This window comes from Oratosquilla oratoria, chromosome 12 (assembly GCF_046742065.1).
Source record: "Oratosquilla oratoria isolate Oo_2021 chromosome 12, ASM4674206v1, whole genome shotgun sequence".
Lineage (NCBI taxonomy): Eukaryota > Metazoa > Arthropoda > Malacostraca > Stomatopoda > Squillidae > Oratosquilla > Oratosquilla oratoria.
In genome coordinates this window covers 2,065,672-2,354,029 of record NC_134788.1, presented here as the reverse complement: position 1 = coordinate 2,354,029, position 288,358 = coordinate 2,065,672, and the positions used below count along the sequence as shown (strand labels likewise).

Below are 288,358 nucleotides of genomic sequence, written 5' to 3'. Positions count from 1 at the left end.
GTCCCCGTGGATAGGACCATAGATGTTTCTTTAATAAAGAAAGGAGCTCCCAAAAACCACCATCATTCTGCTCACAAAAGAAATTTAAAAAGAGAAACTCTAATAGAAAACACAGAAGTCCTGGCAACAAACCAAGACCATAGAAGACTACCTATCCTCGAGGCTCTCTTTATTAAAGAAACATCTCCCAATCTTAATATACAAACTAGGGATTTAGAGGCCCTCCCTAGCGTAAGGAGATCTCAGCTCCCTGAAAGAAGGCACAATACTGATGACGTCACACAACAGCCGACCAATCAGGAAGTAGAATAGTTCGGGAGTCCCAGTCCAGCCCACTAGCCAATCAGAAGCCTCAAAAATGAAATATCAGACCAACACTAATAGTATATAAACACAAAAATTCAATCAGATATTCACACTCTAGCCACTGATGAAGCACTAAGTAGTGTGAAAACGCGTTCTGGCCAGTTTTTCACTTTGGTAAAGCCATGCCCAAAGTAACTTACAAAACAATGTCATATGGTGACATTATAAGACAACTTCTCGTGGAAGGGAAAAAGATTCTCAGAGAAAGAGAAAAGGCAGATAAAAAACTCTGCAATAATAATCTTGCCATTAAATTTAACCATATATATATATTTATATATATGTATGTATATATATTGATGGGTCTTCTCTTCTTTCTCTTTGTAATTACTATATTATTTTCTAATTTACCAGTCTATTTTTTCCAGTTTCTACACTCCTTTTTTTTTTTTTTTGTATTTGTTCACTTCTATTTTGTTTTTATTTTTTCTTCCTTTAAGCTTCTTTGATACGAATTGTTTGTTAATATACTGCACTTTGGTTAATGCATCAATGCATTTGCATATTTTTTGATACTCCTACATGATTAGCAAACAATATATTTTACATAAGAATGTTCTAGAAATCCTTTATTATACACAGATATTCTATTTTTGTGTCTTTATCTCTCTGAGGTGTCTATTCACCTGGTTTTTTTTTTATCATTATTTTATGATTAATTTATATTGACCCCGTCTTTTTTCTGCAGAAATCCATTTTTACGTATTTGTTCAACTTTCCATTTCTTTTGAATATGATCTTTTACATGTGTTGTTTGTCCCCTCCCCCGCTTACTGCATTTTGGTTAATACGCCAATATATTATTTCAGATCGAGGTTGAATGTAAAAATGTCCTTGGAAAAGGTACTTGAAGATCTTGTATTGTCGACATATCTGGTGTAGCGTCTGCAGCACACCTATCTCATGAGTCATGTATCATGCGGTGACATACAATGGAGGGAATGAATATTTTCTTCTAATGTGACCTTTATGATGTAGCTTTTTCACATAATAATCATCTCAAACTACACTTGATGTCCCACACTGGAGAAAAGCCTTTCCAATGTGACCTTTGCTATGAAGTTTTCTCAGAAAAGGCTTATCTCAGCCAACACATAAGGACCCACACTAGAGAGAAGCCTTCCTAATGTGACAACCTGTGTGATGCAGCTTTCTTGAAAAAAGGTGGTCTCAAACGACACATGATGACCCACACAGGAGAGAAGCCATTTCAATGTGAAATGTGTGATGCAGCTTTCTCACAAAAATTCACTCTCAAACAACACATGATGACCCACACAGGAGAGAAGCCATTTCAATGTGAACTGTGTGATGCAGCTTTCTCACAAAAATGCACTCTCAAACAACACATGGTGACCCATACTGGAGAGAAGCCTTTCAAATGTGAACTGTGTGATAAAGCTTTCTCACAAAAGGGTCATCTCAAACAACACATGTTGACCCATACTGGAGAGGAGCCTTTCAAATGTGAACTGTGTGATAAAGCTTACTTAAAAAGGGCAAGTCTCAAACTACACATGGTGACCCATACCGGAGAGAAGCCTTTCAAATGTGAACTGTGTGATAAAACTTTGTCACAAAAGGGTCATCTCAAACAACACATAATGACCCACACTGGAGAGAAGCCTTTCAAATGTGAACTGTGTGATGGGGCTTTCTCACAAAGGGCAAGTCTCAAAGAACACATGGTCATCCATACTGGAGAGAAGCCTTTCAAATGTGAACTGTGTGACGAATTTTTCTCAAAGAAAGATCTCAAACGACACATGGTGACCCATACTGGAGAGGAGCCTTTCAAATGTGAACTGTGTGATAAAGCTTTCTCACAAAAAGGTACTCTCAAACAACACATGGTGACCCACACTGGAGAGAAGCCTTTCAAGTGTGAACGGTGTGATAAAACTTTCTCATAAAAGAGTAATCTCAAAAAACACAAAATGACCCACACTGGAGAAAAGCCTTTCAAGTGTGACCTGTGTGATGCGACTTTCTTACAAAAGAAAGGTCTCAAACGACACATGGTGACACACACTGGAGAAAAGCCTTTCACGTGTGACCTATGTGATGGAACCTTCTCACAAAAGAGCAGTCTCAAACAACACATGGTGACCCACACTGGAGAGAAGCCTTTCAGGTGTGGCATGTGTGATACAGCTTTCTCACAAAAGAAAGGTCTCACACAACACATAATGACCCACACTAGAGAGAAGCCTTTCAAATGTGAACTATGTGATAAAACTTTCTCACAAAATCATGATCTCAAGCAACACATGGTGACCCATACTGGAGAGAAGCCTTTCGAGTGTGGCCTGTGTGATAAAACTTTCTCACAAAAGGGTGATCTCAAACGACACATGATGACCCACACTGGAGAAAAGCCTTTCAAGTGTGACCTGTGTGATGCGACTTTCTCACAAAAGGGTCATCTCAAACGACACATTGTGAAACACACTGCTGGAGAGAAGCCTTTCAAGTGTGAACTGTGTGAGGCAGCTTTCTCACAAAAGGCAAATCTCAAACAACACATGGTGACCCACACTGGAGAGGAGCCCTTCAAATGTGAGCTGTGTGATTCTGCTTTCTCACTAAAGGGTACTCTCAAACAACACATGGTAAACCACTCTGGAGAGAAGCCTTTCAAGTGTGAACTGTGTGATGCAACTTTCTCACAAAAGAGCAGCCTCAAACTACACATGATGACCCATACAGGAGAGAAGCCATTTCAATGTGACTTGTGTGATGCAGGTTTCTCACAAAAAGGCACTCTCAAACAACACATGGTGACCCATACTGGAGAGAAGCCTTTCAAATGTGAACTGTGTGACAAAACTTTCTCACGAAAGAGTCATCTCAGTCGACATATATTGAACCACACTTGAGAGAGGCCTTTCAAATGTGACATGTGTGATGCAACTTTTTCACAAAAGAGTCATCTCAAACAAGACGTCATGGCAAACATTAGAGAGAAGCCTTTAAAGTGTGAAATGTGTGATACAGCTATCTCAGAAAAAAGTAAACTTAGACATCACGTGGTGACGGGAAAGGAGCCTTTTCCACTTTCTCACAAAGGATTTATTTCAAGTGTCACGTAGTGACTCCTACTTCTTCACGAAAGGTTAATGTCATACAGTGTGTGATGATTGACTCTGGTGAGAGGCCTCTTCAATGTGACCTGATTGATTTCATTTTTCTGTATGATGGTATTTTCAGCTAATAAGTATTGATCTAATGTTTGGTAAATGAGTCATCACACACGCATATTGTCAACTGTAAATATTCGTTTTTTAATCTCACTTGTGCAGTTGTGTGATATCTGGTCGACTGCATAATTGCAATTTTGTTTTTTCATAACCAAAGATTCCTGAGTGTTCCATTGAGTGCACAAATGTTTTTGTAATTGAAAAAGAAATCACAATCATTAAAGTGGTGGATATAGATAACTACATATCATGAAGGATGGAGTTCTGTTTACCTTAGTATTATGTAAATTTTCTGGGGTTATATGCCCATGTTACTTGTAATATGTGTTGATGTAAATACATCTACGATAATATACTCAGCAGTGTTCATTTTATCATTTGAGACACTACTACCACATTTCAGTGAAGTTTTTTCAAGAATGATATTAGATGTCATATGATGAATTTTTCATTGTTGACAGTGAATAAATCCAGTTTGTTGAACGGTTTTATTTTGTTATTTGTGCAAAGAAGAGCTTGTTCATGTCAAGCAGTATCTTTTGTATGTGCTTGTTCTTCCTTGTGTTGAATTTGTTGTTATCGTGAAGTTTACAAGATCGTTTTGTGAAGGATGATAGCTTATGATTAATTCACACATGTACATCTGGTGGAGAGTATTCATCGCTTCTACCTCATTACAAAGGATTACAAAGGAGTGGCATTAGAGCATCATGCTTAGGTGTATCTAAACCATTTTTAAAGCTTCGAAATAAACTAAATTGCACTGCCTCTGCAGGAAGTTTATCCCATTCATTAACTACACAGTTGGTGAAGTTTCTACCCACTTCCAAATTAAATCTATTTCCTGACAGTTTGAGACCGATTTTTATTCGGTGTTAAAAATTTTCACCTGATGTCAATCCTCCTTGGAATCTTAAAGATCTGTATCAAGTCACCGAGTCTATGCTTTTTTTTAGGGGAAACAGATGCAAATGTTTTAATAGATTTTTGTATGATTTATTTTTTATTTTTGGAATAGGTTTTGTGGCTCGTCCTTGTACTTTTTCGAATATGTCAATGTCTTTAATGAGATTGGGTGACCATACGGAAACAGAATACTCCAATTAAGGATTATATGGCTTGTTGATAAGATATGGACTTTTGAAGTCAAAAGATCTTGTAGTCCTTCAATCTTATTTGCTTTCTCAGAGGCTGAAATACACTGCTTAGATGATTTGAGATCGCTACTGATGATTATGCCAAGATCCTTTTCACTATTCACCGAGAAGGGCCCTTAGTGGCCGGAAATGGTCGTGCGGTGCTGGGCGGAGGAGGAGAAGGCAGTGCCGGAATAATAACAAATCCGTGGTCTCACACAAAAACACGATGACCCACATTGGATATGGGACTTTCCAATGTGACCTGTGCGATGCAGCTTTCTCTGAAAAAGGTGGTCTCAAACGACACATGATGACCATGGGTCAGGTCATGGCCAGGGATCGGTTCACGGAGGATGATATGCATACCTTGGGTCAGGTCACATGGGGGCAGGAGGTCAACAGCCAGGTCATCGATTTGGATGAAATGTATAGTAATCTAACTGATTTAATTATTAATGCACAAAATACATTTATCCCCCTGAAAACAATACGGAAGAATAGTAATACTCCCAAATGGATGACGGACAGACTGAAACGAGATCGGAATGAAAAAAAGACTTTACGTAAAAATAAAAAATGGGGAAGCACACCTGAGATCAAGATATAACGAAATGGCAAAGCTGGTTGAAAAGAATACACGTACAGCGAAACGTAACTATGGAATTAAGGTTGCCAGTCAAGCAAGATCCAACCCAAATGGTTTCTTTCATCTCTACAGAACAAAAAATAAAGAGAGAATAGGCCCAATTAAAAACGATGAAGATATCATGATAGAATCAGAGGAAAAAAAGAGTGAGGAGTTTAACAACTATTTTCTCTCGGTGTTTACTAATAAGCGGTTAGATAAGGTACCCGACTGCCATCCGATTTTCAGTGGGGATGAAGAAAGTAGATGATCTAATATCAGTATTAGTAAAGTAGAAGTAGTCAAGCAGATTGAAAGACTTAAAGCTACAAAATCGCCGGGTCCAGACGAAATTTTCCCGAGAGTGCTTAAGGAGTGTAAATTTGAAATCTGCCACCAGTTAACTGAAATATTTAATAAATCGGTAGACGCTGGTTTGTGCCTAACGCTTGAGGGGGGGGGGCAGGCAAACGTCGTAGTTTAAGAAGGAAGATAAATCGTCTATATGCAACTACAGGTCAATCAGTTTGACATCGGTTGTAGGAAAAATGATTGTATCAGTAACAGTAAATAGACTCAGAGAACGCATCGAGAGGCATAATTTAACCCGTGACACACAGCATGGTTTATCCAAGGGTAAGTCATGCGTGACTAATCTTCTATCCTTTTAGACTAAAGTATATAAGGCGTCAGATGACAATGATAATTTCGATGTTATGTACCTTGACTTTAGCAAAACGTTCGACAAGGTGCCACACTAAAGACTACTAAATAAAATCAAAGCCCATGGTATAGGAGGAAAAGTGTTAGAATGGATTAGAGCTTGGATCAGTAACAGAAAACAGTGGGTCACCATAAATGGAGTAAAATCCAGGTGGGGCAATGTTACTAGTGGGGTTCCCCATGGCTCGGTTTTGGGTCCCTTGTACATCATGTACATTAACGACTTAGACGATGGGATGAATAGTAATGTTAGTAAGTTTATGGACGACAATCAAATAGGATGCCTGATTAGGTCAGGAGACGACGCAGATATTCTGCAGGATGATCTTAATAAATTGTTGACATGGTCGGTGAAATGGCAAAATGGCAAATGAACTTCAATATCTCTAAGTGTAGAGTGTTAAACGTAGGGCTACACAACCCCGAAAATAGATACAGCTTAGATAACAAGCTTTTAGAGAAAACTGAGTGCGAGACAGACTTGGGAGTTCTAGTGAGTCCGGACCTTAAAACCAGGAAACAGTGCATTAGAGCCAGGAATAAAGCTAACAGAGCATTAGGTTTCATTGCTAGGACGGCAACGAATAGAAGTGCAGAGGTAATTATCAAACTCTAGCTATAGTTGGACCCATCCTTGACTACGCGGTACAATTTTGGTCTTCGTCCTATAGAATGGACATCAATTCACTAGAATCAGGAAAGAGGAGAATGACCAAATGATACAAGGACTCAGAAATTTGCCTTACGAAGAGAGGCTTGGGCACCTTAACTTACACTCTCTGGAAAGACGCAGAGTGCGGGGTGATCTGATAGAGGTGTTCAAGTGGATCAAATGTTTTAACAAGGTGATGCAAACAAGGTCATCATATCAAAACAACAGACCAGGACTCACAGTAATGGGTATAAACTGGACAAATTTAGATTTAAGAAGGAAATAGGCAAGAATTGGTTTACTGATAGGGTGGTCGACGAATAGAATAGAATTAGTAACCATGTAGTGGGCGCTGAAACTATCATTTGTTTTAAGAAACGGTTAGACAACTTTATGGATGGGGATGACAGGTGGTGATGGATATGGAGCTGCCTTAGGGTCTCTTTCAGTCTCCTTCATTCTTATGTTCTTATGTACCAATGTGACCTGTGCGATGCAACTTTCTCTGAAAAAACGTGGCCTCAAACGACACATGATGACCCACACTGGAGAAAAGCCTTTCCAGTGGGACCTGTGCGATAAAGTTTTCTTAAAAAGGGAGTAATCTCAAACTACATGTGGTGACCCACATTGGTTAGAAGCCTTTCCAATGTGACCTGTACGTGTGATGCAGCTTTCTCACGAAAGGGTCATCATCTGACACGACACGTCATGACCCACACCGGAGAGAAGCCTTTCCAATGTGACCTGTCTGTGTGATGCAGCTTTCCCAAACAGCACGTGGTCATGACCCACACTGGAGAGAAGCCTTTCAATGGTGACTTGTGCGATGCAGCATTCTCACGAAAGGCTGCTGCTCTCAAACAACCTGTGATGACCCATAACTTTCAAGTGTGACCACCTGTGTGGTGCGGCTTTTTCACGAAAGGATAATCTCAAACGACACATGATGACCCGCAGTGGAGGGAAGCCTTTCAAAGGTAATCTTTGTGATGCTGCTTTTTCAAGGAAGAACAACCCCACACGATGACCCACGATGGATGACCCACAATGGAGAGAAGATTTTCAGGTGTGACCTGTGAGGTGCCGTGCGGCTTCACCACGAACGAATGATCTCAAGCGACGTATGATGATACACAATGGAGAGGAGCAAACATGGACATTACGTGGTGACCCATACAGGAGGGAGGAGGAGGAGGTAGTTTCATCTTTCTCACGAAAGGTTTATTTCAAATGTCTTGTAGTGACTCGCACTTCCCCAAGAAAGGTTGATCTCATGTATTGCGTGATCATTCACGCTGCTGAGAGGCCTCTCCAGCGTGACCCGAGTGGTTACCATTTCTGTACGGTTGTATTTCCAGCTATGAAGTATTGGTCCACTGTTGTGGACCTGTTTGGTAGATGTGTCGTGACACACGCATATTGTCGGTTGTAAATATCAGTTGGTTTACTCTCAGTTGTGATTTTTTGTGACCTCGATTGGCCTATTACGCAATTTTATTTTTACTTGTTCATAGTTAATGTTTTTTAAGTGTTCTGTTAATTACACGATTTTTTATTACGAAAAAATGTCGAGAATATTAGACGTATAGATGTTCTGTTTACCTTAGCGTTGTGTAAAGCTATCTGGACTATAAGCCAGTGTTACTTGTAGTTTGTGTTACTGCAAATACATCTACGACGACAATATAATCAGCAGAGTTCTTTTATCCTTTGAGACGTTAATGTCAAATTTCAATGAAGTCTGTCCAGGAGTAATGATTTATTCGTTATTGACGAAGAATAAATCAAATTTGTCTTCTGAACGGTCGTTCTGCTTTGTTAACATTTGTGCCAAGAAGAGCTTGTTCGTGGTGTCAACCCGTATTCTTTGTATGTGCTTGTTCTTCTCTCGTAACTCCTGTGACAGAGCCTCCTTTTTGGGTTGAATTTGTTATTTACGTGAAGTTTACAAGATCATGTTGTGACAGATGGTAGCAGCTTCTAATTAACCTATATAAGGGCATTTGGTGGGGATCAACCGATTCTGCCTGATTACGTAAGTGCGTTATGAGAACTTTAATGTCATATCATTTCTGACATATATCATGACGCCTCCATGACATCCTGTAATAATTGTATTACAGGATGTGTATGAAGAAAAAAAAGGAGAATGAGTATAAGAAGAAGTTGAGAGAGGAGTGGGAGAGAGTAAAGGATAGAGTAGAACTAGGAGTGGAGGAGGAATGGGGATGGTTCAAGGAGGGAGTCGTTAGGTGTGCAAAGATGGTGTGTGGAACAAGGAGGGCGGGAGGAAATAGAAAGAAGGGTAGTGAGTGGTGGGATGAGGAAGCAAAGAAGGGTGTTGAAGAGAAGAAGCAGGCATTCATAGATTGGCTACAAATTAGGACGAGTGAATCGTATGAGAGGTACAAAGTAAAGAGAAAGGAAGTTAAGTATAAGATAAAGGAAGCAAAGAGGAGAGCAGATGTGAAATGGGGAAAGAGTATGACAGAAAATTTTAAAATTAATAAAAAGATGTTTTGGAAGGAAGTTAAAAGAGGAAGAGGAGGCGAATCAAGTAGAGAAGAAAAGGTAAAAGGTGCAGATGGAGAGATGATAATGGAAGAGAAGGTAGTGAGAGGAAGGTGGGCAGAGTATTTTAGGGAGTTGCTAAATGTGAAGGAGGATAGGGAGGGAAAGGTAGTTGCAGTGGGAAGCGCTAAGAAAATGAGAGTGATGAGTGAGGAAAATGGAGGAGAAATAAGGAAGGATGAAGTGAAAGCAGCTGTTACGATGATGAGAGCAGGTAAGGCACCTGGGTTGGATGGATGCCATGCAGAATGTCTGAAGAAAGGAGGTACAGTTATGGTGGACTGGCTGGTGAGGTAATTTAATGTTTGTTTAAGAGATGGTAGAGTGCCAGAAGACTGAAGGAGTGCCTGTATTGTTCTGTTTTACAAAGGAAAGGGGGACAAGTGTGAGTTTAGTAGTTACAGAGGGATCAGGTTGTTGAGTGCAGTTGGGAAGGCTTATGGGAGGGTCTTGATTGAGAGGATTAGGAGAGGAACAGAGGGAGTAATTGGTGAGGAACAGTGGTTTTAGGACAGGTAGTGGTCGTAAAGATCATTTTTTTTTTTTTTTTTGTGGTAAGACAGATATGTGAGAAAGCTATAGGAAAAGGTAAGGATGTTTTTTGGGCTTTTATGGATCTGGACAGGGTAGACAGGAAGGCACTGTGGGAGGTACTGCAGATAATTGGGATAGGAGGAAAGCTGTTATGAGCAGTCAAGAGTTTTTATGAGAGTAGTAGAGCTTGCGTTAGGATTAGAAATGGAGAGAGTGAATGGATTGAGGTAAAGGTGGGACTTCGTCAGGGGTGTGTTATGTCTCCCTGGCTGTTCAATCTTTACATGGATGGGGTGGTGCGAGAGGTAAATGCAAGGGTAGTGGGTCAGGGGCTGGAGATGATTAAAGAAAGTGGAGAAAAGTGGGAGGTGAGCCAGTTGTTTGCCGACGACACTGCGCTTGTAGCAGAATCAGAGGAGGGATTGAGGAAGTTAGTGACAGTGTTTGAGAAGGTGTATGAAAGAATAGATATGGGCAAAATTAAGATGATGTACAAGGAGAGAGAGTGACAGTAGGCTGGAAGTGAGCATTAAGGGTGAGAAACTGGAGGAAGTGGATAGTTTCAGATACTTGGGTGCGAATGTGACAGGAAAGGGAGGAGTTGGGGTGGAGGTAGAATGTAGACTGAGAGAAGCGAGTAAATGCCGTGGTGGATTGATAAGTGTGATGAAAAATAGATATCTGGGAATGGATGCTAAGAGGGGGTTATATGAAGGAGTGATTGTGCCAACAGCAATGTACGGGGCAGAAACATGGAACATGAGAGAAGAAGAGAGGAGCTTGAATGTGTTTGAGATGAAATGTCTGAGAAGTATGATAGGGGTTACTAGGCTAGATAACGTGAGAAATGAGGAGGAGAACAGGGGTGGAAAAGGAGCTAGGAGATAGGGTTGATGAAAGAGTATTAGGATGGTTTGGACACATGGAAGTAATGAGTGAAGAAATATTAGTAAAAGAAGTGTGGAAGGAGTGAATATGAGGGGGAGTCCTAGGATGAGATGGATGGATGGGGTGAAAGGGGCTTTACAAAAGAGAGGAAGGACGGGAGAGGGCAGAAGATAGAGGTGAATGGAGAAAGGTTGTGTATAGATGAGGCTGTGATGCATGAGGGGGAGTGGGTGGGGGATGGGGGTGAGGAATTACGTTTGAGAAAGAATTGACGCAGCCCGAAGGGATTTCTCCCCGTCTTCTCCTTTCCTGCATGAGGGGACAGAGAGGGAGGGTCGCCGAATTTACGAAGCGGCCTTGCTGTGGATGTGCTGTCTTGCGACACTGCTTGTGACCCAGGGCAGTGGACAGGATGTAGGAATGACCCGTCATCCAGAAGGTGCCAAAATAGTAAGGAGGGTGGAGGGGAGTGGAATATATGGGAAATGAAATGGGTGGGAGTGATTTCTATGCCTTTCTCTATTAGGCTACCCCCCTGTGTAAGTGGGAAAAAGTCTTTGGTATATGTATGAATGTATGTATATGTATCAAACGTGTTCAGTGTTTACATTCTCTCATGCCAGACATGCAATTACTATAGACATAAACCGTTACTCGATAAGATAATCTTAAAAGTTTGTTTTAGTACTGGTTGATTGGGGGGGGGCAGGGTTGAGTCTAACCTAACCCCCCCCCCTCCATGTAGGTGACAGTCCCACTACGAAGTAATTAATAGTTACTCCTTTGAGTAGGAGAGAAGTATGGAATTTCAACCCACAACTAGGCTAACAAAGCAAATACCGCTATAATGACCAGTTAACCATTTTGATAATCGGTTTTACTATGTGTTTTTAGGCAAATTATTCTTATAATAGAGGATGGCATGTATGAAATGGTTTATGTACAAAACACCAACAATCCTACTATTACATATCTCAAATAGTTAATCTACTTTTTCAGAAAGGTAACTATCAACAAAGAAAACCCGATGTGGCACCTATAGCTTCACAAGTCATCTTAAACATCAAGTGATGACCCACACAGAAGAGAATCCTTTCTAGTGTGACCTATATTGTGCAAAAAGATTGTCACATCTATCACATGATGACCCACATGGTAGAGAAGTCTTTCCAGTGTGATTCTGCTTTCTCACGAAAGGGTGATCTCAAAAGTCATATGATGACCCACCCAGGAGAGAAGCCACTCCAGTGTGACACGTGTGATTCTGCTTTCTCCCAAAAGGGTCACCTCAAACGTCACATGATGACCCACACAGGAGAGAAGCCATTCCAGTGTGACTTGTGTGATTCCGCTTTCTCACATAAGGGTCACCTCAAAAGTCACATGATGACCCACACAGGAGAGAAGCCATTCCGGTGTGACTTGTGTGATTCCGCTTTCTCACATAAGGGTGATCTCAAACGTCACATGATGACCCACACAGGAGAGAAGCCATTCCAGTGTGACACGTGTGATTCCGCTTTCTCGCATAAGGGTCACCTCAAAAGTCACATGATGACCCACACAGGAGAGAAGCCATTCCGGTGTGACTTGTGTGATTCCGCTTTCTCACAAAAGAGTTGTCTCAAACGGCACATGATGACCCACACAGGAGAGAAGCCATTCCAGTGTGACTTGTGTGATTCCGCTTTCTCACAGAAGGGTCACCTCAAAAGTCACATGATGACCCACACAGGAGAGAAGCCATTCCAGTGTGACTTGTGTGATTCCGCTTTCTCACAAAAGGGTGTTCTCAAAAGTCACATGATGACCCACACAGGAGAGAAGCCATTCCAGTGTGGCATGTGTGATTCTGCTTTCTCACGAAAGGGTGATCTCAAAAGTCACATGATGACCCAATTTTCTTTCCATTTGTTTGAATTAGTTCTACCCACAAGCTATCATGTGCACCATCTTTCACTTTCTCTAAAACGCAAGCATGGACATTGCGTTTAACGTACAACAAGACCCCCACCTTTCTTGTGGTTTCTAACTTGATGAAAGTGTTTAAATCCCGCAATATTAAATTCAGCTTCAAACTCTCCACCGTTTAAACATGTCTCGGTTATTCCTATCATATCAATATTTTCGCTTTTGACATATACGCCTGTATTTCATGTATGTACTACATAAAATGATTTGATATAATAATAAAATGTGATGGTTTGTATGTACGAGGCAAATACACGATTGAAAATATACACAATCTCTAATTGTGTATTTGTTCCGTTTGGTATATGTATGTACTATATAAAACAGTTTGATGTGATAGTTTGTATGATATAAAAAGAGACATATTAAAATATTTTAAAAATGTGAACTGTTGTGGTATTTTTCCATTAACCTCTTTGGTACGAGTCAAATTATCGCGGAAAGCATCAGCATCAGCTGCCTGATGCACGATGATGCTGCTGTATCACCGTAATACAGCAGTATTACTCGTTCTCTTCCACTATAACAGTTATAACAACCACAGAAAATATGGTCAGCCTGGTTCGCAGAATTTTGGAGTCGCTCGGCCACAACTACAAAATAAATATAACCATGATGCAGATGCTGGCATCCTCATGTAGGTATACGGACAGTTTCCCACATTTGCCGCCATTGTCACTTTATCACATGCAAGAGGACAGCTTCCAACATTCTGTTAATTTCATAATAATTATCAATGTGCGCTAAGGATAATGTGACATATGGATATCACAATTCAAAATCAGAAATCAATATATCAAAAGAAAATTATGAATGAAATTGAAATGCCCATCATTATTGAGTCCTATATCACTATATAAAAACATAAGTATTTCAGTGATTTATGATTATGTACAAAAATGGGGTTGCAGTCTGATAGCAGTTACTCAGTAGTGAAGGCGACTGTCATATCTTTTCACGCAGCTCCCGACCCCACCCGCGAAGAATATTAGAGTTAGACGAAAGCCTTTATTGGCTTCACTGTTGTAACTAGCATAGAACTTTGCAAATCACATGGTAGAGGGGTCAGTCCCCGTTCCCTCGCTTGCATCCTACGCAATCGTCAGATTCACAAGACTCGGGTTGGGTTACAAGTGCTGAGGGAAAGTAGTAGGACGGACGGCAGGAACGAGACTACGAGTACTGCGATATGACCAACCCCTCCCTCCTTCACTACCTCCTAGAGTGTAATAACACTATCGCCCTGAGAGGAGGAAAACCAATGGACGACACGGTCCCCCGAAGACCGGAGGAGAATGCAAGAGGCCATTACTATGAGTACTGCCCTGCTGTCTAAATGGTAATCTTGGCCCGTTTGAATACATATTAGATCACGTCACCCTCTTCGTTTTTCCAGTGTAAGTCAAGGTGCATACACATCTCTACGTCACAGGTTGTTTTCCAGTGCTTCAATCAGCAGTGTTAAATATATTGATATAGGCTAGGAACAATATCCAACAAATCCTACATTAGCAATCAAACCCCACATATCTTCACATCATAACCGACGTTCTTAGACAGTTTTAGTATGCCTGTGAGAAAGACTTCTATTTCACACATGCCCAATCCTGGATGAAAAAAACACCAGTACCGCTATCATCTCACCACTACTTCCTACATAGAATGGGACTTTTAAGTCCTTGATAGAGCTTATGATTACACATATACTTAGATGACTTCTGTCGGTGATCGACGCAGCTAGGCTGTGGTCCCACTATGACCAGGCAACTCCCTCACATTCAATGGTCCAATCGATCAGTCGGTTGGCGTTGGGGCTGGTGTATCCTGGTATTGGCGGCTTGTCTGGTATTTTGGCCAACCATATATCCAGATGTTTTTTGAAGGTGTCTGGAGACACCCTTGTTATGTTTCTCAGTGTGGGCGGGATGCAGTTAATCAATATTGGCCCACTGAACGAGAAGCTGTTGTGTATTCTGGACTTGATGCTCATTGTTGATCCAGGAGCAGTCCTCACATAGCACAACCTCCCTGTTCTTTGGTGGACTGTTTCTTGAATACAAGTGTTGAGCACCCTCTTTTCTAACACCTTCCAGATGTAGATGATAGTATAGCGTTCCCTGCGCCGTTGGAGATAAAACAGCAGCATCTCCATCAGCCTCTCCCAGTGATTCAGTTCCTGGAGCCCATGTATTTTGCTAGTGAAAGTCCTTTGGGGCCCTTCAATCTCAATAATTTCTGATATTTTCTAGGGACACCAAAGTCGGCATCAGTATTCTAGCTGTGGTAGAACTAATGATTTCCAAAGGGTTAGCATACACCTTGGACTTCTTGTCTGGAAGGTACGTAGGATCCACCCTGATAGATGCCTTGCTTTTAATGTTGCTTGATTGATGTGATGGTAGAAGGAGGCATCACTGCTCATACTCACTCCCAGATCTTTCACTATGTCCTTAGCAATGATTTCTTATTGGCCACACTAATACTTTGTCGAGTTCTTGAGATCTAGATGGTGGCCATAGCGTAAAAGCTCAAACTTGTCTCCGTTCGGTGCCATGTTGTTCTCCTCTGCCCACCTCAGGATTTCATTAAGGTCTTGCTGTAGGTCATCGGCATCTTGTAGTGTGCGGATCTTCATTTCGATTCGCGTGTCATCGGCGAAGGATGTAGCTGTAGAGCGTTGAAGGTCTCTGTCTATGTCCCCTATCATGATGAGGAACAGTAAGGGACCCAGTACAGTACCTTGGGGGACACTGCTAATAACACTGCTTGCCTGTGAAGGATTTCCTTGGACGTTGACTCGCTGTTTCCTATCAGATAAGAAGCTGTGTAGCCATTTACCTAGGACTCCACATGTTCCAAGCACTCGTATTTTGTGTAAGAGAATCCCATGATCCACCTTATCGAACGCTTTTGCAAAGTCGAGGTATATGACATCGTCGTTGTCCTTATCTTTGGTGTCGTCCAGTATTCTGTCATAGTGAGCGAGTAGTTCCGAGAGACATGAGCGTCCTTGTCTGAATCCATGTTGGCCATTGTTAAATGCCTCTATTATTTCCAGGTAGTTAACGATTGCTTTCCGCACTACCCTTTCCATTATTTTCATCAAATGGGATGTTAGTACCACTGGTCTGTAGTTTCTGGCAATGCCCTTGCTACCCCCTTTGTGTATTTGGATGATTGTGCCATATTTGAGGCCTTGTGGCACATGTCCTGCTTGTAGAGACATAGTCCATAGCAGTTTCAGGGGTAGAGCTAGCTGATGTTTACAGTTCTTTAGCAATTGGGCATGAAAGCCATCTGGTTCTGCTGCTGCATTTGGTGCGATCTTGTTGATGGCCGCTATTATTTCTTGTATAGAGATCTCTACTGAAGATAATTGGTGTGGCGTCTCCTGGGGTTTGTTGAAGAAGGTGTGTGGATCGATTACCTTCATATGGTCTTTCGGTTGGCTAAACACACTCTCGTATTGCTGTTTGAGCAACTCTGCTATTTTGAATGGGTCGCTCTCGAGTTCCCCAGCTGGATTTATATGTGGTCCTATGGTTGGTGTACTCTTTAGTTTCTTGTTAGCATATGAGTAAAAGAACTTGCTATTTATTGGAATATTAGAGATTGCTCGTAGTTCTTCTTGAGCCCTTTGGTCTTTGTGGGACTGAATGTGTTTTCCCTCGATTTCCTCGAGTTCTCTTTGAATATTAGTAGTGGTTGGTAGGTGGGTGGTCTTTTGGAGTTTGACTTTTAGCTTTGTTCTCTTCTTCATCAAGTTTTTCCTGTCTCTTGGAATAATTTTTCTTCGTTTTTTAGTATTTGTTGGTTTGGGAGGCATCTTCTCTGTAGGATGTCCAGGGCTCCATCAGTGTCTTTGTCTTGGAAAAGAGTTACCCAGTCGGTCCGGCCTAGTTCTTTTCTAATCTCGTCCCAATCTATATCTTTGCTGAAGAAATTCAGGTCTTGGAGAGAGGAACAAGGGAAGTGTGCCTCTTGTTGAGCTATTTGTTGTTTAGTAAAATGCGTTGTCATAACTTTGATAAGACCGTGGTCAGACATTGTTGTCTTGGTAACTTGATATGAATGTACTAGATCATAGTTGTTACTGAATAGTAGATCAAGTATGTTGTTGCCTCTTGTTGGAACTTCAATGAATTGCTTGAGATAGGCTATATCGGCTAGGCTGATCAATTCCATTGCTTGCCTCTGTTCATTTGTTGTTCCTCCTCGTATATTCCTAGAGGCCAGGTTATTATTGGTCAGTTAAAATCACCTGCAAGTATGACTTCAGTGTAGGGGGATGGCAGGTGATGAAGAAGTGGTTGTAATTTTTCTTAAACTTCTTTGAACATTTCCTCTGTGGTGTTAGGTGGTCGATACAAGGTTGCAATGATTAGGTCGAGCTTTTTTATATGTACAGCTAGCAACTCTGTTGTTGTTTGAGAAGACAGTAAGAACTTCGGTGTTTGCTGCTAAACCCTCCCTTAAGTATTATGCTACCCCCTCCATGACTTCTATCCACCCCATCAGCTCTGAATAGGGTGAAATTCTGAATATCAATTTCTGCATCTAAGATAGCTTCGTTAAGGTGAGTTTCTGTGAGGGCAATAAAGATAGTGCTCTCTTCTGCTGCCAACTCTTCAAGCACTGGTACTTTACACTGGTTGTTTTGTGGGTAAAGCCCTCTGATGCTACCCACAAAGAAACAGTTTAGTGGCAGCTCCACCTCACCATCAGCTTCCGTTCATGGTCGTCCGCTTGGACTAGTAGCCTCGTCATTATTATTTGTGACTGTTTTTCTAGTGCTAGCACTCGTTCCATGAGACGCTCTAAAAAAGCACTCTGGTCTGCTGTGGATGTTGCTGGGGCTAGGGCGATATTGGTCTTGCCATCTATTACTGCATCCTGGACCTGATTTATTTGCCAGCTTTTGTCGGCACCAGTGCTAGGTATACTTGGTTCAGTTGGTGGTTGTGATGTGGTAGGTTTGTGTGGACCTGGAGCTGTTTGTAGTTGGGAATGGGTTATAGGTTGTACCGTTTGGTCATTATTCGTTCCTTATGGTCTCTGGGTCTGGGTTCCCTTTATGTGAGGGAATCTGCAGTTCCTCTGGTGGTATGTTCCCTTGTGGAGAGAGCGTCTGCATACAAAGGGGTGGAAGTTAACACATTTCCATCCCAAAGTGCATCCGGCCTCTTGTCTAGCCCATGCCTCATAAACTTTTGGCAGATTTTTGGATGTGACTCTTTGCATCCAATGCCCACTACACCATATTTACATTCATTCCTTAAGTAGTATCTGCATGCTTTTGGCTTCATCTTTGGGGATTCACTGGCCCTGTGTTAGACGGTGCAGATTACTGGACAGATACAATCGAGGTACCAGTTGTGTCCCTCTTCTCCTTCGGGTTGGGGTTAGCCGTGGGCAGTTTAGGGGCATCCCTTATTGGTGTTAGGGTTAACTTAACTATATCAGTCTGGCTGGAATTCGGGTTTTCTGGTGTACTACCTAGATTATCCTTTATGTTCTCCTTTGTTTGAGATTCCTGGTTAGATGTAGGCGTACTACCTAGAATTTGGCGCATCTTTCCTTTTGGTTGAGTACTACCTAGAATTTGGCGCATCTTTCCCTTTGGTTAAGATTCTTTGTTTGGTATTGGACTGTTATCCGGTATGCTGTGTGTACTTGCACTACTTGGGCCTTCACTAATATTCTCCTTTGTTTGAGTTATTTGTTTTGGTGTGTCGCTTGTATGTGTTGGTCAAAGTGGGTTCTTCGATGCGTTCAGAGAGAGGCAATGATATCTCGTACCAGTTTGCTCGTTTTGGGGAGTTGTTTTTATCCTGCCAAATTAAAGCGTCTTCCGCCTCCTTTGTTTCGTTCATCGCTACGTCGTCGTCCCCGTATGTCTTATCAAAACATTTTACACGTGTATTTTCTGTTTGTTTTTATGAAGAACATGATTTGATATAGGGGAAGCCCCGTGGAAAGGTACTGGATCCAATTAGGGCATCCATTGCAGCCTATGGTGTGATCAATGTCTCCGTCCGCGCCACACGAAGCGCAGATACTATGTTGTGGTTGGGCGGAGTCAGCGGCCATGATGCGTTGTGCGTCGGATGCTTAGTCGCTTGGGTTTGTTTACGAAATTGGATTTGCGGTGTTTCGCTTATGTGATACACTTCACTTTCACTTTCTCTCGACTGGGTCTTTGATTTTGTGCGTGTGTGTACTGATTTATTGGATAAACTTTTCAGAACCAATATTTTTTGTAAGTAGGGGTAAACCATGTCAAAACATTTCTAAAAGTGCCTTTGTACATTTGAAAAATATTTGAAATAGTTTAGACATCTGTGTCACGACAGTTGTAACTGTAAGCAAAGAAAGAAACCACACAGGTAAAGAAAAGATTATTGTAGGCGTTTGCCAGACAGAGCCTACATTAGATTCATGCCTGGAAGTTGCAGGCCATTATGGCTGCAGCTGTCTAGGTGCTGGGTACTTTAGAATGCTGTAGGTTAGTAATGAGATCAAATTAGGTCTTGTTCTGTTGAAAGAAAGCCAGCGTTTCAAAAATTGTAGAGGGGGCTGTCAAATAACAATAGCCCCTTAAGAACTAGGAAGTAGTTAACAGTATATGCTGATGTTTTAGAACAATTCCAAGTACTGAATAAGAATTTTGAATTAGGTGTGGAATTAGGTATGTGTAAAGATGTTTGCTAGTCTTTTTTTTCTAATCACCGCTGATGTTACTGTTGATTTGTGGTACTATTCATATCTGGGGCTGAAAAACTCACAATGATAAAAGCTAGTCGTGATACAGGTAAGAATTGCAGACTTGAGATTTAACATAATGTAACCTAACCTAAATGTTGGTAACTATAAAGATGCTAGTCTTAGTGTTTTGAAAATCGTTGCTGATGTTACTATGAATTTACTGTATCTAAACATGGGCCGGCAGATGATATGGGGAAGGGTTGCAGACTGGCAAACATATTTGTGAATACTTAGAATTATGTAGAATCATAACTACATTATTGTAAAAGATATATATGTATGGAAGAGAATGAAAATGATCTTGTATTAACTTATCTCGTATTGAATACAAGAAACAAAATGAGCAAATACCATTGAAAAATCTTTTTGCCATGAGGGAGAGAGGAACTGGGTAGTTTAGATATGGTCAGAATAGGAGAATACTGTGCTTGATTTATTGTTTATTTGAACAATGTTTGTCATTTCTTTCATTAATCACTGGCTTTGCATGCTTCTCTAAATTGCAATACTTATTTCCCAATGCATTCCCCAGATGGGGGTGGGGGTGGGGGTTTAGTACAAACAAGTGATTTCCAATTGAAATGGAAGACCCAATTTGGTCAAATCAACAGGAAAACTGTTGGGAAAAAAATGTGTGGATCATGTCAAGAACAGTGACCCCAATAATCCTCATCTAAAGAATGGCTATCCCAACATAACCTAACACAACCTACAGTATTCCCTAATTCAGATAATGTCAAGATTAGCGAACCCAACATATCTATATCAAAAACAGCAAACCTGATTATCGTAATGTAAAGAATAACGAACCCAATAATCTTTTAAAGAATGGTGAACCCTGCTGTGATTGTGTTCTCTAATCTTAGGAATGGTCAAAATTGTTTTATTGTTTATTTGAACAATGTTGTCCTTGTTTCTCTCATTAATCACTGTCTTTGCACTCCTTTTTAATTCAAAATACTTATTTCCCAATGCAGTCCCCAGACATGACTGGTATGGGGGTTAGGGTTGGTACAAACAAGTGTTTTCTGATTGAAACAGAACACCCAATTTAATGTAGTCAATAGGAAAACTGTTGTAAAAAAAAAAATCAAATCTAATAGCCTGTTGGGTGTTTTGTGGATATTGGGATTTACATCCTTAAGTGTAGTGTGACTTTGGATAATGGAATACATTATTTTTTCACCTAATTAACCTCAAGCTCATTACCTGAAGCTCTTGTAAACCAGTAAGGTGATATTTTCTAAAGTCAGGTATTATGTACAAAATGCCACAAGACAAAGGTAATCCCTGTATAAAAACACAATTGCATATTTTGTACTTCTATTTTATTTCCTAACACAGAAATAGAAAACTGTACACATAATGTTAAAATAAATTAAGCTGATGACATGAAATTGTTGATGCTCCAAGTTGATTGGATGTTGAAACTGGTACCTGCAAAGAATTTCTCATTTGATCTTGGGAGGCTTTTTTGAAAGTTCTTTTACTCCCATCTCCGACGTTTCTATGTAGGTTGGCAGGTTGTATCCTGTGCAGTTATTGGCCACATTATTGTCTTCCCTTTTTATGGAATTAATTAAGGTGTCCATACAGAGGAGGTATTATTTTCCAACCAAAATAATAATAATAACAATGATAAGATAATGAAATGAAAAATAGAATAATAGTTGTTCCACTTTTCATAGTGTGCATGATGGCTTTATTACTTTAGTCATACTCTGATTTAAGACTTCATTTCTAATCAGACAATTCTAATGGTTTAAAAATATATATTTATTCTTAACATACTATATTCACTTAATTTTTGTATGGTTTTAATGTATATATGAAATAGAAGTGCAAAAATGTACTTTGTGTGCAATTTTGATAAACGAAATAGAAGTGCAAAATATAATGATGATTTTATCATCCTTGATGCATAATATGAATTATTTATTCTACATTTATAAAAAAAAAAAAATTATGATAAGCAAGAAAATGTAGGGCTATGGACATTGTCATGTGGCATTTTGTTGCATATCCTTTCCAACTTGTCAGTTTCTATATTAATGACCATTTCTCTCATGATTCTATAGATGGTCAGTAGGTCACCTATTTTTCTTCCTTGTTCCAGAGTTGGCATTTCCAACTTTAACAATCCCTTCATATGGCAGTTTTGAAAGTGTTGGGGCCATATTTGTAATTGCTGTTTAGATTCTCTCAATTTTCTTTATATTCTTTTAAGTACTGGCTGTCCGTAATGTTGCTGCATACTGTACTCCAGTTTTGGCTTTATCAGTGTGATTACTAGTTTCTTTACCATTCCTTTGTCCAAATAGTTAAAGGCCCCCTTTGTTGGTCATAGCAGTTTTTTCTGTCTGTTTATCAGGTGCCATGTCCTTTGTGATAATCACTCAAAGGTCTTTTTCAGAACTCACTACTTTACTTCCTTTGTACCGATTTTATATTGTCATGATATTCTGTGAGTAACCTGGTTTACAAATATCCTTTTTGTAGTGACAATTCTGTATTACAGATATTTTCTTAGCTAGTGGAACTTCACAAAATTATTTCAATGCTTCATGGAGCACAAAAAAATAAATAAAATGAAAATACATACACATACATGCATATATCAAGGCTTTTTCCCCCTTTCAAGGGAGGTAGCCAAAAAGAAAAGGGCATAAAATCACTCCCACCCATTCCATCCCTAAATACACTCCACTCCCCTCCACCCTCCCTCTTATCTTAGCACCTGGATGACGGGTCATCCCTGCACCCTGTCCACTGCCCTGGGTCAGAGGCAGCGTCGCAAGTCACAGCACATCCACAGCAAGGCCGCATCATTAAAATAAAAATAAAATAAAAGCATGGCACAAGTAGAGAATATTGTTAGGGATCTTACAATTTTTAAGGTTATCATTAAAGATTACTCTCTGTTAAGTTATCTAGAGAAGGGATGTAATTTAGTGGATCTATTACAGGTGTGTTAAGTTAAAAAATTGCATTATTTACTTGCATTGGGAAGGGCACCAGTTTGTACAGGTTGAATCTAAATTCAGAAGCAAAAGGAACCTCTGTTATTATTGAAGAAACACTTAAGTATGCAGTTTACAAGGGATAATAGAATGATAGCTTTACTTCACCAAAGAAAGGTTGGAAATTACAATCTTTCTTAGGTGAGTTAATTATTCATACAAGTTGGGGCATTGGGAGAAGGGAGGACACACAGGATTCCAATCTATTACTTTGAGGATAATTGACTTGAATATTAATTTTGTTTACCTTAAATAACTTACATAATTCTTCCAAGATTTTGTTGTTAAATTCAGCAGCATTGTCTGAAACTGAGATCTTAGGAGTTGTGAAATTACAGATTACTTGTTCATATATTACTGAAGCAATTGTTTTGGCTCTCTTATTTGGAATGGGTGTGTTGTTGTCAAATACAAAATCTTGACAGATAATCAATGGCAAGAAACACATATATCCCTTTTCAGACAACTCAAGTGTATCTAAGTGAAATTTTCCCGAGGTTTATGTGGTATAGGATATGATAGCACAGGAGCAGACTTGGGTGTATTTCCTTTTACCTCCGTACATCTCAAGCAATTGTCAATATGTAAGTAAATATCTCTCTTCATGCTTAGCCTAAAGTATTTAACTGTGATTTCACTAAGATCCCTTGCTCAGCCTGACATATTGTCATGCCCTCCTTTTTTCAATGTTGCAAATCCTATCAATAAATCTGGGAAGACAGATTCTTCTACAACTATCACCAGAATGAACAAGTGCTCATTTTTTTGTTTTTTTATACAAAATAACATAAAAGTCATTTTTTTCTAATATTTTAACTGACTCTCTATTAGTCCTTGCAATGAGTAATGGATTGGTTCCAAGATTTTCATTCCTAGTTTCAACCTTTTAAGCATTTTACTGGTTGTAACCTGGTTATAACCACCCTCTCCCCTTAGTACATGTGCTAAGGGGAGAGGATGGGGGAATATCAGATCATTTTTTGGTGGAAGGTAAGTTGAGAGTGGAGGATAGATGGAGAAAGAGGAGAGGGACAAAAGGTAGGGAGGTGCTTAGAGTGAACTCTTTAAATGAAAAGGAGAAGGAGTACAAGAAGAAGCTGAAGGAGTGGGAGGGAGTGAAGGATAGAGTAGAGCTAGGTGTGGAGGAGGAATGGGGATGGTTCAAGGAGGGAGTCACAAAGTGTGCAAGGATGGTGTGTGGACCAAGAAGGACAGGAGGAAATAGAAGGAAGGGTAGTGAATGGTGGGATGAGGAAACAAAGAAGGTTGTAGAAGAGAAGAAGCGAGCTTTCAGAGATTGGTTACAAAATAGGACAAGGGAGTCATATGAGAGGTACAAAGAAAAGAGAAGTAAAGCAAATGGTAAAGGAGGTAAAGAGGAGAGCAGATGTGAAGTGGGGTATGAGTATGACAGAAAATTTTGAAAGTAATAAAAAGATGTTTTGGAAAGAAATCAAGAGAGGAAGAGGAGGCGAATCAAGTAGAGAAGAAAAGGTAAAATCTGCAGATGGAGAGATGATAATGGAAGAGAAGGCAGTGAGAGGAAGGTGGGTGGGCAAGGTATTTTAGGGAGTTGCTAAATGTGATGCAGCTTTCCAACAAAAGAGTGCTCTAAAACACCACACAATGACCCACAGTGGGGAGAAACCTTTCCAATGTGACCTGTGTGATACAACTTTCTCACGAAAGGAGCACCTCAAACGTCACATGATGAACCACACTAGACAGAAGGCTTTCAATTGTGGCCTGTGTGACGCAGCTTACTCAGGAAAAATTACTCTCAAACATCACATAATGACCCACAATAGAGAGAAGCCTTTCAAATGTGACCCATTTGATGCAACATACTCGGAAAAGAATGCTATTCAATACCACATAATGACCCACACTGGAGAGAAGACTTTCCAGAATGACATGTGTGATGCAGCTTTCTCATGAAAGAGTGATCTCAAATATCATGTGATGACCCACAGTGGACACTAATAAAAACTTCACATTCTGTTTTTTTGTTTTGTCTTTTTTAACTCTTTTTGAGCTTAGATATAATAAGGCAGTTGAACCCTAGGTTAAGTAGTTCCTCATGGTCAGGGGTGAGAATCTTGGTTAGATTAATATAACCGTTGAAATTGCATGAATAATATGGCCGCCATTCAGATTAATACATTTCTTTGGATTAGCTCTAGTGATGGAATTTCTTTGTTGGTTTAATGTCTATAAAAAGGCTGTCAATATTTCCTTGCCGAGTTGTGGTCTCTTCTCTTGTTCTGTTGATTTTTTTTTTTTTTTTTTTTTTTGTGAAATTTACAAGATCATTTTGTGACGGATGATAGTTTATGATTAATTTAAATGCAGGCATTTGATGGAGTGCAATAATTTTCATCTGATGATCTGAATGAGTCGTGAGAACTTTTGTGTTAGATAATTTGAGTTATATGACTCCTCCATGAGCTCTAGTGTCACTGATAGTTCTGTATAAAAAGATTTTTGACTCTGTTTTTATGTAATATCTTTCCTCGAGTGAGTCTCGGGGCCATATACCTTCGGTATTGGTTTGTAATATTGCCAGCAGTTATAACTGGTACACGGATTGGACAGTGGCTCATGTTGGAGTTGATCTGGCAACTATGTGTTTGTTTACATTATAGCGAAAGAATAGAAAAGGGTAGTAGCCAGCACCATTACAATGAGCAGTTTTCCAATTTTGGGGAGTTTCTAATATATGAAATTCATATGGTTGTGTATTGATATGACTAACTACATAATCAGTGACCAATATTAACAGTAGTCAAGTGGTGGTTGTTGGCGAGTAGCACTGATATATGCATGTGCACCTCCTCAAGGCTAGGCGTGTTAAGCAGTATTTTGCTGTGGGATACAGGGCTGGGACACTGTCAACGGTGTGGGTATGATGTGCATACATGTTTATGAGGGTAACCATTTCTATTTACAAAGGATTCAAAAAGAAGAGTATGCCGATAGGAGACCTTTTGGTCCATAACTAGGTCGGGTGCGAGAAAACATAACTATAAATGAACAAATAGATAGAAATAATAGTAACATAAATAATGAATAGGTAAAGTTAAACAACAAACAAATGTGCGATTAAGTGCAAGTTCAATTCACCCGGGGAGCATCTTTGGTTATTAGGAATCAAAATCTCAGAAGGAACCAGCAACTTGGGTTCAAGTCGGTGACTTAGCGTCTGCTCATTGACAGCGTTTACATGTTGTGCAAAGTCTGATTTTCTTAGTAAGACAGATATGTGAGGAAGCTTTAGCAAAGGGTTAAGATGATTTTGGACCTTTTAGTATTTGGAAAAGGGTTTTGACAGGGTAGACGGAAAGGCACTGTGGGAGGTTTTACAGATATATGGGATAGGAGGAAAGCTGTTAACAGCAGTCAAGATTTTTTCTACAAGAATAGTACAGCCTGTGTTAAAGCCATAAGGATCAATGAGAGGATATCACAGTTGTTCAAGCAACTGGGATACCACTTTCTTGATACTTGGTTTCTCTTTTCTAGGCGTCGTGACCTTTATGCTTCTGATATAATCCACCGAACTCACAGAGGCAAAGATGTTCTTACAAAGTGGAGTTCCTTAGGGTTCTGTTCTTTGGCCACTTCTATTCATAGTATATATCAACGACCACGTACTGAAATCTATCGTGTCCAAATTTGCTGGTGATACAAAACTGTGGAATGGCAAATGATCACTTAAACTAATGGTCTGAAAAGTGGCTCATGGAATTTTACACAAATGCAAGGTTATGCACATAGGTAAAAATAATAGTAATTACGATTACAAGTTATAAATTCGTTAACAAAAGTGGATAGTGAAAAGGATCTCGGGTTGATTATCAGTAACGATCTCAAATCATCTAAACAGTATATTTCAGCCTCTGAGAAAGCAAACATGATTCCAGAACTGATTGCGTGATCCACAATTGGAATATGCCATTTTCTTATGGTCACCGACTTTCATTAAAGGCATTGACAGATTGGAAAAAGTACAGCGGCAAGCCACAAAACTGATTCCAAATATAAAATGAAGCATACGAAAATCAATTTAAACATATGAATCTATTTTCCCTAAAAAGCGTAGGCTCAGGTGACTTGATACAGGTCTAAGATTCTGAAGGGAATTGACAACATCAAAAGTGACATTTTTTCACACTGTTGGTTATTATCTCTCAATTTGTTTATTATTATTATTATTTATCTGTCCATTTATTATTATTTACTATTTACCTGATAGGTTATCATCTAACTTTACCTATTTATCTATTTATTTTATTTACTATTTTATTTCGCAACCGACCGGGTTATGGACCAAAAGGTCTCCTGTTGGCATGTTTGTCCTTTGTAATCCTTTTAAATTAAAATGGTTTGATGTAGGGGTGGGACATGGAAGCACCCACTCAGCAGGCGTGCGTAGTGTACCGCATTGGATGTTTGGATTGTGATACAGATTGCATAGGAGAAACGTATAAGAAACTCGCCACAAGAATTGAAGAACATAAACGGGCAGTTAAACGGAAAGATGCAGCCTCAGCACTTTATAAACACATGAACGAACTACAGCACAACGTTGACTGGGAAGGAGTGACTGCGTTACACAGAGACAGCTCGAAGAAAAGGGGATTATTCTTAGAAGTGTGGACGACAAAAGAAGTTAGCGTAAATAGGTCCATAGACTTAAATCCAATTACCTGGGCACTAGGAACACAAGGATACTCAACATTACGTGCGAGAGTACATGGTGAACAAAGGTCATAGTGTGTATGAACGTGATTTTATTTATTTCACTTATACAAGTTACATTTTATTGTATTTATTCTTTGTTAACATAGGAGTAAGCTTGGAGGGACGCTTTGTCTTCCTTTTTGTTTGCCGTTAGCCCAAAAAGTTATCTGCAAAACACTCCCTATGTGACGTATGCAAGACTTTGACAGCAAAGCAAGTAGTATGCCACTGCGTTAAAGGTTCCTTTAATTGGCCTAGTTCTTCATAAGTTCGGAACGCCGCTGCCAAATTGGTAGATATTAATAAGGTGACGTATCAAACGTGTTCAGTGTTTGCATCCTCTCATGCCAGATCAGATATGCAATTACTATAGACAACCGTTACTCAATATGATAATCTTAAAAGTTTTAGTACTGGTTGATTGAGGGGCAGGGTTGAATCCACCCTAACCCCCCCCCCTCCATGTAGGTGAGAGACCCGCTACAAAGTGCATCGTAGGCAATTAATATTTACTCCTTTGAGTAGGAGAGAAGTATGGAATTTCAACCCACAACTAGGCTAACAAAGCAAACACCGCTATAATGACAAGTTGGCCATTTTGATAGTCGATTTTAGTATGTGTTTTTAGGCAAATTATTCTTATAATAGAGGATGGCATGTATGAAATGGTTTGTGTGCAAAACACCAACAATCCTACTATTACCTATCTCTAAAAGTTAATCTCATTTTTTTTTCAGAAAGGTATCAACAAAGAAAACCCGATGTGGCATCTATAGCTCGGCTATCTCACAAATCTTAAACATCAAGTGATTGCCACATATATCACATGATGACCCATATAGTAGAGAAGCCTTTCCAGTGTGACTTGTGTGATTCCGCTTTCTCACAAAAGCGTTATCTCAAACGTCACATGATGACCCACACAGGAGAGAAGCCGTTCCAGTGTGACACGTGTGATTCTGCTTTCTCACAAAAGATTTACCTCAAACGTCACATGATGACCCACACAGGAGAGAAGCCATTCCAGTGTGACATGTGTGATTCCGCTTTCTCACGAAAGGGTGATCTCAAACATCACATGATGATCCACACAGGAGAGAAGCCATTCCAGTGTGACACGTGTGATTCCGCTTTCTCTAAAAAGAGTAATCTCAAAGATCATATGATGACCCACACAGGAGAGAAGCCGTTCCAGTGTGACACGTGTGATTCTGCTTTCTCACAAAAGCGTCGTCTCAAATATCACATGATGAACCACACAGGAGAGAAGCCATTCCAGTGTGACATGTGTGGCTCTGCTTTCTCGCAAAATGGTGATCTCAAACGTCACATGATGACCCACACAGGAGAGAAGCCATTCCAGTGTAACTTGTGTGATTCTGTTTTCTCACAAAAGGTTAGTCTCAAATATCACATGATGACCCACACAGGAGAGAAGCCTTTCCAGTGTAACTTGTGTGATTCTGCTTTCTCAAATAAGAGTAGTCTCAAATATCACATGGTGACCCACACAGGAGAGAAGCCATTCCAGTGTAACTTGTGTGATTCTGTTTTCTCACGTAAGGGTAGTCTCAAAGATCACATGATGACCCACACAGGAGAGAAACCTTTCCAGTGTGACTTGTGTGATTCTGCTTTCTCACGTAAGGGTAATCTCAAAGATCACATGATGACCCACACAGGAGAGGAGCCTTTCCGGTGTAACTTGTGTGATTCTGCTTTCTTACAAAAGAGTGGTCTCAAATATCACATGGTGACCCACACAGGAGAGAAGCCATTCCAGTGTAACTTGTGTGATTCTGTTTTCTCACAAAAGGGTAGTCTCAAATATCACATGATGACCCACACAGGAGAGAAGCCTTTCCAGTGTAACTTGTGTGATTCTGCTTTCTCACATAAGAGTAGTCTCAAATATCACATGGTGACCCACACAGGAGAGAAGCCATTCCAGTGTAACTTGTGTGATTCTGTTTTCTCACGTAAGGGTAATCTCAAACATCACATGATGACCCACACAGGAGAGAAGCCTTTCCGGTGTGACACGTGTGATTCCGCTTTCTCGAAAAAGGATGATCTCAAACGTCACATGATGACCCACACGGGAGAGAAGCCTTTCCAGTGTGACATGTGTGATTCCGCTTTCTCAAGAAAGCGTGATCTCAATCGTCACATGATGACCCACACATGAGCGAAGCCATTTCAGTGTGACCTGTGTGATTTTGTTTTCTCACGAACGAGTCATTTCAAACATCACATGATGACCCACACAGGAGAGAAGCATTTCTAAAATGACTTGTGTGATTCCACTTTTTCACAAAAGGGTCACCTCAAATGCCACATGAAGATTCACACAGGAGAGAAGCCTTTCCAGTGTGACTTGTGTGATTGTGCTTTCTCACAAAAGCGTGGTCTCAAACATCATATGATGACCTACACTGGAGAGAAGCCTTTCCAATGTGACACGTGTGATTCTGCTTTCTATCAAAAGAGCGATCATAAATGCCACATGATTATCCATGCTAAAGAAAAGCAGTTCCAGTGTTACCTGTACAGTAACGCTTTTCTACGTAAGGACGTTCTCAAACGTCACATGAATACCCACACAGGGGAGAACCCATTGCATTGTGACCAGTGCAATAAATATTTTTTCACGAAAACTGTTCTCAAATATCACAAGATGATCCATACATGATTGAGCCTTTTAAAGTGTGACCTGTGGGATGAAGCTTTCTGAAATAAGAATGATTTGAAATATCACGTGATGACCCACTCCGGGAAAAATGCCTTTCCAACAGCTTGAAGGAGCAGTATCTAACAGCATATGATAATGAGTGCAGGTGAAAAGACTTGTATGACTTGTGCGATGCAGCTTTCTCGCGAGATGCTTTCAAATGTGACATGATAACTCACACGAGGTAAGAACTTCAAGTTCATCGGGTAATACCGGCACTCATGATTCTATCATTTATGTTTATGGGTTTTAGGGAACATATCAGGAATCAAGGTAATAATAGATATAACCAGACGTAGGTGGCAAGGTATACTCCCCTCCCCTTGTCATTTCTACCTATTTGGTATGTGCCGTTCCCATACCAACGGAATCAGCATTTTTTAAGGGAGAAACTGGGAGAGTTTGAATAAGCCCATACCACCGGAAATATCGATAATTAGGAATGCCCGATGTGAGTAATTCAATTAGGATGGGTGACGACGTACAAGGGATGGACAAAGCCGTTGTCAAGGTTGAGTCATGGGATGGCGATCAGTTATAGCCTGGAGGAAGGGGTATCCAGACTGTGTTGGGAATTTCATCCATGCAGGTCGAGTAATATATATGAAAATATAGATGTCAGTGTTACCACTGTCGCCGCCCTTGTAATCCTCACTTATGGATATGGTGACTCACTTCTATTAGTTATAATCTTCTGTCCAGGAGAATGAACATGTAGGAATCCCCTGAGATGACATATACAAGATCCTACGTGAGTTTTGCAGTGACGTGGTGACTTCCTTGGTTCATTGGTTTAAGATCCTCACCAAAGGAGTTCTGTGATGGACATTTACCATTTTTTTTTCAATGTCCATCACAGAACTCCTAATAAAGACAACCCTGGAGTATAAAAAATACCATGTCTTGATTGTGATAAAATGTACTGGGGATAAACGGGGCGTGATCTACTTACTGGGATAAAATAACGTAAAAATTCAGGAAAATGCAGACAAGAAAACTCAGCTGTATTCCTCCATTCAAGTCTTTTAGATCACACAATAGATTGGAAAAATGCATCCTCACTCAGGGCACGTCACTTGAGGCTTACCTAGTTCCCGTTTGTAGTTTTCTCCTCTGTATATACGTTCTTGTCTATGTACCCAATAATTGTAACTGCAGAAGAGGACCACAGTCAGTGATCGAAATATACGGTTTACACTATCTCAGCTTATCTTTCTCCAAGGGTGGGTTTAAGTTTTATTTTACTCCTGTGTTGCGACATCAATGTTACTTGCTATATATATGTATATATATATATATATATATATATATATATGTGTGTGTGTGTGTGTGTGTATATATAATTGTGTGTATGTATACAGGTAGTCGCCGACTTACGACTTACGACTACGAGATAATGCAATAATATTTAACATTTAATAGAGTAATATAATTGCAAAGTTATGCCTGGCAGTGCAGTACAATTACTAAGCACGCCGCGAGACTTAAGTACGATAGTTTTGGCAGGCTGCCGGCAGCGTCAGCATTCCAGCCAGCTAAATATTCTTTCATTTTGTTTGAAGTAAAAATTTTCTTAATTTGCATTGCATTTTGTATTTTTATGTGTTTTGCAAGAAATGTAACTATTTTTTTTTTCTTTATGCCTAAGCTAGTTTGTTGTCGATAATATGTTCGGTACAGTACGTAAACGAAAATAATGTGATTTGAAATCATTTTGCCTTGTATTTTGTATTTTCATGTGTTTTGTGATTAATAAAATGTAACAGTAAAACTTTTTTATGCCTAGTCTGTTGTCGATAACAATATGTTCGGTACAGTATTTTGTATTTTTATGTTTATGATTAATAGAATGTAACAGTAAACTTTGTTTATGCCTAGTCTGTTGTCGATAACAAAATTTTCGGTACAGTGCGTAAACGAAAAAAAAAAGTGTTTTGAAATAAATTTTCCTGATTTTGCCTTGCAATGATTTTAATTTAAGCAACAAAAAAGTATTTATAGGTCAAAGATGCGTAGGCGTAGGCTTAGGCTACGTTTCCCAACGAAAAAAAAATATATATATGAAACAACGTAGCTCAAAGATAATAAGATTTTATTCAGTATGCATACATTTCCTAAAGCAAGTCTGATAGTAAAACAATAAAAAGGTTAAAAATGCAGTATTGAATATCATAGGTCAAAGATGATAGGATTTTATTCAGTATGCTTAGGCCTAGGCTAGGTTTCCCAAAGAAAATAAGATAAAATTATAAAAAGGTTAAAAATTACTATACAACATAGATTAAAGATGCTAAGATTATTTCAGTATAATAAATATAACATATATATATATACATATATATAAAGGACAACTATTACACAGGACGTGCGCACCCAGATCCCTGGGTCCGCTGGCGGAGGCCATTGCTTGTAACCTAACATTTTATATTGGACAAATATATCAAAACTAGAAACCTAACATTGCATATAGGACAAATATATCAACTATTGACTTATTCAATGCAGTATAAGTTAATATAAACTTTTATAGTGAAATAAGAAACTATTTTTAAGGCACTGTTATGCTTTGAAATGCCAATTTTAGCCGGACTTAACAAATATTATTGTGTGAGGTTAGTGGACATCAGTTTTTTGTTTTTGTTTTTTCTTTAAAAATATAAAAAATTGATTTTTTAAATCAGATTTATTTTACTAACATATATATGTATACACACACACACACACACACACACATATATATATATATATATATATATGTTGTAGATTTCAAATATTGTGGGATTGCTATCTGATATGCGATCTGATTGCTAAAGGACATTTTTAGCATATCAATATAAGGAGCAGTGTTATATAGACTTGCCACAAGTATACAAGGAACGGTATAAGCCGTATGTGAGGACAGTATGCTCAGGCTAACTCGATTCCTCCAAGAGTTTTCTCATCTTGGTGACATTTGCTGCATTGTCTGTCACAATACTTTCAATGTGACAACCAAAATCTTGTTCAGTCTTCTTGATCGAATTTTGTACAAGTTGTAGAAGATATTCAGCAGTGTGAGGTTTCCTTGGTGTGTCTATTGTGTCAACTAAATAAATCTGACCAGTGGATGTTGTTAGAGCGACACATATTATGGGCTCATTATGGATGTTAGACCACCCTTAAATTGAAAGACATACAGTTTCATTATTCAGGTCATCTGCACACTTTATATTCCTTCTCATACACAAGATCCAAGTACTTATCAGCAATATATTTTCTGGGTGGAGGAATATAACCTGGCCTCAGGCTCTGAACCATCATGAGAAACTGAGGATGTTGAACAAGACGAAATGGTGAATTTGTAGCAAATATAATTCTCGTAACTTCTTTATCGAGATTTTCCTTTTGAGAGGCTGATTTATATATATATATATATATAATATATATATATATATATATATATATATATATATATAAATCTGTCCAGAGATGTTGATGACTTTCTTTTAGATGAAAATTATTTAGCAGATGTAGCGCCTGTGGAGGAGTCTGATAGTGACCTTTTAAATGGAGTCAGGTTTGAAGATAATTCAAGTGGAGCCGATAATGAAGGGATTGAAGCTGTTGATACAGATCCTGAAATGGAAAGAGAAAATTTTAGTATATTGCATAATTTATAATTGAATAAATAAATGAATAGTGTGATTTAGTCTACTTTTGAGTACAATAGTTATATTTTTAGATAATGATCATATTCACACAAGCCACTAAATTATTTGGAAATAATTAACAGGATATGAAATAGGTGAGCTTGGAATTCAGCCCTCACAGGATTCAGTCCACTTTTAAATTCATGAAAATTGATGGGTTAGTTGGGTTAGGTTTGGCTAAATCCCTTTGGGCTGAATCCCATGTGGGCTGAATTCCAATGGATCCTATGAAACATATTACACAATGTTGAATGAAATGAATAACAATCATCTAGGCCCCAAAGTTGAGTGGATACAGTATATTATAGTGATATAGTCATTACCCAAATTTAGAAGTAATGAAGTTAAAGTATCATCTCTTTAGGCCTTCACATTTTTATTGCACATGCTCTCCATTGTTCACCAAATTTATATGGCTGCATATGAAAAGGGAGAAATGCACACAATACAAGTAAAATCATTTACCTGGATCATCAATTTCTTCTTCTGTATGCTGTGGCTGACCTTGGCATTTATCTCTGAGATTTTAATCTTGATACAATGCCCTGTAGTTCCTGGCTGGAATCTTTGCCAGAAGTTGTTGGTAGTTTTTCAAAATAATTCCAGAAAGGATCATTTTTTCTGCCTGAAGGAACCACTCTGCCAGGTCCAGAAGACATCTTTCCTGGTTGATTCCAAAACAGCAACTGACTCAGTGAGAAGCTGCTTACCTAGAACAAGTTTAAACAAGAATCTTGTTGAAACTTTGCGTGGGCTGCACAATGATATCTATACTACATGTAGGCTTATACCGTTGCTTGTATACTTGTGGCAATTCTATATAATACTGCTCCTTATATTGACATGCTAAAAAATGTCCTTTAGCAATCAGATCGCATATCGGATAGCAATCCCACAATATTTAAAATCTATTTGAAAATATATATTTAAATCAAATCTGATTTTGATCAACCCTGGTGTCCACTAACCTCACACAATAATACCTGTTAAGTCTGGCTAAAATTAGCATTTCAAAGCATAACAGTGCCTTAAAAATAGTTTCTTTTATCACTATAAAAGTTTATATTAACTTATACTACATTGAATAAGTCAATAGTTGATATATTTGTCCTGTATACAATGTTAGGTTTCTAGTTTTGATATATTTGTCCAATATAAAATGTTAGGCTACAAAAAAAGCAATGGCCTCCGCTAGCGGACCCAGGGATCTGGGTGCGCACGTCCTGTGTAATAGTCCTTAATATATATATATATATATATATATATATATATATATATATATATATATATATACACATATATACTGGCTGTTCAATCTTTACATTAATGGGGTGGTGCGAGAAGTGAATGCAAGGGTAGTGGTCAGGGGTTGGAGATGATTAAAGGAAATGAAGAAAAGTGGGTAGTGAGCCAGTTGTTGTTTGCTGACGACACTGTGCTTGTAGCAGGATCAGATGAGGGATTGAGGAAGTTAGTGACAGAGTTTGAGAAGGTGTGTGAAAGAAGGAAGCTGAAGATAAATGTGGGCAAAAGTAAGGTGATGAGATGTACAAGGGGAGAAAGTGATATCAGGCTGAAAGTGAGCATCAAGGGTGAAAGACTGGAGGAAGTGGATAGTTTTAGATACTTAGGTGCAAATGTGGCAGGAAAGGGAGGAGTGGGGGTGGAGGTAGAATATAGATTTAGAGAAGCGAGTAAATGCCTTGGTGGATTAAAAAGTGTAATGAGAAATAGACATCTGGGAATGAATGATAAGAGGAGGTTATATGAAGGAGCGATTGTGCCAACAGTACTGTACGGGGCAGAAACATGGAACATGCTAGAGGAAGAGAGAAGGAGTTTGAATGTGTTTAAGATGAAATGTCTGAGAAATATGATAGGGGTTACTAGGCTAGATAGAGTGAGAAATGAGGAGGTGAGAAGGAGAACAGGGGTGGAAAGGGAAGTGAATAGGTAAAGTTAAACAATAAGCAAATGTGCGATTAAGTACAAGTTCAATTCACTTGGGGAGCATCTTTGGATATCAGGAATCAAAATCTCAGAAGGAACCAGCAACTTGGGTTCAATTCGATGACTTAGCGTCTGCTCATTGAGAGCGTTTACATGTTGTGCAAAGTCTGATTTTCGTGATAAGACGGATATGTGAGAAAGCTTTAGCAAAGGGTTAAGATGATTTTGGACCTTTTAGTATTTGGAAAAGGGTTTTGACAGGGTAGAAGGAAAGGCATTGTGGGAGGTTTTACAGATATATGGGATAGGAGGAAAGCTGTTAACAACAGTCAAGATTTTTTTTTACAAGAATAGTATAGCCTGTGTTAAAGCCATAAGTATCAATGAGAGGATATCACAGTTGTTCAAGCAACTGGGATACCACTTTCTTGATACTTGGTTTCTCTTTTCTTATCGTCATAGTTTTTTTCGCATCCGACCGAGTTATGGACCAAAAGGTCTCCTGTCGGCATGCTTCTCCTTTGTAATCCTTTGAAGTTGAAATGGTTTGGTTTAGGGGTGGGACATGGAAGCACCCACTCAGCAGGCGGGCGTAGTGTACCGCATTGGATGTTTGGATTGTGATGCAGATTACATAGGAGAAAGACAGAAGAAACTCCTCACTAGAATTGAAGAACAAAAACGGGCAGTTAAACGGAAAGATGCAGCCTCAGCACTTTATAAACACATGAATGAACTAGTACAACACTGACTGGGAAGGAGCGACAGTGGTACACCGAGATAGCTCGAAGAAAAGGAGATTATTCTTAGAAGCGTGGGCGACAAGAGAAGTTAGCGTAAATAGGTGCATAGACTTAAATCCAATATACCTGGGCACTAAGAAAAACAATGACACTCTCAACATAACGTGAGAGCGTACATGGTGAACAAAGGTCACAGTGTGTATGAACGTGATCTTATTTGTTTCCTTTTTCGTTCAAGTGTGTATTTAACTTTTTTCACTTGTACAAGTTACATTTTATTGTATTCTTTTGTTAACACGGGAGAAAGCTTGGCTGGACGCTTTGTCTTCCTTTTTGTTTGCCGTTAGCCCAAAAATCATCTGCAAAACACTCACTATGTAACGTACGCAAGATTTTGACAGCAAAGCAAGTAGTGTGCCTCTACGTTAAAGGTTGCTTCACTTGGTCTGTGTGACATTCCCTCTACGAGGTGCATCGTAGGTAATTAATAGTTACTCCTTTGAGTAGGAGAGAAGTATGGAATTTCAACCCACAACTAGGCTAACAAAGCAAACACTGCTATAATGACCAGTGTGTTTTTAGGCAAATCATTCTTATAATAGAGGATGGCATGTATGAAATGGTTTGTGTACAAAACACCAACAATCCTACTATCACATATCCCTAAAAGTTAATCTCTTTTTTTTTTTCAAAAAGGTATCAACAAAGAAAACCCGATGTAGCATCTATAGCTCGGCTATCACAAAACTCATCTTAAACATCGATTTATGGCCCACACAGTAGAGAAGCCTTTCTAGTGTGACCTGTATTTTGCAAAAGAGTGTCATATATCACATGATGACCCACATAGTAGAGAAGCCTTTCCAGTGTGACTTGTGTGACCATGCTTCCTTACGCAAGGGTGATCTCAATCGTCACATGATGATCCACACAGGAGAGAAGCCATTCCAGTGTGACATGTGTGATTCTGCTTTCTCACATAAGGGTCATCTCAAACGTCACATGATTACTCACACAGGCGAGAAGCCATATCAGTGTGGCATGTGTGATTCTGCTTTCTCACAAAAGCATCACCTAAAGAATCATATGATGACCCACACAGGAGAGAAGCCATTCCAGTGTGACTTGTGTGATTCCGCTTTCTCACAAAAAGGTCTTCTCAAACGTCACATGATGACCCACACAGGAGAGAAACCATTCCAGTGGGACACGTGTGGTTCCGCTTTCTCGCGTAAGGGTGTTCTCAAAAGTCATATGATGCTCCACACAGGAGAGAAATCATTCCAGTGTGGCATGTGTGATTCCGCTTTCTCAAAAAAGGGTGATCTCATAAGACACATGATGACCCACACAGGAGGGAAACCATTCCAGTGTGACTTGTGTGATTCCGCTTTCTCACATAAAGGTGATCTCAAACGTCACATGATGACCCACACAGGAGAGAAGACATTTCAGTGTGGCATGTGTGTTTCTTCTTTCTCCCAAAAGAGTAATCTCAAGAGTCACATGATGACCCACACAGGAAATAAGCCATTCCAGTGTGACATGTGTGATTCCGCTTTCTCACAAAAGGGTAATCTCGAAATTCACATGATGACCCACACAGGAGAGAAGCCATTGCAGTGTGATACGTGTGATTCAGTTTTCTCACAAAAGGGCGATCTCAAACGTCACATGATGACCCAGACAGGAGAGAATCCATTGTAGTGTGACCTGTGTGATCCCGCTTTTTTACAAAAGGGTGTTCTCAAACATAACATGACTACCCACGCTGAAGAGAAGACATTCCGGTGTGGCCTGTGCAATAATGCAAAATAGATAGAGTGAGAAATGAGGAGGTGAGGAGGAGAACAGGGCTTTTCACGTAAGGATCTTCTCAAACGTCACGTCACATGATGACCCATACAGGAGAGAATCCCTTTCGTTGTGACCAGTGCAATAGATATTTTTCACGAAAAACTGTTCTCAAATGTCACAAGATGATCCATACATGGTTAAGGCTTTTACAGTGTGGCCTGTGGGATGAAGCTTTCTGATATAAGGATGATTTGAAATAGCACGTGATGACCCACTCCGAAAAAAGGCCTATCCAACAGCTTGAAGGAGCAGTATCAAACAGCAGGTGAGAAGACTTTATTGTATGACTTGTGCGATGCAGCTTTCTCTCGAGATGCTTTCAGATGCCACAGGTGATAATTCGTTCCCATACCAACGGAATCACCCTATTATTTCACCCATACCACATCCTCCAGGTTTTAGCGGGAAAGGATGGCGCGTCCCCAGCTAAAGTAGCATGCAGTTGATACTCTAGGGTCTCTGTGGGGCGCCCCTATGGATCAGAGTTACACATCATTTTGTCTGTTATGGAGGAGGACTCTTTTCACAGAGAAATGATGACACTTTTATTATACTGCGACTGTCCCTCCGTTATGCTCTCCCCTAACCCCACTCTTGTTACTGTCTGTCTGTCCTGTTCCACTTCTCTGAATGTTCATTTCCTTTTTTTTCGCCTACCCTGTGGTGGGGGACAGAATGCTGCCGCCAAGTATTCCCACTTGGATCGTAAGAGACGGAGATTGGGACAATTAGGATGTGTGACGACATACGAGGGACGGACGAAGCCGTTGTCAAGGTGGAGTAATGGGATGGCGATCAGTTATAGCTTGGAGGAAGCGGTATACAGCTGGAGTAGTATGCATGAAAATATAGATGTAAGTGCTACCACCGTCGCCGCCCTGGTAATTACAATTCAAAATCAGAAATCAATGTATTAAAAAATATATGAATGAAAATTAAATGCCCATTATTATTGAGTCTCATATCAATGAAATAAAAACATAAATATTTGAGTGAAGGCAACTGCCACATCTTTTCACGCAGCTGACCCCACCCACGAAGAATATTCGAGTTAGACGAAAGCCTTTATTGGCTTCACTGTTGTAACTAAAGGCGTTTTTACCAACGCATTAGAATATCAAACGCTTTCAAACGCTATCAAACATGTTTGAAGGTTTTATCAAACGACTGGGAGAGGCGTTTGAAGATACGGCAGCGAATATGCTCGGAATAGCTAACACGCACTCTGATTGGCTGGAAGGTATTGCCATTCCTATCACATTAAATAATTACAATTCTGAGGCCCTAAGGATTATGATAATTGTTTTATATGAAAAGAAGATCAATTTTGTATATTTTTGTAACATGTAAAGAAATGTAAAAAAAACAATATATTTTGGCTAATTATTGAAACCCTAAACAGTCATATTCCAGGTTGCTTTTACTTTTTCCTGTCACTCACTGTAGCATTGCCGCTATTGCCTGCCTTTTTAGCACACCAGCCTGGTCTCGTGGCAGGGCAGACAACAATGAAGAACTGAAATACTCAACAGCATCATCCACCAGCCCATCCCTCTCGAGGATGTTAATTTCATCAGGCTGAGTTATTGATATGTTGTGAAGAACACAGCATGCTTTTATTATTTTAGGTATCCGAAGAATATCAGCATCTACATGCTTCAATCGTCGAAACCTACCTTTTAAGAAACCAAAAGCATTTTCAATGGTAACTCTTGCTTTGGAGAGTTTAGTATTGCAGAGAATTTGTGCTTGCGATAAGTTTCCAGAGTTCTTAAATGGTACCATTACATGCTTTTGGACTCCAAAGGCAGTCTCCTACAATATGATATTGTGGTGATGGGAAATAATTTAGGTCACCGTTTTGGATTTTCTTATAAAGTGAAGTTGACTTTAGCACTCGGCTGTCATGTGCAGATCCCGGGAAGCCCACTTGAATGTAGGAAACACTTTTATTAGGCAAGCAAACTGCAAGTAAAATGACACTTGTGTTTTTGTGTTCTATCAACATAATCGGCCTGCGTGGGTGATGGAGCTTTGATGTTAATGTGGCATCCATCCAGAGCCCCTACCACACCGGGAATTCCTCCCATTTCTTGGAATTCATGTGCAATTTCAGAAATTTTAGGAGGAATTGGCCACAAAAAGACATCCTTTCCTGCATTGCACCCATATCTGGCTCTGGCTGCATCTCTGCCACGCTTGCAACTGCCAATAGAGGCATCATAGGTCCTGATAGAAGAGACTGGTTTTCGTCATCTTCCATATGAGTATCAGAGTCGGTGCTGTTGTCCATTGTCTCGTCCCTTGGCTCAATTCTCGTAGTCTGGCTTGATGTTCCCACCACGGATGCTGTCTCTGTTATGATCCGTACGACACTTTTTCCGAGACGGTGCGAGCGAGGGTCGTCTGGCAGCACAGTAAGTCGTGTTTACCAATGACTTCAAACATGTTTGATAGCGTTTGATATTCTGGATGCGTTGGTAAAAACGCCTTAAGATAGAACTTTGTAAATCACATGGTAGAGCGGTCAGTCCCCGTTCCCTCGCTTGCATCCTATGCAATTGTCAGATTCACAAGACTCGGGTTGGGATACAAGTGCTGAGGGAAAGTAGTGAGACGGACGGCAGAAAAGAGACTGCGAACACTTCGGTATGACCAACCTCTTCCTCCTTCACTACCTCCTAGAGTGTAATAACACTATCGCCCTGAGAGGAGGAAAACCAATCGACGACACGGCTCCCCGAAGACCGGAGGAGACTGCAAGAGGCCATTACTATGAGTACTGCCCTGCTGTCTAAATGATAATTAATCTTGACCCGTTTGAATATATATTAGATCACGTCACCCTCTTCGTTTTTCCAGTGCAAGTCAAGGTGCATATACATCTCTATGCAACAGATTGATCCAGTTCTTCAATCAGCAGTGTTAAGTATATTGATATAGGCTAGGAACAATATCCAACAAATCCTACATTAACAATCAAACCCCACATATCTTCACATCATAACCGATGTTCTTAGACAGCTTTAGTATGCCTGTGAGCAAGACTTCTATTTCATACATGCCTTTGATGGAAAAAAAAAACAGTTCTGCTAATATCTCACCACTACTTCCTACATTGAGCAGGACTTTTAAGTAAACTACAGCTTGTGAACAGTCAGATCGTAAGGAGTTGGATTTCTGAATTATGAAACCAAAGCAGATTAGTTACCCCTTGATAGAGCTTATGATTACAAATATTTTTGTTAAGTACGGGTAAACCATGTCAAAACATTTCTAAAAGTGCCTCTGTACATTTGCAAGGATATTTGAAATAGTTTAGACATTTGTGTCACGAAAATTGTAAGCAAAGAAGGAAACCACACAGGTAAGGAAAAGATGATTGTAGGCATTTGCCAGACAGAGCCTACATGATGATGATTAGTTTGATGCCTGGAAGTTGCAGGCCATTATTGCTGTAGCTGTCTAGGTGATGGATACTTTAGAATGCTGTAGGTTAGTAATGAGATCAAATTAGGTATTGTTTTGTTGAAAGAAAGCCAGCATTTCAAAAATTGTAGAGGGGGCTGTCAAATAACAATATCCCCTTAAGAACTAGGAAGTAGTTAACAGTATATGCTGATGTTTAAGAACAATTCCAAGTACTGAATAAGAATTTTGACTTAGGTGTAGAATTAGGTATATGTTAAGATGCATGCTAGTCTTTTCTAATCACCGCTGATGTTACTGTTGATTTGTGGTACTCATATCTGGGGTGGAAAATACTCAAAATGATAAAACTAGTTGTGATACAGGTAAGAATTGCAGCCTTGAGATTTAACATAATGTAACCTAACCTAATTGTTGGTGAGGGAGAGAGAGAGAGAGAGAGATGCTCGTCTTAGTGTTTTGAAAATCGTTGCTGATGTTACTATGAATTTATTGTATCCAAGCATGGGCTGGCACATGATATAGGGAAGGGTTGCAGACTAGCAAACATATTTGTGAATACTTAGAATTATGTAGAATCATAAGTATACATTATTGTAAAAGATATATATGTATGGAAGAGAATGAAAATTATCTTGTTTTAACTTATCTCATATTGAATACAAGAAACAAAATGAACAAATATTATTGAAAAATCTATTTGCCATGAGGGAGAGAGGGACTGGGTAGGTTATATATAGTCAGAATAGGAGAATACTGTGATTGATTTATCGTTTATTTGAACATTGTTGTCATTTCTCTCATTAATCACTGGCTTTGCATGCTCCTCTAAATCGCAATACTTATTTCCCAATGCAGTTCCCAGATGGGAGTGGGTGGAGGTTTAGTACAAACAAGTGATTTCCAATTGAAATGGAACACCCAATTTGGTCAAATTAACAGGAAAACTGTTGGGAAAAAAATATATGGATCATGTCAAGAGCAGTGACCCCAATGATCCTCATATAAAGAATGGCTATCCCAACATAACCTAACCCAACCCACAGTATTCCCTAATTCAGGTAATGTCAAGATTAGCAAACCCAACATATCTATATCAAGAACAGCAAACCTGATTATACTAATGTAAAGAATAACGAACCCAATAATCTTTTAAAGAATAGTGAACCCTCCTGTGATTGTGTTCTCTAATCTTAGGTATGGTCAGAATTGGAGAAAACTGCTTCTTTTATTGTGTTATTTGAACAATGTTGTCCTTGTTTCTCTCATTAATCACTGTCTTTGCACTCCTCTCTAATTCTAAATACTTATTTCCCAATGCAGTCCTCAGACATGACTGGTATAAGGGTTGGGATTGGTACAAACAAGTGTTTTCTGATTGAAACAGAACACCCGATTTAATGAAATCAACAGGAAAACTATTGTAAAAAAAAAAAAAAATCAAGTCTAATAGCCTGTTGAGTGTTTTGTGGATATTGCGATTTACATCCTTAAGTATAGTGTGACTTTGGATTATGGAATACATTATTTTTTCACCTAAATTACCTCAAGTTCTTGCGTGAAACTCTTGTAAACCAGTAAGGTAATATTTACTAAAGTCAGGATTATGTACAAAATGCCACAAGACAAAGGTAATCCCTGTATAAAAACACAAACAATTGCATATTTTGCACTTCTTATTCCATTTCCCAACACAGAAATAGAAAAGTGGACATATGAAATTAAAATCAATTAAGCTGATGACGTTGAATTGTTGATGTTCCAAATTGATCAGATGTTGAAACTGATATCTGAAAAGAATTCTTCATTTGATCTTGGGAGGCTTTTTTGAAAGTTCTTTTACTCCCATCTCTGACGTTTCTATGTAGGTAGGCAGGTTGCATCCTGTGCAATTATTGGCCACATTATTGTCTTCCCTTTTTAGGGAATTAAGGTGTCCATACAGAGGAGGTATTATTTTCCAACCAAAATAATAATAGTAATAATAATAAAATGATAATGATAAAATGAAAAATAGGATAATAGTTGTTCCACTTTTCATACTGTGCATGATGGCTTTATATTACTTTGGTCATACTCTGATTTAAGACTTTATTTCTGATTGGACAATTCTAATGGTTTAAATTCTTTTTATTTATTCTTGTTATCGTACTATATCCACTTAGTTTTTGTATGGTTTTAATGTATTTATGAAATAGAAGTGCAAAAATATATTTTTGTGCAGTTTTGATAAATGAAATAGAAGTGCAAAATATAATGATGATTTTATCCTTGATGCATATGAATTATTTACTCTACATCTATAGAAATTGTTTTATGATAATAAGCAAGAAAATGTAGGACTGTGGACATTGTCATGTGGCACTTTGTTGCATATCCTTTCCAGCTTGTCAGTTTCTGTATTAATGACCATTTCTCTCATGATTCTATAGATGGTCAGTAGGTCGCCTATTTTTCTTCTTTGTTCCAGAGTTGGCATTTCCAACTTTAACAATCTCTTCATATGGCAGTTTTGAAAGTGTTGGGGCCATATTTGTAATTGCTGTTTAGAATCTTTCAGTTTTCTTTATATTCTTTTCAGTACTGGGATGGTGTCCATAGTGTTGCTGCATACTGTACTCCAGTTTTGGCTTTATCAGTGTAATTACTAGTTTCTTTACCATTCCTTCGTCCAAGTAGGTAAAGGCCCTCTTTGTTGGTCATAGCAGTTTGTTCTATCTGTTTATCAGGTGCCATATCCTTTGTGATAATCACTCCAAGGTCTTTTTCAGAACTCACTACTTTATTTATTTCCTTTGTACCGATTTTATATTGTCATGATATTCTGTAAGTATCCTGGTTTACAAATATCCTTTTTGTAGTGACAATTCTGTATTACAGACATTTTCTTAGCTAGTGGAACTTCACAAAATTATTTCAATGCTTCATGGAGCAAAAAAATAAATAGATAAATGAATAAATAAATAAATAAATAAATAAATAAATAGAATGAAAATACACGCAAACATATACCAAGGCTTTTTCCCTCTTACAAGGGAGGTAGCCAAAAAGAAAAAGGCATAAAATCATTCCCACCCATTCCATCCCTGAATACACTCCACTCCCCTCCACCCTCCATCTTATCTTAGCACCTCCTGGATGACGGGTCATCCCTGCACCCTGTCCACTGCCCTGGGTCAGAGGCAGCATCGCAAGTCACAGCACATCCACAGCAAGGCTGCTTCATTAAAATAAAAATAAAATAAAAGCATGGCACAAATAGAGAATATTGTTAGGGATCTTACAATTTTTAAGGTTATCATTAAAGATTGTACCCTCTGTTAAGTTATCTAGAGAAAGGATGTAATTTAGTGGATCTATTACTGTTGTGTCAAGTTCAAAAATTGAATTATTTACTTTCATTGGGAAGGGCATCAGTTTGTACAGATTGAATCTAAATTCAGAAGCAAAAGGAACCTCTGTTATTATTGAAGAAACACTTAAGTATGCAGTTTACAAGAGATGATAGAATGATAGCTTAACTTCACCAAAGAAAGGTTGGACATTACAATCTTTCCTAGGTGAGTTAATTATCCTTACAAGTTGGGGCATTGGGACAAGGGAGGACATGACTTGACCAGAATTGCGACAACTAAATCTTGCACAAAGGATTCCAGGACACACAGGATTCCAATCCACTACTTTGAGGATAATTGACTTGTATATTAATTTTGCTTACCTTAAATCACTTACATAATTCTTCCAAGATTTTGTTGTTAAATTCAGATGCATTGTCTGAAACTGAGATCTTGGGAGTTGTGAAATTACAGATTACATGTTCATATATTACTGAAGCAATTGTTTTGGCTCTCTTATTTGGAATTGGTTTTGTCAAATGCAAAATCTTGACAGATAATCAATGGCAAGAAATACATGTACCCTTTTCAGACAACTCAAGTGTATCTAAGTGGATTTTTCCTGAGGGTTATGTGGTGTAGTATATGATAGCACAGGAGTAGACTTGGGTGTATTTCCTTTTACCTCCGTACATCTCAAGCAATAGTCAATATGTAAGTGAATATCTCTCTTCATGCCTAGCCAAAATTATTTAACTGTGATTTCACTAAGATCCCTAGCTCAGCATGACATATTGTTATGCCCTCTTTTTTCAATGTTGCAAATCCTATCAATAGATCTGGGAAGACAGATTCCTCTTCAGTTATCACCAGAATGTACAAGTGCTTTTTTTTTTTATACAAAATAACATAAAAGTCAGTTTTATCTAATGTTTTAACTGACTTTCTATTAGTCCTTGCAATGAGTAATGGATTGGTTCCAAGATTTTCATTCCTAGTTTCAACCTTAGCATTTTACTGGTTATAACCTGGTTATAACCACCCTCTCCCCTTAGTACATGTGCTAAGGGGAGAGGGTGGGGAATATCAGATCATTTTTTGGTGGAAGGTAAGTTGAGAGTGGAGGATAGATGGAGAAAGAGGAGTGGGACAGAAGGTAGGGAGTTGCTTAGAGTGAACTCTTTAAATGAAAAGGAGAAGGAGTACAAGAAGAAGCTGAAGGAGGAGTGGGAGGGAGTGAAGAATAGAGTAGAGTTAGGTGTGGAGGAGGAATGGGGATGGTTCAAGGAGGGAGTCACAAAGTGTGCAAGGATGGTGTGTGGACCAAGAAGGACAGGAGGAAATAGAAGGAAGGGTAGTGAATGGTGGGATGAGGAAACAACGAAGGTTGTAGAAGAGAAGAAGCAAGCTTTCACAGATTGGTTACAAAATAGGACGAGGGAGTCATATGAGAGGTAAAAAGAAAAGAGAAGTAAAGCAAAAGGTAAAGGAGGTAAAGAGGAGAGCAGATGTGAAGTGGGGTAAGAGTATGACAGAAAATTTTGTAAGTAATAAAAAGATGTTTTGGAAAGAAAGTGAGGGAGAGGAGGTGAATCAAGTAGAGAAGAATATGTAAAAGGTGCAGATAGAGAGATGATAATGGAAACGAAGGCAGTAAGGGGAGGATGGGCAGAATATTTTAGGGAGTTGCTAAATGTGAAGGAGGATAGGGAGGGAAAGATAGTTGCAGTAGGAAATGCTAAGAAAATGACCATGATGAGTGAGGAAAATGGAGGAGAAATAAGGAAGGATGAAGTGAAGGCAGTTAAGATAATGAAAGCAGGTAAGGCACCTGGTCTGGATGGATGCCATGCAGAATGTCCAAAAAAAGGAGGTACAGTGATGGTGGACTGGCTGGTGAGGTTATTTAATGTTTGCTGGAAAGAGGGTAGAGTACTGGAGGAGTGCCTGTATATTTCCACTTTACAAGGAAAAAGGGGACAAGTGTAAATGTAGTAGTTTCAGAGGGATTAGCTTGTTAAGTGTAGTTGGGAAGGCTTATGGGAAGATCTTGATTGAGAGGATTAGGAGAGGAAGAGAGGGAGTAATTGATGAGGAACAGTGTGGATTTAGGATGGGTAGAGGTTGCGTAGATCAGATCTTTGTGGTAAGACAGATATGTGAGAAAGCTATAGGAAAAGTTAAGGATTTTTTGGCTTTTATGGATCTGGAAAAGGCTTATGACAGGGTAGACAGAAAGGCACTGTGGGAGGTTGTGAAGATATATGGGATAGGGGGAAAGCTTCTAGGAGCTGTCAAGAGTTTTTATGAGAGTAATAGAGCTTGTGTCAGGATTAGATATGGAGAGAGTGAATGGTTCAAGGTAAAGGTGGGACTTTGTCAAGGATGGGTTTTGTCGCCCAGGCTGTTCAACTTATATATGGATGGGGTAGTGCGAGAGGTAAATGCAAGGGTAGTGGGTCAGGGATTGGAGATGGTTAAAGAAAATGGAGAAAAGTGGGAGGTGGGCCGGCTGTTGTTTGTGGACGACACTGCGCTTGTGGCAGAAACGGAGGAGGGATTGAGGAAGTTGGTGACAGAGTTTGGGAGAGTATGTGATAGAAGAAAGCTAAAGATAAATGTGGGTAAAAGTAACGTGATGAGATGAACAAGGGGTGAATGTGGCAGTAGACTGGAAGTGAGCATTAAGGGAGAGCAACTGGAGGAAGTGGATAGTTTTAGATACTTGGGTGCGTATGTGGCAGGAAAGGGAGGAGTGGGGGTGGAGGTAGAATGTAGATTGAGAGAAGCGAGTAAACGCCTTGGTTCATTAAAAAATGTAATGAGAAATAGACATCTGAGAATGAATGCTAAGAGGAGATTATATGAAGGAGCGATTGTGCCAACAGCACTGTATGGAGCAGAAACAAGGAACATGAGAGAGGAAGAGAGGAGTTTGAATGTGTTTGAGATGAAATGTCTGAGAAGTATGATAGGGGTTACTAGGATAGATAGAATGAGAAATGAGGAGGTGAGAAGGAGAACGGGGGTGGAAAGTTAGCTGGGAGATAGGGTTGATGAAAAAGTATTAGGATGGTTTGGACACATGGAAAGAATGAATGAAGAAAGATTAGTAAAGGTGTAAGGAATGAATATGAGGGGGATAGATAGTGATGATAGTAAGTTTGCGGACGACACTAAAATAGGACGCCTAATTAGGTCAGGAGACGATGCAGAGATTCTGCAGGATGAGCTTAACAAATTGTTCACATTGTTGGTGAAATGGCAAATGAACTTCAATATCTCTAAGTGTAGCATGTTAAACGTAGAGCTACACAACCCTGAAAATAAATACAGCTTAGGTAACGCGCTTTTAGAAAAAACTGAGTGTGAGAGGGACTTGGGAGTTCTAGTGAGTCCAGACCTTAAAACCAGGAAACAGTGCATTAGCGCCAAAATAAAGCTAACAAAGCATCAGGTTTCATTGCTAGGACGGTAACGAATTGAAGTGCAGAAGTAATTATTAAACTCTATCTAGTGATAGACCCATCCTTGACTATGCGGTACAGTTTTGGTCTCCGTCCCACAGAATGGACATCAATTCACTAGAATCAGTACAGGGAAGAATGACCAAAATGATACATGGACTCAGAAATTTGCCTTACGAAGAGAGGCTTAGGCACCTTAACTTGCACTTTCTTGAAAGAGGCAGAGTGCAGGGTGATATAATAGAGGTGTTCAAGTGGACCCAAGGCTTTAACAAAGGTGATGCAAACTAGCTCGTCCTCGTACCAGGATAGGGATTTGCGTGCACTACGTGGTCCCGTCTGTTGCTTGGAGTTCGTAAGTAGTTGCTTGCATTTTCTTTGTAGACAAATTATCTTGTTTGGTTCTTGAAAGACGCTGCGTACGATGAGTGCTTGGCTGCACCAATACATGTGCAAGCACGCATGTCGCACGAAATTCTTTAGGTGTAGTCTTTAGTTGCATGCTTTGAGTGCTTCTCTCTGAAGACGTTTTTGTTGCGTGCGTTAAATTACGTGCGTTCTCGTTGGGTGCGTTAAAGGTCCCTCTTCGGTGATGTTTTAGTAGGGTCCGTTGAGTGCTTCTCTTCGGAGATGTTTTATTTGCGTGCGTTCTTTCCCTCGATGCCGCTACTCGTTGCCGCTGTTGCCGTCCTTGGGGTACTCACTTATGGAAATGGCGACTCGCTTCTTTTAGTTGTAGTCTTTTTTCAAGGAAAAAGAAAATGTAGTAATCTTCTATATCTTATGGCAAATCGAATTGTACACAACGCTCTCTCCTCGAGGTTCTTCAAATGAATCCCCACAAAAACACGTATGCAAGATTCTACGTGAGCTTTGCAGTTACATAATGATTTCCTTAGTCCAATGACCACTTCATATTCAAGATCCTCCCCAAAGGGTATGGTTTTACATTCGTGAACCAATTGAATTTTCTCCATCCTTTCATCAAGCACATTTGCAAGATTGTACACGAGCTTTGCATTTACATAAGGATTTCCTTAGTCCAATGATGGGCGTGGTTTTACATTCGTGGACCAATTGAATTTTCCTTATCCTTTCACCAATCAGATTCTTTGTTTCAAGTCTATACGGCAGTATTGTTTACTGAGAATAATCTCGAGACTCTGCATAATTCTCACTTAGGCTTCAAAGGAATGTCGTGTCAGCAATATTGTAAATGTACACTCGAGCTCCCTGGCTGTTATTTACAACCAATATGGAAAGGCGTGACGCAGCTCGGTCGGGCTATTGTTTATAAATGACCTACCCGTCTTCTGCCCATCTTTTTTTTTTTTTTTCCTCCCAGCCTCTTACAATTTGGTCTAATATAGTATTATAGGCGGGATAAGACGAGCATTTTTTTTTTTTTTTTACGTCCTTATGTTGATTTACGAGTAAGATTGCTATGGGACGCAAATATTTGTAACGTATATGAAGTCGCTATTTGCACTGAATAGTTGTAAGTCAGCAAGGTACTCCCACCGTGCCCCTTGTTTTAGTAATTGATGGGAGGGAAGGGAGAATCTAAGCTAATGTAGGTGTAGGAAGGAACAGGTTAGGATATATTGACTTGAAGCCATTCACTTCTTAAGAATGTCAGAAATCAACATTTTGTAGTTTCATTTGTAGGCTTCTGGTGGTATTTGTGCGAAGTTTTACTGGTCAACCACCAACCCTGAGATTGGGAGGGGTGGGGTCACTGAAAAATGGAAAACGTGTGATTTCCTGTAGAAATCAATATCGGATCCTCATAAATCTCTCCAACGTGGTCCTCTGTGAAAATTTGTCAAAGATAATTGTTTCCAATTATGCCATTGTACCCTGCATTATACACAGACCCCCTTTTTCTTGCCTGCCCTCGATCTCTTTGCAGTGTTTATTCAGCCACTCCTTTGCTTTTTTTTTCCTGATTGATATTTACTGTCCCAGTCTCATTTTTAGTGTTTGCTCAGCCTTTCATTTCTCCCATTAAGCTTGTTTGATACGAGTTATTTGTTACCCGCCCCCATTTCGTTTTGGTTGATGCCAAACTGTATTTGTATAAACTCGTGTTACTCGTATTACATGCTCTTTAAAAGTTAGATGTCAAACATTATATATGTTTCAGGTCGAGGGTAAATATAAAAATTTCCTGGGAAAGGGTATACTAATATCGCGTATATTCATCGTCTAATAGAGTCTGGTGAGGCGTCTGACACAGTATCACGCGATGACACACACTGGAGAGAAGCCTTTTAAATGCGAACAGGGTGATGCAGTTTTGCCAGGAAGGAGTGCTCTCAAAGACCATGTGATGACCCACACAGGAGAGAAACCTTTCCAATGTGACCTGTGTGATGCATCTTTTTCAGGAAATGATCGTCTAAAATATCACATGATGACCCACACTGGAGAGAAGCCTTTGATGCGTGACCTGTGTGATACAACTTTGTCACGAAAGAGTGCTCTTAGATATCACGTGATGACACACACTGGAGAGGAACCTTTCCAGTGTGATCTGTGTGATGCATCTTTCTCACGAAAGGGTTTTCTTAAAGAACACATGATGACCCACACTGCACAGAAGCTTTTCTAATGCGACTTGTGTGAAGCAGTTTTTTTTTCAGGAAAGCGTGCTCTTAAATATCACACAGTGACCCACAGTGGAGAGAAGCCTTTCGAATGTGGCATGTGTGAAGCAGCTTTCTGACAAAAGAGTGTTCTAAAATACCACACAATGACCCACAGTGAGGGAAAACCTTTCCAATGTGACCTGAGTGATGCAACTTTCTCACGAAAGGAGCACCTCAAACGTCACATGATGAACCACACTAGAGAGAAGCCTTTGAAGTGTGACCTGTGTGATGCAGCTTACTCAGAAAAGAGAGCTCTCAAATATCACATAATGACCCACAATGGAGAGAAGACTTTCCAATGTGACATGTCTGATGCAGCTTTCGTGCGAAAGACTGCTCTCAAACGTCACATGATGACCCACCATGAACAGAAAAAAATTGAATGTAGCCTGTTTGATGCAGCTTCCTGACGAAAGGATAATCACAAACGCCACGTGATAAATCACACTAGAGAGAAGCTTACTCAGAAAGGAGTGCTCTCAAATATTACATAATGACCCATACTGGAGAGAAGTCTTTCAAATGTGACCTGTTTGATGCAACATACTCGGAAGAGAGTGCTCTCAGATACCACATAATGACCCACACTGGAGAGAAGACTTTCCAGTGTGACATGTGTGATACAGCTTTCTCACGAAAGAGTGATCTCAAACGTCACGTGATGACCCACAGTGGACAGAAAAAATTCTTAAAGTCATCAATAAAAAAATCACATTCTGTTCTTTTTTGGAACTTTTTTGAGCTTAGAGATAATAAGGCAGTTGAACCCTAAGTCAAGTAGTTCCTCTTGGTCAGGGGTGAGAATCTTGGTTGAATTAATGTAACCATTGAAATGGCATGGATGGTGGTATGGCCGCCATTCAGATTAATACCTTATTTTTGATCAGCTCTAGTGATGGAATTTCTTCGTTGGTTTAATTTCTATAAAAAGGCTGTCAGTATTTCCTTGCCGAGTTGTGATCTCTTCTCTTGTTCTGTTGAATTTGTTGTTTTCGTGAAATTTACAAGATCATTTTGTGACGAATTATAGTTTATAATTAATTTATATACGGGCATTTGATGGAGTGCAATAATTTCCACCTGATGATCTGAATGAGTCGTGAGAACTTTTGTGTTACATAATTTAAGTTATATGACTCCTCCATGAGCTGACAGTTCTGTATAAAATGATTTTTGATTGTTTTTATGTAATAGCTTTCCTCGAGTGAGTCTCAGGGCAATATACCTTCGGTATTGGTTTGTAATATTGCCAGCAGTTACAACTGGTGCACGGAGTAGATCTGGCAACTATGTGTTTGTTTACATTGTAGTGAAAGAATAGAAAAGGGTAGTAGCCAGCACCATTATAATGAGCAGTTATCCAATTTTGGAGAGTTTCCAATATATGAAATTCATATGGTTGTGTATTGATATGACCAACTAGGTAATCAGTGACCAACATTAACAGTAGTCAAGTGGTGGTTGTTGGCGAGTAGCATGGATACATGCATGTGCGCCTCCTCACGGTTAGGCAGTATTTTGCCATGGGATACAGGGCTGGGACGCTGTAAACGGTGTGGGTATGATGTGCATACATGTTTATGAGGGTAACCATTTCTATTTACAAAGGATTAAAAAAGAGGAGTATGCCGATAGGGGACCTTTTGGTCCATAACTAGGCCGGGTGGGAGAAAACATAACTATAAATGAACAAATAAATAGAAATAATAGTAACGTAAATAATGAATGGGTAAAGTTAAACAATAAACAAATGTGCGATCAAGTGCAAGTTCAATTCACCCGGGGAGCATCTTTGGTTATTAGAAATCAAAACCTCAGAAGGAACCAGCAACTTGGGTTCATGTCGATGACTTAGCGTCTGCTCATTGAGAGTGTTTACATGTTGTGCAAAGTCTGATTTTCGTGGTAAGACAGACGGGTCTACGACAGTTGGTCGACAGCGACAATTGGGCGACAGCGACAATTCGTCGAACGTGACATTTCGTCGACAGATATTAAAAATACATTTAAAGTACTAATCTAATAAATATATTCATATATTTTCATTTTGGAGGAATGCTAGAGTAGTTTAGATGACATTTCGTGAGAAAAAGTTACAATATCAAATGAATTAAAAGGAGCATTTAGGACTTGTTATGCCACCATTTGTTCATTGATTGGCGACACTGAGACATTGCAATAAGATAAAAGAATTACACATTATATGTGAAATACATCAATGTAAGTTTTTGGCGAGCATAATTTTACAGCATTTCCGTACACACTAGCATATCACAGTTGTTCAGGATTTTTTTCATGGCTGTGTTCCAATGTCTTTCGACCAAATGTCGTGCACTCTCCCAATGGTCGACACTGTATTGACCACAAACTACAAAAATCAGAACACTCTTTGATACACTTTGATAATGGCTGATTTTTGCAAAACATCTCGTGGTGGTGTACGTCTACTTTTTGAAGGCTACACCTACACCAAAGATCGTGAACGAGCCACGAAGATTTACTGGAATTGCCCTGATCGTACTTGTAAAGGTCGAGCTAGCACAGAAGATAACAATGTTCTGTCCACCAATAAATTGCAAATATCCAATCCAATTTTACACTCCATTGCTGATCCTTCCAAGAAAATCTGCTGATCTACTTGGAGAATAGGCTGGCTCTGGTGATGATCAAGATGGCTCAAATGGCGACAAAGTAAGGTGTCGTCGAAAAGTGCATTTGTCTAAAACTTCAAACATTTATAACTCTGAGCCTGGTAATCCAATTATGTTGAGTAATACATCAAATGATCGGAAATTTCACACAGAACACAAATGTTACCAAATATTCTAGAAATATAACACCAAAAGTACAATTTTTTACGTGTCGACGAAACGTCACGTTCGACGAAACGTCGTGTCGACGAATTGTCCCATTCGACCAATTGTCTTTCTACGAATTATCGTGCACGCAGACGGACATGCGAGGAAGCTTTAGCAAGGGGTTAAGATTAATTTGGGCCTTTTAGTATTTGGAAAAGGGTTTTAACATGGTAGACGGAAAGGCACTGTGGGAGGTTTTACAGATATATGGGATAGGAGGAAAGCTGTTAATAGCAATCAAGATGTTTTTTTACACAAGTAGTACAACATGTGTTAAAGCCACAAGGATCAATGAGAGGATATCACAGTTCAAGCAACTGAAATACTACTTTCTTGATACTTGGTTTCTCTTTTCTAGGCGTCATGACCTTTACATTTCTGATATAATCCACCGAACTCGCGGAGACAAAGATGTTCTTACAAAGTGGAGTTCCTCAGGGTTCCGTTCTTTGGCCACTTTTATTCATAGTATATATCAATGATATAGACCACGTACTGAAATCTATCGTGTCCAAATTTGCTGGTGATACAAAACTGTGTGGAATGGCAAATGATCACTTAAACTAATGGTCTGAAAAGTGACTAATGGAATTTTACACAAATGCAAGGTTATACACATAGGTAAAATAACAGTAAGTACGATTAGAATTTTTTTTTATGAATTCGTTAACAAAAGTGGATAGTGAAAAGGATCTCAGGTTAATTATCAGTAACTATCTCAAATCATCTAAACAATATAGCCTCTGAGAAAGCAAACAAGATTCCAGAACTGATTGCGTGATCTTATGACTTCAACCACAATTGGAATATGCCGTTTTCTTATGGTCACTGACTTTCATTAAAGACATTGACAGATTGGAAAAAAGTACAGCGGCGAGCCACAAAACTGATTCCAAATATCAAAAATTAAACATACGAAAATTGATTAAAACATATGAATCTATTTTCCCTAAAATGCGTAGACTCAGGTGACTTGATGCAGGTCTAAGATTCTGAAGGGAATTGACAACATTAAAAGTGACATTTTTTCACACTATTGGTTATTTCTCAATATGTTTATTATTATTTATCTGTCCATTTATTATTTACTATTTAACTGATATGTTATAATTTAACTTTACCTATTTATCTATTTATAGTTTTTTTCGCATCCTGTCGGCATGCTTCTCCTTTGTAGTCCTTTAAACTTGGTGGTTTGGTGTAGGGGTGGGACATGGAAGCACCCACTCAGCAGGCGGGCGTAGTGTACCGCATTGGATGTTTGGATTGTGATGCAGATCACTTAGGAGAAACGCATAAGAAACTCGCCACAAGAATTGAAGAATATAAACGGGCAGTTAAACGGAAAGATGCAGCCTCAGCATTTTATAAACACATGAACGAACTACAGCACAACGTTGACTGGGAAGGAGCGAGAGTGGTACACAGAGGCAACTCGAAGAAAAGGAAATTATTCATAGAAATGTGGACGACAAAAGAAATTAGCGTAAATAGGTGCATAGATTTAAATCCAATGTATCTAGGCACTAGGAACACAATGACAGAAAAAAGATAATGTGAGAGAGTACAGAGTGAACGAAGGTCACTGTGTATGAACGTGATTTAATTTATTTCCTTTTTTGTGCAAGTGTGTATTTCACTTGTTGTACAAGTTGCATTTTATTGTATTTATTCTTTTGTTAACATAGGAGAAAGCTCGGCGGGACGCTTTGTCTTCCTTTTTGTTTGCCCAAAAAGTCATCTGCAAAACACTCCCTATGTGACGTGCGCAAGATTTTGACAGCAAAGCAAGTAGTGTGCCTCTGCGTTAAAGGTTGCTTCAATTGGTGTAGTTGTTCATTGGTTCTGATCGCTGCTGCCCAATTGGTAGATATAGATAAGGTGACGTATCAAACGTGTTCAGTGTTTACATTCTCCCATGTCAGACATGCAATTACTATAGACATAAACCGTTAGTCGATAAGATAATCTAAAAAGTTTGTTTTAGTACTGGTTGATTGAGGGGCAGGGTTGAATCCACCCTAACCCCCACCTCCTCCATGTAGGTGAGAGTCCCACTACGAAGTGCATCGTAGGTAATTAATAATTACTCTTTTGAGTAGGGGAGAAGTATGGAATTTCAACCCACAACTAGGCTAACAAAGCAAACATCGCTATAATGACTAGTTGACCATTTTTTTTAGTCGATTTTACTATGTGTTTTTAGGCAAATTAATCTCATAATAGAGGATGGCATGTATGAAATGGTTTATGTACAAAACACCAACAGTCCTACTATTACATATCTCTAAAAGTTAATCTCATTTTTTTCAGAAAGGTAACAACAAAGAAAACCAGATGTATCATCGATAGCTCGGCTATCTCACAACTCATCTTAAACATCAAGTGATGGCCCACACAGGAGAGAAGCCTTTCTAGTGTGACCTATATTTTGCAAAAGATTGTCACGTATATCACATGATGACCCACATAGTAGAGAAGCCTTTACAGTGTGACTCGTGTGATTCTGCTTTCTCACAAAAGAGTTATCGCAAATATCATATGATGACCCACACAGGAGAGAAGCCATTTCAGTGTGCCATGTGTGATTCTGCTTTCTCACAAAAGCATCATCTCAAAGATCATATGATGACCCACACAGGAGAGAAACCATTCCAGTGTGACATGTGTGATTCCGCTTTCTCACACAAGTGTAGTCTCAAACGTCACATGATGAGCCACACAGGAGAGAAGCCTTTCCAGTGCGACATGTGTGATTCTGCTTTCTCACAAAAGCGTGATCTCAAACGTCACATGATGAACCACACAGGAGAGAAACCATTCCAGTGTGAGATGTGTGATTCCGCTTTCTCACGAAAGGGTAGTCTCAAACATCACATGATGACCCACACAGGAGAGAAGCCATTCCAGTGTGACATGTGTGATTCCGCTTTCTCACAAAAGGGTCACCTCAAAAGTCACATGATGACCCACACAGGAAAGAAGCCATTCCAGTGTGGCATGTGTGATTCCGCTTTCTCACTAAAGGGTAGTCTCAAACATCACATGATGACCCACACAGGAGAGAAGCCATTTCAGTGTGACATGTGTGATTCCGCTTTCTCACGAAAGGGTAATCTCAAACATCACATGATGACCCACACAGGAGAGAAGCCGTTCCAGTGTGACATGTGTGATTCCGTTTTCTCACAAAAGTGTAGTCTCAAACGTCATATGATGAGCCACACAGGAGAGAATCCTTTCCAGTGCGACATGTGTGATTCTGCTTTCTCACAAAAGCGTTACCTCAAAAGTCACATGATGACTCACACAGGAGAGAAGCCATTCCAGTGCGACATGTGTGATTCCGCTTTCTCACAAAAGGGTAATCTCAAACGTCACATGATGACCCACACAGGAGAGAAGCCATTCCAGTGTGACATGTGTGATTCCGCTTTCTCACAAAAGTGTAGTCTCAAACGTCACATGATGAGCCACACAGGAGAGAAGCCTTTCCAGTGCGACATGTGTGATTCTGCTTTCTCACTAAAGGGTTGCCTCAAAAGTCACATGATGACTCACACAGGAGAGAAGCCATTCCAGTGTGACATGTGCGATTCCGCTTTCTCACGAAAGTGGAATCTCGAAAGTCACACGATGACCCACACAGGAAAGAAGGCATTCCAGTGTGACATGTGTGATTCCGCTTTCTCACGAAAGGGTGATTTCGAAAGTCACATGATGACCCACCCAGGAGAGAAGCCATTCCAGTGTGATACGTGTGATTCAGTTTTCTCACAAAAGGGTTACCTCAAACGTCACATGATGAGCCACACAGGAGAGAATCCGCTGTAGTGTGACATGTGTGATTCCGCTTTCTCACAAAAGGGTAATCTCAAACATCACATGACTACCCACGCTGAAGAGAAGACATTCCAATGTGGCCTGTGCAATAAAGCTTTTTTTCACGTAAGGATCTTTTCAAACGTCACGTCACATGAGTACCCATTCAGGAGAGAACCCATTGCAGTGTGACCAGTGCAATAAATATTTTTTCACGAAAAAATGTTCTCTGTTAGCGCTATTTGCAATAGCTTCACAGACTTGTACATCGGTTATCGTGCTTTCGCTGCTAGTGATCAATAGATCGAGTAAGTTTCCATGTCTTGTGGGCTCTTTTACATGTTGAATTAAGTATTTGTCAGCGAGAAAATCCATCAAGCGACTACCTATATGGCCGTGTAGGGTCATCCAATCACATAAAGTCCCGGTTGGAGAAACTAGACAGATCTTGAAACAACAGCTTATCGTCTGCTGATGATAATGACTTTGGCCTATATATTGCACCTACATTCATTTTTGTCCATTTGTTTGGACCCTCAAACTATCATATGCATCCTGTTTCACTTTAGAACAGAAGCATGGACATTGCTCCTAACGTACAACAGAACACCCCCACCTCTCTTGTGACTTATATCTTGATGAAAGTGTTGCAATCCCACAATTTCAAATTCAGCTTCAAAGTCTCCACCATGTCTCGGTTATTCCTATTATATCGAGATTTGCACTTTTGACATATACGCCTGTATTTCTTGTATGTACTATATAAAATAAAAAATGTGATGGCTTGTACGGAGCTGCCTAGTGTAGGCCTTATGGTCTCTTGCAGTCTCCTTTATTCTTATGTTGTATGTGTGATATAAAAAGAGTTATATTAAAACATTTTAAAAATGTGAACTGTTGTGGTATTTTTCCATTAACCTCTTCGGTACGAGTCAAATGATCGCGGGAAGCATCAGCTGCCTGATGCACGATGATGCATCGCCATACTCGCGTTATACAGCAGTATTACTCGTTGCCAGAGAAGTGACATCGAACCCCAAGGGTTTCTAACAAAATATTAGAAAGGCGGAGCATGCCGGCATGAGACCTTTTGGTCCATAACTAGGTCGGATGTAAAAAAAAAAAATGTATAGTAATGATAAATACATATACCAAAGGCTTCCCCTTACACGGGGGGTAGCCAAAAAGAAAAAGGCACAGAAACCACTCCCACCCATTCCATTTCCCATATATTCCACTCCCCTCCTCCCTCCCTCTTATCTTGGTACCTTCTGGATGACGAGTCATCCCTGCATCCCGTCCACCGCCTTGGGTCAGAAGCAGTGTCGCAAGACACAGTACATCCACAGCAAGGCCGCTTCATAAATTCGGCAACCTCCCCTCTCCGTCCCCTCATGCAGAAAAGGAGAAGGCGGGGTTTCACCACCACTGTCGGTCTTCGACTATTACACTTATATTTGACTTGTAATACCACTCGTCTCGAGGCCCCTTGCCTTCGTTACGCAAGTTTCACTAAATGTTCAAGTTCCTCTTAAGCAGTAGGCCCAATGCCTTGTATTTCCTGTAGTCTCACTATTTTCTAATTTCCATAGGCCCCGTGCCTAGTTCTCTCGTCCTTTGGGTTAATAAAAGGGTGGTGAATTTTCTTCTTTCACTGTAATTTCACAGTCTTGTTACACTCAGGATCTCTTTCTCTCGTCTCTCTAGATCCCCGTATCCTACGCTAAGCTACCTTCGTCTGACGTCACTAATTTTTCTAATCCAATCTCCTATGACTTCTCAAATAAATGTCACTCCTTATGGGCGTGACTTTGAATTCATGCACCAATAGTTTTTTCCTCCTCCACCTTGCACCAATCCGGAAAGCCATTGCAATGCCACTAGCAATATCGTTTACCTCATCATTAGTCAAACGAAGCTAACATGCGCTTACAGAGTTTTGATTACATCATCGATTATAAAACAGTCACCACCGTCGGTGTGTTTACATAGACATAACGTCGCCTTGAACGACGCTTTCCAATCTTGTTTAATAACAACAATAGGCGTCGAGTCTGAATTATTGAGTCATCATTCTAATGCCCTACTGTTTCCCTAGCTCATTTCCATTCGTACAACTACCGGCCTCTTACACGGGGAGAAATCCCTTCGGGTTGTGTCAATTTTTTTCTCATACTTCCTCATCCCCCACCCACTTCCCCTCGTGCATTACGGCATCATCTATACACAGCCCTTCTCCATTCACCCCTATCTTCTGTCCTCTCCCGTCCTTCCTCCACAGACATTCCTCTCTTTTGTAATGCCCCTTTCACCCCATTCATCCATCTCATCCTAGGACGCCCCCCCATATTCATTCCTTCCACCTCCTCAATCCCTCCTCTGATCCCGCTACAACCGCAGTGTCGTCAGCAAACAACTGGCTTATTTCCCACTTTTCTCCATTTTCTTTAACCATCTCCAACCCCTGACCCACTACCCTTGCATTCACCTCTCGCACCACCCCATCCATGTAAAGATTGAACAGCCAGGGCGACATAACACATCCCTAACGAAGTCCCACCTTTACCTCAAACCATTCACTCTCTCCATTTCTAATCCTAACACAAGCTCTACTACTGTCGTAAAAACTCTTGACTGCTCTTAACAGCTTTCCTCTTATCCCATATATCTGCAGTACCTCCCACAGTGCCTTCCTGTCTACCCTGTCATAAGCCTTTTCCAGATCCATAAAAGCCCAAAAAACATCATTACATTTTTCCTATAGCTTTCTCACATATCTGTCTTACCACACATATCTGATCTACACAACCCCTACTCTGTTCCTCACCAATTACTCCCTCTGTTCCTCTCCTAATCCTCTCAATCAAGATCCTCCCATAAGCCTTCCCAACTACACTTAACAAGCTAATCCCTCTGAAACTACTAAATTCACACTTGCCCCCTTTCCCTTTGTAAAATGAAACTATACAGGCACTCCTCCAGTCCTCCAGCACTCCACCCTCTCTGCAGCAAACATTAAATAACCTCACCAGCCAGTCCACCATCACTGCACCTCCCTGTTTCAGACATTCTGCATGACATCCATCCAGACCAAGGTGCCTTACCTGCTTTCATCATCTTAACAACTGCCTTCACTTCATCCTTCCTTATTTCTCCTCCATTTTCCTCGTTCATCACGGTCATTTTCTTAGCACTTGCCACTGCAGCTATCTTTCCCTCCCTATCCTCCTTCGCATTTAGCAACTCCCTAAAATACTCTGCCCACCTTCCTCTCACTGCCTTCTCTTCCATTATCATCTCTCCATCTGCACCTTTTACCTTTTCTTCTCTACTTGATTCGCCTCCTCTTCCTCTCTTAATTTCTTTCCAAAACATATTCTTATTACTTCAAAAATGTTGTCATGATAATACACTAGCACATAAGGACACTAGTATTATATTAACACAAGTATACTAGCACGTAAGTACATTAGCACTAGTATACTAGTAAACACTAGTACACCAGCACGTAAGTAAACCACCAATGGTACAAGTACACTAGCACACAAGTGCACTAGTACACTAGTACACTAGCACACGAGTATACTAGCAGAATAGAACACCAGTACACAAGTAAACCAGAACATAAATACACTAACACTAGGACAGAAACACACCAGCAAACTAGCATAAAACACTAGCACACTACTATAGAAGTACACTAGCACATAAATACACTATAACACTAGGACAGAAATACACTAGCAAACTAGCATAATGCACTAGCACACTAGTAGAGAAGTACACAAGTTTACTAGCACATACAGTAGCGGCCAAGATATAAGAGTAAGTGAAAGCATATGTATTCAAATGCATATATAGAAATTAATACCCTACACAAGAACTTCATATTTTGTATACAATTAGATATACATTATATCTATATTACTTGAAAATTTGAAGCTCATACAAAGAAAGTTAGTAATTAATAAAGAAAAGAGTGTGTAACTTCTTGCGGTCAAAAGTTAAGGGTAGCTTAGAAAATAATGAAATTCAACTTATTTTAAAAGATAAATAGCAATAACATTAATATTTGGTGAACAATCCTTTATTATCAATCGCCTCCTGACACCTGTTGCTACATGAATTGATCAATTTCCTACAAAATGATGGAGTAACAGTGCTCCATTCAAATTCCAAGAACTTCCAGAGTTCTTTTTTTTTTTTTTTTTTTTTTTTTTTGCTGTGCCCGTTCACCAATTATTTTCCAAACATTTTCTATTGGATTTAAATCCGGGCTTTGAGCAGGCCAGTCCATCACAAAGTTCTTCAGTAAAGAATGATTTGACCTTCTTGTAAGTGTGGCAAGGAGCATTATCTTGCATGAATATGGGACATTGAACCCCTAAAGATCTCAAATATGGAAGGGCATGCTGTCGAAGAATCTATTTATACACCTCTCCGTTGATCTTCCCATGCAAGCGAACAAGAGGGCCAGTACCAGCAGCAGAGATGATCCCCCACACCATCACACTTCCTCCGCCGTGTTTCACAGTTTTCTTCACACGTTTAACGGACAATCTTTTGCCAGTCGTTCGTCGGACATAATTCCTGCCATCTGAACCAAGTAAATTAAACTTAGATTCATCACTGAAATAAACGCTTGACCACTGATCTTCCGTCCAGACAACATGTTCAATACAAAACTTCAGGCGGGCTTTTTGTTTCTTCTTGGATATCAATGGTTTGGATGCAGGGACTCGGGCATTCAAACCAGCGCTTACTAATCTCCGAGACACTGTTTTACGTGACACATCGCAGTCATCAGATGCATTTAACTCACGGGATATCTCTGCAGCGCTCTTGAATCTATCCTTCCGGGACAACCTTCCCATAAGACGGTCCTGCTTAACTGAGGTTTTGCGTGATCTACCAGTTTTAGGTGGTGAAATTATTGATCATGTTGATTTATATTGAGCTACAGTACGTTGCACCACACTCACAGACCTTCCTATCCTCTCTGCTACGACTCCATTTGAATGTCCATCTTTGTGAAGATCAACAATCCTCTGTTTATCTTGAGAAGACACCGGACGTCGTTTATCAGCAGCCATGATAATAAGTTTGAGGTTCCAATATTATAAACGCTAATTTTATGTTGCGGTTCTGATTTGACAGTCTTGTAAAGCATAGACAGTCCTTTTTTCTAAGATACCCTTAACTTTTGACCGCAAGAAATTACACACTCTTTTCTTTATTAATTACTAACTTTCTTTGTATCAGTTGCATAAGCTTCAAATTTCCAAGAAATATAGATATAATGTACGTATATCTAATTGTATACAAAATATGAAGTTCTTGTGTAGGGTATTAATTTCAATATATGCATTTGAATACATATGCTTTCACTTACCCTTATATTTTGGCCGCTACTGTATATACTAGCACACAAGTACACCAGTACACTAGTATACAAATACACTAGTACACTAGTGAACAAATACACTAGCACAGAAATATACTGCACACTAGTCGACAAGAACACAGACACTAGTATAGAAGCACACTTATGCACACACTCTCAGTACAATAGCACACTAGTACATAAGTACACTAGTAAACTAGTACACAATACGCTATCACAGTAGTACATAAATGCACTAGTACACAATACACTAGTCCACTAGCACAGTAGTACACAAGTACAAGTGTGTTAGCGTGTTCTAGTGTGCCAATGTACTTGTGTGGCAGTGTCAAAGTGTCCTAGTGTACTTGTGTACTAGTGTGTTAGTGCAGTTGCGTACTAGTGCTATTGTACTAGTGGTAGTTTCTTATGTGCTAGTGTACTTACGTTCTAGTGTAATAATGCGCTAGTTTACTTTTGTGTTAGTGTGCGAGAGTACTTATACGCTAATGTGCTAGTGTACTTACGTTCTGGTGTACTTATATAATAATAGTGCACTTGTGTGCTAGTATACTTATGTGCTGTAGTAGTGAGCTAGTACAACATTAGTGTAAGTACAATAGAACACTCAGACTAGTATACTAGTACAGGTACACCAGTACATTAATACTGTTATATTATTACACTAAAACACTAGTACTAGTACACTAGTATCAATCTAATACACTAGTAATAGTACAATAGTACACAATGATACTAGTACTAATACACATGTAATTTAGTACAAACCTGGTACTCACTAATAAAATAATACTACCCTAGTATACTAGTACTAATACACTTGTAATTTAGTACAAAACAGGTACTCATCACTAGTACTAGTGCACTAGTGATACTACTAGATCTAGTACATTAGTACACTAGAACTTGTACACTAGTGCAGGTACTCTAGTACACTAGTTCTGGTACACAAGTACACTAGAACTAGTACACAATTACTACTACACTTTGTACAATAGTGCACTAGTACAAGTACACTGATACACCAGTGCTAGTGCACTAGTATTAGTGTACTACTACATTAGTATATTTGTACAGTAGTACTAGTACACTAGTATATTAAAACTGGTACATCTGCTGATAGAGTAGTACTAGTACACTAGTATTAATTCACTAGTACTAGTATTTGTACACTAATAATAGTACACTACTAGTACATTAGTAGTACACTAGTGCTAGTACATTAATACACTAGTACTAATAAAAGAATTCACTAGTACTAGTATAATAGTACAGTAATGTTAGTACAACAGTATACTAGTATTAGTACAATGGTACACTGGTACTACTACAATATACTAGTACACTAGTACCAGTACACTATTGATACACTAGTACTAACCTAATGGTACTAATACACAAGAAATAGTACACTAGTACAGTAGTATTAGTATACTATTACATTAGTACTAGTACTCAAATAGTGTAAATCTTACACTAGTACATTAGTGATTATACACAAGTACAGAAATACTAGTACACTAATACACTACATTTAGTAAACTAGTACTAGTACACCTACAGTTGTACACTAATACTAGTACACTAATAATTGTCCACTATTACACTACTAGTCCATTAGTGCACTAGCACTAACAGCTAGCACATTATTACTAGTCCACTAGTACTGCACTAGTATAGAAGTAGTGTCACTGATACTACAGTATTATACAAGTCCTCTAGTACACTATTACTAGTCTTCCATTAGTACACTAGTACTAGTCCACTAGTAAAGTAATACTAGTCCACTAGTACTAATACACTACTAGGCCACTGTTACTATTCCACTAATACTATGCACAAATACACTAGTAATTGTATGATAGTACACTAGTACTACTGCACTAATACTAGTGTACCTGTAATAGTACTAGTATTCTAGTGTACTTATACTAATATACCAGTGTACTAATACTACTGTATAATTGCACTTTTACTAGTGTACCAATACTAGGGTACTAGAATACCAGTAACAGTATACTAGTGCACTAGTCTACTAATACTAGTGACTTCCTACTAGTAGTACATTAGTACTAGTATAGTAGTACACTAGGATTAGTTCACTAGTACACTTGTACATAAGTACTATTACTAATACACTCGGACACTAGCACTAGTAAACTCGTCACTAGTGTTAATCGACTAGTACTAGTACCCCACACCACTACTGTTACACTTCTACTTAAAGGTGTAGTAAACTAGTGCATTAATATAAATACACTAGAACTAGTACAAGTACACTACTAGTATTAATGCAGCACTAGTGCACCAGTACAAGTACATTAGTATTGATACACTAGTACTGGTATACTATTACCGGGACCCTTAAAATGCACCAGTACTAGTACACTAGTAAACTAGAACTAGGACACTTGTACCAGTACAGTAGTACTGGTACACTAGTAAAATAGCACACTAGTATGATAGTATTAGCACACTATTACATTAGTACTGGTACACTAGTACTAGGGCATTACTCTAGAACTAGTACAACCACCACTTACAACCACGACTTAAAACGACCTACAACCACATATTACAATCTTGACGTACCACTACGACTTACAACAACCACTTGCAACCAATGGGACCTTTCGCAGTGAGCAAATTGATACCAGACACCGCCAGATTTTGTCATTCTTGCCGGAAAATAAATACTTTTTTGGGCAAGTTTTATAAGCTTACAGAGGTGTATCGTTGTACATTATTGTGTCTGAAATTTAAGTAAATTAATTTCATGATTGCAAACGGCATATAGCATTGTTTGAGCCTCTATTTATAATTACAGATGATATTCGTAAAACAGCCTATAATTGTATCAAGCCAAGCAATTTGTCATTTTCTACCGACTTCAATGGACGTATACTGATATATACTTTCATTTGAATGCACCAAGCAATAGGCAAATCCATGTAATGTATCGAAAATATAATTTTGCATCGAAGACTTAATTTTTTTTGGTACGATAAACTTTGTCGTTCTCTTATTTTTTTTATTGAATCTGACGTGCAGTTTGCCACGGCACACGTAAAATTAGTCATATTTGTTTGAAAATAGCTCCCAGCAGATCTAAGAGGCTATTCTTTACAAAAATGTCGTTAACTTCGTACGTCCGCCACCACTGCTGTTATTTTTTATCTCACTGATTATCTTCATATACAGGACGTGACAGTGATACCCATTATTTTTCAACACTCAGATAAAATGCACAAACCGAAATCAACATCCTCTTATTTTTAATGCTTATAGTTACTTCAGTAAAAATAATCACCTGTTTTTAGTTTTACCTTATAATTAAATTAACAAAGCCTTATCACACACCAGTAAGTAAAAATGATAACATTAAGAGTCATGTTTTTAATTTTAAATACATTTATGCAGCAATTTATGGCGTATCTTTTTTTAGATATCGGTTTCCAAATTAGCTAAGTCACCCCTTTGCCTCGTGAAATCCGAGACAATTGAAAATTCTAGCGCTAATAGGAATCTACGAGCCTGACTGCGAAAGGTCCCATTACAAACAACTTACAACCACGACTTACAATCACCACTTACAACCACGACATACAACCACCACTACCACTTACAACTACAACCTACAACCACGACAGACAACCACCACGAACAACCACGACACACAACCACCACTAACAACCACCACCTACAGCCACGACTTACAACCACCACTTACAACCACCACTTACAACCACAACTTACAACCACCATTTTACAATAGCAATTTACAACTACGACTTACAAGCACGACCTACAACCACCACTTACGACCGCGCAACCACATACAACGACTTACAACCACTAACAACCACCACTTACAACCACAGCTTACAACCACGACTTAGGTTAATTTAGAATATAAGAATGAAGGAGACTGCAAGAGACCCTCAGGCCTACACGAGGTATATGTATGTATGTATGTATGAGTTTATCTATACACCTTTTAATTTTTTCTTTTGTTATATTTACCGTAGTGAGTAAGTTTACCTTAGACTTTTCACAGGTTTCAGTTTGGAATTCACTTTGAGGTGTTTCGTCTACGAATACCGAGCTAAAATAATTGTTTAAGATATTACCCATTCCTTCACTTGAATATTCAAGTTGACCGTCAGCAGAAAATAGTGGACCAATGTGATTCCTAACAACCTTTTTATCTCTAATGTAACTATAGAATTCTTTGGGATTCTCTTTGGATTTATCAGCGATGTTCATTTCGTATTGTCGTTTTGTCTTTTTTAAATCTCTCTGTATTGATGCATAATTTTCATAGTCATTAGATGCACCCGAGCACTTATATTTCTTATAAGCCTGTCTCTTTTTAGCAATACTTTTTTCAGTTTCTTTGTCGAGCCACTTTGGGCGAGCCTGATTTGGGGGACGTCTGTCCTTAAAAGGAATGTAAGTTTGAATCATCTTAGTGAGCGTATTTTGAAATATTTCCCACATCTGATCTACAGGTCTTTCGTTTAATTTTGCCTCCCAATCTGTAAGCTGAAGCTCCTGACGTAATCCTATGAACTGAGCTTTACTGAAATCGGGTATTTTAAAAACACAAGTATCTATTCTAAAAAAAACTAGGAGTTTGAATCTAATTAAGTTGTGATCGCTATTTGCAACAGATTCACTGACTTCTACATCAGTTACCATGCTTTCGCGGCTAGTGATCAATAGATCGAGTAAGTTTTCATATCTTGTGGGCTCTTTTATATGTTGAATTAAGTAATTGTCAACAAGAAAATCAATCAAGCGACAATCTATATGGCCATTGTTAGGTTTTTATTTAAGCTTGCTTACAATAGGGCTCTTGGCGGGTGACTGACTACCCGCGCTTGGGGTAGTCTCTACGAGCGTGACTCGCAGTTGCCAGCTTTCACAATAAAAACTCCTACATCTCCCCCTCAAGATTGTGAGGGAAAAACAAAACAAATACATTGACAATCTGATTACATTGAACAAGACAATATAAATGGCAATTCCAATGACATACAATATGAACAAAATTGAACAGCTAGATTATGTAGTTGTAAGAGGCCGGTAGTGTACGAATGGAAATGAGCTAGGGCAGTAGAATAATTCAGACTCGACGCCTGCTCGAGGGCAATGTTATGTCTAGGTGAGGGCGACGTTTTGTCTATGTAAACACACCGACGGTGGTGACTGTTTTTATAATCGCTTATGTAATCACAACATTGTAAGCGCAGGTTACCTTCGTTTGACTAATGCTGAGATAAACAATATCGCTAGTGGCATTGTGATAGCTTTCCGGATTGGTGCAAGGTGGAGAAGGAGGAAAAAAAACTATTGGTGCATGAATTCAAAGTCACGCCCATAAGGAGTGACAGTTACTTGAGAAGTCACCGAAGATTGGTTTAGAAAAATTAGTGACGTCAGACGAAGGTAGCTCAGCGTACGATACGGGATCTCGGGGGAGAAGAGATGGAGAAGATGTAGAGAGAAGATATAAGGAGAGAGGATCAGGAGACGATGTAGAGACGAGAGAAAAGAGATCCCGAGTGTAAGCTGAAGGTGAAATTACAGTGAAAGAAGAAAGAAAATTCACCACCCTTTTATTAACCCAAAGGACGAGAGGAATAGGCATGGGGCCTAGAAAATAGTGAGACTACAGGAAAAAGAAGGCATTGGGCCTACTACTTAAGAGGAACTTGAATATTAGTGAACCTCACGTAACGAGAGGCAAGGGGCCTCGAGACGAGTGATATTACAAGTCAAATTTAAGTGACAGTGGTGACAAGGGGGGGTGAAAGTGGTGCTCAGCGGTGCGACGAACGATCTGGGTGTTAAACACCTCCGAAGAGAAGTGGCGCCTGAAGTCTACGGGAACAAGACAACCAAAATCAAGAGTGTATTACGACTACGAGAGAAATCGACAACTTCATGTAACTGCTACGTTGGGAACAAGCATTCTTCAAGATTCTTCAAGGAGATCATCATCTACAAGGCGGTCTTCAAGGCAGAGTGTGTGATGGAGGAGGAACAACGTCGTTGAGGAATGACAAGACAGTAGAAGGACGTCAAACCAGACATTGACATCACGAAGCGACATCGCAAGCAGCCAGGCTAAAGCAAGGTATTAATAATAAGTATGAGTACCCCTCAGAATTCTAACGTGTTGAGACACGAAATTCACACATCAAATACAAATATTCCAAAATTCACAGGAGAGTCTAACACATATGGTGTAAACAAGTTCTTAAACCTCATTGACACTCTTATAGTTAGTAAAAACATAACAAATGAGAATCGTAAGATTGAGATTCTCAAGGAGAATATAGATCCAGAGCATGGAAGGGCGAGGTTTGTCATTAACTTCCAGCAAATGGAATCAATTAATCAATATGATGATTATAAGAAAGCGTTTCTCAAGCATTTCATGTCCAAATGTGATCAGGATCCTATTAGATCATTGGTAAAAATGATTAAGGAAGTTAGGACAAGTGAAACTGACACAGAGTACTTAGCTAGATTAGATAGATGGTCAAAAGACATGAATTCTATCTTGAAAGATTCAGACTGGATAGAAAGATCTAGTGAGAAGATGAAAATCTCACAGGTAATCAAATTGATTACATTTAGCTTATTGGCAAAGAATTCTGATGACTTAACAGCAGAAAGGCTGTACAAAGATTTAAAATCAAATATCTGTTTAGGAGAAGTAGATTATCTTCTTCAAGGATACAGTGAGACCAGAACAATAAACCCATATGTAATGCCTATAAATCAACATAGCCAATATAGGAACTCTAGAGAGTTTAAGAAAACAGAAGTAGGACATAGGCGGCATGCTAGAAGTCCATCTAGGGATAGGGATACCAGAATCCTTTGTTTTAATTGTAATGCATGGGGACACAAGGCACAAGAATGTTTTTATGGGATTATTTGCAGAAATTGCAAATACGAAGGTCACAATGAGTATCAATGTAGGAACCCTCCATTCTGTATTTACCATAATAAAATCGGACACAGAACTCATGAGTGCCGAAATTTTCGGGTACCCCCAGGGCTAAGAGGAAAACCCCCAGACACAGAATAAACCATTTCAGACCTCCCCATATATATACCGATAGGCGGTATTGTGTTAAATATGGGAATGCAAGGGAGATGAAAGAAACTGACAAACTGATGATTACTGTTGGTAAAACTTCTGTAGGACCTCTCATTGCGGGTCAAGTGTTCAATAAGACTATTCAAATTTTTATTGATACTGTGTATGTTGTTAATTTAATTATTAGTAAATTTTTTAACCAGTTGAACCCAGTTTTGAATATGTTGGAACCATTCCGTTACACATTGCAAGGTGTAACTGGAAATCATTTTAAAACATTAGGCAAGATTGAGCTAGAAGTTGCCTTATATACAAATGAACAATTGTATATCCCAGTGATAGTGGTAGAAGAGTCTGTTTTTCCAGGAGATTTATTGATAGGATTTGCAACTATGAGAAAAGAAAACATGGTAATTTGTCCTGCTGACTTAGGAATTTTAGTGAAGTCACAGTTAATCCCATTCTTAAATCAACCAGACTTAAGACCAGTGACAGGAATCAATGAATCCTTAGATAACATTTCGATCCTAGATAGCGAGGCCGAGCGGTCCAACCCTACAGAAAGTAAAACAATTTGTGAACCCAACTCAGAAGTTCAGGAAATCCCAGAGATTACTAAATTATTAACCACAGATGCCTTGAGAATTGCAGATTGCGGATTAACAAGGTCGACATTGTTACATCCCATGTCAATTAATAAGGTTGAAGTGTGTTTGAAAGGAATCAATGTAGACTCTGAAGTAATTACAGTCCCAGAATCAGTTAAACTTAAAGGATTGAAGTGGGACTCAGGGATTTATAAGACAAATAAGAACAGAGTAGAAGTATTAGTAATTAATACTATGAATAAAGAGATAGTTTTAAAGAAAGGTACACAAATAGGATGTATTCAGGTGTGTACTAAACCTATTAAGATTTTAAATGAGAATAGTGAGGAGATAGAATTACCAACTTCATCAATTTGTTCAGTACAAGAAGGCATAGACTTAAGAAATAGATATAAAGAATTATTACAATCAACTAATTGCCCTGAGTTGGATGAAGCTTTATTTGCTTTGCTTATGAAACATAAAAAAGCAATTGCTTTGCCGGGGACGCCTTAGGCAAAACAACTGTTTTAAAACATCACATTAAGTTAAAACCAGGAACACAACCTATCTACATACCAGCCTACAGAGTTCCTCACTCTAAATTAGCTGTAGTAGATAAACTCATCACTGAAATGTTATCACAGGATATTATTGAACATAGTAAAAGTGAGTGGAATTTTCCGTTGATCCTAGTACCAAAGTCTGATGGGACTATGCGACCAGTTATTGATTACAGGGAACTGAATAAACACACCATTCGTGACAGGTTACCATTACCCATTATCGGTGACATTTTGAGAAGTTTGGGAACTGAGAATAGATATTTTAGTACTATAGATATCAAATCAGCTTTTTGGCAAATAGAATTGCATGAAGATTCAAGAGAGTTCACAGCATTTTCTACTACAACAGGACATTATGAGTTCAAGAGAATGCCATTTGGGTTATGTAATAGTCCATTAACTTACATGAGATTAATGAATACTATTCTAGATGGATTGTTAGGAAACACTGCCAGTGTATTTCTAGATGACATTTTAATAGTTTCTCAGACTGCAGTGGAGCACTTTAAGAAATTAGATTTGATATTCTCAAGACTAGGAGAAGCTGGGTTAAAAGTAAAACTTGAAAAATGTAAGTTCTTGCAAGACAGTGTCATTTACTTAGGACATAAGATAGACAGACACGGACTGAGTACAGTAAATTCAAAGGTGGACGCTGTCAAGAATTTTCCAGTTCCGATCAATGTAGACAAGGTTAGGAGCTTTTTGGGATTAACAGGATATTATAGAAAATTCATTCAAAGTTATGCTGACATTGCTAATCCACTAAGTTCTTTGTTGAGAAAGGACTCAAAGTTCATATGGGGACCTGCGCAACAGCAAGCTTTTGACAAGTTGAAAGATAAACTCACAAGTTCACCTATTTTAATTTTTCCCCGACTATGAAAAAGAATTTATTCTTTGTACTGATGCGTCTGACATAGGGTTAGGAGGCATACTAATGCAAGAGAGAAATGGAACTTTGAAACCCATAGCTTACACATCCAGACTTTGTAATAGTGCGGAGAGAAACTATTCTATAACTGAAAGAGAAACTTTAGCAGTAATTTATTCTTTAGAAAGTTTTAGGGATATGATACTAGGGTATCCCATCAGAGTTTGGACTGATCACACAGCTATTCAGAACTTATTTAAGCATAAGAATCTTAGAGGCAGACTTGCTAGATGGTTTGCGATACTTCAGTGCTATGATGTTCAATTTAATTATATTCCGGGTCGCCCCAATGTAGCAGATCCACTTTCTAGAAACATTAGTCAACCAATGACTGGGACTGGATTGATTAATTTTGTTTGTAGTATAGAAGAGTTAGTAACTTTAGATGAAGAAATGCTAATAAGAGAACAGGGAGATGATGAGACATGTGATTCAATAATCAAGCATTTGATGAACCCAAGAGGAGATCCTCCAAAGCTACCAAAGGGGTATAAGATAGAGGAATTTCATTTGATTAATGGAATTTTGTATAGGAAAACATTTGTAAATGGGAAAGATATTTCTAGAGGTCAAGTAAATCAGTTGGTTATACCACAAACTCTGGTAAATGAGATATTGAAGTTACTTCATGATAGTGATTGTAGTTCACATCCTGGAAAGGATAAAACTTATAGACAGGCACAACTTAAGTACTTTTGGTTAGGTATGAAGAAAACTATATATGATTATATAGAAAAATGTGTAAAATGTGTAAAGGTGAAAGGAAATACACCAAAACCTGCTCCTATACTCACCTATCCCATTCCACAGAAACCTTGGGAACCTATTTGTTGCTATTGATTATTTTTCAAGATTTTGTATATTACAACCCATAATCAATAAGAAAGCTGAAACTATTGCTTCCGTAATCTATGATCAGATAATCTGTAATTTTACTACACCTAACATCCTAGTTTCAGATAATGGGACTGAATTTAATAACAAAATCTTGGAAAATCTATGTAATGTGTTCCACATCAAGAAAGTCAATATACTCGTTAACCATCCCCAAAGTAATGGAGTAGTAGAAAGGTTAAACAAAAAGATAATTATATGTCTTAGAACCCTAATAAGTCCTCATAGTGTAACTTGGGATACTTGGATTCCTTGTGTTAAGTGTACTCTGAACAATCAAATTAATGTAGCAACTGGGGATACACCTCATTTTATAATTTTTGGGGAGGACAAAACTCTGCCATATGAAATGTTGACTGCAGAGCAAAAACCCATATATAATATGGATGATTATATATCCAATAGGATAAATACTCTTCAAAGTATTCACCAAAGAGTTAGGAAACATATGCAGGTGTATTCACAAGAGATGAGGGAACAACAACACAAAATAGCTCGTAAACTAGAATTGAAAATTGGGGAATTAGTAATGGTCAAAGCAACCTCACCCAATAATAAACTTTCACTAAGGTACACTGGTCCATATAGGGTAATTGATTCTGCAGGTGGAAACAAGTTTAAACTTAAACATTTAGAATCAATAGAAGAATTGGTAGGACATTTAGATGACATAAGGAAAATTAGCTTGCAGATCTATGAAGATGATTATAGTAATACTTTGTGCATAAATATTGATAACCCTGGAGAATATGGAGAATATTATAATGATATTTTTCAAGAGTTGAATATTAATCTTGATGTATTTTACAGATGAAAACTGCCTTATTAATAATATTAAGTTTGGTGAGTGCCATGGACTGGAATCCGATTCGTCCTGGAGCATTGGTACATCATCAAGGTAACCTAATCTTGGTTGATAAGGTAGTAAGGGTAGTTCTTGATTATAAAAATGTAACCAAAATTAAAGAAAATGTGGACTCCATTAATAAAAGTTTGCAAATATTAAAACAGAACATTTCCAGTAAAGATGTTAAGGATAGACTTGAAAACAAAATAAAGGAAATAGAGGATAAATTGCACATCATAGGTTCAAATTTCAAAAGCAATGTTAGACAAAAGAGAAGTGCAATAGTAGTGGCTTTAGGAGCTCTTGCTGGTTTGGGAATTGCCAATTTTGCCTTCCTTGCTGACTTGAAAATTTCAATAAATACATTAAAGGAGAAAGTTGGAAAAATTGATGAATTACAATCAAGCATTAAAACATTGAGGAAATGATCTCTGATATTTCAGATAACTTAGAGAATCTCAGCTTGAAACAAAGTGAACAAGAGAGTACAATGCAAATATTTTTGTTACTCAATACTATGCAATTGAAATTATCTGAGATGCAAGTTCAATTGGAATCTTTTGTACAGGATTTAGTTATGGCCAATTCGGGTCAAGTAACTTCTTCTCTCCTTCCAATACCTCAACTTATAAAGGTAATTAAGTCAGCAAAGAAGGATTGGAACTTTGAACCTTTCTTTGAAGAAGCTAATGTAGCATTATATTATCCATTGCTAAACTCCTACCTTAATGTTACTTCAGTTATTATTGAAATCCCGTTCTCTTCCAACCAAAGATTTAACTTATTCAAATTGAAACCCTTCCCATTGAAGGTAAATGGTTCATTTTATGAAGTAGATATTCCAATTGTAGACCCAATCAATTATATCCTTTCTGTAGACAATCTGAAGGAGAGCAGAGTCTCTAATGACAAGTTGAAGGAGTGTAGAAGATTTAATAGGAATCTTTACCTCTGTCATTCTTCCATGTTTGTGTTCCGTGAAGCTTTGAAAAATTCATGTGAAGCCTCTCTGGTTAGGAATATGTCTGTTATGAACAATTGTCATTACCAACGAATTTTGGTAGACCAGATCCCTCATTGTAACATACAAGGATCTCATTACCTGTTTTTCCCTAACAAGACAAAGGTATCAATAAATTGTCCCGGGTTGAGTCCTAAATTGGATTTGGTTGAAGGTCTTGTCTCTATTCAAGATAACTGCGAATTGCATGCAGACACTATTTCCACCATTTCTAATACCCTTAATACAATGCATTTAACCGAGGACACCTACATTTCAACCTTCAACTTCACATTGCCTGAAAACTCCCCTCCCTTGAAAATTAAGAGAAGACCATTGTCAAGATCTCCCTCAAATGATTTACATATGTTACCAATCCTTATCATACCCTTACTTTCAGTGTTAGTGGCAGCACTGATTGCCTTTGTTGTATTCCGGAGATTGGCTCTGTCAAAGCAAATCAACCATGTAACCGCTTAATTCAATACCTTATATATATATTGAGATGCATGTTATTCACATTTATAGGTATTATGTTTATGTATTATTCCCAATTTATTACATGAATGATGTATTTTGGAAGGTAGATTAACAATAACGCAAGGGTAGATTAGCTTATTCTAGAAATATATAGCAAGCCCTGTAAGAGGGAAATAAGAAATTGGTCGGGACGACCAAGGGTAGCTGCCGAGCCCTGTAAGAGGCCGGTAGTGTACGAATGGAAATGAGCTAGGGCAGTAGAATAATTCAGACTCGACGCCTGCTCGAGGGCAATGTTATGTCTAGGTGAGGGCGACGTTTTGTCTATGTAAACACACCGACGGTGGTGACTGTTTTTATAATCGCTTATGTAATCACAACATTGTAAGCGCAGGTTACCTTCGTTTGACTAATGCTGAGATAAACAATATCGCTAGTGGCATTGTGATAGCTTTCCGGATTGGTGCAAGGTGGAGAAGGAGGAAAAAAACTATTGGTGCATGAATTCAAAGTCACGCCCATAAGGAGTGACAGTTACTTGAGAAGTCACCGAAGATTGGTTTAGAAAAATTAGTGACGTCAGACGAAGGTAGCTCAGCGTACGATACGGGATCTCGGGGGAGAAGAGATGGAGAAGATGTAGAGAGAAGATATAAGGAGAGAGGATCAGGAGACGATGTAGAGACGAGAGAAAAGAGATCCCGAGTGTAAGCTGAAGGTGAAATTACAGTGAAAGAAGAAAGAAAATTCACCACCCTTTTATTAACCCAAAGGACGAGAGGAATAGGCATGGGGCCTAGAAAATAGTGAGACTACAGGAAAAAGAAGGCATTGGGCCTACTACTTAAGAGGAACTTGAATATTAGTGAACCTCACGTAACGAGAGGCAAGGGGCCTCGAGACGAGTGATATTACAAGTCAAATTTAAGTGACAGTGGTGACAAGGGGGGGTGAAAGTAGTCGTCCAGCCATCTCGGCTGAGACCTGTGCCTTTGAGGACGTTCCCTTCTCGGGGAAGCAGGCGGAGGCGTCCCCTGGGTCGGTGGTTGCGGCTCGGGTGAACCCCCGGGTGAACCCCCGGGTGATAATGGCCCCCGTGGTGGCGCGGCCATTCTCAAATGGCCGCGGGTGCGCAGTGAGATGCGACCGCTTCCGTCCATCCTCACTGCATACTGGCGGTGTGGGTGGACTTCGACTACGGTACCAGACTTGCTCCATGCCTTAGAAGTCTGGTCTTGAACCCACACACGGGCTCCCGGCTGCAGGCGGCGCCGTGGACGTCGCTGGCCCGTGCTATTCTGTCGTATCTCTGCATGATGTTGCGCCATCTGAGTCTCCCTCTCCTCCAGGGTCCGCTGCCACTCACAATTGACTTTGTAGTTCTGTTTGGCCGTGGGGACTCCATCACGTAGTTGTCTGCCAGTTGTCAATTGTGCGGGGGATGCGTTTCCTTCTCGTAGCGGGGTGTTGAGGTATTGGAGGAGGGCAAGCGACACCTTGTCATTGTCCAGGCTGCCGCTGGTCCCTGTGTTGTCTCGCAGAATCCTCTTGGCTGTCTTCGCGGCGGCCTCGGCTCGGCCGTTGGACTGAGGGTACTGAGCGGAGGAGAGGCGGGTCGTGACGCCCCATCTCCTGAGGAAAGCGGTCATTTCCCCACTCACTAGGTTCGTACCTCCGTCAGTAGAGAGTTGTTCTGGGGCCCACCATCTGGTGAAGCAGTGCCTTAGGGGCTTCATGATTTCGCTGGACGTGGCACCCGAGGGTAGGTGCGCAACTTCTAGCCAGCCAGTGAGTCGGTCGGCGTAGACTAGGTATGTTTGACCTACCAGCTGGAATAGGTCTGCCACCGTCTGCTGAAAGGGGTAATCGGGGGTGGGGTGAGAATGAGGGGCTCAGGTGGTTGTGACATGTTACATGCAGGAGTTACATGTGGCCCTGTAATGCTGCAGGTCACCCTCCATTCCAGGCCAGTACACCGTCTGTCTGGCTCTTCTTAGCATGGAGTCGAGGCCCTGATGGCTGGCGTGAAGGCTAGCTGCCACTCGTTGTCGCAGAGCCTCAGGGATGACAAGCCGCATACATCCCTGATCATAGGTATAGGTGACTAGGCCACGGGACACTGCCAGTCTGTCTCGTACACCGTAGAAGGGCCGCAGGCAGGCGGGCTCCCGTGATCTGTGGGGCTCCCAGTCGCCGCTGCTCACTCTTAACACCAGTGACTGGTAGGTGTGGTCCTCAAGGGCCGTTTGCAGCACCATCTCTTCGTCGACGGTGGCGCACCCACTCAGGTCAAGGGCGGCTACAGTAGCTGCTGACATGGCTGCGGCGATAGCGACGTCTTGTTCTTCATCCATCTCGTCCGGATTAAACTTGGCCACGGGATACCTGGATAAGAAGTCGGCTGCCGCGTTGTGTTTCCCCGGCAGAAAGCGCATGGTGAACCTGTACTGCAGGGTCTGCTCCTTCAGACGAAACAGCCGTGGGTTAGTGATGTCCTTGAGGGCCTTGTCGCCAAAGAGCCTAACTAGGGGCCGGTGGTCTGTGGCGATAACCAGGTTGGGGCACCCCAGGAGGAAAAGCCGGGCTTTACGCAGGCACCACGCTACCGCCAAAGCTTCCCCCTCCACCGGTGCATATCCCGACTCGGCCGGGGTAAGGTGCCGGCTTCCGCATAATGCCAGGCGCCAGCCTCCCTTGCAGCAGTGTGGAGCAGTGGCTGGCGGGCATGAGCAGTACTACTGCATCACCACGAACCCGATGCCGTCCTTCCACCAGTCCGTGATGGCGATGGTAGGTCGGGTCATGTCGTAGTATGCTAACCCCTGTTTGGCTAGCTGACAGATGATCTCTTTGGCTTGTGTGAATCTATTCTGGAGACACTCGTCCCAGTAGACAACCTTGCCTGCTGGTTTTTTCAGCAGATCCCTCAAGGGCGCCATAAGAGGGACAGTGGCCAGGAAGGGCGCCAGTTGGTTCACAAAGCCAAACCAGGAGCGCACGTTTGTGATGGACGGTTTTTCTGGCATCTTAAAGTCCCTGATGGCAGTAAGGCGCTCTGTAGTCGGTTTGTATGTGTCCCAATCCAAGTGGTAGCCAGCGAAGTCGACCTCCCTCTGGCAGAAGCGAAATTTCTCCGGCTTTAGTGTCACTCCAGCCTTGGCACATACTTCCAAAAAGTCGTAGGCATGCCAGAAGGCTTCTTCTATGCCTGCGTCATAGAGGAGTGTGTCGTCCACGCACTTGTATTTCCGCGGCAGGTCGATGATGGCGTCGTCGAATCTTTTGGTATATGCATCCCCCGCTGCGCAGTGTCCCATGGGCGTCCGGCAGTACTGGTACCTGCCCCACGGTGTGATAAATGTAATGAGGCGCCTGCTCTCCTCGTCCAGTTCCACCTGGTGGAATCCCCAGTGCGCATCTGCCACGGTTTTGTAGGAGTGTGCCGGGACCCCAGAGGCCATGTCAAACGGGGCAGGGGTGTGGTGAGTCTCTCGTAGGCAGCATGCGTTGAGTTTCTGGAAGTCGACCGTGCGGCGCGGCTTGCCAGACTTTTTTGCCACCACGACCATCCTGGCACACCACTCTGTGGCCTCTCCCGCGGGGACAGGACGGATCACGCCTCTCTGGACGTCCTCATCCAGCTGTTGCTTGACCTCCGCTTCCCAATGTTTCGGGACGGGGGCGGGAGTGTGGCAGGCATAAGGGACAGCGTCGGGTGATAGGTGGATATGATGAGGGGGCCCCGCCATGATCGGCAGCGGGTACCTGTCGGTGTCGAAGGACGATGTCGAGAAGTGGCCGAGCAGCCATTCCTGTAGCCTCGGCGCGTTTTCCTCGAGAGGAGGGAAAGGCATGGTTGCTGGTCTGGGTGGCGGACCCCGGCTGTCGCTGCTCCCCCCGCCCACGCTCGCTATGGTCGGTAGTGGCGGATGCGGAAAGCCTTCGTGTATCAGGCCCAGATCCTTGCAGGCGGCGAGGGACAGATAGACCTGCCGCACAGACCGTACGAAATACACCTCCTGTTGGGTGGAGCGGCCAGGGATGCTAAAGTGGCAGGTTATGGTCCCCAAGGTTGGTAGGTTAATATTGGCGAGGTCGCGCAGGCCAGTGCGTCCCTTAAGTTGCCTGGGCGAGAGGCCCAGAGCTTTCAGCAGCTTGGGTCCCGCTACACATACCTGCGCGCCTGTATCTGCGATGGCTGTGGTGGAGTGCTGTGTGTCGCCATCCGGCCCGGAGACAATGACTTGAAGCCGTGGCTGGCTCATCACCCCGGCGGTCGCTACCACAGCACTGGCCACAGCGTCCTTCTTCGCAGGCTTCTTACCCCCTTTGCACACTTTCTGGAAGTGGCCCAGCTTTCCACAAGCAAGACACGTGGCGTTTGCTGCCGGGCAAGCTGCCCTTCCGGGCTGGTGTCGGTCACCGCAGTGCCAACAAGGGCGGTGGTGGGCTTTCCCGGGACCAGCAGCAGCGATGACGTCGTCACTCGCAGCGTCGTGCATGACGTCACCAGCGGCAGCCTCGGGATGGCGGTTTGGCGGGAAATCATGCGCGTCCCTCTGAGCTGCTTCAAATGCCACACAGTAAGATCTGAGGCTGTCAACCTCTTTGAATTGAGCGTAGCACTGTAATACCTCGCGTCTTAGGGTTGGTTCACGCAACCCAGCAATGAGCTTCCGCACTAACATATATTCACTTAAACTCGCGTCACAGCTTGGGCACTGAAAAGCACAATCTAACACCATCTGGGAACACTTCGTGAAGTAATCGCCCACCGACTCCCCCGAGGCCTGCTTGACACTAAAGAAGTCCGACCACTGTACTGTACTGCCTGGTTCGCCGCACGCAACACTAATTTGCTGACGTTCTCCAGAGCCTCGGCAGCGGGAAGGGTGTCCCAACGAGCCTTGGGGAACCTGGCGTCGAGCGCCTTTTGGAGCCTTGGGGCACATAAAAGCCAGATGTAGCGCGCGGCGTCGCCGTCGCCGACAGCGTTGAGCTCGATCCAATCTTCCAAGGACCGACGCCATGACCTGAAGTCTGCTGCAGTCATGTCCAGGTCGCACTTCTCCAACCCAGCTTTTCTAAGGGCCTTGCGGCTTGGTGTCCCCATCGCCGCCATGTTTCGCTGCAAAGCCGCTATGGCTCCCTGCTGGAACAGTAAGAGCGTCTGAGCCTGTGCTAGGAGGCCTTCTCCTTCCCTCCGTCTACCTGATGTGGCAGGGAGCCTAGGGCGTCTCGGGGTGGTCATCGTAGATGCGTAGGAAGGATTATTACTGCGCCATGTTAGGTTTTTATTTAAGCTTGCTTACAATAGGGCTCTTGGCGGGTGACTGACTACCCGCGCTTGGGGTAGTCTCTACGAGCGTGACTCGCAGTTGCCAGCTCTCACAATAAAAACTCCTACAATTAAAAGAAAAAATAGGAATGAAAAGGAAATGATCATCATTATGGAGTCCTATATCAACATATGAAATTATAAATATTTCAGTGATTTATAATTATATACAAAAAGGGGCTGCAGTCTGATAACAGTTACTCAGTCATGAAGGCGACTGCCAATTACCGTCATAACTTTACACGCAGCTCCCGACACCAACCACGAAGAATAGTAGAGTTAGACGAAAGCCTTTATTCGCTTCACTGTTGTAACTAAGGTAGAACTTTGTACATCACACGGTAGAGCGGCCAGTCCCCGTTCCCTCGCTTGCATCCTATACGATCGTCAGATTCGCAAGACTCGGGTTGGGGTACAAGTGCTGAGGGAAAGTAGTAGGGCGGACGGCAGGAAAGAGGCTGCGAGTACTGCGGTATGACCAAGTCCTGTGTTGCTGGTCGTAGAATTTTTGATGCGGAATGTAGCATAATGACGACATCTGGCAACTGCCTGTAGCTTTTTTTTTTCCTCATTCGCCACTTGGCAAAAGATCGACATAATAACTACCTATATAGTATGTAAATGTGATTAATACGGATGTTATAAGAAGTGATTAATGTATACGTCACATACACATGTAAGTATCAGTCAGTCATATGACCCACACACTCCTCCATCTCAACTACCCCAACCACACCCGGGACCTAATGGCGCCACCATTTCCTGCCAAGAAATTGCCGAGCTAGGCATCACGTGAATTCAACCAATACACACACACACGAACACACACTCATAAGTGCAATCAACCACCAACACATTACGTTACAGAACTACCCCATAATAACGAGCTCTTCCCCCCCGGGAAATATTATAATATATAAATAGAAATGTAACATACTTTTACATACCAACAAAGCATATTGTAAGAGACTGAATACTCCCACTAAAAACTGTACAAGTACGATTGCTGGGACCCGCCTGATAGTGCTCGGTCAGCAGTTCTTTGATCAAAAACCGAAGCACGCACGCCAGGAGTGTCGGTCGGTCGATAACTTACAATGTGCACTGTAGTGATAAGGAAGATGTGATAAATTACTATTGATGTAACACTTTTTATGTAGTGACAATAAGTGATTAAAGTGGACACATGAAAATGGTGGCAGCGAACGTCCTACCCACACCTCTGAAGAAAACCGCCTGTCTCTGAAGAAAACACGTCCGAGTAATTCACCCCCGCCACCCGACTTCAGTCGAGCCAGCGCGGTCCATCGCTCGTCTAACTCAGAGACATATCCACCTCTTCGCACCTACCGCTCCCTACACAACGGCCCGAGCGAACTAATAGAGAGGTAAACCACCTCCCCACACCAACCGTTCCCTCCCAGACGAGCACCAACAGTCACTACACCTGCCTATTTAATCACGTCCCTGTCACCCAGTGCATATAAGTACGTGATATCGCCGACCCATCTCACAACTACCAACTGACTAAAGGTAACATAAGTTCCTACAATTAATACCAATATATTCCGTAATAATAACCATACATTACCCATTCAAACCATCCCTGATACTCGCATTTTTTTTCTATGCGAACATCATTCAACGAGCCCTCTGGATTTCCTCTGGACTTCCATCGCTTGAGCACAGACGTCATCCGCTCACCCTCACCACCAACCTCCTCATCCGAGTGTCGCGTTCCACCGAGAACCACAACGTCAGCAATTATCCCAGCTGCACGTCATAATACAAATCGCTTCAACGCACGATATTAAGGTAACCTACACGCCTTTAGATACCCACGTGCTCAACGCACGTACACCTTAGCCATATAACAACTATGTAATCTCGCACTTATATTAGCATATTGTCATTTAGAAAAATTTTCTCTCCAAAAATTATCATTAAGTAATACTCTTTAATCTGCCAATTACCAATATACATATATATTCAACAGTTAATACTATTACATTATTACAAATTTCCCTGTATGTATATAGCATATATACACCTTTCTTGGTTATCATACCTTTCTCATAATATAACCAGTAGCTCTCATAATTATATGTTTCAACACTAATTATAATTTGCCTTTTTTTTTTTAAAAACAACATATATTTATATATGCAATAACTTTACTAGATTTGACAAATTACATAATATCACATTCATATGCATTCTTCCAGTTAAGTAATTCTTGTTTAAACAAATAGCTCTTATATGTTTAAAATTCAATATTCAACATAATTTGCCTATCTTTAAATAAATATATATATATGAAATAACCCTTAATTGCTTTCACCCATTTATATTTACATAGAACTTACACATTTTTATCAATGTAACCTATTTTACTGCTGTAAATTTTTTTATGAACAACCATAATTAATTCTATTATAAGTATAATATCACAATAATTAACCACTTACTATATAATATTATTTCCACATTTTATTATTATTATATGTATATACATATTTTTATGATTTTACATATGTAATCCCATTATACTGTATAACCGTTGACATACTATATCCCCCCTCCCATATCTAAGCATAACATATTACCCTTAGTTACTATATACCTATCATTCATATTTTAACAGCCCCCTTTTCTTAGATTACAAATCAAACCTAACTATTAACTAATACATACTAACTATTAACTAATACATGACTTAACAACATGGCCTTTGCCACCAGATCCAAAATTAAACAAAGCTTACATAGCGTCTTCTCAAAGTCTAGAGAAGAAAGACAACAACATGACATATCCAGTGACACAGAGGAAATACACACAGAAAACTTAATTGACAATGACAAACCAGACCATTTTTACCTATATCCACAGGATGACAATACCTCTAAACAGTTAACCAATGACCAGTTAAATAATCCTGACAAAACTAATCCTAATGCAGATAATCCAATAGACCCTCTTTATGAGAACGATGTCTTACCTTTTTTCAACCAGCCTTCTCAAGTAGACACCTCCAACCCATCTCAACCACAACAACCCACCCAACCAACTCCTCATGTTGCTCCTCCTAATATCATGCCTTTCAACCAGCTTCCTCAAGTAGACCCCTTTCACCCCTCACAATCACAACCACCCATTCCTCCCATCCAACCAAATATGCAAACAAAACCTCCTAAAAACCATAATCCATCCAACTCCCATATCCCAACACATAATAACCCCCCTCCCATTCAGCAGCAGTACCAAAACTTCCCCTTTCCATCCCCCCATACCCCATCTGGTCAAACCCACTCCACACCATACCACCAACCACCACCTAACCTTCCTCCAAACCCACAATATTACCCTTACCCACTACCTCAACCAACAATAATTAACAACTATCAAACCATAACCCCCCTCACAGAAATCCCAATCTTTTCCCAAGATAGTGGACTATCCATTACAGACTTCTTGACAGCATGTGACCTGTTCTTTTCAAAGAACCCCCAATACTCGGAGACAGATAAAATAAATTTGTGCCGTCAGAAAATAAACCCATCTGACATTTGCCGTTCAAAGGCAAGGATACTAGACAGCTTAGTTGCATGTGGAATCACATATCAGGAATATAAACGCCACCTTCTTAAGGTCTTTCATAACAAACAACCAAATAACATTTCCTTCCTCATCACCTTCCTCAATAACACTAGAGTCCAACCACATTTCATTACTAACATAATGGATTTCGTTGCAAACGGAATGAAAGAGGTCAGAGAAGACCTAGAGAATAACTCTCCTTGGACTCACACTGACCAATTTGGTCAAAATGTAATCCCAACAAAACACTTACTAACATTCCTTGAAATAGCTTCCTATCTCTCCCAACTCCCTCCAAAGTGTTTAAAGGAAGCCTCCAAAAGGGAACTAGACACTAGAAATCCTCTAGCTTATACCTATATCTTAGATATCATGAATGCTTGCAATGTATCCTTAGATACCCCCAACCATCTCCCCAGACTAAATAGCCTTCACTCACAGCAACCCCCTCCCACCAATCAAGGACAACCTTCTAAGTGGTGCTCCTACCATTCATCAAACAGTCACAATACAAAAGACTGCATACAGCAACAACAATACCCGCAGGTACAACACCACCCTATCCCTTGCTCAGTTCATGGAACCATTTCCCACACCGATGCCCAGTGTTGGACACAGCAAAAACAACACACGCAGGTACAACACCACCCTATTCCTTGCTCAGTTCATGGAACTATTTCCCACACAGATGCCCAGTGTTGGACACAGCAAAAACAACACCCACAGGTACAACACCACCCCATCCCTTGCTCAGTGCATGCTACTACCTCACATACGAATGCTCAGTGTCAAGTTCAGAATCAAAACAAACAAGTTCCACCCCCTTTAAACACCCACTCCTACCTACACCAACACATCCAATCAAATACTGCAACCTACACAAAACATCAACTCACTCCAACAAAGAGTGTTACCTACAGAAAACACAACAACAACCTCATCAGAGAACTAACCAGCCATTCACCACCCCTCGACACGCCCCTCGACAAACAGCTCCCTCCCACACATCACACTCAACCCAATATCACCGATTGGGGGAACGGGTACCAGCCTCACGCACCAAACCACCATAGGAATATCTCATACACAACACAAATACCTCACCCTAGAAGTGAGTCTAGATCAACTTAAAGTTGACATGATGGTTGATACAGGAACAAACCTGAACATCATCCCAAGAGCTCTGTATGAAGCATTAAATGACCCACCCCAAATTCAATTTTCCAATATGGAAGGACTCCTAATAGAAGGGAGTACCATTTCACTTCACGACATGGTTGATCTGAGCATAGAAGTGAACGACTCCAAAGTAGGTTTCACACCTTTCCACATAGCTGATGAATGGAGTCTTGATCAACAAGGTATAATAGGATTACAGTCATTGAGGATTTGGAAAACTAAGATAGACTTTGAGACTAACAAAATCTCCTTCCAAGATGTAAATAATGAGTCAACAGTTCCTGAGACACCCGACTCAGACACACAACATCTCTCATGTCTACCTTCCTTCAATACTCCCAATCCCACTAACAACTATTCCTTCCGACCACCCCCTTATGTCACCTCAAAGGCACTGATGTCTAACACAGTCATCATACCCCCTAGACATTCAATAACAGTCCCACTATACATACCCGGTGCAATCGACCATCAGGACGTCATAATCGACTCAGACACGTCCAGGATTAACAACATAACCATTGAGTCCTCCTGGGACACAATATCAGAAAATAAACATACACTAGCTATGTTAACAAACATGTCAGACCAACACCGTAAAATCAGGAAGAATACAAACATCTGCGCAGTCCATCTCCATAATTCCCCTATCCAGGAACCACTGCCGCAACACATCAACCAAGTAAGACCAACACAACCCCTCCCCCCTATTCCCCCAGACCAAATCACGACATCAGCTGACGGAGAAAGTCATAACGAGCTATTAGCTCTCCTACAGAGGAATAGATCAGCTGTCGCCTTAGAAGGCGAACCACTAGGCAAATGTGATATAATCAAACATCACATCCAAATTCCCCCAAACACCCCCCCTTCATACACCCCCGCTTACCGCATACCTCACAGTAGGAAATCCCAAGTCAATGACAGTGTACAAGAGATGATACACCAAGGCGTAATTTCCCATTCAGACTCCCCATGGAACAGTCCCCTCTTTTTGGTCCCTAAGAAAGACGGAACCTTACGCCCTGTTGTTGACTTCAGGAAAGTCAATAACCTAACTCAATCTGACCCACACCCCCTCCCCGCCATGCAAGATGTACTACAATGCATTGGCAACGGGAACTCTGTTTTTTCCACAATAGACCTCAAGTCAGCCTTCTGGCAGGTCGAACTAACAGAGGAATCAAAACCCGTAACTGCATTCTCCACTGATAAAGGGCATTTCAATTTTCAGCGTATGCCCTTTGGCCTTAAGAATGCCCCCTCAACCCAACAAAGGTTGATGACCCGCATTTTCAGTGACATGATAGGAATCTCATTATTCGTCTATTTAGACGACCTCATTATATATAGTCCCACAGAAAGAGACCACCTTAACACTTTAGAGATTGTCATCAAACGTCTCAAAAATACGGGATTAAAGATTCAATTAAAGAAATGTAGATTCCTCATGAAGGAACTCATCTTCCTAGGCCATAAAGTGGATGCAAAAGGGATTCACACAACCACAGATAAAATAGATACAATAAACGATTTCCCAACCCCCAGAAACGCCAATGAAACAAGAAGTTTCATAGGGTTAGCCTCCTACTACAGACACTTTATAAGAAACTTTGCTGATATTGCTTCCCCTCTGACCAAATTCACAAGTAAAGGCGAGCCATTTCAATGGTCAGAAACAGAACAGCAAAGTTTCGACACTCTCAAACACACACTCACCACAGCCCCTGTACTAGTTTTCCCTGACATGAAGAAAGAATTATTTCTTTACACAGACGCCTCCTCTAAAGGAATAGGCGCAGTCCTACAACAGAAAGATGACAATGGCAAAGAACACGCCATAGCCTACGCAAGTAGAGTCCTAAATAAAACTGAACATAACTACTCAACTACACACAAAGAAGGACTTGCAATCATATGGGCACTAAAACACTTTAAATACCTCATTTTAGGCTACAAGATTACCATACTAACAGACCACCAACCCCTAGTCTATCTTTTTAACTCCAAAGACTTACATGGGAGAGTTGCTAGATGGAAAACAACTCTCCTTGATTACGATCCCATGATCGTATACTTAGCTGGGAAAGCTAACGTAGTGGCAGATTGCCTAAGCAGACAAAACCACATCACACCCATAACCCAAACCATATGCATACCTATGCAACAACTCATATATGAAACGGACAGAGACCCAATATGGTCCCCAATAAAACAGCATCTCATTTCACAAACCCCCTTACACTCCCGACCACCTGTCCCTATTGAGGAACTCAATCTGGTCGACGGAGTCATAAGGAGAACCATTAATACAAGAGAGGTTACTGTTATCCCCAGAGCCCTAGTCCCCAAGCTCCTACACATATTGCACGACAGTGCAATGGGAGGCCACTCGGGCAGAGATAAGACACTAAACACTGCTAGACACACTTACTACTGGTCTAACATGAAAAGAGATATAACCACACACATAGATTCTTGTATAACTTGCAACCAATTTAGAGGCCCTAACCTGAGAGAAATCAACATAAAAGATATCCCACTCCCTGCTGAGCCATGGGAAACACTTGGCATTGACCTACTGAAAATGCCAACGAGCCATCAAGGTTCCAATTATGTACTCACAGCAGTTGATTATTTCTCTAAATACACAATCTTAATACCAATCCAAGACAAAACAGCAGAGACTGTAGCCAAAACCCTAGTCAACAATATCTTTTGTAGATACAACATACCACACACAATGTTATCTGACAATGGCTCAGAATTCAAAAATGAGGTGATGCGCGAAATAGCACACCTCTACAACATTGACCAAACATTTGCCACTGCATACCACCCCCAGGGGAAACGGTCTGACTGAGCGAACAAATCGCAAGGTCCTAGAGATTCTCAGACCATTGGTCAATGACCTCATGGACAGTTGGGAAGATTGGCTACCACAGGTACAAGCCAGTATAAATAGCACAGTCAATTCCGCAACAAAGATGTCCCCACATGAGATCATTTTCGGCAAACCAATGCGCCTACCCTACCAAATATTCAACCAACCACCCCCACCCTTATACAACCTAGATAACCTCGCACACTGCATCAAAAGAGGTATGCAAACAATTTACAAAAAAGTTAGAGCAAACCTGAAAGAAGCCCAGGAAAAGACAAAGACAAAACAACACAAACGATCAATTCCACTTGACATAGCACCTGGCGACACAGTCATGGTAAAAGACTCAAGTAGAACAAACAAACTCAAACCCAAATTCCTAGGCCCCTTCATAGTCACAAGTTCACTCCCTAACAATGTTTTCCTACTAACAGATCCTTCCGATCACACCACCTTCACCATACATGTAGAGAAGTTGAGAAAGGTCAAACTGAACCTCGACCCAATCTCACCTCCCATCCACAACCCACCTATCACAGACACACACCAATCACCAAAACGCAAGTCTCATCCCATGACTCTGCGTCGACGCAATTAAACATGCACTCTAGCTCTCGCCCCTGAAGATGCAGGACGTCATGTATCTATCAGTGGAGGTTAAAATGGCCCATTTCCAATAAGAACTCCTTTCCGCATAGCTATCAAAACTTCTCTACTTCCTTCCGACCAATATAACCTTAGCGAGAGTCAGATAAACATATCCTCATTCACTGAGACATAACCTTCATCCTCCAAAAGTAAATACATCATTAATTACCCACCTTAAACATCGACTACTTTTGACATGGACTCACTCGACTTACATCATAGGATTCTTCCATATACCTCCACAGCCCTTTCCCTCTTAATCATTCTCTTTATACTAATAATAATAATCATATTCTGTTGCATGAAGTAACACCTTCCAAAACCTTTCAACCTCCATACCCAAATTATTGTAAACCTAGATTAAGTTTATTCTTGTGTCTCACCCAATATCTTAAATACCATAAAAATTCTTACAGAAACTATATATCCATACTATGAAATAAAACAAGTGCAATGTGACACACCAAACTGACCATAGAACAGTGTTTAGAAAATAACACTCCCTACAGTGAAAGTGTAAAAATACATGAACACCATAACATTTAGAAAGTGATGTAAACAGTGTTATCAAACATATAGTATAACCTTTCAAAGTGAAATCCAATATAACATGTAATCTGGTGAGACACAACGTTACACTTCTGAGACACAACATCGCTACCCCTATTTACAGTGCATGATCCCCCTTGGGATCTCAGATTCACTTCAACAACAACAACAACAACAACAACCCCCATCTTCACATTTAGTCACCCAGGATTTTGTGTCTCTGAATTTTTTTTCCTTTCCACTGTTCAACCATAGGTATAGATTTTTTTGTTTTCTTTTGTAAACCATGTAACCTAGGTGCCGGGAGCCACCTAACCCTAGGGGGAGAGCGATATGTATACGTCACATACACATGTAAGTATCAGTCAGTCATATGACCCACACACTCCTCCATCTCAACTACCCCAACCACACCCGGGACCTAATGGCGCCACCATTTCCTGCCAAGAAATTGCCGAGCTAGGCATCACGTGAATTCAACCAATACACACACACACGAACACACACTCATAAGTGCAATCAACCACCAACACATTACGTTACAGAACTACCCCATAATAACGAGCTCTTCCCCCCCCCGGGAAATATTATAATATATAAATAGAAATGTAACATACTTTTACATACCAACAAAGCATATTGTAAGAGACTGAATACTCCCACTAAAAACTGTACAAGTACGATTGCTGGGACCCGCCTGATAGTGCTCGGTCAGCAGTTCTTTGATCAAAAACCGAAGCACGCACGCCAGGAGAGGAGGTCGGTCGATAACTTACAATGTGCACTGTAGTGATAAGGAAGATGTGATAAATTACTATTGATATAACACTTTTTATGTAGTGACAATAAGTGATTAAAGTGGAACTAGGTGACATATAGTGTTTGATATATTCGCCTACACATCTGGATAGGGACGGGACCACGTACGGACACATTAACAAATTGTATTCATTTGATCGATGAATAGCTTACTACAAATATATTTAGCAGACATAATAGGGTAATTTCAAATTCCTCTTTCCGTAGAACAAAATTCCTCATAGAAAATTCAGCTTTTTACGGTGGATATATCTTTTCTTACTATGTTTACACATATATCTGAACATAAGTGTGCAGTGCACTGGCAAATTATTGTAGAAAATATGCAAACCGAGGCCAAATGCATTCGAACCATGAAACAGAGCTAGTCAGTTATGTGGTTGCCTTCCTAATAGCCGCACTTCAAGGATCACTCCGAGACGAGCCCTGCCTATTTGCTAGTGTGTTCAACTGATTTAATTTTCTCTAATACTACTGCGTGCATAACACACACGAAATAATAGTCCTCTAAACAGTCAAAGTATCACAAGTAAGTAATCTTTCATGAGTGTACCGAATCTGACAAAGTTATCCCTTTATTATAGTAAATTCATCTGAATGGGGGCACTCCAAAGAAAATGGAATGCATATCTTGAACTTATGTATTTTAAAGTTCATGGTCCACTTCAGATTATATATCATGGCTAATAAATGGAAGCTGAGAGATGCATGGCTGGAGATGGAGGAATTCAAGCCATGGTTGGCAAAGGTAGATGGAGATCCAACAAAAGTTTAATGTCTTACGTGTCAGAAAAACATTACAAGCAATCTGACGACGGTAGAAAGACACACATGTTCCGTTTAACAACTCTTAACCTTACGTATTTGCTACTTTTTTACATTTTAGGCACACATGTTAGAGGCACATTAATTGTTGACGCACGATCTTTTACTCTCCTCAAGACATTATATGGTTGATTAGTATTATCCAAGTCCGTTTTCTTTCTCACCTAATGGTTAGAAAATGGTAGCTGCAGTGAAACTACAGACTTTCCTATGTTTGTACACGTTTAAAGGCTAACTGGTAACCGTTCATCCACACAAGCGAGGAATCGGCGGCACCCCGGTGACCAACCCCTCCTTCGCTACCTCCCAGAGTGCAACAACACTGTCGCCCTGAGAGGAGGAAAACGAATCGAGGACACGGCCCCCCGAATCGGACCGGAGGAGACTGCAAGAGGTCTTTGCTATGAGTACTGCCCTGCTGTCTAAATGAAAATACATATTAGGTCACGTCGCCGTTAGAATACATATTAGATCACGTCGCCCTCTCCGATTTTCCAGTGTAAGTCAAGGTGCATAAACATCTCTACGTAACAGATTGTTATCCAGTTCTTCAATCAGCAGTGTTGAATATATTGATACAGGCTACGAACAATATCCAACAAATCCTACATTAGCAATCAAACCCCACATATCTTCACATCATAACCGATGTTCTTAAACAGCTTTAGTATGCCTGTGAGCAAGACTCCTATTTCACACATGCCCAATCCTGGATGAAAAAGACACCAGTACCGCTACCAACTCGCCACTACTTCCTACATAGAGCAGGACTTTTAAGTAAAGCACAGGTTGTGAACGGTCAGATCGTAAGGAGGTGGATTTCTGGATTATGAAACCAAAGCAGATTAGTTACCCCTTGATAGAGCTTATGATTACAAATATTTTCGTTAAGTAGGGGTAAACCATGTCAAAACATTTCTAAAAGTGCCTTTGTACATTTGCAAGAATGTTTGAAATAGTTTAGATATTTGTGTCACGAAAATTGTAAGCAAAGAAGGAAACCACACAGGTAGAGAAAATATTATTGTAAGCGTTTGCCAGACAGAGCCTACATGATTAGTTTGATGCCTTGAAGTTGCAGGCCATTATGGCTGTAGCTGTCTAGGTGATGGATACTTTAGAATGCTGTAGGTTAGTAATGAGATTAAATTAGGTATTGTTCTGTTGAAAGAAAGCCAGCGTTTAAAAAATTGTAGAGGTGGCTATCAAATAACAATAGCCCCTTAAGAACTAGGAAGTAGTTAACAGTATATGCTGATGTTTTAGAACAATTCCAAAGACTGAATAAGAATTTTGACTTGGGTGTAGAATTAGGTATATGTAAAGATGCATGCTAGTCTTTTCTAATCACCGCTGATGTTACTGTTGATTTGTGGTACTCCTCATATCTGGGGTTGAAAATACTCAGAATGGTAAAGCTAGTCGTGATACAGGTAAAAATTGCAGACTTGAGATTTAACATAATGTAACCTAACTTAATTGTTGGTAACTATAAAGATACTCGTCTTAGTGTTTTGAAAATCGTTGCTGATGTTACTATGAATTTACTGTATCTAAACATGGGCTGGCAGATGATATAGGGAAGGGTTGCAGACTGGCAAACATATATGTGAATACTTAAAATTATGTAGAATCATAACTATACATTATTGTAAAAGATATGTATGTATGGAAGAGAATGAAAATGATCTTGTATCAACTTATCTCGTATCGAATACAAGAAACAAAATTAACAAATATCATTAAAAAATCTATTTGCCATGAGGGAGAGAGGGACTGGGTAGGTTATATATGGTCAGAATAGGAGAATACTTTGCTTGATTTTTCATTTATTTGAACAGTGTTGTCATTTCTTTCATTAGCCACTGGCTTTGCATGCTTTTCTAAATCGCAATACTTATTTCCCAATGCAATCCCCAGATGGGGGTGGTTGGGGGTTAAGTACAAACAAGTGATTTCCAATTGAAATGGAACACCCAATTTGGTCAAATCAACAGGAAAACTGCTGGGAAAAAATATATGGATCATTTCAAGAACAGTGACCCCCAATGATCCTCATCTAAAGAATGGCTATCCCAACATAACCTAACCCAACCCACAGTATTCCCTAATTCAGATAATGTCAAGATTAGCGAACCCAACATATCGAAATAAAAAAACAAAACAAATCTGATTGTACTAATGTAAAGAATAACGAATCCAATAATCTTTTAAAGAATAGCGAACCCTGCTGTGGTTGTGTTCTCTAATCTTAGGTATGGTCAGAATTGGAGAGAACTGTGCTTGTTTCATGGTTTATTTGAACAATGTTGTCCTTGTTTCTCTCATTAATCACTGTCTTTATACTCCTCTTTATTTCAAAATACTTATTTCCCAATGCAGTCCCCAGACATGACTTCCATGCTTCTGATTGAAACAGAAGACCCGATTTAATGAAATCAACAGGAAAACTGTTGTAAAAAAAAAAAAAAAAAATCAAATCTAATAGCCTGTTGGGTGTTTTGAGGATATTGGGACTTACATCCTTAAGTGTAGCTTGACTTTGGATAATGTAATACATCATTTTTTCTCATGATTTACCTCAAGTTCATTGCGTGAAGCTCTTGTAAACCAGTAAGGTGGTATTTTCTAAAGTCAGGCATTATCTACAAAATGCCACAAGACAAAGGTAATCCCTGTATAAAAACACAAACAATTGCATATTTTGCACTTTTATTTTATTTCCAAACACAGAAATAGGAAACTGGACATGTGAAATTAAAATAAATTAAGCTGATGACGTTGAATTATTGATGTTCCAAATTGATCAGATGTTGAAACTGGTACCTGCAAAGAATTCCTCATTTGATATTGGGAGACATTTTTGAAAGTTCTGTTAGTCCCATCTCCGACATTTCTATGTAGGTTGGCAGGTTGCATCCTGTGCAATTATTGGCCACATTATTGTCTTTCCTTTTTAGGGAATTAATTAAGGTGTCCATACAGAGGAGGTATTATTTTCCAACCAAAATAATAATAGTAATAATGATAAAATGAGAAATAGAATAATAGTTGTTCCACTTTTCATACTGTGCATGATGGCTTTATATTACTTTGGTCAAACTCTGATTTAAGACTTCATTTCTAATTGGACAATCCTAATGGTTTAAAGTTTTTTTTATCTATTCTTGTTTTCATACTATATTTACTTAATCTTTTATGGTTTTAATGTAAATATGAAATAGAAGTGCAAAAACATACTTTTTGTGCAATTTTGATAAATGAAATAGAAGTGCAAAATATAATGGTGAATTTATCCCTGATGCATAATATGAATTATTTATTCTACATCTATAGAAATTGTTTTATTAATAAGCAAGAAAATGTAGGACTGTGGACATTGTCATGTGGCATTTTGTTGCATATCCTTTCCAACTTGTCAGTTTCTGTATTAATGACCATTTCTCTCATGATTCTATAGATGGTCAGTAGGTCACCTATTTTTCTTCTTTGTTCCAGAGTTGGCGTTTCCAACTTTAACAATCTCTTCATATGGCAGTTTTGAAAGTGTTGGGGCCATATTTGTAATTGCTGTTTAGATTCTTTCAATTTTCTTTATATTCTTTTTAGTACTGGGTGTCCATAATGTTGCTGTATACTGTACTCCCGTTTTGGCCTTATCAGTGTGATTACTAGTTTCTTTACCATTCTTTCATCCAAGTAGGTAAAGGCCCCCTTTGTTGGTCATAGCAGTTTTGTCTATCTGTTTATCAGGTGCCATGTCCTTTGTGATAATCACTCCAAGGTCTTTTTCAGAACTCACTACTTTCTTTACTTCCTTTGTACCGATTTTATATTGTCATGATATTCTGTGAGTAACCTGGTTTACAAATATCCTTTTTGTAGTGACAATTCTGAATTACAGACATTTTCTTAGCTAGTGAAACTTCACAAAATTATTTCAATGCTTCATGGAGCACAAAAAAAAAATAGAAATACATATACATACATATACCAAGGCTTTTTCTACCTCTCAAAGGAAGTAGGCTAAAAGAAAAAGGCATAGAATCATTCCCACCCATTCCATCCCTAGATACACTCCACCCTCCCTCTTATCTTAGCACCTCCTGGATGACGGGTCATCCCTGCACCCTGTCCACTGCCCTGGGTCAGAGGCAGCATCACAAATCACAGCACATCCACAGCAAGTCTGCTTCATTAAGATAAAAATAAAATAAAAGCATGGCACAAGTAGAGAATATTGTTAGGGATCTTACAATTTTTAAGGTTATCATTAAAGATTATACTCTCTGTTAAGTTATCTAGAGAAAGGATATAATTTAATGGATCTATTACTGGTGTGTCAAGTTCAAAAATTGAATTATTTACCTTCATTGGGAAGGGCACCAGTTTGTACAGGTTGAATCTAAATTCAGAAGCAAAAGGAACCTCTGTTATTATTGAAGAAATGCTTAAGTATGCAGTTTACAAGGGATAATAGAATGATAGCTTTACTTCACCAAAGAAAGGTTGGAAATTACAATCTTTCTTAGGTGAGTTAATTTTCCTTACAAGTTGGGGCATTGGGAGAAGGGAGGACATGACTTGACCAGAATTTGCGACAACGAAATCTTGCACAAAAGATTCCAGGACACACAGGATTCCAATCCATTACTTTGAGGATAATTGACTTGAATATTAATTTTGTTTACCTTAGATAACTTACATAATTCTTCCAAGATTTTGTTGTTAAATTCAGCAGCATTGTCTGAAACAGATCTTGGGAGTTGTGAAATTACAGATTACTTGTTCATATATTACTGAAGCAATTGTTTTGGCTCTTATTTGGAATGGGTTTTGTCAAATGCAAAATCTTGACAGATAATCAATGGCAAGAAATACATATATCCCTTCTCAGACATAGGTAATTCAAGTGTATCTAAGTAAATTTTTCCCGAGGTTTATGTGGTATAGGATATGATAGCACAGGAGCAGACTTATGTGTATTTCCTTTTACCTCCGTACATCTCAAGCAATAGTCAATATGCCTAGCTTAAAGTATCTAACTGTGATTTCACTAAGATACCTTACTCAGCCTGACATATTGTCATACTCTCCTTTTTTGAATGTTGCAAATCCTATCAATAGATCTGGGAAGACAGATTCTTCTTCAACTATCACCAGAATGTACAAGTGCTCTTTTTTATACAAAATAACATAAAAGTCAGTTTTATCTAATGTTTTTACTGACTCTCTATTAGTCCTTCCAATGAGTAATGGATTGGTTCCAAAATTTTCATTCCTTTTAAGCATTTTACTGGTTATAACATTTACTACAGATCCTGTATCAATAGATATTTAAATAGGTCTTTTGAATAAATCTACTCACAATGATGGGTCCTACAGAAATCTTTCCAATTTTTATAGTAAATGAGAGAGAAAAAATCTCCTTCCTGTGTTGTTTTCTTTTTCATCCCTTTTCAGTACACTATAATGTCTGTCCCTCTAAGGTTAGCTCTGTAGTGTTGTTTTATTTCGTGTCTTCCGGGGTTTTTACTCCTGTTTCTGGGTAAATACAACAAAAATTTGGCATTCCTCTTCAATCCTGTGTCCTGTGGTCCTACTGAATTGTGATACAAACAGAAAGTTGGGTTTCTACAATGATATTCATCATGACTCATATTTTCAGTTCCTGCAAATGATCTCATAATAACACCCATGCTGTCCCAATTTCCTACAATTATGGCACTCAGCCTAGTATTCCTTGCGGTGCTTCTAACTCTATGTTAAAATCCTCTGTTTCTGTAATCACTCCTAATTTTTCTAATTTCGTTGTTGCATTATTAATGTCATGACATATGGAATATTTGCTTTACTATCTTAATAACCTTGTAAAAGATAATCTCCCCTATGTCTCCCCTACCCTTCTCAGGATCTACATTTTCTTTCAACATTTCTATCTTTTTCCTTTCATCTAGTATGTTTTTTGTCACTATTTTATATTAATGAATCAATTTACCTCTATTGTATTGACCAGGGCCCCCGAGAGGAAAAAATGTGCTGATGCGAGATGATTGTGTTGCACCATATATGTTCTGAGATAAGAAATCATGTATTTTGGCTGGCGCTAAAATATTTAGCACATGGAAATCCCTATCAGCTTCAAAGCAACAATAAAAATTCATGCATAATTGCCCACTTTGATTATCAATATTGATATTCTTGGGCCCCTAGACCCTTATGGGCCCTGGTGTGGTGCACTGGCTGCACCCCCTTTCGAAGGGCCTGGTACTGACTGCGAGGTAATTCCGTGGTCATTCTATTATAATTACAAGTATAATACATGTGAGTTTCTACCCTCTCTGTTGATGATGTCGATTTGAATAGACTCCTTCTCCTCAACTCAACACATATGGGCGCACACGTCAGCAACTCATCCTTTTCCTTGTAGTCGTCCCTATCCTTCACTAGATCGTTCTCGTACCAGCGTGGTGATTTGCGTGCACTACGTTGTCCCGTCTGTTGCTTGGAGTTTGTGAGTAGTTGCTTGCGTTTTCTTTTGTAGACAAATGATTATGTTTTGTTTCTTCAAAGATGTTGATTGCGATGATAGTTTGGCTGCAACAATACATATGTGGAAGCACGTATGCCGCAGTACATTCTTTATATGTAGTCTTTAAATATGTGCACTGAGTGTTTCTCTTCAGAAACGTCTTATTTGCTTGCGTTGAGTGTTTCTTCGGAAACATTTTATTTTTCGTGCGTTGAGTGTTTCTTTTCAGAGATGATTTATCAGTGTGTGTCCTTTCCTTTGCTACTGCCACTGTCACCACTGTTGCCGCCCTTGTGGCCCTTGTTAACGTAAGAGAAAGCTTGGCGGGATGACGCTTTGTCTTCCTTTTTGTTTGCCGTTAGCCCAAAAAGTCATCTGCAAAACACTCCCTATGTGACGTATGCAAGATTTTGACAGCAAAGCAAGTAGTGTGTCTACATTAAAGGTTGCTTTAATTGGCCAAGGTCTTCATTGGTTCCGAACGCCGCTGCCAAATTTGTAGATAGAATGAAGGCGACATATCAAACGTGTTTAGTGTTTACATTCTCTCATGTCAGACATGCAATTACTATAGACTTTAAGTCACAAATTAGTGAACACCATAACTGAATCTGGAGAAAATTGTGTTGTCATTCTGATTTACAAGTAAAATAGAGAATAGACATACTGTAAATTTGTCACAAATTTAAATGTAATTAATTTGTAGTGTCTTTTCTCATGGTGAATCTGTTACTCAATAAGATAATCTCAAAGGTTTGTTTTAGGACTGATTGATTGAGGGGCAGGGTTGAGTCTACCCTAATCCCCCCCCCCCTCCACGTAGGTGACAGTCCCACTACGAAGTGCATCGTAGGTAATTAATATTTACTCCTTTGAGTAGGAGAGAAGTATGGAATTTCAACCCACAACTAGGCTAACAAAGTAAACACCGCTATAATGACTAGTTGGCCATTTTGATAGTCGATTTTAGTATGTGTTTTTAGGCAAATTATTCTTATAATAGAGGATAGCATGTATGAAATGGTTTGTGTACAAAACACCAACAATCCTCCCATTACATATCTCTAAAAGTTAATCTCATTTTTTTTCAGAAAGATATCAACAAAGAAAACCCATTGTGGCATCTATAGCTCGGCTATCTTACAAATCTTAAACATCAAGTGATTGTCACATAATATGTGATATATTATATCACATGATGACCCACATAGTATAGAAACCTTTCCAGTGTGGCTTGTGTGATTCTGCTTTCTCACAACAGCGTAATCTTAAACGTCATATGATGACCCACATAGGAGAGAAGCCATTCCAGTGTGCCATGTGTGATTCTGCTTTCTCACACAAGGATAATCTGAAACGTCACATGAGGACCCACACAGGAGAGAAGCCATTTCAGTGTGACATGTGTGAGTCTGCTTTCTCACGAAAGAGTCATCTCAAACGTCACATGAGGACCCACACAGGAGAGAAGCCATTCCAGTGTGGCACGTGTGATTCCGCTTTCTCACGAAAGGGTGATCTCAAATATCACATGATGATCCACACAGGAGAGAAGCCATTCCAGTGTGACACGTGTGATTCCGCTTTCTCACAAAAGCGTGATCTCAAACGTCACAAGATGACCCACACAAGAGAGAAGCCATTCCGGTGTGACATGTGTGATTCCGCTTTCTCACAAAAGGGTAATCTCAAATATCATATGATGGCCCACACACGAGAGAGGCCATTCCAGTGTGACGTATGTGATTCTGCTTTCTCACAAAAGGGTGATCTCAAACGTCACATGATGACCCACACAGGAGAGAAGCCATTCCAGTGTGACATGTGTGATTTTGCTTTCTCAAAAAAAGGTTGCCTTAGACGTCATATGATGACCCACACAGGAGAGAAGCCATTCCAGTGTGACCTGTGTGATTCTGCTTTCTCACGAAAGGGTAGTCTCAAGCGTCACATGATGACCCACACAGGCGAGAAGCCATTTCAGTGTGGCATGTGTGTTTCTGCTTTCTCCAAAAAGAGTAATCTCAAAAGTCACATGATGACCCACACAGGAGAGAAGCCATTCCAGTGTGACTTGTGTGATTCCGCTTTCTCACGAAAGAGTTGTTTCGAACGTCATATGATGACCCACATGATGATCTCAAACGTCACATGATGACCCACACAGAAGAGAAGCCATATCAGTGTGGCATGTGTGATTCTGCTTTCTCACTAAAGGGTGGTCTCAAAAATATCACATGATGATCCACACAGGAGAGAAGCCATTTTAATGTGACGTGTGTGATTCCACTCTTTCACACAGTCACCTCAAATGTTACAAACGTCACGTCACATGATTATCCATACACGAGAGAACCCATTGCAGTGTGACCAGTGCAATAGATATTTTTCACGAAAAACTGTTCTCAAATGTCACAAGATGATCCATACATGGTTAAGGCTTTTACAGTGTGTCTTGTGGGATGAAGCTCTCTGATATAAGGATAATTTGACATAGCACGTGATGGCCCATTCCGAAAAAAGGCCTTTCCAATAGCTTGAAGGGGCAGTATCGAATAGCATATGATAATGAGCGCAGGTGAGAAGCCTCTCTTGTATTCTTTCTTGTGCGATGCAGCTTTCTTTCGAGATGCTTTCAAATGCCGCAGTTGATAATTCGTTCCCATAGCAACGGAATCACCCTGTTATTTCACCCCTACCACATCCTCCAGGTTTTAGCGGGAAAGGATGGCGTGCCCCCAGCTTGGTTATCTACTCTTCAGTGAAAACGAAGTTCTATACTGGGGAGTGACCAGAAATTTCAGCATTTCTTAAGGGAGAAACTGGGAGAGTTTGAATAATCCCATAACACCGGAAATATAATTAGGAATACCCGTCTGGGGTATTGGCTGCACGTTATTGTAATAAAGTAGCATGCAGTTGATACTCTAGGGTCTCTGTGTGTCGCCCCTATGGACCAGAGCCACACATCATTTTGTCTGTTATAGAGGAGGACTCTTTTTCCCAGAGAAATGATGACACTTCTATTATACTGCGACTGTCCCTCCGTTATGCTCTCCCTCAACCCCACTCTTGTTACTGTCTGTCCTCTTCCACTTCTCTGAATGTTCATTTCCTTGTTTCGCCTACCCTGTGGTGGGGGACAGAATGCTGCAACCAAGTATTCCCTCTTGGATCGTAGGAGAGGGGATTGGGACAATTAGGATGTGTGACGACATACGAGGGACGGTGTCAAGGTGGAGTAATGGGATGGCGATCAGTTATAGCTTGGAGGAAGCGGTATACAGCTAGAGTAGTATGCATGAAAATATAGATGTAAGTGCTACCACCGTTGCCGCCCTTGTAATCCTCACTTTGTGGATATGGCGACTCACTTCTGTTAGTTATAATCTGTTGTCCAGAAGAATTAAAATGTAGGAATCCCCCGGGAGGACATATACAAGGCCTAGCTCGAGTTGTGCCCCACACCATCCTCCCATTTGGGAGCGAGCGCCGCGGAGGGTAGGGCGAGGCGCGACTGACGTGAGCGCTATTTGCAATAGCTTCACAGACTTGTACATCGGTTATCATGCTTTCGCGGCTCTTTTATATGTCGAACTAAGTATTTGTCAGCGAGAAAATCCATCAAGCGACTACCTATATGGCCGTGTAGGGTCATCCAATCAATGTCACAACAATTGAAATCACCCATTATGAATAAAGTCCCGGTTTCAGAAACTAGACAGTTCTTGAAACAACAGCTTGTCGTCTGCTGATGACAATGTCTTTGGCTTATATATTGCTCCTATATTCATTTTTGTTTATTTGTTTGGATTAGTTCAACCCACAAACTACCATATGCATCCTGTTTCACTTTAGAACAGAAGCATGGACATTGCTCTTAACGTACAACAGAACACCCCCACCTTTCTTGTGACTTATTTCTTAATGAAAGTGTTGAAATCCCACAATATTAAATTCAGCTTTAAACTCTCCACCATTTAACCATGTCTCGGCTATTCCTATTATAGCGAGATTTTTGCTTTTGACATATACACATGCATTTCTTGTATGTACTATATAGAATAAAAAAGTGTGATGGTTTGTATGTGTTATATAAAAAAGTCCTATTAAAACATTTAAAAAATGTGATTTTTTTTTGTACTTTTCCATTAAGCTCTTTGATGAAATTATCGCGAGAAGCATCAGCTGCCTGATGCACGATGATGCATCACCATACTCGCGTTATACAGCAGTATTGCTCGTTCTCTTCCACTCTGAATATTATAACCACAGAAAATATGATGAGCAAGCCAATTCACAGAGTTTTGGAGTCACTCGGCCATAACTACAAAATAAATATGACCATGACGCAGATGCCGGCATGCTCATACAAGTATAGGGACAGTTTCCCCACATTTTCCGCCAAAGTCACTATATCGCATGCAAGAGGACACCTTCCAACGTTTTGTTAATTTCATAATAACTATTAATGTGCGCTAAGGATAGTGTGACTTATTGATATCACAATTCATAATCAGAAATCAATATATTAAAAGAAAAATATTAATGAAATTGAAATGCCCATTATTATTGAGTCATAAATCAATATATGAAAATATAAATATTTCGGTGATTTATGATTATATTAAACAAGGGCTGCAGTCTGATAATAGTTACTCAGTCATGAAGGCGACTGCTAATTACCGTCATACCTTTTCACGCAGCTCCCGACACCAACCACGAAGAATAGTAGAGTTAGACGAAAGTCTTTATTGGCTTCACTATTGTAACTAAGATAGAACTTTGCAAATCACATGGTAGAGCGGTCAGTCCCCGTTCCCTCTCTCGCATCCTATGCAATCGTCAGATTCGCAAGACTCGGGTTGGGGTGCAAGTGCTGAGGGAAAGTAGTAGGACGGACGGCAGGAAAGAGACTACTGCGGTATGACCAACCCCTCCCTCCTTCACTACCTCGGTCAGAGTGCAATAACACTATCGCCCTGAGAGGAGGAAAACCAATCGACGAAACGCCCCCCCTCCCCCCGAAGGCCGGAGGAGACTGCAAGAGGCCATTACCATGAGTACTGCCCTGCTGTCTAAATGATAATCATGGCCCGTTTGAAAACATATTAGATCACGTCGCCCTCTTCGTTTTTCCAGTGTAAGTCAAGGTGCATACACATCTCTACGTAACAGGTTGTTTTCCAGTGTTAAGTATATTGATATAGGCTAGGAACAATATCCAACAAATCCTACATTAGCAATCAAACCCCACATATCTTCACATCATAACCGATGTTCTTAAACAGCTTTAGTATGCCTGTGAGCAAGACTTCTATTTCACACATGCCCAATCCTGGATGAAAAAAAAACACGCACACCAGTTCTGCTATCATCTCACCACTACTTCCTACACAGAACAGGACGTTTAAGTAAACCACAGCTTGTGAACGGTCAGATAGTAAGGAGGTGGATTTCTGGATTGTGAAACCAAAGCAGATTAGTTACCCCTTGATAGAGCTTATGATTACACTTACACTTAGATGACATCTGTCGGTGATCGACGTAGCTATACTGGGGTCCCACTGTGACCAGGCAACTCCCTGACATCAATGGTCCAATCGATCAGTCGGTTGGCGTTGGGGCTGGTGTATCCCGGTGTTGGCGGCTGCTCTGTCTGGTATTTTGGCCAACCATATAACCAGATGTTTTTTGAAGGTGTCTGGAGACACCCCTGTTATGTTTCTCAGTTTGGGCGGGATGCAGTTAAACAATCTTGGCCCACTGAACGAGAAACTGTTGTGTATTCTGGACTTGATGCTCAGTGTTGATCCAGGAGCAGCCCTCACATAGCACAACCTCCCTGTTCTTTGGTGGACTGTTTCTCGAATACAAGTGTTGGGCACCCTCTTTTCTAACACCTTCCAGATGTAGATGATAATATAGCGTTCCCTGCGCCGTTGGAGATAAAACAGCTGCATCTCCTTCAGCCTCTCCCAGTAATTCAGTTCCTGGAGCCCATGTATTTTGCTAGTGAAAGTCCTCTGGGGCTCTTCAATCTTAGTAATTTCTGATATTTTCTAGGGACACCGAAGTTGGCAGCAGTATTCTAGGTGTGGTAGAACTAATGATTTCCACAGGGTTAGCATACACCTTGGACTTCTTGTCTGGAAGGTACGTAGGATACACCCTGATAGATGCCTTGCTTTTAATGTTGCTTGATTGATGTGATGGTAGAAGGAGGCATCACTGCTCATACTCACTCTCAGATCCTTCACTATGTTCTTAGCAATGATTTCTTGTTGGCCACACTAATACTTTGTCGAGTTCTTGAAATCTAGATGGTGGCCATAGCGTAAAAGCTCAAACTTGTCTCCGTTCGGTGCCATGTTGTTCTCCTCTGCCCACCTCAGGATTTCATTAAGGTCTTGCTGTAGGTCATTCACGGCATCTTGTAGTGTGCGGATCTTCATTTCGATTCGCGTGTCATCGGCGAAGGATGTAGCTGTAGAGCGTTGAAGGTCTCTGTCTATGTCCCCTATCATGATGAGGAACACTAAGGGACCCAGTACAGTACCTTGGGGGACACCGCTAATAACACTGCTTGCCTGTGAAGGATTTCCTTGGACGTTGACTCGCTGTTTTCTATCAGATAAGAAGCTGTGTAGCCATTTACCTAGGACTCCACATATTCCAAGCGCTCGTATTTTGTGTAAGAGAATCCCATGATCCACCTTATCGAACGCTTTTGCAAAGTCGAGGTATATGACATCGACGTTGTCCCCATCTTTGGTGTCGTCCAGTATTCTGTCATAGTGAGCGAGTAGTTGCGAGAGGCGTGAGCGTCCTTGTCTGAATCCATGTTGGCCATTGTTAAATGCTTCTATGGTTTCCAGGTAGTTAACGATTGCTTGCCGCACTACCCTTTCCATTGTTTTTATCAAATGGGATGTTAGTACCACTGGTCTGTAGTTTCTGGTAATGCCCTTGCTACCCCCTTTGTGTATTGGGGTGATTGTGCCATAGTTGAGGGCTTGTGGCACATGTCCTGCTTGTAGAGACATAGTCCATAGCAGTTTCAGGGGTAGAGCTAGCTGATGTTTACAGTTCTTTAGCAATTGGGCATGAAAGCCATCTGGTTCTGCTGCTGCATTTGGTGCGATCTTGTTGATGACCACTATTATTTCTTGTATAGAGATCTCTACTGAAGATAATTGGTGTGGCGTCTCCTGGGGTTTGTTGAAGAAGGTGTGTGGATCGATTACCTTCATATGGTCTTTCGGTTGGCTAAACACACTCTTGTATTGCTGTTTGAGCAACTGTGCTATTTTGAATGGGTCGCTCTCGAGTTCCCCAGCTGGATTTATGTGTGGTCCTATGGTTGGTGTACTCTTTAGTTTCTTGTTAGCATATGAGTAAAAGAACTTCCTATTCATTTGAATATTAGAGATTGCTCGTAGTTCTCCTTGAGCCCTCTGGTCTTTGTGGGACTGAATGCGTTTTCTCTCGATTTCCTCAAGTTCTCTTTGAATATTAGTAGTGGTTGGTAGGTGGGTGGTCTTTTGGAGTTTGACTTTTAGCCTTGTTCTCTTCTTCATCAAGTTTTTCCTGTCTTTTGGAATAATTTTTCTTTGTTTTTTAGTATTTGTTGGTTTGGGAGGCATCTTCTCTGTAGGATGTCCAGGGCTCCATCAGTGTCTTTGTCTTGGAAAAGAGTTACCCAGTCGGTCCGGCCTAGTTCTTTTCTAATCTCGTCCCAATCTATATCTTTGCTGAAGAAATTCAGGTCTTGGAGAGAGGAACAAGGGAAGTGTGCCTCTTGTTGAGCTATTTGTTGTTTAGTAAAATGCGTTGTCATAACTTTGATAAGACCGTGGTCAGACATTGTTGTCTTGGTAACTTGATATGCATGTACTAGATCATAGTTGTTACTGAATAGTAGATCAAGTATGTTGTTGCCTCTTGTTGGAACTTCAATGAATTGCTTGAGATAGGCTATATCGGCTAGGCTGATCAATTCCATTGCTTACCTCTGTTCATTTGTTGTTCCTCCTCGTATATTCCTAGAGGGCCAGGCTATTATTGGTAAGTTAAAATGACCTGCAAATATGACTTCAGCGTAGGGGGATGGCAGGTGATGAAGAAGTGGTTGCAGTTTTTCTTAAAGTTCTTTGAGCATTTCCTCTGTGGTGTTTGGGGGTCGATACAAGGTTACAATGATTAGGTCGAGCTTCTTTACATGTACAGCTAGCAACTCTGTTGTTTATTTGAGAAGGCAGTAAGAACTTGGGTGTTTGCTGCTACTTCGAGCACTGGTGCTTTACACTGGTTGCTTTGTGGGTAAAGCCCTCTGATGTTACCCACAAAGAAACAGTTTAGTGCCAGCTCCACCTCCCCATGAGCTTCCGTTCGTGGTCGTCCGCTTGGAATAGTAGCCTCGTCATTATTGTTTGTGACTGTTTTTCTAGTGCTAGCATTCGTTCCATGAGACGCTCTAAAAAAGCACTCTGGTCTGCTGTGGATGTTGCTGGGGCTAGGGCGATATTGGTCTGGCCATCTATTACTGAATCCTGGACCTGGTTTATTTGCCAGCTTTTGTCGGCACCAGTGCTAGGTATACTTGGTTCAGTTGGTGGTTGTGATGTGGTAGGTTTGTGTGGACCTGGAGCTGCTTGTAGTCGGGAATGGGTTATAGGTTGTACCTTTTGGTCATTATCCATTCCTTATGGTCTCTGGGTCTGGGTTCCCTTTATGTGAGGGAATCTGCAGTTCCTCTGGTGGCATGTTCCTTTGTGGAGAGAGCGTCTGCATACAAATGGGTGGAAGTTAACACATTTCCATCCCAAAGTGCATCCGGACCTCTTGTCTAGCCCATGCCTCATAAACTTTTGGCAGATTTTTGGATGTGACTCTTTGCATCCAATGCCCATTACACCATGCTTTTGGCTTCATCTTTGTTTGGGAATTCACTGGCCCCGTGTTAGACGGTGCAGAGTACTGGACAGATGCAATCGAGGTACCAGGTGTGTCCCTCTTCTCCTTCGGGTTGGGGTTAGCCGTGGGCGGTTTAGGGGCATCCATCCCTTATTGGTGTTGGGGTTAACTTAACTATATCAGTCTGGCTGGAATTCAGGTTTTCTGGTGTACTACGTAGATTATCCCTTATATTCTCCTTTGTTTGGGATTCCTGGTTAGATGTAGGCGTACTGCCCGCTAGAATTTGGCTCATCTTTCCCTTTGGTTGAGATTCTTGGTTTGGTATTGTACTGTTGTACGGTATGCTGTGTGTACTTACTTGGGCCTTCACCAATATTCTCCTTTGTTTGAGTTATTTGTTTTGGTGTGTCGCTTGTATGTATTGGTGAAAGTGGGTTCTTCGATGCGTTCAGGGAGGCACTGATATCTCATGTCAGTTTGTTCGTTTTTGGGAGATTTTTTTTTATCCTGCCAAATTAAAGCCTCCTTTGTTTCGTTCATCGCTACGTCGTCGTCCCCGTATGTCTTATCAAAACACATTTTACACATGCATTTTCTGTTTGTTTTTATGAAGAACATGATTTGATATAGGGGAAGCCCCGTGCAAAGATAGTGGATCCAATTAGGGCATCCATTGCAGCCTAAGGTGTGATCAATGTCTCCGTCCGCGCCACACGAAGCGCAAATATCTGTACGTTGTGACTGGGCGGAGGTAGCCATGATGCTTTGTGCGTCGGACGCTTGGTCGCTTGGCTTTGTTTACGAAATTGGATTATCGGGGTACCGCTTATATGATACATTTCACTTTTACTCGACTGGGTCTTTGATTTTGTGAGTGTGTGTGTACTAATTTATTGGATAAACTCTCCATACCAAATATTTTTGGTGAGGAGGGGTAAACCATGTCAAAACATTTCTAAGAGTGCCTTTGTACGTTTGAAAAATATTTTAAATAGATTAGACATTTGCGTCACGAAAGTTGTAAGCAAAGAAGGAAACCACACAGGTAAGGAAATGATGATTGTAGGCGTTTGCCAGACAGAGCCTACATGATTAGATTGATGCCTGGAAGTTGCAGGCCATTATGGCTCTAGCTGTCTAGGTGTTGGATACTTTAGAGTGCTGTAGGTTAGTAATGAGATCAAATTAGGTCTTGTTCTGTTGAAAGAAAGCCAGCGTTTCAAAAATTGTAGAGGGGGCTGTCAAATAACAATAGCCCCTTAAGAACTAGGAAGTAGTTAACAGTATATGCTGATGTTTTAGAACAATTCCAAGTACTGAATAAGAATTTTGACTTAGGTGTAGAATTAGGTATATGTTAAGATGCATGATAGTCTTTTCTAATCACCGCTGATGTTACTGTTGATTTGTGGTACTCATATCTGGGGTTGAAAATACTCAGAATGGTAAAGCTAGTCGTGATACAGGTAAAAATTGCAGACTTGGGATTTAACATAATGTAACCTAACTTAATTGTTGGTAATTATAAAGATGCTCGTCTGAGTGTTGTTTTGAAAATCGTTGCTGATGTTACTATGAATTTACTGTATCTAAACATGGGCTGGCAGATGATATAGGGAAGGGTTGCAGACTGGCAAACATATATGTGAATACTTAAAATTATGTAGAATCATAACTATACATTATTGTAAAAGATATGTATGTATGGAAGAGAATGAAAATGATCTTGTATCAACTTATCTCGTATCGAATACAAGAAACAAAATGAACAAATATCATTAAAAAATCTATTTGCCATGAGGGAGAGAGGGACTGGGTAGGTTATATATGGTCAGAATAGGAGAATACTGTGCTTGATTTATCATTTATTTGAACAGTGTTGTCATTTCTTTCATTAATCACTGGCTCTGCATGCTTCTCTAAATTGCAATACTTATTTCCCAATACAGTCCCCAGATGAGGGTGGGGGGTTTAGTACAAACAAGTGATTTCCAATTGAAATTGAACACCCAATTTGGTCAAATCAACAATAAAACTGTTGGGAAAAAAATACATGGATCATGTCAAGAACAGTGACCCCAATGATCCTCATCTAAAGAATGGCTATCCCAACATAACCTAACCCAACCCACAGTATTCCCTAATTCAGATAATGTCTAGATTAGCAAACCCAACATATCTATATCAAAAACAACAAACCTGATTATAGTAATGTAAAGAATAACGAACCCAATAATCTTTCAAAGAATAGTGAACTCTGCTGTGATTGTGTTCTCTAATCTTAGGTATGGTCAGAATTGGAGAAAACTGCTTGTTTTATTGTTTATTTGAACAATATTGACCTTGTTTCTCTTATTAATCACTGTCTTTGCACTCCTCTTTAATTCTAAATACTCATTTCCCAATGCAGCCCCCAGACATGACTGGTTGGGGTTGGTACAAACAAGTGTTTTCTGATTGAAACAGAAGACCCTATTTAATGAAGTCAACAGGAAAACTGTTGTAAAAAATCAAATCTAATAGCCTGTTGGGTGTTTTGTGGGTATTGGGATTTACATCCTTAAGTGTAGTGTGACTTTGGATAATGTAATACATTATTTTTTCGCCTAATTTACCTCAAGTTCATTGCATGAAACTCTTGTAAACCAGCAAGGTAATATTTTCTTAAGTCAGGTATCATGTACAAAATGCCACAAGAGAAAGGTAATCCCTGTATAAAAACACAAACAATTGCATATTTTGCACTTCTATTTTATTTCCCAACACAGAAATAGAAAACTGTATATGTGAAATTAAAATAAATTAAGGTGATGACGTTAAATTGTTGATGTTCCAAATTGATCAGATGTTGTTGTTGTTGTCATTGCGTAGACTGTTCGAGCAGTCCCGTCTCCCCAAGAAATATAATGTTGAAACTGATGATACTCGCAAAGAATTCTTCATTTGATCTTGGGAGGCTTTTTTGAAAGTTCTTTTACTCCCATCTCCGACATTTCTATTTAGGTTGGCAGGTTCCATCCTGTGTAATTATTGGCCACATTATTGTCTTCCCTTATTAGGGAATTAATTAAGGTCTCCATACAGAGGAGGTATTATTTTCCAACCAAAATAATAATAGTAATAATAATGAAACGATAATGATAAAATGAAAAATAGAATAATAGTTGTTCCATTTTTCATACTGTCCATGATGGCTTTATATTACTTTGGTCATACTCTGAATTGAGACTTCATTTCTAATTGGACAATTCTAATGGTTTAAGAATTTTTTTTATTTATTCTTGTTATCATATTATATCCCTCCGACCTTCCTGGTCAGGGGCGGCCAAGTCTGCGCATGCGCAGTAAGAGGTTTGTGACGACATGGATGAATCGCTCTCCCCGCATACTGCCTCATAAATCCTGAACTCCTGTGAATAATCTTAACGTGTGGTAATCATGGACTACTCAGGGCCACAGGCTATTGCCATCGTTGAATCCGATCTCGCTATGAGTGACGATGAAGATCCAATTAACATATGGCCCCCACTTACGACTTTCAACCATCACGCTCAAGGAAATTCTCCTGCATCTGGCAACTCTGCACCACAACCATTTACCCCCGCTAAACGCACTCTAAATGAAGTCTCCTATAATAGCAGCCCACCACCTTCTCCTGCTGCTAAATCATCGAAGAAGAATCCAATGACAGAGCCACAAGCTTATGATATCACACCATCTCCCCCCCCCCCCAATCTCGTCCTATTCTTCGCCGTCACAGGCTCCTGCCTTTGCTCCCAGAGAGAAATATGTCAAATTAACTTTCCCTGACAACTCAAGCTGTGACGTGAAACTTCGGTGGCTCTCCAACGTTGCAAAATCTTTCCGTCTCGATCGTGAGCTGGCTGAGGTGAAGATGTCAGCTATTACATCTCGTTTCGTCTATGTTTCAAGACGACAGGACATCATTAAAAGTATCACGAGTGGGGAAATATTATCTTTACGCCTAGTCATCCAGGACTCCACGGAAAGACCACGTAAATTCCCTACATACCTCCTCACTCGATACCCTGTCAGCATCGATGCCTCTCATGCCAAGGAATATCCAGGGATACATACAGCTCGCAGATTCGTCCAAAATGGGACGCCAATCAACCGACTAGTCATCACGTGGAGCCTACTTGAACCACCGCCGCCTACCTTAGAGTTTCCCTTCCTACCTTTCCTCCCTCCCTGTGAGCTTCGCAAAATGAAAGATGAAATTCCATGGTGCTATAAATGCTGGAGCTTCAAACATATCTCAAGATACTGCTCCGCTCCCGCAAAGTGTGCCTGGTGCGCGGAGAATCAAGACACTCGTTCCTGCCCTCACCGCCCACCCACTCCACCCACCACGTCCGACGACTCCGCATCTACCTCAGAACCTTCCATATCCCCACCACCAGACACATCCCGATGGAAGTGCCCCCGATGCCATAAACCAGGGGTCAATGTTTGGCATGTCTGTACTAAGCGAACACCCACGGCCACTTCCCAAAGACTTGGACCACCACTATCATCACTACCACCACCACTTCCAGCCACCTCTCTCACGACGCCCAGCACCACGGACTCTGCTGAAGTACAAGCTCTTCACCAAGCTGTTGCATCTCTCGAATCCCGCTGTTCAGCCCTCACGAAGCGAATCGATGCCATAGATGCCCGTATCGAAAGTTTAGTTAACCAACAGGCTACCACAGCAACCACACTTGCCAGTCTAGTTGAATCTCACAAAGTTGTTATCACCTCTGTCACAGCCCTTACAGAGCGACTTGATACAGTTGCCTCCCATCTAGAGAAGCTCTCGTCGCCTTTGAACTCCTCTACCCATGCTCCGCCTGGCAGCGCCCACATTCAAACACCAACCTCATCCGGCTCTCGCAAAGCACATAGTAATAAGATTCTCTGATCTCGTATCGCTTCACGTCATCTCCTGGAATGCTTTCGGAATACGCCATAACACGAAACTCACTGCACTCAAGGCATATGTCCATCGCCATCACCCCCAGATAATATTTATTCAAGAAGCCTTTCCCGGTGGTGCTCAGCCATGCGACACAGCACCTACGTTGTCTGGCTATGTCTCGTACATACATCCAGCCAGGAATGGCCTCATTTCTTATGTCCACGCATCCATGCCACACAAGCTCCTTCGATGCTCCAGGGATACTACTATGACCTTTCAGTTAATTGAAGTCACCGTGGGCAATGGTAAACTTCGACTTTGCAACGTATACTCTGCCCCTGGTGTTATTAATCTTGTTGCCCTCCCAGTACCTACAAATCGTGGAATGATTTATATGGGGGATTTCAACGCTCGACATCCTGCTCTTGGTGATGCCTCCCCTGTCCCCAACCGTAGTGGAATCCCTCTACTCAACTACATACATCGGTACCGACTCACACGATGGGAAACTGGTGGAGCCACACATGCACGTGGAGGCACAGTTGACCACATCATCACGTCTGGCCTCGTGCCATCCCGTGTCGCCTGTCAATCAATTCCTTCTCTCTTCTCCGATCATATTGCTCTTCGTTTATACTACTCCATACCATCTCGGATTCCAACTCCTCATCACCGGACCCGTATATCCATTCCTCCTAAATATTGCCCTACGTATATTTCGTACATCTCTAGTCTCCTTCCCACATTTGACTTCCTATCCCCCGACGCACTATACACGTCCTTAGTGAATACCACACACGACTTTTACAGCCGCTATGTAACCAAATCTCACCTACCACGCCGCCCTGTACCTCACTCATGGACGTTGGACCACCGTATTATCCAAGCGGAGAGAGCTACACAGACTACTGGTCATACTTTTCAGATGCAACCCACACCTGATTCTTTACATCAGTACCAAATAGCACGGGATAATATGGTCGCCCTCAAGAACTGTGCCTACACAGAGTCTTGGCAGAAATACACTGATTCCATAAATCACCAGACAAGTATCGCGACCATGTGGCGCCTTGTAAAAAGGGTCGTTAAGAAGCAACCTCCCAGCGCCCTCCATCACAGTCCAGACGCCTACGCCCAAGACCTCATTACTTTATGGTCGTCACAGTCACAGACTAACAATCTTCCTACGCATATCCAAGAGGCACTCTCCACTCGTCGCAACACCCGTAATCTCCACCTAATGGCTGCACTTCTCCACCCAGATGAAGAAGACGACGTCCCGATTACGGAGAATGAATTACGACTAGCCATGACTAATACAAAAACTTCTGCTCCCGGGGATGACGGCATTACATACCAAGTGCTCCGACTCCTACTGGAAGTTCCTGGCAACCCCCTCCTTCGCCTCTTCAACCTCTGCCTCCTTCGTGGACATGTACCTGCAGCCTGGACTTTAAGCACGATTGTTCCGATACCGAAACCATGTACTGATAAATTCAGGCCCATTTCCCTAACTTCATGCTTCAGCAAGGTGCTTGAACGTATCATCCTTGCCCGGCTCATGAATCGTCTACAAGGTCAACTCTCCCCGCAGCTGTATGGTTTCCTCCCACGTCGAAGTACGCACCACTGCCTCACTGAGCTCTACACCCACCTCTCTCCCACCAGCGTAGTTGCCGTTGCCTTCCTGGACCTCAAAAGAGCTTTCGATGTAGCCAACCATGAAATAATTCTTGACCAGCTGGTTACCTTCGGAGTGCAAGGAAACCTCCTTCGATGGATTCGAGGTTATCTGAGTAACAGGAAGTCACGTGTTCTCTTTCGAGGTGTGTGCAGTTCCTACGAGCAGTTCGAACTCGGTACCCCGCAAGGTGGCGTACTAAGTCCATTTCTTTTTAACGTCTTGATGCACCGCTTACTTTCACTTCTTCCTAACTTTCCCGGTACAACCCTTCTCTGCTACGCGGACGACATCTGCATCCATTCCAACTCGCCCGCTGACCTCCAATTCGTCCTCAATGGCTTCTACACGTCAACTACCGCTTGTGGTCTCATCATTTCCCCTGAGAAAAGCAGAATATTTTCATCTCTTACTCTCCAAGCACTACCGACGTTCAACATGGGAGGTGATGCTATCCCTCATTGCACACAGTACACATACCTTGAAGTACCAGCCCGGATCACTCCAGCCATACCGACTCGACAATGCATCCATCCCCTTGTTAATGATCTCCTTGATCGTCTGCAGGCCCGTTTTACCCCTATCAAGTGGCTTGCCACAAATTCCACCGGCGTTTCATTACCAATGGTCAGAACTCTATACACCACATTTCTTCGATCACTCGTTGACTACTTATCACCTGCCCTTTGTCAACTTCCCAGGAGAGCTTTGGAACCTCTCGAAAAATTCCAAAATAGAGTAATGAGGTTTATCTTAGGTTGCCCTCCTTCGACTCGCATCGTTAACATGCAAAGTGAACTTGGTCTACCCTCGCTCGTTGAGAGAATATATGCTAACATGGCCATTCTTTCTGTAAAATGCCTCCGATCGCCCAATCTGTCCCCAAACTTTACTGCTACCATCAGAGCGTCACTCGAACCTGACGGTGCACCCCGCCTCCCACTTCGACCAGGAGGCCGCAACCTCGTCACTACAGTGTGCAACACACTCAGAAACCTTGACCTCCACGTCCCTGAAGAAACGGTTGAACCCGACTTGCCCCCGTGGCGAATCTCCCTCCCTAACGTCACCTTCACACCAACCTCCAAAGACGACCTTCCTGCACTTCAAAAGCAACTAGCACTAAAGACCATCGACAGCGTATCCTCAAAGATCCCCGCAGCGCATGTCATCTACGTGGATGGCTCAGTACAGGCTGATGGAAGAGCAGCGTGTGCCATGTACTCACCCACCTTACAGCCACCTGTGGAAGCTGGATGGATTGGCCGCAGGTTACCTGTCACATCAAGCTCCACGTTTTGTGAGCTACACGGAATCCTCGACGCAGTAACATATCTTGTAGACTGTAACGTAAATGGTGTGATCGTTTGTGACTCCCAACCAGCTCTACACGCCCTCTCCTCACCCAGACCCAACTACTATCGTGTTGTACAGGCCATACTGACCCAACTCGCCGTTGTTCATGAAGCATCTATGGCCGTGTCTTTCATATGGGTGCCGTCACACGTCGACCTTGCTAGTAACGACAGGGTGGACCGTCTTGCCAAAGCAGCTTGTGCCTTCGTCTTAGACAACGAACGCGTAGTACCCTCTCTCACATGCCTCAAAAACAGAATACACGCAGCCACTCACACCATAACAACACGCCGAAGGGATGCGGAGCGAGCCACCAGTGTCTCCATTCAACACCACGACCACTTCCTACCCAGCCGCCACAACTATCGCCGACGCGGACCCATGGTACGGAGACACAATGTTGTCAGTGCTCGGCTCAGACTCGGATATCGACCTGTGTGGCAAATATCCCAGGCGGAAGATATGCCACATTACTCATCATGCAGGCTGTGTAACCGCCCTAACGCCAACACTCTTGAACATTACTGTCTCCAATGCCCCATTGTGACAGACAGTATTCCACAGAGACAAGACGTGATAACTGTATGTAAATATTTACTTAGTGACGACAACTTAGATACACTCCTAGCTCGCCACCCCCATTTTTGGGGATTTTGATTGTTAAATCCAACCATACCTCCTTTTGTATCTCTTTACTTAATACTATGACTAATATACTATTGTTTGTCGCCCTCAGAAGCAATGAATTTATTAAACGGTGGACCATCTTACCAAGGCAGCCTATACCTACGTCATGGACGTCACGCGCAATGCTCACCCTATCATGCCTTAAAACAAGATACGAGTACACGCAGCCACTCATGCCATGTCAACACACCGAAAGATGCGGAACGGTCTACCGATATCCCCATACGACCACCTACCCAACCGCCACAAGTAACGCCGACGCAAGACCATGGTACGAAGGCACAGTAATGTCAGTGCTCGGCTCGGACTTGGGAGTCGACCTGTGTGACGGGGCTCCCAGACGGATGATATGCCACGGTGATCACCGTGCGGGCTGTGTAACCGTCCTAACACGAACACCCTTGGTATTATTGTCTCCAGTGACCCATAGTGACAGACAATATTCCCCGGAGACGGGGCATGATGATTGTATGTAACACTTACATAGTACCACTATCTCGCCATCACCATTTCGGGGGATCCTGAATAATTATTGTATTATGTCTCCACTTAAAGAATGTGTGTAATATATGACATGTCCTCTAACACAATGCTGTGATAGATGTACTATTGTTTGCCGCCCACGGGCGTAATAAATTTATTAAAACAAATACTATATCCACTTAATTTTTGTATGGTTTTAATGTACATATGAAATAGAAGTGCAAAAATATACGTTTTGTGCAATTTTGATAAATGAAATAGAAGTGCAAAATATAATGGTTATTTTATCCTTGATGCATATGAATCTATAGAATTTGTTTTATGATAGTAAGCAAGAAAATGTAGGACTGTGGACATTGTCATGTGGCATTTTGTTGCATATCCTTCCCAACTTAACAGTTTCTGTATCAACAGATGGAGGTCTGAAGGAATGAAATAGTAGGCCTAATACCTAGAAGATGTTGATGGGCCTGGTGTTATCTGCCAGGCCCTAGTACACTTAGCAGGGCTGGTTTTGATTTTATGTTGTTGAAAAAAAAAATCCACATGACCACCAATATAGGCCGCGTCCACAGTGCATGGATAGTTCATCTGTTCATGCAAGGAGGAATTAATGTGTTTTACTAACTATCCTTAGGGGCACTCATTGGATATCCCCTAGACACTCTTTTAGGAATGTCCCCTTTGGGGCTACAGGGAGAAGGATGCCTACCCCTAATCTCTGTCCTGTTTTTGTCGACTCCTATGACTCAGGTGGGGAAAAAGCCTTTGGTATATGTATGTACTGACCATCCCTATGATTTACCATCCTTGTGCCCAACAGTATCTGGCATGTCTGGTTCCTCCTCACTACTACTACACCCAAGACCCAAGGGTTTGTCCTACTTTGGCTCAGATAAGGCAACTCCTCGGGTAGAGACGCAGAGACATCTGAGACAGGTCCAGTCTGGGTTGATGCCGCCATACTGGGCAACCACTCACTTAGACACCGACATCTTTAGTCATGGCTCTGTTCATTTGTGTCCCTCTGTTCACCACTTCTTTCTGGCCTTATGGAAATCTGTACAGGTTTGTGAAACTTCGGACTTGGTGGTACAAATACTTGAGTTGCAACAAAGGTGGATTTCATAGGCTGAAATGAGTAACGCCCAAACTTTAAGAAAGTCTGTGGATGGATGAATCATCTGATCTATGCCAAGCTTCGTATTTACAGACAAAAAGCTTCAAGGATTCATGACTTACAAATGTCTCTAATCTTTGGTAAGGTACGATAGAACAGGCTATGTAGCGAAGAGAATAGACAAATAATTTGACTGAAGAAGAAAGGACGGGTAGCAAAATATACTGACATATTTATAAAAGTATCTGTCATAAGTAGTGGTTGCTTTAGGGAAGAGAGGCTATTAGTCACATACCTGGCACTGTCACCATTGTCACTTTCACATTCCATCTCAGTTTTGCTGGTAGTGGTACCTGCAGAAGGTGAATATTCATTATAGTCAATTTGTAGCAGCAGAAAAAATCCTTAGACAGACTATGTCGCTACGAATTCCTCCTGGTCAAGACGTGGTTATAGGCGGCTTATTATGGAAGCCCCTGTCATCAGGTTCATGGCTGTCACCCTGGTGTGTGTAGTGGTGTGATCATATAGGCATACAGGCTTAGCTAGCCTATGTCATAACTGTACCCCTAATCTGCTTGGGTCTAACCCAAAATTCGTTAGCCAAGCCTAACCACGCTTGTTAACGATTGTCAGTGACAGCGTAGATAACACAGGCTGACTTATACACATGATACAGACTGATACACCTACCTCCCGGCGTTGTCTTTTTTCAACAGCAGTGCTCCTTTGACGGGGTTTGGTTGCCGAAGCTGGGGTCTCGTCGACAAAAATTGTCGGTGTTGCATTTTATAGAATGTGCTTCATGCAATTCCTAATGACTCGGTAAGGCCAGGGTCCCGACTGTACTTTTTTATATTTCAAACAGAGCTTCGCTTTCAATCCAGGCTTCCATGTCTCGTGCCGTCCGCACCGAATGTTCGAGGTCCTTTTTACGAACAGGATCTTTCTCAAAAGAATGAAAATTAATTCCATCCGCAGCAGAAAGTTTGGTCGAATCACTGTTGTAATTTGCGACGACACGATAAACCATTTTCGAAGTAAATGATAAAACCTAGCTAACACACGAAATATGACAGATCACTAATCAAGTTGACGGCGCAGCACGGCATCTTATGATGCACGCACATGACATGCATAAGAATGTAAGCAGCAGTACTGATGTCACAGCCGATAGAGCGTTACAAGAACAGACGAAGATCGGCAGAAGAAAAGTTCTTCTGTTACTGATATTTTGAAAAAGAAATTTCATCACATTGCATACTAATTAGGACTTATTTTAGCATTATTTGATCAAAAAGTGACTAAGCCATACATGTAGTAAATATTCACCACCCCTTTTAAAACCTCAATTGACCTTCAACTCCATTCTGCTGTCGAGTTCATTGACATACTGAAAACTACTACATTCACACTTGTCCCCTTTTCCCATGTAAAGTGGAACTATACAAGTACTCCTCCAGTCCCCCGGCATTCTACCCTCTTTTAGACAAACATTAAACAACCCTACCAGCCAGTCCACCATCACTGTCATTTTCTTGGTACTTGCCACTGCAACTGCTTTTCCCTCCCTACCCTCCTTCACATTTGGTAACTTCCTAAAATACTGTGCCCATCTTCCTCTTACCACCATCTCTTCCATTATCATCTCTCCATCTGCATCTTTTACCTTTTCTTCTCTACTTGATTTGGCTCCTCTTCCTTTTTTAATTTTTTTTCCAAAACATCTCTTATTACTTTCATTTTTTTTTCATACTCTTACCCCATTTCACATCTCCCTCTTTGCTTCCTTTATCTTCTGCTTTATTTTTTCTGTTTTCTTTGTACCTCCCATATGATTCGTCCTATTTTGTAAACAATCTGTGAATGCTTGCTTCTTCTACAACTTTCTTTGCTTCTTCATCCCACCACTTGCTCTTCCTTCTATTTGATCCCATCCTCCTTGTTCCACACACCAACTTTGCACACCTTGTAACTCCGTCCTTGAACCATCCCAATCATCCTCCACTCCTAGTTCTACTCTATCCTTCACCCCGTCCCATTGCTTAAATGAAATTCTTCAATCTTACACCCCTTTGATAGTTTTAGAGGAATACCTCAAGGGTTTATCAATTACATTTTTCCAAGTCTTCTTTGTATCCTTATCAGTTCCTCATCTAATGATACTAGTTCATAATACTGCAGGTAATATTGATAAACTATCATTGGTTGGCTATTATTCCTAGATAGTGCATCTGTTGCAATGTTCTTCCTACCTGAAATGTATCCGAACTTAACCTCATAACATTGAAGTGTAGTAAACCACCTGGCTAACCTGCCTCTAAGATATGTTTGATTAAGTTCTGAATAGCTGTATGATCAGTCCACACTCTGGATATTCCAGTATCATATCTCCAAAACTCTTGTGAATATATCACTGCCAATGTTTCCCTTTCTGTAATGGAATAGTTTCTGCATAGTTACAGTCTCAATGTGAAAGGTATTAGTTGCAGATTTATAATTTTCACGTTTTGATATTTTCTATTTGCTGGAAATTTACTATAAGCCTAGCCCTACCCTTCTCAGGATCTACATTTTCTTTCTATGTTTCTTTTTTCTTTCATCTATTTTTGACACTGTTAATGTATCATTTATGTTGATGAATCTATTTACCCTAATTGCATTTTCTTCCCCCTAAAAATTTGGGACATGTGACTGCGAAGTAATAACCTCATGACGGAGAACTTCCGTGGTCGTCCTATTATCATTACAAGTATAATACATGTGAATTTGTACCTCCTTTGTTGATAATGTCGATTTACTCCTCTTCAACTTGTAGTCGTCCCTCAACACGTACTGGCGTGCACGTCAGCAACACGTCCTTGTCCTTGTAATCGTCCCTCTCCTTCACTAGCTCGTCCTCGTACTAGGGTGGGGACTTACGTGCACTACGTGGTCCCGTCTGTTGCTTGGAGTTCGTGAATAGTTGCTTGCATTTTCTTTGTAGACAAATTAACTTGTTTGGTTCTTCAAAGACGTTGCGTACGATGAATGCTTGGCTGCACCAATACATGTGCAAGCACGTATGTTGCACGAAATTCTTTAGGTGTAGTCTTTAGTTGCGTGCGTTGAGTGCTTTTCTCTGGAGACGTTTTTGTCGCGTGCGTTAAATTACGTGCGTTCTAGTTTTGTGCGTTAAAGGTTCCTCTTCGGAGATGTTTTAGTTGCGTGCGTTGAGTGCTTCTCTTCGGAGATGTCTTATTTGCTTGCGTTTTTTTCCTCGGTGCCGCTACTCGTTGCCGCTGTTGCCGCCCTTGGGGTACTCACTTATGGAAATGGCAACTCGCTTCTTTTAGTTGTAGTCTTTTGTGAAGGAGAAAGAAAATGTAGTAATCTTCTATATCTTATGGTAAATCGATTTGTACACAACACTCTCTCCTCGAGGTTCTTCAAATGAATGAATCCCCCCAAAAACACGTATGCAAGAGAATGGAAGTTAGCTAACGTTACTCCCATATTCAAAAAAGGTGACAAAAAGAAACCAAATAACTATAGGCATATAAGTTTGACTTCAATCGTAGGAAAAATAATGGAAACTATCATCAGAGATGCTATCGAACATCATTTAGAAAGTAACCGTTTGATAAATGATAGCCAGCATGGTTTCAGACGGAAATGTTCTTGCGTGACTAACTTACTCGAATTCTACAACACAGTTATATCGAATTATGACAAAAGAAACAATATAGATTTAATATATCTAGACTTTGGAAAAGCTTTTGATACCGTCCCACACGAAAGACTACTTACTAAATTAGCTTTACACGGAATAAGTGGTAGCCTATTAAGTTAGACTAGTAATTGGTTGAATGGAAAAACTTCTAGATGGGAAAATGTTACAAGTAGAGTTCCTCAGAGTTCCGTTCTTGGGCAACTTCTATTCATAGTATATATAAATGATATAGACCATGGACTAAGATCTACTGTTTCCAAATTTGCTGATGATGCAAAACTGCGGAATGGCAAATGATCACACAAACCACTTAGATATTCAAGAAGATTTAGATGAATTACAGCAATGGTCTGAAAAATGGCTAATGAAATTTAACACGAGTAAATGCAAGGTAATGCACATAGGTAAAAACAACAGTAAGTACGATTACAAGTTATTTGGAAATTCGTTAACAAAAGTGGATAGTGAAAAAGATCTCGGCGTAATTATCAGTAACAACCTCAAATCATCCAAGCAGTGTATTTCAGCCTCTGAGAAAGCAAACAAGATTCTAGGACTGATTGCGCGATCTTTGATTTCAAAAGTCCATCACTCATTAACAAGCTATATAAATCGTTAGTTCGTCCACATTTGGAATATGCTGTTTCTATATGGTCACCGAATCTCATTAAAGACATTGACAGACTGGAGAAAGTACAACGGCGAGCCACAAAACTGATTCCAAATATCAAAAATAAATTATACGAAAATCGAATAAAACATATGAATCTGTTTTCCCTAAAAAAGCATAGACTCAGAGGTGACTTGATACAAGTCTTTAAGATTCTAAAGGGAATTGACAACATCAAAAGTGACAAAATGTTCACATTGAATGAGAATCAGACAAGAAACAATGGTCTCAAACTATCCGGAAATAGATTCAATTTGGAAGTAGGTAGAAACAACTTTGCCAACCGTGTAGTTAATGAATGGAATAAACTTCCTGCACAGGTAGTGCAATGTAGTTCAGTTCGAAGCTTTAAGAATCGTTTAGATAAACACCTAAGCAACATGCTGTAATGATTATAATTTATTTTATATTTGTTTTTGCTTTGTTATCATTTGTCTGTTTGATGTTCATTTATTATTAGTTATGTGTCAATTTATTATTATTTACTGTTTACCTGTTTGTTATTCAACTATACCTATGCATTTATGTATTTTGTTTGTTGCATACATTATTATAGTTTTTATTATTATTATTACTTTATTGTCATTATGATTTTTTTCTCGTATCCGACCTAGATATGGACCAAAAGGTCTCCTGTCGGCATGCTCCGCCTTTGTAATCCTTTGTAAGATTCTACGTGAGCTTTGCAGTTACACAAGGATTTCCTTAGTCCTATGCATGATCATTTTTTATTCAAGATCCTCCCCAAAGGGCGTAATTTTACCTTCGTGAACCAATTGAATTTTCTCCATCCTTTCACCAATCAGATTCATTGTTTCAAGTCTATACGGCAATATTGTTTACTTGGAATAACCTCGAGACTCTGCATAATTCTCACTTAGGTTACAAAGGAATGTCGTGTCAGCAATATTGTAAACGTACACTCGAGCTCCCTGGCTGTTATTTACAAACAAGATGGAAAGGCGTAACGCAGCTCGGTCGGGCTATTGTTTATACATGACCTACCCGTCGTCTACCCAACTTTCTATTTTTTTTTTTTTTATCATTTTACTTCCAGCCTCTTACAATTTGGTCCAACGTATTATTACAGGCGGGCGAAGACGAGTACATTTTTTTAATACGTCCTTATGCTGATTTAAGAGTAAGATTGCTACAGGACGCAAATATTTGTAACATATATGAAGTCGCTATTTGCACTGAATAGTTGTAAGTCAGCAAGGTACTCCCACCGTGCCCCTTGCTTTAGTAATTGATAGAAGGGAAGGGAGAATCTAAGCTAATGTAGGTGTAGGAAGGAACAGGCTAGGATATATTGACCTGAAGCAATTTACTTCTAAGAATGTCAGAAATCAACATTTTGTAGTTTCATTTGTGGGCTTCTGGTGGTATTTGTGCGAAGTTTTACTCGCCAACCACCAACCCTGAGATTGGGAGGGGTGGGGTCACTGAAAAATGGAAAACGTGTGATTTCCTGTAGAAATCAATATTGGTCTGAAAAGTGGCTAATGGAATTTTACACAAGTAAATGGAAGGTTATGCACATAGGTAAAAATAACAGTAAGTACGATTACAAGTTATCAATAAACTCGTTAACGAAAGTGGATAGTGAAAAGGATCTCGGGTTTATCATCAGTAACGATCTCAAATCATCTAAACAGTATATTTCAGCCTCTGAGAAAGCAAACAATATTCCAGAACTAATTGCGTGATCTTATGATTTCAACCACAATTGGAATATGCCGTTTCCTTATGGTCACCGACTTTCATTGAAGACATTGACAGATTGGAAAAAGTACAACAGCGAGCCACAAAACTGATTCCAAATATCAAAAATGAAACACACGAAAATCAATCAAAACCTATGAATCTGTTTTCCCTAAAAAGCATAGACTCAGGTAACTTGATACAGGTTTAAGTTTCTGAAGGGAATTGACAACATTAGAAGTGACAATTTTTTCACACTATTGGTTATTATTTCTCAATTTGTTTATTATTATTTATCTGTCCATTTATTATTATTTACTATTTACCTGATAGGTTATCATCTAACTTTACCTATTTATCTATTTATTTTTATTTGTTATTTTCTTATCATTATATATTTTTTCGCATCCGACCGAGTTATGGACCTAAAGGCCTCCTGTCGGCATGCTTCTCCTTTGTGCATACATACATATACCAAGGATTTTTCTTCCTTACAAGGGAGGTAGCCAAAAAGGAAAAGGCATGAAATCATTCCTACCCATTCCATCCCTGAATACACTCCACACCCCTCCACCCTCCCTCTTATCTTAGCACCTCCTGGATGATGGGTCATTCCTGCACCTTGTCCACTGCCCTGGGTCAGAACCAGTGTCGCAAGACACAGCACATCCACAGCAAGGCCGCTTCATTAAATCGGCGACCCCCCTCTCCGTCCCCCCCCCCCATGCATAAAAGGAGAAGACGGGGAGAAATCTCTTTGGGCTGCGTCAACTTTTGCTCAAACATACTACCTCACCCCCCACCCCCGCCCATTCCACCTCATTCATCACAACATCCTCCATATACAACCATTCTCCATTCATCCCTGTCTTCTGTCCTCTCCCGTCCTTCCTCAACAGATATTCCCCTCTTCCCCAAAGCCCCCTTCACCCCATCCATCCACCTCATCCTAGGACGTCCCCTCATGTTCAGTCCCTCCACATCTTCCTTCCATACCTCTTTTACTGGTCTTTCTTCACTCATTCTATCCATGTGTCCAAACCATCCTAATACTCTTTCATCAACCCTATCTCCCAATTCCCTTTCCACCCCTGTTCTCCTCCTCACCTCCTCATTTCTCACTCTATCTAGCCTAGTAACCCCCACCATACTTCTCAGACACCTCATCTCAAACACATTCAAACTCCTTCTCTCTTCCTCTCTTATGTTATATGTCTCTGCCCCATACAGTGCTGTTGGCACAATCACTCCTTCATACAGTCTCCTCCTGGCATCCATTCCCAAATGTTTATTCCTCATTACACTCTTCAATCCACCAAGGCATTTACTCGCTTCTCTCAATCTAAATTCTACCTCCACCTTTACTCCACCTTTTCCTGCCACATTTGCACCCAAGTATCTAAAACTATCCACTTCCTCCAGTTGCTCTCCCTTAATAATCACCTCCAGTCTAGTGCCACTTTCACCCCTTGTACATCTCATCACCTTACTTTTACCCACATTTATCTTCAGCTTTCGTCTATCACACACTCACCCAAACTCAGTCACCAGCTTCCTCAATCCCTCCTCCGATCCTGCCACAAGCGCAGTGTCGTCCGCAAGCAACAACTGGCTCACCTCCCACTTTTCTCCATTTTCTTTAACCATCTCCAATCCCTGACCCACTACCCTTGCATTTACCTCTCGCACTACCCCATCCATGAATAAGTTGAACAGCCAGGGCGACATAACGCATCCTTGACGAAGTCCCACCTTTACCTCGAACCACTCACTCTCTCCATTTCTAATCCTGACACAAGCTCTACTACTCTCATGAAAACTCTTGACAGCTCCAAGAAGCTTTCCTCCTATCCCGTATATCCGCATAACCTCCCACAGTGCCTTTGTGTCTACCCTGTCGTAAGCCTTTTCCAGATCCATAAAGGCCCAGAAAACATCCTTCCCCTTTCCTATAGCTTTCTCACATATCTGCCTTACCACCAAAATCTGATCTACACAACCTCTACCTGTCCTAAACCTACACTGTTCCTCACCAATTACTCCCTCTGTTCCTCTCCTAATCCTCTCAATCAAGACCCTCCCATAAGCCTTCCCAACTACACTTAACAAGCTAATTCCTCTGAAACTACTACATTCACACTTGTCCCCTTTTCCCTTGTAAAGTGGAACTATACAAGCACTCCTCCAGTCCTCCGGCACTCTACCCTCTCTCCAGCAAACATTAAATAACCTCACCAACCAGTCCACCATCACTGTACCTCCTTATTTTTAGACATTCTGCATGGCATCCATCCAGACCAGGTGCCTTACCTGCTTTCATCATCGTAACAACTGCCTTCACTTCATCCTTCTTTATTTCTCCTCCATTCTCCTCACTCATCACTCTCATTTTCTTAGCATTCCCCACTGCAACTATCTTTCCCTCCCTATCCTCCTTCACATTTAGCAACTCCCTAAAATATTCTGCCCATCTTCCCCTTACTCCCTTCTCCTCCATTATCATCTCTCCATCTGCACCTTTTACCTTTTCTTCTCTACTTGATTCGCCTCCTCTTCCTCTCTTAATTTCTTTCCAAAACATCTTTTTATTACTTTCAAAATTTTCTGTCATACTCTTACTCCACTAAACATCTGTTCTCCTCTTTGCCTCCTTTACCTTTTGCTTTACTTCTCTTTTCTTTTCTTTGTACCTCCCTATGACTCCCTCGTCCTATTTTGTAACCAATCTGTGAAAGCTCGCTTCTTCTCTTCAACAACCTTCTTTATTTCCTCATCCCACCATTCACTACCCTTCCTTCTATTTCCTCCTGTCCTTCTTGTTTCACACACCATCTTTGCACACTTTGTGACTCCCTCCTTGAATCATCCCCATTCCTCCTCCACTCCTAGCTCTACTCTATCTTTCACTCCCTCCCACTCCTCCTTCAGCTTCTTCTTGTACTCCTTCACCTTTTCCTTTTCATTTAAAGAGTTCACTCTAAGCACCTCCCTACCTTTTGTCCCTTTCCTCTTTCTCCATCTATCCTCCACTCTCAACTTACCTTCTACCAAAAAATGATCTGATATTCCCCCACCCTCTCCCCTCAGCACATGTACATCCTTAACTCTTCCTATCATAGTTCTATTTACCAATACATAATCCATCAACGCTCTATCTACCACCCTTCCATCCACCACCCTCTCCCATGTGTGTTTATGCTTGACTTTCTTCCGAAACACTGTATTTGCTATCATCAACTCTCTAGACACATTTCCACCATCAACTCTCCACTACGATTCTTTCCTGGAACTCCACATTTCCCAACCACTCCATCAATTGGACCATTTCCTACTCTAGCATTAAGGTTTCCCAGTACTATTACATTGACGTTTCTCCCTAAGTCCTCTATTCACTCATTTAAATCTATCCAAAAGGCCTCCCTTTCTTCTACACTCTTCTCACTGTCAGGCCCATATGCACTTACAAAGACCCACATCCCTTTTCCCAGTTTCACCTTCATCCACATTATCCTTGAGGAAACCTCCTTCCACTCCACTACACGTTTTCCTATCTCTTCACTTACTAGAATAGCCACCCCTTCCCTCCCTCACCCTCTCTTCACTCCTGATAACCTCCCACTTACACTCACCCTTCCTTTTCAACTTAGTTTCACTCAAAGTCAACACATCCATCTTTCTTCTCACAAACATACTACCTATCTCTTCCCTTTTACTCTCATCTGTACCACATCCACGCACATTAAAAAACCCAAACCTTAGGGTGCTGTTCCGAAAACTCCCAGACCCTCTTATGCCTTTGCTTTTTCATTTAGGAATGTGCCCTGTGGGGCTATAATGAGAAGGATGCCTAGTCCCACTCCCCATCCCTTTCTTCTCGCCTCTTACGATCCAAGTGGGAATACTTTGTGGCAGTATTCTTTTCCCCCATCACAGGGAAATTCCCCCACAGCAAAAAATACTCAAATTGGTACAGGACAGCAGCAAGGGGTTGGGGGACATCATAACGGAGGGACAGTCGTAGTATAAAAGTGTCATAATTTCTCTATGAAGAGTTTTCCTCTATCATAGACAAAATGATGTGTGACTCTGGTCCGCAGGGGTGCCCCATATAGACCCTAAAGTATCAACTGCATGCTACTTTGCCACAATAACAAGCAGCCAACACCCCAGACGGTAATCCTTTAAATTTGAAATGGTTTGATGTAGGGGTGGGACATGGAAGCTCCCACTCAGCAGGCGGGTGTAGTATACCACATTGGATGTTTGAATTGTGATGCAGATTATATAGGAGAAACGCATAAGAAACTCGCCACTAGAATTGAAGAATATAAACAGGCAGTTAAACGGAAAGATGCAGCCTCAGCACTTTATAAGCACATGAACGAACTACAGCACAACGTTGACTGGGAAGAAGCGACAGTGGTACACAGAGGCAACTCGAAAAAAAGGAGATTATTCTTAGAAGCGTGGACGACAAAAGAAGTTAGCGTAAATAGGTGCATCGACTTAAATTCAATGTACCTGTGCACTTGGAGCACAATAACACTCTCAACATAACGTGAGAGAGTACATGGTGGACAAAGGTCACAGTGTGTATGAACGTGATTTAGTTTATTTCCTTTTTCGTGCAAGTGTGTATTTCACTTGTACAAGTTGCATTTCATTGTATATATTCTTTTGTTAACATAGGAGAAAGCTTGGCGGAACGCTGTGTCTTCTTTTTTGTTTGCCGTTAGCCCAAAAAGTCATCTCCAAAACATTCCCTATATGACGTACGCAAGATTTTGACAGCAAAGCAAGTAGTGTGCCTCTACGTTAACAGTTCCTTTAATTGGTCTAGTTTTTCATTGGTTCCGATCGCAGCTGCCAAATTGGTAGATTATAAATAAGGTGACGTGTCAAACGTGTTCAGTGTTTACATTCTCTCATGCCAGACTTGCAATATCTATAGACATAAACCGTTAGTCGATAAGATAATCTTAAAAGTTTGTTTTAGTACTGGTTGATTGAGGGGCAGGGTTGAATCCACCCTAACCCCCCCCCCTCCATGTAGGTGACAGTCCCACTACGAAGTGCATCGTAGGTAATTAATAGTTACTCCTTTGGGTAGGAGAGAAGTATGGAATTTCAACCCACAACTAGGCCAACAAAGCGAACACCGCAATAATGACCAGTTGACCATTTTGATAATCGATTTTACTATGTGTTTTAGGCAAATTATTCTTATAATAGAGGATGGCATGTATGAAATGGTTTGTGTACAAAACACTAACAGTCCTACTTTTACATATCTCAAAAAGTTAATCTCATTTTTTTTTCAGGAAGGTATCAACAAAGAAAACCCGATGTGGCATCTATAGCTCAGATATCTCACAAGGCATCTTAAACATCAAGTGATGACCCACACAAGAGAGAAGCCTTTCTAGTGTGACCTATATTTTGCAAAAGATTGTCACATATATAACATGATGACCCACATAGTAGAGAAGCCTTTCCAGTGCGACTTGTGTGGTTCTGCTTTCTCACAAAGCGTAATCTCAAACATCATATGATAACCCATTCAGAAGAGAATCCATTCCATTGTGGCATGTGTGATTCTGCTTTCTCCCAAAAGGTTTACCCCGAACGTCACATGATGACCCACATAGGAGAGAAGCCGTTTCAGTGTGGCATGTGTGATTCTGCTTTCTCACGAAAGAGTCATCTCAAATGTCATATGATGACCCACACAGGAGAGAAGCCATTCCAGTGTGACATGTGTGATTCTGCTTTCTCCCAAAAGAGTCATCACAAACATCACATGATGACCCACACAGGAGAGAAGCCATTCCAGTGTGACATATGTGATTCCGCTTTCTCACATAAGAGTCACCTCAAAAGTCACATGATGATCCACACAGGAGAGAAGCCTTTCCAGTGTGACCTGTGTGATTCTGCTTTCTCACGAAAGAGTCATCTCAAATGTCACATGATGACCCACACAGGAGAGAAGCCTTTCCAATGTGACATGTGTGATTCTGCTTTCTCACGAAAGAGTCATCTCAATGGTCACATGATGACCCACACAGGAGAGAAGCCATTCCAGTGTGGCATGTGCGATTCTGCTTTCTCCCGAAAGGGTGATCTCAATCGTCACATGATGACCCACACAGGAGAGAAGCCTTTCCAGTGTGACTTGTGTGATTCCGCTTTCTCATATAAGGGTGCTATCAAACTTCACATGATGACCCACACAGGAGAGAAGCCATTTCAGTGTGACTTGTGTGATTCCGCTTTCTCACACAAGGGTAATCTCAGACGTCACATGATGACCCACACAGAAGAGAAGCCATTCTAATGTGACATGTGTGATTCCACTTTTATACAAAAGGGTGATCTCAATTATCATACGATGACCCACACAGGAGAGATGCCATTCCAGTGTGGCATGTGTGATTCTGCTTTCTCACGAAAGGGTCATCTCAATCGTCACATGATGACCCACACATGAGAGAAGCCATTCCAGTGTGACCTGTGTGATTCCGCTTTCTCACATAAGGGTATTCTCAAACATTACATGACTACCCACGTTGAAGAGAAGACATTCCAGTGTGACATGTGTGATTCCGCTTTCTCATAAAAGAGTGTTCTCAAACATCACATGACCACCCACGCTGAAGAGAAGCCATTCCAGTGTGACTTGTGCAATAGATATTTTTTAGGAAATTATTTTCTGAAATGTCACATGATGATCCATACATGAATGAGCCTTTTACAGTGTGACCGGTGGGATGAAGCTTTCCGGAATAAGGATGATTTGAAATAGCACGTGATGACCCACTCCGGAGAAAGAGCCTTGCCAGCAGCTTGAATGAGCAGTATATTATTGTGGCAATGCAGTTGATACTCCAGGGTCTATGAGGGGCGGCCCTATGGACCAGAGGCACACATCATTTTGTCTGTGATAGAGGAGGACTCTTTTTTCACAGAGAAATGATGACACTTTTATTATACTGCGACTGTCCCTCCGTTATGCTCTCCCCTAACCCCTTCTTACTGTCCTGTTGCACTTCTCTGAATATTCATTTATTTATTTATTTTATTTATTTTTTCGCGTATCCTGTGGTAGGGGACAGAATGCAGCCACCAATTATTCCCTCTTGGATCGTAAGAGTCGAGGAAAACGGGACGGGGATTGGGACAATTAGGATGTGTGACGACATACGAGGGACGGACGATGCCGTTGTCAAGGTGGAGTAATGGGATGGCGATCAGTTATAGCTTGGAGGAAGCGGTATACAGCTGGAGTAGTATGCATGAAAATATAGATGTAAGTGCTGCCACCGTCGCCGCCCTTCTAATCACTTTGTGGATATGGCGACTCACTTCTGTTAGTTATAATCTATTGTCCAGAAGAATGAAAATGTAGGAATCCCCTGGGAGGACATATACAAGGCCTAGCTCGAGTTGTGGGAGCGAGCGCCGCGGAGGGTAGGGCGAGGCGCGATTGACGTGAGCGCTATTTGCAATAGTTTTACAGACTTGTACATCGGTTATCATGCTTTCGCGGCTAGTGATCAATAGATCGAGTAAGTTTCCATGTCTTGTGTGCTCTTTTACAAGTTGAATTAAGTATTTGTCACCGAGAAAATCCATCAAGCGACTACCTATATGGCCATGTAGGGTCATCCAATCAATGTCAGTACAATTGAAATCACCCATTATGAACAGGTCCCGGTTGCAGAAACTAGACAGTTCTTGAAACAACAGCTTGTCGTCTGCTAATGATAGTGTCATTGGCCTATATATTGCACCTGCATTCGTTTTTGTCCATTTGTTTGGATTAGTTCAACCCACAAACTATCACATGCATCCTGTTTCACTTTAGAACAGAAGCGTAGACATTACTCTTAACGTACAACAGAACACCCCAACCTTTCTTGTGATTTATATCTTGAAAGTACTTAAATCCCGCAATACCAAATTCAGCTTCAAACTCTCCTCCATTTACCCATGTCTCGGTTATTCCTATTATATCGAGATTTTCGCTTATGACATATACACCTGCATTTCTTGTATGTACTATATAGAATAAAAATGTGATGGTTTGTATGTGTTATATAAAAAGTCATATTAAAACATTTTAAAAATGTGAAATTTTGTTGTACTTTTCTATCAACCTCTCTGGTGAAATTATCGCGGGAAGTATCAGCTGCCTGATGCACGATGATGCATCACCATACTCGCGTTTTACAGCAGTATTGCTTGTTCTCTTCCATTCTGAATATTATAACCACAGAAAATATGATGATCAGGCCAATTCACAGAGTTTTGGAGTCACTCGGCCACAGCTACAAAATAAATATAACCATGACGCAGATGCCGGCATCCTCATACAAGTATAGGGACAGTTTCCCACATTTTCCGCCAATGTCATTTTATCGCATGCAAGGGGACACCTTCCAATGTTTTGTTGATTTCATAATAATTATTAATATGCTCTAAGGATAATGTGACTTATGGATATCACAATTCAAAATCAGAAATCAATATATTAAAAGAAAAATCATGAATGAAATGGAAATGCCCATCATTATCGAGTCCTATATCAACATATAAAATTATGAATATTTCGTGATTTATGATTATATACAAAAAGGGGCTGCAGTCTGATAACAGTTACTCAGTCATGAAGGCGACTGCCAATTACCGTCATACCTTTACACGCACTCCCGACACGAACCACGAATAATAGTAGTAAAGTTAGACGAAAGCCTTTATTGGCTTCACTGTTGTAACTAAGATAGAACTTTGTAAGTCACATGGTAGAGCGGTCAGTCCCCGTTCCCTCCCTTGCATCCTATGCAATCGTCAGATTCACAAGACTAGGGTTGGGTTACAAGTGCTAAGGGAAAGTAGTAGGACGGACGGCAGGAAAGAGACTGCGGTATGACCAACCCCTCCCTCCTTCACTACCTCCTAGAGTGTAATAACACTGTCGCCCTGAGAGGAGGAAAACCAATCGACGACACGGCCCCCCGATACTATGATTACTGCCCTGCTGTCTAAATGGTAATCTTGGCCCGTTTGAATACACATTAGATCACGTCGCCCTCTTCGTTTTTCCTGTGTAAGTTAAAGTGCATACACATCTCTACGTAACAGATTGTTATCCAGTTCTTCAACCAGCAGTGGTAACTATATTGATATAGGCTTGGAACAATATCCAACAAGTCCTACATTAGCAATCAAACCCCACATATCTTCACATCATAACCGATGTCCTCAAATAGTTTTAGTATGCCTGTGAGCAAGACTTCTATTTCATATATGCCCATTCCTGGATAAAAAAAAACACCAGTACCGCTATCATCTCACCACTACTTCCTACATTGAGCAGGACTTTTAATTAAGTAAACCACAGCTTGTGAACGGTCAGATCGTAAGGAGGTGGATTTGTGTATTATGAAACCAAAGCAGATTAGTTACCCCTTGATAGAGCTTATGATATCAAATATTTTCGTTAAGTAGGGGTAAACCATGTAAAAACATTTCTTAAAGTGCCTTTGAACATTTGCAAGAATATTTGAAATAGTTTAGACATCTGTGTCACTAAAATTGTAAGCAAAGAAGGAAACCACACAGGTAGAGAAAATATTATTGTAAGCGTTTGCCAGACAGAGCCTACATGACTAGATTGATGCCTGGAAGTTGCAGGCCATTATGGCTGTAGCTGTCTAGGTGTTGGATGCTTTGGAATGCTGTAGGTCACTAATGAGATCAAATTAGGTCTTGTTCTGTTGAAAGAAAGCCAGCGTTTCAAAAATTGTAGAGGGGGCTGTCAAATAACCATAGCCCCTTAAGATCTAGGAAGTAGTTAACAGTATATGCTGATGTTTTAGAACAATTCCAAGTTTTTGAATAAGAAATTTGACTATGGTGTGGAATTGTGTGTATGTGAAGATGCATGCTAGTCTTTTCTAATCACCACTGATGTTACTGTTGATTTGTGGTACGATTCATGGCTGGGGTTGAAAATACTGAGAATGATAAAGCTAGTTGTGATATAGGCAAGAATTGCACACTTGAGATTTAACATAATGTAACCTAACCTAATTGTTGGTAACTATAAAGATGCTCGTCTTAGTGTTTTGAAAATTGTTGCTGATGTTACTGTTACGAAAGCGGCCCCTATTGCATCCTGTCGACATCGTGACATAGGAGATGACGCTTTCGTCGTGATCCTTGGCGCCAAAGGTGGACGCCACCTGGAAGCACGTGACGTCGAGCAGCGACTGTGATTGGTCGAGGCGTGCTTGGCGAGGCTGCGTGGGCACGCTATCCCGGGGAGGAGGGAGACGAGCAGCACGTGTGACGGGAGAAGGCGTCGTGGTTCTCGCTCGGATTATTATTGCGTTTGTAAGCTGTAGCGAAGCTTCGAGTAGCCTTGCGAGGGTTGGCAAGTGACCCGAGGTGCCTCCTACAGCCCAGTATTCTGTTGTAGTGACTCTGTGTAAATAGAGGATATAAGTCTACTTTGCGTTTTCGTCGCCTGAGAACTCACCACGGGACGAGGTGGCGAGTGTGAGCGGAGCAGAGCTCGGAGCATTACCGTCACGTCTCTTAAATGCAACGGACCTATGAATTGAAATCGGGTGACAAACCTCCAGTCTCTGGGGGGGGGGGGTTTGTTACAGTGGTGTCAGAAGTGGGATCTGTAAGTGTAAGTGCATTTTAAGTGCGTCGCGGTGATCTATCGAGTGTGAGCGGGAAAAGCCGCGATCATTTTGTCGTGACAGGTGACAGGTCCAAAGTGTTGTGCCCAGCTAAGTGGTATTGTGGTCGTTTTCAGTGCCGTAGAGTTATTACACTAGCATGGCTGATATGGAAACCACACTAGCAGACGTTATAAGGGCTATGGCGGAGCAAGGAAGGACACAGCACGCTGAACTGCAAGCAATGGTGAACCATGCTTTATCGGAGCAAGGAAAAGCACAGCAAGCCGAAATTCAAGCTGTGGCGAACCGTGTTGACAGTGTGTTCAAACAGGTGTTTGGACTCGTTAAGGAGGAGTGCTCGCGGGTGAAAGGAGAACTTTTAAAGGCAGTTTTCACCAAGGACGAGGTGAAGGGAGAGGTGGAAAAAGTGGCCAGTGACCTTAGGAGGTATGTGGATGAAGTTGTGGCAGCACAAGCGCCCCCTGCCCTCTTCCGGCATGAGGATACGCTGCCCCGGGAGAGTGAGCAAGCTAGCGAGACGGAAGATAGTGACGAGGACGAAGCTAATAGTCGGCACGAAAGACTCAAGAGCCGTTCTCCATTGGCAAAGGCGTCTCCGTCTCCCCCAGGTGCCCCGGCGAATGTTTTGTCGCCTCCGCCATCCCCGCCAGCCTCGGTAAAGTCGGGCCTCTCGGCTGCCAGCTCCACGTCACGGAGGCTAGGGAGTGGGACGAGGCGCCGCCCGCAGGAGTTCGACGGGACAGTGTCTTGGGAAGCGTACAAGACACAGTTCGAGCTCCTGGCTAGCGCCCACCAGTGGAGTCGACCTGAGATGGCCATGCAGCTTGTGTGGGCGCTCAAAGGCCCAGCGTTGGAAGTCCTGAACCAACTGCCAGCCACCCAGCGGAGCTCCTATAGTAAGGTGACGGCGACGTTGGAGAGGAGGTACGGGCATCAGCATCAAACTGAGGTGTTCAGGACAAGGTTCCGGGCCCGGGTAAGAGGCCCGGGAGAGACCCTGACACGCTTAGCGCAGGATTTGGAGGTATTGGTGCGCCGTGCGTACCCGGAGGCCAGTGAGGAGATGATCACCATTCTCTTGCGGGATCAGTTTGTTGACGCTATCGATAACCAGCAGCTGAGGATATACGTCCAGCAGGCGCACCCCAAGGACCTACAGGAGGCCCTGGCGAGGGGCCTGGAGATGGAGTCGTTTCTCCGGATTACGCGGGAGCGACCCAGCTGGAACAGTGACTCATACAAGGTGAGAGCAAAGAAGGGGAAAGTGGACAAATCCCCCTCTAGACCTGCATCACCCTCAGGTGAGTTCTGGGGTAAATGCTACTCTTGTGGGCAACAAGGGCATTCCAAAAAGTACTGCCCGCAGGGAACGCACGGCGGAAAGGCTGTCGGTGCTGGAGCAGGGCCGCATCGGTACAAACCCTGTTGCTGGAGTTGTGGTGAGGGGTATAAGACGGCAGGGTGTGCCATCGTCTCCGACAAGGATAGCAAGAAGGTAGCGGGAAACTGGGAGGGGCTGGCGGAAGGGGTCGAATACCAGCCGGAAGACGGGAGACCCCAGTCCGTTTAAGTTGCCGCGCCGAGGGCGCCCGGACCGTTCAGGTAGGCGGGCAAGTGGACGGCAAGTCTTGCTGCTTCACGGTGGACTCGGGCGCAGAACGCACCTTCGTGCAGGACGGCATGGTGGCAACTGGACGACCCCCGGTGGCCCAGCAACAGCTGTGTGGGATTACAGGGCACTGCACGCAGCTGAGGGGACCAGTGCATGCCAGGGTAACGGTTGGCAACACTGAGGAGCATCTTCCTGTTTTTGTAGCTGACGTCGGGGAGAACTTGCTCGGTCTAGACTACCTCCAGCAAAGCAGGGCGGTGCTGGATTTCGGGGAGATGACCATGTCGGTCGGAGGTGACGTGGTGCCGCTTAGGGAGGGCGCCGTTGACGCAGAGGAAGCCCACACTGTACCACCACCCGAAACCAGCCACCGTTGCCGTCTAAATGAGGAGCAGGAAGGGGAAAGCCTGGGCCCGGACGAGGGTGGTGGACAGGCGACTGTGATCACGGAAGGTCACTTCGAGGACACGCAGGGGGGTAACACTGAAGTCCCACCTCATCTGCAGGATCTATTGCAGAGGAGCTCGGTATGTCTGTCTGGGGAACAGGTTGAATAGGTGAGGAAAGTGTTGACACGGTATGCAGACGTCTTCTCGAAGGGGGATACCGACCTGGGCCGGACCAGCCTGGTGAAACACTGCATACACACAGGGGATAGTCAGCCGGTCAAGCTGCCGCCCCGAAGGATCGCACCCGCCCGTCGGCTGGAAGTGGAGAAAGCCGTGGAGGAACTGCGCGCGCAAGGGGTAATTGAAAAGTCGGCTAGTCCCTGGAGTGCGGCCGTCGTACTCGTTAAGAAGAAGGATAGGTCCACCAGGTGTTGTGTGGACTATCGGGGCCTTAACGCGGTGACAACCAAGGACTCGTACCCTCTACCAAGGGTGGATGACACTCTTGACGCGCTCGCGGGAGCCCAGTGGTTCTCGACCTTGGACTTGAAGTCTGGTTACCATCAAGTGGAGGTAGCGGAGGAGGACAGAGAGAAGACAGCCTTCTCGTATGGGCAGGGGCTATATCAATTCAAAGTGATGAGTTTTGGCCTAGTGAATGCCCCGGCAACCTTTGAGCGCCTGATGGAGCGTGTGTTGGATGGGCTGCTCTGGAAAAGCGCCCTGGTATATTTAGACGATGTGCTAGTGTATGGGAATTCATTTGAGTGTGCTCTGGAAAGGCTTAAGGTAGTATTGGATAGGTTTAGGGCAGCAAATGTGAAACTCAGCCCGAAGAAGTGCTGCCTTTTTCAGAGGGAGGTGCCTTTTCTGGGGCACATAGTGAGTAGTGAGGGGGTGAAAACAGACCCTGGTAAGGTAGAGTCGGTTAAGGAGTGGCCGGTTCCGCGCAGTGTGACGGAAGTGCGCGGGTTTATTGGTTTGTGTACGTACTACAGGCGGTTCGTCAAGGGGTTCGCACAAATCGCAGTACCATTCCACCACTTAACTCGGAAAGGGGCCTCCTTTCACTGGAGTGAAGAATGTCAACGGGCCTTTGATACATTGAAGGAGGCTCTCGCTAACTCCCCTGTGTTGCCGTACCCGGACCCCACGAGACCGTACGTGTTGGATTGTGACGCAAGTGCTGAGGGAGTAGGGGCTGTCTTGTCTCAGGAGAAAGATGGACAGGAGTGGGTCGTATCCTACTTTAGCAGGAAGTTCTCAGCACCAGAGAGGAATTATTGCGTCACCCGTAAGGAGTTGTTGGCGGTGATTCTGGCGATTGATCACTTCCATCCTTACCTGTACGGGGCCAAGTTCAAGATCAGGACCGACCACGCCGCTCTGAGGTGGCTCAAAAACCTCAGAAATCCGGAGGGGCAGTTGGCTAGGTGGATTGGGAAGCTGGAGCAGCACGACTACCACATCGAGTATCGGCCAGGGAACATGCATAACAATGCTGACAGCCTGAGCCGCCGTCCCTGCGATAGCGACTGTAAGCATTGTAGCCGCCGTGAAACGGAACCTGTGAGCGTGAAGGCTGCTGCTCTTGCTGTTGACACGAAGTGGGGAGAGGACCTCAGGCAGGCCCAGCGAGATGACGCTGATATTGGGCCCATAGTGACACTGAGGGAGGAGGGTGAGAAAAAACCGCCCTGGGAAAGTGTGGCACCGCTAAGCCCGGCAGCGAAGGCGTTGTGGCAACAATGGTCAGTGTTGCGAGTGAGTGAGGGTGTGCTGCAGCGGCAGTGGCACTCGTGTGACGGCAGTATATCCTTCTGGCAAACCATTGTTCCCATTAGTATGAGGGAAGCGTTAGTGCGCGAGGCTCACAGTGGCAGTGCGAGTGGCCACTTCGGTGTGAAGAAAACCCTGGGGCGTTTAATGCAGCGAGTGTACTGGGTGGGCATGCGGAAGGACGTGAGCGAGTGGTGCAAATCTTGCGACGTGTGCTGTGGAAAGATGGGCCCCGGGAGGAGGTCAGCTGCTCCTTTATCAAGTGTATCAGGTTGGGGCGCCTATGGAGAGGGTGGCGGTGGATATCCTAGGGCCATTTCCTCAGACGGTCCGAGGTAACCGCTTCGTGTGTGTGGCCATGGATTATTTTACGAAATGGCCGGAGGCATACCCGCTGCCGAACCATGAGGCCGCCACCGTGGCAGGCGTGTTAGTGGACGAGTTTTTCGCCCGGTTTGGAGCTCCGCACGAGCTACACTCCGACCAAGGAAGGGAGTTTGAGTCGGCAGTATTCCGGGAGTGCTGTCAGTTGCTGGGCATCAAGAAGACTCGCACCACGCCCCTGCGGCCGCAGTCGGACGGCATGGTGGAACGCTTCAACCGCACGCTGGGGCAGGAGTTGGCGAAGTGTTGCCAGGAGAGTCAGGAAGAGTGGGACTTAAAAATCCCCCTGCTTCTATGGGCCTACCGTTCAGCTGAACATGAGGCAACCGGGTACACGCCAGCCCGGTTGATGTGCGGGCGGGAGCTGCGGATGCCAGTGGACCTTGTGACTGGCAGGCCGCCGGACGAGGACATGCCCACTTCGGTCACCCAGTACGCAGCGGCCCTCCAGGACCGCCTCCGTGAGGTGCACCATCAGGTGAGATCTAACCTGAAGGTGTCGGGCGAGGCGATGAAGGATCGGTACGACCGTCGAGCTACGTCACCGCCCTTTAACGAGGGGGATCAAGTGTGGTTGCACAACCCTCGGCGTAAGAAAGGGTTGTCTCCCAAGCTCCAGAGCCCCTGGGAGGGGCCATATGTGGTGGAGAAGGTCATCTCGGACGTCACCTTCAGGATCCGCCAGGGGGCAAGGAGGAGAGCATTGGTGGTGCATGCTGATAGGCTGTGGAGGTACCACGGTCCTGGCAACTTCTCCTGGGGGGAGCGAGCTTCTCAATCGAGCAGCGACGAGGAGGACGGGGACCGAAACCTGGGGGACGACGAGCCATGGATGGTGGGAGACGACGCGTCACTGACGGTGGGGGCGGACGGAGACCCGGACCCGAGGGGGACCGCGTCACTGGTGCTGGAGGAGATTGCAGCAGAGGAGCTGTGTCCCTTAGAGGGGGCACTCACAGACGTCGACGCTGGGTTCGTGGTAAGGAGACCCAGGCGGGAACGTCGTCTACCGGTATGGAGTGAAGATTACGTCCTTAGTTAGTTCTGTGATACCAAAAAGTAAATTTTTAGTTTCTCTTTTTGTGATGTATGTATGTATGGATGAGGGAGTTGGGGAGCGAGGTTGCTCCATCTCTTTACAGGTGGGGGTAGTGTTACGAAAGCGGCCCCTATTGCATCCTGTCGACATCGTGACATCGGAGATGACGCTTTCGTCGTGATCCTTGGCGCCAAAGGTGGACGCCACCTGGAAGCACGTGACGTCGAGCAGCGACTGTGATTGGTCGAGGCGTGCTTGGCGAGACTGCGTGGGCACGCTATCCCGGAGAGGAGGGAGACGAGCAGCACAGGTGACGGGAGAAGGCGTCCTGGTTCTCGCTCGGATTATTATTGCGTTTGTAAGCTGTAGCGAAGCTTCAAGTAGCCTTGCGAGGGTTGGCAAGTGACCCGAGGTGCCTCCTACAGCCCAGTATTCTGTTGTAGTGACTCTGTGTAAATAGAGGATATAAGTCTACTTTGCGTTTTCGTCGCCTGAGAACTCACCACGGGACGAGGTGGCGAGTGTGAGCGGGGCGAAGCTCGGAGCATTACCGTCACGTCTCTTAAATGCAACGGACCTATGAATTGAAATCGGGTGACAAACCTCCAGTCTCTGGGGGGGGGGGGGGTTGTTACATTACTATGAATTTACTGTATCAAAATATGGGCTGGCAGATGGGCCGGAAACATATTCATAATCATATTACTCACCGCTCCATTAACACACTGAAAGACAACACACTGCTACGTGCCAGACCCCCTGATATCCACCCTTCTGAATCCTCTCTCCCACGAAAGGACAGAGTCCGCTTGGCCAGACTGCGATGCGGTCATCACCCAGCACTTCTAAGCTACCAGAAGAGGCTGGACGACCGTGTTGTGAACAGCTGCCCAGGATGTAATACTTCACCCCACACCATACAACACATAATGGAGGACTGCATTATACACAATCATGCAGCAAACAACACAACATACACTCTATAAAGGATTTGTGGGAAAACCCAGTTTCGGCTGTGGCATTCCTTGGGGAGACGGGACTGCTCGGACAGACAGTCTAGGCTGGCAGATGATATAGTGAAGGGTTGCAGACTGGCAAACATATTTGTGAATACTTAGAATTATGTAGAATCATAACTATACATTATTGTAAAAGATAATATGTATGGAAGAGAATGAAAATTATCTTGTATTAACTTATGTTGTATCGAATACAAGAAACAAATTGAACAAATATAATTGAAAAATCTATTTGCCATAAGAGAGAGAGGGACTGGGTAGGTTATATATGGTCAGAATAGGAGAATATTGTGCTTGATTTATCATTTATTTGAACAGTGTTGTCATTTCTTTCATTAATCACTGGCTTTGCATGCGTCTCTAAATCGCAATACTTATTTCCCAATGCAGTCCCCAGATGGGGGTGGTTGGGGGTTTAGTACAAATAAGTGATTTCCACTTGAAATGGAACACCCAATTTGGTCAAATCAACAGGAAAACTGTTGGGAAAAAATATATGGATCATGTCAAGAACAGTGACCCCAATGATCCTCATCTAAAGAATGGCTATCCCAACATCACCTAACGCAACCCACAGTATTCCCTAATTCAGATAATGTCAAGATTAGCGAACCCAACATATCTATATCAAAAACAGCAAACCTGATTATAGTAATATAAAGAATAACGAACCCAATCATCTTTTTAAAGAATAGTGAACCCTGCTGTGATTGTGTTCTCTAATCTTAGGTATGGTCAGAATTGGATAAAACTGCTTGTTTTATTGTTTATTTAAACAGTGTTGTCCTTGTTTCTCTCATTAATCACTGTCTTTGCACTCCTCTTTAATTCTAAATACTTATTTCCCAATGCACTCCCCAGACATGACTGGTAATGGGGTTGGGGTTGGTACAAACAAGTGGTTTCTGATTGAAACAGAAGACCCGATTTAATGAAGTCAACAGGAAAACTGTTGTAAAAAAAATCAAATCTTATAGCCTGTTGGGTGTTTTGTGAGTATTGGGATTTGCATCCTTAAGTGTAGTGTGACTCTGGATAATGTAGTACATTATTTTTTTACCTAATTTGCCTCAAGTTCATTGTGTGAAGCTCTTGTAAACCAGCAAGGTGATATTTTCTAAAGTCAGGTATTATGTACAAAATGCCACAAGACAAAGGTAATCCCTGCATAAAGACACAAACAGTTGCATATTTTGCACTTCTATTTTATTTCCCAACACAGAAATAGAAAACTGTACATATAATGTTGAAATAAATTAAGCGGATGACATTAAATTGTTGATACGCCAGGTTGATCGGATGTTGAAACTGGTGCCTGCAAAGAATTCCGCATTTGGTCTTGGGAGACTTTTTTGTAAGTTCTTTTACTCCCGTCTCCGATGTTTCTGTGTAGGTTGGCATGTTGCATCCTGTGCAATTATTGGCCACATTATTGTCTTCCCCTTTTAGGGAATTAATTAACGTATCCATACAGAGGAGGTATTATTTTCTAAACAAAATAATAATAGTAATAATGATAATGAAATAATGATAAAATGAAAACTAGAATAATAGTTGTTCAACTTTTCATACTGTGCATGATGGCTTTATATTACTTTGGTCATACTCTGATTTAACACTTCATTTGTAATTGGACAATTCTAATAGTTTAATTTTTTTTTTATTTATTCTTGTTATCATACTATATCCATTTAATTTTTGTATGCTTTTAATGTATATATGAAATAGAAGTGCAAAAATATACTTTTTGTGCAATTTTGATCAATGAAATAGAAGTGCAAAATATAATGGTGATTTTATCCTTGATGCATAATATGAATGATTTATTCTACATCTATAGAAATTGTTTTATGATAATAAGCAAGAAAATGTAGGGCTGTGGACATTGTCATGTGGCATTTTGTTGCATATCCTTTCCAGCTTGTCAGTTTCTGTATTAATGACCATTTCTCTCATGATTCTATAGATGGTCAGTAGGTCACCTACAAAGGATTACAAAGGCGGAGCATGCCGACAGGAGACCTTTTTGGTCCATATCTTGGATGGAAAAAGAAATCATATTAACAATAAAATAACAATAAAAAAACTATAATAATGTATGCAACAAACAAAATACATTAATAAATGCATAGGTATAGTTGAATAACCAACAAACAGGTAAACAGTAAAAAATAATGAATTGACACATAACTAATAATAAATGAACATCAAACAGACAAATGATAACAAAACAAAAACAAATAATATTAGATCAATTATAATCATTACAGCATCTTGCTTAGTCTTAAAGCTTCGAACTGAACTACATTGCACTACCTGTGCAGAAAGTTTATTCCATTCATTAACTACATGGTTGGCAAAGTTGTTTCTACCTACTTCCAAATTGAATCTATTTCCAGAGAGTTTGAGACCATTGTTTCTTGTCTGATTCTCATTCAATGTGAACATTTTGTCACTTTTGATGCTGTCAATTCCCTTTAGAATCTTAAAGACTTGTATCAAGTCACCTCTGAGTCTATGTTTTTTTAGGGAAAACAGATTCATATGTTTTAGTTGATTTTCGTATGATTTATTTTTGATATTTGGAATCAGTTTTGTGGCTCGCTGTTGTACTTTTTCCAGTCTGTCAATATCTTTAATGAGATTCTGTGACCATACAGAAACGGCATATTCCAAATGTGGACGAACTAATAATTTATATAGCTTGTTAATGAGTAATGGACTTTTGAAATCAAAAGATCACGCAATCAGTCCTAGAATCTTATTTGCATTCACAGAGGCTGAAATACACTGCTTGGATGATTTGAGGTTGTTACTGATAATTACACCGAGATCTTTTTCACTATCCACTTTTGTTAACAAATTTCCAAATAACTTGTAATCGTACTTACTGTTGTTTTTACCTATGTGCATTACCTTGCATTTACTCATTTTAAATTTCATTAGGCACTTTTCAGACCATTGCTGTAATTTATCTAAATCTTCTTGAATATCTAATTGATTTAGGTGATCATTTGCCATTCCGCACAGTTCTGTATCATCAGCAAATTTGGAAACAGTAGATCTTAGTCCATGGTCTATATCATTTATATATACTATGAATAGAAGTGGCCCAGGAATGGAACCCTGAGGAACTCCACTTGTAACATTTTTCCATCTAGAAGTTTTTCCATTTAAAACAACTCTCTGTTTTCGACTATTCAACCAATTACTAGTCCAACTTAATAGGTTACCACTTATTCCATGTAAAGCTAATTTAGTAAGTAGTCTTTCGTGTGGGACAGTATCAAATGTTTTTGCAAAATCTAGATATATTAAATCTATATTGTTTCTTTTGTCATAATTCAATATAACTGTGTTGTAGAATTTGAGTAAGTTAGTCACGCAAGAACGTTTCCTTCTGAAACCATGCTGGCTGTCATTTATCAAACGGTTACTTTCTAAATGACGTTCGATAGCATCTCTGAAGATAGTTTTCATTATTTTTCCTACGATTGAAGTCAAACTTTGTAGGCCTATAGTTATTTGGTTTATTTTTGTCACCTTTTTTGAATATGGGAGTAACGTTAGCTAGCTTCCATTGTCTTGGGACATCTCCGGATATGATGGATTTCTTGAAAATAATTTCTAATGGAACAACAATCTCATTTTTCATTTCCTTTAAGATTCTTGGATTCCAACCATCAGGCCCTGGGGTTTATCAACTTAAGTTTATCTATACACCTTATAATTTTCTCTTTTGTTATGGTTACCGTAGTAAGTTTACCCTAGACTTTTCACAGGTTTCAGTTTGGAGTTCACTTTGAGGTGTTTCGTTTTCGAATACCGAGCTAAAATAATTGTTTAACATATTACACATTCCTTCATTTGAATATTCAAGTTGACCGTCAGCAGATAATAGTGGACCAATGTGATTCCTAACAACCTTTTTATCTCTAATGTAACTATAGAATTCTTTGGGATTCTCTTTGGATTTATCAGCGATGTTCATTTCGTATTGTCGTTTTCTTTTTCTTATTGTCTTTTTTAAATCTCTATGTATTGTTACATAACTTTCATAGTCATTAGGTGCACCCAAGCACTTATATTTCTTATAAGCCTGTCTCTTTTTAGCAATACTTTTTTCAGTTTCTTTGTTGAGCCACTCTGGGTGAGACTGATTTGGGGGGACGTCTATCCTTAAAGGGAATGTAAGCATGAATCATCTTAGTGAGCATATTTTGAAATATTTCCCACATCTGATCTACAGGTCTTTTGTTTAATTTTGCCTCCCAATCTGTAAGCTGAAGCTCCTGACGTAGACCTATGAACTGAACTTTACTGAAATCGGGTATTTTAGAAACACAAGTATCTATTCTAAAATTTCAAGGAGTTTGAATCTAAGTTGTGATCGCTATTTGCAACAGATTCACTGACTTCTACATCAGTTACTATGCTTTCGCGGCTAGTGATCAATATATCGAGTAAGTTTCCATATCTTGTGGGCTCTTTTACATGCTGAATTATGTAATTGTCACCAAGAAAATCAATCAAGCAACTACCTATATGGCCATGTTCAAGGGTCATCCAATCAATGTCAGTAAAATTGAAATCACCCATTATCAATAAATCCCGGTTGCAGAAACTAGACAGTTCTTGAAATAGCAGTTTGTTGTCTGCTAATGATAATGTCTTTGGCCTATATATTACACCTATATTCATTTTTATCCATTTGTTTGGGTTAACTCAACCCACAAACTATCATATGTGTTCTGTTTCACTTTCTCTAAAACACAAGCATGAACATTGAATTTAATGTTCAACAGAACACCCCCTCCTTTCTTGTGGTTTCTATCCTGATGAAAGTGTTTAAATCCCACAATATTAAATTCAGCTTCGAACTCTGTACCATTTAACCATGTCTCAGTTATTCCTATCGTATTGAGATTTTTTTTTTTTACATACACCTGTATTTCTTGAAATTTGTTCCTAATACTACGAGCATTAAAGTACATGGTTTTAAGAAACTCGTGATTATTTCTTTTTGACACATTTTGAGTTTCAATATCATGTCTTACATTATCATTTTGTTTTTTATTTATATACCTTGCTCTATATTAGTATTTGGTCCTTCATTGACATTCAATGCCTCATTAACATTTCTCCCATCAAAATTAACACTTCCCCCATTAAGTTGTCCAGCTAGCGTAAAAATTGGAGATGAGGCAACGCTACTCTAACAACAGCGCTCCAATGTAGCAAGTAGCGTATAAATTGGAGATGAGGCAACGCTGCTCTCAGAACAACGCTCCAATGTAGCGAAAAAAATGTATATATGTGGGAATGCGTGGGCAAAACATACTCTCATGTTTTAAGTATGTTAATATCTTGTACCAATTTCTAGTTATTGGGGTAATGGCCGTTACTGGATGTAATAATCGCCCATCCCAAGAACCCAATGTTTAGGAGAAAAACATGAGGAACCTAAGGAAGATGTTAGTTGGGTAAAAGTAGCTATTCATTGCTAATGTAGCTATTCGTTGGAAGCGTAGCTTAATAACAATAACAAATATGGCTGATTCTTAGTTCAGTGCCGCAATCCCTACATAGAAGGTAATCTGTGTGTTTGTTATTTGATATTATGCGTTATTTTTTTAGACATCTTCTGCAACAATCATTACTCCATGTGTAAATTCTCCCCACCCAAAAACACCGATTTCCCACATTTCCCCCCAGATCGTTCGGGAGGAGAGGTAGGTAGGCCTAAGTGCATTACTTACAATTAATATCTTAAAAACTACTCAATTGCGCAGGAAATGAAGTACACCATCATTCATATCACAACATTTATCACACATAAGCCAGATATCAAATTCTATGGTTGGGTGAATTGGTAAATTGTCCCCTTTCAGCGCACATTATGGTTATAAAGTCTATTCCATTTGTTGATCACTGTTGTAAATCAGGTCTTGTCTATTTCCTTCCTAAACCTAGATTTGTACAATTTCATTCCATTATTTACTATGAGTCCTGCCCTGCTAAATGATAATCTTGACCCGTTTTGATATTATATGATATCACGTCGCCGTCTTTGTTTTTATAGTTTAAGTTAAGGTGCATAAAAATCTCTACATAACAGATTGTGGCCCAGTTTTTCAATCAGCAGTTTTGAATATATTGATATATGCTAGGAACAATATCCAACAAATCCTATATTGGCAATCAAACCCCACATATCTTCAAAATATAAACGATGTTCTTAATCGGCTTATTATGCATGTGAGCAAGACTTTTATTTTACACATGCCCAATCCCGGATGAAAAAAAAAGAAAAAAAAAGAAACACCAGTACCACTATCATCTCACCACTACTTCCTGCACATAACGACTGTTAGTAAACCACAGCTTGTGAAAGGTCAGATCGTAAGGAGGTAGATTTCTGGATTACGAAACAAAAACAGATTAGTTAGCCTACCCCTTGATAGAGCTTATGATTTAAGCATTATTAGCTCTGTTGTGACAAATATATTCGCTAAGTAGGGATAAACCATGTAGAAAAAAAGTGCCTTTGTACAGTTGCAAGAATATTTGAAATAGTTTAGACATTTGTTAGACGCTGAAGAGTGTCACGAAAATGATAAGCAATGAAGGAAGCCACAGACACAGGTAAAGAAAAGATTATTGTAGGCATTTGCCAGACAGAGCCTACATGATTAGATTGATGCCTGGAAGTTGCAGGCCATTATGGTTGTAGCTGCGTAGGTGTTGGGTACTTTAGAAAGAATGCTGTAGGTTAGTAACGAGATCAAATTAGGTATTGTTCTGTTGAAAGAAACCCAGCGTTTCAAAAATTGTAGAGGGGGCTGTCTGCAGGGAGGTTAAATTTTGTAACCTAACATGTCTTGGTGTTTTAAAAATTGCTGCCGACGTTACAATGAATTCATTGTATTTAAACATGGGCTAGCAGATGATATAGGAAAGGGTTGCAGACTGGCAAACATCTGTGTGAATACTTAAAATTATTATTATGTAGAATCATTATGAAACATTTCTTGTAAAAAAAATATATATGTATGGAAGAGAATGAAAATGATCTTGTATAAAATGATCTTGTATCGAATACAAGAAACAAATTAAACAAATACCATTGAAAAGTCTATTTTCCATGAGGGAGAGAGAGAATGAGTAGGTTAGATATGGTCAGAGTAAGAGAATACTGTGCTTGATTTATCGTTTATTTGAACAATGTTGTCATTTCTCGCACTAATCACTGCCTTTGCATGTTTTTCTAAATCACAATACTTATTTCCCAATGCAGTCCTCAGATGGGGGTGGGGGTATAGTACAAACTAGTGATTTCCAATTGAAATGGAACACCCGATTTGGTCAAATCAACAGGAAAATTGTTGGGGAAAAAATTGCCTGTTGGGTGTTTTGCTAATGTCAGGATTTAGATCCCTGAATGCAATATAACTTTGGATAATACAATATGTTTTTTATGCAGTGTCAAAGCAAAAAATATGCCAGGAGATCCTTCTGTTCATAACAAGGTCCGTGTTTCTGTCACGCAATGAAGTTTATGGATTCCCTAGGCACCAGGAACTCAAGTTTAAATGCCATTAGAGGAAAACTATTGACAGCAGTCATGTGATACATGCTTGTCAGGCACTGGCAAGACCAGAGGCCTCCAGAGTGGTTGATGTAGACCCATGGCAGTCAATGCGAGTATGCAAAGGGTCAATAAATGCTTGGGGGTTGATAAATACCTAACCTAACATTTTGGAGGGGCTCCTTTCCAACCACCATCTCTTGCTCCACACACATTTCTAATCAATTCGTTCCACTCTGATCCCTTCCTGGTACACTACATCTTCCAACTGGTATCCAGGCAGAATGCCACAAGATATAGGTAATCCATGTATAAAACACAAACAATGACATATTTTGCACACATCTATTTTATTTTTCCTATACAAAAAAGAAAACTGTGCATATAATGTTAAAATAGAGTTGATGACATTAAGATTCTTGATGCTACAGGTTGATTGGATTCCATTGAATGTTGAAACAGGTACTTGCTAAGAATTCCAGTTTTGAAAGTTGTTTTACTCCCAACTCTGATGTTTCTTTGGAGGCTGGCCAGTTGCATCCTGTGCAATTATTGGCCACTTTATTGTCTTCCTTTCTAGGGAATTCATTAGGGTCCATACAGAGGAGTGATTATTTCCAACCAGAAAAAGAAATGATGGTAAAAAGATGAAAAAATAAAGGAATGACAGTTGTTCCACTTTTCATACTTTGTGATGACTCCACATTACTTAGGTCATAGTCTGATTTGAGGCTTCATTTGTAATCACACAATTCTAAGGGCTATAAGAACTTGATTTATTCTTGTTATCATGCTATACATCCATTCAATTCTTGTATGGCTTTAACATAAACATAAAATACATACCAATGGCTATTTCCCAAGACAAGGGAAGTAGCCAAAAAACAAAGGTATAAAGTCCACTCCCACCCATTCCATCCCCACATACTGTACTCCACTTTCATTCACCCCTTCCTCCCTCTTATCTTAGCTCCTCATGGATGACAGGTCATTCCTGCATCTTGCCCACTGCCCTTGGTCAGCAAGACACAGGAACGCTGCTTCAATTTTATTGGTGCCCCCCCCCCCCTCTCTGCCCCCACATGCAGAAAAGGAGAAGATGGGGAGAAATCCCTTTGGGCTGCATAATATCATTCACACATACTCCCTCAGCCCCCCATCCTCCACCCACTCCTTTCCATGCATCACAGCATCATCCATCCATACAGGACCATTCTCCATTCATCCCTATCTTCTTCTGTCATCTCTCCTCCTCTCTTTCCCAATGTCCTTCATACAATCTCCTTTTAGCATCCATTCCCAAATGTCTGTTTCTCATTACACTTTAATCCACCAAGGCATTTACTTGCTCTTCTCAATCTGCATTCTACCTCCACCTCCACTCATCACTTTCCTGCCACATTTGCACCCAAGTATCTAAAACTATCTCTCGCCCTTGATACTTCCAATTTGCTACCACATTCTTCCCTTGTACATCTCATCACCTTACTTTTACCCACATTTATCTTCAACTCCCTTCTTTTGCACACCTTCCCAAACTCCATTACTAACTCACTTAATTCCTCTGATCCTGCCACAAGCGCAGTGTTGTCAGCAAACAACTGGCTTATCTCCTACATTTCTCCATTTTCTTTAACCATCTCCAATCCCTGGCCAATTACCTTTGCATTTACCTCTCACACCACCCCATCCATGTATAAATTGAACAGCCAAGGCAACATAAAACACCCCTGGCAAAGTCCCACCTTTACCTCAAACCATTTCTGATTCCAACACAGGCTCTACTACTCTCGCAAAAACTCTTGACTGCTCTCAACAGCTTCCCTCCTATCCCATGTATCTGCAATACCTTCCACAGTGCCTTCCTGTCTACCCTGTTATAAGCCTTTTCCAAATCTATAAGTATCCCAAAAAACATCCTTACCTATTCCTAAAGTTTTCTCACATATCTGCCTTACCACAAAAATCTGATCCACGCAACCCCTACATGTCCTAAACACACACCGATCCTCACCAATTACTCCCTCTGTTCCTCTCCTACTCCTCTCAAACAAAACCCTTCTCATAACCCTTCCCAACTACACTAAACAAACTGATCACTCTGAAACTACTACATTCACACTTGTTCCTTTTTCCCTTGTAAAGTGGAACTATACAGGTACTCCACCAGTCCCCCGACACTCTACCTTCTTTTAAACAAACATTAAACAACCTCACCAGCCAGTCCACCATCACTGTCATTTTCTTAGCGCTTCCCACTGCATTTACCTTTCCTTCCTTATCCTCCTTCACATTTAGAAACTTCCTAAAATACTCTGCCCATCTTCCTCTTACCACCGTTTCTTCCATTATCATCTCTCCATCTTCACCTTTTACCTTTTCTTCTCTGCTTTATTTCTTTCCAAAACACCTTTTTATTACTTTCAAAAATTTCTGTTATACTCTTACCCCATTTCACATCTCCCTCTTTGCTTCCTTTATCTTATGCTTTGCTTCTTTTCTGTTTTCTTTGTACCTCTCATATGATTCTCTCATCCTGTTTTGTAAACAGTCTATGAATGCTTGCTTCTTCTGCAACTTTCTATGCTTCCTCATCCCACCACTTGCTCCTCCTTCTATTTCATCCCATCCTCCTTGTTCCACACACCAACTTTGCATACCTTGTAACGCCCTCCTTGAATCATCCCCATTCCTCCTCCACTCCTAGTTCTACTCTATCCTTCACTCCCTCTCATTGCTTAAATGAAATTCTTCTATCTTATACCCCTTCGATTATTTTGGAGGAATACCTCAAGGGTTCATCAAGTTCTGGGCTACAGTTTTCCAAGTCTTTTTCTTTGTACCCTTATTATCAGTTCATCTAATGGTACTAGTTCGTTAATACTGCAGATAATATTGATCAACCCTGTCATTGGTTGGCTAATATTCCTATGTAGTGCATCTGCTGCAATGTTACAAAGGATTACAAAGGCGGAGCATGCCGACAGGAGACCTTTTGATCCATATCTAGGTCGGATGCGAAAAAAAAATCATATTAATAATAAAACAATAAATAAAAACTATAATAATGTAAATAACAAATAAAATACATGTATTCAAACTTAACCTCATAACATGGAAGTGTAGTAAACCACTTGGCTAATCTGCATCTAAGATTCTTATGTCTGAATAAGTTCTAAATAGCTGTATGATCAGTCCACACTGTGATTGGATATCCCAGTATCTTATCTCTAAAACTCTTTTGTGAATATATCACTGCTAATGTTTCCCTTGTTGTAATGCATTGTTACAAAATCTCAATGTGAAAGCTATCTGTTGCAATTTTGCAAAGAATGAGCTCTTTATTATAATTAGGAAAAATGAGAACTGGAAAACTAGTAAATTTAACTTTCAACTTGTCAAAAGTTTGTTGTTATTCAGGTCCCCAAATGAACTTGGAATCTCTCCTTCACAAAGAATTTAATAGATTAGATGTGTCTGCATATTCCTTAATAAACTTCCTATAATACCCTGTCAAAGGATTACAAAGGTGGAGCATGCCGACAGGAGACCTTTTGGTCCATAACTAGGCTGGATGCAGAAAAAATATACATAAATGATAAAAAAAAGATAGGATAAGAATTATGATAATAAATGAAATAAGTAAATAGTAAATGATAATAAATGGAAATCAAGCGAATAATAAATAGACAAATAATAACAAACAAATAATCAAATAATATGAAATAAATTATAATCATTACAGCGTCTTGCTTAAATGTTTATCTAAATGAATCTTAAAGCTTCAAACTGAACTACATTGCACGGCCTCTGCAGGAAGTTTATTCCATTTATTAACTACAAGGTTGATGAAGTTGTTCCTAACCACTTCCAAATTAAATCTATTTCCTGACAGTTTGAGACCATTATTTCTTGTCAGATTCATTCACTAAGAATTTTGTCACTTTATCAAGTCACCTCTGAGTCTACGCTTTTTTAGGGAAAACAGATTCATATGTTTTAGTCGATTTTCGTATGATTTACTTTTTTATATTTGGAATCAGTTTTGTGTCTCTCCTATGTACTTTTTCCAATCTGTCAATGTCTTTAATGAAACTTCTTTCTCTACATTGTTTGGTACTGAATAGTTCTGTACTGCCTCTACCTTTGAGTTCACTTTACTGAGTCCATGCCTTTTAACTTATGTCTCAAATAAATGACACTGTCTTGTAAAAACTTTAATTTTTCCAATTTCCCTTTAAACCTGATTCAACTGATTTTTTCACTGTCTCTACCTTTGAGTTCACTGTAGTAAGTCCATGTCTATTTATCTTATGTTCCAAATAAATGACACTTGCAAAGTTTCACTTTCAACCCTGATTCAACTAGTCTTGAGAATACCTAATTTAATATCTTAAAGTGTTCAGTTGCTGTTTGGAAAACTATTCAGATATCATCTAGAAATACACTGGCTGTGTTTCCTAACAACCCATCTAGTACTGTATTAATTTCATATAAGTTATGGAATGTTACATAACTAAAATGGCATTTGCTTGAATGCATAATGCCTTGTTGTAGAAAATGCTGTATAATCTTGAGAATCTTTGTGCATCTTTATCTGCCAGAAAGCTGATTTGAAATCAGTAGTGCCAAAATACTGATTCTCAGTTCCCAAACTACAAAATATATCTGCTATCACCAGTAATGGTAATCAATCAGGTATTGTCTGTTTATTCAATTCCCTATAATCAATAACTGGACACATGGTACCATCTGAATTTGGCATAAGAATCAATGGGAAGTTCTATTCACTTTGACTGGGTTCTATGACATCCTGTGATAACATTTCAGTGATCAAGTTATCTACAATGGCTAGCTTGGAATGTGGTAATCTATAGGCAGGTATATAAACAGGTTGAAAACCAATTTTAATTTGATCTGATGTTTTAAAACAGCTGTTTTGTCCAAGGTGTCCCCAAGCAAAGCAATTGCTTTATTGTGCTTCACTAGCAATGGGATTAACCATGATTCTAACTCAGGACAAGTAGGCCCTAGTTGACTCTTATATATCTCCTCCAAATCTGTTTCTTCTTGAATTGGAAGTGGTGATTCCACCTCTTCAGGACTCTTATTTAAAATCTTAATGGATTTTTGATAGACTTGAAAAGATCCTATTTGTGAACCTTGTCTTTAGACCATGTCTTTACTCAGAGTACTAATCACTAATATTTCTGCCTTGTTCTTGTGTGTCCTATAAATCCCAAAGTCCAATTTCAAACCTTTTATCCTAATTGATTCTGGGATGGTTAGAATTTTGAAGACTACAGTGATGCCTTTCAACTGCACTCGTACTCTGTTAATTGCTCTGGAGTGCAATAATGTCGACTCTATTGTGCCACCTTTCACAATTAGCAAAGCTTCATTTGGAGCTGATGAATTCTGATTAATTTGTGGGATTTCTTGAACATTTGAGCTGTGTCCACTATGTGTGTCTTCTTCCTCATGTGTTCTCTGTTCTTGAATAGACCACTCTGACCCGCTACTATCCAATCTAGCATTGCTATCTTTCCCCATCAATCTCAATAGGTTCTCTTATCTCAAATACTGGCTCTAAATCTAGTTGATTTAAAAATAGGATTAACTGTGATTTTGCTAAGATCCCTAACTCAGCTAGACATATGATCATGCCCTCTTTTCTCATTGTTTCAAATCCTATCACTAAATCTCCTAGGAAGACAGATTCTTTTACAACTATCCCCAGAATGTGCAAGTGCTCATTTTTATACAAAATAACATCCAAGTCAGTCTTACCTAATGCTTTTAACTGACTCCCTGTTACTCCTAGCAATGAGTAATGGATTGGTTCCAAGAGTTTCACTTCGGGTTTCATCCGTTTTAAGCACTTTACTGATTATAACATTTACTGCAGATCCTGTATTGATAAATATTTGATTAGGTCTATTAAACACTTTACCCAGAGAGAGGAGTCCTAGTACAGAAGTCCTTCCAATTGTTATTGTAAATTTATACACTTCACCTGTTTTACTTAATTTCTTTGTGTCATCAATCAGAACTTCACATTCTGTTCATTTTTTTGAACTTTTTTTTTTTTTTTGAGCTTAGACATAATAAGGCAGTTGAACCCTAAATTAAGTAGTTCCTCTAGTGATGGAATTTCTTTGTTGGTTCAATTTCAATAAAAAGGCTGTCAATATATCCTTGCCGAGTTGTGATGTCTTCTCTTGTTCTGTTGAATTTGTTGTTATCTTGAAATTTACAAGATCATTTTCTGTGACAGATGATAGTTTATGATTAATTCATATACGGGCATTTGATGGAGGGCAATAATTTCCACTTGATGATCTGAATGAGTCGTGAGAACTTTTGTGTTAGATGATTTGAGTTAGATGACTCCTCCATGAGCTCTAGTGTCTCCGACAGTTCTGTATAGAATGTACTTTTGACTATGTTTTTATGTAATATGTTTCCTCAAGTGAGTCCAGGCATTCGGTATTGGTTTGTAATATTGCCAGCAGTCATAGCTGGTACACGGATTGGACAGTGGCTCATGTCGGAGTTGATCTGGCAAATTATGTGTTTGTTTACATTGTAGTGAAAGAATAGAAAAGGGTAGTAGCAAACACGTTTGCCATTTGTTGGCAGAGTCCACTATATGAAGTTCATATGAGTGTGTATTGATATGACCAACTAAATAATCAGTGACCAACATTAACAGCAGTCAAGTGGTGGTTGTTAGCGAGTGGCATGATTACATAAATGGGCACCTCCTCAAGGTTAGGCATGTTAAGCAGTATTTTGCTATGTGATTTAAAGAGAGGTTTATTAACATCAAGACTCGGCATAATCTATCTAATTCACCATAGCTAATAGTTTACTTCTGTGAATTGATTCAGTATTCGAGCCTGAAAGTGGGCCTATTTGTTTCTAGTAAAAAAGTAATTGTTGATTTACTTAGCCAATTATTATTAAAAGGCTTAACATATTCATGAGTAAATTAAGTTGTTTTATATAATAGCTTCAGGAGTTCAATTAAATGAGTTGGTCAAGTTCACCTAGTATGTACTAGGGCCTATTTGTTCTTAGTTGAAACCTTGTGTCCAGGTTGAAGTTTGTTTATTTGAATTATGGCCTATTTTTAGTGAAATTGAATTGTTTTAATTTATTCATAGGCTAGTACAACCTGAATATTTTTTGTACTTTGTATAAATACAGTCTAATCATGACTAGTGATAATGAGGATAATGATAATCTTGATGAAGCTGGATTTGAGACTGCATTGGCTAAATTAAAACGAGAGAGGGGTATACTTAAAAGAAAAGTTACTCTGATTCTTAATGAATTAAAGGATTCACTCAATTGAAATATATTAAACATTCATTTCTGTAGTAAACAATTAGATGTTATTGATCAAGTTATAAATGAAATTTAAGTTAAAGATGAACAAATTTTAGATCATTTAAAGGAAAATGAAGTAGATGTTAAGAAATTTGACACATTTACTAGTGAAGTAGATAAGCAAGTAGGCATCATATGGAAATAGATGAAAGTCTATCAGAATTTCAGGATTTTAAAATGGCAGGGAATAAATCCAATATTCACTCTGCAAGCTCTATAGATGCTGATAGATTTGTTGAAACACTCAATAGGCTAGACCATTTTGATACTAAACCGCCTCCTTTATCATGTGGCATTTTTGATAGAACAGAAAAGGATAAATTTGCCTTTTCCTCTTTCCTCAATCAGTTTAATAATGTCATAGGTAATAAGGAGAGTATGTCCCAGGCAGTGAAGCTTAGTTATTTACATAGTTATCTTAGGGGCTATGCTTTGAAAATCATTAGCCATTTGTCTATCATAAATGAAAATTATGATACTGCACTAAAATTATTGAAGGATGAATTTCTGGATGTACCCTTTATAGTGGATGAAACTTTCAGAAGGATTTTAAGCGTAACAGAGCCTCAAGGATATGACAAGGAGTTTTTTACATTAAAGTCATTCATCACTGAAATAAGAGCAAACATTTTTGAATTAAAGTCTAATTATGGTTATGATTTTACAGAGAAAAATTCTCCTGGAAATTTACTATTGAGTCATATTCTCTTTGATAATTTGCCTACAGCATTCAAAAGGGAACTGGTTCATAAATATAATGCAAACTATCCTACGTTGACTGAAATCTTTGAGTCATATAATGACATTATTAAGACTCTAATTAAGACCTGTAAAACTACTTTGCCTAAATCTAATAAAATCAATAAGGCCAAAGAAAATTCAAAAAATGCACCCAAAGAAAATAAAAGTTCTCTTGAAAATTTTAAGACCAGTCAAAATAAGGTTGTTCCCTCTAAAAACCTTATTTGTAAATTGTGCAGTGCATCAGGTCACTCTTTGGGACAGTGTGAAAAATATTCAACTCTAAAGGATAAGACAGAGAGAGTACAGGAGTTAGGTCTCTGTGCACGTTGTGCTGGATCTGGTCATAAAGAAGATGAATGCTTTGGCAAGCAAAATAGATTAAAATATGGTTGTAAACACTGTAATTCTCATGGCCGTATAGCACCCCTTTGTCCTGAATTTAAAGGGCCTAATACTAGTAGTAATCATCTTTATTTAACATCTCAACAAAAATCTGAAAATGATTACATTTCCCCTACTGTAACTTTGGAATTTATTCGTGGTAAACAGAGTAAGAAGATCAGATGTCTAATTGATACAGGGAGTCAGCGATCCTACATGTCAGCAAGAGTTGCTAAAGAGCTGTGTACGGATTTAGACTCATTGAATATGATAGACTTCAATATAAAAACATTCATTGGAGCTGAAGTTACGAGCTTTAAGCAAACCTTAATAGGTGTTAAAATGAATAAGATAATTCAAATGCCATTTCTTATTGACCCTTCACTCAGCATAAGTTTTGTTGTACCGGGTATGAATGAAGCCCTAAAAAATATAAAAGATCAAGGTTTTGAATTGGCTAATGAAGCCTTTGGATTAAATCAGGATAATGAATAAATAGAGGTGGATGCATTGATAGGTGTAGACTTGCTTCAATTCCTTCCAGAATGTTCATTTGCCCCGTGCTTGCAAGGGAGCTGCATGGTAATTGGAAATAAAGTAATTCCTATTGGTAATGTCAATCATTTCTTGACTAGGAAACAGGCTTCTCAAATTAGTAAAAAAAAAAAAAAAAAAAATGCATGTAATGAAGTTCAAAATTATCAATGTCAGAAGCCTTCTAAAGTTCATGACACCTCAGTTAATCTGATACTTAATCCAATTAAATCTCATTTTAATCCTCTAGAAAACATTTTAAGTGATTCAGATATTGAAAATGGGATAGAATATCTCTTTAGCTTGGAATCTATTGGAATTAGTAAGAATGAAATCTATAGTTCAGAGGATCAAGAACAAATTGCTAGATTTAATGAAGCTATTCAGTTTAAAGATGGCCATTACCAGGTTAAGATTCCTTGGCATTCGGAAAAAAAAAGAATTGGTCCCTTCTAATTTTCAGGTTGCCAGAAAAGTTTTAGGGAGAGTCTCAAAAAAATCTTAAAAAGTCAAATCTTTATGAAAAGTATGAAGAGGTCTTTGATAAGCAGCTTCAGGATGGAATCGTAGAGCAGATTGAAATAGACTTTTCTGTTGAAAAGGTGAATAATTACACTTGGATTCCACATAGGCCAGTCATTAAGATGGAAGAGCAGGTCTCAACTAAGATTAGAGCAGTTTTCAATTGTTCACTAAAAACTGATAAGAATGTACCTTCTTTGAATGAGGCTGCATATACTGGAGTTGATCTAATGGAGTCCTTGCTTAAACTGTTATTTTGCTTTAGAACTAATGATATAATCTTGCTGAGTGACATCAAGCAGGCCTTCCTGTCAATTAGGCTCAGCCAAGAGTTTGACAAGAACCGTTTTTGTTTCCTTTGGGAAAGGGATAAATTGACTGCTTATAGATATAGAACTCTAGTATTTGGATTTACATCATCACCCTTCATTCTACATTATGTAATGAAGAAACATGCCAGTAAATTTCCTCTTGACAAATGTACTAACATTCTTTCCAGTGAATCCTATGTCGATAATTTAATATTCACAGGTAATAATTTTAAGGAAATGACTGACCTTTATCGGCTTTGCTATGAAAGAATGGCTCTTGTTGGTTTTATTTTAAGATCTTGGAATTCAAATTCACTTGAACTGAGACAATTGATAGAAAGGGATGGCAAATCGGTTAAACACTCAAATGAGACAGAGAAAATTCTAGGTTACAGATTCAATCCTAATATAGATGAGATGCAGCTTGCGCCTGTTGAATTTCACTCTGTCAGTACTAAAAGACAATTGTTATCTGAGACTTCAAGTTTATTCAATCCACTGGGGTTAGTCTTACCCATTAGTAGGTAGAAACAACTTTGCCAACCGTGTAGTTAATGAATGGAATAAACTTCCTGCACAAGTAGTGCAATGTAGTTCAGTTCGAAGCTTTAAGACTCATTTAGATAAACACCTAAGCAAGATGCTGTAATGATTATAATTTATTTTATATTTGTTTTTGTTTTGTTATCATTTGTCTGTTTTGATTTTCATTTATTATTACCAGTAATGTGTCAATTTATTATTATTTACTGTTTACCTGTTTGTTTGTTATTCAACTATACCAATGCATTTATTTATGTATTTTGTTTGTTGCATACATTATTATATATTTTTTTTTATTATTTCATTTTATTATTATTATGATTTCTTATTTCGCATCCGACCTAGATATGGACCAAAAGGTCTCCTGTCGGCATGCTCCGCCTTTGTAATCCTTTGTAAGGAATGTTGCTGATGAGGAAGGTGTGGCTACACAAATTAGGATGGGATGAAAAATTGCCTGAGGACATAATAAATGAGTGGGATAATATCAAACCAGACTTTGAGAAAGCTAATCAGGTCTCCTTTAATAGGCAGGCATTAAATGAGAATGAAGAGTATGGACTTAATATTTTTAGTGACAGCTCACAAAATTGCTTTGGGTTTGTTGCTTATGGTACCAGTAAGGAAAGTAGTTCCCTCTTATTTGCTAAAGCAAAAGTGGCTCTTGCTAACAAGGAAAAAGAACATAGTATCCCAGTCTTGGAGCTACTTGGAGTGATTCTTGCTTTAAAGTTCATCTCCACTATTTTGAATGCCTATTCCAATATAAGATTCAACTATATTAATATTGGTGTTGATCCACAAGTTGTGCTCAACTGGTTAGTAACCAGATAGACTAAACTAAAATCTAAGTTTGTCAAAAATAGAATAGGTGAGATGGATAGTAAACTACAACAGCTTGAAAGGTATTATAACATTCCCATTAGTTTTAATCATGTCAAAACTGAAAATAATCCTGCTTATCTCTTAACTAGAGGATTAACCTACAACAAATTTATAGATAATTTTGAATTTTGGCTCAAGGGACCAGATTGGATGAAATATGAATTAAATACCTGGTCTAAATACCCATTGTTGAGTGTGGGTTTTAATCTGATAAATCAAAATATCAATACTCACAATACCATGCAAGGAAAGGATGTTGAAATCAAACCTATTTTTGACATTAATAAGTTTTCAAACTATAATAAAGTTATGAAAATCACTGAGTATCTCTTCAAGTGGATTTGTATGAAGAGCGGTGAAAACTCTCATAAGAAGGCATTGGATTATTGGATCATGATAAATCAGTCAGTCGGTTTTGCTAAAGAAATTAGCTTCCTTAAACAAGTGGATACACTCAAGTCAAGTAACTTTAAAGATTCAGAAGTGCCTTCCTGAGTATTGAATTTAAACTTGTTTCTTGATGAAAAGGGCATCCTGAGATCACGAGGAAGGATTTCCAAATCACTTAATTTGATTATAATGTGCACAATGCTGTACTTTTGGGAAAAGATCACCATTTCACTGTACTTTTTACCAGATTTTGTCATGCTCAGATACAACACATGGGAGTCAGTACTACCTTCAATTTCCTAAGGTCCCAAGGATTCTGGATCCCAAAGGGTAGATCTTCTGTTAAAGCTTCAATTAAGGACTGCAAAATTTGCCAGAAGTATAATGCACTTGCCTATTATTACCCTAAAGTAACCAGTATGCCTAAGCAGCACATGAATCTGATCAGACCTTTCAATCATGTGGAAGTTGATTATACAGGTCATTTATTTTTGAGAAAAGATAATACTAATGCTTTGAGTAGATATTTTATATTGATTTTCACTTGTCTTAATATCAGGGCTGTCCATTTTGAGTTGTTGCCTGACATGTCAACTAAGAATTTCATTCTGGCCTTGCAAAGATTTTGTAATCAGTATACTATTCCAACTTGTACAGTGATAATGCCCGATCATTTGTGAAAGGGGGAGACATATTAGAGAAAACTCGAGTCAAATGAATTTTTGGATGAACTCTCAAAAAACAAAATCAAACATGTAAGAATCCCAGTATATTCAGCATGGGTTGGGGCAGCATGGGAATGTCTTATCAGAACAATAAAAAACTGTCTGTGTAAGGCAATTGGAAGATCTAAATCAACATATTTTGAGTTTCTCACTGCCCTTTCAAACATAAAAAATGCCATTAATTCTAGATCTCTCACTTATAGAGCCAGTTCAGAAGAATTTGAATTTATAACTCCAAATTCATTCCTCAAACTTAACAACATTGGTTCATTGATGTTCCAAGATGAAACTGATATTTGGGTTAATGATGAAAATCAGGAAAATCTTGAAAATGCACTTTGCACAGAGAATGAGATGTTTGAGGAATTTAGAAGGTTGTGGTATGAAGACTATCTTCTGAGTTTAAGAGATTATGCAAAAAAATCTTTACCAGAAAGAATGGTCTGACAAGATAAAGAAAGGAGATGTAGTTTTGATTAAACATCCAAATAAACCCAGACCCTTTTGGTTAATGGGAATGATATTAGAGATAATTATTGGGCATGACAATAAGGTTCGGATTGTTAAAGTGAAACAAAATAACGGAGAAATTGCCTTCCATACAATAAAGAATTTGTATTTCCTATGGAATTGAATATCACTCTTGGAAGTCAAAACCCATCACAACCTTCAGAGGTAGTTGCTGGCTTTGTTTAATAAATTCTTTGATTCTGTGAAATTAAGACACTGATAATTTACAGTTTACTGTAAATTAATTTCGGAGGAACATTTACTTCCAATTGTAAAGAGAAACCTCTCTTTAAAAACAAAAGAGGATTACATCACAATTTAAAATAGCAGTTGGATAAATTCAATAAGGTGAAAGAGAGCAAGTACACACTTGGCCGAGTTAAAACCAGTCTCTCGAAAAGACTTCGCCTTTTCAATAAATAACATCTAAATATCAAGAAGGTAAGATTGAACTTTCTCATTTTGAATTAGTCTAACTAAAGTAAGAAATTGTTTGTTTATTTGGATGAGGAAAACATCCTTTTCCAACAGCGACACAGGGCTGGGACACTGTAAATGGTGTGGGTATGATGTGCATTACATGTTTATGAGGGTAACCAATTCTATTTACAAAAGATTACAAAGGAGGAGCATGCCAATAGGAGACCTTTTGGTCCATAACTAGGTCGGATGCAAAAAGATATAACTATAAATAAACAAATAAATACAAATAATAGTAATATAAATAGTTAATAGGTAAAGTTAACTAATAAAGAAATGTGCCATTAAGTACAAATTCAATTCACTTGGGGAGCATCTTTGGTAAAATTATTCTTTGGTTATTAGGAATCAAAATCTCAGAAGGAACCAGCAACTTGGGTATAAGTCGATGACTCAGCGTCTGCTCATTGAGAGAGGATTTACATGATGTGCAAAGTCAGATTTTCATGGTAAGGCAGATATGTGAGAAAGCTTTAGCAAAGGGTTAAGATGTTTTTGGGCCTTTGAGTATTTGGAGAAGGGTTTTGACAGGGTAGATGGAAAGGCATTGTGGGAGGTTTTACAGATATGTGGGATAGGAGGAAAGCTGTTAATAGCAGTCAAGTTTTTTTTTTTTTTTTTTTTTTTTTGCGAGAGTAGTGCAACCTGTGCTAAAGCCATAAGGATCAATGAGAGGATATCACAGTTCTTCATGCAACTGGGATACCACTTTCTTGATACTTGGTTTCTCATTTCTAGGCATCATGACTTGTATGTTTTTGATGGAATCCACCAAACTCACAGAGGCAAGATGTTCTTACAAAGTGGAGTTCCTCAGGGTTCCGTTCTTTGGCCACATCTCTTCATAGTATATATAAGTAGTATATATAAGTGTTATAGACCACGGACTGAAATCTATTGTCTCCAAATTTGTTGATGATACAAAACTGCATGGAATGGCAAACGATCACTTAAACTAATGGTCTGTAAATTGGCTAATGAAATTGAACACAAGTAAATGGAAAGTTATGCACATAGGTAGAAATAACAGTAAGTACAATTACAAGTTATTAAGAAATTCGTTAACAAAAGTGGATAGTGAAAAGGATCTCGGGTTAATTATCAGTAATGATCGCAAATCATCTAAACAATGTATTTCAGCCTCTGAGAAAGCAAATAAGTTTCTAGGACTGATTGCGTGGTCTTATGACTTCAACCACAGTTGGAATATGCCGTTCCTTTATGGTCACCAACAGATTGGAAAAAGTACAACAGCAAGCCACAAAACTGATTCCAAATATCAAAAATAAAAGATATGAAAATCAATTAAAACATATGAATCTATCCCCCCCCCCCAAAAAAAAAAAAAAAACGTAGACTCAGGTGACTTGGTACATGTCTAAGTTTTTTAAAGGGAATCGACAACATTAAAAGTGACAACATTTTCACACTGTTATTATTTCTCAATTTGTTTATTATTATCTGTCCATTTATTATTATTTACTATTTACCTGGTTGTTTATCATTTAACTTTACCTATTTATCTATTTATTCTTATTTATCGTTATTATTTTCTTGTATTAATTTATCTACCATCATTATAGTTTTTTCGCATCCGACCAAGTTATGGACCAAAAGGTCTCCTGTCGGCATGCTTCTCCTTTGTAATCCTTTGAATTTGAAATGGAGAGAGTGAGTGGTTGTTGTTGTTGTCGTTCCCTAGACTGTCTGTCCGAGCAGTCCCGTCTCCCCAAGGAAGGCCACAGCCGAAACTGGGTTTTCCCACAAATCCTTTATAGAGTGTATGTTGTGTTGTTTGCGTGCATGATTGTGTATAATGCAGTCTTCCATTATGTGTTGTATGGTATGGGGTGAAGTGTTACATCCTGGGCAGCTGTTCACAACACGGTCGTCCAGCCTCTTCTGGTAGCTTAGAAGTGCTGGGTGGTGACCGCATCGCAGTCTGGCCAAGTGGACTCTGTCCTTTCGTGGGAGAGAGGATTCAGAAGGGTGGATATCAGGGGGTCTGGCATGCAGCGGTGTGTTGTCTTTCAGTGTGTTAATGGAGCGGTGAGTGATATGATTATGAATATGTTTCCGGAGGCTGGTATTTGGTGGTTGTGGAGGAAGAGAAGAGAGTATCTGTGCATAATAAAGGTCTTTGGGTGTAGTTTTAATGTTTCTTGGTGTGTGTGGGTGTTCTGCTATGTAGTGTAGTGGGTGTGATGTGTTTGTGGTGGCTGCAGCAAGTGTTTGTGTGCCTCTCATGTCGAGGTGGTCCTTGACTTTGAGGACTTTTGTTTCATGGTGTAAATGGTCTGTAGGTGATGTATTTGTGCAGCCTGTAATTGTTTTTAGGGCTTTGTTTTGTATGATTTGAAGGGTGTTGTGGTGTGTCTCACTGAGATTAGGAGCCCTTGCAGGACTCGCATAATTCATCACTGAGCGTATGCATTGTTTGTATATTGTTATATTAGTTTCTTTGTTTTGTCCAAATGTTGTTCCAGTGATTGACTTAAGTGCGTTAAGTCTAGGTGTGCATTTGTTTTTTATGTTTGTGAGGTGTTGTTTGAAAGACATGGATGTATCGTATGTTACACCAAGAATTTTCGGTGTGTTTGTGTGTGGTATTAGAGTGTTGTTGATGTAGAGATGAGGCATGTATTTGTGTTCTTTTGTCCAGTTGGTGAGAAGTGTTGCTGTAGATTTGGTTGGAGCTATTTTGAGTCTGTTTGTGATGAACCATGTGTTGAGTGTGTCAAGGTAAGGCTGGATTATTTCTGCAGCTTTGTCTGTGTTACGATGTGTGCATGTGATCGTTATGTTGTCTGCGTAGGAAGAGATTTGTATTTCTGAGGTGTCTGGCGTGGGTAAGTCATGCATGCGTGACTAACTTACTCGAATTCTACAACACAGTTGTCTCGAATTATGACAAAAGAAACAATATAGATTTAATATATCTAGACTTTGCAAAAGCTTTTGATACCGTCCCACACGAAAGACTACTTACTAAATTAGCTTTGCATGGAATAAGTGGTAGCCTATTAGGTTGGACTAGTAATTGGTTGAAAGGTCGAAAACAGAGAGTTGTTTTAAATGGAAAAACTTCTGGATGGAAAAGTGTTGCAAGTGGAGTTCCTCAGGGTTCCGTTCTTGGGCCACTACTATTCATAGTATATATAAATGATATAGACCATGGACTAAAATCTACTGTTTCCAAATTTGCTGATGATACAAAACTGTGCGGAGTGGCAAATGATCACTCAAACCAATTAAATATTCAAGAAGATTTAGATAAATTACAGCAATGGTCTGAAAAGTGGCTAATGAAATTTAACACAAGTAAATGCAAGGTAATGCACATAGGTAAAAATAACAGGAAGTACGATTACAAGTTATTTGGAAATTCGTTAACAAAAGTGGATAGTGAAAAAGATCTCGGCGTAATTATCAGTAACGACCTCAAATCATCCAAGCAGTGTATTTCAGCCTCTGAGAAAGCAAATAAGATTCTGGGATTGATTGCGCGATCTTTTGATTTCAAAAGTCCATCACTCATTAACAAGCTATATAAATCGTTAGTTCGTCCACATTTGGAATATGCTGTTTCCGTATGGTCACCGAATCTCATTAAAGACATAGACAGACTGGAAAAAGTACAACGGCGAGCCACAAAACTGATTCCAAATATCAAAAATAAATCATACGAAAATCGACTTAAGCACATGAATCTGTTTTCCCTAAAAAAGCGTAGACTCAGAGGTGACTTGATACAGGTCTTTAAGATTTTAAAGGGAATTGACAACATCAAAAGTGACCAAATTTTCACATTGAATGAGAATCAGACAAGAAACAATGGTCTCAAACTGTCCGGAAATAGATTCAATTTGGAAGTAGGTAGAAACAACTTTGCCACCCGTGTAGTTAATGAATGGAATAAACTTCCTGCACAGGTAGTGCAATGTAGTTCAGTTCGAAGCTTTAAGAATCATTTAGATAAATACCTAAGTAAGATGCTGTAATTATTATAACTTATGTTATATTATTTGTTTTTGTTTTGTTATAATTTGTCTGTCTGATTTTCATTTATTATTAGTTATATGTCAATTTATTATCATTTACTATTTACCTGTTTGTTATTCAACTATACCAATGCATTTATTTATGTATTTTAATTGTTATTTACATTGTTATAGTTTTAATTTAATATTAATATTTTTTTTTTTTTTTTTTTTTTTTTTGCATCCGACCTAGATATGGATCAAAAGGTCTCCTGTCGGCATGCTTTGCCTTTGTAATCCTTTGTAATCCTTTGTAAATAATGTGGGGGATAGAACTGAGCCCTGTGGTACTCCGTTCTTAATGTTTCTGATGTGCGATGATTGGCCATTATATGACACATGAGCATTCCTGCCTGCCAGATAATTGGCCAGCCATCTTTTGGTGTTATTGTGCATGTCTGTGTTATATATTTTATTTGTTAGGTTGTGGCGGGGGATAGCATCAAAAGCTTTACTAATGTCCAATGTTATAAGAAGTGTTCTGTGGTGGGGCCTATCTGAATTGATGCCATCTAAAATTCTTTGTGTGAGGTTTGTCAGAAGAGTGTTTGTGGAGTGTAGTGGCCTAAAACCGTGTTGTGAGTCAGCAAGGGGAATATATGGTGTGACAAGTTTAAGTATTAGGCGTTCAATGACTTTAGAGGGGGTGCAAAGAAGTGTGATTGGGCGGTGCGATGTTGGGATTGTTGGGTCTTTGTTCAGTTTTGGAATGGTGATTATTTTACCATGCTTCCAGATGTCGGGTATAGTGTTGTGTGAATAGCTGTAGTTTGCAATGTTTGTGAGTGCGTGTATACCTTGTGGTCCAATGTGTTTTAGGTGGATGTTGCTTATGTTATCAGGGCCACAGGCAGATGAGTGCTTGAGATTATGCATTATGAGTTTTGTCTGACTGTCTATGAAGGGTGTATAGTCTGAGTCTGTGGGGAAGTCTTTCTTACGTCGAATGGTGCGTCGGTCGTCAGGGTGAGATGTAAGATGGCTCGTCTGTGCAAAATGACGTATGAGTGCGTTTGCTTGTTGTCTGTTTGAGGGTAGATTATCTGTTGTTGTGATTATTGCTGCGTGAGAGCGTGTAGTGTTAGTGTTGGATAGTGTGATGCTGTTGAGTGTTTTGTACAATTTGCTGGTGTTTGTTTTGTGATCAAGTGTATTGATAAAGTTTTGCCAATTTTGTGTTTTTTGTTCATGTATTTTATTGGCAATCACAGTGTTTAGCGTTTGTATTTGGTCTGCTATGTTTTGAGGGATAGGTGTGGGGGTATCGTGTTTAAGTGTGTCACGTTGTCTGATGAGGCCTTGGATTTCTGGTGTGAAGTTGGGGTTGTGTGATTTTCTGTTGCCTCTAGGGATGTATCTCTTGTCTGCGTTTTGTATGATTGTATTAAAAGCGTGCACAGCATTGTTTATGTTTGTGATTGGTGTACTGTTAAGTGTTTCAAAATGTTGTTCTGTCTCTTCAGTAAAGGCTTCCCAGTTAGCTCTCTTGTAATTGGTGTAAGTGTGTCTGTGGCCAGCTGGGGTGCATCTTGTTTTGGTGGTGATGATGATTGGGGTTAGGCAGGGGGAGCAAAAGGTGATATCAGGAGAGGAGGGAGTGTAGAGGGCTTGGTATGGGATATGTGTATGATTATGCGTGTTGTTCATGATAGTCAATGAGTCGAATTGAGTCTGTATATCAAGCCCTCTGTCTGTGTCAGGGTTGTCGACAAACCAGGCAGACGACTTGGCGTTGAAGTCACCACCCATGATCAGGTTGGGGATTGAGGTTAGTTGGCTGAGTTGAGGTCTGAAGGTGTTTGGAACTGTGGGGGATGATTGGGGGGGAATGTACATGTTAACTATTGTTAGTGTTGAATTGTTGCCTGTGCGGATACGAATGGATTGGGTTTCTGTTGTGTTATCTGTGGTAGGGAGGAGAATTTTGGTTGTGGCACTTGTGTCCACAAAACAGATGGAATGGTGGATCAGGGTGATGAGTCCACCGCCATTGCCGTCAGTCCGGTCTTGTCTGATGGTGGTGTAATTATGAAATGATGGTGTTTTGTGTGAGTGTCTTAATTTTGTTTCTTGTAAAATTGCAATGTGTATGTTGTGTTGTTTAAGAAAGTGTTCAAGTTCATGTTTTTTAGTGTTAATACCGTCAATGTTGTGTTGTAATATGTTGATGTTGTGTGTTTTGTATGTGTTGTATGTTGCCGTTTGGGGTTGGGGTTGGGGTGGTAGTGGGGAAGGTGTAGGATCTGGGTCAGAGGGGGGGAAAGGAGAGATCGGGGACAAAGGAAGGGGAGTACTAATCGGGGGTAAGGGCAAAGGGAAATTGGGAGTGGGTAAGGGTGTTGGCTGTGGTTGGGGAGGTGGGATTGGGGTTACTGGAGAGCAGGTAGAACATGTCCAAGTGTTTGTGTATTGGTTTGTGTCAGCAAGTGTTGTACAAGTGAGGTGGGCCCAGTTTTTGCATATATTGCACTGAACTGAGCCCTTTGTCTGTCTGCTCGAAGTAATGGGTTTAGAGCATGTTGGGCATGTGTATTTTGTGGTGGGCCCAGGATTGCTCTCTACATCTCCGGCTAAAAGTAGAAGAAGAGGGGTGATCGCCGGAAAATGACCCCTCAGTGCAGAAAAAACGTAACATTGTGTGTTGGAAAAAAAGGATTGTGGTACTCCCCCAGGTAGGCGTAGCTCCTCCTTGGGGATCGGTGCCATCTGCGTAGAGCTGATGGCCAGGGGTGGTTGCTGCTGATTGGCCCCCAACTCTTGGGGTTGGGGGGTGGTCCCACGACGTAGACGTTGCAGCTCCAGGACCAGAGTGGTTTGATGTATGGGTGGGACTTCGCCAGGGATGTATTGTGTCGCCGTGGCTGTTCAATGTGTAAATGGATGGGGTGGTGCGAGAGGAAAGTGCAAGGACAATGGGCCGGGGATTAGAGAAGGTTAAAGAAAATGAAGAAATTCGGTGAGTTTGAGAAGGTGTGCTAAAGAAGGCGCCTACGTGATGTTTTCCGAACCAACGGTTATCCGAGTCAGACCGTATGGAAATGGACGAGGACGCCGCAACGTACCGAGACACCATCCCCTCACACAGGACACAGGGTCACAATTCTGTACATTAAAGGTACATCAGAGGTGACGGCCAGGATACTCCGGGACAAGAACATACAGGTAGCACATAAACCACGCAACACTCTGCATCACAACCTCTCCAGGGTCAAGGACATGGAAGCACCCACTCAGTAGTCGGGTGTAGTGTACCGCATTGGCTGTTTGGATTGTGATGCAGATTGCATAGAAGAAAGACAGAAGAAACTCGCCACTAGAATTAAAGAGCATAAACAGGCAATTAAACGGAAAGATGCAGCCTCAGCACTTTATAAACACATGGACGAGCTACAGCACAGCATTGACTGGGAAGGAGCCAGAGTGGTACACAGAGACATACATACATACATACACATACATATACCAAGGCTCATTTCCCCCTTACTAGGGAGGTAGCCAAAAAGGACAAGGCATAAAATCATTCCCACCCTTTCCATCCCCGAAAAAACTCCACGCCACTCCACCCTCCCTCCCATCTTAGCACCTCCTGAATGACGGGTCATCCCTGCACCCTGTCCACTGCCCTGGGTCAGAAGCAGTGTCGCAGGACACAGCACATCCACAGCAAGGCCGCTTCATAAAATCGGCGACCCCCCCTCTCCGTCCCCCCTACATATAGGAGAGGACGGGGAGAAATCCCTTCGGGCTGCGTCAGAATTTTGCTCACACACACTATCTCACCCCCCATTCCCCCATCCAATCCACCTCATGCATCACAACATTTTCCATATACAACCATTCTCCATTCACCCCTGTCTTCTGTCCTCTCCCGTCCTTCCTCAACGGACATTCCCCTCTTCCCCAAAGCCCCCTTCACCCCATCCATCCATCTCATCCTAGGACGTCCCCTCATGTTCACTCCCTCCACATCTGCCTTCCACACCTCCTTTACTAGTCTTTCTTCACTCATTCTTTCCATGTGTCCAAACCATCCTAATACTCTTTCATCAACCCTATCTCCCAGCTCCCTTGCCACCCCTGTTCTCCTCCTCACCTCCTCATTTCTCACTCTATCCAACCTAGTAACCCCAATCATACTTCTCAGACACTTCATCTCAAACACATTCAAACTCCTTTTCTCTTCCTCTCTTATGTTCCATGTTTCTGCTCCATACAGTGCTGTTGGCACAATCACTCCTTCATAAAGTCTCCTCATAGCATCCAATTCCAATTTTCTATTCCTCATTACACTCTTTAATCCACCAAGGCATTTACTCTCTTCTCTCAATCTACATTCTACCTCCACCTTCACTCCACCCTTTCCTGCCACATTTGCACCCAAGTATCTAAAACTATCCACTTCCTCCAGTTGCTCTCCCTTAATGCTCACTTCCAGATTACTGCCACTTTCACCCCTTGTACATCTCATCACCTTACTTTTACCCACATTTATCTTCAGCTTTCTTCTATCACACACTCTCCCAAACTCTGTCACCAACTTCCTCAATCCCTCCTCCGATCCTGCCACCAGCGCAGTGTCGTCCACAAGCAACAGCTGGCTCACCTCCCACTTTTCTCCATTTTCCTTAACCATCAGAGACAGCTCAAAGAAAAAGAGAATATTTGTAGAAGCGTGGACAAAAAATATTAGCGTAAATAGGTGCATAGACTTAAAGGATTACAAAGGATTACAAAGGCGGAGCATGCCGACAGGAGACCTTTTGATCCATATCCAGGTCGGATGCGAAAAAAAAAATCATAATAATAAAATAATAAATAACTATGATAATGTAAATAACAAATAAAATACATAAATAAATGCATAGGTATAGTTAAATAATAAACAAACAGGTAAGTAGTAAATAATAATAAATTGACATATAACTAATAATGAATAAAAATCAGACAGACAAATGATAACAAAACAAAAACAAATAATATAAGATAAATTATAATCATTACAGCATCTTAGGTATTTATCTAAATGATTCTTAAAGCTTCGAACTGAACTACATTGCACTACCTGTGCAGGAAGTTTATTCCATTCATTAACTACACGGTTGGCAAAGTTGTTTCTACCTACTTCCAAATTGAATCTATTTCCGGACAGTTTAAGACCATTGTTTCTTGTCTGATTCTCATTCAATGTAAAAATTTGGTCACTTTTGATGTTGTCAATTCCCTTTAGAATTTTAAAGACCTCTATCAAGTCACCTCTGAGTCTACGTTTTTTTAGGGAAAACAGATTTATATGTTTTAGTCGATTTTCGTATGATTTATTTTTGATATTTGGAATCAGTTTTGTGGCTCGCCGTTGTACTCTTTCCAATCTGTCAATGTCTTTAATGAGATTCGGTGACCATACGGAAACAGCATATTCCAAATGTGGACGAACTAACGATTTATATAGCTTGTTAATGAGTGATGGACTTTTGAAATCAAAAGATCGCGCAATCAGTCCTAGAATCTTATTTGCTTTCTCAGAGGCTAAAATACACTGCTTGGATGATTTGAGGTCGTTACTGATAATTACGCCGAGATCTTTTTCACTATCCACTTTTGTTAACGAATTTCCAAATAACTTGTAATTGTACTTACTGTTATTTTTACCTATGTGCATTACCTTGCATTTACTTGTGTTAAAATTCATTAGCCACTTTTCAGACCATTGCTGTAATTTATCTAAATCTTCTTGAATATCTAATTGGTTTGAGTGATCATTTGCCACTCCGCACAGTTTTGTATCATCAGCAAATTTGGAAACAGTAGATTTTAGTCCATGGTCTATATCATTTATATATACTATGAATATAAGTGGCCCAAGAACGGAACCCTGAGGAACTCCACTTGCAACACTTTTCCATCCAGAAGTTTTTCCATTTAAAACAACTCTCTGTTTTCGACCTTTCAACCAATTACTAGTCCAACTTAATAGGCTACCACTTATTCCATGCAAAGCTAATTTAGTAAGTAGTCTTTCGTGTGGGACGGTATCAAAAGCTTTTGCAAAGTCTAGATATATTAAATCTATATTGTTTCTTTTGTCATAATTGGAGATAACTGTGTTGTAGAATTCGAGTAAGTTAGTCACGCAAGAACGTTTCCGTCTGAAACCATGCTGGCTATCATTTATCAAACGGTTACCTTCTAAATGATATTCGATAGCATCTCTGATGATAGTTTCCATTATTTTTCCTACGATTGAAGTCAAACTTATAGGCCTATAGTTATTTGGTTTCTTTTTGTCACTTTTTTTGAATATGGGAGTAAGGTTAGCTAGCTTCCATTCTCTTGGGACATCCAATATACCTGGGCACTAGGAACACAATGACAGACTCAACATAAAATAAGAGAGTACAGGGTGAACAAATGTCACAGTGTGTATGAACATGATTTCATTTATTTCCTTTTTCGTGTAAGTGTGTAGTCCACTTTTTTCACTTGTTGTATAAACCGCATTTTATTATATTGTATTTATTCTTTGTAAATAAGTATGTATATGATCCATTATGTATAATTGGGTATGTAAGGTTGTGACCAGTTATCCGGTTCCCGTAACGACTAGAGGAGGAGGAGGGGACCCGGACAACTTCGGTATCACGGAATACTCCCAGTTCCAACCACGGCCAATATATTAAACTTTTTGTCCACTGTATCTCATTACGCCCCTAAAGACGGTCCTAGGACCAAAGCGTGGGCATTAGACATCCCACTTTGTTAACATGGGTAAAAGCTTGGCGGGATGATGCTTTGTCTTCATTTTTGTTTGCTGTTAGCCCAAAAAGTCATCTGCAAAACACTCCCTATGTGACGTACGCAAGATTTTGACAGCAAAGCAAGTAGTGTGCCTCTACGTTAAAGGTTGCTTTAATTGGCCTAGTTCTTGATTGGTTTTGATCGCCACTGCCAAATTTGTAGATAGAAAGAAGGCGACGTATTAAACGTGTTCAGTGTTTCATTCTCTAATACCAGACATACAATTACTATAGGCATAAAGTTACAACTTCGTGAGTGAACACCGTAATTGAATCTGGAGAAAATTGTGTTGTCATTCTGACTCATGAGTAAAATAAACAATGGACCTGAATTTTTCACAGATTTAATTGCAACTCATATGTAGTGACCGTTGCAACGGTAAATCCGTTACTCGATAAGATAATCTCAAAAGTTTGTTTTAGTACTGGTTGATTAAGGGCAGGGTTGAGTCTAACCTAACACCCCCCGCCTATGTAGGAATAGGAGATAAGTATGGAATTTCAACCCACAACGAGGCGAAAGGCTCTGCCATCCCCTTTATAGGAGGAAAGGGTCTGTTGGTTTGTAATATTGTCAGCAGTTGCAACTGCTACACGGATTGGAGAGTGGCAACTGTGTGTTTGTTTACACTAAGCAATGACCAATGTTAACAGTGGTGGTGGTTGTTGGCGAGTTGTGTGCCCGGGTAGGTGGGCACCTATTCGAGGGCTAGGACAATGTAATTGGTGTGGATGTCATGTGAACACATCCCATTTTCATGAGTGATTTAAAAATCGATTTTACTGTGTGCTTTTCAGTAAACTATTCTTATAATAGGGGATGGCATGTATGAAATGGTTTGGGTACAAAACACCAACAATCCAACTATTACAAATCTCAAAAAGTTAATGTCAATCTTATGATTGCATTTTTTTTCCAGAAAGGTAACCATCAACATTTCTGTGGGAAAGTTATCCATAGATTCCATGCAACAAAGAAAACCCGTTGTGGCATCTATACCTCAACTATCTCATGGGGAGAAACATTTCTAGTGCGACCTATTTTATGCAGTTTTCTCACCAAAATATTACCACATGTATCACATGATGACATAGTAGAGAGGCCTTTCCAGTGTGACTTGTGTGACTCTGCTTTTTCACAAAAGGGTGGTCTCAAACATCATATGATGACCCACACAGGAGAAAAGCCTTTCCAGTGTGACTTGTGTGATTCTGCTTTCTTGAAAAAGGGTGGTCTCAAACATCACATGATGACCCACACAGGAGAGAAGCCTTTCCAATGTGACTTGTGTGATTCTGCTTTCTCACAAAAGGGTACTCTCAAATATCACATGATGACCCACACAGGAGAGAAGCCTTTCCAGTGTGACTTGTGTGATTCTGCTTTCTCACAAAAGGGTAATCTCAAATATCACATGATGACCCACACAGGAGAGAAACCTTTCCAGTGTGACTTGTGTGATTCTGCTTTCTCACATAAGGGTAGTCTCAAAGATCACATGATGACCCACACAGGAGAGAAGCCTTTCCAGTGTGACTTGTGTGATTCTGCTTTCTCACATAAGAATAGTCTCAAATATCACATGATGACCCACACAGGAGAGAAGCCATTCCAGTGTGACTTGTGTGCTTCAGCTTTCTCACAAAAGAGTAATCTCAAACATCACATGAGGACCCACACAGGAGAGAAGCCTTTCCAGTGTGACTTGTGTGATTCTGCCTTCTCAAAAAAGTGTAATCTCAAACATCACATGATGACCCACACAGGAGAGAAGCCTTTCCAGTGTGACTTGTGTGATTCTACTTTCTCACAAAAGGGTCATCTCAAACTTCACATGATGACCCACACAGGAGAGAAGCCATTCCAGTGTAACTTGTGTGATTCAGCTTTCTCACAAAATGTTATTCTCAAACGTCACATCATGACCCACACAGGAGAGAAGCCTTTCCAGTGTGACTTGTGTGATTCTGCTTTCTCGCACAAGGGTGGTCTGAGATGTCACATGAGGACCCACACAGGAGAGAAGCCATTCCAGTGTAACCTGTGTGATTCTGCTTTCTCGCAAAATGGTGGTCTGAAACATCACATGATGACCCACACAGAGAAGAAACCTATCCAGTGTGACTTGTGTGATTCTGCTTTCTTACAAAAGAGTGACCTTAAACATCACATGATGTCCCACACAGGAGAGAAGCCATTCCAGTGTGACATTTGCGATTCTGCTTTCTCACACAAGTGTAATTTGAAATGTCACATGAGGACCCACACAGGAGAGAAGCCATTTCAGTGTGACTTGTGTGATTCTGCTTTCTCAGAAAAGGGTCCTCTCACACAGCATATGAGGACCCACACAGGAGAGAAGCCTTTCCAGTGTGACTTGTGTGATTCTTCTTTCTCGCAAAAGGGTCATCTCAAACGTCACATGAAGACTCACACATGAGAGAAGCTATTTCGGTTTGTCATATGTGATTCCACTTTTTTCACAAAAGGGTCACCTCAAATGTCACATGATGATCCACGAATCCTGGAAAAAGTCCCAGCGGAAAAGAGCCCTACATAGGAAGATCCGTGGACGGAAAGAAGCCCCACATGGGAAGATCCCTGGACGGAAAGAAGCCCCACCGGAAAAAACAACCCAATTTATGGATGATAATACTTATCATTAATAACAGTAATACTTGTTTTGAATAAAACCTAGTTCAAAGGGCCCGGTGAGTTGGTTTCAAATTCCGAGAGGTTGAGGTGATTAATTGCATTAAAGGTGTGAAGTAGACTTCCGTAATGGTGTGGGTATACAAGTCCCACATTCATCACAGTATCATTCATATCATTAGTGTGTACTCATCTGTGTGGATATATATATTTCAACATGGAAATGATCAAAAACAACAAAGGTGGACAGAAAGTTTGTTACGATGGTCATATGTACACGAAGAAGAGTGTGAACAAAACGTCTATACGATGGGAGTGTTCAAGGAGAAAAGCTATGAAATGCAGCGCAACACTGTACACGGACTTGGATATATCTATTGAAATCAAAGGTACAAAACATAGTCATAATTCTAATACTGCTAAAGTAGATGCCACGAAGGCCAGAGTTCAACTGAATGAACACGCTTCTGCCACCAGAGGAAAGCCAAGTCAGATTATTGCCGATACTGTTGTTAATCTTCCTGTCGCAGCGCGTGCTGAGATTGGAAACTCAGTCTGTGAATCGCACGATTCGCAACCATAAGCGCCACGCTCCTCCAAAAGATCCCGCTTGTCTGCAAGATTGAAAACTGGACGATTCATGGACTATGTTTGATGGTCAGGAGTTCATGTTCTATGATAGTGGTGCTGATAGCAGTAGACGGGTTATTGTCTTTACAACTGAAGAGGGATTGCGTTATCTTGCTCGTTCCACTCAATGGTTTATGGATGGCACATTCCGGACTGCTCCGGAACTCGTTCATCAACTCTATTTAATTCGTTGCCCTTTAGGCGAGTCGAAGATAACATGTGTCCAGGCCTCTCTTTCTGGCAAAACTCAGAGCATATATGAAGAAGTGTTCCAAGCCATTGTTGAACAGTGTGCCACACTAGGATTCAATCTTGATCCTACGACAATCGCAACCGATTTCGAACTCGCGACTGTGAATGCTATCTGGACTGTATTCGGGGATCACGTTCAGTGCCACGGTTGTTGTTTTTTCCACTTAACGCAGAACACCTGGAGGAAGATACAGGAATTAGGCCTTGTGACACTGTGCAAGACAGACGAAGAAAGTAGATTATTTTGTTCTATGTTAAAAATGCCTTGGCTTTTCTGCCATGTGACAGAGTTTCGGAGGGGATGGAATTTTTAGGAACTGTTATTCCGGAGCAACTCAGTTGTCTGGTAGATTATTTCGATGCGACCTACGTTTGTGGAGGATATCGTCGTATCCAGATGCCTGCCGAACGCCCAGGTGATGTGCTACCGACCGCCGCTTCGTATGCGCCCAACGCCACCCCTTTTTCCACCCGAACTTTGGAACGTACACCAAGTAACCTTGTCTGGCGGGCGGGCATCGTGCGAACAAGCATTGTGGCGGGCGTGGAATCAAGCCTTCACACAGATGATCGGCCACGACCGACCGACCATCCTTCCGTGTGGATCGCGATCGAGGCTCTACGAAAAGACCAGGGCAGGGGAGACATACAAAAGACCTTCAGAAAAGGCTTCCCACTCTCTGCAAAGACTTCGAAGCAGGCCAGAAAGAAGACATTGAAGCGTTTCTTAATTAAAGGCTGTGCCCACTGCATCCGCTTTTAATTCGATTTAGATTTACTTAAAGTAGTGCTAACTTTCAAATGTACTATTTCATAACTTAGTGCTGACTTTGTATTTTTCTGTAATAAAAATCTGCTATTCATAATATTTAGTATATTGTAGCATTTTCATATAATATCATGTAAACTGGTGCTGACTGTATTATTTTATACTTGATACTTTTATACTTTATACTGCATAGCTAGCCTCAATTATACTATTGATTTTCTATTGTCATGTATTATTTGTGTTGGATTGAAGTAATTTCCGATTGTTTTATTAATATTTAGTATATTGTATTATTTTCATATAGTGTCAAGTAAACTTATCTTTTAAGCAATAAACACATAGTTTTATTCTTAAATTGTGACCTTGTTTTCCTAAATTGGGGCTTTTCTAGAATTTGGGGCTTTTTTCCGCCTGGATATTTTCAAGGTGGGGCTTTTTTCCGCCAGGGAATTTCTTAAGTGGGGCTTTTTTCCTAGGAACTTTTGGGTCTTTTTTCTGTTGGGGCATTTTTTTTCCGAACCCCGATGATCCACACTAGAGAGTCGCTCTTTCCAGTGTGACACAAAAGAGCGATCTTAAATGTCACATTATTACCCACGCTGAAAAGAAGTCATTGCAGTGTGACCTGTGCAATAAAGCTTTTTTTATTTTATTTACGTAAGGGTCTTTTCAAACGTCACGTCACATGATTACCCATACAGGAGAGAACCCATTGCAGTCAGTGTAACAACCTGCGCCATAAACATTTTCCCCGATTTTTTTTTTTTTTTTTTTTTTTTTCCTCAAATGTCACCCTGTGATCCACGCATGATTGAGCCTTTTACGGTGTGACCTGTGGGATGTAGCTTTCTGATATAGTAAGGACGATTTGAAATGTCACTTGATGACCCACTCCGGAACAAAAAAGGCCTTTCCAACAGCTTGAAGGAGCAGTAAGTATCTAATAGGTGACGAGAAGACTTGATTGTCTGACTTGTGCGATGCGGCTTTCTCGCGAGAGATGCTTTCAAATATCACATGGTAACTCACACGAGATAAGAACTTGAAGTTCATAGGGTAATACTGGCACTCCTGATTCCATTATCTATGTTTAAGGGTTCTCGGGAACATGTCAGGAATGAAGGCAATCGTAGATATAAATAATCAGACGTAGGTGGTAAAGTATACTCCCCTCCCCTTGTCATTTCTACCTATTTGGTATGTGCCCTCCACATACCAACGGAGTCAGCATTTTTAAAGGAGAAACTGGGAGAGTTTGAATAATCCCATAACATCGGAAATATAGATAATTAGGAATGCCCGATGTGAGTAATTCAATTAGGATGGGTGACGACCTACAAGGGATGGACGAAGCCGTTGTCAAGGTTGAGTCATGGGATGGCGATCAATTATAGGAAGCGGTATCCAGACTATGTTGGGAATTTCATTCATGCAGGTAGAGTATTATACATGAAGATATACATGCACACTCAATGATCCCCAGTGCAAATATTAATCTATTTTCAACCACATTAACTTTTCACTTTCAATTCCATGTCATCACGATCGAGACTGACAATGCGCTCAACGAAGACATAAAAAATTAATGTGGTTGAAAATGGATTAATATCTGCACTGGGGACCATTCAGTGTGTGTGTGTATAACACTTGCCCACGCGCACGTACTACCATTGCACCATCATAGCGGGGATGGGTTGAGCATAAGATTCGTGCTGTATATGTAACTCGAGCATACAAATAGAAGAAATTGTGCTCAACTTATATCTCTCTTGATGGCGCAGTGGTTAGTCACTGTTCACTTTGGTATGTCTGAGCTGGGTTCGAGTCCTTGGCCTCACTGCGTATCAGTTTCCGCATATGTCTCCGTTGAGCGCATTGTCAGTCTCGCTCGTGATGACATGGAATTAAAAGTAATAAGTTAATGTGGTTGAAAATAGATGAAAATATAGATGTAACTGTCGCCGCCCTTGTAATCCTCTCTTATGGATATGGCGACTCACTTCTATTAGTTATAACCTCCTGTCCAGGAATCCCCCCGAGATGATATATACAAGATCTTACGCGAGCTTTGCAGTGACGTGGTGACTTCCTTGGTTCAGTGGTTTAAGGTCCTCACCAAAGGGCGTGATCTTACATACGTGGACCAACGATCTTTCTCCTCCACCCTTTCACCAGTCTTTACGGCATTATTGTTTGGAATAATCTCGAGAATTCCACCCATGCAGGCAGTCCAGGTGTCCATATATGTATGTTCTATATAAATATTGATAAAACAAAAAATGTGAAATTTTGCATGTACTATATGAAATAATTTGATAAAAAGAAATGTGACATAAAAAGATTCTTACCCCTAATAGATTATCGCATGCACTGGGACTAGATTGAATGTCCTGCTTCGACAACAATCGGCAGATTATTACGGCATAGCGTCTATATTATTTTGATTCACAGTTTTTGTATTTTATTAAGTTCCAATAACTTCATTCCTGGTTTCAACCATAAGCACTTTACTGGTTGTAAAACTTACTACTGATCCTGTATCAGTAAATATATGAATAGGTCTATTGAATAATTTGACAGAATAAAACAAATTGATAGTTTGTATGTATGATGTACTCATAAAAAAAAGAGTCATATCAAGAGGTGGCCTGAAGTTATACTTGGATGGGTTTAGTACTTGTCAAAATACAGAAATTTAAAAAAGGCAATAAAAAACGAAAACGACAATACGAAATGAATATCGCTGATAGACCCAAAGAGAATCCCCCAAAAATTCTATAGTTACATTAGAGATAAATAGGTCATTAGGAATCACATTGGCCCACTATTATCTGCTGACGGTCAATTTGAGCATTCAAAGAAAGTAATGTGTGATATTTTAAACGAATTAGCTCAGTATTCGTAAACTAAACACCTCGAAGTGAACTCCAAACTGGGTAAACTTACTACGGTCAATATAAAAGAAAAAATTAAAAGGTGTATAGAGAAACTCAAAATTTATAAAACACCAAAAATCTTAAAGGAAACGAAAAATGATAATATTGTTCCATTAGAAATTATATATATAAAAACAAAACAAAAAAATCCATCATATCCGGAGATGTCCAAAGAGAATGGAAGCTAGCTATCATTTTCCAATATTAAAAAAAAAAGTGACAAAAAGAAACCAAATAAGTACAGGCCTATAAGAAAGTAACTGATAAATGATAGCCACATGCATGGGTTCAGACGGAAACGTTCTTGCGAGACTAACTCAGATTGTACAACACAGTCATCTCAATTTATGAGTAAAGAAACAATATAGATTTAATACATTTAAACTTTGTAAAAGCTTTTGATACCGTCCCCCACGAAAGACTACTTACTGAGTTAGCTTCACACAGACAAGTGTAGCCTGATAAGTTGGACTAGAAATTGGTTGAATGATCGAAAACAGAGAGTGGTTTTAAATGGCAAAACTACTAGATGAAAAATTGTTACTAGTGGAGTTCCTCAGGTTCCGTTTTTGGGCCACTTCTATTCATAGTGTATACAAATGATATAGACCACGGACTAAGATCGCTGTCTCCAAATTTGCTGATGATACAAAATTGTGCCGAATTAAGAACATAAGAACATAAGAAATAAAGGAGACTGCAAAAGACCATAAGGCCTACACTAGGCAGCTCCGTATCCATCACCACCTGTCGTCCCCATCCATAAAGTTGTCTAATCGTTTTTTAAAACAACTGATAGTTTCAGCGCTTACTACGTGGTTACTAAGTTTATTCCATTCATCGACCACCCTATTTGTAAACCAATTCTTGCCTATTTCCTTCTTAAATCTAAATTTGTCCAGTTTATACCCATTACTGCGAGTCCTGCCCTGTTGTTTTATTATGATGACCTTGTTTGCATCACCCTTGTTATAGCCTTTGATCCACTTGAACACTTCTATTAGATCACCCCGCACTCTGCGTCTTTCCAGAGAGTGTAAGTTTAGGTGCCTAAGCCTCTCTTCGTAAGGCAAATTTCCGAGTCCTTGTATCATTTTGGTCATTCTTCTCTGTACTGATTCTAGTGAATTTATGTCCATTTTGTAGGACGGAGACCAAAACTGTACCGCATAGTCAAGGATGGGTCTAACTATCGCTAGATAGAGTTTAATAATTACCTCTGCACTTCTATTTGTTACCGTCCTAGCAATGAAGCCTAATGCACTGTTTGCTTTATTTCTGGCGCTAATGCACTGCTTCCTGGTTTTAAGGTCCGGACTCACCAGAACTCCCAAGTCCCTCTCGCACTCAGATTTTTCTAAGAACGTGCCATCTAAGTTGTATCTATTTTCGGGGTTGTGTAGCCCTACGTTTAACACGCTACACTTAGAGATATTGAAGTTCATTTGCCATTTCACCGACCATGTTAACAGTTTATTAAGATCATCCTGCAGAATCTGGGCGTCTTCTCCTGACCTAATTAGGCGTCCTATTTTAGTGTCGTCCGCAAACTTACTAACATCACTATTCAACCCATCGTCTAAGTCGTTTATATACATAATGAACAATAAGGGACCCAAAACCGAGCCCTGGGGGACCCCGCTAGTAACATTGCCCCACCTAGATTTTATTCCATTTATGGTGACCCGCTGTTTTCTGTTACTAATCCAAGCTCTAATCCATTCTAACACTTTTCCTCCTATGCCATGGGCTTTGATTTTATTTAGTAGTCTCTGGTGTGGCACTTTGTCGAACGCTTTGCTAAAGTCAAGGTAAATAACATCGTAATTTTCATTGTTGTCTGACGCCTTATATACCTTAGTGTAAAAGGATAGAAGATTAGTCACGCATGACTTACCTTTGGAGAAACCATGCTGTGAATCACGAATTAAATTATGCCCTTCAATGTGTTCTCTGAGTCTATTTACTATTATTGATTCAAGCATTTTTCCTATAACCGATGTCAAACTGATTGGCCTGTAGTTGCATATGGTCGATCTATCTCCCTTCTTAAAAACAGGAACAACGTTTGCCTGCCTCCAAGCAGTTGGAACAGAACCAGTGTCTACCGATTTATTGAATATTTCAGTTAACTGGTCGCAGATTTCAAATTTACACTCTTTAAGCATTCTTGGAAAAATTTCGTCCGGACCCGGAGATTTTGTAGCTTTAAGTCTGTCAATCTGCTTGATAACTTCTTCTTTACTAATACTGATATTAGTTAGGCTATTTTCTTCATCCCCTCTGAAAATCGGATCGCAGTCAGGTACTTTATCTAACCTCTCATTAGTAAACACCGATAGAAAATAATTGTTAAACTCCTCACTCATTTTTTCTTCCGATTCTATCATGACATTTTCATCGTTTTTAATTGGTCCTATTCTTTCTTTATTTTTTGTTCTATAGAGGTGAAAGAAACCCTTTGGGTTTGATTTTGCTTGACTGGCAACCTTGATTTCATAATTACGTTTCGCTGAACGTGTATTCCTTTTAACCAGCTTTGCCATTTCGTTATATCTTGATCTAAGGTGTGATTCCCCGTTTTTTATTTTTACGTAAAGTCCTCTTTTAATTCCGATCTCATGTTTCAATCTGTCCGTCATCCATTTGGGAGTATTACTATTTTTTCGTATTGACTTTAGGGGGATAAATGTGTTTTGTGCATTAATAATTAGATCTGCCAGATTGCTATACATCTCATCCAAAGTACTGACCTGATTTTTGGGCCGTCGCCCCGAATCGACCTGACCCAAGGCACGCGCATCAATCTCTTTGACCCAGACCTGATCTAAGGTATGCGTATTTCTCTCTTTGACCCAGACCTGACCCAAGGTACGCAAATTGCAAATGATCACTTAAATCAATTAGATATTCAAGAAGATTTAGATGAATTACAGCAATGATCTGAAAAAGTGGCTAATGGAATTTAAGACAAGTAAATGCAAAGTTATGCACAGAGATAAAAATAACAGTAAGTACGATTGCAAGTTATTTAGAAATTCGTTAACAAAAGTGGATAGTGAGAGGGATCTCGGCGTAATTATTAGCAACGATCTCAAATCATCTAAGCAGTGTATTTCAGCCTCTGAGAAAGCAAATAAGATTCTAGGACTGATTGCGCGATTTTTTGGCTTCAAAAGTCCATCTCTCATTAACAAGCTATATAAATCGTTAGTTCGTCCACATTTGGAATATGCTGTTTCCGAATGGTCACTGAATCTCATTAAAGACATTGACAGATTGGAACAAGTACAACGGCGAGCCACAAAACTGATTCCAAATATCAAAAATAAATCATACGAAAATCGACTAAAATTAATCTGTCCCCCCCCCCCCAAAAAAAGCGTAGACTCAGAGGTGACTTGATACAGGTATTTAAGATTATAAAGGGGATTGACATCAGAAGTAACAAAAATTTTACATTGAGAATCCGACAAGAAATAATCTCAAACTGTCAGGAAATAGATTTGATTTGGAAGTGGGTAGAAACAACTTTGCCAACCATGTAGTTAATGAATGGAATAAACTTCCTGCAGAGGCAGTGCAATGTAGTTTAGTTCGAAGCTTTAAGATTCGTTTAGACAAACATCTAAGCAAGATTCTGTAATGACTGCTGCCATTTATTTTATATTATTTGATTGTTTGTTATTATTTGCTTGTTTTTCATTTATTATTGATTCTCTGTCAATTTATTATTATTTACTTGTATCTTTATTATTTAACTATACTTACGCATTTCTTTATCCTATTTATCATTATCTATATTACATTTTTTGTTTTGTTATATTTATCGTTATCTATATTATTACAATTTTTTTTCTTTTATCATTATTATATTTTTTCGCATCCGACCTAGTTGTGGGCCAGAAGGTCTCCTTCCTGTCAGCATGCTCTGCCTTTGTAATCCTTTGTAAGAAATTCGCAGGTGAGATGGTGCTGCTGTGCAAAGGGTGTGTGTGTGGTGGTGACGACAGATTTAGAGTTGAATCGACCAAGAGACACAACCATGTAACTATCGGACGATTCAGCAGTGGAAGTAGGCAAGGCTAAAACAGAAGTGAAGAGATTGGCTGAAACAGGAGTTTGTAACCCTGTGCAGATAATCTCCATCAAAATACCTCCTTTGATTTTAATCTTGTTAGCTATGATCTTGCTAGTTTATTCACTCGAGTTCCCGTTTTAGATTTATTAATATATTTTCCAGACCCGGAAATGTTATGGTTTTCATGTACTCGAATGGTGTAGTCAATTTACAGATTAACAGTTCTGTGCCTCACCAATGTATATTTTCCTCCCTCCGTAAATTTTCCTACTCTCATAAATGCTCCAAGTTTCCATCATCGAAAGAGAAAGTGGAAGGGAGGGGGAGGAAGTTAAAAAGTGTTTCATGGCTGACCTGCTTACCGTCACGTCGACACGCAACCCAACCAACCTCTCCTCTCACCCTCCCGCCCTCGCCAAATGTCGCCAGGTCTGCTAAAGAAAAATAAATAATAATAATAATAATAATAATAATGATATAAGAATGACACCCTCCAACATTCATCTGCCAGCATCAAGTCTGAAAAATATAATTTACTAGATAGACATACGTTAGCAAACGAGGAGAATACAACGTGTACTAATTTCATACATATCATGGTGGCAGGTTCAGTTATCAAACTAATTCATGGTTAAAATTATTTTATTAATAATAGAAATTAACAGAAGAAATATAGGTGGCGTATTCTCTTATAATATTCAAAGAAAATTTGTTACTTTCAAAGACAATAATTTTCGTGCGGCCTATGGTATAATCAGTCAGTGACTGCAACCGAGGAGAGCTCAGAGTCGTACTGCTCCTTTTTTGTCATCATCGCTCCCTATTTTAACCGGTCTATTCCCTCTCCCTTCCTCTTTATATAAGTCTCTTTTTGCAGAAACAGGTAACGGTTGCAAACTATACATATACATTTATTGACCAATATTTGTCTAAGAAAATAACTGTTCAAGAATGAACAATGGGATTCTTAAATTATTTCTCGTGGAAACTCGGGTTTGTTAGGAAATTGTATAATAAAAAATAATCAGCTTTCTAATATAACAAGAGAAGTGTGACAAAAAGAATATGTAACAATTAGAACATCCATTGGAGACCTACAGCCAGTATACATATCCTATATGCATTTATATAACATCGGGCGACTTGATTCAAATCTGAGAGATCGGGTTGCTATAATGTCGACATTCACAAGAAATATGTATTGCTCCAAGAGACGATGAATGGATAGCTATGGTCAAGATGGAAGGGAAATATAAAAAGTGTAAATTGCATTCTACGAAGTATCAAGTGGAGGAGGATTAAAATCAATCAAGCCAGAGAATTATCTCCTGGGCAAAATCATTAGCACACTGTCGACGACCAACAAGTCCATTACTCTCTCTTGGGTTTCCAGCCACATTGGGATCTTAGGGAATGAGAGAGCGGACACCTTAGACAAATCTGCATTAGAAAAAGACTCTATTACAGACATACCCCTGGACACAGGAACCTTTAACTCTATTCTAAGGAAACAATTACACGCCCACTGGCAACTCCAGTGGGACAACCTTGACATCTCACACAAACAAAAGGAACACATAACAGACTGGTCGACATCACACAGAAACAACAGACGCGAGGAAATCGCCATAGCAAGACTGAGGATGAACTCGACCCACCTCACCCACCTAAACCCATACATAAACGGCGTATTTCCTCCCCAATGCAACACGTGCAACACCATACTATCCATAAGACACATACTCCTACACTGCTCAAAATACAACACACAGCGCCAAGCGAATATACAACACTGCAAACTGAAAAAGAATTCAGTTAAACACTACAAATCTTTTGACCGATGACCGTTTACTTATTAACAGAGTACTATTTTATTTGTGCACAACAGGACTATCATGGAAATTATAATGGTAGATTGAAAAGGATAGCAGGTTCACACCAGGCTTAATGACCTCATTATAGGTCGATAGCCATATAGATAAGAAAAAAAATGCATTAGCTGGTTTATGCTGAAATATTCTTCGTTACTGAATTAGTTCCATGAATATAATACTATATAAAAGGTTGAATTCCATAATAATGTAGTATGCTAAAGCCATGTACTATAGTCAGCGCAAGGAGAAATGACCGATAAGGCGGGGCTAGGAGATTTCCCGGTGTTGCCACACATGGGCATCCATGGCGAGAACGTGCGTGTGGATGCAATGTTTTCTGAAGGCAGTGTGAGGGGGGCGGGGCCAGAGATTAGATGTAGCGGCACCGTCGCTCTCTCTTTTCCATATGCCATGTCTACACTCGAAGAAACGAAACCTTTGTATAGAAAACATTGCTTTGATTTTTACCTCAGTGGTGGTGTGTGACAAAAATTATAATATAATCATATGTGGCAACATTATAAAATCATAAAATAGAATTATAAAATAAAATAAAATTATGAAATAATTAGATGTGGCACCACAGGGGAACTCCCAGTGCTCCGCCCTAACGGCCAGTTCTCAGTGCAACGGGTATAACCCCTTTTGGACGACATTGACGCCACTAAATCTCTTCAATGCATGATCTACGAGGTGAGAGAATTTAACGTGGCAGATGCTAGCGCAGTCTTGCGATTCAACTGGAAAATGGTTGTTGGGGACATATGTTGCTCATCGTCAACTTGAGTGAATGCATATGATAACATCCCAAATTTAGAGTCACCCCTAAATTTTCCTAATATATAGACAATTGTACTTTCGCTAGAAAATATTTTCATTACAAATTGTGATAATTATTTTATTATATATATAAAAATGGAAATGGTCAAAACTAAAATTTTTGAACGAAAGTGCGTGACCCGAACAAAAGGTAGCAGGGGGTCATGGACCGGGGTGAGTGTTTTAACAGTGATCTGGCGCGGGGACGGTCTGGAAGAAAGCGATTTATACGGTTACTATACACAACAACATGGGTGTATACATAATAAAATATTTCTCTCGAAACCTTCGAACCTCCTACTCCGGAAATGAGTCATAAACCGGAATTACGGAATTCTGACAAAAGAATCTTTACGAAATATTAATGAGAAAATATTTACGAAATATTGCCAAGAGAATCTTTCCCAAATGTTAACAAGAGAATCTTTACGAAATATTACCAAGAGAATCTTAACGAAATATTGCTAAGAGAGTCTTTATGAAATATTGCCAAGAGAATCTATATACATAAAAACGGAATTACGGAATTCTGACAAAAGAATGTTTACGAAATATTAATGAGAAAATATTTACGAAATATTGCCAAGAGAATCTTTACCAAATGTTAACAAGAGAATATTTACGAAATATTACCAAGAAAATCTTTACAAAATATTGCTAAGAGAATCTTTACGAAATATTGCCAAGAGAATCTGTTAATTAAATAAAGATGGAAATGGTCAAAACTAAGATTTCTGAACGAAAGTGCGTGACCCGAACAAAAGGTAACAGGGGTTCATGGACCGGGGTGAGTGTTTTAACAGTGATCTGGCGCGAGGACGGTCTGGAAGAAAACGATTTATACGGTTACTATACACAACATGGGTGAGGCACCAGCGGAGAAAGTACGAAGAAATCGGCATTTCTGGAAGTGGGTTACTGAGGTGAAGAAGATTAATAAAAAGTCTCTCGGTGTAAAGGATTTGGCTGTTTTGAAACGTGAACATGCAGTCAAGTTTCCTGATCTCTATAAGTCTTCCAAGGGATTTTCTGTCAGAGTCTATAAAGTTGTTTCATCGCAAAGTGTTGTCGTTTAACGACACATTAAAGAAGAATCGACAGTTCGAGTACTAGGATTCAGACTTTGAACATCTTGGAGTTTACAATGGGGATGTTTCGGAGAAAGCTCTGCAAGGGTTTGAGAAACATTACTTTACTGGGTTTAAGAATTTTATAAAAGCGGGAGCAAAAGCTGATCACGTTGAGTATCAGAAGTACTACCTCGAGAGAAGATTTAAAACCCAGAGAAAGATTGATAAGCTCAAGAAGTACTGTTGTAAGAGGAAAAACACGGAACTTAACCAGGTCTCTGGTGAGGTCGTTGAAGCTGGGAGTGCTACTGTGAGTTCAGTCACTTCGACGGGAAGCGGAAGTGGACAAGACCAAGGAAGTGGACCAGACGAGGAGGGTGTACCGGATCAGTTCGTCGACTCGGTGGCGGAGAATATACGGATTGTTCGAGAGAGGCGGCTTGAATTGGAACAACAATGTTTGCAACGTTTGCAAGAAAAAAAGAAGTTAAAGAAAGAACGAGAAGCAGCTAAAGAGGCGGAAAGGGATGCCAGAATCAAGAAAAGGGAAGAACGTGAGGCGGAAAAGATGCATCGACAGGTTTTGTTGAAGAATAAGAAACAGAGGCGTTTCGAGTTAAAAGCAGTAAAAGAACAGTTCAAATTGTTACGAGCTGGGGTCATCGGGGATAAAGATTTGTCTGAATCGACGATTAATCACTTAAATATGGTCAGAAAGGAACGCAAAGATAAGAATTTTAGGGCGGATTATGTGGATTCAATAGCAGTAATATCTGATACGCTTGAAGGTTATTTACGAGACCAAGCAAAGATACCGCTCCATAATATTGGTACAATAGGGGACTTCTAATGTAAGCTTTGTAAATCGCTTTTATGGGCAGGAGAACGTAAGACTATTTGTTGTAAGCAAGGACAAACGCCTCAAATCCAGTTTTCAGAGCTTAAAAACGGTATTAAAAGTATGTACGAAGGAAATTCTCCGTTATCTAAACGGTTCCTGGACAAGATCTGTGGGTTCAACGCGTTGTTCTGTTTCACATCATTTACCACTTCAAGCAAACTCCATGACCCGAGCGAACTAACATTGTGTTACAAGATTCAAGGGAAAATATACCATACCATTGGACATCTCAACCCCGAAGCGATCGCAGGTAAAAAGAACCCTTTTTGGAAACCTATTTCTTCATTCCTGGACTTATACTTCTATCATGATAAGGAAGACCAGATTAAGTTACGTGTACAAAACATGGATCGAAAGGCGAAAAACGAAAAAACTCTTAAGCGCCGAAAGAGAGAGAGGAAGGAAGTGAGTTCAAACGAGGATATCATTTCCATGTTCTATGATTACTTGGTTCAGTATAATGAATGTCTAAACCCGATTTTGAAGGAATTTGAAACGTGTAAAACATTAGTTAGTGAACACGTTAATAAGACGGAAAGTATGCCTGCTGTGTCTATCACGCTGAGAGCGGCAGACGGGATCAAAACCAAGGAACATAAGGGTCTGTATCATCTTCCGTCTGCTTCTCACAGGTTGGTGGGATTGTTAGCTTTGAACCCAATAGAGATCCATTGGAGATAACAGTTACTTCCCCTTTGCCCGGTTCGAACTTCAAGACTACAAGTTTGAGCCATTTGAAGTTCCATTACGATGCTTTCCAGTATCCTTTGTTGATCCCAAACGGTGACATCGGATATTGTCATTCCATGGAAAGGTTATCCAAAGTCCGTGTTAGAGGTCTTGAACCGCCTGAAGAAGATGAATGTGACGCCTCTACGGGGCCATCAACTTCGTCTACTTACAAGCGTTTATCCCCGTGTATGTTCTACTCCTTTCTTTATATGGAGCGGGAAGGCGTTTTCAACCACATAACCAAGTGTAGGAGACTGTTTCAACAGTTTGTTGTGGATAACTACGTGAAAGTAGAAAAAAATAGGTTGTCATACCTCGAAATGAACCAGAAACGGATCCGAAAAGAAAGAGCAGACATATTATGTCTTGGAAGCGATAAAGTCGCTGATACAGGTCAAAGGGTTGTGTTGCCCAGTACTTTCATTGGAAGTCCCAGATATATGAAAGAGCGCCAACAAGATGCGCTTACATATGTTACGTGTTATGGATCTCCTGACTATTTCATAACCTTCACTATGAACCCGCATTGGCGGGAGCTGCAAGTTGCTATGGATGATACAGGTTCTGCTGGAATACGGTCGATCGGGGACCGCCCAGATTTAATTAGTAGAGTATTCAAGTTGAAGGTTGATAGTTTGATGCATGATTTGGTATCTAAACAGATCTTCGGAAGGGTGAAGGCGCATCTTTATGGTGTGGAATGGCAAAAACGTGGACTTCCTCATGTTCACATCCTCTTATGGATGAATGAGCGTGTGACAGCTGAAAGGGTTTCACGTATAATATCCGCTGAAATCCCCAACAAAGAAGCTGAACCCAGGTTGTATGATGTCGTTACAAGGTGTATGATCCATGGACCGTGTAAGGGGTACGATGAGTCTCTCCTATGTTGCCAGAAATCTAAGCCAACCGCTTCGACATGTGGAAAGGGCTTTCCTAAGACCTGTAGAAACGACTTAATATTCGGTAACAATGGGTACCCTGAGTACAAACGTAGGTCCATCGGAGAAGGCGGGGAATCGTTTGTTACCAAGGTTAAAGGAGTGAAGAAGGTTATTGACAACTCTTGGGTTGTTCCTTACAGCCCCTATCTGTGTGTGAAGTATGACGCCCACATCAACGTTGAATGTTCAAATTCGATTAAAGCTATAGCTTATGTCACGAAGTATGTAAACAAGGGGTGTGATAGGGTCCTGTTCAGTAAAACTACAAAAGATGGGACCGTGAATGAAATTAAGAACTTCCAAGAGGCGAGATATATAAATGCGAATGAAGCAACATGGAAGATATTCGGGTTTGACATATACAAAAGTTATCCCCCGGTATCCTCTCTCGACTTACACCTTGAGGGCGAAAACAAGGTGTTTTATGACGAAAACTCATCTAAAGGGACCGTAACAGCGAAAGCAAAACAAGATACCCAATTAACCGCTTTCTTCAAGTTGTGTGCGAAATCTGATGAGAAGTTCGTCTCCACGTTGTATTATCATCAGATGCCTCAACATTTCTGTTTTGACAAGGCCCATTCGGTTTGGAGAGAAAGAAAAGGTAACACCTTTTCTTTGGGACGTATTCGTGCTGTTTCCACTAAAACTGTTGAGTTGTTTTACCTTAGGTTGTTGTTGACACATAAGGCGGGCCCTACTTCCTTTGAGGATCTCAGAACAGTCGAGGGTGTGACATATCCCTCTTACCGAGAGGCTGTCAAGGCCTTGGGTCTCTTGAGTGATGAGGAGACATGGAAGACTACTATCTTAGAGATAATCAATCACACCAACGACAGGTACCGTCTCAGAGAAACGTACGCCAGCATGTTGGTGTTTTCAGACCTTGAGGACCAATCCGGTATCTGGGAGGAGACCAAGGATCTATTTGCAAGCGATTTCCTTCACCAGAACAACCTAACAGAGTATAACGAGGAAATCTACTTGGACGCGTTAGACGATATCCAAAAACATGTTTGGAACTGTGGAGGAGGCCTTATCACCACTTACGGCTTACCTGCTTCTAGTGGTGGAGAGAAGACTTCAAACGTTATTCGAAGAGAGAAGTCTTACAACAAGGAAAAGTTGAAAAAACAGGTTCAATCAAAACAAGACCTCTTAAATGATAAACAGAGACAGGTATATGATGTGGTCATGTATAGGGTGAATAACCAACAGAAGTATGAGAATAATGGAATCTTTGTAAACGCTGCCGGAGGCACAGGAAAGTCCTTCATCTTGAATATGTTACTTGATACTGTGCGGTCCGAGGGGAAGATAGCGTTAGCTGTAGCGTCTTCAGGTATAGCAGCTACTGTTCTTAACGGGGGTCAAACCGCCCATAACATGTTTAAGATACCATTGATGGAGTATAATGAAATAAGAGGGTGTTCTGTTAAGAAGAATTCTGAACTTGCAAAGTTGTTGGAGATGACATCGTTAATCGTGTGGGATGAGATCGTGATGGCGAACAAGAATACGTTAACAGCTCTTGATATAACGTTGAGAGACATCTTGGGTAATGAACGGTTTATGGGGGGGAAAGTGTTCGTCTGCGCTGGAGATTTCAGGCAAATATTACCTGTCATTCGAGGTGGAGGTAAATGTGATGAATTAGAACATTGTATAAAGTCCAGTTATATGTGGCGGGACATAACAAAGTTGGAATTGACTGAAAATGTGCGTCTAAGGAAAGGTGATGGAAAAAACATTACGTTTGCGCGCAAGTTGCTGGAACTCGGATCCCAGAAACACGGACCTTTGGAACTTGAGGAGGGGTTCGGTATTCAAGTCAAAACGCGTGAAGAGTTAGTGGAAAAGGTTTATGGTGATTTGGAGGAAAACTTCTTAAACATTTCCTATTTTGAACAACGAGCAATCATATCACCCACAAATGATGATGTCGACAGTGTTAACTCTATGATACAAAAGAAAACTAAGGGAGAGGAGAAGACATACTTTAGTGTAGACGCCCCGGTCGAGGAAGGAACTGATGTCCAGACTTCTGTGTTTAACGCTTTGACAAGCCCTTCTCTTCCACCACATCAACTTAAAGTGAAGATTGGAAGTGTTGTGATGGTTGTCAGGAACATTTCACCGCCTAAACTGTGTAACGGATCAAGAGTCTTGGTAACTAACTTGAAAACGAACATTATAATTGGTAAGACCTTAGGTGGTAGTCACCGGGGAGAACAGGTTATGATTCCCAGGATAACACTAGAAGCTAGCGACACCCCAGTTAACTTTAAGCGCAAACAGTTCCCGGTTAAGCTTAGTTACGCGATGACAATAAACAAATCTCAGGGACAGACGTTTAACTGCTGTGGAGTACTTCTAGATACTGTTCAATGTTTCGCTCATGGTCAGTTGTACGTGGCCTGTTCGCGGGTTACGTCTTGGGATTCTCTTTTCATCTATACTGGCTGGCATAAAGTAAACGAAAGTTATAGGTTGAGACCGGCCGTTAACTGTGTATATGAAGAATTGCTCTCAGACAAGGAGGTAAACAGTCAAGAACTGCCTTCGGTGCCGAGAGGTAGGGAAGAAGACGAAGAAGTTAACACTCCCATTCCTGAAGAGGTCCCAGAAATAGGTGTGGTTTTAATACCAAAGGAAGTTTACAACATCTCGGAGGAAAAGGCCATCGATATGCTCCTGCCAGATTACAGTTACAATAATCATGTTTACAGTGAAGATGAAGAATACGGGGGTGAGGAAACTGAAAGGGTCCCTGTCACGAAAAGGGAGCTGGAAGAACTGATTTTGAGCCTCAAAGAAGAAGGATCTTCGCCGGCTCGGAAAAGGAGGAGATATGAAGATGAAGCCGAGGACAAAGAAGATGAAGAAGACAGCTCGAGTTCAGATGAACAAGAAGTAACTGACGTTTCCGCTGTAAATAATGTGTGTAAATAAAATACTGTAGCAATATCACGATCTTTTATTGATCCAGTGTCTTATGTTTACTATGACACATCATATGATGTAAGACACGCTTGACGGGGTAACCAGTGCGCGTTGCGTAAGGGCGCGTAGCGCCCGGCGAGCGTAGCGAGCAGCGCCGCAGGCCAAGCCCCCCCGGCGTAGCCGGGCCGGCGCAGCCGGTGGGCTTGTATTTATAAAAAAAAAAAAAAAAAATCTACGGAAACGAATGTGTCATCGACTTGGAAACAAACTTCAGAAGACTACATACCAATCGAAAAAGCTCCACATCTGTCGTATCTCTGATATCCTTCCAATTAATTTTTTCCTACGACTTAACTTCCAAGTCTCCCTTCCCTCCCTCCCTCTCCCCCATCTTCCCTATCTATCCTGCCCCCCTCTAACTAACTACTCATCGATAGTCGACACATAGACTATATTTTCATCACGCCATCGACAAGGAGTCTTGTAATCTTTTCTCTTACATACAAATTATGGTAGGCATTAATAATCTAACTAATTATATATGAAATACGGGAATAATGACTCGACGAAACTACGGTCTTTTTAACTACATATAAGATAATTACCACAATGCGTTGTGAAAACACCTTACAATAGTGTAGGAATTACGTTTATATCAGTCATCATGTATATAAATAACATACAAGACAATGTATTACAAAACAAATTATTTTATATGGAAAAAACGTTGAATTTTGTTTTTTTAACCCGTATCATTTGAAAAGTTAAGGTGACTAAAATTATAACGTTAACTTGTACATTCACTCAACCATTTTCCCGTTGAATCGTAAGGCTGCGCTAGTATCAGTCACGTTCCTGCTGCACACGTCTCTCAGCTCGTATATCACATAACGAAGAGATTTTGTAGAGTCACTGTCGTAATATATTATTTGATGAAAGTCGCTGAGCGTCTTCTTCGGAATCTGCAAAGGAATTTTGTTAGTTCTTGTAGAAGCCGTAATCAGATTCTTTTGACACTCGTGCCAAACTGTCAGTACTAAGTGCTCACAACAACGTGACTGATGGTGTAACGACGTAAATGGTCGCAACAACGTCATGGGTGGTGTCGCGACCCACCTATGGACCAAGTTAATTGTGACAACAAATAGATGAATAGATAAATAAATGAATAAATAGATAGATAAATATACAGATAAAATAAATAGATAGTACATAGATAAATAAACAAACAAATAAATAAATAAAATAAGTAAATAGTTCAGGCAGGATGATCAAACTCCTCCTTATTAAAATGAACACATGCAAATGGGGATAGAATAATAAAAGCATATCAATACATATGGCATGAAATAAATTGTTCTATTGTTCTGTTAGTTACCAAGTAAAAGTGATTTTCAGGAGAGGGGGGGCACGAGGCTTAGGAGAAAAGTAGAAATTTGACCAGTTACGTGTTAATTTCTTGACAAGAAATGGGTCAATAATGTAGAGGTAGGTTTATGAGATAATGTAGAAGTATCGTCGTTACTAACTCTTTTTTTTTTTTTAAAGTCTCCCCAGCCATACAAGTTTTCCAATGTATTGACCCCCCAAACCGCTCCCTCCCTGCAAGGGGGGTCTATAGTTGCAAGGGGGGAGGGGGAGGCGTGGAGGAAAAGAACAATTGCTAGAGGGGGCGTGGTAGTACAAGGGTTAAGAACCAAGTGGGTGGTACGCTAGACCTCGTTTAATGAATGCAGTTTGGAATCGATGGAGATTGAGTCGCCTGGGCGTGACGTCTGGGTCAAGGAAGGAGTAGTGATAGGCTTCTTTTGAACAATGAAGAAACTCTCTCTTACCCAAGTCATCCTGTCAAACTTAAAATGCATTATGTATTTGTCATTATGTCATTTTGTATGTTCATATGTAGAAGCAAGCCTCACCATCCATTCAATCCTGTATGCACTCAACCTCGTAATTCATATTATGGATGACATCAAAGTCACGAAATGTGTTCTGTAATCTTCAGGTGTCAAAAGTCACGCAGTCATGCTAATACATCGTCGACCGATAGAAAGGCAAATTGACCGAGTGTCGTCAAGCGCCGGATTCCTCCAGGGCATTTAGCCCTAAGCACCTTGATGTCCACTTGTAGTTGGCTCGTAAGCGTTTTCAACCGGGGGAACAACCCATTGATTGTGATGTCGGAGCCGGCTTTCTGCGACCAGATTAGGTTAGCTCGTCCATCCATTTCCTCGGCGTTATTCCTAAACGTTTTCCCGAAAGTACACCACTTCCGGTCGACTATTACAATATACAAGCTCACGCGTCCCCTCTACCCTCGTCATTTCTAACGATTCCCCCTCGCTTGACGAGACCTCTGGTTAGGATGGGCTCATGAGAAGACTGTTATGAAGTTATCACCCACATAACCCCTTTTTCTCAATTAGGGTCTCGTTCTTATCATTAATATCTTATGCATTATCTCATGTATTCTCCAAACCTTTTGGTCTATTTGACCCACGTAATTCTCCATTCTTCCATGTGTTAATAATGTCTATGTATATATTCACCTGTCTTTGTTTTCTCTTTGTGTATATATCAATACAATTTTGTTGCTTAAATTTCACGTTCAATGATCCTCGGGAAGCTTGTGATTATTTGTTACCCTGCCTCTAGTCCTACGGTAAATTGTCGGCTCCAGACCGGCTGCAGCTCAGTCCAAAAAGGATTACTAGAGGTGAGCTGATCATAGGCCCCGGTAACGTAACAAGAGTCACGACATTGAGGCAGCACCATTTCGCAACAATTTAAGTCCAAAATCTTAGAACTTCTCGTCAACCAAATAACATGAAGACTTACGGACTTGAAAGACAAACGTTCAGACAAAGTAAATATTGGTCAAATAACGCTTCAAACTGCATGTTTGCGTCATACCCTTTGGTTATTAGTAAGCCCGCCAGAAGAGAATGTTAATAAACTTACTGCATAGGAATAAATACTGAGAATGAAATGATATAATATGAATATGATATACTTTGTTACGCGATCTACATAACCAACATTATCCACGTATAACTTGCGTCGATACCACGTGGGAATGTTGGTCAATTTTCTGCATAAATAGTGAGGATATATATATATATATATATATATATATAATTTACGTCAATATATCCAATATATCAATATAATATACTTTGGTATGCAATATAAAACGTAGATGGAATACTGAAGTAGCTTCACAACGAGACTATAAGAATAACCGAGCAAGCAAGTAGGTGGTCTGCCCCACAGCTGCCATCATCATAACTCTTACTTCCCTCCGTTTCATTCTTTCATTCCACTAAACCCCCAAATTCCCCCTTTCCTCCCTCCCTCCCTCCCTCTCCCCCATTTTATCTATACTGCCCTCTAACTTTTTACAAAGGCGGAGCATGCCGACAGGAGACCTTTTGATCCATATCTAGGTCGGATGCAAAAAAAAAAAAAAAAAAAAAAAAAAAAAAAAAAAAAAAAATAATAATAAATTAAAAATATAATAATGTAAAAATAACAAATAAAATACATAAATAAATGCATAGGTATAGTTGAATAACAAACAAAAAGGTAAATAGTAAATGATTATAAATTGACATATAACTAATAATAAATGAAAATCAGACAGACAAATTATAACAAAACAAAAACAAATAATATAACATAAATTATAATCATTACAGCATCTTACTTAGGTATTTATCTAAATGATTCTTAAAGCTTCGAACTGAACTACATTGCACTACCTGTGCAGGAAGTTTATTCCATTCATTAACTACACGGTTGGCAAAGTTGTTTCTACCTACTTCCAAATTGAATCTATTTCCGGATAGTTTGAGACCATTGTTTCTTGTCTGATTCTCATTCAATGTGAAAATTGGGTCACTTTTGATGTTGTCAATTCCCTTTAAAATCTTAAAGACCTGTATCAAGTCACCTCTGAGTCTACGCTTTTTTAGGGAAAACAGATTCATGTGCTTAAGTCGATTTTCGTATGATTTATTTTTGATATTTGGAATCAGTTTTGTGGCTCGCCGTTGTACTTTTTCCAGTCTGTCAATGTCTTTAATGAGATTCGGTGACCATACGGAAACAGCATATTCCAAATGTGGACGAACTAACGATCTATATAGCTTGTTAATGAGTGATGGACTTTTGAAATCAAAAGATCGCGCAATCAATCCCAGAATCTTATTTGCTTTCTCAGAGGCTGAAATACACTGCTTGGATGATTTGAGGTCGTTACTGATAATTACGCCGAGATCTTTTTCACTATCCACTTTTGTTAACGAATTTCCAAATAACTTGTAATCGTACTTACTGTTATTTTTACCTATGTGCATTACCTTGCATTTACTTGTGTTAAATTTCATTAGCCACTTTTCAGACCATTGCTGTAATTGATCTAAATCTTCTTGAATATCTAATTGGTTTGAGTGATCATTTGCCACTCCGCACAGTTTTGTATCATCAGCAAATTTGGAAACAGTAGATTTTAGTCCATTGTCTATATCATTTATATATACTATGAATAGAAGTGGCCCAAGAACGGAACCCTGAGGAACTCCACTTGCAACATTTTTCCATCCAGAAGTTTTTCCATTTAAAACAACTCTCTGTTTTCGACCTTTCAACCAATTACTAGTCCAACCTAATAGGCTACCACTTATTCCATGCAAAGCTAATTTAGTAAGTAGTCTATCGTGTGGGACGGTATCAAAAGCTTTTGCAAAGTCTAGATATATTAAATCTATATTGTTTCTTTTGTCATAATTCGAGATAACTGTGTTGTAGAATTCGAGTAAGTTAGTCACGCAAGAACGTTTCCGTCTGAAACCATGCTGGCTATCATTTATCAAACGGTTACTTTCTAAATGATATTCGATATCATCTCTGATGATAGTTTCCATTATTTTTCCTACGATCGAAGTCAAACTTATAGGCCTATAGTTATTTGGTTTCTTTTTGTCACCTTTTTTGAATATGGGAGTAACGTTAGCTAGCTTCCATTCTCTTGGGACATCTCCGGATATGATGGATTTCTTGAAAATAATTTCTAATGGAACAACAATCTCATTTTTCATTTCCTTTAAGATTCTTGGATGCCAACCGTCAGGCCCTGGTGTTTTATTAACTTTGAGTTTGTCTATACACCTTTTAATTTTATCTTTTGTTATATTTACCGTAGTGAGTAAGTTTACCCCAGACTTTTGACAGGTTTCAGTTTGGAATTCACTTTGAGGTGTTTCGTTTACGAATACCGAGCTAAAATAATTGTTTAAGATATTACACATTCCTTCATTTGAATATTCAAGTTGACCGTCAGCAGATAATAGTGGACCAATGTGATTCCTAACAACCTTTTTATCTCTAATGTAACTATAGAATTCTTTGGGATTCTCTTTGGATTTATCAGCGATGTTCATTTCGTATTGTCGTTTTCTTTTTCTTATTGCCTTTTTTAAAGACATTTGTCGCTTTTTCCTTTAAGGGTGTGAGTAATTGTCTTATGAACAGTTGTCTTGTAAGCATATGACATGGAACACCAAAATACTAATGTGAGCTAGGTTGTGTAAATAATCCAATCTTAGTCTGCGCGTGCCCCGGCTGTCCGCCCCAGAAAATGGCGGACCGGAAGAGCCGTGACGTCAGTTGATTACTATCAAAGAATGCATCAAATAGAGTTACAGATCATTACGTTTCCCAATATTTGAGAAATTACTGGATCGTCCCAGGACGATGCTAGAATGGAAATAAAGAGTTGTGGCTTCATCATTGAAAATAATATTTTAAAACATTTGAAAAAAAAAACTTATTGTATGAAATAGCTGTTAACAATCATTTTTACAACTGTAATAGATGAGGAAATTTCCAGGGATGTTCCATGCCATAGAAATCTATTTATTGTGATGTGGAAACCCTGACTTCAGCTGAACAAAAAGGTGCCTACGAGAGTGACCTCCTTCTTCTAATAATGTAATGACCGACGGGGCAGGGCAAGTAATCAAGATTGATCGCCATTGCATCTTGTGCAATGCGCGGTGAATTGATCAGAGGCTGCCACAAAAAAATCGTCACCAAAGAAGTCGTCTCTTTCGAGGGTCCTCCAACGCCGAATCTGTTAATGACCTTCTACAACAGATTGCAAGTATCTATCAAACCACTCAGGTCTGATGTCATCAATAATCCTCCTCGCATATTAGAGATTCATTTTGAAATGAAGATGTGGGAATGACCGCAGAGCGAGGTGGTGAAGCCGGGACAAATAACGACGAACGAGGATACTTTGACACGATACCGGAGACGAGGGATTGATTGCCTGGGGAGTTAACTCATCATCATCATGAATGACATACACACAGACACACGCACACACACACACACGACTCGACGGCTCAATGATAGCGTTCGCGGCTGCCACAACGGCGGGCTGAGTTCGAATCCCGCCCATGCCTGAACTAATTTCAGTATTGCTGCGCTGCGAGTTGTTACTCCAACTCTCGTGGGAGGGGAGTTGGGTGTGTGTGTGTGCGTGTAAGATCACGGCATTTCCCATAGGTCGGTCATATACGAGCTCTGAGCTATCTTCCGGGAGGGAGGTAGCTGTCGATCAGTAGTCCAACACGTGATCCGATGACCATGTTGAATCATACACAGATACACAACTCGACAGCCCAGTGGTAGCATTCACCGCCGCCACTACGGTGGTCCGAGTTCGAATCACGCCCAGGGCTGAAATAATTTCAGTATCGCTGCAAGTCGTCACTCCAACTCTCGTGTTGCGTAAGGTCACAGCATTACCCATAGATCGGTCATACATGAGCTCTGAGCTCTCTTCCAGGAGGGTAATAGCTGTCGATCGCCAGTCCAACACGTGATCCAAAACATGGTGAACACACACACACAAACACAGTGTATATATCACCTCTGATAACCGCTGTTACAGAGAAGGGTTGGAAAGCCATCAAAGTATGACTTGAACGAACGAACAATTGTTGCCCTCCACTTCCTTTCCAAAGATCGAACTCGGTGTGACCGCGTGCGTGCGTGCGTGCGTGCGAGGCAGGGTCACGATAACTCTAAAGCAATATACAGATAGTTTTCGCGTACACATCTCGATGAACGAGTAAAAACGTGCAGATAAACAAGGCTAGTGTTTTAGGGGCCAATTAACACCCAAAAAGTGTGCAGAGAAATGTATTAGACCGCACAGTAACATTTATAATAAACAAATAAATAATAATAATAATTGCAACGATAATGATAATAATAAGCTGATTAGTAAGAAACAGTATGGATTTGTGGAAGGGCGTTGGACGGTACTACAAATGATCACGGTCTTGGACAGATGGACTCAGATTTTAGATGAAGGAGGAGCTGTCGATGTTGCATACTGCGATTTCATGAAGGCCTTCGACACTGTCCCCCACAGAAGGCTAGTTGAGAAGATCAAGAGTTATAACATCAGAGGAAACATTTTGTCATGGATAGCAGACTTTCTCAATGATAGAAAACAAAGAATGATTGTCAATGGAGTTGAGTCAGAATGGAAGGACGTGGTCAGCGGTGTACCTCAGGGATCTGTGTTGGGTCCGCTACTGTTTGTTTGATATATTAATGACTCGCCAGATTCTGTAATCGACAGCGAATTATTCTTGTATGCAGACGACACTAAAGTATTCAGGAGGATTCATGAAAGCTAGGACAGTGAGAAATTGCAAGAAGATCTCGTAAGGATGAGAAGCTGGTCAGAGAAGTGGCTGATGAGATTTCATCCCAAGAAGTACTGTGTGATGAGAATCGGGAAATCAAATGTGGACAATAGGATATATTCTATGGAAGAAGAATTGACAGGAATCAAAGTAGAGAAGGATCTGGGAGTTGTAATTGATGACGAGCTAAGTTCACAGCACACTTGGCTGAGAAAATCAATAAAGCAAATAGACTAGTTGAACTAATAAGAAGAACTTTCGTAACATTGAACGATACCATATTCAAGTCATTATACACTGCACTAGTCCGACCACATTTGGAATACGCTAATCAGGTATGGTGTCCATACAAGAAAAAGGACATTGAGACTGTGGAAGCAGTTCAAAGAAGAGCAACAAAGTTGGTCCCTAGTCTGAAGGATTTGCCTTACCCTGAACGATTGAGGAAATTAGACCTTCCTACACTATCATACCGTAGATCAAGAGGGGACATGATAGAAACCTTTAAAATTGTGAACAATTGATATGATAATGAAGTGAGCAGGGGATTATTTATTGAACTTGCCGGTTCAGTGACTCGAGGGCACACCAAGAGGATCTACAAGCAGCGCCCAAAATTGGACATCAGGAAATTCACTTTCTGCAGTCGTGTTGTGAACAACTGGAATAGTCTTCCTGATCATGTTGTGAATGCAAATTCAGTTGTGAGTTTTGAAAAGAGATTGGATAGTGTATGGAAACATCAAGATCAAATATTCGATTACACAGCTCAAATAAATACCAAACACCTAGACCACAGTGACCACTAGACCCCAGATGACCTAAGTTTTAGTCATTTAGAGCCGGAGTCACAGGCTCAATAGCCTCTTCCGGGATCCTTCCATGTCTATGTCTATAATAAAAATAAAAAGGATGATGATAAAGATGAGCATGACAGTAATAGAAATAAAAATATAACAACAAATAAAATAATCATAATGATAATAAGAATAATAATAATAATAATTGTAATAATAATAATAACAGCAATAATAATTATAATGATAATAATAACGATAATAACAACAATACATCACTATATCATCCCTCCACGACAAACATATTGCAACTCAAAAAGAAAGGAAACGAAAAGAAAAGAAAAGAAAAAAATGGGAGACATAACCACTCGACCCTCGTGCACCCCCAAGTGTGCTTTAAACTCAGAAGGCAGGCACCTGCACAAACACTCAGACAAAGACCTCAATTCAACATCAATAGAAATGCAGCTGGTTCACGTTTCTGCAACCGGCAAAGGCGAGAGACGCCGGGTGTAGATTATTAGCCAATGTGAGGAGCGCTCGGGCCAAGTAACCGGAGCTCTGTGTCAAACGAAATAGTCGAAGGCACAAAACAGCGCAACATAAGTTGGCTCCTTCCTCTTAAGTCCTCCAACATGATCCTATTTTCACATAAGTCGACTGTGAGGGCTATGGACTAGCTAGAAAGGACCACTCGTTCGCGCGGGATCGCTAGTTGTAGGGGGGAGGGGAAGAGATGTCTGTCTGTGTCAAAATGAAAAGATAGTTATGTATAAAAGGGGGCTTTTGTTGCCACCGGGTGATTCTCAGGGATATTTATTGCGTGAAGTCGTGGCTCAGTAGGGGTGGGGGGTGGGGGTGGGGGGCAGGAGACTTAGAGTTGGAGTTTGAAACCATTGTACAAAGGATTACAAAGGATTACAAAGGCGGAGCATGCCGACAGGAGACCTTTTGATCCATATCTTGGTCTGATGCGAAAAAAAAATCATATTGATAATAAAATATTAGATAAAAATATAATAATGTAAATAACAAATAAAATACATGAATAAGTGCATAGGTTTAGTTAAATAATAAACAAACAGGTAAATAGCAAATAATAATAAATTGACATATAACTAATAATAAATGAAAATCAGACAGACAAATGATAACAAAACAAAAACAAATAATATAAAATTATTAATAATCATTACAGCATCTTGCTTAGGTATTTATCTAAATGATTCTTAAAGCTTCGAACTGAACTACATTGCACTACCTGTGCAGGAAGTTTATTCCATTCATTAACTACACGGTTGGCAAAGTTGTTTCTACCTACTTCCAAATTGAATCTATTTCCGGACAGTTTGAGATCATTGTTTCTTGTCTGATTCTCATTCAGTGTGAAAATTTGGTCACTTTTGATGTTGTCAATTCCCTTTAGAATCTTAAAGACCTGTATCAAGTCACCTCTGAGTTTACGTTTTTTCAGGGAAAACTGTGAGGTTGCTTTAGGGATATTCGACTTAACCTCAACCAATAAAGTTAGAAAGGAGTAGGACAGAAAATTTTGGAAGATTTTTTTAGTAGCAAGCAGGTAAACTGAAATGAGAAGATCCAGTAGGAGAGAATTAGAAATAAAAAGAATTTCAGTAGAAGAAAAAACTTGATGTTTGTGCGTGTAGTCGTGTTCTTTTTATGCTTGTGTGTGTATGCTACGCATAAAGGGTGGTTTCCTCTAAGCGGATGTACTGGATTCAACTGGATCAATAAGGGGCGAGAAGACATGTTCTGGTTCCGGGGGAGGACGAAACAGACTTCCTGGAGTAGCGGAACCCTTTTGCCGGCGAGAGGAGAACAGGTAATATTATATACATTCGGTGGAGATGGGAATATACAATAAAACTGCATATAACATGCTTACAGATCAATAAAATTAAAAATAGTAACATAAAAACATACATATATAAACCAAAAGCTTTCCCTCCTTATAAGGGAAGCAGAGAAAAAAGGCATAAAAAACACTCCCACCCATTTCAACCCTATCACACTTCACTCCCGTCCACCTTCTTCCCTCCCTCTTATCTTGGCACCTGAACGACGGGTCATCCCTGCATCTTGTCCAATGCCCTGGTTCAGAAGCAGTGTCGCAAGACACAGCACATCCACAAAAAGGCCGCTTCATTAAATCGGCGATCCCCCTCTCCGTCACCTCATACAGAAAAGGAGAGGACGGGGAGAAATCCTTTCGGGTTGCGTCAAATTTTTCTCACACATACTCCCTTACCCCCTTCCCCCACCCATTCCACCTCATACATCACAACATCATCCACATACAGCCATTCTCCATTCACCCTTTTCTATCTTCTGTCCTCTCTTGTCCTTCCCCAATAGACATTCCCCTCTTCTCCACAGCCCCTTTTACCCCATCCGTCCATCTCATTCTAGGTCACCCCCTCATGTTCACTCCTTCCACACCTCTTTTACTAGTCTGTCTTCACTCATTCTTTCCATGTGTCCAAACCATCCCAATACTCTTTCATCCACCCTATCTCCCAACTCCCTTTCCAGCCCCGTTCTCCTCCTCATCTCATCTCTCACAGAAAATACAAATATGAAATGAAAATGTAGATATTAAATGAAAATGTATATATGAAATAAATAAATATGAAATAAATACATATGAAATACAAAATATTATATTTAAAAATGATAGATATAAAATATAAAATAAAACAGAAAATATAAATAGAAAAATAGAGAAGATATATAAAAAAAATTAAACCTTTACCTTGTTTGTTTACATATGACGTCATGGCCCATCAAGCGTTGAGTTGCAATCCTTCAGCTGTTTAATGAGCTTGTTTTCGTGGCTGTGGTTTAAACAGGTTAAACAAGTGTGTCTTCTTCAATTCGTAAGTGGAGCGATATGGGTAAGATAGCTTAGTGCATGCGTAGTACGTTCGCATTTGCCACTCGTCAATTCTCATTTGGCATTCTGAGCAAGGGGCACATTTTTTGTTTTGTTTTTTTAAACTCTTAAACTCTTGTTTGCATATGAAAGACCATTTCATTAGTAACAGAATATTTTTTAATAGCTTGAAAAACAAGGGAGATACGATTCTTTGAATTATTTTTTTTTATCCCGAATTTTTGGCTAGACCAGGGGTTCTCAAACTTTTCAGCTCATCAACCCCATAGTAAAGTTTGAAATTTTCTATAGACCCCCAGACTATTAATTCACGATTTATATCAGTTTATTATTATTATTGGTGTTATTGTTATTAATGCTATTATTATTATTATTATTTTAGTTATCAAGAGACAATAGTGTTATTATCATCACTATGATTATCATTTTTGTTGTTGATATATTATAATATTGTTTTAATTCTTAACTGTAGTTCTTGTTTGGTCTCACTGTCAGGGGGGAAAAGCTATCCTTTTAAAATTTTGGATGTACTTAGAAATTGATTCATCATCCAGCTCTAATATCTTTAATTTACTATTGTACTTATTAAAAATTAAGTATGAGGAAATCCATTAAAAGAACTGTATTTGTTAGCAAACATGTAAAGAATGTTACTTTGTAAAAATTAAGTCATAAGCTCGCCATCGGACAAGGGAGTTGAAGAATGGACTCTGTTTGGCTGACGCTAGCATGGTCTGAGACATTTAAGCATGCCACGTAGACAGCCGATGGTCAACCAAAGTTGTGGAGGTTTTCTCAAAAATTTTCCCTTGTAAAGGGGTAAGAGTTAACGTCAGAACCATTAATTAACATTTAAAAATTTAATTGAGAAGCCCACGTCCGATAGAGAAGAAAGGAAATGAGACGTAAAAGGGAAAATGCAAGTCACACGAATTCAGGCAATAACCAGGCCTTGTGTTGTTGATACGTGTTTAAATAACCCTTTACGTTCTCATAACTAGGTTATATCTTTTTTTATGTAAAATAATGTGCCAAAACCAATTCTCATTTATAGTCAGTTTTGAGGCCTTAAGGTGTCATGCCATAGCTGCTGTTTAGGGGGGGGGGTTAGTCTAGCCTCACCTAACCTACCATAGGATAGCATAAAATTAATTGTAAACTTTAAGCAAGGTAATTTAAAGATTTCTAAAGAGGCGTTTTCTATGTTATATTACAGGAAGAGGCATATTAACCTCATGTTACCTCTCTACAGTCTTGTAAGGATTTATTCTGCCTCACGAACCTTTCAGATACCCTACTCCAGTTTCCTATTGATGTAGTATTGTTTCTGAATAAGGTTGTAAAATTACAGGGAACCAGTCCTGGAGTACAATGTACTATTGAAAGGGAACACAAGTTCGCAATTCCCTCCCTTCCCCAGTTTGGGAAGTTTTTGGAAGAATAAAGCCAGAATGGCATGACACTTTAAGGCCTCAAAACTGACTATAAATGAGAATTGGTTTTGGCACATATTATTTTACATAAAAAGAATATAACCCAGTTATGAGAATGTAAAGGGTTATTCAAACACGTATCAACAACACAAGGCCTGGTTATTGCCCAAATTCGTGTGACTTGCATTTTCCCTTTTATGTCTCATTTCCTTTCCTCTCTATCGGACATGGGCTTCTCAATTAAATTTTTAAATGTTAATTAATGGTTCTGACGTTAACTCTTACCCTTTTTGAAGGGAAAAATTTTGAGAAAACCTTCACAACTTTGGTTGGCCATCGGCTGTCTACATGGCATGTTTAAATGTCTCAGACCACGCTAGCATCAGCCAAACAGAGAGTCCGATCTTCAACTCCCTTGTCCGATAGTGAGCTTATGACTTAATTTTTACATAGTAACATTCTTTACATGTTTGCTAACAAATACAGTTCTTTTAATGGATTTCCTAATACGTAATTTTTAATAAGTACAATAGTAAATCAAAGATATTAGAGCTTGATGATGAATCAATTTCTAAGTACATCCAAAATTTTAAAGGGATAGCTTTTCCCCCCTGACATCACAAATCACTTATGGTAATTCTAAAGTACCATAGTCACAGTTTTCGTGTTTGTGGATTTTACTCATTCTATTTGTTTATTTTTTATTTATTTATTTTCTATTTTGATCCATTATCATAAAAGGGCCAAATGGCAACATTCATCAAGGCGACGGTGTTCCAGTAATAATACAATTACTTTCACATATACATAAACATAAGTGTTTTAAAATAAATATTCATAATTTACCAATAGCTTGAAGAGTAATATTATATATTCTGTATTATATTACTATAAGTGATATTTAAACCAAATAATATTACACAAGCTCGTCATCTTGATGTTCATTCACGATGTGGTTGTGTGTATGTGAGATTCTTCCTACATGCACAGAATGGAGAGGATTTTCAACTCAGAGTGAACTGGCATGATTTTTTCATTAAGTTTAGATATTGGTTGGTTGATTATTCTCACTCTTTCAGTACAGGAAGAGAACAGGATCATTTCATGCCAACCATCTAATTTTAAAGACTGCCTGTTGACCCTATAGTAATTTACTGACCCCTTTCAACCCCCTAGCAATCTACTGACCCCCTTTCGACCCCCTAGCAATCTACTAAGCCCCTTTTGATCCCTTGGATGGTCTCATCGATCCCTGCGGGTTGATATAGACCACTTTGGGAACCCCTGGGCTAGATTATACTATACTATGACAAAAGGTTAGAATTAATTGTGGTCATTTGAAAAGTTTTTGGTAAAGAAGTTCACATAAACTCAAAATTACTGGTCCAATTTTATTGAAATTTGGATTATTTGGGTTTTATGGGTCAACAAATCACCAGAGCATGTCAAAAACAACGTGGAACATTCCCATCATACCAAATTTGCCTTTTCATGATGTGTACGGGCACAAAAAAATTGAAAAAAAAAATTACCCTTTAAATTACTGTTGTATATGAAAGACAATTTCATTAGAAACAAAATACTTTTTAATTTTCTTAAATACATACATATACCAAGGTTTTTCCCCCTTTCAAGGGAGGTAGCCACAAACAAAAAGGCAGAAAATCATTCCCACGCATTCCATCCCTAAATACACTCCACTCCCCTCCACCTTCCCCCTTATTTTAGCACCTCCTGGATGACGGGTCATCCCTGCACCCTGTCCACTGCCCTGGGTCAGAGGTAGTGTCGCAAGGCACAGCACATCCACAGCAAGGCCGCTTCATTAAATCGGCGACCCCCCCCCCTTTCCGTACCTTCATGCATAAAAGGAGAAGACAGGGAGAAATCCCTTCGGGCTGCGTCAAACTTTGCTCACACATACTACCTCACCCCCATCCCCCCACCCATTACACCTCATGCAACATCATCCATATATAACCATTCTCCATTAAGGGAGATACAATTTTTTTTTTTTTTATCTTTTTTTTTTTTATACCAAATTGTTTGCAAGACATTACCATAAAAAGGTTAGAATTAAAGGTGGTAATTTGTAAAGATTTTGGTAAAGAAATACACAAACTCTAAACCACGGGTCCAATTTTATTAAAATTTGCAATATCTGAGCTTTAAGGGTCAACAAATTACATGAGCATGTCAAAAATAATGTGGAATATCTACATCATACCAAATTTGCCTTTTCATGGCAACTATTAAGTTGTCAATTTAGAGATGATCATAAGTACAATCCAAACCCCTAGCCCAATTGACATACAACTTGGCATGTGAAGGTTTTATTGGTTAACAAATCATCTGAGCATGTCAAAACAATGCAGGACCTTCATTTTAAACCATTCTGACTAACACCTATTATGTTGCCATGGGAACTTTTGTCAATTTAGAGATAATCATCTATAAGATCCAAACCCCAGGCCCAATTGACATACAACTTGGCATGTGAAGGTTTTATGGGTCAACAAATCATCTGAGCATGTCAGAAACAATGTAGGACCTTCCTTTTATACTATACTTACTAACACCTTTCATGTTGTCATGGCAGCTAATCAGTGAAATCCAAACCCCTGGCCCAATTGACATGCAACTTGGCATATGAAAGTTTTATGGGTCAACAAATCACCTGAGTATGTCAACAACAATGCAGGACCTTCCTTTTATACAATTCTTACTAACACCTATCTTGTAACATGTTCCATCAATGTAATGTATATGTAGCTAAAAGAAAATTGCATATATAGGTGCCTTAGCCCTTACCCTTAGATTGCCTCTCAGTACACTAACCAGTCAGTACTGCAACTATATTAAGACCTTACTGAGATTTATGTTGAAATCGGTGAATTATTTTTTACACCAATTTACTGAAATAGAAAAATGAATAAAGTCTTTTTGTTATCTATGATCATGATAATCTGAATAAACAGCCTTATTTCAACAGGTCATGTCTATCATCATCATCATCATGAAACCCAGAAGAAAATTTGTCTTGTCTCTAGACCTCTACTAGTCTTGAGACTTCTCATGGACATGGTTCATGACATGGAATACTGACCATATTATTAATAGTTATTTCATATACTTGCTATCATAGCCATAGCTGGCTATGTAATAGGCATAGCATAGCCTGTCCAACATCTTAAAATTCATACCATAACGATGTAAATATTTTTTGTGAACAACACCCTCTATGACTACTACGTGAAGTATCTCCATTATATCATGTGTTGACAGATATGACTAAGTATCGGAGAATATGCCTACATGTTATGCATTAAGGCACAGCTGTCACATTACCAAGAATCTTACAGTTGCTCATTTCCAGGAGAAAACTGGCTAAAAGATAGGAATATTACATTAAAATATTCATATATAGGCACTTTATTTTTAGATTTTTACTCAGAAAACTAATTTGCAATGGGTAATAGCCAAATTTGTATTTAAATTGGTGATTATTTATTATTATTTTTTCTTAACTGGGCATACACTTGCAGAACAAGAAGACAATTTGATAATCCTGTGTATGTGTTGAATGCTACAAGCATTCAAACTGATGCATACCCATTCAAACGGGCCACAAAAGATGGCGGTGTAAACATTACATTCACAATGGTAGCGCCGTCCACAGGTTCACACATACCTAGCAAGGGTAGTGTGGATATTTATGAAAATGTTTGCCAGTCTCACAGCATCAATTACCTATACCATTGGCTAGCTCATATCATTCTGATGTATTCTGAACCACAGGTATAAGTACTGCAAACTAATAGTAATGTCAGTAGCTGTTAGAAGAAAAAAGAACATCGTTATATTTACCAAGGGGCTAGAATAGATTAGGCCAGGTCTCACATGTGCAATTCTTATCTATATCATTGGCTAGCTCTTAATTATCATTGAGAATTTTGAACCCCATTTATGAATAGTGCAAATTAATAGTTATTTTGGCATCAATTTTTAGAAATTTGAGACAAGCAAACACTTTTATATGTTATGAAGATGTTTGCTGGTCTGGCAGCTGCAATTTTGACCAATATGATTACTGGCTAGCTCTTATTATTCTAAGTATTATGTGCCCCATGTGTAAGTACCTCAAATTAACATCAACATTGGTAGTGATTTAGAGAATAAATGAGACTGTCAAGACTCTTTGTTTATCAACATATGCATCCTGTTTGCTTACATTGTTCTTATATTCTTATTGGGGATGGGGCTCCATCTTGTCTTCCAGAGTACAAAAATCAAGAATTTATGAAGTTCACTCTAAATTTGATATGCACTGGTTGTGATATTCTTGGGAGTAAAAACTTTTTGATATTTACTTACATAATCTTGCATAAATACTGGATGCAGGTCATATGATCTAAATGTCCAGATCATTTTCAGCTTGTTGGTATCATATTGGGACGGGAGGTATGTTTATCAAATTACCAAAATGATATATTAGGGTAAATTCTTTTGGTGGTAACAATTGAAAATGGAGGATGGTGAAGATAGACAAAAATATGATGAACAAATGAAGAGAAGACTAGATGTTGCATCACCATTAGGTATCATCCCCCAAAAAGTTGCAACATGGAAATGGTTCAGAGCAATCAAAGGTACAAAAATTTTCAGGGTTTGCAACAGAAAGTGTAATACTAGGTAAAGGTATAGATTAGGAAAGGGAAACAAGGTATAAAAATATTGTATGAAATCAAGAGATTACATAACTTACTCTCTTACTCTGTTGGTTGTCAGGTCGGACAGCCCCTCACCACTTTCACTCTGCCTCTCCAGATGGTTCTATCCTCTGCCACCCTGTCCACATCCTTCCTCACTCCATCCATCCATCCATCTGTACGTGGGTCTCCCTAATGGTTGTCTGCCCTCTATTCCTCCTTCCATCACCTTCCTTGGTAGTCTGTCTGCCTCCATTCGGAGGCAGTGCCCATCCCACCTTGCTCTTCCCCGTATTTCATCCTGAATGTATAGTTGTCCAGTCTGATCTCTAATTTCCCTATTATGTCTTTGTCTCCATTTCCCTTTTTCTTCATCATATACTGGGCCGAGGATTCTTCTCAGGATATTGTTTTAAAAAATTTCCTGTCTTTTCTCCCTTTCTTTTGTCAGTGTCCATGTCTCACATCCGTATAGGACTTTTGGTTTTATTACAATGTTAATAATGTGAAGGAGGATAGGGAAGGAAAGATAGCTGCAGTGGGAAATGCGAAGAAAATGAGAGTGATGAGTGAGGAGAATGGAGGAGAAATAAGGAAGGATGAGATGAAGGCAGCTGTAAAGATGATGAAAGCAGGTAAGGCACCTGGTCTGGATGGATGTCATGCAGAATGTCTGAAAAAGGGAGGTGCAGTGATGGTGGACTGGTTGGTGAGGTTATTTAATGTTTGCTGGAGAGAGGGTAGAGTACCGGAGGACTGGAGTAGTGCCTGTATAGTTCCTCTTTACAAGGGAAAAGGGGACAAGTGTGAATGTAGTAATTGCAGAGGGATTAGCCTGTTGAGTGTAGTAGGGAAGGCTTATGGGAGGATCTTAATTGAGAGGATTAGGAGAGGAACAGAGGGAGTAACTGGTGAGGAACAGTGTGGATTTAGGACGGGTAGAGGTTGTGTAGATCAGATCTTTGTGGTAAGACAGATATGTGAGAAAGCTATAGGAAAGGGGAAGGATGTTTTTTGGGCTTTCATGGATCTGGAAAAGGCTTATGATAGGGTAGACAGAAAGGCACTGTGGGAGGTTATGCAGATTTATGGGATAGGAGGAAAGCTTTTGGGAGCTGTCAAGAGTTTTTATGAGAGTAGTAGAGCATGTGTTAGGATTGGAAATGGAGAGAGTGAGTGGTTTGAAGTAAAGGTGGGACTTCGTCAAGGATGCGTTATGTCACCCTGGCTGTTCAACTTATACATGGATGGGGTGGTGCGAGAGGTGAATGCTAGGGTAGTGAGTCAGGGATTGGAGATGGTTAAAGAAAATGGAGAAAAGTGGGAGGTGAGCCAGCTGTTGTTTGCGGACGACACTGCGCTTGTGGCAGGGTCAGAGGAGGGATTGAGGAAGCTGGTGGCAGAGTTTGGGAGAGTATGTGATAGAAGAAAGCTAAAGATAAATGTGGGTAAAAGTAAGGTGATGAGATGTACAAGGGGTGAAAGTGGCAGTAGACTGGAAGTGAACATTAAGGGAGAGCAACTGGAGGAAGTGGATAGTTTTAGATACTTGGGTGCAAGTGTAGCAGGAAAAGGTGGAGTGAAGGTGGAGGTAGAATGTAGATTGAGAGAAGCGAGTAAATGCCTTGGTGGTTTAAAGAGTGTAATGAGGAATAGACATTTGGGAATGGATGCGAAGAGGAGACTGTATGAAGGAGTGATTGTGCCAACAGCACTGTATGGGGCAGAAACGTGGAACATAAGAGAAGAAGAGAGGAGTTTGAATGTGTTTGAGATGAGGTGTCTGAGAAGTATGGTGGGGGTTACTAGGCTAGATAGAGTGAGAAATGAGGAGGTGAGGAGGAGAACAGGGGTGAAAAAGGATTTGGGAGATAGGGTTGATGAAAGAATATTAGGATGGTTTGGACACATGGAAAGAATGAGTGAAGAAAGACTAGTAAAAGAGGTATGGAAGGCAGATGTGGAGGGAGTGAACATGAGGGGACGTCCTAGGATGAGGTGGATGGATGGGGTGAAGGGGGCTTTGGGGAAGAGGGGAATGTCTGTTGAGGAAGGAAGGGAGAGGACGGAAGACAGAGGTGAGTGGAGAATGGTTGTATATGGATGATGTTGTGACTGCATGAGGAGAAATGGGCGGGGAAGTGAGGGGTGGGGTAGTATGTGTGAGTAAATTTTGACGCAGCCCGAAGGGATTTCTCCCCGTCCTCGCTTTATATGAAAAGGGGGACGGAGAGGGGGGGTCGCCGATTAAATGAAGCGGCCTCGCTGTGGATGTACTGTGTCTTGCGACACTGCTTCTGACCCAGGGCGGTGGGCAGGGTGCAGGGATGACCCGTCATCCAGGAGGTGCTCAGATGAGAGGAAGGGTGGGAGGGGTGTGGAGTGTATTTAGGGATGAAATGGGTGGGAGTGTTTTTATGCCTTTCCCTTTTTGGCTACCTCCCTTGGAAGGGGGGAAAAGCCTTGGTATATGTATGTACAATGTTATATGTTTTTATCTTAGTTCTACTGATGGTCCGACTGTTCATTACAGGTGCCAGGGCATCAGGGTAACATCTGTTTCCTACAGTACAGCTATTCAGTCATTTATTTCTGTGTCCAATTCATTTCTCTCACTGACAGTGGATCCCAGGTACTTGAACTTATCAACTTTCTTCACACATAGTGATCCAACTTACTCTTCTCCTGGTGTGTAATTGCCATTTCTACTTAGTTTCATAATTTCTGTTTTATGCTCATATCATTTTAGGCCTATTCTGCTGTTCTCTGGAATACTGTAAAGATCTTGTTAATTTCCTCCACAGTCTCAGCCACCACATCGACATCATTGGTGTAAGCAAGGTGGGTTATCTGACCCTTGGATAACTTAGCTCCACCTGGATGGTTGGTAATCTGCCTGACTGCTTTCTCCAGTGCAAGTTTAAAGAGTAAAGGTGACAGCATACATCCCTGCCTAAGGCCACTGTGTATATTGAAATTGTATCTTTCCTTCCAACTCTTACTGTACATCTGCTTCCTATGTAGCACATTTTAATGAGAGATATTAATTTAGCTGGAATATTTAGTTCTGCCATTATATGCCACATTGATGGTCTGTATTTACCTATAATTGTTGTATTGTACGGGAAGGGAGCTCGGCTCGTGGTGACTCATCTTTGTATCTCTCAGCATCTCAAGTTTTTTCTTAAAATCTTGAATAGTGTTTGTACACACTGCTTCTTTGTCTAATTTATTCCAAGTATCTATCACTGTGTGGGAAACTGTTTTTTTTTCAGATCTCTTCTGTAACTATCTTCTTTTAAGTTTCTTTTCATGTCCTCTTGTTTTTCCATTGTCCTATTTCAATAAATCATTCTTATCTAAGATTTCCATTCCTTTCATAATTCTGTAGATAGTGCACACTATCATAGTGCTTGTTTGAAAGCTACAAATAGCTGATATAGGGTCCTACCGTATTTGTAATATTTCTCCATTAGTTGTCGGACTGTGTGAATATGATCCATAGTTGATCTGTTTCACCAAAATCCACACTAATATTCCCCCAACTCCTGTTCTGTGTATGGTTTCAGCCACTTCATTAGAATTCTTGTGTATACTTTGTATAGCACACATAGTAGGCTTATTCACTTGTAACTTATAACATGATATGTTGGAAGCACAAGGCATACATTAAATGAAATACTGAAAGGAAGAAACTTAGTAATTATGAGTGACTAACTCTAAGGAAATATGTTGGGAGATGACAGTGAAGGGTGGAGAGGACCTTTGGGGAAATATACTACTGGACATGACCATTGAATACACAGTGACTCGCTGGGTAAAAGAGAATACCAGATATAGAGCCTGAAATTGTGGATAAAATGGAATAGAAGAAGACCAATTGGGAAGAGTGACCACATACTAATTGACTTTAAACTAAAGGAGGAAATTTATTTGGGAAGAAATGAGAAATACAAAAAAGGAAGGCTAATGTACAACTAGACGGAATTTGGGAAACTCAGAAAATTCTTTAAAAAAGTGAATTGGGAAAACTTCTTTAATGAAGATAAACAGATGGAAGAGAAATGGACGATATTAAAAGAAATCTATAATGAAGGAGTGGATAAATACATACCAGAACAAAAACAGGAAGAAGAGGTGTACATTAAATGCTGGTACAACAACAACAACAAAAAATGATGTAGTGAGGCAAAAGATAGAAGAGACAAAGCTTGGAAAAGAAATGGCTAAGTGGCAAATATTGATCAAACTAAGAAATGAAATGATTATGTCAACAACATTGTATGGGGCAGAAACATGGAACATAAGAGAGGAAAAGAGGAGTCTGAATGTGTATTGAGATGAGGCACCAGAGAAGTATGATAGGGGTTACTAGGCTAGATAGAGTGAGAAATAAGGTGATGAGGAGAAGGGGGGTGGAAAGGGAGTTGGTAAATAGGGTTGATGAAAGAGTATTGGGATGGTTTGGACACATGGAAAGAATAAGTGAAGGACTAGTAAAATAGGTGTGGAAGGAGTGAACATGTGGGGCCGACCTAGGATGAGATGGATGGATGGGGTAAAAGGGGCATTGGGAAAGAGGGGAATGTCGGTTGAGGAAAGATGGGGGAGGACAGAAGATAGGGGTGAATGGAGAATGGTTGTGTATGGAATCCCACAAGGTTCAGTATTAGCTCCAATAGTTTTTGCTGTATATATATACATATAAATGACATGGATGAAGGTGTAGAATGTTATATGAGTTTCTTTGCAGACAGTGCAGAACTACTAAAAGTAAGTACAGAAAAAGACTGTCAATCACTACAGAGTGACCTGGACAAAGTCTGGGAATGGAGCCAAAAGTGGGAAGTGAACTTCAACACTAAGAAATATAGTATAATAGAGTTTGGAAAAAGTTAAAAAAGAATATCATGACAATATGAAATTGGATCTAGGAGTAATTATCAAAAAAGACATGTCCCCAGACAAGTATATAAACAAAATAGTCAGAGAAGCCTACAATTGACTAAGATCAATAAAGGTGGCTTTTGATTACTTGAATGAAAAAATGGTAAAAAACATAATAGTCACACTGATAAGACCAAGATTGGAGTACACATCAACACTATGGAAATCCAGCAAAAAAAAAAAATGGAATTAGAAAGAAAATGGAGAAAAATATAAAGCAATTAGAAAGAAAATGGAGAAAAGTAGGATAAGAGCCAGTTGTTGTTTGCTGATGACACTGCGCTTGCAGCAGGATCAGAGGAGGGATTGAGGAAGTTAGTGACAGAGTTTGAGAAGGTGTGTGAAAGAAGGAAGCTAAAGATAAATGTGGGTAAAAGTAAAGTGATGAGATGTACAAGGGGAGAGAGTGACAGCAGGCTGGAGGTGAGCATTAAGGGTGAAAGACTGGAGGAAGTGGATAGTTTTAGATATTTGGATGCAAATGTGGCAGGAAAGGGAGGAGTGGAGGTGGAGGTAGAATGTAGATTGAGAGAAGTGAGTAAATGCCTTGGTGGATTAAAAAATGTAATGAGAAATAGACATCTGGAAATGGATGCTAAGAGGAGGTTATATGAAGGAGTGATTGTACCAACAGCATTGTACGGGGCAGAAACATGGAACACGAGAGAGGAAGAGAGAATGAGTTTGAATGTGTTTGAGATGAAATGTCTGAGAAGTATGATAGGGTTACTAGGCTGGGTAGAGTGAGAAATGAGGAGGTGAGGAGGAGAACAGGGGTGGAAAGGGAACTAAGAGATAGGGTTGATGAAAGGATATTAGGATGGTTTGAACACATGGAAAGAATGAGTGAAGAAAGATTAGTAAAAGAAGTATGGAAGGCAGAGGTGGAAGGAGTGAATATGAGGGGGCGTCCTAGGATGAGATGGATGGATGGGGTGAAAGGGGCATTACAAAAGAGAGGAATGTCTGTGGAGGAGGGACGGAAGAGGACAGAAGATCGGGGTGAATGGAGAGGGTTGTGTATAGATGATGCTGTGATGCATGAGGGGGAGTGGGTGGGGGATGAGGAAGTATGTATGGGAAAAAATTGACGCAGCCCGAAGGGATTTCTCCCCGTCTTCTCCTTTTCTGCATGAGGGGATGGAGAGGGGGGTCGACGAATTTATGAAGCGACCTTGCTGTAGATGTGCTGTCTCTTGCGACAGTGCTTCTGACCCAGGACAGGGGACAGGAAGCAGGGATGACCTGTCATCCAGGAGGTGCCAAGGTAAGAGGGAGCGAGGAGGGTGGAGGGGAGTGGAATATATAGGAAATGGAATGGGTGGGAGTGGTTTCTATGCCTTTTTCTTTTTGGCTACCCCTCATGTAGGGGGAAAAAGCCTTTGGTATATGTATGTATGTAGAAAAAATCCAAAGAGCAATGACAAAGATGGCCCCAACTCTTTCAGAACTGACATACAAAGATTGTCTAAATTGGAACTACCAACTCTGGAACAAAGAAGAGAAAAAGGAGATTTATTGGCCATTTATAGAATCAAGAAAGGCATGGAAGTCCTTGACAGAGAAAACTTATTAAAGTGGAATAAAAGAACAATGATAAAAATTCTTTTGTGAAGAAACACAGGTTGGAGAGAAATACATACATATACCAAAGGCTTTTTTCCCCTACATGGGGGGGTAGCCCAAAAGAAAAAGGCATAGAAACCACTCTCACCCATTCCGTTTCCTATATATTCCACTCCCCTCCACCCTCCTCCCTCCCTCTTATCTTGGCACTTCCTGGATGACGGGTCATCCCTGCATCCTGTCCACTGCTCTGGGTCAGAAGCAGTGTCGCAAGACACAGCACATCCACAGCAAGGCCGCTTCATAAATTCGGCAACCCCCCCTCTCCGTCCCCTCATGCAGAAAGGGAGAAGATGAGGAGAAATCCTTTCGGGTTGCGTCAAATTTTTTTCTCATACATACTTCCTCACCCCCCATCCCCCCCACTCACTCCTTTTTTAGATCATTGAGCTCCCTGTTAGTTTCAGCATTTTGTTTTTTCTACTCATTCACTTCTTTATACATTGTCCTGTATTCAGCTTTCAGATCTATAATTTCATTTATTAGTTCTGTAATTCCCTGATTTAGAATATTTTTATACATTGTTTCCCTTTCCAAATGTATGCCTCTACCTAGTATTCCACTTTCTTTTGGGAACCCTGAAAATGCAATATTTTCATACCTTTGATTCCTCTTGGATGTTTCCATGTTCCAACTGTTGGGATGACACCTGATGGTGATTCAAATACCCTGCTTGCTTCTAGTCTTTTCTTTGTTGGTTCATTATATTTTTGTCTACCTTCATCATCATCCTCCATTTTATATCTTAACCACTAAGTGAATTTACTCTATCATTTCGGTCACTTGATAGACAAGGCTCCCCTATCCCAGTATGAATGAATGACACCACCTAGGTGTTTCCTCCAACTTATCAAAAAAGCACTGCACTCCAGAGCTCATTTTAGATGTCCACTCTAAACTGTGGTTTGTGTGTCTTAAACGATGTGACTTGTGTAACTTATGTGAGTCAGATGAACTGAATAAACCTTCCTTGAGTTGGATTAGATTCAGGTCTTGTGAGCCCAAACATGGAATGCTATGAAGTTATATTAAAATATGACTGTTGGGGCCAGCTTCCAAATCTCATGACATGATGAAAAAGCTAGAGCAAAATTTGAGTCATTGTGGTTGTGGGTGAATGAGTATGCATGAAGCTATAGGATGATTTTCAGATTTCTAATGAAAAAGTAGAATGGAATATATGATAGCTCCATATCTATTAGTGTTTCACCCTATTTTATGATAGGTCATGGCATGTACGAATGGTTGGTTTAGGTACAAACTTGAGTATGAAAGAGTTTGTGCACAAAACTTCCAGTGTCCTATTAGAATATATTGCACACATTCAGAGATAGATGTCAATAATATAATTACATTTTTCAGGATGAGGGTAAATATCATCACTTCTTTGGAAGAGCTATCTACAGATTTCATACTTGTCATACGATGAAAAGGACCCAGTGTGACATCTGTGGCACAATTATATCACTAGTCATTTTAGATATCACATGTTGACCCACACTGGCGGGAAGCCTTTCCATTGTGACCTGTAAAGCTGTGTCTTTTCACAAAAGGGTTCTCTTACAAAGCATGTGATGAGCCACACAGGAGTGAAGCCTCTCCAATATGATCTGTGTAATGTAGCTTTCTGACAAAAGAATCACTTCAAATTTCATATGATAACCCACATTGGAGAAAAGCCATTCCAGTGTGACCTGTGAGATAAAGCTTTCATACAAAACTGTCACCTTAAAAATCACTTGATGGCCCACACAGAAGAGAAGCCTTTCCAATGTGACTTATGTGATTCAGCTTTCTCAAAAAAGGATGCTCTCATAAAGCATGCAAGGAGGTACACAAGAGAGCCTTTCCAGTGTGACCTGTGTGATTCTGCTTTCTCTGAAAAGGGTTCTCTCATACAGCATATGAGGACCCACACAGGAGAGAAGCCTTTCCAGTGTGGCCTGTGTGATTCTGCTTCCTCAAAAAAGGGGGTCACCTCACACAGCATATGAGAACCCACACAGGAGAGAAGCCTTTCCAGTGTGGCCTGTGTGATTCTGCTTTCTCACAAAAGGGTCACCTCACACAGCATATGAGGACCCACACAGGAGAGAAGCCTTTCCAGTGTGGCCTGTGTGATTCTGCTTTCTCAAAAAAGGGTCACCTCACACGGCATATGAGGACACACACTGGAGAGAAGCCTTTTTCAGTGTGACCTGTGTGTTTCTGCTTTCTCAGTAAAGGGTTCTCTCACACAGCATATGAGGACCCACACAGGAGAGAAGCCTTTCCAGTGTGGCCTGTGTGATTCTGCTTCCTCAGAAAAGGGTCACCTCACACAGCATATGAGAACCCACACAGGAGAGAAGCCTTTTCAGTGTGGCATGTGTGATTCTGCTTTCTCGGAAAAGGGTTCTCTCACACAGCACATGAGGACCCACACAGGAGGGAAGCCTTTCCAGTGTGGCCTGTGTGATTCTGCTTTCTCAGAAAAGGGTGCTCTTGCACGTCACATGAGGACCCACACAGGAGAGAAGCCTTTCCAGTGTGGCCTGTGTGATTCTGCTTTCTCAGAAAAGGGTTCTCTTACACAGCATATGAGGACCCACATAAGAGAGAAGCCTTTCCAGTGTGGCCTGTGTGAATCCGCTTTCTCACAAAAGGGTTCTCTCACACAGCATATGAGGACCCACACAGGAGAGAAGCCTTTCCAGTGTGACCTTTGTTGTTCTGTTTTCTCATATAAGAATAATCTCATACAGCATATGAAGAACCACACAGAATAGAAGCCTTTCTAGTGTGACTTCTGGGATTCTGTTTTCTCACAAAATGGTAATCAAATATATGATGATCCACACAGAAGAGAAGCCTGTCCAGTGTGACTTGTGTGGATTTTATTTCTTACATAAGGGTAATCTCAAACCCACACAGGAGAGAAGCCATTGTGATGCTCCCTGTGCGATGCAACTTTCTCACCAAAGAATCACTTCAAAAAAACATATGATCCACACAGGAGAAAAGCCTTTCCAGTATGACCTTTGTCAATCCTTCTTTCTTATTAAAGGTTTCTCACACAATATTTGAAGACCCAAGCAGATGGGCGGCCTTTCCAGTGTGAGCTGTGCTATTATGTTTTCTCAGTAAAGGGTTCCCTCATACAGCATATGAGGACCCGCACAGGAGAGAAGTCTTTCCACTGTGACCTGTGCAATTCTACTTTCCCACAAAAGAGTTCTGTGATTCTACTTTTTCACAAAAGGGTTCTCTTACACGGCATATGAGGACCCACACAAGAGGCAAGTCTTTCCAATGCAACATGTATGATTCTGCTCTCTCATGTAAGGGGAATCTTGCACACAGGAGAGAAGCTTTTCCAATGTTACATGTGTGATTCTGCTTTCACACAAAAGGGTTATCCCAGAAAGTATATGATGACTCGCACAGGAGAGAAGCCTATCTAGTGTGACTTTGACAGTACATAATGACCCACAATGGAGAAGAGCCATTCTTGTATGATAAAGCTTTCAGAAGAGATCTTTCACAAAACATATGAGGACCCACACAGGAAAGAAGCCTCTCATGTGCAACGTGTGTGGTGCAACTTTCTCACAAAAGGGTTCTCTCGCAATGCATATGAGGACCCACAATGGAGAGAAGCCATTCCTGTGCACTGCAACTTTATCACAAAAGAATCACCTCAAATATCATGTGATCCCCCCACAATTGAAAACTCACAAAATTGGGAACAAGGACAGAGAGACAGGTTCCCTCAATTAAGTAAACAGTGCAAAAACTATACAAGAATTTGAGATCAAACTGGATGCTGAAAGATACAAAAGCGGGCCACTATAAGCATAGCTCTCTTCCCATAAAAAACAACTAGGTAAATACAGGACAGTAGCCTTCCGAGTGTGACCTGTGTGATTGTGCTTTCTTTCTCCCAAAAGAGGTCTCACTCACTCACTCAACCATCACGTGGTGACTCGTACTGGAATGAAGCCATTCCAGTATGATGGCTGTGTGATGAAAAAATATTCCCTGCAAGATTTATGCATGTGTTTGTGCACACATTTCACAACTAGTGTACAAAAGGAAAAAAGTGTATGCATAAGGTTTTGAAAATAAAATAAAGATATTGTAATTAAAGATGCAAATCCTTTAGTTTCATGATAATGAATTCAAAACAAAAGGAATGTGATTTTGAGAATCTGTCAATGACCTTTGAAATATGAGTGTACAATTTCATAGTTTTACACATAGTTTTGAGATCTTTTGTATGTTCAGCAGTTATACATCACCAGTACTAGTTCAATCCAATGAAATAAATCAAGAAGCATGTTATTAGTTTTGTACCCTCAAATTAAAGTCTGAATACTTGATACAATCTCAATGTGCTTTTTTTTTCAAATTCCATTCGGAAAAGAAAATCAATGTTATTTCCTGCAGAAACCTACATTTCAAGAATAACAAAAGGAGCAAAGAATATACATACATATACCAAGGCTCTTTTCCCCCTTACTAGGGAGGTAGCCAAAAAGGACAAGGCATAAAATCATTCCCACCCTTTCCATCCCCGAAAACACTCCACGCCCCTCCACCCTCCCTCCCATCTTAGCACCTCCTGAATGACGGTTCATCCCTGCACCCTGTCCACTGCCCTGGGTCAGAAGCAGTGTCACAGGACACAGCACATCCACAGCAAGGTCCCTTCATAAAATCGGCGACCCCCCCTCTCCGTCCCCCCCTACATAAAGGAGAGGACGGGGAGAAATCCCTTCGGGCTGCGTCAAAATTTTGCTCACACACACTATCTCACCCCCCATTCCCCCATCCAATCCATCTCATGCAATCACAACATTTTCCATATACAACCATTCTCCATTCACCCCTGTCTTCTGTCCTCTCCCGTCCTTTCTCAACGGACATTTCCCTCTTCTCCAAAGCCCCCTTCACCCCATCCATCCATCTCATCCTAGGACGTCCCCTCATGTTCCACTCCCTCCACATCTGCCTTCCACACCTCCTTTACTAGTCTTTCTTCACTCATTCTTTCCATGTGTTCAAACCATCCTAATACTCTTTCATCAACCCTATCTCCTAGCTCCTTTGCCACCCCTGTTCTCCTCCTCACCTCCTCATTTCTCACTCTATCTAACCTAGTAACCCCAATCATACTTCTCAGACACTTCATCTCAAACACATTCAAACTCCTTCTCTCTTCCTCTCTTATGTTCCATGTTTCTGCCCCATACAGTGCTGTTGGCACAATCACTCCTTCATACAGTCTCCTCTTAGCATCCATTCCCAATTTTCTATTCCTCATTACACTCTTTAATCCACCAAGGCATTTACTCGCTTCTCTCAATCTACATTCTACCTCCACCTTCACTCCACCCTTTCCTGCCACATTTGCACCCAAGTATCTAAAACTATCCACTTCCTCCAGTTGCTCTCCCTTAATATTCACTTCCAGATTACTGCCACTTTCACCCCTTGTACATCTCATCACCTTACTTTTACCCACATTTATCTTCAGCTTTCTTCTATCACACACTCTCCCAAACTCTGTCACCAACTTCCTCAATCCCTCCTCTGATCCTGCCACAAGCGCAGTGTCGTCCGCAAACAACACCTGGCTCACCTCCCACTTTTCTCCATTTTCCTTAACCATCTCCAATCCAATCCCTGACCCACTACCCTTGCATTCACCTCTCGCACCACCCCATCCATGTATAAGTTGAACAGCCAGGGTGACATAACGCATCCCTGACGAAGTCCCACCTTTACCTCAAACCACTCACTCTCTCCATTTCTAATCCTGACACAAGTTTAAGGAGAGTTAAGAACTATGATGAAGTTTGGAGTGTGACAGGTCAAATGTAATATAACTTGGGTGTGTCGAATATATATATATATATATTTATATATAAATTCCACTACAATAATGTATTGTAACCTATTATAAAGTATTTTTATATTATTGGTATTAAAGCAATGATTGGTATTAACTAAAAAAAATTATTAGCATGTCTGTATGTTACTGTGGCAAAATAGCATGCAGTTGATACTTTAGGGTCTATATGGGGTGCCCCTACAGACCAGAGCCACACATCATTTTCTCTGTGATAGAGGAAAACTCTGTACATAGAAAAATTATGACACTTTCATACTACGACTGTCCCTCCATTATGCTGTCCCCCAACCCCTTGTTACTGTCCAGTACCATTTCTCTGAATATTTATTTCCTTTTTTCGTCTACCCCGTGGTGGGGGAAAAGAATACTGCCACCAAGTCTTTCCACTTGAGTCGTAAAAGGTGACAAAAAAGGGATGGGGGTGGGATTAGGAGTCCTACTACCTGTAACTTCAAAGGGGGACATTCCTAAAAATGAAAGAAAAGGCACAAAAGGGTCTGGGAGCTTTCCAACCAGTACCCTACGGTTTGGGTCTTTTAATGTGCGTGGATGTGGTACAGATGAGAGTAAAAGGGAAGAGATAGGCAGTATGTTTGTGAGAAGAAAGAAGGATGTACTGGCTTTGAGTGAAACTGAAATGAAAGGAAAGGGCAACTGTGATTATGGGAGTGTAGCTGGGAGGTACTCAGGAGTGAAGAGGAGACGAGGGAGAGAAGGGGTAGCTATACTAGTAAGTGAAGAGATAAGTAAGCGGGTAGTGGAGTGGAAGGAGGTGTCATCAAGGTTGATGTGGATGAAGGTGAAGCTGGGAAAGGAGATGTGGGTTTTTGTAAGTGTGTATGGGCCTGGTAGTGAGAAGAACATAAAGGAAAGGAAGACATTCTGGGTAGATATGAATGAGTGCATAGAGGGATTAGGGAGAAATGTCAATGTAGTTTTATTGGGAGACCTAAATGCTAGGGTAGGAAATGAACCAATTGATGGAGTGATTGGAAAAAATGGAGTTCGAGGCAAAAATTGTAGTGGAGGGTTGATGGTGAAACTGTGTCTTGAAAGAGAGTTGATGATAGCAAATACAGTGTTTAAGAAGAAAGTCAAGCATAAGTACACATGGGAGAGGGTTGTGGATGAAAGGGTGGCAGATAGAACATTAATGGACTATACAGTGGTGACCAGGAATATGGTAGGAAGAGTTAAGGATGTACATGTTCTAAGGGGAGAGAGTGGGGAATATCAGATCATATCCTGGTGGAAGGTAAATTGAGAGTGGAGAATAGGTGGAGAAAAAGGAAAAGGGCAGAAGGTAAGGAGGTACTTAGAGTGAACTGCTCAAATGAAGAAAAAAAAAGGAGAATGAGTATAAGAAGTTGAGAGAGGAGTGGGAGGGAGTAAAGGATAGAGTAGAACTAGGAGTGGAGGAGGAATGGGGATGGTTCAAGGAGGGAGTCGTTAGGTGTGCAAGGATGGTGTGTGGAACAAGGAGGGCGGGAGGAAATAGAAGGAAGGGTAGTGAGTGGTGGGATGAGGAAGCAAAGAAGGGTGTTGAAGAGAAGAAGCAGGCATTCATAGATTGGCTACAAATTAGGACGAGTGAATCGTATGAGAGGTACAAAGTAAAGAGAAAGGAAGTTAAGTATAAGATAAAGGAAGCAAAGAGGAGAGCAGATGTGAAATGGGGAAAGAGTATGACAGAAAATTTTGAAATTAATAAAAAGATGTTTTGGAAGGAAGTTAAAAGAGGAAGAGGAGGCGAATCAAGTAGAGAAGAAAAGGTTAAAGGTGCAGATGGAGACATGATAATGGAAGAGAAGGTAGTGAGAGGAAGGTGGGCAGAATATTTTAGGGAGTTGCTAAATGTGAAGGAGGATAGGGAGGGAAAGGTAGTTGCAGTGGGAAGTGCTAATAAAATGAGAGTGATGCGTGAGGAAAATGGAGGAGAAATAAGGAAGGATGAAGTGAAAGCAGCTGTTACGATGATGAGAGCAGGTAAGGCACCTGGGTTGGATGGATGCCATGCAGAATGTCTGAAGAAAGGAGGTACAGTTATGGTGGACTGGCTGGTGGGGTTATTTAATGTTTGTTTAAGAGAGGGTAGAGTGCCAGAAGACTGAAGGAGTGCCTGTATAGTTCTGCTTTACAAAGGAAAGGGGGACAAGTGTGAGTTTAGTAGTTACAGAGGGATCAGGTTGTTGAGTGCAGTTGGGAAGGCTTATGGGAGGGTCTTGATTGAGAGGATTAGAAGAGGAACAGAGGGAGTAATTGGTGAGGAACAGTGGTTTTAGGACAGGTAGGGCTCGTAAAGATTTTTTTTTTTTTTTTTTTTTGTAAGACAGATATGTGAGAAAGCTATAGGAAAAGGTAAGGATGTTTTTTGGGGTTTTATGGATCTGGACAGGGTAGACAGGAAGGCACTGTGGGAGGTACTGCAGATAATTGGGATAGGAGGAAAGCTGTTATGAGCAGTCAAGAGTTTTTATGAGAGTAGTAGGCAAAGAGGAGGCAAAGAGGAGAGCAGATGTGAAATGGGGTAGGAGTATGACAGAAAATTTTGAAAGTAATAAAAAGATGTTTTGGAGAGAAATTAAGAGAGGAAGAGGAGGCGAATCAAGTAGGGAAGAAAAGGTGAAAGGTACAGATGGAGAGTTGATAATGGAAGAAATGGCAGTGAGGGGAAGATGGGCAGAATATTTTAGGGAGTTGCTGAATGTGAAGGAGGATAGGGAGGGAAAGATAGCTGCAGTGGGAAATACGAAGAAAATGAGAGTGATGAGTGAGGAGAATGGAGGAGAAATAAGGAAGGATGAGGTGAAGGCAGTTGTAAAGATGATGAAAGCAGGTAAGGCACCTGGTCTGGATGGATGTCATGCAGAATGTCTGAAAAAGGGAGGTTCAGTGATGGTGGACTGGTTGGTGAGATTATTTAATGTTTGCTGGAGAGAGGGTAGAGTACCGGAGGACTGGAGTAGTGCCTGTATAGTTCCTCTTTACAAGGGAAAAGGGGACAAGTGTGAATGTAGTAATTTCAGAGGGATTAGCCTGTTGAGTGTAGTAGGGAAGGCTTATGGGAGAATCTTAATTGAGAGGATTAGGAGAGGAACAGAAGGAGTAATTGGTGAGGAACAGTGTGGATTTAGGACGGGTAGAGGTTGTGTAGATCAGATCTTTGTGGTAAGACAGATATGTGAGAAAGCTATAGGAAAGGGGAAGGATGTTTTTTGGGCTTTTATGGATCTGGAGAAGGCTTATGATAGGGTAGACAGAAAGGCACTGTGGGAGGTTATGCAGATTTATGGGATAGGAGGAAAGCTTTTGGGAGCTGTCAAGAGTTTTTATGTGAGTAGTAGAGCATGTGTTAGGATTGGAAATGGAGAGAGTGAGTGGTTTGAAGTAAAGGTGGGACTTCGTCAAGGATGCGTTATGTCGCCCTGGCTGTTCAACTTATACATGGATGGGGTGGTGCGAGAGGTGAATGCTAGGGTAGTGAGTCAGGGATTGGAGATGGTTAAAGAAAATGGAGAAAAGTGGGAGGTGAGCCAGCTGTTGTTTGCGGACGACACTGCGCTTGTGGCAGGGTCAGAGGAGGGATTGAGGAAGCTGGTGGCAGAGTTTGGGAGAGTATGTGATAGAAGAAAGCTAAAGATAAATGTGGGTAAAAGTAAGGTGATGAGATGTACAAGGGGTGAAAGTGGCAGTAGACTGGAAGTGAACATTAAGGGAGAGCGACTGGAGGAAGTGGAAAGTTTTAGATACTTGGGTGCAAGTGTAGCAGGAAAAGGTGGAGTGAAGGTGGAGGTAGAATGTAGATTGAGAGAAGCGAGTAAATGCCTTGGTGGTTTAAAGAGTGTAATGAGAAATAGACATTTGGGAATGGATGCGAAGAGGAGACTGTATGAAGGAGTGATTGTGCCAACAGCACTGTATGGGGCAGAAACGTGGAACATAAGAGAAGAAGAGAGAAGGAGTTTGAATGTGTTTGAGATGAGGTGTCTGAGAAGTATGGTGGGGGTTACTAGGCTGGATAGAGTGAGAAATGAGGAGGTGAGGAGGAGAACAGGGGTAAAAAAGGATTTGGGAGAGAGGGTTGATGAAAGAATATTAGGATGGTTTGGACACATGGAAAGAATGAGTGAAGAAAGACTAGTAAAAGAGGTATGGAAGGCAGATGTGGAGGGAGTGAACATGAGGGGACGTCCTAGGATGAGGTGGATGGATTGGGTGAAGGGGGCTTTGGGGAAGAGGGGAATGTCTGTTGAGGAAGGAAGGGAGAGGACGGATGACAGAGGTGAGTGGAGAATGGTTGTATATGGATGATGTTGTGACTGCATGAGGAGGAATGGGCGGGGGAGTGAGGGGTGGGGTAGTATGTGTGAGTAAATTTTGACGCAGCCCGAAGGGATTTCTCCCCGTCCTCTCCTTATATGCAAAGGGGGACGGAGAGGGGGGGTCGCCGATTAAATGAAGCGGCCTTGCTGTGGATGTACTGTGTCTTGCGACACTGCTTCTGACCCAGGGCGGTGGGCAGGGTGCAGGGATGACCCGTCATCCAGGAGGTGCTCAGATGAGAGGAAGGGTGGGAGGGGTGTGGAGTGTATTTAGGGATGAAATGGGTGGGAGTGTTTTTATGCCTTTCCCTTTTTGGCTACCTCCCTTGGATGGGGGAAAAAGCCTTGGTATATGTATGTATGTATGTAGTAGAGCTTGCGTTAGGATTAGAAATGGAGAGAGTGAATGGATTGAGGTAAAGGTGGGACTTCGTCAGGGGTGTGTTATGTCTCCCTGGCTGTTCAATTTTTACATGGATGGGGTGGTGCGAGAGGTGAATGCAAGGGTAGTGGGTCAGGGGCTGGAGATGATTAAAGAAAATGGAGAAAAGTGGGAGGTGAGCCAGCTGTTGTTTGCCGACGACACTGCGCTTGTAGCAGGATCAAAGGAGGGATTGAGGAAGTTAGTGACAGTTATTGAGAAGGTGTATGAAAGAATAAATATGGGCAAAATTAAGATGATGTACAAGGGGAGAGAGTGACAGTAGGCTGGAAGTGAGCATTAAGGGTGAGAAACTGGAGGAAGTGGATAGTTTCAGATACTTGGGTGCGAATGTGACAGGAAAGGGAGGAGTGGGGGTGGAGGTAGAATGTAGACTGAGAGAAGCGAGTAAATGCCGTGGTGGATTAAAAAGTGTGATGAAAAATAGATATCTGAGAATGGATGCTAAGAGGAGGTTATATGAAGGAGTGATTGTGCCAACAGCAATGTACGGGGCAGAAACATGGAACATGAGAGAAGGAGCTTGAATGTGTTTGAGATGAAATGTCTGAGAAGTATGATAGGGGTTACTAGACTAGATAACGTGAGAAATGAGGAGGAGAACGGGTGGAAAATGAGATAGGGTTGATGAAAGAGTATTAGGATGGTTTGGACACATGGAAGTAATGAGTGAAGAAATATTAGTAAAAAGTGTGGAAGGAGTGAATATGAGGGGGCGTCCTTGGATGAGATGGATGGATGGGGTGAAAGGGGCTTTACAAAAGAGAGGAAGGACGGGAGAGGGCAGAAGATAGAGGTGAATGGAGAAAGGTTGTGTATAGATGAGGCTGTGATGCATGAGGGGGAGTGGGTGGGGGATGGGGGTGAGGAAGTATGTTTGAGAAAGAATTGACGCAGCCCGAAGGGATTTCTCCCCGTCTTCTCCTTTCCTGCATGAGGGGACAGAGAGGGAGGGTCGCCGAATTTACGAAGCGGCCTTGCTGTGGATGTGCTGTCTTGCGACACTGCTTGTGACCCAGGGCAGTGGACAGGATGCAGGGATGACCCGTCATCCAGGAGGTGCCAAAATAGTAAGGAGGGTGGAGGGGAGTGGAATATATGGGAAATGAAATGGGTGGGAGTGATTTCTATGCCTTTCTCTATTTGGCTACCCCCCGTGTAAGGGGGAAAAAGTCTTTGGTATATGTATGAATGTATGTATATGTATCAAACGTGTTCAGTGTTTACATTCTCTCATGCCAGACATGCAATTACTATAGACATAAACCGTTACTCGATAAGATAATCTTAAAAGTTTGTTTTTTGGTACTGGTTGATTGGGGGGGGGCAGGGTTGAGTCTAACCTCACCCCCCCCCCCTCCATGTAGGTGACAGTCCCACTACGAAGTACATCGTAGGTAATTAATAGTTACTCCTTTGAGTAGGAGAGAAGTATGGAATTTCAACCCACAACTAGGCTAACAAAGCAAATACCGCTATAATGACCAGTTAACCATTTTGATAATCGGTTTTACTATGTGTTTTTAGGCAAATTATTCTTATAATAGAGGATGGCATGTATGAAATGGTTTATGTACAAAACACCAACAATCCTACTATTACATATCTCAAATAGTTAATCTACTTTTTCAGGAAGGTAACTATCAACAAAGAAAACCCGATGTGGCACCTATAGCTTCACAAGTCATCTTAAACATCAAGTGATGACCCACACAGAAGAGAATCCTTTCTAGTGTGACCTATATTGTGCAAAAAGATTGTCACATCTATCACATGATGACCCACATGGTAGAGAAGTCTTTCCAGTGTGATTCTGCTTTCTCACAAAAGCGTAATCTCAAACATCATATGATGACCCACACAGGAGAGAACCCTTTCCAGTGTGGCATGTGTGATTCTGCTTTCTCACGAAAGGGTGATCTCAAAAGTCATATGATGACCCACCCAGGAGAGAAGCCATTCCAGTGTGACACGTGTGATTCTGCTTTCTCCCAAAAGGGTTACCTCAAACGTCACATGATGACCCACACAGGAGAGAAGCCATTCCAGTGTGACTTGTGTGATTCCGCTTTCTCACATAAGGGTGTTCTCAAACGTCACATGATGACCCACACAGGAGAGAAGCCATTCCTGTGTGACTTGTGTGATTCCGCTTTCTCACATAAGGGTCACCTCAAAAGTCACATGATCCACACAGGAGAGAAGCCATTCCAGTGTGACTTGTGTGATTCAGCTTTCTCACGAAAGCGTGATCTCAAACGTCACATGATGACCCACACAGGAGAGAAGCCATTCCAGTGTGACTTGTGTGATTCCGCTTTCTCACAGAAGGGTCACCTCAAAAGTCACATGATGATCCACACAGGAGAGAAGCCATTCCAGTGTGACATGTGTGACTCCGCTTTCTCACAAAAGGGTGTTCTCAAAAGTCACATGATGACCCACACAGGAGAGAAGCCATTCCAGTGTGGTATGTGTGATTCTGCTTTCTCACGAAAGGGTGATCTCAAAAGTCACATGATGACCCACATAGGAGAGAAGCCATTCCAGTGTGACATGTGTGATTCCGCTTTCTCACAAAAGGGTGTTTTCAAACATCGCATGACTACCCACGCTGAAGAGAAGCCATTCCAGTGTGACGGGATGTGCAGTAAAGCTTTTTTCACGTGAGGGCCTTTTCAAACGTCACGTCACATGATTACCCATACAGGAGAGAACCCATTGCAGTGTGACCAGTGCAATAAATATTTTTCACGATTTTTTTTCTCAAATGTCACATGCTGATCCATACATGAATGAACCTTTTACAGTGTGACCTGTGGGATTAAGCTTTCCGAAGTAGGGATAATTTGAAGTAGCACGTGATGACCCACTCCGTAAAAAAGGCCTTTCAAACAGGTTTTAGCGGGTTTTATACTGGGGACTGACCAAAAAGTTCAGCATTTTTTAAGGGAAAACTGGGAGAGTTTGAATAATCCCATAACACCGGAAATATAATTAGGAATATCCGTCTGGGGTATTGGCTGCTACGTTATTGTGATTAAGCAACATGCAGTTGATACTCTAGGGTCTGTGTGGGGCGCCCCTATGGACCAGAGCCACACAACATTTTGTCTTATAGAGGAGGACTCGTTTTTCCCAAAGATATGATGACACTTTTATTATACTACGACTGTCCCTCCGTTATGCTGTCCCCCAACCCCTTGTTACTGTCCTGTTCCACTTCTCTGAATGTTCATTTCCATTTTGTTGCCTACCCTATGGTGAGGGACAGAATGCTGCCACCAAGTATTCCCACTTGAATCGGAAGAGGCGAGGAACACGGGACGGGGATTGGGACAATGGGACCTTTTGCGGTCAGGCACGTAGATTCTTATTAGCGCTAGAATTTTCAATTGTCTCGGATTTCACGAGGCAAAGGGGTGACTTAGCTAATTTGGAAACATATTAAAAACGACATAAATTCCTGCATAAGTGTATTCAAAATTAAAAACATGGCTCTTAATGTTATAATTCTTACTCATTGGTGTGTGGTAAGGCCTTGTTAATTAAATTATAAGATAAAACTAGAAAATAGGTAATTATTTTTATTGAAGTCATTATGAACAGTAAAAATAAGAGGATGTTGATTTCGGTTTGTGCATTTTATCTGAGTGTTGAAAAATAACGGATGTCACTGTCACGTCCTGTATATGAAGATAATCAGTGAGATAAAAGATAACAGTGGTGGCGGACGTACGAGGTGAGCGACGTTTGTGTAAACAATAGCCTCTTAGATCTGCTGGGATCTATTTTCAGACAAATATGACTAATTTTACGTGTGCCGTGGCAGACTGCACGTCAGATTCAAGAAAAAGTAAGAGAAAGACAAACCGTAATCATACCGGAAAAATTAAGTCTTCGATGCAAAATAATATTTTCTATACATTACATGGATTTGCCTATTGCTTGGTGCATTCAAATGAAAGTATCAGTGTACGTCCATTGAAGTCGGTAGAAAATGACAAATTGCTTGGCTTGATACAATTATAGGCTGTTTTACGATTATCATCTGTAATTATAAATAGAGGCTTAGTGTTACATGCCGTTTGCAATCATGAAATTAATTGACTTCAATTTCAGACGCAATAATGTACAACGATACACCTCTGTAAGCTTATAAAACTTGCCCCAAAAAAAGTATTTATTTTCCGGCAAGAATTACATAATCTGGCGGTGTCTGGCATTAAATCGCTCACTGCGAAAGGCCCCATTAGGATGTGTGACAACATACAAGGGACGGAGGAAGCCGTCGTCAAGGTTGAGTAATGGGATGGCGATCAGTTATAGCGTGGAGGAAGCGGTATACAGCTGGAGTAGTATGCATGAAAATATAGATGTAGGTGCTACCACTGTCGCCGCCCTTGTAATCCTCACTTTGTGGATATGGCGACTCACTTCCGTTAGATATAATCTACTGTCCAGAAGAATGAAAAATGTAGGAATCCCCCGGGAGGACATATACAAGGCCAAGCTCGAGTTGTGCCCCCCCCCCCTCTCCCACTTGGGAGCGAGCGCCGCGGAGGGTAGGGCGAGGTGTGACTGACGTGAGCGCTATTTGCAATAGCTTCACTGACTTGTACATCGGTTATCATGTTTTCGCGGCTAGTGATCAATAGATCGAGTAAGTTTGCATGTCTTGTGGGCTCTTTTACATGTCGAACTAAGTATTTGTCACCGAGGAAATCCATCAAGCAACTACCTATATGGCCGTGTAGGGTCATCCAATCAATGCTAATACAATTGATATCACCCATTATGAATAAAGTCACGGTTGCAGAAACTAGACAGTTCTTGAAACAACAGTTTGTCGCCTGCTGATGACAATGCCTTTGGCCTATATCACCTACACTCATTTTTTTTCCATTTGTTTGAATTAGTTCTACCCACAAGCTATCATGTGCACCATCTTTCACTTTCTCTAAAACGCAAGCATGGACATTGCGTTTAACGTACAACAAGACCCCCACCTTTCTTGTGGTTTCTAACTTGATGAAAGTGTTTAAATCCCGCAATATTAAATTCAGCTTCAAACTCTCCACCGTTTAAACATGTCTCGGTTATTCCTATCATATCAATATTTTCGCTTTTGACATATACGCCTGTATTTCATGTATGTACTACATAAAATGATTTGATATAATAATAAAATGTGATGGTTTGTATGTACGAGGCAAATACACGATTGAAAATATACACAATCTCTAATTGTGTATTTGTTCCGTTTGGTATATGTATGTACTATATAAAACAGTTTGATGTGATAGTTTGTATGATATAAAAAGAGACATATTAAAATATTTAAAAAATGTGAACTGTTGTGGTATTTTTCCATTAACCTCTTTGGTACGAGTCAAATTATCGCGGAAAGCATCAGCATCAGCTGCCTGATGCACGATGCTGCTGCTGTATCACCGTAATACAGCAGTATTACTCGTTCTCTTCCACTATAACAGTTATAACAACCACAGAAAATATGGTCAGCCTGGTTCGCAGAATTTTGGAGTCGCTCGGCCACAACTACAAAATAAATATAACCATGATGCAGATGCTGGCATCCTCATGTAGGTATACGGACAGTTTCCCACATTTGCCGCCATTGTCACTTTATCACATGCAAGAGGACAGCTTCCAACATTCTGTTAATTTCATAATAATTATCAATGTGCGCTAAGGATAATGTGACATATGGATATCACAATTCAAAATCAGAAATCAATATATCAAAAGAAAATTATGAATGAAATTGAAATGCCCATCATTATTGAGTCCTATATCACTATATAAAAACATAAGTATTTCAGTGATTTATGATTATATACAAAAATGGGGTTGCAGTCTGATAGCAGTTACTCAGTAGTGAAGGCGACTGTCATATCTTTTCACGCAGCTCCCGACCCCACCCGCGAAGAATATTAGAGTTAGACGAAAGCCTTTATTGGCTTCACTGTTGTAACTAACATAGAGCTTTGTAAATCACATGGTAGAGCGGTCAGTCCCCGTTCCCTCGCTTGCATCCTATGCAATCGTCAGATTCACAAGACTCGGGTTGGGGTACAAGTGCTGAGGGAAAGTAGTGAGACGGACGGCAGAAAAAAGACTGCGAACACTGCAGTATGACCAACCCCTCCCTCCCTCCTTCACTACCTCCTAGAGTGTAATAACACTATCGCCCTGAGAGGAGGAAAACCAATCGACGACACGGATCCCCATAGACCGGAGGAGACTGCAAGAGGCCATTACTATGATTACTGCCCTGCTGTCTAAATGGTAATCTTGGCCCGTTTGAATACATATTAGATCACGTCGCCCTATTCGTTTTTCCAGTGTAAGTTAAGGTGCATACACATCTCTACGTAACAGATTGTTATCCAGTTCTTCAACCAGCAGTGGTAACTATATTGATATAGGCTAGGAACAATATCCTACAAATCCTACATTAGCAATCAAACCCCACATATCTTCACATCATAACCAATGTTCTCAAATAGTTTTAGTATGCCTGTGAGCAAGACTTCTATTTCATACATGCCCATTCCTGGATGAAAAAAAAAAAATACCGCTATCATCTTACCACTACTTCCTACATTGAGCAGGACTTTTAATTAAGTAAACCACAGCTTGTGAACGGTCAGATCGTAAGGAGGTGGATTTGTGTATTATGAAACCAAAGCAGATTAGTTACCCCTTGATAGAGCTTATGATATCAAATATTTTCGTTAAGTAGGGGTAAACCATGTAAAAACATTTCTTAAAGTGCCTTTGAACATTTGCAAGAATATTTGAAATAGTTTAGACATCTGTGTCACTAAAATTGTAAGCAAAGAAGGAAACCACACAGGTAAGGAAAAGATTATTGTAAGCGTTTGCCAGACAGAGCCTACATGACTAGATTGATGCCTGGAAGTTGCAGGCCATTATGGCTGTAGCTGTCTAGGTGTTGGATGCTTTAGAATGCTGTAGGTCACTAATGAGATCAAATTAGGTCTTGTTCTGTTGAAAGAAAGCCAGCGTTTCTAAAATTTTAGAGGGGGCTGTCTAATAACAATAGCCCCTCAAGAACTAGGAAATAGTTAACAGCAGATGCTGATGTTTTAGAACAATTCCAAGTACTGAATAAGAATTTTGACTAAGGTGTAGAATTAGGTATATGTGAAGGTGCATGCTAGTCTTTTCTAATCACTGCTGATGTAACTGTTGATTTGTGGTACTATTCATATCTTGCCTTGAAAATACTCACAATGATAAAGCTAGTCGTGATACAGGCAAGAATTGCAGACTTAGGATTTAACATAATGTAACCTAACCTAATTGTTGGTAACTATAAAGATGCTCGTCTTAGTGTTTTGAAAATCGTTGCTGATGTTACTATGAATTTATTGTATCTAAACATGGGCTGGCAGATGATATAGGGAAGGGTTGCAGACTGGCAAACATATTTGTGAATACTTAGAATTATGTAGAATCATAACTATACATTATTGCAAAAGTATGGAAGAGAATGAAAATTATCTTGTATTAACTTGTGTTGTATCGAATACAAGAAACAAATTGAACAAATATCATTGAAAAATCTATTTGTCATAAGGGAGAGAGGGACGGGGTAGGTTATATATGGTCAGAATAGGAGAATAATGTGCTTGATTTATCGTTTATTTGAACAGTGTTGTCATTTCTTTCATTTATCACTGGCTTTGCATGCTTCTCTAAATTGCAATACTTATTTCCCAATGCAGTCCCCAGATGGGGGTGGAGTTTTTGTACAAACAAGTGATTTCCAATTGAAATGGAACACCCAATTTTGGTCAAATCAACAGGAGAACTGTTGGGAAAAAAATATATGGATCATGTCAAGAACAGTGACCCCAATGATCCTCATGTAAAGAATGGCTATCCCAACATCACCTAACCCAACGCACAGTATTCCCTAATTTAGATAATGTCAAGATTAGCAAACCCAACATATCTATATCAAAAAAACAAACCTGATTATAGTAATGTAAATAATAACAAACCCAATAATCTTTTAAAGAATAGTGAACCCTGCTGTGATTGTGTTCTCTAATCTTAGGTATGGTCAGAATTGGAGAAAACTGCTTGTTTTATTGTTTATTTGAACAATGTTGTCCTTGTTTCTCTCATTAATCACTGTCTTTGCACTCCTCTTTAATTCTAAATACTTATTTCCCAATGCAGTCCCCAGACATGACTGGTATGGGGGTTTGGATTGGTACAAACAAGTGTTTTCTGATTGAAACAGAAGACCCAATTAAATGAAGTCAACAGGAAAACTGTTGTAAAAAAAATCAAATCTAATAACCTGTTGGGTGTTTTGTGGATATTGTGACTTTGGATAATGTAATACATTATTTTTTCACCTAATTTACCTCAAGTTCATTGCATGAAGCTCTTGTAAACCAGTAAGGTGATATTTTCTAAAGTCAGGTACAAAATGCCACAAGACAAAGGTAATCCCTGTATAAAAACACAAACAATTGCATATTTTGCACTTCTTATTTCATTTCCCAACACAGAAATAGAAAACTGTACATATAGAATTAAAATATGTAAATTAAGGTGATGGCGTTAAATTGTTGATGCTCCAAATTGATCAGATGTTGAAACTGGTACCTGCAAAGAATTATTCATTTGATCTTGGGAGGCTTTTTTTTTTAAGTTATTTTACTCCCATCCCCAACATTTCTATGTAGGTTGGCAGGTTGCATCGTGTGCAATTATTGGCCACATTATTGTCTTCCATCTTTAGGGAATTAATTAAGGTGTCCATACAGAGGAGGTATTAGTTTCCAACCAAAATAATAATAGTAATAATAATAAGATGATAATGATGAAATGAAAAATAGAATAATAGTTGTTCCACTTTTCATACTGTGCATGATGGCTTTATATTACTTTGGTCATACTCTGATTTAAGACTTCATTTCTAATTGGACAATTCTAATGGTTTAAATTTTTTTGATTTATTCTTGTAATCATACTATATCCACTTAATTTTTGTATGGTTTTAATGTATAAATGAAATAGAAGTGCAAAAATATACTTTTTGTGCAATTTTGATCAATGAAATAGAAGTGCAAAATATAATGGTGATTTTATCCTTGATGCATAATATGAATTATTTATTCTACATCTATAGAAATTATTTTATGATAATAAGCAAGAAAATATAGGGCTGTGGACATTGTCATGTGTTATTTTGTTGCATATCCTTTCCAGCTTGTCAGTTTCTGTATTAATGACCATTTCTCTCATGATTCTATAGATGTTCAGTAGGTCACCTTTTTTTCTTCTTTGTTTCAGAGTTGGCATTTCCAACTTTAACAATCTCTTCATATGGCAGTTTTGAAAGTGTTGGGGCCATATTTGTAATTGCTGTTTAGATTTTTTCAATTTTCTTTATATTCTTTTTAGTACTGGGTGTCCATAATGTTGCTGCATACTGTACTCCAGTTTTGGCCTTATCAGTGTGATTACTAGTTTCTTTACCATTCCTTCGTCCAAGTAGGTAAAGGCCCCCTTTGTTGGTCATAGCAGTTTTTTTCTATCTGTTTATCAGGTGCCATATCCTTTGTGATAATCACTTCAAGGTCTTTTTCAGAACTCACTACTTTATTTACTTCCTTTGTACCGATTTTATATTGTATTGATATTCTGTGAGTAACCTGGTTTACAAATATCCTTTTTATAGTGATAATTCTGTATTACAGATATTCTCTTAGCTAGTGGAACTTCACAAAATTATTTCAATGCTTCATGGAGCACAAAAAATAGATAAATAGATAAATAAAATAGAAATACATATACATACATATACCAAGGCTTTTTCCCTCTTTCAAGGGAGGTAGCCAAAAAGAAAAAGGATTAAAATCATTCCCACCCATTCCATCCCCAGTTACACTCCACTCCCCTCCACCCTTCATCTTATCTTAGCACCTCCTGGATGATGGGTCATCCCTGCACCCTGTCCACTGCCCTCGGTCAGAGGCAGCGTTGCAAGTCACAGCACATCCACAGCAAGGCTGCTTCATTAAAATAAAAATAAAATAAAAGCATGGCACAGGTAGAGAATATTGTTAGGAATCTTACAGTTTTTAAGGTTATCATTAAAGGTTGTACTCTCTGTTAAGGTATCTAGAGTAAGGATGTAATTGAGTGGATCTATTACAGGTGTGTCAAGTTCAAAATTTGAATTATTTACTTGCATTGGGAAGGGCACCAGTTTGTACAGGTTGAATCTAAATTCAGAAGCAAAAGGAACCTCTGTTATTAATGAAGAAACGCTTAAGTATGCAGTTTACAAGGGATAATAGAATGACAGCTTTACTTCATCAAAGAAAGGTCGGAAATTACAATCTTTCTTAGGTGAGTTAATTATCCTTACAAGTTGGGGCATTGGGACAAGGTAGGACACGACTTGACCAGAATTTGCGACAACTAAATCTTGCATAAAGGATTCCAGGACACGCAGGATTCCAATCCACTATGAGGATAATTGACTAGAATAATAATTTTGTTTACCTTAAATAACTTACATAATTCTTCCAAGATTTTGTTGTTAAATTCAGCAGCATTGTCTGAAACTGAGATCTTGGGAGTTGTGAAATTACAGATTACTTGTTCATATATTACTGAAGCAATTGTTTTGGATCTCTTATTTGGAATGGGTTGTAAAATACAAAATCTTGACAGATAATCAATGGCAAGAAACACATATATCCCTTTTCAGACATAGGTAACTCAAATGTATCTAAGTGGATTTTTCTCAAGGGTTATGTGGTATAGGATATGATAGCATAGGAGCAGACTTATGTGTATTTCCTTTTACCTCCGTACATCTCAAGCAATTGTCAATATGTAAGTAGATATCTCTCTTCATGCCTAGCCTAAAGTAGTTAACTGTGATTTCACTAAGATACCTTACTCAGCCTGACATATTGTCATGCCCTCCTTTTTTCAATCTTGCAGATCCTATCAATAGATCTGGGAAGACCGATTCTTCTACAACTATCACCAGAATGTACAAGTGCTCGTTTTTGTTTGTTTTGTTTTTTCTTCTTTTTTTTATACAAAATAACATAAAAGTCAGTTTTATCTAATGTTTTAACTGACTTTCTATTAGTCCTTGCAATGAGTAATGGATTGGTTCCAAGATTTTTATTCCTAGTTTCAACCTTTTAAACATTTTACTGGTTATAACCTGGTTATAACCACCCTCTCCCCTTACTACATGTGCTAAAGGGAGAGGGTGGGGGAATATCAGATCATTTTTTGGTGGAAGGTAAGTTGAGAGTGGAGGATAGATGGAGAAAGAGGAGAGGGACAAAAGGTAGGGAGGTGCTTAGAGTGAACTCTTTAAAGGAAAAGGAGAAGGCGAAGGAGTACAAGAAGAAGCTGAAGGAGAAGTGGGAGGGAGTGAAGAATAGAGTAGAGCTAGGTGTGGAGGAATGGGGATGGTTCAAGGAGGGAGTCACAATTTGTGCAAGGATGGTGTGTGGAACAAGAAGGAAGGGTAGTGAATGGTGGGATGAGGAAACAAAGAAGGTTGTAGAAGAGAAGAAGCGAGCTTTCACAGATTGGTTACAAAATAGGACAAGGGAGTCATATGAGAGGTACAAAGAAAAGAAAAGAGAAATAAAGCAAATGAAGGAGGTAAAGAGGGGAGCAGATGTGAAGTGGGGTAAGAGTATGACAGAAAATTTTGAAAGTAATAAAAAGATGTTTTGGAAAGAATTTAAGAGAGGAAGAGGAGGCGAATCCAGTAGAGAAGAAAAGGTAAAAGGTGCAGATGGAGAGATGATAATGGAAGAGAAGGCAGAAAGGGGAAAATGGGCAGAATATTTTAGGGAGTTGTTAAATGTGAAGGAGGATAGGGAGGGAAAGATAGTTGCAGTGGGAAATGCTAAGAAAATGAGAGTGATGAGTGAGGAAAATGGAGGAGAAATAAGGAAGGATGAAAGCAGGTAAAGCACATGGTCTGGATGGATGCCATGCAGAATGTCTAAAAAAAAAGGAGGTATAGTGGTGGTGGACTGGCTGGTGAGGTTATTTAATATTTGCTGGAGAGAGGGTAGTGTGCCAGGGGACTGGAGGAGTGCCTGTATAGTTCCACTTTACAAGGGAAAAGGGGACAAGTGTGAATGTAGTAGTTTCAGAGGGATTAGCATGCTAAGTGTAGTTGGGAAGGCTTATGGGAGGATATTGATTGAGAGGATTAGGAGAGGAACAGAGGTAGTAATTGGTGAGGAACAGTGTGGATTTAGGACGGGTAGAGGTTGTTTAGATCAAATTTTTGTGGTAAGACAGATTATAGGACAGCTATAGGAAAGGGGAGTAATGTTTTTTTGGTTTTTATGGGTCTGGAAAAGGCTTATGACAGGGTAGACAGAAAGGCACTGTGGGAGGTTATGAAGTTATATGGGATAGAAGGAATGCTTCTGGGAGCTGTCAAGAGTTTTTATGAGAGTAGTAGAGCTTGTGTCAGGATTAGAAATGGAAAGAGTGAATCGTTCAAAGTAAAGGTGGGACTTCATCAAGGATGCGTTATGTGGCCCTGGCTGTTCAACTTATACATGGATGGGGTAGTGCGAGAGGTAAATGCAAGGGTAGTGGATCAGGGATTGGAGATGGTTAAAGAAAATGGAGAAAAGTGGGAGGTGAGCCAGCTGTTGTTTGCGGACGACACTGTGCTTGTGGCAGAATCAGAGGAGGGATTGAAGAAGTTGGTGACAGAGTTTGGGAGAGTATGTGATAGAAGAAAGCTAAAGATAAATGTGGGTGAAAGGTGATGAGATGTACAAGGGGTGAAAGTGGCAGTAGACTGGAAGTGAGCATTGAGGGAGAGCGACTGGAGAAAGTGGATAGTTTTAGATACTTGGGTGCAAATGTGGCAGGAAAGGGTGGAGTGAAGGTGGAGGTAGAATGTAGATTGAGAGAAACGAGTAAATGCCTTGGTGGATTGAAGAGTGTAATGAGGAATAGAAATTTGGGAATGGGTGCTAAGAGGAGACTGTATGAAGGAGTGATTGTGCCAGCAGCACTGTATGGGGCAGAAACATGGAACATAAGAGAGGAAGAGAGAAGGAACTTGAATGTGCTTGAGATGAGGTGTCTGAGAAGTATGATGGGGGTTACTAGGCTACAGTGAGAAATGAGGAGGAGGAGAACGGGGATGGAAAGGGAGTTGGGAGATAGGGTTGATGAAAGAGTATTAGGATGGTTTGGACACATGGAAAGAATGAGTGAAGAAAGACCAGTAAAAGAGGTATGGAAGGCAGATGTGGAGGGAGTGAACATGAGGGGACGTACTAGGATGAGGTGGATGGATGGGGTGAAGGGGGCTTTGGGGAAGAGGGGAATGTCTGTTGAGGAAGGACGGGAGAGGATAGAAGACGGGTGAATGGAGAATGGTTGTATATGGATGATGTTGTGATGCATGAGGTGGAATGGGTGGGGGGATGGGGGTGAGGTAGTATGTGTGAGCAAAATTTGATGCAGCCCGAAGGGATCTCTCCCCGTCTTCTCCTTTTATGCATGGGGGGACGGAGAGGGGGGGTCGCCGATTTAATGAAGCGGCCTTGCTGTGGATGTGCTGTGTCTTGCGACACTGCCTCTGACCCAGGGCAGTGGACAAGGTGCAGGGATGACCCGTCATCCATGAGGTGCTAAGATAAGAGGGAGGGTGGAGGGGTGTGGAGTGTATTCAGGGATGGAATGGGTGTAAATGATTTTATGCCTTTTCCTTTTTGGCTACCTCCTCCCTTGTAAGGGGGAAAGGCCTTGGTATATGTATGTATGTATCTAGTGGTAGACCCATCCTTGACTATGCGGTACAGTTTTGATCTCCGTCCTACAAAACGGACATCAATTCACTAGAATCAGTACAGAGAAGAATGGCCAAAATGATACATGTATTCAGAAATTTGTCTTACGAGAGGCTTATGCACCTTAACTTGAACTCTCTGGAAAAACGCGGAGTGCGGGGTGATCTAATAGAGGTGTTCAAGTGGATCAAAGGCTTTAACAAAGGTGATGCAAAGTAGCTCGTCCTCGTACCAGGATGGGGATTTACGTGCACTACGTGGTCCCGTCTGTTGCTTGAAGTTCGTGAGTAGTTGCTTGCATTTTCGTTGTAGACAAATTATCTTGTTTAGTTCTTCAAAGACGCTACGTACGATGAGTGTTTGGCTGCACCAATACCTGAGCAAGCATGTATGTTGCACGAAGTTCTTTAGGTGTAGTCTTTGGTTGCGTGCGTTGAGTGCTTCTCTCTGGAGACGTTATTGTTGCGTGCGTTAAATTACGTCCGTTCTAGTTGCGTACGTTAAAGGTTCCTCTTCGGAGATGTTTTAGTTGCGTGCGTTGAGTGCTTCTCTTCGGAGATGTTTTATTTGCGTGCGTTCTTTCCCTCGGTGCCGCTACTCGTTGCCGCTGTTACCGCCCTTGGGGTACTCACTTGTGGAAATGGCGACTCGCTTCTTTTAGTTATAGTCTTTTGTCAAGGAGAATGAAAATGTAATCTTCTATATCTTATAGTGGAGGAAAAAATATCACGGTAGGATATAATGTCACTGGAGGACAAAATATAATTTTAGAAAGGGATGCCGGACATAATGTCACTGAACGACGGGAGACCGGCGTGAATCACGGTGACGTAGGGGGACAAAATGTACAAAATAGATCGGATGACCGTAATCGACCAGATGTCCGTGATGGGGGAAATGTTAATTTTGATAGGAGAAATGTTAATGAGGCATTGAATGTCAATGAAGGACCAAATAATAATAATATAGAGCAAGGCATAAATAAAAAACAAAATGATAATATAAGACATGATATTGAAACTCAAAATGTGTCAAAAAGAAATAATCAGGAGTTTCTTAAAACCATGTACTTTAATGCTCGTAGTATTAGAAACAAATTTCAAGAAATACAGGCGTATGTCAAAAGCGAAAATCTCGATATGATAGGAATAACTGAGACATGGTTAAATGGTACAGAGTTCGAAGCTGAATTTAATATTGCGGGATTTAAACACTTTCATCAGGATAGAAACCACAAGAAAGGTGGGGGTGTTCTATTGTACGTTAAAAACAATGTTCATGCTTGTGTTTTAGAGAAAGTGAAACAGGATGCATATGACAGTTTGTGGGTTGAGTTAACCCAAACAAATGGACATAAAATGAATATAGGTGTAATATATAGGCCAAAGACATTATCATTAGCAGACGACAAACTGTTATTTCAAGAACTGTCTAGTTTCTGCAACCGGGATTTATTGATAATGGGTGATTTCAATTTTACTGACATTGACTGGATGACCCTTGAACATGGCCATATAGGTAGTCGCTTGATTGATTTTCTTGGTGACAATTACTTAATTCAGCATGTAAAAGAGCCCACAAGATATGGAAACTTACTCGATTTATTGATCACTAGCCGCGAAAGCATGGCAACTGATGTAGAAGTCGGTGAATCTGTTGCAAATAGCGATCACAACTTAGTCAGATTCAAACTCCTAAACAATTTTAGAATAGATACTTGTGCTTCTAAAATACCCGATTTCAGTAAAGCTCAGTTCATAGAACTACGTCAGGAGCTTCAGCTTACAGATTGGGAGGAAAAATTAAACGAAAGGCCTGTAGATCAGATGTGGGAAATATTTCAAAATACGCTCACTAAGATGATTCAAACTTACATTCCTTTTAAGGACAGACGTCCCCCAAATCAGGCTCGCCCAAAGTGGCTCGACAAAGAAACTGAAAAAAGTATTGCTAAAAAGAGACAGGCTTATAAGAAATATAAGTGCTCGGGTGCATCTAATGACTATGAAAGTTATGTATCAATACAGAGAGATTTAAAAAAGACAATAAGAAAAAGAAAACGACAATACGAAATGAACATCGCTGAGAAATCCAAAGAGAATCCCAAAGAATTCTATAGTTACATTAGAGATAAAAAGGTTGTTAGGAATCACATTGGTCCACTATTATCTGCTGACGGTCAACTTGAATATTCAAATGAAGGAATGTGTAATCTCTTAAACAATTATTTTAGCTCGGTATTCGTAAACGAAACACCTCAAAGTGAATTCCAAACTGAAACCTGTGAAAAGTCTGGGGTAAACTTACTCACTACGGTAAATATAACAAAAGAAACAATTAAAAGGTGTATAGACAAACTCAAAGTTAATAAAACACCAGGGCCTGACGGTTGGCATCCAAGAATCTTAAAGGAAATGAAAAATGAGATTGTTGTTCCATTAGAAATTATTTTCAAGAAATCCATCATATCCGGAGATGTCCCAAGAGAATGGAAGCTAGCTAACGTTACTCCCATATTCAAAAAAGGTGGCAAAAAGAAACCAAATAACTATAGGCCTATTAGTTTGACTTCGATCGTAGGAAAAATAATGGAAACTATCATCAGAGATGCTATCGAATATCATTTAGAAAGTAACCGTTTGATAAATGATAGCCAACATGGTTTCAGACGGAAACGTTCTTGCGTGACTAACTTACTCGAATTCTACAACACAGTTGTCTCGAATTTTGACAAAAGAAACAATATAGATTTAATATATCTAGACTTTGCAAAAGCTTTTGATACCGTCCCACACGAAAGACTTCTTACTAAATTAGCTTTGCATGGAATAAGTGGTAGCCTATTAGGTTGGACTAGTAATTGGTTGAAAGGTCGAAAACAGAGAGTTGTTTTAAATGGAAAAACTTCTGGATGGAAAAGTGTTGCAAGTGGAGTTCCTCAGGGTTCCGTTCTTGGGCCACTTTTATTCATAGTATATATAAATGATATAGACCATGGACTAAAATCTACTGTTTCCAAATTTGCTGATGATACAAAACTGTGCGGAGTGGCAAATGATCACTCAAACCAATTAGATATTCAAGAAGATTTAGATAAATTACAGCAATGGTCTGAAAAGTGGCTAATGAAATTTAACACAAGTAAATGCAAGGTAATGCACATAGGTAAAAATAACAGCAAGTACGATTACAAGTTATTTGGAAATTCGTTAACAAAAGTGGATAGTGAAAAAGATCTCGGCGTAATTATCAGTAACGACCTCAAATCATCCAAGCAGTGTATTTCAGCCTCTGAGAAAGCAAATAAGATTCTGGGATTGATTGCGCGATCTTTTGATTTCAAAAGTCCATCACTCATTAACAAGCTATATAAATCGTTAGTTCGTCCACATTTGGAATATGCTGTTTCCGTATGGTCACCGAATCTCACTAAAGACATTGACAGACTGGAAAAAGTACAACGGCGAGCCACAAAACTGATTCCAAATATCAAAAATAAATCATACGAAAATCGACTTAAGCACATGAATCTGTTTTCCCTAAAAAAGCGTAGACTCAGAGGTGACTTGATACAGGTCTTTAAGATTTTAAAGGGAATTGACAACATCAAAAGTGACAAAATTTTCACATTGAATGAGAATCAGACAAGAAACAATGGTCTCAAACTGTCCGGAAATAGATTCAATTTGGAAGTAGGTAGAAACAACTTTGCCAACCGTGTAGTTAATGAATGGAATAAACTTCCTGCACAGGTAGTGCAATGTAGTTCAGTTCGAAGCTTTAAGAATCATTTAGATAAATACCTAAGTAAGATGCTGTAATTATTATAATTTATGTTATATTATTTGTTTTTGTTTTGTTATAATTTGTCTGTCTGATTTTCATTTATTATTAGTTATATGTCATTTTATTATCATTTACTATTTACCTGTTTGTTATTCAACTATACCAATGCATTTATTTATGTATTTTAATTGTTATTTACATTGTTATAGTTTTAATTTATTATTAATATGATTTTTTTTTTTTTTTTTTTTTTTTTTTTTTTTTCATCCGACCTAGATATGGATCAAAAGGTCTCCTGTCGGCATGCTTTGCCTTTGTAATCCTTTGTATTAGAAATCAAAATCTCAGAAGGAACCAGCAACTTGGGTTCAAGTCGATGACTTAGCGTCTGCTCATTGAGAGCGTTTACATGATGTGCAAAGTCTGATTTTCGTGGTAAGATGGATATGTGAGGAAGCTTTAGCAAAGGGTTAAGATGATTTTGGACCTTTCAGTATTTGGAAAAGGGCTTTGACAGGGTAGACGGAAAGGCACTGTGGGAGGTTTTACAGATGTATGGGATAGGAGGAAAGCTGTTAACAGCAGTCAAGATTTTTTTTTTTTTTCTTTTTTTACAAGAGTAGTAAAGCCTGTGTTAAAACCATAAGGATCAATGAGAGGATATCACAGTTCAAAGCAACTGGGATACCACTTTCTTGATACTTGGTTTCTCTTTTCTAGGCGTCATGACCTTTATGCTTCTGATATAATCCACCGAACTCGCAGAGGCAAAGATGTTTTTACAAAGTGGAGTTCCTCAGGGTTCCATTCTTTGGCCACTTCTATTCATAGTATATGTCAATGATATAGACCACGTACTGAAATCTATCGTGTCCAAATTTGCTGGTGATACAAAACTGTGGAATGGCAAATGATCACTTAAACTAATGGTCTGAAAAGTGGCTAATGGAATTTTACACAAATGCAAGGTTATGCACAAAGGTAAAAATAACAGTAAGTACGATTACAAGTTTTTCTTTTTTTATAGATTCGTTAACAAAAGTGGATAGTGAAAAGGATCTCGGGCTAATTATCAGTAACGATCTCAAATCATCTAAACAGTATATTTCAGCCTCTGAGAAAGCAAACAAGATTCCAGAACTGATTGCGTGTCTTATGACTTCAACCACAATTGGAATATGCCGTTTCCATATGGTCACCGACTTTCATTGAAGGAATTGACAGATTGGAAAAAGTACAACGGCGAGCCACAAAACTGATTCCAAATATCAAAAAGGAAACATACAAAAATCAATTAAGACATATGAATCTATTTTCCCTAAAAAGCGTAGACTCAGGTGACTTGATGCAGGTCTAAGATTCTGAAGGGAATTGACAACATTAAAAGTGACATTTTTTCACACTATTGGTTGTTATTTCTCAATTTGTTTATTATTATTTATCTGTCCATTTATTATTTACTATTTACCTGATAGGTTATAATCTAACTTTACCTATTTATCTATGTTTTTTTTCTCATCCGACCGAGTTATGGACCAAAAGGTCTCCTGTCTGTATGCTTCTCCTTCGTAGTCCTTTGAACTTGAAGTGGTTTGGTGCAGGGGTGGGACATGGAAGCACCCACTCAGCAGGCGGGCGTAGTGTACCGCATTGGATGTTTGGATTGTGATGCAGATTACATAGGAGAAACGTATAAGAAGCTCGCCACTAGAATTGAAGAACATAAACGGGCAGTTAAACGGAAAGATGCAGCCCCAGCACTTTATAAACACATGAACGAACTACAGCACAACGTAGACTGGGAAGGAGCGACAGTGGTGCACAGAGGCAACTCGAAGATAAGGAGATTATTCATAGAAGTGTGGGCGACAAAAGAAATTAGCGTAAATAGGTGCATAGACTTAAATCCAGTATACCTGGGCACTAGGAACACAATGACAGAAAAAGATAAAGTGAGAGAGTACAAGGTGAACGAAGGTCACAGTTTGTATGAACGTGATTTAATTTATTTCCTTTTTTCGTGCAAGTGTGTATTTCACTTGTACAAATTGCATTTTATTGTATTTATTCCTTTGTTAACATAGGAGAAAGCTCGGCGGGACGCTTTGTCTTCCTTTTTGTTTGCCGATAGCCCAAAAAGTCATCTGCAAAACACTCCCTATGTGACGTGCGCAAGATTTTGACAGCAAAGCAAGTAGTGTGCCTCTGCGTTAAAGGTTGCTTCAAATGGTATAGTTTTTCATTGGTTCTGATCGCCGCTGCTAAATTGGTAGATATAGATAAGGTGACGTATCAAATGTGTTCAGTGTTTACATTCTCTCATGTCAGACATGCAATTACTATAGACATAAACAGTTAGTCGATAAGATGATCTTAAAAGTTTGTTTTAGTACTGGTTGATTGAAGGGCAGGGTTGAGTCTACCCTAACATCCCCCCCCCCTCCATGCAGGTGACGTTCCCTCTACGAGGTGCATCGTAGGTAATTAATAATTACTCCTTTGAGTAGGAGAGAAGTATAGAATTTCAACCCACAACTAGGCTAACAAAGCAAACACCACTATAATGACCAGTTGACCATTTTGATAATCGATTTTACTGTGTGTTTTTAGGCAAATTATTCGTATAATAGAGGATGGCATGTATGATTTGGTTTGTGTGCAAAACACCAACAGTCCTACTATTACATATTTCTATAAGTTAATCTCTTTTTTTCAGAAAGGTATCAACAAAGAAAACCAGATGTATCATCGATAGCTCGGCTATCTCACAACTCATCTTAAACATCATGTGATGGCTCACACAGGAGAGAAGCCTTTCTAGTGTGACCCATATTTTACCAAAGATTGTCACATATATCACATGATGACCCACATAGTAGAGAGGCCTTTCCAGTGTGACTTGTGTGATTCTGCTTTCTCACAAAAGCGTAATCTCAGATGTCATATGATGACCCACACAGGAGAGAAGCCATTTCAGTGTGACATGTGTGATTCTGCTTTCTCACTAAAGCATAATCTCAAAGATCATATGATGATCCACACAGGAGAGAAGCCATTCCAGTGTGGCATGTGCGATTCCGCTTTCTCAAAAAAGGGTAGTCTCAAACGTCACATGATGACCCACACAGGAGAGAAACCATTCCAGTGTGACATGTGTGATTCCGCTTTCTCACAAAAGCGTGTTCTCAAACGTCACATGATGAGCCACACAGGAGAGAAGCCATTCCAATGTGATATGTGTGATTCCGCTTTCTCACAAAAGCGTGATCTCAGATGTCACATGATGACCCACACAGGAGAGAAGCCATTCCAATGTGACATGTGTGATTCCGCTTTCTCACTAAAGGTTAATCTCAAACATCATATAATGATCCACACAGGAAAGAAGCCATTCCAGTGTGGCATGTGTGGTTCCGCTTTCTCACGAAAGGGTAATCTCAAACATCACATGATGACCCACACAGGAGAGAAGCCATTCCAGTGTGACATGTGTGATTCCGCTTTCTCACGAAAGGGTCATCTCAAACGTCACATGATGACCCACACAGGAGAGAAGCCATTCCAGTGTGACCTGTGTAATTCCTCTTTCTCACAAAAGGGTCAACTCAAAAGTCACATGATGACCCACACAGGAGAGAAACCATTTCAGTGTGGCATATGTGATTCCGCTTTTTCACAAAAGGGTCATCTCAAACATCACATGATGACCCACACAGGAAAGAAGCCATTCCAGTGTGACTTGTGTGGTTCCGCTTTCTCACAAAAGGGTAATCTCGAAAGTCACATGATGACCCACCCAGGAGAGAAGCCATTCCAGTGTGACTTGTGTGATTCTGCTTTCTCACTAAAGGATGCTCTTAAACGTCACATGATGACCCACACAGGAGAGAAGCCATTCCAGTGTGGCATGTGTGATTCCGCTTTCTCACGAAAGGGTCATCTCAAAGATCACATGATGACCCACACAGGAGAGAAGCCATTCCAGTGTGGCATGTGTGATTCCGCTTTCTCACATAAGGGTCACCTCAAAAGTCACATGATGACCCACACAGGAGAGAAGCCGTTCCAGTGTGACATGTGTGATTCCGCTTTCTCACAAAAGGGTGATCTCAAACGTCACATGATGACCCACACAGGAGAGAAGCCATTCCAGTGTGGCATGTGTGATTCCGCTTTCTCACAAAAGGGTCATCTCAAAAGTCACATGATGACACACAGGAGAAGCCATTCCAGTGTGACATGTGTGATTCCGCTTTCTCACGAAAGCGTAATCTCAAAGATCACTTGATGACCCACACTGGAGAGAAGGCATTCCAGTGTGGCATGTGTGATTCCGCTTTCTCGCAAAAGGGTAATCTCGAAAGTCACATGATGACCCGCCCAGGTGAGAAGCCATTCCAGTGTGATACGTGTGATTCAGTTTTCTCACAAAAGGGTTACCTCAAACGTCACATGATGAGTCACACAGGAGATAATCCGCTGTAGTGTGACATGTGTGATTCCGCTTTCTCACAAAAGGGTGTTCTCAAAAATCACATGACTACCCACGCTGAAGAGAAGACATTCCAATGTGGCCTGTGCAATAAAGCTTTTTTTCACGTAAGGATCTTCTCAAACGTCACGTCACATGATGACCCATACAGGAGAGAACCCATTGCAGTGTGACCAGTTGTAAGAGGCCGGTAGTGTACGAATGGAAATGAGCTAGGGTATTAGAATAATTCAGACTCGACGCCTGCTCGAGGGAGATGTTATGTCTATGTGAGGGCGACGTTTTGTCTATGTAAACACACCGACGGTGGTGACTGTTTTTATAATCGATTATGTAATCATAACTTTGTAAGCGCAGGCTAGCTTCGTTTGACTAATGCTGAGATAAACAATATCGCTAGTGGCATTGTAATAGCTTTCCGGATTGGTGCAAGGTGGAGAAGGAGAAAAAAACTATTGGTGCATGAATTCAAAGTCACGCCCATAAGGAGTGACATTTACTTCAGAAGTCACCGGAGATTGGATTAGAAAAATTAGTGACGTCAGACGAAGATAACTTAGCGTAGGATAGGGGATCTCGTCAGACGTTCTAGAGAGAAGATATAGAGGGGGTGTCGAGAGAGGATCAGGAGACGATGTAGAGACGAGAGAAAGAGATCCCGAGTGTAAGCAGAAGGTGAAATTACAGTGAAAGAAGAAAGAAAATTCACCACCCTTTTATTAACCCAAAGGACGAGAGGAATAGGCATGGGGCCTAGAAAATAGTGAGACTACAGGAAAAAGAAGGCATTGGGCCTACTGCTTAAGAGGAACTTGAATATTAGTGAAACTCACGTAACGAGAGGCAAGGGGCCTTGAGACGAGTGATATTACAAGTCAAATTTAAGTGACAGTGGTGACAAGGGGAGGTGAAACCAGTGCAATAGATATTTTTCACGAAAAACTTCTCTGAGCGCTATGTGCAATAGCTTCACAGACTTGTACATCGGTTATCGTGCTTTCGCGGCTAGTGATCAATAGATCGAGTAAGTTTCCATGTCTTGTTGGCTCTTTTGCATGTTGAATTAAGTATTTGTCAGCGAGAAAATCCATCAAGCGACTACCTATATGGCCGTGTAGGGTCATCCAGTCAATGCTAATACAATTGATATCACCCATTATGAATAAAGTCCCGGTTGCAGAAACTAGACAGTTCTTGAAACAACAGCTTCTCGTCTGCTGATGATAATGACTTTGGCCTATATATTGCACCTACATTCATTTTTGTTTATTTGTGTGGATTAGTTCAACCCACGAACTATCATATGCATCCTGTTTCACTTTAGAACAGAAGCATGGACATTGGTCCTAACGCACAACAGAACACCCCCACCTTTCTTGTGACTTATATCTTGATGAAAGTGTTGCAATCCCACAATTTCAAATTCAGCTTCAAAGTCTCCACCATGTCTCGGTTATTCCTATTATATCGAGATTTGCACTTTTGACATATACGCCTGTATTTCTTGTATGTACTATATAAAATAAAAAAATGTGATGGTTTTTACGGAGCTGCCTAGTGTAGGCCTTATGGTCTCTTGCAGTCTCCTTTATTCTTATGTTCTTATGTTGTATGTGTGATATAAAAAGAGTTATGTTAAAACATTTAAAAAATGTTATCTGTTGTGGTATTTTTCCATTAACCTCTTCGGTACGAGTCAAATGATCGCGGGAAGCATCAGCTGCCTGATGCACGATGATGCATCGCCATACTCGCGTTATACAACAGTATTACTCGTTGCCAGAGAAGTGACATCGAACCCCAAGGGTTTCTAACAAAAGATTAGAAAGGCGGAGCATGCCGGCATGAGGCCTTTTGGTCCATAACTAGGTCGGATGCAAACAAAAATGTATAGTAATGATAAATACATATACCAAAGGCTTTTTCGCCTTACACGGGGGGTAGCCAGAAAGAAAAATGCACAGAAACCACTGCCACCCATTCTATTTCCCATATATTCCACTCTCCCTCTTATCTTGGCACCTCCTGGATGACGGGTCATCCCTGCATCCCGTCCACCGCCTTAGGTCAGAAGCAGTGTCGCAAGACACAGCACATCCACAGCAAGGCCGCTTCATAAATTCGCCAACCCCCCTTCTCCGTCCCCTCATGCAGAAAAGGAGAAGACGGGGAGAAATCCCTTCGGGCTGTGTCAATTTTTTTCTCATACATACTTCCTCATCCCCCACCCACTCCCCCTCATGCATTTCGGCATCATCTATACCCAATCCCTCTCCATTCACCCGTATCTTCTGTCCTCTCCCGTCCTTCCTCCACAGACATTCCTCTCTTTTGTAATGCCCCTTTCACTCCATCCAAGGACGCCCCCCCATATTCACTCCTTCCACCTCCTCTGATCCCGCTACAACCGCAGTGTCGTCAGCAAACAACAACTGGCTTATTACCCAATTTTCTCCTTTTTCTTTAACCATCTCCAACCCCTGACCCACTACCCTTGCATTCACCTCTCGCACCACCCCATCCATGTAAAGATTGAACAGCCAGGGTGACATAACACATCCCTGACAAAGTCCCACCTTTACCTCAAACCATTCACTCTCTCCATTTCTAATCCTAACACAAGCTCTACTACTCTCGTAAAAACTCCTGACTGCTCTTAACAGCTTTCCTCCTATCCCATATATCTGCAGTACCTCCCACAGTGCCTTCCTGTCTACCCTGTCATAAGCCTTTTCCAGATCCATAAAAGCCCAAAAAACATCATTACATTTTTCCTGTAGCTTTCTCACATATCTGTCTTACCACAAAGATCTGATCTACACAACCCCTACCTGTCCTAAATCCACACTGTTCCTCACCAACTACTCCCTCTGTTCCTCTCCTAATCCTTTCAATCAAGATCCTCCCATAAGCCTTCCCAACTACACTTAAGCTAATTCCTCTGAAACTACTACATTCACACTTGCCCCTTTTTCCCTTGTAAAGTGGAACTATACAGGCACTCCTCCAGTCCTCCGGCACTCCACCCTCTCTGCAGCAAACATTAAGTAACCTCACCAGCCAGTCCACCATCACTGCACCTCCCTTTTTCAGACATTCTGCATGGCATCCATCCAGACCAGGTGCCTTACCTGCTTTCATCATCTTAACAACTGCCTTCACTTCATCCATCTCTAATTCTCCTCCATTTTCCTCGTTCATCACGGTCATTTTCTTAGCACTTGCCACTGCAGCTATCTTTCCCTCCCTATCCTCCTTCGCATTTAGCAACTCCCTAAAATACTCTGCCCACCTTCCTCTCACTGCCTTCTCTTCCATTATCATCTCTCCATCTGCACCTTTTACCTTTTCTTCTCTACTTGATTCGCCTCCTCTTCCTCTCTTAATTTCTTTCCAAAACATATTCTTATTACTTTCAAAATTTTCTGTCATAATGATACACTAGCACATAAGGACACTAGTATTATATTAACACAAGTATACTAGCACGTAAGTACATTAGCACTAGTATACTAGTAAACACTAGTACACCAGCACGTAAGTAAACCACCAATGGTACAAGTACACTAGCACACAAGTGCACTAGTACACTAGCACACGAGTATACTAGCAGAATAGAACACTAGTACACAAGTACACCAGCACATAAATACACTAACACTAGGACAGAAACACACCAGCAAACTAGCATAAAGCACTAGCACACTACTATAGAAGTACACTAGCACATAAATACACTATATAACTAGGACAGAAATACACTAGCAAACTAGCATAATGCACTAGCACACTAGTAGAGAAGTACACAAGTTTACTAGCACATACAGTAGCGGCCAAAATATAAGGGTAAGTGAAAGCATATGTATTCAAATGCATATATTGAAATTAATACCCTACACAAGAACTTCATATTTTGTATACAATTAGATATACATTATATCTATATTACTTGAAAATTTGAAGCTCATACAAAGAAAGTTAGTAATTAATAAAGAAAAGAGTGTAACTTCTTGCGGTCAAAAGTTAAGGGTAGCTTAGAAAATAACGAAATTCAACTTATTTTAAAAGATAAATAGCAATAACATTAATATTTGGTGAACAATCCTTTATTGTCAATCACCTGACACCTGTTGCTACATGAATTTATCAATTTCCCACAAAATGATGGAGTAACAGTGCTCCATTCAAATTCCAAGAACTTCCAGAGTTCATCTTGATTTTTTTTATCTTTTCGCTGTGCCCGTTCACCAATTATTTTCCAAACATTTTCTATTGGATTTAAATCCGGGCTTTGAGCAGGCCAGTCCATCACATAAAGTTCTTCTTCAGTAAAGAATGATTTGACCTTCTTGTAAGTGTGGCAAGGAGCATTATCTTGCATGAATATGGGACATTGAACCCCTGAAGATCTCAAATATGGAAGGGCATGCTGTCGAAGAATCTATTTATACACCTCTCCGTTGATCTTCCCATGCAAGCGAACAAGAGGGCCAGTACCAGCAGCAGAGATGATCCCCCACACCATCACACTTCCTCCGCCGTGTTTCACAGTTTTCTTCACACGTTTAACTGACAATCTTTCGCCAGTCGTTCGTCGGACATAATTCCTGCCATCTGAACCAAGTCAATTAAACTTAGATTCATCACTGAAATAAACGCTTGACCACTGATCTTCCGTCCAGACAACATGTTCAATACAAAACTTCAGGCGGGCTTTTTGTTTCTTCTTGGATATCAATGGTTTGGATGCAGGGACTCGGGCATTCAAACCAGCACTTAATAATCTCCGAGACACTGCTTTACGTGACACATCGCAGTCATCAGATGCATTTAACTCACGGGATATCTCTGCAGCGCTCTTGAATCTATCCTTCCGGGACAACCATCCCATAAGACGGTCCTGCTTAACTGAGGTTTTGCGTGGTCTACCAGTTTTAGGTGGTGAAATTATTGATCCTTTTGATTTATATTGAGCTACAGTACGTTGCACCACACTCACAGACCTTCCTATCCTCTCTGCTATGACTCCATTTGAATGTCCATCTTTGTGAAGATCAACAATCCTCTGTTTATCTTGAGAAGACACCGGACGTCGTTTATCAGCAGCCATGTTTATAAGTTTGAGGTTCCAATATTATAAACGCTAATTTTATGTTGCGGTTCTGATTTGAGAGTCTTGTAAAGCATAGACAGTCATTTTTTCTAAGATACCCTTAACTTTTGACCGCAAGAAATTACACACTCTTTTCTTTATTAATTACTAACTTTCTTTGTATCAGTTGCATAAGCTTCAAATTTCCAAAAAATATAGATATAATGTACGTATATCTAATTGTATACAAAATATGAAGTTCTTGTGTAGGGTATTAATTTCAATATATGCATTTGAATACATATGCTTTCACTTACCCTTTTATTTTGGCCGCTACTGTACATACTAGCACACAAGTACACCAGTACACTAGTATACAAATACACTAGTACACTAGTGAACAAATACACTAGCACAGAAATATACTGCACACTAGTCGACAAGAACATAGACACTAGTATAGAAGCACACTTATGCACACACTCTCAGTACAATAGCACACTAGTACATAAGTACACTTGTAAACTAGTACACAATACGCTATCACAGTAGTACATAAATGCACTAGTACACAATACACTAGTCCACTAGCACGGTAGTACACAAGTACAAGTGTGTTAGCGTCCTTGTGTGCTAGTGTCAAAGTGTCCTAGTGTACTTGTGTACTAGTGTGTTAGTACAGTTGCGTACTAGTGCTATTGTACTAGTGGTAGTTTCTTATGTGCTAGTGTACTTACGTTCTAGTGTAATAATGCGCTAGTTTACTTTTGTGTTAGTGTGCGAGAGTACTTATACGCTAATGTGCTAGTGTACTTACGTTCTGGTGTACTTATATAATAATAGTGCACTTGTGTGCTAGTATACTTATGTGCTGTAGTAGTGAGCTAGTACAACATTAGTGTAAGTACAATAGAACACTCAGACTAGTATACTAGTACAGGTACACCAGTACATTAATACTGTTATATTATTACACTAAAACACTAGTACTAGTACACTAGTATCAATCTAATACACTAGTAATAGTACAATAGTACACATTGATACTCTAATACTAGTGCACTAATGAAATACTACTACACTAGTATACTAGTACTAATACACATGTAATTTAGTACAAACCTGGTACTCACTAATAAAATAATACTACCCTAGTATACTAGTACTAATACACTTGTAATTTAGTACAAAACAGGTACTCATCACTAGTACTAGTGCACTAGTGATACTACTAGATCTAGTACATTAGTACACTAGAACTTGTACACTAGTGCAGGTACTCTAGTACACTAGTTCTGGTACACAAGTACACTAGAACTAGTACACAATTACTACTACACTTTGTACAATAGTGCACTAGTACAAGTACACTGATACACCAGTGCTAGTGCACTAGTATTAGTGTACTACTACATTAGTATATTTGTACAGTAGTACTAGTACACTAGTATATTAAAACTGGTACATCTGCTGATAGAGTAGTACTAGTACACTAGTATTAATTTACTAGTACTAGTATTTGTACACTAATAATAGTACACTACTAGTACATTAGTAGTACACTAGTGCTAGTACATTAATACACTAGTACTAATAAAAGAATTCACTAGTGTATCGTTCACTAGGTACGGGGTACTGGTTTGTGTAAACTCGTATTAAGTTTATACCCCTTTATTCAAAGCCTTCAGGTTTCACAGTTATGGTATATACACTGTCAACTGTTAAACAGAACGATACAATATCGGTTACATAGATAACTGTTTATCACACCTCTTGTTGCACAACACCCGTCATCGTCCCAACTGACGCTCTCGGCCACCTACCCTGGTGGTCATTGGCCGGAAGTGCCAACCTCAACACTTTCTCGTGTTGGGTTTAGTCTTCAGATTTACATTAATTTCGAGAAGGTCCGTTGTCTCACATGGGTGGTGCAACTGCATTGATTATGTATTGTTGTCTACTATCATACATGTTAATTATATATCCAGGGGAGGACCGTCAGTATACGTAATATCGTATGTCAGTACTGGGTGGCTACTAGATTGATCGCGTGTGTTCGTTTGTGTGTTTGGTGGTCGACGGTGTTGTCGCGAAGCCAAAGGATTGACTCAGCGATTTGTGGGTTCCACTGGGCCTCGTGATGTTTGACTCAGCGATTAATGCCCGTGGTGGACAGTGAGTTAAGGAGTGGGTTATATGACTGGGGTTATATTACTCGTCGTGTATATGGGCCGTATACACTAGTACTAGTATAATAGTACAGTAATGTTAGTACAACAGTATACTAGTATTAGCACAATGGTACACTGGTACTACTACAATATACTAGTACACTAGTACCAGTACACTATTGATACACTAGTACTAACCTAATGGTACTAATACACAAGAAATAGTACACTAGTACAGTAGTATAAGTATACTATTACATTAGTACTAGTACTTAAATAGTGTAAATCTTACACCAGTACATTAGTGATTATACACTAGTACAGAAATAGTAGTACACTAATACACTACATTTAGTAAACTAGTACTAGTACACCTACAGTCGTACACTAATACTAGTACACTAATAATTGTCCACTATTACACTACTAGTCCATTAGTGCACTAGCACTAACAGCTAGCACATTATTACTAGTCCACTAGTACTGCACTAGTATAGAAGTAGTGTCACTGATACTACAGTATTATACAAGTCCTCTAGTACACTATTACTAGTCTTCTAGTACTGGTCCATTAGTACACTGGTACTAGTCCACTAGTAAACTAATACTAGTCCACTAGTACTAATACACTACTAGGCCACTGTTACTATTCCACTAATACTATGCACAAATACACTAGTAATTGTATGATAGTACACTAGTACTACTGCACTAATACTAGTGTACCTGTAATAGTACTAGTATTCTAGTGTACTTATACTAATATACCAGTGTACTAATACTACTGTATAATTGCACTTTTACTAGTGTACCAATACTAGGGTACTAGAATACCAGTAACAGTATACTAGTGCACTAGTCTACTAATACTAGTGACTTCCTACTAGTAGTACATTAGTACTAGTATAGTAATACACTAGGATTAATTCACTAGTACACTTGTACATAATGAGTACTATTACTAATACACTCGGACACTAGCACTAGTAAACTCGTCACTAGTGTTAATCGACTAGTACTAGTACCCCACACCACTACTGTTACACTTCTACTTAAAGGTGTAGTAAACTAGTGCATTAATATAAATACACTAGAACTAGTACAAGTACACTACTAGTATTAATGCAGCACTAGTGCACCAGTACAAGTACATTAGTATTGATACACTAGTACTGGTATACTATTACCGGGACCCTTAAAATGCACCAGTACTAGTACACTAGTAAACTAGAACTAGGACACTTGTACCAGTACAGTAGTACTGGTATACTAGTAAAATAGCACACTAGTATGATAGTATTAGCACACTATTACATTAGTACTGGTACAACCACCACTTACAACCACGACTTAAAACGACCTACAACCACATATTACAATCTTGACGTACCACTACGACTTACAACAACCACTTGCAACCAATGGGACCTTTCGCAGTGAGCAAATTGATACCAGACACCGCCAGATTTTGTAATTCTTGCCGGAAAATAAATAATTTTTTGGGCAAGTTTTATAAGCTTACAGAGGTGTATCGTTGTACATTATTGTGTCTGAAATTTAAGTAAATTAATTTCATGATTACAAAGGGCATATAGCATTGTTTGAGCCTCTATTTATAATTACAGATGATATTCGTAAAACAGCCTATAATTGTATCAAGCCAAGCAATTTGTCATTTTCTACCGACTTCAATGGACGTATACTGATATATGCTTTCATTTGAATGCACCAAGCAATAGGCAAATCCATGTAATGTATCGAAAATATAATTTTGCATCGAAGACTTAATTTTTTCGGTACGATAAACTTTGTCGTTCTCTTATTTTTATTTTCTTGAATCTGACGTGCAGTTTGCCACGGCACATGTAAAATTAGTCATATTTGTTTGAAAATAGCTCCCAGCAGATCTAAGAGGCTATTTTTTACAAAAATGTCGTTAACTTCGTACGTCCGCCACCACTGCTGTTATTTTTTATCTCACTGATTATCTTCATATACAGGACGTGACAGTGATATCCATTATTTTTCAACACTCAGATAAAATGCACAAACCGAAATCAACATCCTCTTATTTTTAATGCTTATAGTTACTTCAGTAAAGATAATCACCTGTTTTTAGTTTTACCTTATAATTAAATTAACAAAGCCTTATCACACACCAGTAGGTAAAAATTATAACATTAAGATTCATGTTTTTAATTTGAAATACATTTATGCAGCAATTTATGGCGTATCTTTTTTCAAATATCGGTTTCCAAATTAGCTAAGTCACCCCTTTGCCTCGTGAAATCCGAGACAATTGAAAATTCTAGCGCTAATAGGAATCTACGAGCCTGACTGCGAAAGGTCCCATTACAAACAACTTACAACCACGACTTACAATCACCACTTACAACCACGACATATAGCCACCACTACCACTTACAACTACAACCACGACAGACAACCACCACGAACAACCACGACACACAACCACCACTAACAACCACCACTTACGGCCACGACTTACAACCACCACTTACAACCACCACTTACAACCACAACTTACAACCACCATTTTACAATAGCAATTTACAACCACGACTTACAAGCACGACCTACAACCACCACTTACGACCGCGCAACCACATACAACGACTTACAACCACTAACAACCACCACTTACAACCACAGCTTACAACCACGACTTAGGTTAATTTAGAATATAAGACTGAAGGAGACTGCAAGAGACCTTCAGGCCTACACTAGGCCGTTCCATGTCCATGACCACCCGTCATTCCCATCCATAATGTTGTCTAACAGTTTCTTAAAATAATCAATAATTTCGGCGCTCATTATCATAGTTAGTAAGTTTAGGTTAGGTTACAACCACGACTTACAACTAAGACTTACAACCACTTGAAACCACTAACAACCACGACTTACAACCTATACTTGCAACCACGACTTAGGTTTTACGGGTTACAACCACTAACAACCACTACTTACAATCACTACTTACAACCACGACTAACAACTGCGACTTACATACGCAACATAAAACCACGACTTACAAACGCGACTTACATCACCTACAACCACGACTTCCAACCACCTCTTACAACCATGACTTGGGTTAGGTTACACGACTTACAACCAGTACTTACAACCACTTAGGATACGCGACTTACAACCACGACTTTCAACCCCGACTTAAAACCACCAACTACTACAACCAATTACAACCACCACTTAGAACTACATACAACCACGACTTACAACCATCATAACCATTTACAACCACCACTTACCATAACCACTTACAACCAATACTTAAAACTACACATACAACCATCAATTACAACCATCAAATACAACCGCCACCTACAACCACGACTTAGTTAAGGTTACGCTACTTACAACTACGACTTACAACCACTAGAAACCGCTAGTGTGATCAAGGCCTTATTCTTCACCCGCTCGTCCTCGTTGCCATAAGCCGCCAGAAAGTAAAACGTCCCTCGTTCTATTCTTGCAAATCCTTGACATATATTTTCTAACTATAAATATTAGAAATAACATCACATTATCAACTAGATGTAATCCTCTTATATAGAGAAATATACAATTCTTACTAATAAGTAAGCAAACTCTGATGTACAACGGAAATATATATATATATTTTCTTTTCCTTTATGTATGGTAGTGAGAAGAGCGTAGAGGAAAGGGAGGCTTTTTGGGTAGATATAAAAGAGTGCATAGAGGGATTAGGGAGAAATGTCAATGTTGTTGTATTGGGAGACCTTAATGCTAGGGTAGAAAATGAACCAATAGACGGAGTGATTGGGAAGTATGGAGTTCCAGGTAAAAATCGTAGTGGAGAAATTAATGATGGTGGAGATGTGTCTTGAAAGAGAGTTGATGATAGCAAATGCAGTGTTTAGGAAGAAAGTCAAGCATAAGTACACACGGGAGAGGGTGGTGGATGGAAGGGTGGCAGATAGAGCGTTAATGGACTATATAGTGGTGATCAGGAGTATGGTAGGAAGAGTTAAGGATGTACATGTTCTAAGGGGAGAGAGTGGGGGAATATCAGATCATTTTCTGGTGGAAGGTAAATTGAGAGTGGAGAAAGAGGAAAAGGGCACAAGGTGGGGAGGTACTTAGAGTGAACTGCTTAAATGAAGAAAAAAAGGAGAATGAGTATAAGAAGCTGAGAGAGGAGTGCGAGGGAGTAAAGGATAGAGTAGAACTAGGAGTGGAGGAGGAATGGGGATGGTTCAAGGAGGGAGTCATAAGGTGTGCAAAGATGATGTGTGGAACAAGGAGGGCAGGAGGAAATAGAGGGAAGGGTAGTGAGTGGTGGGATGAGGAAGCAAAGAAATGTGTAGAAGAGAAGGAGCAGGCATTTATAGATTGGCTACAATTTAGGACGAGGGAATCGTATGAGAGGTACAAAGTAAAGAGAAGGGAAGTTAAGCATAAGATAAAGGAAGTAAAGAGGAGAGCTGATGTGAAATGGTGTAAGAGTATGACAGAAATTTTTGAAAGCAATAAAAAGATGTTTTGGAAGGAAATTAAAAGAGAAAGAGGAGGCGAATCAAGTAGAGAAGAAAAGGTAAAAGGTGCAGATGGAGAAATTATAATGGAAGAGAAGGCAGTGAGAGGAAGGCGGGCAGAGTATTCTAGGGAGTTGCTAAATGTGAAGGAGGATAGGGAGGGAAAGGTAGTTACAGTGGGAAGCGCTAAAAAAAATGAGAGTGATGAGTGAGGAAAATGAAGGAGAAAAAGGGAAGGATGAAGTGAATGATGATGTGTGAAAGAAGGAAGCTGAAGGTAAATGTGGGTAAAAGTAAGGTGATGAGATGTACAAGGGGAGAGAGTGACAGCAGGCTGGAAGTGAGCATTAAGGGTGAAAGACTGGAGGAAGTGGATGGTTTTAGATACTTGGGTGCGAATGTGACAGGAAAGGGAGGAGTGGGGGTGGAGGTAGAATGTAGATTGAGAGAAGCGAGTAAATGCCTTGGTGGATTAAAAAGTATAATGAGAAATAGACATCTGGGAATGGATATTAAGAGGAGGTTATATGAAGGAGTGATTGTGCCAACAGTAATGTACGGGGCAGAAACATAGAGCATGAGATAGGAAGAGAGGAGTTGAAATGTGTTTGAGATGAAATGACTGAGAAGTATGATAGGGGTTGCAAGGCTAGATAGAGTGAGAAATGAAGAGGTGAGGAGGAGAACAGGGGTGGAAAGGGAGCTGGGAGATAGGGTTGATGAAAGATAGACCAGTCAAAGTAGGGCTGGACTTAGAACAAATTGCAATAGAAGTTTTTTTTTTCTATCTTGTTTATTAGGTCCCTCTGATGAACATATAAAAAGTCTTCAACTTTTGGACACTGGGAAAGTGGTTAATTTGCATCAATTCAAGATGGCCGCCGTCCAAAGCTTCAATTTACAGATAACTTTTTCCTGGCTGCTCCCAGACCCTATAAATGTATTACAAACAACGGTTTTTGGCTTTAACTTGTTTATTAGGTTCCTCTGATGAATATATGAAACATAAATTCAAGATAAATTCAAGAAATACAGAATGAGGTTCCTTATTGCAAAGGATTCCATGGAAGAAGTGTGACACATTTGGGGACATTGCAAGCATGTACATGAAGCATGTTTCCAAAAACTCTCAACCCGGTGGTTGTATTCGACGGTTATAGATCAGGACCTACTACCAAGGACATGACACACAATCGACGATCAAAAGGAGTCTTTGGTGCAAAGATGATGTTCACTCCAACCATGCCCCTTCGGTCAAAAAAGGAACTCGGACAATGAGCAAAACTTCATTGACTTATTGTGTGAAACATTCAAAGCAAATGGAATTGATTGTGTCAATGCGCCAGACAGATGCAGATGTCATGATTGCGAAGAAGGGAATTGAGCATGCAAGGGAAACCGTGACATATGTGATAGGTGAGGACACAGACTTGTTGGTGCTGTTGTGTCATTATGCGGAACGAGGGATGAATGATTTGTACTTCAAGTCGAGCAAGGAAGGTGGGAAATGTTGGCATATTAACTCAGTAGCAGAAGCTCTCGGTGAAAGCATCTGTAGTGTCCTGCCAGTTGTCCATGCACTCTGTGGATGTGACACAACCTCACGACTGTATGGTATCGGTAAAGGGGCTGCCTTGAGGAAGGTGAGGGAAGACAACGGTTTCTTGAAACGTTTAGATGCATTCTGTTGCCAAAGTGGAAGTAAAGACGCGATATCATCAGCTGGTGAAAAGTCCTTGGTTTATTTGTACGGGGGAAAAGGAAATGACACCCTTGACGGACTGCGAAAGACAAAGTTTTGCAACAAGGTGGGAAAAAGTTCAACTACCGTTGAAGTTCACAGCCTTCCTCCAACAACCGATGCAGCCAAATACCGCTCGTTCCGTGTTTATTGTCGGGTTCAGGAATGGGTGGGGAACTGTGTGGACCCCGAGAAATGGGGCTGGTGTCTGCGGAAGGGACAGCTTGAACCGAAGACGATGGATTCGAAGATGTCTCTTGATTCACTACTGAAATTGGTCAGATGTCAGTGTAAGGGCAACTGTGACACTCAACGCTGTAGTTACAAACGGAATGAGCTTGAATGTTCCAGTGCATGTGGTGAATGTAAAGGACTCTGTCAAAATAGCAACTTTGATGCAAGCACCGATGATCCAAGTGAATACGAACCCCTATCATGCCTCTGAATGACGTCATACTACGTCATGGTGACGTCATATCACATTGGCAATGCCTCATTCTGTATTTCTTGAATTTATCTTGAATTTATGTTTTATATGTTCATCAGAGGGACCTAATAAACAAATTAAAGCCAAAAATCGTTGTTTGTAATACATTTATAGGGTCTGGGAACAGCCAGAAAAAAGTTATCTGTAAATTGAAGCTTTGGACGGCGGCCATCTTGAATTGATGGAAATTAACCACTATCCCAGTGTCCAAAAGTTGGAGACTTTCTATGTTCATCAGAGGGACCTAATAAACAAGTTAAAGCCAAAAAACCTTCTATTGCAATTTGTTCTAGGTCCAGTTAAATGATTGCTAGATTTACTGGACTAAGAGTATTAGGATGGTTTGGACACATGGAAAGAATGAGTGAAGAGAGATTAGTAAAAGAGGTGTGGAGGGCAGAGGTGGAAGAAGTGAATATGAGGGGGCGTCCTAGGATGAGATGGATAGATGGGGTGAAAGGGGCATTACAAAAGAGAGGAATGTCTGTGGAGGAAGGACGGGAGAGGACAGAAGATAGGGGTAAATGGAGAACGGTTGTGTATAGATGATGCTGTGATGTATGAGGGGTAGTGGGTGGGGGATGGGGGGGTGAGGAAGTATGTGTGAGAAAAATTTTGACCAAGCCCGAAGGGATTTCTCCCCGTTTTCTCTTCTGGATGAGGGGACGGAGAGGGGGGGTCGCCGAATTCATAAAGCGGCCTTGCTGTGGATGTGCTGTGTCTTGCGACACTGCTTCTGACCCAGGGCGGTGGACAGGATGCTGGGATGACCTGTCATCCAGGAGGTGCCAAGATAAGAGGGAGAGAGGAGGGTGGATGGGGGTAGAGTATATAGGAAGTGGAATGGGTGGGAGTGGTTTCTATGCCTTTTTCTTTTTGGCTACCCCCTTCCCCCCGTGTAAGGGGGAGAAGCCTTTGGTATATATATATATATATATATATATATATATATACATATATACATATATATATATCATATATATATATCATATATATATACATATATATATACATATATACATATATATATATATATATATATATACATATATATATATACACATATATATACATATATATATATATATATATATATATATATATATATATTGTCCACGCCGTCTCCTAAGGTCGGCGGTCATGAGGTACAGAGGTAAAGGGAGGCAATCATTACGCACACTTCTTCTTCCTTTATTTGACCCTTACTTATCGATCTTACAACAGACGGTGTGTATGTGTGGTTTCTGCAAATTAGTTCAACATTGTAATTTACATTCATAATCAAGCTATCAAACCAATTCAATAATTAGCACAATGTTCAATCATGACAAACTTTACAATTCATACCATGATTTGTTCTTCCGCCTTTTCCATATCCATCATTCTATATTCTCATGATCCTTTCCTATTTACAAAAACCAGATACAGTACTAATCAACATGACTTCCACACTAACTCTTAACTATACTTCAAATATTACATAAGTCAAATTACATAATAATAATTCACTCTGCCAATGCGTACCAATTATGCTTTCTATCGCACCCACGAAGGTGTTGTCAATTTGACAACTAGACACAGAGAGAACAATACTTCTTCATTCCTCACAAAGAGGACGAGGCACTACTTTTGGCGGAGGAATAACAATTCAAGGGATCCAAAATATATACGAGTCACGTTCCACTCAACATTCTCCTTTTCATATGACTTCTTTAATTCTATTTCATTTTATAACATATTTAATAATTCACTACAGAATATCAACTTCGACACAGACATTTTACATTTATTTTACATACATAGTAACTGCATACGTAACAACAAGAGCTTATGATTGCCATTAGGCTCTGGCTTCTTTCACATGTCATGGATATTTTCTCACATCCCACCCAGACATAGTACTATCTGCACTTAACATACATCAAATATCACAAACCGTGATTTGTAATTAAATTTAATACATACAATTTGTCAGTACACTTGAGCATTATACAATTGGTGCTTAACACAGATCATATGTCACCAGCCATGATTAGTAATTAACCTCGATACATATTATAATTTATCTGTAGAACATCATACATCAAGATATTCTTATATATAGTGCAATCGGCACTCACAGTTGGCAAAGGTAGATGCAGGAGATCCAACAAAAGCTGACGTGTCAGAAAACCTTTGCAAGCAATCTGACGACGGTAAAAAGGCACATTACGGTAAGGTGCTAATGGTGTTAATCTGTCCAGTTAGGGACCATTGTAAGACGTCCTTTGATTGGAGTGACGGCTTGATAAAATTCGCAAACATGAATTATCATTTTGTTTGCTAGTTTTCCTCTGGTGTGACATCACTTCCTTAATTAATCGTGCCATGTTTTACAGAATACACAGATTCATGCCGCCAGTTCCATCCATCCCGGAAGATCAAAGAGAACATCCAGATCTTGGTGCACAGATCAGCTCGGCATATATTTTGTTGATTTGCTTTATAGCTGAGCATAACTTGCCCTTCCTTCTTGCTGACCCTCTGCAAAGCAATGTTTCCTGATTCTGCCATTGCAAAATGACTACACATGAAAAGAACCAAATGTACTGATGTAGCCCCCCCCCCCCCAAAAAAAAAAAAAAAAAAAAAGGATGGTCTGTTATCTCAGAGGAAATGGTGAGAGACTTGAGGACAAACAAATTTTCAGTAATTCTTGACGAGTCAACAGATGTTAATTAGTGCGACAAAATGCTTAACAATGATTGTGAAATATTATGATGCAATCAAGGGGGCCATTGTTACAAGGATGCTGGATCTAATCAACATTTATGGTGGAAATGATGAGATGTGTGGTTCGACTGGACTGTCGTCACTATATAATATGTTGGTCAATACCTTCCACACTCGCGCTATTCCTCTCAATAATTTGATTGGTTTCGCTGCTGATGGTGCCTCACACATCATGGGGGACTATAATTATTTGAGTAGCAGGTTGAAGCAAACATTTCCAGGAATTAGTATACTTAAATGCATTTGTCACTCCCTCCATCTTTGTGCATCAGAGTCGGCGGCTAAAACTCTCCCCAGACATTGTGAAGATGTAATTAGAAACGTCTATACATATTTTGCACACAGCGCCAAACGAAAGTATGAATTCAAACGTTTCCAGACATTACTAGAGGTTAAACCACATAAAGTGCTCCATCCTTGCCAAACCCGTTGGCTGTCACTCGAGTAAGCAGTAAAAAGAATTATAGAACAATGGGATGCATTAAAAGAATGTTTTGCGCACATTGAAAGACAAGAGAAACTGAGAGTGGTAACCAATATTGTAAAAGGTCTAAGCGACCCCTCTGTGTTTTTATATTTGAAATTTTTGCAATTCATTCTACCAACTGTGACAAGCTTAAACTTGTTTCAAAAAAGGATACCCCAACAATTTTCCATGTACATGACCATCTTAAACTATACAAGACAACATTACAGTATTTTTGCCGTACGGACTTGATTAATAGTTCTCCTATTTCCACATTTGATCCATCCCTGTATAGCAACCATGCTCCTTTAAGCAACATATACTTAGGGGCATATGCTCATGCCTTACTGCAAAAACCAGAATGCAGCAGAAATGCAGATATGGTGAATGATGTGAGAGGAAGGTGCAGAATGTTCATGATAAAACTATGTGAAGAAATAAAGAAACGATTCGACCTTAGTGATCCTCTGTGGGAAATGCCATTTTCTTCCTGAAAAATTCATTGACCCACGAACGCGTGATTCCATGCCTTCCTTGTATCCTATAGTTCAATGTTTGCCACGGATACATGAAGGAGAGATTCAAACATTTGACAACAGTTGGAGAAGCTTAGACAGCGTTCCATTGCCCACTGAGGTAACAGAAAAGGCAGGAGAGCCAATCGAATTTTATAACAAGCTTGCAACTGTGAAATACGGTGATGAGTATCCCTTTAAAACTGTGGCTACATTTGCACTACAGATATTGCCTCTGCTGTCACAAACACGGCCACTGGACGGTGGTTTCCTAAATTTCACCTAATAAAAACAGATACCAGAAATAAATTAAATCTTTATTCCGTAAAATCCCTCTGTCACATATCTGAAGCAGTCAGAGGACAAGGAGCTTGTTACAAGTTTAAGCCATCCTGGTCAGTGTTGAACTGTACATAAACTAGCACGGATATTTCCAACATATTTACACACATGTTGATTAATAATGTTAACTATTTTGTTTAGAAACTATAGCTTTGCTGTGTATATATTCTTTATATACAAGTATTTTCATTAAATCGTGCAGTGCCACGTAAAATTAATTTTACTATACTTTGTGAACATTTAATCATTTATGTATCATCTTTATATAATGACGAAAATAAATTATCTATATGTTCATATGTTCCGTTTAACAACTCTTAAGCCACGTCCACACGGTCGAGCACTGCCCGCCGGGAACGAGGGCTTTGCTCGACAATGGGCAATTTCATCGGGCAAACCATCAAACTGTCCGTTCCCGGCACCATTTGCGGGCAGTGGATGGATGGAGGGCTGACATTGCAGCCAAACGCACGAGGTGAGGTGCGAGCAAAGTTAGCAAACCCGCTCAGTACAGACCGCCAATTAATCGCTCGCTCAATCGCCCAATGGCAAAAGCCCTCTTTTATACACTACTATCTTTTTATTTCCTTAAGCCACGTCCACACGGTCGAGCAGTGTCCGTCGGGCACGAAGGCTTTGCCCTTGTACGAGCAGTTTCAGCGGGCAAACCATCAAACTGTCCGCTCCCGGCGCCAATAGAGGGCAGTGGATGGAGGTCTTCCGTCACTGCCAAACGCACGAGGTAAGGTGTAGGCAGATCCACTGACTACCACGTTATTAGTACACCATGTCCACACCGAGTGCTAGTGCATATTGGTCACGACAAGACACTATAACTTCGATTGATATATATATAAATCACATGAATGTCTGTGGAATGTAAGGTGTTTTGATTACAGAAATAGAGACAAACGTGCTGCTGGTGTAATGCTTTGCCTCATATTTGTCTCTTGCCTCTGAATATAGCTCTCCACTTTCGATACAAGAATATAAAAACTGTTCATGTCCATCCGCACGTAATTGCGGAACAAAGTTTCATTTTCCTCATGCAATTCACGTAGGATTGTCACAGAGCTACCCATTCTTTCACGTCTCTGCAACCACTCCCGGCACCAGACACGTCTCTGTGGTCTCTTGTTTTTCTTTTTAATGCAGGCACCAATTATGATAGAATATAGTGCTATCTTCTTTCGAAGTATGGAGCGCGCCATGGTGATCTTACCGTAATGAACCACTCGCTCACAACAACTGCTGGCGTCCGACTGCCCTCCAACCACCACAGACAGCTGTGTGGACATCTTACGCGGGCATAGACTGCAGACTTTGCCCTGCCAGGCACAGCCTGCCAGGCACAGCTCGACCGTGTGGACGTGGCTTTAACCTTGCGTATTTGCAACTTTCAAACATTTTAGGCATACATATTTGAAGCACATTAATCGTTGACGCACGATCTTTTACTCTCCCCAAGACATCATATGGTTAAATAGTATCATTTATATACGTTCTCTCACCTAATGGTAGCTGCAGTGAAACTACAGGCTTTCCTATGTTTGTACACGTTTAAAGGCTAATTGGTAACCGTTCATCCACACAAGCGAGGAATCGGCGGCACCCCAGCTGTGGAGGTGTCAATTGTAGCTATATAAATCGTTAGTTCGTCCACATTTGGAATATGCTGTTTCTGTATGGTCACCGAATCTCATTAAAGACATTGACAGACTGGAAAAAGTACAACGGCGAGCCACAAAACTGATTCCAAATATCAAAAATAAATCATACGAAAATCGACTAAAACACATGAATCTGTTTTCCCTAAAAAAACGTAGACTCAGAGGTGACTTGATACAGGTCTTTAAGATTTCAAAGGGAATTGACAACATCAAAAGTGACAAAATTTTCACATTGAATGAGAATCAGACAAGAAACAATGGTCTCAAACTGTCCGGAAATAGATTCAATTTAGAAGTAGGTAGAAACAACTTTGCCAACCGTGTAGTAAATGAATGGAATAAACTTCCTGCAGAGGTAGTGCAATGTAGTTCAGTTCGAAGCTTTAAGAATCAGTTAGATAAATACCTAAGTAAGATGCTGTAATGATTATAATTTATCTTATATTATTTGTTTTTGTTTTGTTATCATTTGTCTGTCTGATTTTCATTTATTATTAGTTATATGTCAATTTATTATTATTTACTATTTACCTGTTTGTTTATTATTTAACTATACCTATGCATTTATTTATGTATTTTATTTGTTATTTACATTATTATAGTTTTTATTTATTGTTTTATTATTAATATGATTTTTTTTTTCGCATCCGACCTAGATATGGATCAAAAGGTATCCTGTCGGCGTGCTTCGCCTTTGTAATCCTTTGTAATCCTTTGTAGCGCGCATTGATGTCAAAGCCTTCGGTCAACGATGGCACCAGCATCAGATTCTCCCGCGTGCTGCAGGAGGTTTTCTACGCAGGGTGGGGGGGAACTACACAACCATGCCAGTGCAACAATTCGGGTACGCCCTGTCATTCATCAACTGTCGTGCTGACAACATTCACGGGCAGAATTTGCCCGACAGACTGCTCAAGGGTTCGGCTGGCAGTCAAGTTCTCATTAGGCAGAGCTAGAGCCTTTCATAAAACATTTGATTCCCCCCCCCACACACACACTGTTTCTGGTCCACCTTAACCCACTACGTATGTTCTTTGTAACTTTGTGTAGAAAAAACAATGTAACGAGGGCCACAATGGAAACGAGCTTACATGCCTGTTTGTGTTATCCTCGGCAATTGCAATTATTTCGAACAATGTTCTTGTCATTACCTGCACTTCATGTATATCGATCATTTACCAAATAAAATGGTTTTGGCAGTGCTATTGATCTATCAGTCTAACAGGTTTTTTTTTTATCCAGCAAAGCACTAATATTGGGTAATTACCTCAAACTGCTTTGTCCATGTCATTTTAAATAGAGCCCTCTGTTGCAGTGTAATATTTGGAGCAAACTTTCCAAGGATGCAAATTTAATAACAAATTTACAGCTATTTATTACGATACAAATTTAGTCTTTAGGAAGTTCAAATTATTGAAGCTTTGTTTCCACCTACAACATTGACGTCTTTGACAATGTCATCTAATAGTCCTCAGATACCATCAGCATGTGCATCATCCCATGATGACAATTCCATTTTAAACTTTCTTCCTCCGAGAAGGAACGGTTTGACCAGGCAGTCTAGGGAATGACGAAGATCATTTATTCAATATCCACAGGTAAGGAGAGCCAGCAACACCTAGTTCCTTTGAACTAGGAATATGTAACAGCTCGATGGTTTGGGTATGACAGCAGCTAAGACCGATGCAAGAAGAGTATATTGGAGGGCAGGGCAGGGCAAGGATGCAGGAGTGGAGTGGTGGAGCAACAGAACAGTGGCGCTAGTCTAGGAGCTGCAGTCTCAGGTGGTGGCGGCGGCGGCTCAAGAAAACCATTTTCCATGGCCCATGAAGTGGGGAGGACATGCTGGTCAACCGCAGTCCCTGGCGACTGGAAAAAGATTAGAGATTTTGTATTCCACAAGCAATAGCTAAAAGAAAATTACTGCAGAATTCCCCCTGTCAATAATCCTATTACTTTCCACTTTCGTCCTGTACAGTTTTCCTTCAGAAGGGAAACTGGGACAATAGAGTAGTTTTACATGGACAAGTCTGAGTAGTTTGTATGCATGGGAGGTTGTAAGAGGATTAGGAGAGGAACAAAGGGAATTGGTGAAGATCAATGTGGGTTTAGGGAAGGCAAGGGTTGCATGGATCAGATCTGTGAGAAAGCTTTAGTGAAAGGTTGATGCATTTTGGGCCAATATGGATTTGGAAAAGGTAAGGTCAACACGAAGGGACTGTGGGAGGTTCTGCAGATACATGAGATTGGGGGGAAACTTGAGGGCAGTCCAAGTTTTTACAATAGCACAGCCTGCGTTAGATTTAGAAACGGTGAGAGCGAGTGGTTTGAGGTAAAGGTGGGACTACGTCAGTGATGTGTTAATGTTGCCAAGGCTGTACATGGATGGGGTGGTGCGGGAGATAAAGGCGAGGGTATTTGGCAATGGACTGGAGATGGTTAAAGAGAGTGGGAGAAGAACCAGTTGGGAACTGGTGACTGCTTGTGGCTGGGTGAGATGGGGGGGGGACTGAAGTGAAGAGTTTGGGAAGGTACGAGTAGAACTTTTGAGGTAAATGTGTGTAAAAGCAAGGAGATTAGATGTACAAGGGCAGTGGGTAGCAAGTTTGAAGTAAATCTTCAAGGAGTCTGGAAGTGGATGCCTTTAGGTATTTGGGGTTGTATGATGGAAAGTGAGGATTGGAGGCGATTATGATATTGTTTAAAGTCACAATCAGAGGTGGAGGGATTGAACTGGAGGGGACGACCAAGTACGAGATGGATGGATGTGCAGGGGGACGTTGAACAAGATGGGAAGGGCTCTTGAGCAATGAAGAAGGTAGGAGATGGGGATAGGAGGTCGAGTCTGGCTTTGTATAGATACTTTTTGCAAGACGGAAAGGGGATTCTTTTGGGAACAACATTCTAGTGCAGTACAAAAGGATTCCATTCTTTTCTGCACGAGGGGATGGAGAGTTCACTGATTAAGCGAGGCTGCCTTTCAGTGGATGTACCGCGTCTTACTACATTGCTTCTGACCCAGTGGGGCAGTGGGCGGGATACAGGGATGACCCGTCATCCATGAGGAGCTAAGATGAGAGGAAGGAAAGGGTGGTGGATGGAGGGGAGTGGAATGGGAGGGAGGGATTAGGTACATGATGCCTTCAACTTTGTTACATCCCTGATGGGGGAAAGCTCTTGGTATAGAGTTTTCAACTAAAGTTCAAAGTAATAAAATGCCATTACATCGTCTTAAACTTTCTGCTCTAACTGCTAAGAATGACTGCACAGTAACTAACAAGGCCTACCATGACAAGCCTTGCCATGTGTGCACTACGAGTATTTACATTTTCCAGACGACGTACCTTTTGGGGCAAAGGTGCCGCCCTGTCCTACTGGATGGCTCAAGATTACCGAGGGGAGATACAAGAGAGACAGTAACTGTAGGTCAAGGGAGCAGCGGCGCTTTTGAAACTGCAGTTCCACGGGGTGCTGAAAAGGGGGCATAACAGGGATCAGATTAGTCATCTTATGAGTTATCTAAAAAACTACCAAATTTAGGACCTCCAATGAAATGTCAGATTTACATCCAGTGAACATGGAGAATTATCTACTGCTTTGTGTAATATTGCCATTGTACTAGGATATAGAACTGTATCTCTGAAATAGCAGATTCCCAATACTCACAGCGGAGAGCCTTCCCTTGTCCTTCAGGTCCGTCTGAAGCCACTTCCACTATTGAAGAAGCGAAGATCCTTCCCACCACGGCGAGGCTGGTTCTTGATCATCAGGTTCCAACTCCAAGGGTCCGCCCACCCACCACCACACCTAACCAGCAGTACGACTGACTCCCATCCCCACAAACCCAACAGCAACTATTTCCTCTCCCTCGACCACTATGCATTTAATCCCGTCTCCGCCCCACCCAGTCTCACCTACTAGTTTGACCTCATCCCGATCTCGCATTTCTGTTGTTCCCAGACCTGGATTATCGTCTTCCCAATTCCTCTTCACCTCCTTTTGGTTCCACCAACTCCTTCAATGTCTCGACTCCATCTCTCCCTGTTCAACCACCAATGCCACTCCCCCCCCCCCTCCAGGGCATTTAATGACCGTCTCGACCATCGGCTCCTCCTCCTCTTCAGATCTTGAACCACAAATTCATACAACTTTACCAGCTCTTCCTCCTCCACCACCAACTCCAGCTCTTCCTCCTCCTCCACCAACTCCAGCTCTTCCTCCTCCTCCACCACCAACTCCAGCTCTTCCTCCTCCTCCACCAACTCCAGCTCTTCCTCCTCCTCCACCAACTCCAGCTCTTCCTCCTCCTCCACCAACTCCAGCTCTTCCTCCTCCTCCACCAACTCCAGCTCTTCCTCCTACTCCATCAACTCCACATCCTCCTCCTCCACCAACTCCACATTCTCCTCCTCCACCAACTCCACATCCTCCTCCTCCACCAACTCCACATCCTCCTCCACCAACTCCCCCTCCTCCTCCACCAACTCCTCCTCCACCAACTCCACATCCCCCTCTTCCTCCTCCACCAACTCCACATCCTCCTCCTCTTCCACCAACTCCACATCCTCCTCCTCCTCTTCCACCAACTCCACATCCTCCTCCTCCTCCTCTTCCACCAACTCCACATCCTCCTCCTCCTCTTCCACCAACTCCACATCCTCCTCCTCCTCTTCCACCAACTCCACATCTTCCTCCTCCTCCACCACCAACTCCACATCCTCCTACTCCTCCTCATCCACCAACTCCACATCCTCCTACTCCTCCTCCACCAACTACTTCATCCTCCTCCTCTTCCTCCACCAACTACTTCATCATCTTCCTCCTCCTCCTCCTCCTCCAGCTCTACTTCTTCTTCATCCTCCTCCTCCTCCACCACCACCCACTGTACATCTTCCTCCACCACCACCCACTGTACATCTTCCTCCTCCAACTCTACTTCATCTTCCTCCTCCTCCACCAACTACTTCATCTTCCTCCTCCACCACCACCCACTGTACATCTTCCTCCTCCTCCACCAACTACTTCATCTTCCTCCTCCACCACCCACTGTACATCTTCCTCCTCCTCCAACTCTACATCCTCCCCCTCTTCCTCCTCCTCCTCCAACTACTACATATTCCTCATTTCTTAAATACATCATTTTAGATTTAAATCGAATTACTAACCTTAATTAATTCCTGCATTTGAAGTTGCCAATTTTCCAACAACTAACGTTTATTTCCTCTCGTTTGAAGACTTGACAATTTGCGGCCCGCTTTTATAGCGACCAAGGTTTCTGCAAATTTAGCTTCATTAATATAGTGAACATTACCAAGGGTTGTATAATGCAGGCGACACTGTCAAACATGTTAATATAAACTCACCTTTTTAAAGCGTTGGCTAGGCAGTCTTCAAAATCCAGTAAAAAAAAAAAATCAAAATTTACGGGGAAAAAAAAAATCGAACGCGAAAACTTTGAATTATAAGTAATTCGCTACCGTCTAGAATTTCAATGCAAGGCTTTGCTGGGGGTAACATTCGCGCCAAAACTCCACATTTGCTTCATTACATAATAAATCTTACATTGCATATGAAAACACGTATTCTAAAATCTGTAATGTACTGTCATTTCTTAAATAACATTGTTCGAAGATTTGAACCAAAATTACTAACCTTAATTGCCATATTTGAAGTTCTCCGTTTTCTAAGAACCGTAATGTTCATTTCCTCTCATTTAAAATACTTGACGAATATTTGCGGGCCCTCTTATTGGCGAGATTCTGAAAAGTAAGTTTTAATATAGAACATTACCAAGATTAGTATAATAATGCTGCAGACGACATTTGTCAAATACGCCGAAATAAACTCGCCTTTGAAAAGCGTTGGCCAGCTAGGCAGTCTTCGAAATCCAGTCGAAACAAGTTGAAAATTTACGTTAGAAGGGAAAAAAAAAAAAAATCGAACGCGAAAACTAGATTTGCCACGGTCTAGAATTCCAATGTCAGGCTTGGCCGCTGGGGGTAAAATTCGCGCCAAAACGCCATAACGGCTTAATTACGAAATCAATCGTATATTGCATATGAATAAAACCGCGTATTTTGAACAATTTGTACTGCACTAGTTTCTTTAAAAAAGATTGTTCGAACATTTGAACCAAATTGATTACTAACCTTAATTCATGTATTTGAAGTTCCCCGTTTTAAGAGAACCGTAATGTTAACCTCGTTTAATAATTCGACAATTTGCGGGCCATCTCATTACAGTGTCGAAGATTCCTGAAAAATAAGCTTTGTTAATATAGAGAACACTTCCAAGATTTGTATAATGCAGGCAACAATGCCAAACATGTTGAAATAAACTTGCCTTTGAAAAGCGTTGACTAGGCAGTCTTCAAAATCCAGTCGGGGAAAAAAATGGGTAGGAAGGGAGGGAGCAAGATCTAAATAAACAGGTCAGACCGGTCGAATTTTTGTGCGCAGCTTCTGACGTCATTAGGCTGGGTCCGTTTTCTCTTTGTGAAACACTGAAGAAAACTGTGAAACGCCAAGGAAGACAGGAACTATAATATTTTATATATAATATATATATATTATATATTCATATATATAGACAGGAACTATAATATTTTATATATATTTATATATATATTTTATATAATATTTGTCAGAATATAACTAATTGCGTGGAGCGGAGTGAGCGAAGGCAACAACATACCCGAACGACGCACCAGCTTCAACTGACAGCTATAGGACCCGCCAACCCCACTTTGAACAGCCAGGTGACGTTCACGTGCCCCTCTGCGCCAACTCCCTCGAAATTTGGTCGGAAGTGGTTAGACCTGTTATTCCTTAGATCTTGGGAGGGAGGGTGTATCTACGGAAGAGCGACGAAAACATATCGAACGCGAAAAATTTGCTTAATAATACGCCGCTGGGGGTATGGGAATATTCGCGCCAAGAACGCCAATTTGCTTCATTACGAAAATTGGTCTTCCACATCAATAATTCATTACTTACCGTTAAATACAAAAACCTTGTACTCACCCCAGGATCGCTAGGCCTTGTTTAGGTCCTCTTCATTGTACCTAGAAGTGGTAATTTGTCTGGCGGCTGCTGCTGCTGCTACTGCAGCACGTCGTCTGCACTTACCGTATACTCAAATCCTGGAACGGAACACGCTTACAAATAATCGACCCTAGTCGGGTTTAATTTGCAGTGGCAATGCTACCGTGCCCTAGATTCAAGTATACGATAACCCTACGTTGTCGAGCCCGTATCATTTCGCCTAAGATTCTAAAATTGCCGTTCTGACCCCCCACCCCCTCCCCCCACCCGGCGACCTCTAGGCTCTGTAGACTTGCCTGCCCAGTCTAGAAACTTCGACAGCTTCCATTTAGGCATACGAGGTCTCGATTCGTAGTTCGAACGAATCCACAATAACGAATATTACACTCCCACTACCATGATACGGGCATTGCTATATGTTCTGTGCACGTGTATTCGTGTTTTTCAGACCTACCTTACTCGATGTAAAGACGCCGATGTCCAGAATAGTTTCGATTCCGTGCAAGACTTCTTAGAAATTTAAAGACTCCGCTTGCACTTTGCATATACCACAACTAATAAAAAAATATATATATATCTTTAGTTACTGTAACCTATTTCATAGGTTAATATTTTTTCTTCTATTCAGACTGCCGTCTTCTTTCCGATTGCCTACTGCTTAGCGCTCGGGCGCACTCACGTCAAAAGTGAGGCAAACCCGTGTGCCTCTCTCGTTGTGTACGTGTCACTGTCAGTGAACAGTTGCCAGATGTCGCTAGCCATTTATAGAATCGTCCTGTTTTCAAAAAAGGATGTGTTTGTTGGATAATCATTTCACTTTGTGTTAAATCAACAATTAACAATTAGACTCAATAGGTAACGTTTATTCTAGTTCTAGTTAGATATATAATTTCAAATATGATAATGATGCCATAAGATAGCGCTGTGCAGGAATTTGCAAATCGAAGTACGTGTATCTGCAAACATATAGTTGCCAGATGTCGCTAGCCATTTATAGAATCGTCCTGTTTTCAAAAGAGGATGTGTTTGTTGGATAATCATTTCACTTTGTGTTAAATTGATAATTAACAATTAGACTCTATAGGTAACGTTTATTCTAGTCCTAGTTAGATATATAATTTCAAATATGATAATGATGCCGTAAGATAGCGCTGTGCAGGAATTTGCAAATAGAAGTACGTGTATCTGCAAACATATAGTCACGTGCTGGAAGGTTGGTACGATGCATTGCATGTAGCTAGATAATGTAGGCCCTAGTGGACACTTAGTTGTAAGCCGAGGTATTTAATATATACTATAATAAGGAGCAATGTGCCTCTGTCTATACTTTTTCTGTGTGTGGTTGTGTATGTAATGTCTGACAAATAAGATACGCCGGAAAAACGATCTTCTAGAAAAAGTGATGAAAATAGTGTGATTCAAAACTTAAACATCAAAAAAGACTAGGTAATAAAATCCTTATATGTCATTTGACAGTGACTTGGATGCGCTTTTGGTTTAAAATATAACAATTGAAAATGTTATATCAAAAGTAATCGCCTAAGCAATGAAATAATAAATTTATTTCGAAAAAATGTGCATTTTAATTTATTAATAAATAGTTACAGGAGATCGAAATCGAATAACACGCAAATGAAATTACTGTAATAGCAAGCTATAAATGATGGAATTCTTTAGAAGTTTAGAGAAATCAGAATCCCGTGATTTTCAGAGGCGTTTACACTAGTATTTCATAATCTTCCTAAATAATAAATAGAAATGTAACTGTATTCTAAAATAAAGGCAATTACCTAGAGAACATTTATTTGAATGCCTCATGCTAAATTGTTTTAATTAATTATTAGTTAGTATTTATTTGTGATTGATTTGAAATAAGTTAGGTATAGGAAATGAAACAGTAATATGGAGACATCAATGTATTTTAGCATTTGGTACATTTTTTGATATGTTTAAGGCTAAATTCCTTTTCCTTTTTGTTATCTTGCCTTTCAGTAAGGCAGCTTTGCCTCTTGGTTGGCCAAACTGACGCCTAGCAAGGGTCGTTGGCTGACAAGGAATTTTTCTCTTTGCCGCCCCTGATGCCTTAAAAATAGTGCAACCTGCAGTCCGAAGGAAAGTAGTAACCTGCGCAGGATTTCTGCAGGCTTTCAGCCTCTGTTCAAATACCGCAAAGGAGCTGAGCATGCAGGTGCTTTTAGTTCTCTTTAATTCTCTATTGATCATGCTTGTGAACTCATCAATGCTGGTGTCAATTGATTGATTTTCATTTGTTGTCTCTGCGGAGGTCTCGATAACGACAGCTACATCTTGCTCATCGTCACATGCAGCTGGTTCTTTATTACCATGAGATACTGCATTAACAGGTGTATCAGCAAATAGGCCATCGAAAAAATTCGATGTCGGCATCGGTTTGTCGCCGTATATCACCTTATACAAGACTTCTTTTTCAGCAACAGTGCAGGCGTATAGTTGTGGAAGACGAACTGCGCTGTACTGCGACGCTGCTAATTGATGTTTGCAAACGCTTCCTGTGTTTCCACAGAGGCAGCTGCACATGCCGATTGAGAGGTCCACATTGTAACAAATGCCCTCTTGTGAAGCTGACTTAACCGTATTAACTGATCCTCCAACATGAGTGACAGCCCACATTGGAATGGTCCTTTTATGAAAACAGGACGATTCTATAAATGGCTAGCGACATCTGGCAACTGTTCACTGGCAGACACGTACACAGCGAGAGACGCACACGAATCTGCCTCACTTTTGACGTAAGTGCAACCCGGATGATGTTCAGATTGCCGGACCATACGAGCATATATATCGCAGAACTCTTCGGCATATACCAAGCCATAGAAAATGCTCAATCTGACACACATAGTAAATTCGTCATATTCACAGACACTTTGAGCGCATTACAAGCAATTAAGGCAGGTAATCATATGGAGAATTTTCTCCTGGGCAAAATCATTAGCACATCGTCGACGACCAACAAGTCCATTATTCTCTCTTGGGTTCCCAGCCACATTGGGATCTTCGGGAATGAGAGCGGACACCTTAGCCAAATCTGCCTTAGAAAAAGACTCTATTACAGACATACCCCTGGACATAGGAACATTCAATTGTATACTAAGAAAACAATTACACACCCACTGGCAACTCCAGTGGGACAACCTTGACATCTCTCACAAACAAAAGGAACACGTAACAGATTGGTCGACATCATACAGAAACAAGACTCGAGGAAATCGCCGTAGCAAGACTGAGGATGAACTCGACCCGCCTCACCCACTTAAACTCATACATAAACGGCGTATTTCCTCCCCAATGCAACACCTGCAACACTACACTATCCATAAGACACATACTCCTACACTGCTCAAAATACAACACACAGCGACAAGCGCTCATACAACACTGTAAACTTAAAAAAATCCAACTAAACGCTACAAATCTTTTGACCGATGACCGTTTACTTATTGACAAAGTATTTTATTTGCGCACTACAGGACTATTGTGGAAATTATAATGGTAGAATAAAAAGGATCGCAGGTTCACACCAAGCTTAATGACCTCATTATAGGTCGATAGCCTTAAAGATCCCCCCCCCCAAAAAAAAATGCAAGTCATCAGTCGTCGGCAGCCCTTGGCAGCAGACAGACGTTACACACGAGCACAGTCAATCTCGCTAGACCTACTCTCTAGAGTTGACTAGTATTCGTAACCCAACTTTACGTTGGATAGCTTTTTCTTGGCAGTTACACTGCCACCCACTTCTGGGCATTTCCCAGCACTTTCTCCTATACGCCATTTCCATATCTTCGTAGCTCTCCGGGATCCGCACGAGCCCTTGTTGGCTCGTAAGACTTCTTCGTCGTCCGGCCCGGCCAAATCTAGAAAAATTCTATCGTAGTTTAGAGTGGTGTAGAAACCGTAACTACTGGGCACACAGTGTGTCCTACCACGCGGCTGTTACCAGTCGCCAAAGGAAGGAGGAGAAGGAGAAGGAGGAGGAGTTCACACGGGCAAGCCCCCTCTGTCTGGGTGCCGAGGATGGGTCGCCGCCCCCTCTGTCTGGGTGCCGAAGATGGGTCGCCGCCCCCTCTGTCTGGGTGCCGAAGATGGGTCGCCGCCCCCTCTGTCTGGGTGCCGAAGATGGGTCGCCGCCTCCTCTGTCTGGGTGCCGAAGATGGGTCGCCGCCCCCTCTGTCTGGGTGCCGAAGATGGGTCGCCGCCCCCTCTGTCTGGCTACCGAAGATGGGTCGCCGCCCCCTCTGTCTGGCTGCTGAAGATGGGTCGCCGCCCCCTCTGTCTGGGTGCCGAAGATGGGTGGCCGCCCCCTCTGTCTGGGTGCCGAGGATGGGTCACCGCCCCCTCTGTCTGGGTGCCGAAAATGGGTCACCGCCCCCTCTGTCTGGCTGCCGAAGATGGGTCGCCGCCACCTCTGTCTGGGTGCCGAAGATGGGTCGCTGTCCCCTCCGTCTGGGTGCCGAAGATGGGTCGCCGCCCTCTCCGTCTGGGTGCCGAAGAGAGGTCGCCGCCCTCTCCGTCTGGGTGCCGAAGAGAGGTCGCCGCCCCCTCTGTCTGGCTGCCGAAGATGGGTCGCTGCCCCCTCTGTCTGGGTGCCGAAGATGGGTCGCCGCCCCCTCTGTCTGGGTGCCGAAGATGGGTCGCCGCCCCCTCTGTCTGGGTGCCGAAGATGGGTCGCCGCCCCCTCTGTCTGGGTGCCGAAGATGGGTCGCTGCCCCCTCTGTTTGGCTGCCGAAGATGGGTCGCCGCCCTCTCTGTCTGGCTGCCGAAGATGGGTCGCCGCCCCCTCTGTCTGGCTCCAGAAGATGGGTCGCCGCTCCCTCTGTCTGGCTGCTAAAGATGGGTCGCCCGCCCCCTCTGTCTGGCTGCCGAAGTTGGGTCGCCGCCTCCTCTGTCTGGCTGCCGAGGATGGGTCGCCGCCCCCTCTGTCTGGCTGCCGAAGATGGGTCGCCGCCACCTCTGTCTGGGTGCCGAAGATGGGTCGCCGCCCCCTCCGTCTGGGTGCCGAAGATGGGTCGCCGCCCCCTCTGTCTGGCTGCCGAAGATGGGTCGCTGCCCCCTCTGTCTGGGTGCCGAAGATGGGTCGCCGCCCCCTCTGTCTGGGTGCCGAAGATGGGTCGCCGCCCCCTCTGTCTGGGTGCCGAAGATGGGTCGCCGCCCCCTCTGTCTGGGTGCCGAAGATGGGTCGCTGCCCCCTCTGTTTGGCTGCCGAAGATGGGTCGCCGCCCTCTCTGTCTGGCTGCCGAAGATGGGTCGCCGCCCCCTCTGTCTGGCTCCCGAAGATGGGTCGCCGCTCCCTCTGTCTGGGTGCCGAAGATGGGTCGCCGCCCCCTCTGTCTGGCTGCCGAAGTTGGGTCGCCGCCTCCTCTGTCTGGCTGCCGAGGATGGGTCGCCGCCCCCTCTGTCTGGCTGCCGAAGATGGGTCGCCGCCCCCTCTCTCTGGGTGCCGAAGACGGGTCGCCGCCCCCTCTTTCTGGGTGCCGATGATGGGTCGCCGCCCCCTCCGTCTGGCTGCCGAAGATGGGTCGCCGCCCCCTCTGTCTGGCTGCCGAAGATGGGTCGCCGCCATCTCTATCTGGGTCCCGAAGATGGGTCGCCGCCCCCTCTTTCTGGGTGTCGAAGATGGGTCGCCGCCCCCTCTGTCTGGCTCCCGAAGATGGGTCGCCGCCCCCTCTGTCTGGCTGCCGAAGATGGGTCGCCGCCCCCTCTGTCTGGCTGCCGAAGATGGGTCGCCGCCCACTCTGTCTGGCTGCCAAAGATGGGTCGCCGCCCCCTCTGTCTGGCTGCCGAAGATGGGTCGCTGCCCTCTCTGTCTGGGTGCCGAAGATGGGTCGCCGCCACCTCTGTCTGGCTGCCGCAGATGGGTCGCCGCCCCCTCTGTCTGGCTGCCGCAGATGGGTCGCCGCCCCCTCTGTCTGGCTGCCGAAGATGGGTCGCCGCCTCCTCTGTCTGGCTGCCGAAGATGGGTCGCCGCCCTCTCTCTATGGGTGCCGAAGATGGGTCGCCGCCCCCTCTGTCTGGGTGCCGAAGATGGGTCGCCGCCCCCTCTGTCTGGCTGCCGAAGATGGGTCGCCGCCACCTCTGTCTGAGTGCCGAAGATGGGTCGCCGCCCCCTCTGTCTGGCTGCCGAAGATGGGTCGCCGCCCACTCTGTCTGGCTGCCGAAGATGGGTCGCCGCCCACTCTGTCTGGGTGCCGAAGATGGGTCGCCGCCCCCTCTTTCTGGGTGCCGAAGATGGGTCGCTGCCCCCTCTGTCTGGGTGCCGAAGATGGGTCACCGCCCCCTCTGTCTGGCTCCCGAAGATGGGTCGCCGCCCCCTCTGTCTGGATGCCGAAGATGGGTCGCCGCCCCCTCTGTCTGGGTGCCGAAGATGGGTCGCCGCCCCCTCTGTCTGGCTGCCAAAGATGGGTCGCCGCCCCCTCTGTCTGGCTGCCGAAGATGGGTCGCTGCCCTCTCTGTCTGGGTGCCGAAGATGGGTCGCCGCCACCTCTGTCTGGCTGCCGCAGATGGGTCGCCGCCCCCTCTGTCTGGCTGCCGAAGATGGGTCGCCGCCCCCTCTGTTTGGCTGCCGAAGATGGGTCGCCGCCCCCTCCGTCTGGCTGCCGAAGATGGGTCGCCGCCACCTCTGTCTGGGTGCCGAAGATGGGTCGCCGCCACCTCTGTCTGAGTGCCGAAGATGGGTCGCCGCCCCCTCTGTCTGGCTGCCGAAGATGGGTCGACGCTCCCTCTGTCTGGCTGCCGAAGATGGGTCGCCGCCCACTCTGTCTGGCTGCCAAAGATGGGTCGCCGCCCCCTCTGTCTAGCTGCCGAAGATGGGTCGCTGCCCCCTCTGTCTGGCTCCCGAAGATGGGTCACCGCCCCCTCTGTCTGGGTGCCGAAGATGGGTCGCCGCCCCCTCTGTCTGGGTGCCGAAGATGGGTCGCCGCCCCCTCCGTCTGGCTGCCGAAGATGGGTCGCCGCCCCCTCTGTCTGGGTGCCGAAGATGGGTCGCCGCCTCCTCTGTCTGACTGCCGAAGATGGGTCGCCGCCCTCTCTCTATGGGTGCCGAAGATGGGTTGCCGGCCCCTCTGTCTGGGTGCCGAAGATGGATCGCCGCCCCCTCTGTCTGGCTGCCGAAGATGGGTCGCAGCCCCCTATGTCTAGCTGCCGAAGATGGGTCGCCGCCCCCTCTGTCTGGCTGCCGAAGACGGGTCGCCGCCCCCTCTGTCCGAGTGCCGAAGATGGGTCGCCGCCCCCTCTGTCTGGCTGCCGAAGATGGGTCGCCGCCACCTCTGTCTGGGTGCCGAAGATGGGTCGCCGCCCCCTCTGTCTGGCTCCCGAAGATGGGTCGCCGCCCCCTCTGTCTGGCTGCCGAAGATGGGTCGCCGCCCCCTCTGTCTGGCTGCCGAAGATGGGTCGCCGCCCCCTCCGTCTGGCTGCCGAAGATGGGTCGCCGCCCCCTCTGTCTGGCTCCCGAAGATGGGTCGCCGCCATCTCTGTCTGGGTGCCGAAGACGGGACGCCGCCCCCTCTGTCTGGGTGTCGAAGATGGGTCGCCGCCCCCTCTGTCTGGCTGCTGAAGATGGGTCGCCGCCCCCTCTGTCTGGCTGCCGAACATGGGTCGCCGCCCCCTCCGTCTGGGTGCCGAAGATGGGTCGCCGCCCCCTCTGTCTGGCTCCCGAAGATGGGTCGCCGCCCCCTCTGTCTGGCTGCCGAAGATGGGTCGCCGCCCCCTCTGTCTGGCTCCCGAAGATGGGTCGCCGCCCCCTCCGTCTGGGTGCCGAAGATGGGTCGCCGCCCCCTCTGTCTGGATGCCGAAGATGGGTCACCACCACCTCTGTCTGGGTGCCGAAGATGGGTCGCCACCCCCTCTGTCTGGCTGCCGAAGATGGGTCGCCGCCCCCTCTGTCTGGCTGCCGAAGATGGGTCGCTGCCCCCTCTGTCTGGCTGCCGCTGCCGAAGATGGGTCGCTGCCCCCTCTGTTTGGCTGCCGAAGATGGGTCGCCGCCCCCTCTGTCTGGCTGCCGAAGATGGGTCGCCGCCCTCTCTGTCTGGCTGCCGAAGATGGGTCGCCGCCCCCTCTGTCTGGCTGCCGAAGATGGGTCGCCGCCCCCTCTGTCTGGGTGCCGAAGATGGGTCACTGCCCCATCTGTTTGGGTGCTGAAGATGGGTCGCCGCCCCCTCTGTCTGGGTGCCAAAGATGGGTCGCCGCCCCCTCCTTTTGGCTGCCGCAGATGGGTCGCCGCCCCATCTGTCTGGGTGCCGAAGATGGGTCACCGCCACCTATGTCTGGGTGCCGAAGATGGGTCGCCGCCCCATATGTCTAGGAGCCGAAGATGGGTCGCCACCCCCTCTGTCTGGGTGCCGAAGATGGGTCGCCGCCCCCTCTGTCTGGGTGCCGAAGATGGGTCGCCACCCCCTCTGTCTGGGTGCCGAAGATGGGTCGCCGACCCTTCTGTCTGGGTGCCGAAGATGGGTCGCCGCCCCCTCTGTCTGGCTGCCGAAGATGGGTCGCCGCCCCCTCTGTCTGGCTGCCGAAGATGGGTCGCCGCCCCCTCTGTCTGGCTGCCGAGGATTGGTCGCCGCCTCCTCTGTCTGGCTGCCGAAGATGGGTCGCCGCCCCCTCTGTCTGGCTGCCGAAGATGGGTCGCCACCCCCTCTTTCTGGGTGCCGAAGATGGTTCGCCGCCCCCTCTGTCTGACTGCCGAAGATGGGTCGCCGCCCCATATGTCTGGCTCCCGAAGATGGGTCGCCGCCCTCTCTGTCTGGGTGCCGAAGATGGGTCGCCGCTCCCACTGTCTGGGTGCCGAAGATGGGTCGCCGCCCCCTCTGTCTGGCTGCCAAAGATGGGTCGTTGCCCCCTCTGTCTGGCTGCCGAAGATGGTTCGCCGCCCCTTCTGTCTGGGTGCCGAAGATGGGTCGCCACCCCCTCTGTCTGGGTGCCGAAGATGGGTCGCCGCCCCCTCTGTCTGGGTGCCGAAGATGGGTCGCCGCCCCCTCTGTCTGGGTGGCGAAGATGGGTCGCCGCCCCCTCTGTCTGGCTGCTGAAGATGGGTCGCCGCCCCCTCTGTCTGGGTGCCGAAGATGGGTCGCCGCCCCCTCTGTCTGGGTGCCGAAGATGGGTCGCCGCCCCCTTTTTCTGGGTGCCGAAGATGGGTCGCCGCCCCCTCTGTCTGAGTGCCGAAGATGGGTCGCCGCCTCCTCTGTCTGAGTGCCGAAGATGGGTCGCCGCCCCCTCTGTCTGAGTGCCGAAGATGGGTCGCCGCCCCCACTGTCTGGCTGCCGAAGATTGGTCGCCGCCCCCTCTGTCTGGCTGCCGAAGATGGGTCGCTGCCCCCTCTGTCTGGCTGCCGAAGATGGGTCGCCGCCCCCTATGTCTGGCTGCCGAAGATGGGTCGCCGCCACCACTGTCTGGCTGCCGAAGATGGGTCACTGCCCCCTCTGTCTGGCTGCCGAAGATGGGTCGCCGCCCCCTCTGTCTTGGTGCCGAAGATGGGTCGCCGCCCCCTCTGTCTGGGTGCCGAAGATGGGTCGCCGCCCCCTCTGTCTGGGTGCCGAAGATGGGTCGCATTCACACGGGCAAACCAGGTTTGAAGAACGGTTTGTCACACGCGGTCGAAAACGCATTCACACGGGCAAACCAGGTTTGAAGAACGGTTTGTCAAACGCGGTCGAAAACGCATTCACACGGGCAAATCAGGTTTGAAGAACGGTTTGTCAAACGCGGTCGAAAACGCATTCACACGAGCAAACCAGGTTTGAAGAACGGTTTGTCAAACGCGGTCGAAAACGCATTCACACGGGCAAACCAGGTTTGATGAATGGTTTGTCAAACGCGGTCGAAAACGGATTCACACAGGCAAACCTGGTTTGAAGAACGGTTTGTCAAACGCGGTCGAAAACGCATGCACACGGGCAAACCAGGTTTGAAGAACGGTTTGTCAAACGCGGTCGAAAAATCATTCACACGGGCAAACCAGGTTTGAAGAACGGTTTGTCAAACGCGGTCGAAAACACATTCACACGGGCAAACCAGGTTTGAAGAACGGTTTGTCAAACGCGGTCGAAAACGCATTCACACGAGCAAACCAGGTTTGAAGAACGGTTTGTCAAACGCGGCCGAAAACGCATTCACACCGACAAACCAGGTTTGAAGAACGGTTTGTCAAACGCGGTCGAAAACGCATTCACACGGGCAACCAGGTTTGAAGAACGGTTTGTCAAACGCGGTCGAAAAATCATTCACACGGGCAAACCAGGTTTGAAGAACGGTTTGTCAAATGCGGTCGAAAACGCATTCACACCGGCAAACCAGGTTTGAAGAACGGTTTGTCAAGTATTTTTGAAAAAACACACTGGCAAACCAGGTTTGACAAATGGTTTTTCAAACGTGGTTGAAAACACATTCACACGGGCAAACTAGGTTTGGCAAGCGGTTTGTCAAACGTGTTTGAAAACACATTCACAGGGGCAAACCAGGTTTGATAAACGGTGTGTCCAGCGTGTTTGAAAATACATTCACACGGTCAAACCAAATATTTTTGCCTAATGTGAAGATGAAAATTGACGGCATTTTTGCCCTATTTTGAAGGAGAAAATCGATGGCATTTTTGCTTTGTGTGAAGATGGAAATCGACGGCAGTTTTGCCTAGTGTGAATGAGGAAATCGACGGTATTTTTACCGAGTGTGAAGATGAAAATCGACGACATTTTTGTCCTGTGTGAAGGAGAAAATCGACGGTATTTTTGCTTAGTGTGAAGATGGAAATCGACGGCAGTTTTGCCTAGTGTGAAGATGGAAATCGACGGTATTTTTGCCTAGTTTGAAGGAGGAAATCGACGGTATTTTTGCCTAGTGTGAAGATGAAAACTGACGGCATTATTGTCCTGTGTGGAGAAAATCGACGGTATTTTTGCTTAGTGTGAAGATGAAAATCGACGGCAGTTTTGCCTAGTGTGAAGATGGAAATCGACGGTAGTTTTGCCTAGTGTGAAGGAGGAAATCGACGGTATTTTTGCCGAGTGTGCAGATGGAAATCGACGTTGTTGTTGTTTTTTTTACCTGTGTGAAGGAGAAAATCGACGGGGTTTTTTTTGCTTAGTGTAAAGATGAAAATCGACGGCAGTTTTGCCCTGTGTGGAGAAAATCGACGGCATTTTTGCCTGGTGTGAAGGAGGAAATATACGGTATTTTTGCCTTGTGTGAAGATGAAAATCGACGGCATTTATGCCCTGTGTGAAGGAGAAATCGACGGGATTTTTGCTTAGTGTGAAGATGGAAATCGACGGCAGTTTTGCCTAGTATAAAAATGGAAATCGACGGTATTTTTGCCTACTTGTGTAGATAGAAACTGACGGCATTTTTGCCCTGTGTGAAGGAGGAAATCGACGGCTAATGTGCCTTGTGTGAAGATGGAAATCGACGGTATTTTGGCCAAATGTGAAGATGGAAACCGACTGTATTTTTGCCTAGTGTGAAGATGGAAATCGACGGTGTTTTTGCCTAGTTTAAGACGACGTGAAAGGGAAATCCAGATGTCAAGGGGCGAAATTTTCAGGTCAGCACGTGGCCTTACGTAACACTGAACGAAACATTCTGAGAAAGCCGTGTAGAGAAAAATGTTTTAAGAATATAGAAAAGACGATGAATTTTGACAATTGTGTTCTTATTAAAACTGAACGAAACATTCTGAGAAAATCTTTAAATACATGTAGAGAGAAACGTTAAAAGACGATGAATTTTGACAATTGTGTTGAACGAAACATTCTGAGAAATTTTCTAAACACGTGGAGAGAAAGATGTTTTAAAAATATAGAAAATATGATGGATTTTGATGCGACGTGACGTCATAACGTCGGCATCAGAGTGCGGGAAGATTTTTCGGTCCTTGTGTTATGGTCATCGCGCGTAGGCAACTTTTTCCTTGACTTTAGGCGATGAAAACATATTTCTGTATTTTGAGGACCA

At 40.9% G+C, this 288,358-nt stretch overlaps 10 protein-coding genes and 2 pseudogenes across 18 annotated transcripts; 11 read left to right on the top strand and 1 right to left on the bottom strand.

The window, feature by feature from the left end:
• LOC143030155 (uncharacterized) overlaps window positions 1-12,696 on the top strand; it is a 27,793-nt pseudogene extending 15,097 nt beyond the window's left edge.
• A 5,806-nt stretch (window positions 12,697-18,502) lies between these two features.
• LOC143030901 (uncharacterized) lies at window positions 18,503-29,395 on the top strand. Its single transcript, XM_076194143.1, has 2 exons — window positions 18,503-18,931; window positions 27,938-29,395. The coding sequence occupies exon 2, from the start codon at window positions 28,027-28,029 to the stop codon at window positions 29,386-29,388; it is 1,362 nt and encodes a 453-aa protein (XP_076050258.1). The 5' UTR covers window positions 18,503-18,931; window positions 27,938-28,026; the 3' UTR covers window positions 29,389-29,395.
• LOC143030902 (uncharacterized) lies at window positions 23,312-24,451 on the top strand. The gene has a single exon (XM_076194144.1). The coding sequence runs from the start codon at window positions 24,084-24,086 to the stop codon at window positions 24,393-24,395; it is 312 nt and encodes a 103-aa protein (XP_076050259.1). The 5' UTR covers window positions 23,312-24,083; the 3' UTR covers window positions 24,396-24,451.
• Window positions 29,396-40,655: 11,260 nt separating the features above from the next.
• On the top strand, window positions 40,656-58,872 carry LOC143030900 (uncharacterized). Its single transcript, XM_076194142.1, has 2 exons — window positions 40,656-41,537; window positions 56,231-58,872. The coding sequence occupies exon 2, from the start codon at window positions 56,371-56,373 to the stop codon at window positions 57,745-57,747; it is 1,377 nt and encodes a 458-aa protein (XP_076050257.1). The 5' UTR covers window positions 40,656-41,537; window positions 56,231-56,370; the 3' UTR covers window positions 57,748-58,872.
• Window positions 58,873-77,474: 18,602 nt separating this feature from the next.
• LOC143030154 (uncharacterized) lies at window positions 77,475-80,815 on the bottom strand (annotated as a pseudogene).
• A 10,880-nt stretch (window positions 80,816-91,695) lies between these two features.
• On the top strand, window positions 91,696-251,205 carry LOC143030905 (uncharacterized). Of its 5 annotated transcripts, none has more exons than XR_012966947.1 (3): window positions 91,696-91,902; window positions 247,773-249,715; window positions 250,456-251,205. XR_012966947.1 is itself a non-coding variant. In XM_076194146.1 (2 exons), the coding sequence occupies exon 2, from the start codon at window positions 247,917-247,919 to the stop codon at window positions 249,342-249,344; it is 1,428 nt and encodes a 475-aa protein (XP_076050261.1). In that variant the 5' UTR covers window positions 233,326-233,699; window positions 247,773-247,916; the 3' UTR covers window positions 249,345-251,205. The 5 variants fall into 5 exon arrangements, 1 of the variants encoding a protein (XP_076050261.1); XR_012966944.1 differs by lacking the exon at window positions 91,696-91,902 and adding an exon at window positions 233,326-233,699; XR_012966945.1 differs by lacking the exon at window positions 91,696-91,902 and adding an exon at window positions 233,326-233,757.
• Window positions 92,223-102,036, top strand: LOC143030907 (uncharacterized). 2 transcript variants are annotated; one of them, XM_076194150.1, is made up of 2 exons: window positions 92,223-92,412; window positions 99,031-102,036. In XM_076194150.1, exon 2 carries the CDS (start codon window positions 99,215-99,217, stop codon window positions 100,088-100,090), a length of 876 nt encoding a protein of 291 aa, XP_076050265.1. In that variant the 5' UTR covers window positions 92,223-92,412; window positions 99,031-99,214; the 3' UTR covers window positions 100,091-102,036. The 2 variants fall into 2 exon arrangements, with proteins under 2 accessions (XP_076050265.1, XP_076050264.1); XM_076194149.1 differs by having other exon boundaries at window positions 99,027-102,036.
• Window positions 133,724-135,617, top strand: LOC143030899 (uncharacterized). The gene has a single exon (XM_076194141.1). The coding sequence runs from the start codon at window positions 134,046-134,048 to the stop codon at window positions 135,477-135,479; it is 1,434 nt and encodes a 477-aa protein (XP_076050256.1). The 5' UTR covers window positions 133,724-134,045; the 3' UTR covers window positions 135,480-135,617.
• LOC143030906 (uncharacterized) lies at window positions 145,662-176,658 on the top strand. The gene is made up of 2 exons (XM_076194148.1): window positions 145,662-145,723; window positions 172,894-176,658. Exon 2 carries the CDS (start codon window positions 173,137-173,139, stop codon window positions 174,412-174,414), a length of 1,278 nt encoding a protein of 425 aa, XP_076050263.1. The 5' UTR covers window positions 145,662-145,723; window positions 172,894-173,136; the 3' UTR covers window positions 174,415-176,658.
• Window positions 175,274-194,680, top strand: LOC143030153 (uncharacterized). Its single transcript, XM_076193318.1, has 7 exons — window positions 175,274-175,322; window positions 175,458-175,627; window positions 187,194-187,845; window positions 187,939-188,208; window positions 188,470-188,590; window positions 188,773-192,383; window positions 194,583-194,680. The coding sequence occupies exons 1-7, from the start codon at window positions 175,274-175,276 to the stop codon at window positions 194,678-194,680; spliced, it is 4,971 nt and encodes a 1,656-aa protein (XP_076049433.1).
• On the top strand, window positions 203,900-221,062 carry LOC143030898 (uncharacterized). The gene is made up of 2 exons (XM_076194140.1): window positions 203,900-203,998; window positions 218,093-221,062. Exon 2 carries the CDS (start codon window positions 218,974-218,976, stop codon window positions 219,496-219,498), a length of 525 nt encoding a protein of 174 aa, XP_076050255.1. The 5' UTR covers window positions 203,900-203,998; window positions 218,093-218,973; the 3' UTR covers window positions 219,499-221,062.
• On the top strand, window positions 203,913-232,719 carry LOC143030897 (uncharacterized). Of its 4 annotated transcripts, none has more exons than XR_012966943.1 (2): window positions 203,913-204,016; window positions 208,441-209,788. XR_012966943.1 is itself a non-coding variant. In XM_076194138.1 (2 exons), the coding sequence occupies exon 2, from the start codon at window positions 229,164-229,166 to the stop codon at window positions 230,058-230,060; it is 897 nt and encodes a 298-aa protein (XP_076050253.1). In that variant the 5' UTR covers window positions 203,913-204,016; window positions 229,023-229,163; the 3' UTR covers window positions 230,061-232,719. The 4 variants fall into 4 exon arrangements, 2 of the variants coding, with proteins under 2 accessions (XP_076050253.1, XP_076050254.1); XM_076194138.1 differs by lacking the exon at window positions 208,441-209,788 and adding an exon at window positions 229,023-232,719; XR_012966942.1 differs by lacking the exon at window positions 203,913-204,016 and adding an exon at window positions 205,749-205,873.
• Window positions 251,206-288,358: the final 37,153 nt, after the last annotated feature.

Excerpts from the sequence above, each read along its gene's own strand:
- LOC143030902 (XM_076194144.1), top strand. The coding sequence starts at position 24,084 with ATGACCCACAGTGGGGAGAAACCTTTCCAATGTGACCTGTGTGATACA.
- LOC143030901 (XM_076194143.1), top strand. The coding sequence starts at position 28,027 with ATGATGACCCATATAGTAGAGAAGCCTTTCCAGTGTGACTTGTGTGAT.
- LOC143030900 (XM_076194142.1), top strand. The coding sequence starts at position 56,371 with ATGATGACCCACATAGTAGAGAAGCCTTTACAGTGTGACTCGTGTGAT.
- LOC143030907 (XM_076194150.1), top strand. The coding sequence starts at position 99,215 with ATGATGACCCACATAGGAGAGAAGCCATTCCAGTGTGCCATGTGTGAT.
- LOC143030899 (XM_076194141.1), top strand. The coding sequence starts at position 134,046 with ATGGCTGATATGGAAACCACACTAGCAGACGTTATAAGGGCTATGGCG.
- LOC143030906 (XM_076194148.1), top strand. The coding sequence starts at position 173,137 with ATGATGACCCACACAGGAGAAAAGCCTTTCCAGTGTGACTTGTGTGAT.
- LOC143030153 (XM_076193318.1), top strand. The coding sequence starts at position 175,274 with ATGTTTGATGGTCAGGAGTTCATGTTCTATGATAGTGGTGCTGATAGC. Across the intron at positions 175,628-187,193 it reads CTGTGAATGCTATCTGGACT|AATTTTATAAAAGCGGGAGC; the intron begins GTATTCGGGGAT and ends ACTGGGTTTAAG. Across the intron at positions 188,591-188,772 it reads CTTCCGTCTGCTTCTCACAG|GTTATCCAAAGTCCGTGTTA; the intron begins GTTGGTGGGATT and ends TTCCATGGAAAG.
- LOC143030898 (XM_076194140.1), top strand. The coding sequence starts at position 218,974 with ATGAGGACCCACACAGGAGAGAAGCCTTTCCAGTGTGGCCTGTGTGAT.
- LOC143030897 (XM_076194138.1), top strand. The coding sequence starts at position 229,164 with ATGATGACCCACATGGTAGAGAAGTCTTTCCAGTGTGATTCTGCTTTC.
- LOC143030905 (XM_076194146.1), top strand. The coding sequence starts at position 247,917 with ATGATGACCCACATAGTAGAGAGGCCTTTCCAGTGTGACTTGTGTGAT.